We start from the raw sequence: 243,887 nt of genomic DNA, 5'->3' as shown, positions 1-243,887 counted from the left end.
AACTAATCCCAGGCTGGGGTGCAGTGGCTCGATCTCGGCTGGCTGCAAGCTCCGCCTCCCGGGCTCACGCCATTTAAAAAAAAAACAAAAAACAAGAGCTATTCCACTTTCTTGTAGACAGAAACTGATCAGAATGTGTGTATTCTAGAATATTAAGTGAAATTAAGATTTTTTTTTAGATTTTGAAATTTTAGTCCTTCATATCTTTGCAGTTAATGCCCATATTTCTCCATTTTTATTTTAAAGTCCAATTTGAAGAAAATTCCTTTGATTAAAAAAATTTACTTGTACATATAAAACCTTTTTAAATATTATTATATGTAGACTTGATTATTATTTTAACAGAAGTACTAAATGTCACAACTATTATTTCCGTAATAATATGGAATCTCAATAACCTCAATATATTCTTAAACAAGAATACTGACCTCGGAACTTCCCATAGGTACAAAGAACTGCCCCAGTGAAGGAATTACTTCCCTATCCCAAAGAGCTGCAGGACCGCTCTGTCCCTCTCCGTCAACAATGTCCCTCGCAGCTGTTCTCTTTAGGCAACGATCGTGTCCTGGCCACAGAAGCTCTGAGCATCTCCTTGCCACGGCTGTGTCAGGACCCCTGTACACCATATGTGCCTCTACAATCCTGCCCTTCCTAGTGCTTCTGCCCACACACTCAACACACTTCTCCTCTGCCCTTATTCTATTTCATCATTAGTCTCTGTTCGTCTTTTTCATCCCGTATCAGTGCCTGATCCTAGTTTTTTATTCTCTTCTAAAACACCTCCTCCTGGCCTCACGGTGGGCTAGCTTTCAGGACCTGCGAATGAGCGTGGGCGACGCGGCTAGTGGATTGGCATACATCCTGTAGAAGCATGTGTGTGTGTGGTGTGTGTGGCCTCAGGTTAGAGTGCATCATTTTGGTGGTGCCAATGCAATATGCTTTCCTGCACCCTCCTCCATCCTTGACTTCCAAACAGTAGGCACACAGGTGGCCTTCTGCCACCTGAATTCCAGACATAACTTCCCATTTCCAAAGAGATTTCTTGGGAAAGACCCAGCAAGAAGATGGTGACCGATATAAGCTCCAGTGTGGGACATACAGCTTCCATCTATGTGTGATTTACTCTCTGCCTCATTGTAGCCCCTTGTAAATGTGTAGAAAAGACTAAGCAACCACCATTCCAGATTTTTACATTGCAAGTTGGGGAGTTTATCTGGCGGTTGCCCTGAAGCAACAGAAAGGGAGTCAGTGATTTCTGTGAAGTGAGGGAGGTTACTTTTTCAATTCCAGCAAACATTTTTGCAGAGTAAATATTGTAGGCTAATGAACCTCCTTAAATTCCAACATGTCATGGATTTGTATGGTTGCAAATTAGACTTAGCAGTATGTGGTGCTATAGAAAATCCAACAGCGTACTTAGAGTCTACTCTGTGAGTTAATTGCATGAAAAATCTCTGCAATTATTTTATCAGCCCAGATACATGGAAATGAGTATTTCAGTTCAAATGAATGTAGACAGTAGATAAGAGAGAGAAAAAAGAGGGGATTTCAGAAGATGATGGGGAGTCAAAATGACAACAGAAAATGAGGATGTAGTTAGAACCAGGCTGGGCATCTGATCACTAAAGGATTTTGCCAGTAGCACAACATTTTAAAAAAATTCAGTAGTTTGCACTGAGTCTGGATTATCAGTCACTTCCCAGTTCAGTTTATTGAGCACCCACTATGCATTTCTCTTTCTTTCTTTCTTCTTTCTTTCTTTTTCTTTCTCTTTTTTTTCCTTCCCTTCTTTCCTTCCTTCCTTCCTTTCTCTTTCTTTCTTTTTTTCTCTTTTTCGTTCTTTCCTTTCTTTTTTCCCCTTCCTTCCTTCTTTTTCTTTCTCTCTCTTTCTCTCTGTTTCTCTCTTCCTTCCTCTTTCTCTCTCCCTCTCTTTCTCTCTTTCTTTCTTCTTTTTTTGACAGTCTCATTCTGTTGCCCAGGCTGGAGTGCAGTGGCACTATCTCAGCTCACTGCAACCTCAGCCTCCTGGGTTCAAGCAATTCTCCTGCCTCAGCCTCCCTCTCTCTCTTTCTCTGTCTTTCTCTTGCTCTTTTTTCTCTTCTCTTCTCTTCCTTCCTTCCTTTTCTTTCTTTCTTTTTTTGACAGAGTCTCATTCTGTTGCCCAGGCTAGAGTACACTGGCACTATCTCTGCTCACTGCAACCTCAGCCTCCTGGGTTCAAGCAATTCTCCTGCCTCAGCCTCCCGAGTAGCTGGGATTACAGGCATGCACCACCACACCTGGCTAAGTTTTGTATTTTTAGTAGAGATGGGGGTTTCACCATGTTGGCCAGGCTGGTCTTGAACTCCTGACCTCAAGTGATCTGCCCGCCTTGGCCTCCCAAAGTGCTGCAATTACAAGCGTGAACCACAGCGCCCAGTTGGATTTCATGCAATGCATTATACATGAGACAAAGATGCCCTTGGACGTTGTTCCTGTCCTCAGGGAGTGCAGGTCCAGTAGAGAGGAGGGACAGATGACACAGTACAGTGTGACAGAGCAAGAGGCACAAGAGGGTCAACACATCAGAACATCTCGTGAGCCACGTGTTCTGCGTGGGAGTGAAGGGCAGACCTATGCAGAGGAGCTGGGGAGAAGCAGTGGGTGCAGCGCCACGGGATGACGGCTTAGTGGGCAGCCTAGTGGGGCTTTTACTGTCAGCAATTCAGTGCTGCTGGTGCCTGAAGGAGGCAGCAGTGGAAGCAGTGGACGTTACACGGGGCAAATATCAGCAAGAAGACTGTGGTTGGCAGCCCAGGGGCAGGTGAAGGGTGGGTAGGGCCCCAGCCTGGAGATTCTAGTTTGCATGCCTGGGTGAGCACCTGCAGTGTGAGAGGACAAGGCAGGGAAAAAGGAGGAGAAATAGCGCTGGGGGCGGGGGAGGGGAGTGTGATCATCATTCTGTTGTATTTATTAAGATGTGTGATAAAATAACTCTTGGGAGCTGGCAGGTAGCATCTTCCTGACGTAAAGGTTACCTGAAAACATGCCTGAAAATCAGACATGATAAAATCAAACCACAGGCTTCTATATTAATAGAGAAATATCATGCCAAAAAATTAAATTCTTAAAAAATCCTTAATAATATTACTTTCCTTTTAGATATAATGCTTGATGATATACTTCCAAGCCTGTCATTCTTTTTCGTTGTCTCCATCACAACTGAAAGCAGTCCATCAGGTTAAATCTAGTGAATAAAGAATCATCATTTTTAGCAAGGTTAGCAGTCTTCATCTTTATCTGTGTTGTATCAAGCATATGAAATGAAGTTACATGTCTCTTATCAATAGCATCTGCTTTCATCTGTATTTATTTTTTAATTCATTCATTATTCATACATTCATTCATGGTAAGGAGAACATCTCAGTTTTTTTCCCTCTGACCACTGCCTTTGAGGTATTATTTTATAAAAAAGAAATTATATATTAGAGACACAGGCAACATACCCTATATACCTGATTCCATGTCCCCCCTCTCCTCCCCAGGAATAACCACCATCCTTTAATTTTATATTTTTATTTCCTTTGTATTTTTTTATTTTTATTTTTTTAGACAGAGTCTCCGTCGCCAGGTCACCAGGCTGGAGTTCAGTGGCACGATCTCGGCTCACTGCAACCTCTGCCTCCTGGGTTCAAGTGATTCTCCTGCCTCAGGTTCCCGAGTAGCTGGGACTACAGGCGTGCGCCGCCACGCCCAGCTAATTTTTGTATTTTTAGTAGAGACAGGGCTTTACCATGTTGGCCAGGATGGTCTCAATCTCTTGACTTTGTGATCTGCCTGCCTCGGCCTTTCACAGTGCTGGGATTACAGGCGTGAGCCACCGCACCCGGCCCATTGTACATTTGTAACACTTTAACTGCAAGTCCTTGTGTGCCCCCTCAATACTGTTTTTGTCGCTTTAAATTTTATATAAATGCTATCACACTCAGCTGAGCCTCTGTAACCTACTTTTCATCTTCGGTATTAGATTTCTGATATTTCTCTATAGTAATCCATGTAGTTTATTCGTATTAACTGCTCTATAACATTCCATGATATGAATACACTAAATGTCTTTATATATCTAATTTCAGTATTCATTTCATTTTTTACTATTTAAAAATAGCAAAAATAACTGTAATGAGCATTCTGTCTCCTTGTGCATGTAGGCTAGAATTTCTCTAGGGCATATATTTTTTAGGAATAAAATGGCTGGGCTCTAGGATATGAGCATCTTCAAGTTGATTTGGTATTGTCAGATTATCCCTAAAGTAACTGTCCTAGTTGTACTCCCACCAGCAATGTAGGAGAGTCCTTTTAAACTTGGAACGGTCCAATGTTAACATTTTACCAATCTGATGGCGGCAAAAACCGTCAGATTCTTCAACTATTCTTTACTACGTCTTCAAGCAGCTTTTATCCATTCAAAAACATCTTCTTGCATCTGAAAACTCCCATAACAAACAATAAAAGCCTTGCATGTTTTCAAGACCAATACATAGATTTCTCTTATTGCTAAATGTAATGTTCATTTTAGTGTTCAAATGCTGTATAATGCATTATTTTTGAGCTATTATTGAAACAGCGTATCTTTGTGCATGCAAATAGTTACCTTCAAATTACACTTTTGCATATTTCCAAAAGATGGAAAATGTATCCCGCAATTCTTGTCTTTAGCTATATATATATATGTATAAGCCTTTCAGTGAAGCATCATTTCCTGCAGCTAATTTATATTAGGATTTATTGTGCAAAGTTGGAGAACAGGATTTCCAGAAATCTGCTATACATAAAGTTGAATAACTGTAATTAAGAAGAATTTTGAAAATGCAATGACCTCATACAATGACAAGTGGCTGACTAAATAATAACCAAACTTGGGGCAGATACACTCAGAGAAAGAACAAATATATTAGCAGCGTAGTAAGTAAAGAGATTATAGTCCTAAAAGAAGAGGCCGATGTTTTCAGCAACTTTAAGCTGTAGAATATCTTTGGGTCAGACAATAAGGAGAAGTACTTTGGTGAGGCAATATTTGTTACTTACTTTCCCCTAGCTAAAGCTGTATACATGGATAAAAATTTCATCAGCAGTTGTATACTCAGTTTAAAAACAAAAAATCACAAACATTCCATATGCATGCATAAAAGATGCCCAGATAATTACCTATACAAGAAATAAGCTAATTGAAAGCACGAAGAAAAGTTGGGAACCTTAAGATAGTATAAATATCTACTGAGCATTTAATTAATCGCCTTTTCAAAAAGAAAGGCAAATTTAAAGATTAAAGATGATATAATTCTACTCCTTGTTAAATATTTCAGAAAAAGAAAGCCTTAGTAATACTTAATTATAATTATTAATTTGTACAATAAAAAGCAAGATGAATATCATGAAGTAATTAGAGAAGTTATATGGTATTCACCAGCCCTACCACAATTACCACACACACACACGCACACACACACACCATCACTGCCATCACAATGACTACATGCTTACACACAGCTATACATTCCAGCACCACCACCACCGCCATCATTACATGCTTATACACATACAGCCAAGTGGAGTGCCTTAAATATTTTAGAGGGAAAAAGCAAGCAAATGGCTGCACAAATTATGACATTATTAAACTGGTATATCCAGAATAGTGAACTAGTTTATTCAGTTACCACTGTGGATCCACTAATACATTATACAACTTATTTCAAGCCATTTTTCAAAAATTGCAAAATAGATTTAATTTCTTGGTATTTCATCTCTATTTCTTTCTGCTTATCTTGTTCTACATTTTTCTTCCATCTTAAATTACTTTTATTTTCTTTTATAGTCACTTTAATTTTCTATCACATTACATTTTAAGCCAATTGCTACCATCATTAGGAAGAGATTAAGAATTTTCAAGGCCAAAAACATTATCTGCTATAATAATGTGAAATCTGTGTAACAGTGCTCAAGAATACTTTCTTTCAATAAGAAAAAAATTGAACCTACTAGTTCAAATTTAAAATGAAAGATAACAAAATATCTTCCATGGATACTTCATTTATGATAATTAAAATATACATACATTTTACTCATAAACATTTTAATATATGCTTAGGACAGAACAATTTTGTCTAATTTGACTGATTTCCTACTGGTCAATCATTTTGGAGGACTTAGTTATGCTTTAAGGTAATCCTGCATAGCATTCAGGAACATATACATATGCATATGTGTTTATGTACACAAAGATCTTGACATATCTGCAGGCTACAGTCAAAATTAAATGTTCCTCTAAAGCAGTTTCTAAGTGAAAGAAAAATTTATTATTCCTTGTTTCTCTTTTTAGACTTTATAAAATGTAGACAATAAAATTACCAGTTGCCCATATAACTAATATAATCTGATGTTTCTAAAATAGTCTAAACTGCAAGGCTTATACTGTTTCATAAATATTATTTAAAATCTGTTTTTTCCATGAAATTGAAAAGCTAAAAATCCAAACTCCAATAGATAAAAAAAAAGACTAAAAAATAAGAGATGAAGAGATGGAGTTACAAAAATACCCAATTGTATAATTTGAGAGGCTGCCATGAGAACCAATGAAACTAGGGTAATAAATAGAGAAGGCTTTAGAAAAGACGCCAACATCCCAGGAAATGTGAATTGGCTGTGATGCTTATAAACCTGAGGCTTGAGGCCTCTCACTTACTGGGGATCCCTGTGAGTTCCAGGAGTTGCAGAATGTTCCAATTGCTGAAACAGGCCTAAATCTTCAAAGCTCCGGTGACTTCCTGTGATTACTTTTCTCATTCCAATAAACCTTCACATTTGTATTTAATTCTGTAATCCTAATTTTATGTTCTTTTACTTAGAATTCATTCCAACTACAGTTGTCAGAGTTACCAAATAAAATTCAGGACTCACAGTTACATGTGAAAATCAGGTAAACAGTGAATAACCTTTTAGTATAAGTATGTCATGAGCGATATTTGGGACATATATGTATTAACATTTTCTGATTTGTTTGGCTGAAATTCAGATTTAACTGGGCATCAGGAATTTCTCTGGTAACTCTATCCCCAAATTGTATACACTTCAGGCTTCATAAAACCTGAATCTGTCAGATTTTCCTCCTGGGTAAGAAATACTCAAAGAGGAAGCTTATGGGATCATTAGAATCATTCTTTTCGAATCAGAAGAAACTTTAAGGAACCTCTAGTGTCAGCCCCTCAATCCCCTTCTTTGTAGATGGAGGAACTGGTGCGAGATCAGATGGCAGCTGGGCCTAGAACTCAGTGCCCCTGAGGCTCAGGATTGCACCAGGGCCAGAGGCTCCACTCTCAGCCTCAGCCTCGCCCTTGCCTGCTGAGAAAGCTCTTGCTCCTTCTCGGGCTGCTTGGAAGCTCTGTCTGCACGCTCACTGCAGGGCAGCTTCCAGAGGAAAGCTGTGAGTCAGCAGGGTTTGGCTTGGCTCTGTATGGGTCTGCTCTCTCACCCTGACACACCAGGACACCCAGGGCCCTTGGGCTTATCTGACTGTCACTGATCTCATCGCTTTGCCTCTCCACCCATCCCTTCCTGCCCCCAGACTGGAATACCACCTCAAGATCTCTCCAAGCCCCCTTGCAAACCCACCATACCTGAAAGAGGCTGTGGAGGGCTGGTTCCAGGTAGCTGTTCCCATGATCATGAATCTTTAACCATAGAGCCCTTTGAGAATCCAATAAAAGCTATGGATTTCCTGGTTCCAAAGAGGTACAAGGGCACCAAGGCAATTTTGCATCTAATATCGAGGGACTCACAGATCTCCTAATGCCCTGTTTTGGGGCCCACGGGTTAAGCATCTCTGTATCACACCATGCTTATGCACTGACATATACAAGAAGGTTGGGCCCTACCAAAACTGCCTGTGTACATATGCCCTAACATTGAAATATACGTCTTGAGAAACCCAGGACACTCAGCCCATGGTAGAATGCATCTTGGAACACAACTAACTCATTTATGGGGACAAGAGAGCACTACAGACACTTCTGGAGGTGCTAAGTTGCATTTTAAATAAGGAACAATATTTAGGAAACCAGAGAAGTTCTCTAATAAGGGACTCCAGGCATCAAGAACAGGCTGACTGAAGCTGGGTGTGGTGAGGTGCGCCTGTATTCCCAGCTGTTCAGGAAGCTGAGGTGGGAGAATCGCTTGAGCCCAGGAGTTCAAGGCTGCAGTGAGGTATGAGTGTGCCACTGTATTCCAGCCCGGGTTCCAGAGGGAGATCTTGTCTCTTAAACAAACAAATAAACAAAAAATAGGCTTAGTGAGAAATTTCCCTCTCAAAGCACATCATGCCATTAATCCCCACACTGGCTGTGTAGAGTGCGAATAATAATGATAGTAGCTGCTAGCATTGACTAGATGCATTGACTAGTCATCCTAGACGACTGTTCACTATGTCACAGACACCATGCAAAGTACTTTGACGACACCTCTGTGAGGCAGGTATTGTTATCAATCCCTTTATTCAGGTGAGAACGTGAAAGCTGAGAGAGTTTAAATAGCTGGCTCAAAGTCAAGCAGGTTCAAACCCAGGAAGATATGAAGCCATCTTACTCTATGCAGACTTCCATGAGGAGTCCACAGTTGTCCCTTTGAAAGTTGAGTTACGGCCGCTGGGTTGGAGACAGCAGGCTGCAATATCTGCTCTGCTCACTAGTCACTCTTCTTTTTGCCCTCTGGGCAAACATCTGGTGAAGGAAAAATCCAGTGGTTGCTTGAGGGTGTTCATTCCGGGAAAATTTAGGAGGGTGATTAGAGCAAACTGGTCAAAACAGAAAAGTCTGGATCCTTTTTTTTTTTTAAGGAGTGTGGAATTTGCTCAGCTTTTTTCTCCTCGAAATTTTCTTTAAAAACAGTTTCAGGTTGAGAATCCCTTATCCGAAATGCTTGGAACCAAAAGCGTCTGGATTTGACTTTGGGATTTTTTTGGATTTTGGAATATTTGCATATGCATAATGAGATATCTTGGGGATGGGACCCAAGACTAAACAGGAAATTCATTTATGTTTCGTATACACCTTATGCACATAAGCCTGAAGGTAATTTTATTTTTCCCTTAAGGACGCTGGATAACCTTGCGGGGTGCACTTGTGTTTTGACTGCTGCTGGCCACATGAGGTCCAGTGTGGAATTTTCCACTTGTGTCATAACAGCAGCCATGAAGTTTTGGGTTTTGAGCATTTAGGATTTTTGGATTAGAAATGTTCAATCTGTACTACAACAAAAGAGGTAGGCCTACTGTCTCAGCAACAGAAGTGAATGAATAAGCCCTGGTATTTCAGAAACTTAAAAAAAAAAATCACATATATCCCATCTTTTGGCCTGGTGACCTGAGGCAGCTGTTTAGGTGATAGAAAATACTAAACTAATTGTGATTTGGCTTGATCATCTAAACACGAATGTGATCCAGGAATAAGTCATCTCCAGCCCAGCCCCACTGTGTCATCTGCCAGACGTCCCTCACTGTAGATCCTCTCGGCAGAGACAGCTAATGGTCCCTCATCCCTCTTTACCCCTCCCTCATCCCAGCTTCCAGCCTCAGAATCAGGCTCCCCTGCAAGGAGCCCCCTGCACCCCACTCCTGCCTTAAGTGCTAGAAAAGCCGACTTCAACTCGGGTTCCTCACATTTTCAAAGGAGCAGGTTCCAAACCTGCTCTGTGTTTAGGGAATTCTCTGGCTAAAACCCCCTGCTCCTGATCATTCCAGTGTACACTTTGTGAATTTAAACCTATTGTGAATTTAATGTGATCTAATGAGCTTTGCTTAGGAAAAAACTGTTCTTGGGTCACAGAATCACATTCGTTGCTCTCACCAGCCAGCTTTTAATTACATGCTTTTCATTACCAGGGCAACGAGGGGAGAGACTGAGTCCTCTGGGTGACCTCATCACCACAAACAGAAACACAAGGAAAATAGCAGGCACTCTGTCTTAGATGGAGGATTACATTTATCTAGGAAGCAACACATTTATGGGGTGACTTTATCTTGATAACAGTGCGGGATGGTAACTGCTTCTGGATTGGCTTTTGTTTCTTTGTAGACTTTGAACTGCTTGAGAAAAGAGACTGTATAGATATATATATATTTGATTCTGTGCTTTTCCAACACACACACACGCACACACACACACGCACACACACACATTCCACATTACCTCATACATTTTATGCTGAGTTAGAATTTATTTGTTGTTAAACTGACTGGCATAGAAGTGTTAAATGTTTCAGGAAAAAAATGGGCAGATTCGAAGCCTCAAGGGATCAGGAGTAGGGAGAAGCCATATTTCAGTTTCTAGAGAAGCAGGAATCTGCCCTGGGACATGGAGAGGGCAGTTGGCCAATTGGAAGGAACACGTTTTGACATCAGAAGCAGTGGAGACCCCTGGCTCTCTGGGTCCCACCTGCATCCGCATGCCTTTGCCAGTTGCGTGCACACTAGCCCTCCCTCCAAGGGCCAGAGAACCTTCCTTTCACTGCCTGAGGCTTTCTCTGAGTAGTGTGAAGGCTGCTTTGCCTACCTATGAAGCAGGCCAGAACTTCCAGGAAATTAACACCCCTGGGAGCAACTCTCAGCCAACGACTGACCATTGGTGTATGTATTGGATATCCATGCTTCCTAAAAAATAATGTGTGCAGTAACTCTGTAAAACAACAACAGTTTCGTATTTCTCATGATTCTGTAGGTCAGAAATCTGGGCAGGGCTCAGCTGGCTTCAGGTCTTTGTGATCTTGGGTCATGTGCTCAATGGCATTCGGCTGGCCCCTAGAGGATTGGAGGGCCCAAGAAGGCTTCCTTCACATGGCTGGCACTTGGGTGTTCCTCCCTGTGGCCTCTTTCTCTATTTTTTTTTTTTTTTTTTGAGACAGAGTTTTGCTCCTGTTGCCCAGGCAGGAGTGCAATGGTGCGATCTCGGCTCACCACAACCTCCGCCTCCTGCATTCAAGTGATTCTCCTGCCTCAGCCTCCTGAGTAGCTGGGATTACAGGCATGCACCACCATGCCCAGCTAATATTTTGTTTTTTTTTTTTAATAGAGACAGGGTTTCTCCCTGTTGGTTAGGCTGGTCTCAAACTCCCGACCTCAGGTGATCCACTCGCCTCAGCCTCCCAAAGTATTGGGATTACAGGTGTTAGCCACCACGCCCGGCCCCTGTGGCTTCTTTCTCTTTACATGGTGTCTCATTTTTTTAGTACATGAGTCCAGATTATTTACAGGATGACGGCGGCCTCCCCAGACAGCATGGAAATGGAAGCTTCTAGATGTCTCAGAATGGGCCTAGCATCCGTTCTCCTGATATTTTCTGCCTTCTCCTGATAAAAGCATGTCACAGGCTAGTCTGGGTATGAATAGAGGAGAAATAGACTCCACTTCTCGTCGGGAGGAATGGCAGGCCCATGCATACAGGGCCGGGAGGAACTGCGGGCCTCACGTTTGGAAACCATCTTCCCTGGGGTGCCAGTATCTAGCTCCCTCAACCACCGGGCTGGACTAGGTTGCGGAGCGTGCCATGCACTGGCTCCGCAGCAGACGCAAGCGTGGGAACTCGCTGCCCTGCCTTTCCTGCCTGATTTCTTCCCTCCCTCAGCCATGCTTCTTGAGATCACTCCCAAATAAACCTCTTGAACTCAAAGCCTTTCCTCAGGGTCTGCTTCTGGGGGAACACAAACCTAGGCATGAGGGATCAGGAATATTTAAGGCACAAATGTGAAGATCTCATATTTCCAGTCAGTTGAAAGCTGTGAGTGGGAATGGGGGAAGATGAGGGAATCAGAACACCTAGTTCTTTTCCCTGATCTTACGGCCCTCAGGATAAACTCTGTGGCTAGGGGTGAGGCACGTAAAAGAAGGAATGGCATCCACATCTCCTTCTCTCCCCTGAATGGCATCCTGGGAACTGGTACATGGGGTGCGTCCTCTTTAACACCCCCATCTTGGAAACAGCACTGCAAGTCACTCTACCACGAGGCTCTGGAGATTCACTACAAACTCTGCTCTTACTCATCTTTAGGTTAGAAAGCATATCTTGGCCGGGTGAGGTGGCTCACACCTGTAATCCCAGGACTTTGGGAGGCTGAAGTGTGAGGTTCACTTGAAGCCAGGAGTTTGAGACCAGCTGCAGCAACATAGTGAGACCCCCCATCTCTACAAAGAAAGAAAAAGAAAAAAAATTAGCTGGGTGTGGTGGCACAACCTGTGTCCCAGCTACTTAGGAGGCTGAGGAGGGGAGATCACTTGAGCCCAGGAGGCCGAGATTGCAGTGAGCTGTGATCATGCCACTGTACTCCAGCCTGGGTGACAGAGTGAGACCCTGTCTCAAAAAAAAAAAAAAAAAAGAAAAAAAAGTATCTCCCATCCAGTGCATGATGACTAACAACTGCTGCCTGTGATGCTGATGACAGGGTTTTGTTTTATTGTTTTAATCTCTGCAATGTGAAATGTAAATAAAACCCAATTGTACTATCCGTAAATAATTGTCAATATTTCAGCAAGCTTTTATATAAGAAATAAATCTCAATCCTGAGAAAACTAGCTGCAAGTGGATTGGGATGTTAGCTCTCAGGGACTTTGTTTGTCCCCAGCTGTGTCCCCAGGTGCCAGAGCATATAGTAGTAGGCATTTAATAAGTATTTGTTAATTAAATGAATGTCTGTATTTTGGGAAGGGGTGATTAATGACAGGGATAACTGTTGTCGCTTCCTTCTCATACCTCCCCCCTCCCCACAAGTCATTTGACAGGTATTATAGCAGGGAATAAAGATGTGCTATAGAAAAACAGTATTTGAAGTATAGAAAAAACTGATAGAGGCCAGGTGTGGTGGCTCATGCCTGTAATCCCAGCACTTTGGGAGGCCAAGGCAGGCGGATCACGAGGTCAGGAGTTTGAGACCAGCCTGACCAATGTGGTGAAACGCTGTCTCTACTAAAAATACAAAAATTAGCCGGGTGTGGTGGTGGGCGCCTGTAATCCTGCCTACTCAGGAGGCTGAGGCAGGAGAATCACTTGAATCCAGGAGGCAGAAGCTGCAGTGAGCCAAGATTCTGCCATTGCACGCCAGCCTGGGTGACAGAGAGAGACTCCATCTCAAAACAAACAAACAAAAAATCCCCAAAAACTGATACCTATAATATTGACACATAGGAAATAAACTGTTAAAATACTTACTATAACAAAATTTTGAGGTAAAAAAATAAGAAAAGAAGAGGAATATTTTAAAAACTTATATATGCTGATACACATCTAAAAGAAAAGCTAAGAACCACCATTATTAAATAGCCTCATATTTTCTTTGACCTTTACCTTTTGAATTCTACTCTGTAAATGTAATTTATTTGCTTTTTGTAGAGAAAATTCAATTGTCTTATAAAAGTTGAATGGTAGGAAAAATAGAGGAAAGAAAGAAACTGTTTCTTTACAAAATCAGGATAATATATACATATGTTTATACCAGGTAGGTGAAACCCAAAAGTAGGTTATTCTACCTTGGGGCCCCTCTTTCCACCAACTTCTTTCTCCCAACTCCTCCCACTTCTTGAATATTTGCTCTCTTTTTTGCCCAGGCTGCCATTCATTCTACTGTCACTCATTGAATTCCACTGAGCACCTACTTTGTGGCAGGTGCACTCTGCAGCAGGTGCAGAGGTGAGCACGATGAATGGAATCCAACCTGCGTGGAGCTTATTCATTGGAGGGGAAGGCAGAGAATAAATAATCACAACTATAATAATATAAGAAATAAACAGCAACACCCTGTGATGAGTGTTGTGCTTAGGTCTGAGTTGCTAAACTCATTTGTCTATTTTTGACATTTGAACAAGATTATATACATATTAAATTAAAATAGATTTTATATATTAAAAGATTGTATTTCATAAAAAATACTCTTGGCTGTACTTGCCTCCCACTCTAGTTCCCCGTACAGGACTGGCCTCCAGCTCCACCAAAATATCTTAATTGTATCCCATTTCCTTGGTTTAGCAGACTCCATTATCCACGGAAATATGTTCCAAGATCTCCAGGAGATGCCGAAAACCGCAGATAGTATCGAACCCTATATACACTATCTTTTAGATCAGATCACCTAGACCGGGGCCCCCAACCCCCTGGGTCACAGACCGGTACCAGTCTGGTCTGTTAGGAACCAGGCTGCACAGCAGGAGGTGAGTGGCGGGCAAGTGAGCATTACTGCCTGAGCTCCACCTCCTGTCAGATCAGTGGCGGCATTAGATTCTCCTAGGAGCTTGAAGCCTATTGTGTGGAAAAATTGTCTTCCACGAAATCGGACCATGGTGCTAAAAAGGTTGGGAACCACTGACCTAGATGGCTACTAAATGACTTGTGGGTGGGTAGCGTATACAGGGTGGACCCACTAGACCAAGGGGGGATTCACGTCCCAGTGGTCCAGAGTGAGATCTCATCATGCTACTCAGAACAGCAAGCAATTTAAAACTTATGAATTGTTTATTTCTGGAATTTTCCATTTAATATTTTCTGACTGCAGATGCCCATGGGTAACTGAAACTGCAGAAGGCAAAACTATGGATAAGGGAGTTATTCTGATTCTCTAATCAAAGAAACCATGCTGAGTCATTACTGGCTGATAAAGAGCTGTTTTGTTGACCCTCGTTTAGAGATGCAATAATATCATACCCCCCAAAAACGGATATTTAAAGGGATTTCAGGCTCTAGCAAAGGACTGCTGGGGAAGGAATGAAATGGTTGATGCCTTCAAAATAACATTTAAACAGAAAGAGATTCGGCCTACTTGTAAGACTGTTATATGGTAATAACAAAACATTCCTTTAAGTGCTTTAGCTGTGCCTTCAGTAATAGCTTTGTGGTCTGAAAGAGATAGCAGAGGCTTCCCGAAGGTTTCACTTACGTGGTATTTCTGGTGATGAGGGATCTCTCTCCAGTAGTTTCTATACAATGTACCTGCCAAAGCGTTTGAAGGAAAGTATGACTGGCTGACAGAGCTAGGCTGCAGACTTTGGCCATGACCACAGAATGGAGACACATTTCACATTTATTCTTTGGAAATCCCGAGGCAAAAATGTTCATCTTCCTTACTTTGGGCTCTATGAAATATTCTATTTGACTTCCTCTCCAACAAGCTGTCTACCTCACACTTCTAAATTCACCTCTCACATTCATTTCCTCTCAAAAGCTCTTCCTACGCCAAGACAAACTCTCCTGAATTGTGTTAAACCCTGCTTGTTACTCTGACATTGCAATTCTCAGATGTCATGTCGTATTTCCCCAACAGAATGGCCTCAATCTCCCCATGCGATATGCTTGCAAATGCTTTCATGCTTGTTTATTTAATTTCAGTTCCAAGTCCATTTATTACTATTGTTACTACAGTGCTAAGTGCCTAATGCTACTCCTAATAATTGTAAATTAATGTTTTTGCTATCATATAAGATTATTATACAATTCATCCATCATTGTCATTATCATCATCTCTGAATGGAGGTGTAATCGTTAGAACCTTTTCAAATTCCTCCGCCTCATTTGTAATCATATAAAGTTTCTTATCATATTCATTTCTTTTTAAATAGCTTTATTGTTTTTGCAGAATTGCTGAGTGTTCATTATAGAAATTCAAGCAACAGAGAAAAGTAATGAAAAAAGTAGAAATCACTCTAGATTCTACCATTAAAATTTTAACGGCCATTCTTTTGGATATTATTTTATATTCACATGTAGATACATGTATAAAATTTTACACAAATGAGCATTACCATATATACTGTTCTATAAACTTTATTTGTAGTCAATTAAATGTATTGAGCATCTTTCCGTGTGAATACATTTACCATAGTTATTAATCATTTTTAGTGTTTTCATAATACCATCACATACATGTTCTACCACCGTCCCCAACCTTTTTGGCACCAGGGACAGGTTTCATGGAAGACAATTTTTCCACAGACCAGAAGGGGGCAGAGGATGGTTTTGGGATGAGACTGTTCCACTTCAGATCATCAGGCATTAGATTCTCATAAGGAGCGTGCAACCTAGATTCCTCGCATGCATAGTTCACAATAGGGTTGTCACTCTTATGAGAATCTAATGCCACCACTGATCTGACAGGAAGCGGAGCTCAGGCCATAATGCTCGCTTGCCACCCACCTCCTGCTGTGTGAGCCCATTCCTAACTGGTATTGGTCTGTGGCCCCCAGGGTTGGGGACCCCTGCTATACACAACACTTTGCTATAAACATTTGTTGTTTCTCAATTTTTACTGATCTAAACAATGCTATAATAAAGGCTCTTATGCATAAACTTTTTTGAACTTGTGGTATTATCTCCTAGGGCTAAATACCTGGAAGTGAAAATTACTGGGTCAAAGGCTATGCAGTACTACACCTTAATACATATTTTGATACACAATGATTGGTTGTAATCAATCCACACCAACAGTGTGTGAGAGTTTTCTATCTTGTCTTTTCTCATAACATCATCTCTGTGCCCAAAAATTTTAGGGGGAGGGGGCTGCTAATTACCGAGCTGGGTGAACAATAAAGCAGTAGTAATTTTGGACCGTGTTTTTCTCATGAACAGTGGGAAGGATAACACCTTTATAGTCTTGTCCTATTCCACTCCTTTGTTTTCATCATCTGAATGGATAATTTTACTGAAACATCACACATAAGGATTTTATGACAGTCAATTTATATGAGCACCTGAACCCATTATACAGCATAATTCATACTTAATATAAAGTGACAGTTGTTAGCAGATTGCACTGGCATTCCCTTCAAAAAGACAGTTGCTCAACAGGAATCATTCTGAATCGATTAATCAAGCCACAGCTCTGCTATAAGGCTGTGGTATTCTGACATCAGGAAAAAGGAACTAGTGCATTCTGAGCAATTTTTGCCCACATACTTTTACATTGCTGAGCTCATTAAAGCCATTAGGTCTTTGACAGAGATCTTATCCATCTAACATCCTCAGCCTCTTGAAATGGCTATGTGAAAAACTGGCTCATTTCCTCTGGTTTTTGTTTGCTAAAGTGGGTATAGTGAATTAAAAAATATAAATGCTGTTGACTTACAATGGGATTACATCCCAATAAACCCACCATAAGATGAAAATATCATGCCAGGAATGGATTTAATACACCTAACTTACTGAACATTATAGCTTAGCCTAGCCTATGTTAAATGTGCTCAGAACACTTATATTAATGTACAGTTGGGCAAAATAATTTAACAAAAAGCCTCTTATAATAAAATATTGAATACATAATGTAATTTATTGAATACTGTACTGAAAGTGAAAAAAAGAATGGTTGTGTGGGTACTTGAAGTAAGGTTGCTACTTAATGTGTGTTGCTTTCGTACCACTGTAAAGTTGGAGAATTGTATATCAAACCATCTAAGTCAGGGACTGCCTGTACGTACAGATGACCTTGAACAAAACGAGTTGAATTGTGTGGGTCCAGTTATACGTAGATTTTCTTCCACTTCTGCCATCTCTGAGAGAGCAAGATCAACTCTTCCTCTCCCTCCTCCTCCTCAGCCTACTCAATGTGAAGATAATAAGGGTGAAAACCTGTGATGATCCACTTCCACTTAATGAATGGGTTATAGATAGATAGAGAGAGAGAGAGAGAGAGAATCTCTCTCTGTCACCCAGGCTGGAGTGCAGCAGCTCAATCTCAGCTCACTGCAACCTCCACTTCCCAGGTTCAAGTGATTTTCCTGCCTCAGCCTCTTGAGTAGCCGGGATTACAGGTGTCCACCACCATGCCCAGCTAATTTTTTTAGTAGAGAGGCGGTGTCATCATGTTGTGCAGAGTGGTCTTGAACTCCTGACCTCAAGTGATCCACCTGCTTTGGCCTCCCAAAGTTGAGATTACAGGCATGAGCCACCACACCTTACCCCTGAATAGTAAATATGTTTTCTTAATAACATTTTCTTTTCTCTAATTTACTTTAAGAATATAGTATAAAATATATATAACATACGAAATATGTGTTAATTGACTGTGCTATTGGTAAGGCTTCCATTCAACAGTAGGCTATTAGTAGTTAAGTTTTGGGGGAGTCAAAAGATACATGTGAATTTTTGACTTAGTGGGAGATGGGTGCTCCCAATCCTAGTCCCAAGGGTCAACTGTATATTTCTGTGATATGAATGTAACCGGATGAGGGCATGGTAAATCTTTAAAAATGTAAACCTGTTTCTGATGTGATTATGGTCTTGGGAAATTGATATCTTAATTAGCTCTGAAATCTGCCATAATAATCTCAGAAAAATTGGATTTGAAAAGGTATACAGAAGTGAAGAGATATTCTGGAGACGATAGTAGGAATTACAGTAGTGGAGATAGACCAGGATCTCCCATTCAATGGAGTTTTATATTCTTTGGGGTTATTCTCAGGTCTGGTGTCTTCATAATAATGAATTTCGCCTCTAGAATCATGAAAATAGTCTTCTCTATGGGCTTTGACTAGCCATAGTTCCAACACTAATGACTAACTCTCATCTTTAGAGATTCTGAATTCATCATTCTGGCATGTGGCCTAGACAGCAGTATTCGAAGAAGCTGACATAAAGCCGAGGTTAAGAACAATTGATTTAGATAAAGAAAGACATTCAAAATAAATGATTCAGTGCAAAGTGTTTTTGAAATTCCTTCAGTGTTCCTTGCATTTCATTCAATTCCAACCAGTTAAAATTCTCCCATTACTGTAATTTTACATTTAAAAGCAGCTACATTACCCATAAATGAGGGGGATGGATTTTTCACAGTGATAGAAAACTATTACGGAAGTAATTTTCATGTCGCCGCTGTTGACAGGATGAAGCTACTGCAGCAATACTGCAAGCATCGCTGCAAGGTAATGTTAGAATTCTCTAACATTACCGTGCATGTGAATCACTTGGGGAATTTATTAGAACTGAGATTAGCAGGCCAGGCTCCTACAGATTAGGGTTTCTAGGCCGGGAGAAAGCCAGTGAACTGCTTTGTCCCAGGCACCCCAGGCGATGCTGATGCCAAGGAACCTTGGACCACACTTTGCTAACTCTGAACTGTAGGGGTCTAGACTTGCTGCAGAATGGATCATGGTCTCCCATATGGTGGACTTTTAAAGCCTTGGTAAGAGCAATTTAAGAAATGTGAGATCGTTTGAGCCGGGAAGGTTGAGGCCACAGTGAGCCATGATCATGCCACTGCACTCCAGCCTGGGTGATGTAGTGAGACTCTGTCTCAAAAAAAAAAAAAAGAAAGAAAGAAAGAAATGTGAGAAGGACTTCAGCATGCTTTATTTTATTTTCAGCCAGCAGGCTTATGCATAAGTCCTCACCTGTTCTTAGCAGCCTTCAAATAACTGCCTGAATCTCACTGTCAAGAAAGAATTACTTGAGAGAAAAAAAATTGCATACTTCCAGCTCACCGTTTTGAAAGGGTAGGAGATATAAGAATGAAGGAAGTAATGCACACAAGTATGGTATATGTACATTGATAGAAGAGATACAGAGAAAAAGAAAATAAACTTTTTTTTCTATTTGCCAATGGTAGGCAAGAAGGCAAAATTAAATTTAACTCTGGATATCTTTAGGTGGTACACTATTGGCAGAAATACCCATTCAAAATTGGTTTAAGCAAAAATAAATGTATTGACTCAATTACCTGGAATTGTTTATGGGCAAAGGTAGCCTCAGGCACGATCTGCTTCAGGGTTTAAGTATGTCACTTTGTTCTCTCCCAAGGCCCTCTTTCTCTTTTGGGTTAGCTGTAAGCCAGGCTATATGTGGTGCTCCCAGTAGATCCAGGCTTTCTCCAGATGGTTAAAGCAGCTACAAATGTTAAATTCTCACATCATTAAATCTAGCTGAAGAGAGAGAATACTTGCTTTCTATCTTTCCCAGCAGACTTGCCAATATGTATTACTGGCTGTGTAATATGAACCAATCACTATGGCTAGGGGTATCAGGTTTGCTAATTGGCTTAAAGGCCAGGGATATCCCATCACTGGGGCTGGGAGAGGACTCATCTCCATCTGGAAGCATATGGACTGATGGGGATGGCTGTGATTTTCCAGAGGAAAGTCTGTTTAGCAAACAGCGTGCAACATATGTGGTCTACTGAGGACACAAAGCCTTGACTGTCCACTAGAAATAATGTATGATGAAATTTTTTTCTCATAGCAATGAGTGTGCTTTAGAACATATTGAAACACTTCTGAACACTGAAAGAGCAAGAACTACCACAGATTTTTCCTGCACAAAAGAGGTGAGGACTGAAACCAAGGATTATATACTGAGGACTCAGCACTGTGACTTGGTCTTGACCTCCCTGAGCAAATGTGGAATTAATTTAAATTTAGCAAGAGATAGGATTTATAATAACTAAAGGTTGTCTGTACCTCAAACTCCAGAAAATATAAATTGGCATTTCTGTAGATATTTTGAAACATGAAACGTGCACAAAATAATAAGTTGTTATTGTGTGAAAGGAGTTTATCGAATTTTCACATATTCCCTGCTCCCTCAACCTCCCACCTTCCAAACTTTTTTCAGAAGACAATTAAAAACAGTGTATCTTTTTTATAGGTTTTTTTTTAACCTACTTTCAGCTGTCATGTAGGGTCCTCTGTCTCATCTCTGTCTGCATTGCTTCCCTTTGGTTTTGAAATTTCGCTTTTGCTGATGAACAATACAGTTAGGAGTTACTGTGTTCCATTAATCATTCTAAGAGTGATTTACAGACTTACAGCATATATACTTATGTATACCTATTAATACAAAATAACACAAGATAAAAATAAGTAAACATGATTTAGTGAAATAAAAATAAGTTGAAAAAGTCAAGTCAAGCCAAGTCAAAGGAGAGCTCAATCTATAATATGTGGGCCATGAGAATCACCATAGTTTGTAGAAGTCCATGGATGTGTCTCTGAGGTTTCTAGCAGCCAATACAGAGAAAGATGATGTAATGATTATTTATCTGATTCATAAAATAATTAAGGTCAAGACACAACTTTCCCTGGTACTATGTCCCCAGCAAATTTCCTCCTGTGGGTCTCTGGCAAGAAGACCCTGTGTGATGCAGTGAATGGAGTCCTCAGTTAATCAAGAGTGTGTCCAACATCAAATTTCATAGATTTGTTTCCCACAACGCAATGCATGCAGGTTGATGCCACAGTCTTGAAAAAAAAGTCTATTCAAAGAAGTTCTATGGTGTTCAGTTAGAATGGAGATAATTAAAAAGTCAGGAAACAACAGGTGCTGGAGAGGATGTGGACAAATAGGAACACTTTTACACTGTTGGTGGGATGGTAAACTCGTTCAACCATTGTGGAAGACAGTGTGGCGATTCCTCAAGGATCTAGAAGTAGAAATACCATTTGACCCAGCCATCCCATTACTGGGTGTATACCCAAAGGATTTAAATCATGCTGCTATAAAGACACATGCACACATAGGTTTATTGCTGCAGTATTCACAATAGCAAAGACTTGGAACCAACCCAAATGTCCATCAATGATAGACTGGATTAAGAAAACGTGGCACATATACTCCATGGAATACTATGCAGCCTAAAAAAGGATGAGTTCATGTCCTTTGTAGGGACATGGATGAAGCTGGAAACCATCATTCTCAGCAAACTATCACAAGGACAAAAAACCAAACACCACATGTTCTCACTCATAGGTGGGAACTGAACAATGAGAACACTTGGACACAGGAAGGGGAACATCACACACCGGGGCCTGTCGTGGGGTTGGGGGAAGGGAGAGGGATAGCATTAGGAGATATACCTAATGTAAATGATGAGTTAATGGGTGCAGCACACCAACATGGCACATGTATACATATGTAACAAACCTGCACGTTGTGCACATGTACCCTAGAACTTAAAGTATAATAAAAAAAAAAGAATAAACAAGGCTATTCCCACCCCCCCCCCGCCAAAAAAAAGAAGTTCTGTGGTGTTAAATGGGAAGGACAAGGAGAATGGAGACCAGCTTTCTGATGGTCTGGCTTAATTCTGTAGAAGGTTTAGGTTACTTGGAGAAATGGATGAATTGCATATACTTTAGGCAACATTTGGTAAATAGTGCTTCTCTCCCTGAACTTTTGCTAACATTGAGTAGCAGTGATTTTGAAGTTAGCTATATTGTTAAACTCCTCAAAAGAGTCCTGGAATATTTTGCTTATTACATGTAGTTCTATATACTTTAGAAAATAGCCTAGCTGATGATTGGGTTGATATTTTCTATGAACGTTAAAAAATCTGTTGGAAAGCTCGCTATTTCAGCCTACCTCTGTGATCCAAAATATTCCCTGAAAAATATTTTGGTAGTGAAGCTTCTTTCTATTGATATGAGCTTTTTGAAAAACTTGAAGGCAGTTTTAAAAAAATGCAATTCATAGGCTTTCAATTTAGCTTACAAATCTTACTCTATTTTTAAGTCTAGTAAATTTTATCAGTTATTTTTAAGGGGTTTTTAAATTCAGTTTGGTCATATTTACAGATTTTGCTAAAATGTTTAAACCTTCAAACGTTTAAAATTTTGTTTATAAATTTGACACGTTTAATTTAGTTTTATAGGACATGTATTTCAATTTTCTCAACAACAACAAAATCTTTCTGAGCATTTAAGTCTTATATATTGTAAAATTTCCAATACTAAACTAAACTTAGTAAGATTTTAGTTTAAAATCAGAAGTCTACAATGAGAGTTACAAAACACTGCTCAAAGAAATCAGAGAAGACACAAATGGAAAAGCATCCGATGCTCATAGATAGGAAGAATCAATATCATTAAAATGTCCATACTGCTCAAAGCAATGTACAGATTCAGTGCTATTGCTATCAAACTACCAATAACTTTCTTCAAAGAACTAGAATGGGATAAAATATTTGCAAGCTATACATCTGACAAAGGTCTAATACCCAACATCTATAAGAAACTTATACAAATGTATGAGAAAAAAACAAAGAACCCCATTAAAAAGTGGGCAAAGGACATGAAAAGACACTTTTCAATAGAAGACATACATGCAGGCAACAAGCGTATGAAAAAAGCTCAATATCACTCATCATTAGAGAAATGCAAATCAAAATCATAATGAGATACCATCTCACACCAGTCAGAATGGCTATTACTAAAAAGCCAAAAAATAACTGATGCTAGCGAGGTTGTGGAGAAAAGGAACACTAATGCACTGTTATTGGGAGTGTGAATTACTTCAACCATTGTGGAAAGCAGTATGCCGATTCCTCAAAGAGCTAAAAGCAGAATTACCATTTGAACCAGCAATCTCATAACTGGCTATATACCCCAAGGAATATGAATTATTCTACTATAAAGACACTTGCACATGAACATTCATTTCAGCAATGTTCACAATAGCAAAGTCATGGAGTCAACCTAAATGCCCATCAATGACAGATTGGATAAAGAAAATGTGGTACATACATACCATGGAATACGATGCAGCCATAAAAAAAATGAGATCATGTCTTTTGCAGGAACATGGATGGAGCTGGAGGCCATTATCCTTAGCAAACTAATGCAGGCGCAAAAAACCAAATACTGCACGTTCTGACTTGTAAGTGGGAACTAAATGATGAGAACTCATGGACACAAAGAAGGTAACAACAGACACTGGGATCTACTTGAGGGTGGAGGGTGGGAGGAGCGGGAGGAGCATAAAAGATAACTATTAGGAACTGGGCTTAATACCTAAGCCCAGTATGGTGATGAAATAATCTGTACAACAAACCCCCGTGACATGAATTTACCTATGTAACAAACCTTCACATGTACCCCTGAACCTAAAATAGAAGTTAAAAAAAAACAGAAGTCTATCTCAGTTACTTATTTACATGTTTCAAATTGGAGTTATGAGATTGTCATTCTATTAGGTCACATTCTCTTAAACATTACATCAATATGAAATACTAAATATACACAGAATCCTTCTCAATCTGTAAATATTAAACTGTGGTTTTGACTGTGTAAACCTTTCTATACCTTTTTTCCCTCCAGGCTAAGAGAGTCATACACTTTAAAGAAGACGAATACCATCCTAGTTTACTGAAGTTATTCTGGCTAAAAATTCTATCCAGACATTTGCCTCAAAGCTACCCTCACACTCGCTTTTTCCTCTCAATATTTATTTAAAAAATTTTTAACTGCAATATTAAAAGACTTGTACAGTGAACACTCATATACACACCACCAAGACTCTACTATTAACATTTTACTATGCAGGCATCCATCCATCCCTCTGTCCTCCAATCAACTCATTATTTTCATGCATTTTAAAGGAAATTGTAGACATAAATGTACTTCCTTCTAAGTATTTCAGCAGACATAATATTAACTAGAGTTCAATATCAATATACATTTTCTTCTTTTGATATAAAATAATCAAATGCATAAGTTTGAAACGTACAGTCACTGAGTTCTGACCAATGGTCACACCTGTATAACCAAAACTATGATTAAGATATAAAACATTACCATCTCCCCTTAGAGTTTCCTCATGTCTCTTCCAAGTCAATTCCTTCCCCCACCCGCAGAGACTGTTTTACCTTTTTTCCACCATAGATTAATTTTGCTATTTCCAGAGCTTGATATTAGTGGAATCAGCCACTGATATTAGTAAAGCCAGCATGTACTGTTTTGTATAAAACATGTTTCATCCAGCATAATGCTTTTGAGACATATCCATGTTGTTGCATGTATCAATAGTTTGTTTCTTTTTATTGATGAGTATGCATATACCCTTGTATGCATATATTACAACTAATCCATTCACCTATGGATCCATCCTGGACCATTTCCAGGTTTCGGTTAGTATGAAACAAGTTGTGAACATTCTCATATAAGTCATTTTGCTGATTACTGAGTCCCTTTTAAATTTTACTGTTAATATGTCATGGGATGCAAAGCTTAAAAAGACATTGTTCTTCTAAGCACATCTTACATAAATATCTCTGAACTCAGAGAAGCCTGCAACTCCTACCCAGAATGAATAGTTTTACATTTTCTTGGCTTTTATTATACATTCATGTATTTTCCTTTTCACTCTAAAGACTTTTTTTTTTTTTTTTTTTGAGACGGAGTCTCGCTCTGTCGCCCAGGCTGGAGTGCAGTGGTGGGATCTCGGCTCACTGCAAGCTCCGCCTCCCGGGTTCACGCCATTCTCCTGCCTCAGCCTCCCAAGTAGCTGGGACTACAGGCGCCCGCCACTACGCCCGGCTAATTTTTTGTATTTTTAGTAGAGACGGGGTTTCACCGTTTTAGCCGGGATGGTCTCGATCTCCTGACCTCGTGATCTGCCCGCCTCGGCCTCCCAAAGTGCTGGGATTACAGGCGTGAGCCACCGCGCCCGGCCCACTCTAAAGACTTTTGATGATAGACTACTAATATAATTAAAGGGTAATTTGTGCCTGACTTAATGGAATCTTGAATTATTTCATATTCTTAGGATAGAACTCATAGGGATAATAAAAAATGGAATCCAATGGTTTTATCTGAGTTGGAGGTCAGACCCAATAATCTATTAATGAAAATAAATATATTTCTAGGAAACAAAATAGTCTAAAGCCTTTGAAAAAGTGAAACTGCTACTTATTTTCACTTGGGGGTGGAAAATTTTTATGTAAAAGATTGCTGTTAATCTGTAAGTATTTGTTTTTCCCTTGTTTCTCAAAATTAGACCTCCTGAGTTTTAGCTGAGCTGGGCCCACCCAAAATAAAAACATTTCTCAGTATTTTATATACCTAGGTGTTTTCACATTATTAAATTCTGGCCAATAGGATAGAAGCTAACTGTTGTAAGTGTATGTGACTTCACTGCAGAGAGGGGAAACCCCAACAGAACCAGCCAGTTATAGTGAGTGGAGGAGGCAGAACTCAGTGTTCCAGAAGGCTGAGGTGACTAGAATTTGTGAGTCCGAGTATCAAGAAGAAGAACTGCACACATGAGCATCTCCAGAGATCTGCAGAGCATTCTGCTAGAGTCTCTCATTGAGTTCCCGCCAACACCTGGGTGGTGTTCAAACTCCATGAGGCCAAGGAAAGAACCACTAGAAAAGAGTAAGCCAAATGCTTCCCAGAGTTCATTCACATTGAGAAAAAATTGCTTTATCACCAGCCAGAAAGTAGAGACCTCATAAGGCAAGGGTTATTTGTTAACGTTCTCAGAGGAGTCCTGTCTTAGTACAATGACTTAATTAGCCCTAGAGTAAAAGCCACTCCATACCTGATCCAAAATTTGCTTATAAAGAACATAAACATATAGAACAGATGGGCAAAAAGTTTTAACAACATGCCACAGCAAAGTCCAGCACTCTTTACAGAAAGAAAACAAAATTCCAAACTCAAAAATGTAAAAATCTAAAATGTCTAACATCTAACCAAAACTTAAGAGGCATGCAATGAACCAAGAAAGTATGACCCATAACAACACAAAAGCCCCAAAACAAATAAACACAATAAAATCAGACCAAGAAATGACAGAATTGATGGAATTAGCAGACAAGAACTTTTTTAAAAGGCCCAAATGGAACTTCTATATGTGTGTGTGTGTATATATATACGTGTGTGTGTGTGTATATATATATGTATATGTGTGTGTATACATATATATATACATATATATACACACACACATATACATATATATATATGTAAAACTTCATCTTAAAACATTCACTGGAAGGAACTAATTAAACTTGTCCTTCTCCTAAAAATAAAAATCAGTGGACTTGAAAACACAGCAAGAGAAACCATCCAAACTCAATCACAGAGAGAAAAAACATTTGAGAAAATTAATAGACACTTAGTGACTTTTGGAAAGATATAAAGCATTCTAACATATGTATATTTGGCGTCTTGGAGGAGCAGGGCCACAGAGGGGAGGATGTCAAAATATTTAAACAAAAAATTGTCAGAAATGTTACAAATTTGATGAAAACTATAAACCTACAGATATAAAAAAGCCCCCAAAACCTTAAGTAGAATAAACATAAAAATAATGACACTAAGAACATGATATGCAATTACTAAAACACAGTGATAGAGAAAAATCATAAAAGCAGGCAGAGAAAAAAGACATTATGTACAGAACAACCAAGATAAGAACGACTGAATTCTCATCAGAAACCACGTAAGCCGGAATACAGTGCACCGACATTTTTAAAGTACTAAAATCACAAACCTATCAAACCAGAAAAAGCAAGTTAGGGTTTTCAGTTTTGCATGTAAGATAAGAAGCTTGGAAGTTGCCAGTCTGCCCTAACAGCATGTTAAAAGCTGAGCATACTGAAACATTAACAACTCTTCTATGATCTGAAAGAGAGGTAAGGACGTTATTCCCACGATTGGAGAGACAGACAGGCAAGTGCAGGGAGTTACCGTCTTCCAGAGCAGAGACTCACCTGTGGAAACCACTGTGGGGACCGGTGCTGGGGCAGGAAAACCTGAGCTCTAATTTACAAATTGCTGGAGAATCAGGGCGAACAAGCCTGAGAGTTAAAAACTCCGGAGCAACCCAGTCTAGAGCGACTACCAAATATTTGTGAGTTTCACCTCTAGGAGCTTGATCAGATTCTCACAGAAAATATCAGAGAAGAATCTCTTCATGCTTTCAGCAGGAGGTGAGCAAAAGGAACCATTTAAAACTACGCCAGAGCAATCTGTTCTTAACAAGGATTACCCTCGGGAGAAACTAGTTAACTATAGCCTCACCTGCTGGGGTATTGTCAGAGTCTAACTGACTTGGGGGAAGGGACATACCCAACTCTGGTCAACTCTAACCTTCCATGTGAAAGAAGGAAAATACCCAATTCCAGTGCACTCCATCCATTCTCTCCCACCTAAAAGGGGAGAGAAAAAAACAAACAAACAGAAAAACTTGAGAAGTTCACAGTTGAGACACAGGTCGAGTGAAAGACTGAAACTTAATCATAAGACTATAGAACACTTTCCCTGTCCCAACACATTAATAAAGCTTATTTACAGCAGTTCCTTTTACCCAGTACATCATGTCTGACTATCAAGAAAAAATTACAATGCATATTAAAAGGTAGAACCCCCCCACCCCAACAATTTGAAGAGACCAAGGAAGCCTCAGAACCAGACCTGGAAGGGATTTTGGAATCATCAGGCCAGACATTTCAAACAATTGTAATTGATACACTAAGGGCTGTAATGGATAAAGTAGATAACATGCAAGAACAGATGGACAATGTGAGCGGAGAAATGGAAATCCCAAGATAAGACCAAAAATAAATGTTAGAGATCAAAAACACTGTAAGAGGAATGAAGAATCCCTTTGATGGGCTTACTAGTAGACTGGACTGGCTGAGGAGAGGATCTCTGAGTTTGAGGACATATCACTGGAAACCACCAAAAGTGAAAAGCAAAGAGAACAAAGATTGCAAGAAACAAAAACAGAATATCCAGGGACTGTGGGACAACTACAAAAGGTGTAACATATATGTAATGAGAATATCAGAAGGAGAAGAAAGGGAAATAAATGGAAGAAATATTGGATACAAAAATGACTGAGAATTTCCCCAAATTAGTGTCAAACACCAAACCGCAGCTTCAGGAAGAGCATAGAATAAGAAGCAGGATAAATGCCAAAAAAACACACTTAGGCATATCATTTTCAAACTATAGAAAAATCAAAGATGAAGAAAAAAATCCTGAAGGAAGCCAGAGGGGAAAAAATACCTTGCCTATAGAGAAAAGAAAATAAGAATTACAGCTGACTTGTCCTCAGAAACCATCCAAGCAAGAAGAGAGTGGAGTATAATATTCAAAGAGTTTAGAGGAAAAAACCCACCAACCTAGAATTTTGTACCCTGTAAGATTCTCCTTCAAAAGTGAAGGAGAATACTTTCTTAGACAAGCAAAAATTAAAGGAATTTGTTGTCAGTAAACCTGCTTTGCAAGAAATGTCTATTTTCTTTCACCACTACACAATATATTCATGTAACAAATGTGCACATGTACCCTGTAAATTTATGCAAATAAAATCTATTTAGGCAACAATATAAAACTTATAATAAGCAAAATACAAAATAACATTATAAGTAAAAAATATTTTATAGAGAAGTTAAACCATACAGGTGAGAAACTCAGATCTACATAAATAAAGACAGAACCAGCACTTTGGGAGGCTGAGGCGGGCAGACCATGAGGTCAGATCAAGACCATCCTGGCTAACGTGGTGAAACCCCGTCTCAACTAAAAATACAAAAAATTAGCCAGGCGTGGTGGCACGCACCTGTAGTCCCAGCTACTTGGGAGACTGAGGCAGGAGAATCGCTTGAACTGGGGAGGTGGAGGTTGCAGTGAGCTGAGATCACGCCACTGCACTCCAGCCTGGGTGACAGAGCGAGACTCCGTCTCACAAAAAAAAAAAAAAAAAAAGAAAGAACATTAAAGATGGAATAAGTCAAGATAAAATGAAAACTTTGATTTTTCTTATTCTTAATGATCTAACAGATAACAGCTTGTTCAAAATAGTAATAGCAATTTATTCAAATATGTATTTGCTTATGTGTGCTTAAATATAAGTGAAATGAATGACAGCAATGATGCAACGGACAACAGGGAGGAATTAGGATTGTTTGGTTAGTATAAGGAACTCACATTTACCACTGTAAAGTGGTATATATACTGTCATTTGAAAGTAGACTTGGATGAATTGTAAATGTACACTGCAAACTCTAAGGCACTTACTAAAAAAAGTAAAATAAAAGAAGTATAACTGATATGCTAAATAAAAGAGAACATAATCATATAAAATGCACAATTAAAACCACAAAAAGCAGCAAAATAATGGAAGATTAAAAAAAGAAACAACAAGGGCTACAAATAGAAAATAGTAATAAATATGGTAGATATTAATCCAATTATATTAATTAGTTTGAACATCAGTGGTCTAAGCATACCACTTAAAAGACAGAGATTGTCAGAGGGGATCAAAAAACTAGACCCCAAATCATGCTGTCTACAGGAAGCCCATATTAAATATTAAGACACATCTAGATGAAAAGTAAATGGATGGAGAAAGATATAATATGCTAACATTAATCAAAAGAAAGCAGGAGTATCTATGTTAATTTCAGATGGAGACAATATAACATAAAAGAAATTATCAGAGATAAGGAAGGGCATTATATAATGATAAAATTATTATATTCTCCAAGGGTTAATTCTCCAAGAAGACATAACAATTCTTCAAATGTATGTGCCTGACAACAGAGCATCAAACTACCTGGAGCAAAATCTGATAGAAGTGCAAGAAGAAATAGTTGAATCCACTATCATAGTTGGAGACTTCAACAACCTTAGATCAGAAATAGGTAGATCCAACAGATAGGAAATCAGTAAGGATATAGTTTAACTCAGTGACACTATTAATCAACTGGATATCATTGATATCTATAAACTAGTTTATCCAACAAAAGCAGAGTACATATTCTTCTCAGGCTCTCAGGAAACATTCACTAAGATAGATCACATTCTGGGCTGTAAATCACACCTTAAAAATCTAAAAGAATAGAAATCATACGATGTCTGCCTTCAGACCACAATGAAATTAAACTAGGCACCAATAACAGAGAGATAACTACAAAATCTTGAAATACATGAAAATTAAATAACACACTTCTAAGTAACACATGGGTCAAAAGAGAAATCTTAAATTTAAAAATATTTTGAACTAAATAAAAATGAAAACACACTTACCAAAACTTGTGGGATCCAGCAAAAGTAGTGCTTACAGAGAAATTTATAACATTGAATGCATGTATTATAAACAAAACATCTAAATCAATAATCTCAGCTTCCATTTTAAGAAACTAGAACAAAAGAGGAAGTTAAGTTCAAGGTAAGAATAAAAGAAATAATAAAAATTACAGCAGAAATCAATAAAATGGAAACCAGAAAATCAATAAAGAAAACCAATGAAACAAAAAACTGGTTATTTGAAAAGATCAATAAAATTAAGGAGCCGTTTGCCAGACTAATTAAAAAAAAAAGAGGGAACACAAATTACTAATATCAGAAAGGAAAGAGAGAATATCACTACTGATCCCAGAGACACTGTAAGGATAATAAGGAATAATAATAAAGAATGCTATTATAACTTTATGCCCACAAATTTGATAACCTAAATGAAATGGACCAGTTCTTTGAAAGACATAATCTACCAAAACTTAGGCAAGAAGAAACAGTCTGAATAGACTTATATCTATTAAAGAAATTAAGTCAATAATAAGTAATACTAACCTCCAAAACAGAAAGTAACAAATCCGAAGAGGTTCACTGGTGAATTCTATCAAAGATTTAAAAAAAGAAATTATATCAATTTTCTATGATCTCTTTCAGAGGACAAGCAAAGGGAACACTTCCTAACTCATTCTACGAGGCCAGTATTATGTTAATATTAAAACCAAACGAAGATATTACAAAAAAAAATACAGACCAATATCTCTAGTGAACATAGATGCAAATATCCTCAACAAAATGTTAGTAAATTACATTGCAATTTATAAAAATAACTATATACCATTACCAAGTGGGATTTATCCCAGATATACAAGGCTGATTCAACATTCGAAAATTGTAATTTATCACATTAACAGGCTTAAGAAGAAAATTCATGTGGACATCAGTGGATACAGAAAAAAACATTTGTCAAAATCCAATACCCATTCATAATAAAAACTTTCAGCAAACTAGATATAGATGGAAACTTCCTCAATATGATTTTAAAAAATCTACAAATAACCCCACAGCTAACATTGTGAGAAACCAGAAATTTGCCTGCTAAAATTAGAAAAAAGGTGAGGAAGTCCTTGCTAATGCAATGAGATGAGGAAAGGAAATAAATGTACACAGATTGAGAAAGAAGAAATAAAAGATTCACAGATGACATAATAGTCTCTAGAAAATCCAAAAGAATAAACAACTACAACAATAACCACCACCGAAAAATTCCAGGAACTAAAAAGCTATTATAGCAAGGTTGCAGGATACAAGATTAATACACAAAAGTCAATCATGTTTTTATACACCGGCCAGGAACAGTGGAATTTGAAATTAAAAACACAATACCATTTACATTAGCAGCCCCCCAAAATAAAAGGCTTGGGTATAAATATAACAAAATATGTGCAAGATCTATAACAAATACAAAACTGATGAATAAAATCAAAGAGGAACTAATGGAGATTACATGTTCATAGAACAGAAGACTCAATATTGTCAAAATTCTCTTTCTTCCCAACTTGATCTATAGATTCAATGCAATCCCAATCAAAATCCCAGCAAGTTATTTTGTGGATATTAACAAACTTGCTCTAACATTTATACAGACAGGTAAAAGACACAGAATAGCTAACACAATACTAAAGGATAAGAACGAAGTTGGAGGAGTGACACTATCCAACTTTAATACTTACTATAAAGCTGCAATAATCAAGACAGTGTGGTATTGGCAAAAAGCAGACAAATAGATCAATGGAAAAAAGATCAGGAATAGACTCACATAAATATAGTTACCTAATCTTTGACAAAGAAATAGAGGCAATATAACAAAGTAGAGATAGTCTTTTCAACAAATGGTACTGAAAAAACTGGACATCCACAGGCAAAGAAAAAAAAAAAAGACACAGGCCTTATACTCTTCATGAAAATCAACTCAAAATGGACAGTATGCCAACGTATAAAACACAAAACTATAAAACTAGACAAGATGGGAGATGAGTTTGAATATAAAGATGACTTTTTAGGTACAGCAGCAATGGCAGAATCCATGAAAGAAATAATTCATAAGCAAGACTCCATTAAAATTAAAAGCTTTTGGCCGGGCGCGGTGGCTCACGCCTGTATTCCCAGTACTTTGGGAGGCCGAGAAGGGTGGATCACGAGGTCAGGAGATCGAGACTATCCTGGCTAACACGGTGAAACCCCGTCTCTACTAAAAATACAAAAAATTAGCCAGGCGTGATGGCGGGCGCCTGTCGTCCCAGCTACTAGGGAGGCTGAGGCAGGAGAATGGCGTGAACCTGGGAGGCGGAGCTTGCAGCAGTGAGCCGAGATGGCGCCACTGCACTCCAGCCTGGGCGACAGAGGGAGACTCCGTCAAAAAGAAAAAAAAATAAAAAGCTTCTTCTCTGCAAAAGACAATATCAAGAGAATGAGAAGATAAGTCACAGAATGGGAGAAAATATTTGAAAAATACATATCTGATAAAGGACTATTATTCAAAGAATACAAAGAACCATAAAACTCAACAATAAGAACACAAACCCAATTAAAAAAATGGGTCAAAGACCTTAACGGATACCTCACCAAAGAAGACAGACAGAAGGCAAATAAGCATATGAAAAGATGCTTTATATCAGATATTATTAGAGAAATGCAAATTAAAACCAAAAATGGGATAATACTGTATACCTATTAGAATGGCAAAATTCTGAAACACTGACAACAACAAATGCTGGTGAAGATGTGGAGCAATAGGAATTCTCATGTATTGCTGGAAGGAATGCAAAATGGTACAGTCATGTTGGAAGATAGTTTAGTGGTTTCTTACAGAACTAAAGAAACTCTTAACATATGACCCAGCAATCATACTCCTTGGTATTTATCCAAAGAAGATTATAACTTATGTCTACACAAAAACCTGCACACAGGTGTTTATAGCAGCTTTATTCGGAATTGCTAAAACTTGGCAGCAATCAAGATATCCTTTAGTAGGTGGGTGGGTGGATAAACTGATACATCCAGACTAGGGAGCATCATTCAGTACTAAAAAGAATAAGCTACGAAGCCAGAAAAGACATGGAGGAAACTTAAATACATATTACTGACTGAAAGAGGCCAATCTGAAAGGCTACATACTGTGATTTAAACTATATGATATTCTGGAAATGGCAAAGCTATGCAGAAAGTAAAAGTATCAGTGACTGCCAGGTGCTTAGTGGAGGAAATACATAGGTGGGGCACACAGGATTTTAAGGCAGTGAAACTATTCTGGATAATACTGTAATGGTGCATACATGTCACTGTACATTTGCTCAAATCCTTACCATGCAGGACACCAAAAGTGACCCTAAAGTAAGCCATGAGAGCTACCTCCCCCATTCAGTATCCCACTTGTAAATCAGGAGTGCTACTCTAAGATAAGGGTGCCATTGTCTCTACCTCTAGCACGAGAGCTGTGGTGCAGAGGTTTCATTCAGGGGATGGGGAGGCCTAAGAACAGACATGGGGAGGTTCAAACCTAAGGGTGATGTTTAAATTAATGGTGATTTTGGTGGTAATCAATTAAGAGGAGAGCTTCATGATAGCAACAAGCTAAACTGAAGACCAGCTAGAAGTTTAACAGAGAGAACCAGGGAAAGAAACAGCTAAGAAGAGCCCTTCTGGGGTCGGAAAAAAATCTCACTGCCTAGCCTCAAAGACTATTTCTGCAAAGGGGCCTGAATCAGACTGTGGAGAAGTGTATGATGCATGATTTTATGGAATACAATAGAGAAATCAGCTGGATACTGGAGGAGGTTAACTGCCATTGTAATACTAATAGAGGCAGAGGAGCTAGAAGCTTAACAGAGAGATCATGGGAAGGAGACATTCAAATATAATTCTGGTAAAACCACTGTCCTCCCAAGGTAATCATATGCATACTCAAGTCTGTGTCCTCTGAGGAGAAATATCAGAGGCTACACGCTACAAGGTAAATGTATTTTACTGACATTGCCCAATAAAATCACTAAATGAATAAACAAGCAAACAAAGCAACAATACTTCTGGGAGAAGGACAATATCAAGTGTCACCACAGTGTATTATCTAAAATGTCCAGTTTTCAAAAAAAAAATTATAAGACATACAAAGAAATGGGAAAAGTACAACCTGTACAGGGTTAGGGTGGGGGAGAAAAAAATAATGTTTTATGAGAAAGTCCAGATGTCAATGATTTCAAAGCAGGTATTATAGATATGTTAAAAAACTAAAGAAAACAATACTTAAAGAAGTAAAAGAAGATATGATGACAATATCATCATGTGGAGAATAAAAATAAGAGATAGAAATTATTAAAAAGGACAATGGAAATTTGAAGTTGAAATGTGTGATAGCTGAAATGAAAAATAATCTCTTAATAATTAATGACAGCAAGAACAAGAGAAGAAGGAATAGAGTTTTATAGAAGTAACATTTCTACATTTCACTGGAATTAAGCTAGGAGAAATCTAAAGTAAATTCTGATAAATTAAAATGTATATTGCAATCCTAGAGCAACCATTAAGAAAATAACTAAAAACTATAGTGAAAAATCATTAAAGGAATTAGTTAAAATGTTACACTAGAAAATACTCACTTAATGAAATAGAAAGCAGTAAGAGAGGAACAAAATGGGAAAAGATAAGTAATAGAAAAAAGAGAAAGTAAAATGGCAGATGTAAATACAACAAAAGGTAAATATAAATAATGACATTAAATGTGAATGGATTAAACAATCCAATCAAATGAAGAGATTGTCAGATTGAATTGAAAAATAACAAGATTCAACTATATTCAATACACAGGAGACATATATTCAATTCAAAGATAAAAATAGGTTGAAAGTATCACTCAAACAGCAACCATAAGAGAGCTGGAGCGAATGTGCTATCAGATAAAGTAGACTTGAAAACAAAAACAGATGCTCCTTGACTCATGATGGGGTTATAAACTAATAAACCCATTGTAAGTTGAAAATATTGTGGAGTTGGCTTATGACATTTTCAACTTATGATCAGTTTATCCAGACATAACTCCATTGTAAGTTAAGAAATGTACTCAATGTGTATTGCTTTGGCACCATTGTAAAGCTGAAAAATTAAGTTAAACTTCATAACTTGGGGACTATCTGTAATATTACTAGAGATAACAGAGCTTTTTATCTGATAAAAGGGTCAATCTATCACATTATATTATAAAGATATAACAATTATAAACATATATGCACCTAACAGCAGAGCCCCAAAATATATAAAACAAAAACTGACAGAATTGGAAGGGAGAAATAGACAATCTAACAAAATAATTGGAGATTTTAATACCCCACTCAACAAGAGCATAATGTAAATTCCTCAGAAGCACACATGGAACATTTTCCAGGATATATATACCATTGCTTGTGAAAATGTAAAGTGGTGCAGCCATTTTGGAACACAGCCTATAAGTCCCTCAAAAGGTTAAATATAGGGTTATCAAATTACCATATGACTTAAGAATTCTGCTCCTAGGCATAGATGCAAGAGAAATGAAAACACATGTTTATATAAAACTTACACACAAATATCTATAGCTTTATTTATAATAACTAAAAAGTGAAAACAACCCAAATGTTCATGAATTGATAAATGGACAAGTCACATGTGCTATATCTGTATGATGAAATATTATTTGGCAAAAACATTTAAAGTAATCATATATGTTACAACATGAAAGCCTTGAAAATGTTATGCTAAGTAAACTAAGACAGTCACAAAAGATCCTAGGCTATATTATTCTATTTATATAAAATATTCAGAATAGGCAAATCTATAGACATTGAAAGTAGATTAGTCATTGCCCAGGTCTGGGTAAGTTGGGAGAAAATGGAGAGTGACAGCTAATGGGTACAGGGTTTCTTTTGGGGGTGATGAAAATGTTCTAAAATTGACTGTGGTAATGGCTGCTCAATTTTGTTAATGCACTAAAAAACATTAAACTGTACACTTAATATGAGTGAATTAGATGATATGAGAGTTATATCTCAATAAGATTGTGAAGAAATATTTCAAGGACCTCATTCTCCTTGCTCAGTCATTTTACTAGGTATTGGGTAATAAGGTGTAACTAGAAATTTCTTGTTAAATAAAAAGGTAAAACTTTAGATGAAAGGACTTTTGCCTCTGTGTTTTCTTTCCACCTTCAATTTTTATGTGATACCTGAAGCTTCAGTGGTCATCTTTCAGCCCTGAGGCAAGAAAAATGGGTATGAAAGCCAACCCACTAAGGATAGTGGAGAGAAAATGTGGAAAGAACTTCGCACTTGGTGGCATTAATGAGCAACTGAGCCAATGCTGACAATTGTCTTCATCATATATCTTGTTACATGAGCCAATTTTGAGGCTGGTTCTTCTGTTAGTTGAAGGCAAATGCATTCCTAACTTATAAGAGAAGAAAAGGTAAAAGGTTTATTTAAAGAAATAGGCAAAGAGATAACTTCTTGAAAACTTATCGTTGGTTATGCAAGAAGGAAGCGATTTCCTCAATATCTACCTCATACCAGGCATATATGTCTATTTTGCTATATTTAATCTTCCCAACAATATTATGAGGCAGTTATGATTCTTTGCCATTTATAGATGAGAAAACTACGGCTTGATAGGATAAATAACTTGTAGAAAATCATGGCAAGGAGCAGAGAGGGATTTGAGCATTGGCTTGTCTGACTCTAATGTCTATGTTATTTATACTGTCTCATGTTACTCCTTTGTGCAATTGCCATGGCTTTGTTTTGATTATACAAAAATGTCTCATCATGGTCATGTTCACCTCTGAAAACTTATGAGCTTTTCTATGAGGGCTTTTGTTTTTTGCCCTTTTTTAGAAAGCACTCCCCAAATTTTTGCCTCATTTCTAATCAATGCCTTAGCTGGGTCTTCTTATATAAACTGGTAATTTAGTACCCTAGCAACCAGTTCTACCACAGGATTAAATATAAAATTGCTTTAGTTACAGAACTTAAAGTACAAAAATATTGGCTTACACCAGAAATTGTTTTCTCAAGGTTCGACATCTCTTCTAGAAGAAATTATCTCCAATTAAGATTTAAACAGACAATGTTCCTTTTTAAACTTAACAATCTTAACTCTTGAGGCCAGTTTTATTTTACCTTATATGAAGACAATCTTTTTTGTTAGAAGGAAGATAAGTTCATCATAAAAAACTTTGAAACTACAAGAGAGTAGGCTAAGGAAAAATATCCACTCATTTCTACCTCTAACAAATAATATTTTGAGGTATTTCCTTCTAGTGTTCTTGCTATTTATTACATGCCTAGATTTGCATAACTGTGATCTTACAATTTCTTTATATTTATCCAATTTTGTATTACACATTTTAAATGAATTGTATCATCAGCATTTTTAATATATGGGATGTTTTTATAAGTTATGCCTTCCTTCACTCTCCTTCACTTTCTTCTTTTAAGCTATCAAAGCACTTCCAAAATATTTGAGAATAATAGGTAGTCACCAAAAAGTGAATTAAATAGAAGTAATGTTGTGATAAATGGAGACTGTGTACATGCATATTTATAAATACAGTATTTACCTATTGACTACACCACACACATTCTCCTTTCCACAGCTTAGATGTTTTAAGTTGTGTTTTTGTGTTAAATTGCTTTGTATATGTTATAAAGGAAAAATAAAATGTAAAAAATAAACATAAAAATGGAGAATTAGTGGAGAGTGATTTTCTCTGCAATAATTTTTGATGTTCTTCACCACAATTAGACACCAGAAAAGTTACAGAAAAATGGGTGAGATTATTTTACCTATTCCTAGAATGGCATAGAAAGGATAATAGAAAATTAGCCATAAAATATTCCTCCTTGAGGCTATGAATCTTTCTCCATTACCCCAGAGCACTTAGATCATAATTCGGTCATGGTGCATGATGTTATGAATAATGAACATTATGATTTCCTAACTGGTGTGTCATACGTTGTAAAAATCTTTAGAATTTTTTGCAGATGGAGATGTTTATAAGAAAACTGGAAAGAGAATTGAAATGAATTATGTATGCTTGTATGTGTGTGTGCACACGCCCATGGGCATTCTTGCACTAATTGATTTGAATGCTATGTGTGTAGCAATTGGTGACTGAATTCTTTCTTGCCTTTGGCATTAACATGTAGGCCATAACCCACAGATGAATATTAATCACATTCTATAATTATCCTTTCAGTTATAAACATATAAATATAAATATATAAACCAGTGCCTATATCTAGATATAGGTTTGTGTATATTTAAAGAGATAATTATACGTATAATTATATATGTATTATGTAATATGTGTTACATATAATCAGTGCTATTTCAATTATACTGCTCTGACTTTTAAAAGTTAGTCATTGCTACCCTGTCAGAGAATAAAACTAATTAACTTTCAGAAATTTGGGAATAGAAATGAGCTTGGCTTACTCATGAACAGGAAAATATTTGGTCTGGCTTGAGCAAAGGTTACTTGACGAGAATATAAAAAGTCAAGTTGAATAGATTGGGTGAAGTGCTAAATTATAAAATAATGAAAAAAATTAAACTGTGGAGTTTGTTTTTTTTTTTGGCCTCTTCTCCTATCTTTGTAGTTATAATTGCAAAATAATCTCCCAAATATCTGTAAGTTCTGAACAGGTAAGAGGACCTGAGCTCCCATGAAGGTAAAGGAAAGATAATAGAATAACTTGTGTTTGCCCAGAGTGGACCACTTTGCAGAGAACTTCCATCATATTATTAAACTTAAGTTGCCCACGTTCCTTGTCAGAATTCCAAACAAAAAGAGCTAAACAATGGGATACTGGACATCAGAGAAAAGGAAGGAATGTTTTAGTGTCAAACCGCAACCTCAGCTCTTTTCCACCTTCTTCCATGGGCTTATTGCTGTGTCCTGTGAAGGCAACTCACTAGGGTCTGTTTCTGGTCGGTATTCCGTAGTTTAGCTTCAGCTTTCTCTTTCCATCTTCCACCTATCAATCTTTTCTCTCAGAACTCTGTACCTGCTTCCACTTTCCAAGTCGGCTAACTAGTTGATGAAATTCACAAATCTGCATTGAATTTTTTTTTTTTTTTTTTTTTTTTTTTGATACGGAATCTCGCTCTGTTGCCCAGACTGGAGTGCAGTAGCACGATCTCAGCTCACTGCAACCTCTGCCTCTCAGGTTCCAGCAATTCTCCTGCCTCAGCCTCCCGAGTGGCTGGGATTACAGGCACCCACCAACATGCCCGGCTAATTTTTGTATTTTTAGTAGAGACGTGGTTTCGCCATGTTGGCCAGGCTGGTCTCGAACTCCTGACCTCCGGTGATCCGCCTGCCTTGGCCTCCCAAAGGGCTGAGATTATAGGCATTAGCCACTGTGCCCAGCCTGCATTGATTTCTTAAGATGATCTATGATGGCTAGCTTGTCTTCTCTCAGCATCTAAACTTCAAATCACATTTAACCCCTTTGTCTCTCTCATTATTTTTCATCTTTGGTTACTCATCAAGTCTTTTTTTACTTCCCTTCAGATTTTCTCTTTTATCCACAGATTATTTAGAAGTTTGTTGCTTAATTTTTTGGTGTTAGGAGATTGTTTTGGTCTTCCTATTATTCATTTTTGGTTGATTCCCTTGTGGTTAGAGAACACAGCTGTGAATAATTTCATGTTTTTATTGTCTTCTATTTATCCCATTGGCAAGGGAGAAATTTCTACTCTATGGTTCTTGGGATGGCCAAACTTAAGACACTCAGTGCTGTACAGATGAGCTTGACAGCAGTTTATCAGTTACATATACCCGTAGCCTGCAATGGGAGGGCACTGCGCACCATCCAGGGCTATATAGGTGTTGCACTTGGGAAAAGAGTGTACAACTGGGGGTTGTGTGAGGTTGGCTTTGCAGTATTAAGAGGATGGGGAATCCCCTGATTTCCACAGGCGTATGTTATTGGCATGTTTGAGTAATTCCATAGCTGCAAGGGTAACTTGCTACTCAGAGATGTGCAGGAACTGCACCTGTTCCTCTTCATAGGAGGGTTGCTTGGCTAAGGGGACCTTATCCACAATAGCTGAGTGGGGAGGGGAACTTGTGATTAGGCCAGATGAGGCTCTCTCAATTTTACCAGCTATCAAGGCAGCACACAATATCAAGCCTTTATTTTAGGTCTTACACTACATCTCAATTGTTTTCAATTTTGGGGAATTTGTTTAATGGCTCAGGATGTGGTCTATCTTGGTCTATGTCCTGTGGGCACTTATATTCTGCTGCTGCTAGGTGAAGTGTTCTATAGATGCCAATTAGATTTTGTTAGTCGATGGTGATGAGTTCTTCAATATCCATGCTGCTTTCCTATCTAATCATTCTATTAATTTTTGAGATAAGGGTGCTAAGATCTTATAATGGTGGATTTATCTCTTTCTCCATTAAATTCTATCAGTTTTGGCTTTACATATTTTGCAGCTCTGTTATTTGATGTCTACGCATATAAGATTGTTATATCTTCTTGGTTAATTGAAACTTTTATTATTATAAATGTCCCTTTATGTTTCTGGTAATTTTCTTTACAGTCTACTTTATCTGACACTAATATAGCCACTCCTGCTTTCTTCTGATTAGCGTTTGCATGATTTTTTTTATCCTTTTTCTTTTAATATGATTGTATTATTACATTTAAAGTGATATTCTTACAAAAAGCATATAGTTGGGTCATGTTTTAAAATTCATTCTGCCAGTCTCTGTTGTTTAATTGGAAGGTTTAGATCTTTTAAATTTAATGTAATTATTGTTATGTTAGTTGGCCATCTTAGTTTTTGTTTTCTATCTGTTCCAGTTTTCATTTGTTTACTTGTTCCTGTCTTCCTGTGGGTTATTTGAACATTCTTTAGAATTCAATTTTGATTTATTTATAGTGTTCATGAATATATCTCTTTGTAAATATTTTTAGGGTTTACTCAAGGTATAACATTCTATACACATATGTTATCATAGTTTACTGGTATCACCATTTTGCAGTTCAAGTGAAGTATAAGAACCTTACTTTCTTTTATGTCCCTTTACCCTCCCCCATTGTAACACAATTATCTTAAATATTTTCTTTACGTATATTTTTGGCAAATATGACAGCAAACACTGTCATATTTTTTCTTTCAACCTCAAACATGATTTAGAGGATTCAAGAGAAGAAGAAAAATACATTGTATTTGCCTATATTTTTTCTTATGTTCTTTTTACATTCCTGACATTGCATGATTGTTTTATGTTGTTCCCTCTCTATTTAAGGAGCTTCTTTTAGATATTCTTTTTGAATAGGTCTGTTGGTAACAAATTCACTTAGCTTTTCTTCAGCTGAGAATGTCTTGATTTCCTCTTCATTCCTTAAAGATATTTTTACTGGACATAGGATTCTGGGCTGATGATTCTTTACTTTCACCACTTGAAAAATGTGCCAATTCTTTCTGGCCTCCTCAGTTTATGTTGAGAAACCCATTATTATTCAAATTGTTCTCCTCCTGTAAGTAAGGAGTTGTTTCTCTCCCAGTGCTTCCAACATTTTTTCTTTGTCTTTAGTTTTCAGAAGTTTGACTCCATACCTGAGTGTGGATTACTTTGGGTTTATCTTGTTTAGGTTTTGCTCAGCTCCTTGAGCTGTAGGTTTATGTCTTTGATCAAAGTTGAAAGTTTTCAGCCATTATTTCTTTGAGTATTTTTCAGTCTCAACCTCTTTTCTCTTCTCTTTCTAGGACTCTAATGACACAAATGTTAGCTTTCTTGTAATAGTCCCATGTGTCCCTGAAGCTCTGTTCATTTTTCATTTTTTTTAGTCTATTTTGACTCTGTTGATACCATTGAGTAATTTCTATTCTATCTTTCTGAATCTTTTCTCTGTTCCCTCCATTCTTTTGTTAAGTTCATCTACAGCATTAAAAAAATTTCAGTTATTGTATATTCAGTCCTAAAATTTCCATTTGGTTCTACTTTATATTTCGTATTTCTTTGCTAAGACTTTATTTTTAAATTTTTTTTCAGCATGTTCTTAGTTGTGTGTTGAAGGATTTTTTATGATGGCTACTTTAAAATTTTTGTCAAACAATTCTAATATCCCATTCATTTCAGTGTTGGCATCTATTACTTGTATTTTTTAATGCAGTATGAGACCTTCCTGTTTCTTGGTATGAGTGATTTAGATTGAAACTTGACATATTGAGTCTTATGTTATGAAACTGTAAATCTTATTGAACTTTGTATTTTGGTGGTCTTTTTCCGCTACCACTTTGGGAGGAGATGAGAGATAAACCCTTGTTTCTGCAGGTGGGAACAGAAATTCAGGCTCACCACTCTGCCTCTATTGACACCTGGGGAGAAAGGTCCTTATTGCTGTCATGGTGATAGGAGTTCTGGCTTCCCCTAGGCCTCCAGACATAACTCTTTGATATACTGGCTGGGAGGCATAGGAGTGCCTCAATGCCACTCACCATGTGATCCCTACTGACACCATGGTGGAGGGTTGGCTCATTACTACTGGTGGTAGTGAAATTCTCAACTCTTCACAAGGCCTCTCAGACACCACCTCATCAGGAAGGATATGTGCCTGGACTTCCACCCCCTTAACTGGGGTGGAAGTCTAGGCTCCTACATGGTCTACACTGACACCTCAAAGGGGACACTCATTACTGCTCATTGGGAATGGAAGTCTGGGCTCCCTACTCAGCCTGGCAAAGAGATTGGGGAGCCTTTCTACAGTTTGATAAGGATGGAAGTCTAGGTTCTCAATTTAGCCTTTGCTGGTGTAAGTGGGAATGTGGCCACAGGGTCTTTTTACCCCACTGTGGTGCTTGGCTACAATGAAGTGTTTACTCTTCTAAAAATTTTGCATTTTGCTAGACTGTTCCATTTCCATTTCTGATCCTTTGGCTCAACAGAGAGGGATTTTGTTGGGCTTTGCTTGGTCTGTGTTTGTGGACATTACAAGATTATTGGCTTTTTGGTACCTGATTTGGGATATATGGGGAAAATAGAAAACCTAGAGAACTCTCTGTCATGTCATTTTTTAGGTTCTGAGGTTCCTAGCTAGTATGCCTTCTTTCCACCTTTCAGAGACTTCTCATGTTTGTTTCATATATAATGCCCGGGGTTGGGGAGCAATTTAGTTGTTCTTAGTGGAAGGTATAGAAAAAAAATTTTCTACTCCATCTTTCTGTAAGTAGAGATGTCCCCATTAAGTTGTTTTGATTCTACCACCTAATTACAAAATATTATTGATTTTCATAAGTGTTGGGTTATCATATAAGAATTCCCCAATTCTTGAATACATAAGAATTATAAATGCAGCATATTATAAAATATATTTCAATTATTTTATAGTATCATGTCTTATATACACAAAATATTATAAATATATATTATTATGCATTACATATACATAAAGTGCTAATAATACAAAATATACTATTTTGGAAGCCATTGAAAGGTGCTGTTCAGGTCTTTCCCATGATGAGCATAGTGTTTGATGGCCCCAGCTGTCACCCTCTCGATTCACCACTACATACACTCCAAGGCCATGCTTCCCACAGGCTGCCCCCAGCACAGTGGGGATACTAATTGTTTTAGTCTGTTGTCACACTGCTGTAAAGGACTGCTAGAGACTGGGTAATTTATAAAGAAAAGAGTTTTGACTCACAGTTTTGTATGGCTAGGGAAGCCTCAGGAAACTTAAAATCATGGCAGAAGGGGAAGCAGACATGTCTTTTTTTAAAATTATGTTTTATAAATTTATTGTTTTAATTATACTTTAAGTTCTAGCGTACATGTGCACAACGTGCAGGTTTGTTACATAGGTATACATGTGCCGTGTTGGTGTGCTGCACCCATTAACTCATCATTTACATTAGGTATTTCTCCTAATGCTATCCCTCCCCCCTCCCCCCACCCCATGACAGGCCCCAGTGTGTAATGTTCCCCACCCTGTGTCCAAGTGTTCTCATTGTTCAATTCCCACCTATGAAGGAGAACATGTGGTGTTTGGTTTTCTGTCCTTGTGATAATTTGCCCAGAATGATGGTTTCCAGCTTCATCCATGTCCCTGCAAAGGACATGAACTCATCCTTTTTTATGGCTGCATAGTATTCCATGGTGTATATGTGGCGCATTTTCTTAATCCAGTCTATCATTGATAGACATTTGGGTTGGTTCCAAGTCTTTGCTATTGTGAATAGTGCCACAAAAAACATACGTGTGTATGTGTCTTTATAGCAGTATGATTTATAATCCTTTGGGTATATACCCAGTAATGGGATCACTGGGTCAAATGGTATTTCTAGTTCTAGATCCTTGAGGAATCACCACACTGTCTTCCACAATGGTTGAACTAGTCTACACTCCCACCAACAGTGTAAAAGTGTTCCGATTTCTCCACATCCTCTCCAGCACCTGTCGTTTCCTGACTTTTTAATGATTGCCATTCTAACTGGTGTGAGATGGTATCTCATTGTGGTTTTGATTTGCATTTCTCTGATGGCCAGTGATGATGAGCATTTTTTCATGTGTCTGTTGGCTGCATAAATGTCTTCTTTTGAGAAGTGTCTGTTCATATCCTTTGTCCACTTTTTGATGGGGTTGTTTGTTTTTTTCTTGTAAATTTGTTTGAGTTCTTTGTAGATTCTGGATATTAGCCCTTTGTCAGATGGGTAGATTGCAAAAATTTTCTCCCATTTTGTAGGTTGCCTATTCACTCTGATGGTAGTTTCTTTTGCTGTGCAGAAGCTCTTTAGTTTAATTAGATCACATTTGTCTATTTTGGTTTCTGTTGCCATTGCTTTTGGTGTTTTAGTCATGAAGCCCTTGCCCATGCCTATGTCCTTCGTGGTATTGCCTAGGTTTTCTTCTAGGATTTTTATGGTTTTTAGGTCTAACATTTAAGTCTTTAATCCATCTTGAATTAATTTTTGTATAAGGTGTAAGGAAGGGATCCAGTTTCAGCTTTCTACATATGGCTAGCCAGTTTTCCCAGCACCATTTATTAAATAAGGAATCCTTTCCCCATTTCTTGTTTTTGTCAGGTTTGTCAAAGATCAGATGGTTGTAGATGTGTGGTATTATTTCTGAGGGCTCTGTTCTATTCCATTGGTCTATATATCTGTTTTGGTACGAGTACCATGCTGTTTTGGTTACTGTAGCCTTGTCGTATAGTTTGAAGTCAGGTAGCATGATGCCTCCAGCATTGTTCTTTTGGCTTAGGATTGTCTTGGCAATGCAGGCTCTTTTTTGGTTCCATATGAACTTTAAAGTAGTTTTTTCCAATTCTGTGAAGAAAGTCATTGGTAGTTTGATGGGGATGGCATTGAATGTATAAATTACCTTAGGCAGCATGGCCCTTTTCACGATATTGATTCTTCCTATCCCTGAGCATGGAATATTCTTCCATTTGTTTGTATCCTCTTTTATTTCACTGAGCAGTGGTTTGTAGTTCTCCTTGAAGAGGTCCTTCACATCCCTTGTAAGTTGGATTCCTAGGTATTTTATTCTCTTTGAAGCAGTTGTGAATGGAAGTTCACTCATGATTTGGCTCTCTGTCTGTTATTGGTGTATAAGCATGCTTGCCATTTTTGCACATTAATTTTGTATCCTGAGACTTTGCTGAAGTTGCTTATCAGCTTAGGGAGATTTTGGGCTGAGACAATGGGGTTTTCTAAATATGCAATCATGTCATCTGCAGACAGAGACAATTTGACTTCCTCTCTTCCTATTTGAATTCCCTTTATTTCCTTCTCTTGCCTGATTGCCCTGGCCAGAACTTCCAACACTATGTTGAATAGGAGTGGTGAGAGAGGGCATCCCTGTCTTGTGCCGGTTTTCAAAGGGAATACTTCCAGTTTTTGCCCATTCAGTATGATATTGGTTGTGGGTTTGTCATAAATAGCTCTTATTATTTTGAGATACGTCCCATCAATACCTAGTTTATTGAGAGTTTTTAGCATGAAGGGCTGTTGAATTTTGTCAAAGTCCTTTTCTGTATCTATTGAGATAGTCATGTGGTTTTTGTGATTGGTTCTGTTTATGTGACGGATTATGTTTATTGATTTGCATATGTTGAAGCAGCCTTGCATCCCAGGGATGAAGCCAACTTGATCGCAGGTGTGTCTTACATGACGACAGGAGAGAGATCGCGAGCAAAAGCAGGGGAAACTGCCTTATAAAACCATCAGATCTTGTGAAAACTCACTCACTATCACAAGAACAGCATGGGGGAAACCCCCATGATCCAAGGACCTCCCATCAGGTCTCTCCCTTGACATGTGGAGATTATGGGGATTATAACTCAAGATGAGATTTGGGTAGGGACACACAGCCAAACCATGAAATGAATGCAGGCCATCCCTGAGATACTCAGGACTCCTCTGCTTGGTGACTTTGACTTAAAGACTTCAAATGAGCCTGGCAAACTGTTCATGGAATTTTCTTGACACTTTCTTGGAACATTCCAAGACTCTTCCTACTCAGTGGATGTCCATCCCCCTCCTCTCCTTCACAGGTGTCATGTCTGCTCCATGGTCCGAAGGCTCTGCCTGCCTCCTCTGCTGCTCTTCTCCCTTTCTTCTTCATAGATTTGTACCTCATGCAAATCTAATATCACCTTGGCATCTACTTTTCAGAGGATCTGAGCTGGCACAGTTGGCTGGTGACACAACCACCAAGTACTTTACACATCTAGACCTAGTTATAGGAATGGATATATTAAATAGATGGACCTGTAGATATATAATACATCATACTATATAATATGTAGCACTATGTGCACAAACACATGCATTGTGCAGGATGATTTGATCATCACAGAGTATCATTGATATGAAAATTCTGGTGGGGACAGGAACAATGTGGCTCACCAGTAGCCAAGTAACTATCTCCCATGTATCAATCCACAGTAGGGTTCAAATTCACGCCTTTTTAATACTACAAATTCTAATGTCATCAACCTTCACAGCTAGTCATAAATTTTTGAAAGAACAAAACTCTACATAGCCTTGTAGATGGAATGTTCTCCAAATGCAGACACATACTATATTTGCATAGTCCAATGAGGTTGCCACTAGCTAAGTGTGGCTATTGAATCCTTGAAATATGACTAGTGTGACTATGGAAATTTTATGCTATTAATATGTTTAATATTATTTAATTTTAATTATTTAAAATTTAAATTTTAAATTTAAGTAGGCACATGTGGTTAGGAGCTACCATAATGAACAGTGTGGGCTATAGTATGTCACAAATCCTTACCTTAGTTCCTATTCCAATAATTACTACCTGATATGGTTTGGCTCTGTGTCCCCAACCAAATCTCATCTTATAGCTCCCGTAATTCCCACGTGTTGTGGCAGGGACACAATGGGAGATGGTTGAATCATGGGAGTGGGTCTTTCCCATGCTGTTCTCATGATAGTGAATAAGTTTCATGAGATCTGATAGTTTTAAAAATGGGAGTTTCCCTGCACAACCTCTCTCTTTGCCTGCCGCCATCCATGTAAGATGTGACTTGCTCCTCCTTGCCTTCCGTCATGATTGTGAGGCCTCCCCAGCCATGTGGAACTGTGAGTCCAATTAAACCCCTTTCTTTTGTAAAGTGCCCAGTCTTGGGTATGTATTATCAGCAGCATAAAAACAGACTAATACACTACCTGAGACCAGGCCTTCATCCTCACATGCCTGGACTCTTACAATAGCTTTCCAAATCTTCTCCATGTTTCACCTCTCCTAACCCCTAGTTAGCCTCTAAGTTGCCACTATGGTGATTTTTCTAAAATACAATATCAGGTCACTTCCCAGCTAAAAAGACCTCCCAGAGGTGAGACTGTGGCTGACTCAATTGATGCATTCTCTTCCTTTCCCTTATACCTGGCCCCATACCTACTTGGTGGCTTAATAAATGTCTAGTGGGAGAAAAATGAACATATTTCAACTGTAGGATATTCTAGAATAGTTTGTCTTAAGTTACCCTAATTTGAGGAATTAGGCCTCCTAAATTAGGAAGACAATGAGGGCATATTTTTGGGAGGTGACATAAACATGTATAATCTTTATAAGACTTACTGCATTCTAATGGGTAGGCCTTGTTCCCAAGCATCCCCTGGCTATTATCAATGCAATGGGCAGGAGAAAAAGCGCATTTCTGGACCTCTTCCAAAGTGACCCTCTGTGAGACAGCCACCCTGGCTCAATATGACGGAAATAAGTTTCTCAAGAAGGGAAAATCTTATTTGTGAAACATTAGACACCGTTTTCAGTCCAATGAATCACTTCATTATTTCACTAATAAATCCATTGCTTTCCTTAGTAAAGCCTCTCCTTAGCAAGGCGAAACATGAGTAAAAGGAATATGATCAATAGCAAAGCTTATTTAAGTTTGATCCTTGTCATAAAAAACATTTTGAGTATTAGCAGTGTTTTCTGTTTCTAAGGGACAAGTGCATGCACACACACACACACACATACACACACACACCCTTGAGTGTATGTTTGAATACATGAAATCCCCAGATGTGCACAAGAATTTTCCTCTTCTCCTCCCCCCAAAATGTACTTCTGTTTTCATCCCATTAGTGGGTCTTCCCACAGAAAACACTGCCCCCTCCCATTGCAGTCTTCTCAATGGGGGATGCAGTTGGTTTCTCTGCTCAGTGAACTTTCCTTTTTTCAGGGAAGAAGATTTAATTGCAGGGTTTCACATTAAAAAATAATGTTTAGACTGGGAGGGATCAGCCACATTCAAGGAATGTGGTTTGCTCAGAAATGAGTGGCGCAAATCCCCTGCTTTTTGCCGGCAGGGAACTCAGGAAGAAACTCTTTGGCTGTTGTTGAAATAATCCATATTTGATTACATTTCTTTCAAACAAGTGCTTGATTCACTTGGAACCCAGTTGTTAGGCTTGATGCATGGTCAAAAAAATCTACAACTGCATATGTTGGTCATATGCATGTGATTGGAAAATCCCATAATTCATTTGCTGTAAAGGCAGGCTCCTAAATATTTTTTGCATACCGCAATAACATTTAATTATTTTGCAGCTTGCAATTATGACTCTGACTGTTCTAAATCCTTTGCCTTGCTTTATCATTAGTGACAAAGTTGTACTGTTTTAATTCAGCTCAGGCATGAAAGATGATTTTATTATATGCTTGTCCCTTCCTTGACCAGAGGCTAAAAAAGTCACTTGTCTGATTAAGCCAGCTACAAACTGCAGGAAGTAAGATATCACCTGGAGTAGCCTGTTTATTGGGAATACACTAAAATAAAGTGGTAGGAAACAGCTCTCCCTGCAATTATACATCAAGCTCTAATTTTCCATTCTGAAACATCAACATTCAACCACTAAATCTGATTTTCTTGTGCATGTCACTAGCTTTATGCTTTAGCTCAGACAGTGAAATTCCCCAACTCATCCTCCTGCTGTTCAGCTTTTTGTTGTGGCTGCATAGCAAAGCTCATGTTATCTTACTCCTTTGGAAAAGGCACTCTGAAAGTTCCTTTCCCCCTGTTAAAAACCGGACATGCTTATTGGCAGGCTGAAGCATATAATGCAGCCATGTATACATTTATTTCCAGTGTGAATGTCTTTACTCATAGTGAAGAGAGCAAACTGTTGCACTAGCAAACTGTTGCAGATGAATGATTTCCTTGTCAACAGGACAATGATGTAAAAGGCTTGTTAATACGGACATATTTGTACAATCTCTACATACTTGAAAAAAGCCGGATGAAAAAGAGTATATACTGTGTGATTCCATTTGTGTAGAGTTCAAAACAAACAAAAAGAACCCCAGGTGTTGGAAGCCAGCGTAGTGGTTACTCCTGAGGGGCTAGACTAGAAAAGGCATAAGTGGTGTTTCTGGGTGCTGATAGTGTCCTGGTTTTTGGTCTTCATTATGGTTACATGGGTGCGTTCACTTCATGGGGATGTATGGAGGGTACACTTACAATACATGCACTTTCTGTTTGTATCATATGTTTCAATCAGAGGTTGACACTAGAATACACTGAACATGTTCTTCATGCAGGTCATCAAGATAGTAAGGATTTGAGGGTTTGGACCTAAGACGTTCTGCATTTAGAGCGCAGGATGTTACTGCTGTTTTTCTTCTTTTCTATGTCTCATGACTATTAAGCACCAAAATGCCACACTGTAAATGACCAGTTCCAGTTCTTTTTCTGAGAACATAAGCTGATTGCTTGCTTTCCTGGTACATAAACATGAATTGAGTGTGATGAATTTTTCAAAAAGCATTCTATGGCAAAGACAGCTCCAAGAATAAACACCAAGGCCTCTGCCCATGAAGAGAAGCATTTTAAACAATACTCTCAGCCACCCCCAATCCAACTGCCACCAAACAGTTGAGCTGAAGGGTGAAAGCCCAAGTGCGCTGCAAAACCTGTGAGCAGGAAGTCAGACAGCATAGGTAATGATATCTACTCAGAGCCAGATTCACATCCTACTTAACTCCACGGGAATTCTCAACAGTTGGTCTTGACAACTCCGGCAATGCCAAGGTTCATTAACCTATTTGCGGGTGCTCTGCTTTCTAATCCGCCTGTGTTTAGAAAGAAACGTCCTCAAAATTCTCTGATGCAGCCTGCCACCTGGGTTCAGGGTTGAGTTCATGACGCATTTTGGGACTCGAGATGGGAAGTGAAAGCTTTGGGTGATTCTGAAGTCGAGAGTTTTTCAGTTGGTAATCCCATGAAACATTTAACATCAAATTCACGGTCATCAGAGGAGGCATGGTAGGTAGTCTTCAATGGTTGAGCAAACCTTCCTAGCCTACTATTTATGAAACTAGAGTGTGCTAAAACCCCCAAATATCTGAACCTTTTAGGGTAGACAAAAGAGAACCAGAGCATTTCCTCATGTCCTTCGTTTATTTCTTAGGACGCATGTCTGTGTTTTTCTGCTGAACTGTGGAGTGGGATTTCTGAATCAAATGGTTCCGCCCCATCACCCTGGAGAGCTGGACAACTCTTGTTTGATGGTTTCTATTATGGGCTACCTTTGAGAATCACATTATTTCTAAAACACAGGGACTGCAAAATCTTTTGCTGGGTACTGTCCTTTTTGAGACATTATAGGATGTACAAATTGCCCTCAAGTATTTTCCTGTGTAAAAGGACCGTTGAGTTAACCCTTCATAGTGGGGTTTCTGATATACAATAAGTTTGTTATAACAAGATATTTTCCAAGATTCACAGGAATGAGTCCTCTGGACAGGGGCCAAGACTAGCTTGCCTGCCACTGACCCTGTGATAGATACCCAGAGAAACGATGGAGACAGTCTCTTATATATTAACGGTCAGTCTGCTCTGGTTTCTAAATCTTTCTTTCTTTCTTTCTTTCTTTCTTTCTTTCTTTCTTTCTTTCTTTCTTTCTTTCTTTCTTTCTTTCTTTTCTTTCTTTCTTTCTTTTCTTTTCTGTCTCACCTTCCTGCCTTCGTTTCTTCCTTCCCTCCATCCCTCCCCCACCTCCTTCCTTCCTTCCTTTCTTTCTTTTTTTTCTTTTTTTGGTTTTGGATCAAAACTTTAATAAGGATTCCAGAACAAATAACAGGTAAAATCATGGAGCCTCCAACAAAGCAGAATTGGCATAAGTATACAGCATTTCTGATCTCCCTTTAAAAATCAGCCATCAGCCTAAGATGTGACCACCTTCACTTCAATTCACTGTCAGGTATTTTTTTTAGGTCTAATACTAGAAGATAATTGTGCCTCAATTAAAAGACAAAGTCTCTTAAAGCTACAACTTTTCAGAAGTCATTAGGGAGCGAGTACTAACAGCAAAGGTCCTCATAGTACACCTGGCGACGTGGGAACTGCAAAGGAAGGCTTGTTAGCACAGGGTTCCACAAGGTTTTGCTGGATGAAATAATCGTGTGTATATATCCTGTCTTGGCCTTGGGAAAGAACAAGTTATTTCTGACTGAACTATAATCCAGAATTCTGTCAGTACCTCAGAGTACTAGACAAGCAAGCTCCTGGTTATCCAGGGACAACGTATAGTGCCACTGAAATGCCTTCTGTTTGAAATAAGTAATATGATTATTTGAGATGTAGCATTCAGTGTGCTTTATCATACTACCGATTTTGAACAAATCTTTCCTTTCTGCAAATCGCCTCACAAATAACCTCTTTCCCAGGAGTCACTGGGACTAATTGTTTTGAGAACATAAAGTACTAAGCTTGTCCCTGAGAGTGTATTGACAGAAGCTCATAGTATTCAGGGCAAGTAATTGGATTGTGCTTTTGTGGGCTTGGAGGGAGGGCGGTCAACCATACGCTGCTTTCTAGGTGGAAAGAGGGCTCTGTTTCTTAGCAGAGCAAGGGTTGGAACCAGGACTGCTGATTCTTGTTGCAGCCCACCTTGTCACATACTTACTTTTGCAAAACCAACCTATATTAATCTTCTGAAAGCTGGAGTAAATGATCTACAAATCATGAGTGAGTGGCCACAGGATTGCAGGGGTTAGCTGGAGTGGCAGAGATAGAAGTAGTATTTGATGGAGTCTTGGCATTTTTCTGACAATACCCTGCAAAGATTCCTTGTTGAATTAACCAAAATGTTGAAAAGCTAGAAGGCAAATTTTTTGCTGCTATACCTTTCTGCTGGTCTCCTCATGATTCTTTATTTATGTGACACTAACTCTATGTCCTGTACAAACAGCTTTTAATATATGTAGTAGCACTAATTAAAGCAAGGGAGCTGGAGAAAGGTTTACCTCATTAAGAGAAGCAGCTTTTGTTTTGTTCTAAAGGGCAGCCTGAAACACATTTCATCACTGTTGCTTCTTTAAGAGTATGATTTGTCTTTGACGAGTTCCATTATGAAGAGTAAGTTTAAGGTCAGTGCTGAGAAGAAAATAACTGTGCGTGTGTTTGGGATTGCATCCTCCAGAAAGAGAGGAGAGAAATGACGAATGTGATGTTGACATCAGATTAGAGGCCATGCACCTAGGGAAGATAACTGGGATGCCAACTTTAGTATGGAAAAACATGCATGGGTGAATGATTCAGCTATTCCCATCGGAGCTACTGATCTCATGTATGGCATACACGAACTTTTGGGGGTTTGGGCCACTTGTAATATAGACTGGTTATTATCTATCCATTAAACCCACTGGATGTAGCTATAATCTGTTAAGATAAAAGGCAGATTTCATTGTCTTCAGATGAAACAACTTTTGTTTGAAGCTAAACAAAACCTTTCAGCCCCTCTCAGGATAAAAATTAAAGTCTTTATAAAGACAGACAAAATGGACCCCAGATGCTCTCCCTCACTCTGTCCTGGCAATCATTCCCCTTTTGTGGGTTCTTGAACACCCTAGCATGCCCCTTCCTCAGGGCCCACATTGTCCTAGATAGATATTCCCTTGATATGGGACAATCCTCTCCATTCTTTTTTCTTTCTTTCTTTCTTTCTTTTTTTTTTTGTAAAGATGGAATCTGACTATGTGTCCCAGGCTGGTCTCAAACTCCAGGCCTCATGCAATCCACCTGCCTCGGCCCTTCACATTTACCTGGCTCACTTTTTAATTTCCTTTAACTCTTTTCTCACTTTCAACCTCAATGAGGCCCATACTGCCAACCCGTTTAAAATTGTAGCCCCTCCCTCAGCACTCCTGGTTTTCGCTTCCCTACTGAGCATGGACATGGATTCATTGATTTGCCCTGGTCTCCATCTGTAACCTGCGTGACATCTTCCCAGAGCACATTTCATATTCTAAAAATAATAATACTTACTAAGTCATTATGTTTACTTTAAATTGTTGACTTTTCCCCCACTAGAAGGTAAACTGTCAAAGAGCAGGGGTTTTTGTTTCTTTCGTCTGCTGATGAATCTGTAGAACCTAGAACGGTGCCCAACATAGAGGTGTTAGTAGTATATCTGTTGAAGGAACAAACAAATGGTTGACTCTGTTGGAGCCCTGGTGAAGAATTAGGTACACAGAAAACTAAGCAATAAAAATGTAAGGTGATTATTACCACCATTAGAAAAAAAATCCTCAAAAGTTGTCTGAGTAAGAAAATATAATCTTGGCTCAGAAATAAGCAGTATTTATAGAATCAAGATACTGTCATTGCTGAATATTGATTAAACAAACATTTTGTTTTATCTTTATTGGGAAATGAGAAGAGTGGAAGGAAGGTGATGGTAATGTAAGAGAGCCAGGTCCTGATCTACTGTAATAGAAAGTCAAGAGAGAATGGCCTAAAAGTGATAAATCTAGAAATTATGGAGAAAATATGTTATTTAGCAATATGAATTGTCTCTGAGGGTGTGGGAAAGAGTGGGGTTGGAAACATGTTTTTCATTATAAAATATATTACTCTTTGACTGTGTACAGCATACTACCTTGATAATAGTAAAAAAACATGAAAAAAGGAAAAAAGGAAAAACATTCCACAAGCCCCTTATTCAGAAAGTACTACATTTCTCTTCGAATTTTTTTAACTTTTCTTCTTAAATATTTTCAGATAATTAATACTATTTATTCTCTGAAATATAAAATTGGATATCATGAAGTATTACAATTGCTAGATTATTAAAAATTGTTAAAGATTTAAGTATAATTCATATAGTAGATAAATTATAAATTATCTATAAATAGATAATTTATGTATGATGATTTAAATAAGTAATTACATTTTCTTTTCTTATATATTCCACATTTAAAGTGATAACATTGAACTATTTCCAATGTTCATTGGATGCTTAGATTTTTTAAAATAATGTATTTATGAGGAATAAATGCAAATACAAAGTTACAAATAAATACAAAGTTTCAATTTGCTGTTATTTACCCTGGCCTCCAAAAAAACCCCACACATTGAAGAAAAACAAGAAAATGAATTCGGAAAATGTAGACTGCTCTTTTGGCTGAAAGTTACAGCATCATTTAGGTGAGTCAATCTTGGATGTACTGTGTAGCTCATGAATGAACTTTATTTAAAACAAAGCAAATAATAGCAACAATAAAAGAAAAGTCACTAAAACCACACATATGTATAAACATAAATAAATTATATATACAAATATATATAATATATACTTATTTAGATAAATATATATATACCCTTTTTCTAGCATATTGATCAAGCACAGAAGACTAAGACTCAAATTCCACCATCCATGTCTCCACGTAGCATGACATAACCTTGGCAAAGTCGTCCAGAACTTCTGATTACTGATGAGTGCACTTTGGATGTGCTGTCAGAATCAGGAGCATTTAACAAATAGCATCAACTGAATCATTTTAATGATTACTGAGGCCATGGTAGTGACCTTCAAAGGAACATTATGTATTTACCTATTTATAATTATCTCTATATATGTGTGTGGTTTAACGATGGTTTGGTTTCTTTCTAAATATTAGGGTAAAGACGTATGTGTGTATAAATAGATAAATATAGTCTGTAGACATGAAATTGTATAAATTATTAGGATATACACATACATAGATGAATGTATTACTTTTAGTTGTTATCGAGCAATAGGTTGGCCTGTAATATAGCAACTTTTAATTCAATCAGCCCATGAACATAATTAGTAAACATAACAGAGAATGTAAATTATCTAAGATAAATTATCGTGATTTAAACAAGTAATTATGTTTTCTTATAAAATTAACATTTAATTTTTTAAGTTAAAAAGTATGAGGTCTTTCAAATTAAGCCACATGTTTGCTTCTACTATAACATTCATTGCCTAGTGTTATAAATGCCCCTTCTCTCAGTACCTGACTAATAGGTGATATTCAATTTGTGAAAAGGAAGGAAGGGAGGATGGAAGGAAGGAAGGAAGGAAGGAAGGAAGGAAGGAGGGAGGGAGGGAGGGAGGGAGGGACGGGAGGGAGGGAGGAAAGGATACACACTAGGGCACCAGGGAGAGATTCCCAGAATGAACAATTTGGGTATTGATATGGTTTGGCTCTGTGTCCCCACCCAAATCTCATCTTGTAGCTCCCATAGTTCCCACATGTTGTGGGAGGGACCTGGTGGGGGGTGATTGAATTAGGGGGGTGGGTCTTTCCTGCGCTGTTCTCGTGATAGTGAATGAGTCTCATGAGATCTGATGGCTTTAAAAACAGGAGTTTGCCTGCACAAGTTCCCTCTGTTTGCTTGCTGCCATCCATGTGAGATGGGACTTACTCCTCCTTGCCTCCCGCCATGATTGTGAGTCTTCCCCAGCCACTGGAACTGTAAGTCCAATTAAACCTCTTTCTTTTGTAAGTTACCCAGTCTCGGGTATGTCTTTGTCAGCAGTGTGAAAACAGACTAATACAGGTATCTTTTTTAGTAGATGAGAATCATATGGCTAATAGGAAACATTAAACTGTTACTTAATTCTATCATGTTTAGGCAGCAAATTGTCTGGACTGTGTGTTAGTAGAAAATTCAAGTGAAAATCACATCATAGGCTTTTGGAGACTTACAGTATGACCTTACATCCAACAGAGAAGACATAATCAAACTAGAACACTCCAGGGAAGGCCACTGAAACAATCTCTAAAGGACTACAAAGGAGCTTTGAAGGGACAGTCTGAAGCATGCCTTCCATACAATGGATCACACATTGGTGGACTCTGTGGTGTCAGGCAGACCAGTCTGGCACAGAGTGACTGTCACCCATTGACAGGGGATCGTTGAGCCCATGATGGGGTTTCTAGTTATGTTCTTATATGGGTGGTTCCTGCTCACTAATACTGTGTTAAGATTGGACAGCATATACCAAGAGTGGCCCAGTCTGGGACTTCACATACACAAGATACATTCACTCTGAATCAGATGAATGAGAAAGTCCACCAGTCTTTCAGGGCTTAGTGAGTTTCCATAGACCCAGGAAGGCATATCCTGGGGCCCAAAGGCCAGTCAGGCAGTGATGAAGACTCCAGACAAGGTTCCTGGGATACAAAGAGTCAGAAACCTGGCAGATAGTCATGTGAAAACAAAGAGATGCAACAAGAAGACTCCAGTATGAGACGAATTGAAGCCTCCTGGTGTCTCCATGTTTCTTCTCATGGTCTCCACGGTAGGGGAAGATGGATCCATCCTCTGGAGGCAAAGAGGACCCTTGGCCAGTGTCAAGGAGTGAGAGCACCAGGAAGAAGCTGTTCTGAAAGAAAGTTCTTTTTCAGGACTGAATTGACAGGATCATCTCCAAGGTGAAGGCAGGGTGGGGACGGGGGGTGAAAAACAAGAGGGAAATGTAGCTGTTTTGTAAAGCGCGTAAACGTTTTTCAGTCTGTTCTTCCACCCAGAACAGGCAAGATGTAGGCCTTTCCATAATTGTAGACAAGGTGAAACCAAAGCTGCCTCAGGCCTAAAACACCAATCCTTCATGACAGTTCTCTTGCTTTAATCTTGGCTCAGCGCTCAGAGTTCTGAAAAATAGACCATGCAGTTCAACCTCCTGCTAATAGACGGTCGCCATCCATTGCACGCCTTCCACTCTTTTAGATGTGTGATGGTACCCTTTTAGGGTACAGATCAAATCCCTCTGTAGCAAATTCTCAGAGAATGTCCTAGAATTTGGTTGCAAGGAATATGCTGGAAATAAGGGAGAGGGCCATTGGCTGAGGATCAGGAATCTTATAATGACCACATCTACCATAATGTAATTTGACCTGTGTTCACATTGGGGATTAGGAGAAAGTCTTCAGAGACGATTTTTTAATGGCATCATTTATTGAACATGGCTAGATTTAACTTATTCTTTCTACATCTAGTACTGGCGGTTTGGCTTTGGGTCAGATGTCCTTCCCAGTTTCTCAGGCGCTGACTCCATGCTACAAGGTTTGGGTTGCAAATATTGCGAGGGAATGCTTAAACACAAACAGAATGTCTCACTGATTAAATGTCAGAGTGTAGTTTGCTTCCTGAAATTCAGGGAGGGGAGCCAGAGACCCGGGCTCCATGCCCAGCTCTTCTACTGACATTAGGGGTGACCTTGGGGGAAATTATTTAACTGTTTCCTGCCCAGTGAAATGTGACACTTCAGGGCATTGCAAACACATTCCTGAGGTTTGTAGGTTCTTTGCAGATTTTTGAGCAGTGATGGGTTGCATGGAGTTCTTTCTTCTGTTCACTTTTCTACATGAACACCTGAGGCCCTTTATCAAAAAAATGCCAGCTGGGCATAGTGGCTCACGCCCGTAATCCCAGCACTTTGGGAGGCCGAGGCAGGCGGATCACGAGGTCAGGAGATTGAGACCATCCTGGCTAACACGGTGAAACCCCATCTCTACTAAACAAAATACAAAAAATTAGCCGGGCGTAGTCGTGGGCACCTGTAGTCCCAGCTACTCAGGAGGCTGAGGCAGGAGAATGGTGTGAACCCAGGAGGTGGAGCTTGCAGTGAGCCGAGATCGTGCCACTGCACTCCAGGCCTGGGCAACAGAGTGAGACTCCGTCTCAAAAAAAAAAAAAAAAAGCCAATAAGGAGTTCTAAATAGAAGCCACTTCTAGTATTAATGGTATCGACAACGGCATCATCTCCCAGAAGGAAAAGCAATGAGTGAACACATAACAGTGCTCTTTCTTGTATGTATTATTTTCAACCCATTTGCAGGAAAATCTATTTTTTTCTGTAAAATGAGCCAAGCATGTCTATGGCACATAAAAAGTACCATTTCTTCGTTTCCCATAATATCATATAGCAAATTGCATAAGAACACGGACTGGAGTTAGACTCCCTGTGTAACCTTACTCTGACAGGTCCCTTCAACTCCTCTGTGCCTCAGTTTCCTCTCTGGTAAAAATGTGCTCATCTCTTGGGCTTGCTATGAGGACAAATTCGTGCACACATTTAAAGTGCTTCGAACAGTGCCTGGCAGCTAGTAAGCATTCCAGAAACGCTTGCCTTTATTGTTGTTCTTGCTGCCATTAACGTGATGAGCCCTAGGAAAGAGTGTATGTTGCTACATTTAGAAAACAAAGAGAAATTGGTTGTCTAAGGTGGAAGAAGTAAGTCAGTTACCAAAAAAAAATAAAAGTGTTTCTTTAATTAATTCAAAAGGTTGGAAGAGGGAATAGACTTTGGCCAGTCAATGGAACAGGAATCCATAGTTAGATGCCCTCCAAGAATCACATGGACAACAATAAACATTTCACAATATTACCTCATTTTGTACTTAAGGCTGCAAGTGTCTTCTGCTATGCTGATAGCAGGAAACTCAGCTTCAACCAGGAGAAAGGGTTTAATTCATTTCAGAGCTGTAGCCAACCCAGGCGGGTACTTCAGATGCAGCGCACCGTGCCACGGTCACCAGACGTCCATGTGGCTGTGTCCAGCCAATGGCCTAATGTGCACCATGATCCAGTGAGATCAGGAATGCTTGCAGCGACTTTCCTTCTCAATGCAGCCCCTTTTACCTTTATTAGGAGTACTCAGCACCTTCTTAGACACGGCTCAGATTCAGGGCCCAGATCTGCCACAGCTCGACCTCAGATATCCCTTTTGATGACTGACATTGTTCATGGCCCAGGGATATGCTTCTCAACATCTTTGTCTAATGTCCTTGAAACAGTAAATGACTGCATCTGAATGCTATGGAAATTCTGGGGTTGCATCCCTGTTGTCAGCACAGACAAAAGCACTACTCCAGAGTATAGGGAAAATTTAAGTGGTGAGATCTTTTGGGAGACAGAAAAGGTAAGTTAATTAATTTGCCAAATCCTTCTATTATTTTCCATTAATTGATTGATTTTTTTTGATACAGGGTCTCACTCTGTCGCCTAGACTGGAGTGCAGTGGCCTGATCTTGGCTCAGTGTAACCTCCACCTCCCAGGCTCAAGCAGTTCTCCTGCCTCAGCCTCCCAAGTGGCTGGGATTACAGGCGCCCACCAACACGCCCAGCTAATTTTTTTATTTTTAGTAGAGACAGGGTTTCACTATGTTGGCCAGGCTGGTCTTGAACTCCTGACCTCAAATGATCCACCCACCTTGGCCTCCCAAAGTGCTGGGATTACAGGCATGAGCCACGGCACCCGGCCCAATCCTTCTATTCTTGTACAACAAAATACTGTTTCTCAGTGTTGCCCAGCATTCATTTCCTGCTTCTCCTCCTGTTTGTGGTTCTGCAGGTACTTGGGAATTAACAAGGTCTTTTCAGTAGTTGCACATAGTAGCTAAGAGACATTTTGCTATGTTAAACAATCATATTATTTTAAATTTATATATAGATCTAGAGGTTGCTTGAGTGATACCAGTGCTTTATGTTGGCAACTAGATAGATATTGAAAGCTAGAACTGTGAATGGTTTTATTAAAACACTTAATAAGTGTAAAATGTTAATACATTAAGTTTTATTTTAAAAGTTGATACGTATTAATCATAATTTCTATGTAAACAACTTATTATACATTTTGATTTCATGTAACACAATTTCTATTTTTTCTCTTAGTTTTAATAGAAAACTAACTTTTGGAAGAAAGATAACAATAAAAAATAAATATTTAAATTTTTCAATTTTAGTATTTATTTAAATTTGCTCTTAGATAAAATATATTTATATTTTGTATATATTGCATACAATTACATTTTTAATTCTTTGGTTTATTCTTAACCATAGAACAAACTATATGGAAATCTTTATTATAACAACATTATTGGTGTCTTTGCCGAAATGAAGGCAAGAAAAAAAAATATGGAGTATATACACAATACCTTAAGAACTATGTGTGTCTTTACAGTTCAACCAAACATGGCCAACCTGTTCACAGGACACCAAGACATCTATGATAATAATTAAAGTCTATTTTCTTTGATATTTCTTTTGATATTTTAGAAGATAATTTTTAGTCATCTAAAAACCATAGCTTTGCACATCTTCTTTTATTGTGTCTTTATGAATGTGTATTTCTTATGGTAGGAGGCCAGTACAGTTGATTCTTGTTATTTGTGGTAGTTGCATCCTATAAAATCACAGGGAGCACTGAATTATCAAATACTGAACAATGGCCGTGGGGAAATGCATGGTTAGGTTCCTGGTCACAGCATTTTTATCAACTGATGAGTACATAAACTGTTCCCGTTCAAAGACATCTTATTTAACATATATTGTTGATTTCATTAATGTTGAACTCAGGGCTAACAGCACTATCACTCATGTCTGAGCGATGCCCATTGTATGTTCTCCATAATGCTCATCACAGCCTCCCTGCAGTTAGGGGCACTGTATGGCAGCGATCCCCTACCTTTTTGGCACCAGGGACTGGTTTAATGGAAGACAATTTTTTCACAGACCTGGGGGTAGGAAATGGTTTCAGGATGATTCAAGCACATTACATTTATTGTGCACTTTATTTTTATTATAATTACATTGAAATAGATAATGAAATAATTATATAACTCATCATAACGTAGAATCAGTAGGAGCCATGAGCTTGTTTTCCTGCAACTAGACAGTGCCATCTGGGAGTGATGGGAGACAGTGACAGATCATCAGGCATTAGATTCTCATAAGGAGCACACAACCTACATCCCTCGCATGTGCAGTTCACCATAGGGTTTGTTTTCCTATAAGACTCTAATGCCACCACTGATCTGACAGGAGGCAGAGTTCAGGCAGTAATGCGAGTGATGGGGAGTGACTGTAAGTACAGATGAGGCTCCGCTGACTCACTGGCCACTCACTGCCTGCTGTGAGGCCCAGTTCCTAATGGGCGATGGACCAGTACCCTGCTGTCTGGCACTTCAGCGTGACACTTGGGGCCATTCTAAACAGCAAAACTACCAACAAAAAGCACTAAAACTTGAAACACGTGACACTAAATAGACCATAAAAAGGACACACATTTACCAGATAAGAGCTGAAAGGAGGAGGCAGAGCTTCGCCTTGTTCATTTCAGCTGGGAACATGCGCATTGGCAACTCAAAATCTTTGCCTTCCTTTACAGTCTGTGAATGTCCACAACAGTGACTCAAGAGCTGATTTTGGGACTCCAAATGAATTTTAGCTAGTAGGCAAATTAGCAAATACAGAATGTGAGAATAATGCAAATCAACTGTACATATTTTATATAATAGTGTGTTAACTTGATTTATACTTTTAAATACTTAGTCATATGGTATGTGAACTTCTGTTTGTATTCTTAGGCCCTACAAATGTGAGGAATGGGACTGGAACACAACATTTGTTGCTGAAGTTACATATTTTGGTATGTTTGATAAATTTAGGTAAATATCATAAGAGAGATAATTCATTTTAGAATAGAATTTTTTAAAGACTAATTTAAATGCTAACGAAAATCTGCTGCAGCCAATATTCTAACAGAAAAAGTTAAAAAGATCCAAAAGTGTACTGTGCTGTTTTTCTAAGTGTATCATAAATTTTAATATTAAATGAATGTGTCTCCTAATAGTAGTAAAATAAGAAAGAGTGTTGTACTCAAAGCAGGGTGACACACATTAATTTTTGCATTTCAGGCAGCTGTAAGCAGTTTTGTGCCACTGGAAGAGAGAAAAATGATTCTGGTTGTGAGGAACAGACACAAGGGATTAGGCAAAGGATAACTCAAACCAGGCAACTTCTTTTTTTTTTCTCTCTTTGCATTTTTTTATTTTTATTTTTTTAAATTTTTTTATTATACTTTAAGTTCTAGGATACATGCGCACAACGTGCAGGTCTTTTACATATGTATACATGTGCCATGCTGGTGTGCTGCACCCATTAACTCGTCATTTACATTAGGTATATCTCCTAGTGCTATCCCTCCCCCCTCCCCCCACCCCACAACAGGCCCTGGTGTGTGATGTTCCCCTTCCTGTATTTAAGTGTTCTCATTGTTCAATTCCCACCTATGAGTGAGAACATGCGGTGTTTGGTTTTTTTGTCCTTGTGATAGTTTGCTGAATGAATGATGGTTTCCAGCTTCATCCATGTCCCTACAAAGGACATGAACTCATCATTTTTTATGGCTGCATAGTATTCTATGGTGTATATGTGCCACATTTTCTTAATCCAGTCCATCATTGATGGACATTTGGGTTGGTTCCAAGTCTTTGCTATTGTGAATAGTGCCACAATAAACATACATGTGCATGTGTCTTTATAGCAGCATGATTTATAATCCTTTGGGCATATACCCAGTAATGGGATGGCTGGGTCAAATGGTATTTCTAGTTCTAGATCCCTGAGGAATCACCACACTGTCTTCCACAGGGGTTGAACTAGTTTACAGTACCACCAATAGTGTAAAAATGTTCCTATTTAGGAACTGTCTCCAAAGCTGGCCCTGGAGAGCCCCAATTTCTCAGATGGTAGCAATGAAGAAAGGGGGTTGTAAATCAGCTAGCTGTAGTTTAGAGACTAGAGGTTGTCAGAACCATGGTAACCAATGGATTGTTTGTGTGAGGCAGGGTCGGGGAGTAGATCAATAGAGAAACAGATAGTGTGCATAGGTTGATGACTGGACAGATTTTTTTAAGTCACCTCTAGTCCTATTTGTTTATCTTTACTTTTGTTGCCTGTGCTTTTGGTGTCATACCCAAGAAACGTTTCTGTGTATCAAAGGAAACAATCAGTAGAGTGGAAAGGCAACCTATGGAACGGAGAAAATATTTGCAGATTACATAGTGGATAACGGTTTAATATTCAGAATCTATAAAGAACTCTTACAACTCAACAACAAAAAATCCAAATGAGCAAAGGATTTGAATAGACATTTCTCCAAAGAAGATATACAAATAGACAACAAACATATAAAAAGATGTTCAGTATCACCAATCATTAGAGAATGCAAATCAAAACCACAATGAGATATTGCTTCATATCCATCAGGATCACTACCATAATAAAAAACACACACATAGAAAATAACAAGTGTTGGTGAGAATCTGGGGAAATTGGAAATTTTCTGCACTGTTGGTGGGAAAATAAATGGTGCAGCTGCCATTTAAAACGCTATGGAGATTCCTCAGAAAATTAAAAATAGAACTACTATATGATTTGGCATTTCAATTTCTGGACAAATATCCAAAAGAACTGAAAGCAGAATATTGAAGAAATATTTGCACACCCATGTTCAGAGCACCATTATTCACAATAGCCAAAGTTGGGAACAACCCAAATGTCCATTGCCAGATGAAGGGATAAATGAGAGATGTTCTATACCTACAATGGAATATTATTCAGCCTTAAAAGAGAAGGGAATCTTTTCACATGCTACATTATGGATAAATCTTGAAGACATATGGTAAGTGAAATAGGCTAGTTGCAAAAAGACAAATATTGTATACTCCCATTTATATTAAATATTTAAGGTAGTCAAATTCACAGAAACAGAAAATACAATGGTGGTTGACAGGGGCTGGGAGGAGAGAGAAATGGGGAATTGTTCAATAGGTATAAAGTATCAGTTTTGCAAGATAAAAATGTTCTGGAGATCAGTTTCACAGCAATGTGAATACCCTTAACACTACTAAACTGGATGCTTAAACATGGCTTAGATGGGCTTACATAAAATGTCCAGAAACATTAGCTAGTGCTTATTCTACTCTCTCTAATGGGAAAGCAGTGGATTACCAGAGACTAAACTGTATCTGCCTCTATTTTGGAGAGACTCACATTCAACTCTGGCTCACAAAAAGCTGGGAAAAGTTCATGAGTCCTTTTTTTTAAAAAAAAATTAATGTAAAACTATAGCAAAACAAAAAGCAATCTGAACTGTAGTAACACAGCTGAAACCATCTGCAGCAGTGACAGCAATGGCAGGAGAGGAGGTTTAATTTAGTTGATTTTCTGTGGCTGTTGGTTTGTTCACTGGGAGCTGCACGTTTTTCCTAAGGGACCGAGAAGCTGCTAGAAGTCTGGTTCTCCTGGAAACAACTCAATGCAAACCAAGGATCTGGGGTGTTTCATACCATTCTGAGATCTGAATGGGGGCATACCTTTTTGTTTGTTTGTTTTAGGAAGAAAGTCTTGCTCTGTCACCCAGGCTGGAGTGCAGTGGCCCAATCATAGCTCACTGCAGCCTCGAACTCCTGGACTCAAGTGTTCCTGCCGCCTCGAACTCTCAAAGTGCTGACATTACAGGCCTGAGCCACCGTGCCCGGTCGAGACATTTCATTTTGAAGACATGTTGTACCACCCTCTGGCCGAAAGCACTGGTTCTCCTTTTGAAGCTTGCTAGGGATTACAATGGATTTGACTCAATTCAAAGCTTCTTTTATTTTCCTAAGGATTTCATGAAGCCTTCTCACTAAAGGTACCTGGGATTTTCAGAAAGAAATTGAGTTCCTTAAAGCAATTTTTCCAAATGGAGCAGTGTATTATATAAGACATATAAATTCTGACTGTTGGTACTTACATATTCCAGATTTCCCAGAGAGTGGGGTAGTAAGCCAGATCAAACCCTGGAAATGCTGATGAGAGAGTTTGACCTAGCAGTTAAGGGAAGATTCTTTCTCCATGAAAGACTGTGTCACTGCAGAGGATGTCACGTGGACTGGAATTGGTGCCCTGACACCAGGTTCTGTCATTGATGCCACACTGTTCAATCCTTGTGGGTAGTCGATGAAAGGAACGAAATCGGATAGCACTTATGGAACTATTCACATCACTCCAGAACCAGAATGTTCATACATCAGCTTTCAAACAAACTTAAATCAGACCTCCAGTGATGACCTGATCAGGAAAGTTGTGGAAGTTCTCAAGCCAGGAAACTGATGACCACTTCGTTTTTTTAAGATTTTTGATTTTTTTTATGTTTTAGAGACAGAGTCTCGCTCTGTCGCCCAGGCTGGAGTGCAGTGGCGTGATCTTGGCTCACTGCAACATCTGCCTCCGGGGTTCAAGCGATTCTCCTGCCTCAGCCTCCTGAGTAGCTGAGATTACAGGCACGCGCCACCATACCCAGCTTGTTTTTGTATTTTTAGTAGAGACAGAGTTTTGCTATGTTGGCCAGGCTGGTCTTGAACTCCTGACCTCAATTGATCTGCCTGCCTCGGCCTCCCAAAATGTTGGGATTACAGGCGTGAGCCACCGCGTCCAGCCCACTTTGTTAATCAGAGTTCTACACAGTGCTTTTTTGCCCCAGATGATTGAAGGTTTTAAGTGTCTTGATTGTCAGAGTGTTATGTTCAATGATTATAATTTTGTTTTTACCAGTTTTGTTAAGAAGCAGCAACAGTATCGTTGACTAAGAAAAATGAAGAAAAAATCACAAAAGGAGAACACTCATAGAAAGAGGTGGCTGCTTTTTAGATGTTGAAACCAGGGGCCATGCTTTCCATAACTACTACCTTGTAGTTTCAGAAACCCTAGATATAATGAGAGTGTAATCATTTTTGAATTGTATGTGTTATTATATCAAGTAGTTAGATATATTGCATGAATGCTCTCTTCTGCATTTAGGTATTCTTTGCCATTCTTGCTATGAAATTGAAGTGCATATAGAAAAAACCTTTTACTATATGAAATTTTACAAGGCTTGTGAAAGCAACTCAATTTGGTTTAGGCGCAGTGTAATCTTTCTCCAGGTGTCGTCCAAAATTCCCCACAGACAAGACATTTATCCTCAGCCTAACCATCTGGGACTGTCCAATTAAATTGCTGCCAGAATTTTACATCCAGTTTTATCTATTTTCCAGGATGTATTCTTTACTAATGTTATTGAAACCAATTTCTGCTTCACACAAATATTTTTTTGAAACAGCAAGTAAAGTTTTTCTTCCATGAGTGAAGTCCTTTTGAAAAAAAAAATGGTTAAGGTGGTAATTTTTTTTTTTTTTGAGATGGATTCATGCTCTGTCACTCAGGCTGGAGTGCAATGGTATGATCTCAGCTCACTGCAACCTCTGACTTCCAGGTTCAAGCAATTCTCCTGTCTCAGCCTCCCACGTAGCTGGGATTACAGGTGCCCACCACCATACCCAGCTAATTTTTGTATTTTTAGTAGAGACAAAGTATAACCGTATTGGTCAGGCTGGTCCCGAACTCCTGACCTCAGGTAATCTGCCTGTCTCAGCCTCCCAAAGTACTGGGAATCAGGAAAATTTTATTTCTACCTGTAGAGGGGGACAGGGGCAGGATGTCAATACTTGTTCTTCTGACTGTCTCTGCTTAGTACGTGAATGGTTCAGGTGGGCCATGATTAGTTCTTACTCTTTGTCCTTGTTCCTGAAATTAGTTATCTATTGCTGCATGTCAAATTAGTCAGAAAAGTAGTGACTTACAACAACAACATTTATTATTCTATTTCACAGTTATTATAGGTCAGGAAATCCTGGCTGGCCCATGGCTTAGCTGGGTCCTCTGTCTCAGGTCTTTTATAAAACTGCAATGGAGGTGTACACTGGGGCTGTAGTCATCTCAAAGCTTGGCTAGGGGGGGATTTCCTTCGAATGTTGCCCACGTGGTTGTAGGAAGGATTCAGTTCCTTGATGGCTGTTGGCAGAAGGTATGCTTCATTCTGGACATGCGGGCCTCTCCATCAGGGCAGCTCACTTGAGAGCCAGACTCATCAGAGCAAGTGAGAAGGGCCTAAAAGATGTTGGCAAGACTGAAGTCGTCATGCTTTATAACCTCCTCAAAGTGGCATTCTATCACTTTTGCTATATTTCATTCATTAGAGGCAAGTCACTAGGCACAGCCCACATTCAAGGGGAGAAGATTCTATAGGGAATGAAGACCATTGAGGGGCATTCTAAAGACTGCCTACCACACCAACCTTCACACAGATGTGTTTCATTTGGGCTCACATTTCTATTCAGTTTCTAAGGGGGAAAAGAGATTTGTAAGACATAGGTGAAGTAGGAATGGAATCAAAAGTGTATCCATGGAAATTGGCTATAGATCCAAGAAACATTGAGAGAGGGGAGCTGGACGGGTTCAGGAGTTACTGGGATTCTAGCCATTAAAAAGATGCAGGTCTATGGAGAACCCTGAGGACCTAGAGAGGCAATGCATTGGTGGGAGGAACATGCTAGTGGTTTTCAAATATCTGAAGTTATATACGGAAGAGGAATTATATTTACTTTTTTTGATTCCAGAAAATAAAGTCAGGACCAATGGGTAGCAATTACCCAAGAGATAAATTTCTGCCAGTGGAGCCATGAACCAGTGGAATGGGTACCGCCACGGTGGGTGCCCTCACTGCACGGAAATGTTCAGGAGGAGGCTGGGCAGCTGCAGACAGAGACTGAAGTCTGGAACCCTGTTCCTGCTGCTGCTAATCCCCCTGGCCTTCAGTTCCCCTGCCACAGGTAGGACTCATGCAAGTGAAAAGAGCCCAATGAAATGAGGGGCAAAGGAAAGACCTCGTCATGCCCAAGGCACGGTTGCCCTGACAAGTGGTCTTGGAGTGTGAGGCACAAAGTGAAGCCCTCCACTCTCCCCTCTCTCACCCTCCCCTGACGTAGATGGCTGAGATTGCAAGGCAGATGCAGTGCATGCAATTAACCAGCCCTGCAAAGATCAGAATTGAGAGTACTGCCTGAAGGCCAGAGCCTGTGAGTGTATACATTGCAATGAAAGAAATAGAGATCCAGTTGATTCTTAATCATTGCTGCTTAGTATTCTGGTGCGGAGATGTTTATCTAAACAGTCTAATATCGATGAAGGTACTTAGAACACTGAAACAAAATAAAGCAATATTTTGCATATAGAAAAAATCAAAGAAATGATCAAAGAGAAAAATCCAGATCTTTCATAAGAATTGATTTGTTGTTCTTATTAGGTAATACAGTCATATATTTACATAGTTCCAAAGGTATATGTTGAGTAGTGTCACTCCTGCAGATCCTACCTCCAACTCCTGACTCTATAGGTCTCACTCTTTTTTTATTGTCCTAAATATACATAACATAAAATTTATAAATTTAATATTCTAGGGTATAGTTCAGTGGTATTAAGTACATTCACACTGATGTGCAACCATCATTATCATCCATTCCCAAAACTTTTCATCACCGCAAATAGAAAAGCTGTACCCATGAAACAATAACTTCCATTGCCTCCCCCTCAGCCTTTGGTAACCTCTATTCTACTTTCTGTTTCTATGAATTTGACTGTTCTAGGTACCTCATATAAGTGGAATCACACAATATTTGTCCCTTTGTGTCTAACTTATTTCACTTAGCATGTTTTCAAGATTTATCTGTACTGTACCATGTATCAGAATTTCATTCTTTTTCAAGGCTAAATAATATTCCATTGTGTGTATGTATCATATTTTGTTTAACCATTCATTTATTGACTGACATTGGAGTCCTTTCCATCTTTTGTCTATTGTGAAGAAAGCTGCTGTTAACACTAGTGTATAAATAAATATCTGTTCAAGTCCCTGCTTTCAGTTCTTTTGTGTATATAGGTAGAAGTTGAATTGATGGGCCGTATGCTAATTCTATGTTTAATTTTTCTAGGAACATAGACAGATACTTTTATTAGTTTCTTGTTTACTGTATAGCTTCTTGTGCATAGGTAGCCACTTTTATTAGTTTATTTATGTTTTTAGTGATTCTTTATGCAGAGAGAGCAAAAACAAGCATATGTACAGCATATTGGATTGATATACTATCAGCAACACTTTTCTGAAGATATTTCCATATCAGTACGCAGAGAGCATTCTCATTCTTTTTTCTATCTTTCTTTTGGTAGCTACATAGTATTTCACTCAGTGGCTGTGCCATACTTTAATTAACTATTCATTTACTGAATGACATTGTTTTAATTTTTTATTATAACATAAATGTCACCATAAAAAATATTGCACACATATAATTATGTAAATATGAGGTGTATGTTTAGGATAGTTCCTTAGAATTGGATTACTGAGTCAAAGAGTAAATGTATTTTTACGTTTGGTCAATATTGTTAAATTGCTTTCCATGGGGAATGTGAAAATTTACACTATTTTATTGGCAATGAATGAGTTTCTGTCATGTCACATTTTTATCACAGATTTCAGATTTTTGCTACCTGCTAGATAAAATCTCATATCTTAGCATAATTTTAACGTGCGTTTCTCTTATTATAAATGAGGCTAAGCAACTTTTCAAACACTTAGAGTCTATTTGTCTTATTTTTCTGTGAACTTTCTGTTAATATCCTCTGCCCATTTTTTTTTTCTACTGATTACTGGCTGTTTCCTAAGCACCATCTAGGAATTCCTTATACACTTGAGAGATGAGCTGTTTGTCTGTAAAATAAGTTAGAAATATTTTTCCCAGTTTGCCATTTGTCTTGTGACTAGCTCAGGATGTTTTGCTCTGAAAATATATTGATTTTTATATACTTGAAATGATACCTCTTTTTTGTTTTTTTGATGTCTGGATTTTGAGTCTGCTAGAAAGTGCTAAAGGGTATTGTCTATGTTTTCTTTTGGTATTATGCTTTAATGGAATTTTTAAAAACCACATTTCTTTTCTAGAATTTTTTGAAGTTTATCTGGAATACAGTGAGAGGTAGATATCCTCTTTCATATTATTTCATCACTGCTTGGTTGTCCCCAAAACGTTTGTTAAAAACTCCTCTTTCACCCCACTGACTTGAGCTATCATCTTTACTCTCTGTTAATTTTAGGGACTATTTTGGAGGATGCATGGGCTCTCTATTCTTTTCCTCTTGTCTGTCTATATTCATGACACAGTGCCACACTGTTTAAATTATTGAGGTTTTATAGCATATTTTACAATATATCTAGTATAAATAATAACTGCTCTTCTTTATCAGTTTTCTCTAATTGGTATTTTGTTTGCAACATGCTACGTTTATAAAATAACTTAGGAGAAATTGACATCTTCGTGAGATGGAGTCTTCTAATTTATCACATTAAGTCTTTCCATTTGCTAGTTGTCACTTTTGTATCCATCAGAAATGATTTAAAATTTTCCTCATAAGGGTTATATACACTAGTTAAGATTTTTCATGGTAACTTACCTGAACTGCTATTTTTGGTCATTTTTTACACTTTATTAAGGCTATTGATTTCTGACATGTTCTACTAACTTATTGATCTAATTTATGGCTTGCAAGTGTTTTGGAAAATTCTCTGTGATTTTACACTTACATAAGCATGTTATCTACAAATAGTGATCATTTTTCCTCCTCTTGCCGATTTCATACCTCTAATTTATTTATCTTATCAAATTGCATGTTGAATACTTCCAGGGAAATGCAAGAGTAAGAGTTATAAAGGACATCTGTATCAAGCCCTGTAGTTCTCTACTGTGTGATTATCTATTTCAGACAGTATCTGTTGACTTCTACTAGGAAAAATTAAGACTTTTGCTGAAATACACTATCTTCTTTCTCTATCCCTCTATCCCTCCCTGTTTCCCAGTTTTGGTTAGTCATATTATCATTTATTGCTAACATTTATGACATTTAAATTCAACTAGCCACCTGTAACTGCCTTCCATGTTTTGTCCTTAGATATTTACTCTGAAGGAGTATTGGACTATTATAATTATAGAAACATTATTCATAAAGGAATCCATAAAAGAGTAATATGATCCTGTGCCACAAACTTTTGCTGCTCCAAGGAGAATATCCAATTAGTATCTATTTAATTCTTTTTAACTTTGTTTGCAGCTTCCTCACCTCTTCTTGGTCACACTTCATTGCACATTCTCTTATGTCTCATGTTCTTTTGAAAATTGCTTTATTTTGGTAGTAAGAAAGCCCCCGGGGAGTACTTTCATATGGGATATAGGAGTGATGTACTTTTTGAGTTACTGCATATCAGGAGGTGTTTTAATTTGACCGTGTACTTTATGATTGTTTGGCTGGGTATAGAATGCAAGGACCAAATTCGTTTTTCTTCAAAACTTTGAAGCTTTGCCACCCTATCTACTAGTGTCTTCTGTTGCTAACAGAATGTCTGACACCAGTTTGATTTGCATCCCTTGGCATGTGGCCAATATTCTTCCCTCTCTTAGCAAGTTTTTAGGCTTTTCTGTTTATTCTGCGGAATTCCAAGATTTCATTAACTTGAATCCAGGGGTGAGTTTTTCATCCACCTGCTTAATCCTTAGTAGATATTTTCAGTATTAAGACTTCTAACATTTTCAACTCACAAGAACTCTATAAAATATGATTATTATCTCCAATTTACAAATAAGTTTCAGAGAGATAAAAACAAGTGCCCCAGGTCACTGCCTGGTCTTTCCACTGAATTATGTTTGGAGTAAGGAAATATACCTGAAGGCCATGATTAAGACTATACTTGGTGCAAAATAAAAGCACTTTGATTTTACTTTAGAAAGCTGGATAGTTGCTACCTTGAAATTTTGATGTTCATAACACTAATGATTAATAATAAATTGATAAATGTATATCTGCAAGTTCTACCTATTGTAAAAACCTGAAGAAACACTTGAATAGTTACATCCATATGAGGACTCTCCCTGACTACACTTCAAGCAAAACACTTATTTTATGGTTCCCAAAGGTGAGATGGATGTAGAAACAGTGAAAATAGGATCTGTTGGAGTAGGGCAGTAGTAGCATTTGGGGTTCATCCCCTAATCAAACCCTCCCTGTTGATGGAGGAAAAAGGTAGGCTGACACCACACACACACACACACACACACACACACACACACACACACTATATATATATATATATTGTTTTCAATAAATCATAGTTGATTCTTTTAACGAATTAGAAGAATAAACAGAGAGAGGCAACACTATGTGCTCTCAATATGTCACAGATCACGGAGAACTCATGAGTCATTGTGCTTTTAAGCCAGGGAGTTCCCCGAGGTCATGCTGCAAATCAGTGGTAAATACTGAGTATTTCTTTTTAAGATATCAAATTCTTTTCCCATCATATCAGCTGAGAATAGATTTCTTTGCCTCTTTTCTCTATAGGCAGCCAGGAAATTTGCCATGACTAACAAGGATAGCACCAAATTCTCTTTAACATATTGAGCTATTTAAGCCATAAGTAAAATGACCTAGAATCTCTCACTTCCAACTTGGTGGTCAGTTCCCTGACTAGACATGCACAGAAACGGGGGATGTGTATTCTCAGGCCAACAGGGTTATAATTGCAAAGGCCACTGGTGGTTGCTCTGGGTATATTATGGGCGACATTCTCTATTGGATGGAACAAACTGTAGTGTTGTCATGTATAACCAAGATAGACGCTCTATACCAGTGTCTTTCAGCCTTGGCATTATTGAGATTTGGGGCTGGATAATTCTTTGCTGTGGGGCCTGTCCTGTGCATGGTAGGTTTTGAGCACTCCTGGCTTCTGTCCACTCGATGCTAGTTGTGACAACCACAAATATCTCCAGTCATTGCCCAATGTCCCCTGGGAAGCAAAGTCACCTCTGGTTGGGAACTACTGATCAATGCAAATTCAATAAAAATTTTTTTTTTGTAAATAACTCTGGAAAATACACAACGAGTTTTTAAAAACACATTCTACTTTTCACATCAGAGTCTCTGAAGATTATGTGCTAAAATATAAACATTCCAGGCTCTGGAAAGAGGCAAGGAATCTTTATATAAACACAGTGAACCCTTGGGACCATCAGATAGCAATAATGAAATACACACAATAAGATTCTGTGTGTCGCATGAAAAATAGTTCTCTGAGCAGATTATTAATCTCAGCCTTGTGTTACTTATAGTCACACACAACAATTAATCTCTCTGTGAATGCCTTTAAGCTTTGCAATGTTTAAACATCATCTATATCTATATATATATTCTTATTTGAAAATAGAACAACTATGTGTAAAGATGTTTCAGTCCCCAGGATGCTGTGGTTGGCACTTCCCTAAATTCTATTTTTGCTGAGAGGAGCAGCTGCCTTAAAAAAGAGACATTGAACCTTGGAATATGTTAAACCACTTTTTGCTGCACAGTTTTGCTTGGATAAATTTGCTTAATGGGCATAGCTTGTGCCCTGAAGATAATATTGTGCCAAGTGTTTGGAAGGCAAATGAAGGAATTACTCAGAAATTACTAGGGGGCTGAAATGGAACAACTTCCAGAAACTCATTTGAATTTTTTGACTGTTGCCTAATATTGACATTTCTGACTTCTGTTGATTGTATTGACAACGGAATGTTGCCTAAGTTGCCCATAAAAGACATTTTCTAGCACTAACCCAATCTGTTGTTCCAGGGTGGGGGGTGGGAGGGAAGCTAGCAGGGTGTTGAGGTGGGGAGGGGAAACAAAGTGTAAAAGGTTTCTAGTGAAAGAAGGGGAATCTTTAAGTGAAAATGGCTTATTTATAAGTTCAAAGTGTTTTCCATGCTAAGATTTTTGGAGTGTTAGATCCGTAGACATATATACATAAATGTCTATATATATATATCTATATAAACACACACCTATATATACATCCATATATATATATATATATATATAGACACAGAAATATATATAACTATATTTGATCTCTAACAATATCTAGTCCTGAGAAACAACCATCACAGAGCCCTACGGAAGATGAATCCTGTTTGACTTGTGGGATGATGAGGTTGTAAATAAAATCGTTCTGTTTTTTAGTGTTTTAGTAACACCTCTGTAAGGCCATTTGCTAAATCAGCCGGTCCATTAATTAATTAGCCAGCCAGTTGGCCTCAAAGGATCTGGAGGTCTGCAGTAGGATAAGGCTCCAAGCTTCCTGGAGGAACACGTGTCCAAAAGCTTGAATTGGAAAAAAAATCCACCAACCCAAAAATCCTGACTCCAAGTCTCTTTGCTGGCCAGCACTTCTGAATATTTATAAGACTCTGATTTAGAGGAGGAATAAACAAGGAATACATATACTCCCCAAGAGAGTGGAGAAGACATGGACAGCTCCTTTGTAATAGCAGGACAAAGAAGATGTGAATCAAAGTCATGAAGAAAGCCGGCATAGCTTGAAAGAAGGAAGCTCCTGCCAGAAGTTCAAGGCTTTGATAAAACCCTGAGACGCCATTTTTAGGCCTCTGCCTGGTCTAACCTGTTAGAAAGGGAGAGGGTGCATCCTCTCATTTCTCCCAGCTCAGGAAATAGAAAATTCAAAGGAAAACTTGAAATGAAGTAGCAGCAAAGGTTATGTGGCTTCTTTCAAAGTAGATGTAGCAGCTTCAAATCAGGCCAGACATGTTCCTAAAAATAAAGAAATACGTAAATAAATAAATAGCATTTCCTCAAGAGGCTATCACACCAAGGAAAGCAAATAGAGGAAATCATGTGTTGAGCGTTGGTCCTTTGAACTACGGCAGTATGGGAAGTCTTCAGCTGCCTTCTGCGGGCAATGGAATAGGGAGAACAGCTTATTTCCTCAGCAGGGCGGTGCTGAGGGGGTGGGAGGGGGCTTTCCCTTGACCTATTAACCCTGCTCCCTCCTCTCCTCCACTCTCGTTCTGCACTGCTGCAGCAAAATTGATGCAAGAACCTAACTCTCTGCACACCCCAACTAAATGCATCTGTTGTACATACCTCTAATATTCTCAGTGCGAAATGCTAACTATAAATACCTGAAATAATGGATGTCAAAAATGTTTTTTGAACCAAAATGTGCTATACAAAGTGGAGTTATTAATATCAAGAATATGAAGACATGTGAAGACCTGGTAATGAAAAGTTTCAATCTGCCTCTACCGTTAGTGGAGAAACCGAAAGCTGCAGCCCCATATTGTCTGTCGGCTCATGGCTTTGGCGACTGTTCTCATTCAGCCGTCAGTTGGACAGTCAACCATGTAATCAATTATCCATGTCAGTAAACCTTTTAAAAAAATCTTAGGCCAACAGAAGTCTTTCTGGGTTTGCCGTATTTTCCGCTACTTTTCCACCATTTCAACCCACCACATTGGTTCCCTGTACTATTAAGAGTAGATTCTGTCTTAACTAAGAAAAGAAAAATGCTCAAATCCCCCCTTGAAAAGAGTGCGTGAAAGAAAACAACCTGGATATATTTTGGGACAGAGTATTGCCTATGATATATCCATTTTTGCTGTGTTATAAACTACCCCAAAGCATGGTGGCTGAAAATAACAATCGTTTATTAGTTAATGATTCTGATACAGCAGTTGGAACTGGGCTTAGCAGAGCAGTTCTGCTGGTCTTGCCTGGGCTCAGTCATCCACCTGTGGTCAGTGGGCCGTTCTTCTGGGATCTGCTTGGTTTACGATGTCCTTACTCACGTGTTTGGCTGTTGGTACTGGTAGTTAACTGGAGTGAGACAGCTGGCTGAGTCAAGAGTCTCCAGCTCGCCAGTCTAGGTTCATGGCAGTTTCAGGATTCCCAGGGGCAGCATTAGGGAAAGCCCTGAGACACAAGCACTTTTGAAGCCTCTCCTTCACAAATGAGTCACATTTGCTGATGCCCCATTAATCAAAAAAAAGTCACAGGGCCAAGCCCAGATTCAAGGGGTTGAGAAATAAACTCTTGATGGGAGATGCTACCACACCACATTGCAAAGGAGTGTGCATAAAGGTATGGGAGGAATTTGGGGTTATTTTTACAATTGACCATACAAGGCTACTGGCATATTTTTTACATGGAGGGAAAAATGCACATTAGAAGTTCATTCAGGCTGATCTCCCATCTAAAGATTGAACCAACAACATATTGGTAAATGTCTTTCTAATTATTGATGTGACTATTCTAAGTCTCTTGCTTATAATACAAAATGTGATTGTATCCAGCAACTTGCACCTGTTGGTCTCAGTTCTACCTGTGGGATCAATCACACAGACCAACAAGATCTCACTTCTATGTGACAGCCCTTCTGATATGAAGGACGATTTGCTGTGGCCCCTGGACCATCCCTTCTGCAGGCCGTTCATTCCAGATCCTTCCACTCTTTCTCCTCAGACATGGTTACAGGACTCTTAAATACTTCACTTGCTCTTTTCCACCTTTGATCCACCTAGAAAGTCTGGTACCTACCTGAGTCAAAAGCAATATTCCAAGTGTGATCCATCAGCATGCAGAAAACGGGACTACCATTTCCTTCGTTATCTGTTCTTTACTTCCTTTAGGGAAGCCTTAAATCACACCGTTAACTCATAGTGTGGGGAGCCACAAGTTCCCTCAACCTACATACAGATGCTGTTTGAGAAGATGTTACAGAGCCTTATATTTTGTTCTTGTCAAATTTCATCCGACAACATGCATACCATTTCCTCTTATTATTGAATCCTCTCAGGTTCCTTATATTGGCTTGCAAAGTATTTTGATGACAGATGTTATCTATGAATCCACTCCATGTGCCTCCTGGATCTTCATTCAAGTGTTGGATAAACTATTAAATAGGACGAGGTTGAGAACAAAATTCTAGGACTAACCACTAGAAACCTACTTGCATTTCCCACTAACTGACACCAAGACAACATCCTCTTGCTTTTCTGTGCTCACCTCATTTAGAACAGAGTAGTGTAGACCTTGTCAAATAGACCACTGAAGTCTATGTACATGGAGTCTGTCTCATTTTTTTGATTCAATAGACTAATTAACCTATCCCACAAGAAGTGAGATTCCAATATTCCTGGTGAAAACAACTACTTTTTACTAAATATTCACAAAATGTTATTATCATTATTTCTGAGGTTGACATGAATCTAACCAGTCTGTATTGAAAACCATAGTACCTATCTCCTCTGAATTTCTGGTGTTTTTTCTGTGCCCATAGTTTATTCCCCTAAGAACACTGACAGTGGGTTGAGATGACTTTGCAGTCAGTTTTCTCACCATCTCCTGGGATGTTACTCGTCTTGGCCAGCAGACCTACCGATGGCTCATTAAGAAACTATATGCACCTTTTGCTTAGCTCAGACATCAAACCCTCATACAAATCCATTCCTCCTGCAGCAGCCCGTAGCTCTCCATTCAATGTGCCTTTATTAAACATCTACTATGTCATATGCGCTGAGAGACACTGGGGATAAATATGGACAAAAATTAAGTCTGTGTAGGATGTTGGCACTATGTCTGTGGGTGACACTGACATTTTGTCTATGAGGGATGTTGTCACTGTATACCCCACTGTATGGGTGACGTTGATACCACATTTGGGTGTGATGTTGACATCTTGCTGAAAGATGAGAGAACATGTGTTGTGGGCGTGGGTCTCTGAGAGTATTTGGGGAGTGTTAGTGAGTGTGTGTATGGGAAAATTTGTGTGGGGTACAGGCCAACATACACACTATGATGTGTATGCAGGAGGTTATCTAACCATGGCCCTGGGCCTTGTTGATAGAACTATCACAGAGTTTATATTCTAGTCAGGAAGATAAAGAAGTTAATTGAGGTTTGCAACAAAAACAAACATGATGTTATGGAGATATGTTCAGGGTGCTGTAGAAACTCAGAGGGGCACCTTGTTCAGGGTGGATATCCGGGAAGGCAGATGGCGACTGCAGTAAGATGTGGAGGTAGACACATGAGGTTGGCATATTCAGACAGTTCCTGTGGGAGTTTCAAAGAGTTTGTTTTGGCTGGAGGCCCATTTAGGAATGAGCATGCCTAGAAATAAAGCCAGATAATTGCTTTTTATACCATGCTTTGGAGTTTAGAATTCTATACACAGTGGGGATCTGATGACTAGTTTCAAGCAGGAAAGTGACATAATCAAATTTGTGGGTTAAATAGATCTCTCTAGAAGGAATTTGGAGAATGGTGTAAGGGTGTAAATTATGAGGCTTCTGCAGTAAACTAAGAGACACAAAGCAAAGAACTGAATTAAGGCAGCAGAAGTGGAGATGAAAATGAGATATATTTAGCTATGAAATACATTTAGGAATAGAAAGGTTTGGGTAATTGATTAAATGAGATGGAAGTGAAAAACAAGATTCTAGGATAATTCTCCTTAGTTCTGGCTCTATCAGTTAGATAGATGGCTATACATTTACTGAGACAGGAAATTAATTATTGGTTTTTAAGTTACTATTTCCAGAGTTACACATATTTTATTACATTTGGATTCTTCTGAGAATTTTCTATGTAATTACAATTATTTCCCTATGTTTCTTTTTTTCTTACTGTTTAGCATCTATCATGATGGCATAATCAGATGAAAAAATTCTAGGATACCCCCTCAAGCTCCTGAACTCTTTTCCCTTTTAGTATCCATGCAGATGAGACACTTCAGTGTTTTCCTTAGACTTTTTAAGGCCTGTCTGCCACTTGACCATGTGCTACCCTGGTACTGAGAATTTACTTTTTCCTAAAGTTCCCATTGAATTCACTTCCCTGGTACATTTTTCTAAATCTATTCCAGATCTAGATTACCTCCCCAACTTACTGTCTAGGACATGAAATGATTGAGGGTCAGTCTAGAATTTCTTCAGTACTCTGCATTTTTGCTGAATGAGATTTAGGACCGGTGTCTTGATGCAGAGAGTCCATGATCACTCACTTCTATTTCTTGCTTTTGTGCCAATTTTATGGTTTATTTCAAAAGCACATTATCCATTCCCTACATCTGGCCAAGAAGTCTGTAGGATATAATCCTACCATGTATGTATCTGAGGGAGACATTGAATCATACTTGCAGAATTTCAGGCCTAGAAGGGACTAGAGAGTCCACCTAATGCTTGTTCTGCAGGTAAGGAAACCAAAGTCCGGGGAGATTATGTGATTTGTGTAAGATTGTACTCCTGGTGAGTTAGGGACAGAGCCAGGGCTAGAACATATGTCTCCTGGTTTTAGCCAGAATTTGTAATTTTTCCCTTGGTAGGAAGTCAGACACTGGGACTTAAGTAAAGAATTTAGAATATTCCACTTGCAGCCCTGCAGGAGCCCAGTGACGCACAGAGGGGATAACACGGAAGTATGTGATCCTGAGAGGCCGTGAAGATGTCCTTATATAGTAATAGGAGACCCTCGGGTATGGATGGAGTTTCAATTACATCCTTCAGCTGAAAGAGCCCACAGCTCTGGGAATATTTGACCCAGCAGCTTCTTTACTTCCCAGGGGCTACCTTGACCACTGGACAGGTCTCTGAAAATTTACAGCAGCATCAAGGAGCTGTGTTCACTTGCTGTGTCACTAACTATGTACATTTCCTTTTGCACTGCCTTATCTAGTTCAGTAGTAAACCTAAAAGAAAGTGTCATCTAACAAAACTCAAGTTGTTCTTCTTGCTCGTCTCTAAACTCAAACCACCCCTTTGTGGTCTGGTCTATTTCAGGTGAATTCCAGAAAGTCCCTTTTCACAACTGCTCCTTGGAAGCAGTGCACCAATTATGTCTTGTAGTAAGAGAAAATAAAATAATAAAATAAAGAAAAAGAGCTCCAACAGAGAGAGGGGCATGTTTCTCTGAGAGGGGTCACATAGATTCTGTGCCTGGAAAAGCTCTTCATAGAAGCCCCTGAGCCATGAGCAGATGGGGTGACATATAAGTTGATTCATGTACCACAGTCTGGCCTGTTGTATCAGTCCATTTTCATACGGCTATGAAGAAATACCCAAGACTGGGTAATTTATAAAGAAAAAGAGGTTTAATGGACTTACAGTTCCACATGGCTGGGGAGGCCTCACAATCATGGCAGAAGGCAAAGGAGGAGCAGAGGCACGTCCTACATGGCAGCAGGCAAGACAGCATGTACAGGGAATCTCCCCTTTATATGACCATTGAGTCTTGTGAGACTTATTCACTATCATGAGAACAGCATGGGAAAACCTTCCCCCATGATTCAATTATCTCCCACTGGGTCCCTCCCATGACATGTGGGGATTATGGGAGCTATAATTCAAGATAAGATTTGGGTGGGGACACAGTCAAACCATATCACCTGTCATTGTCATTGATTGTATTCTGAGAGCTAACAAATGAGCCATCACCCCTAATTAGAATGCAAGGGTGGCTTCCAGGAACTGTTCCTAAAAAGAAAGAATGCCATCTGAAAGAAGATGCCCACCTACCTGAAGGGATGTTGTAAGTCACTAAGGATGTAGTAGCTGTGAGTTGGCCGTGCCACTGGGGGAGATCTACCATCAGGGCCCTGGAGGGCCAAGATGCAAAGTGCAGATGGAGCCCTGGAATATGGTGCCAGGGACCTTACAGGTGGTCATGTGTTTTAAAACGCTCTCCCTCTGGGACATTGGAGGAATCTTGTAGGATCAGGAAACACTGTGCTTGTAACAGCATTTCTATGTACTATCTGCAGAACAGATAGCAGCCACTGAGTTTCCACACTTTACATTTTTCCTCCCTAGGGCAACTGAAACAGAATAGGAGTGACTCTCCAATACGAGGAATGATCTACGTTTGGGGAGGGAGGAATGTACCTCTACTACTCTCCCTCAACCCAACGAATGTTAACCTAGAATGTTCTTGCTGTATGTGGTTTGGTATTAGAGGCTGTAGTCTGAAATTAAGAGTGAAAGGTTGGAGCCAGGATCCTCAAATCTTATTTTCTGTTCTGTTGGTGGCTCATTGCCTAACCAAAGATTCTTTGACAAGGACAGCCACAGACCTGGGGGACAGATGCCAGAAGTCGTGAGCCACATTGATAAAGGGTTGCAATACAACACAGTTTGTTTTTCAAGTATATATGTAATAATAGGACAATACCATCTACATTGGTCATTTAGTGCTTCAAGCTTGCTTTACTCTCTGCAGAGCTACGGGTCGCTGCAGGTTTTCCGGGAGGCTGCCCCAGATCTGTGCCCACATAGCCTGAACCTGTGAAAGGATTGCATTCCTTGGTTCTTTCTCAACAGAACTGGTCCTGCCAGTCAAATTCTTTGGGGTTGTGAGGACAATGCACCTACAGATCATATAACTGTAAAATGAAAATTGATTTTAAGTGTTTTTGGAAATGTGGGGTAGGAGGATTGTTTTTCATCTCACCATCACCTTGGATTTTAGACCTTCTTGTCCTGGAATCTGTGACATATTTTTGATTCTACAAGAAAAAAATCTGTGTCCCTTAGGAAATGAACTCAAGCTCAAGTGACTAGACCTTTTTGTGTTCACCTAGCACTTACACTTTCCAAAAGAAATAATCAGATAAGATGACCTCATTGCCAAGCACTTCCACTGGCTAGTCAATGCCTGCCTATAGGGGGTAGATCTCTCTCTAGCCCAGTGGCATTGGGTAGGATAGCAGTTCTTTTCCAATTCCAATCTGCTATGTCCAGAGTAAACATGATAACTGATTTTACCTCCCAAACTAAGCAGCCTGTGCAAGTCACAGGGTCTACTGAGGAAGATCAAAGGATTTAGGGCCGTTTCCTTAAAGATGGGATTGTGCCATTGCAGGCACATATGTCTTCATGAACTCCATCATAAGTGCATGCAACGCCCACATCCCATGTGACTACCTCCGTCCACTAAAGCGTAGTCACCATTTCAAATCACCTATGCTGGGCTCCAGAAGGTATTTTCATTACAGTTGATCATCTCCAATTCCCAAATTCAAAATCCAAAATGCTCCCAAATCTGAAACTGTTTGAGCCCCAAAATGATGCCACAAGTGGAAAATTCCACACCTGACCTCATGTGACAGATCAAAGTCAAAATGCAGTCAAAGCTTTGTTTTATGCACAAAATTATTAAACATATTGTATAAAATTACCTTCAGGCTATCTAAAGCATAAGTGAATTTTGCTTGGGTCCTATCCCCAAGATATCTCACTACATATATGGAAATATTCCCAAATCTGAAAAAAAATCAAAATCCAAAATATGTCTGGTTCTAAGCATTTCAGATGAGGAATACTCAACCTGTACTGCAAAGTTTAGTCTCACTACACATTCTGAAAATGTTACCAAAGGACTTACCTGTCAGGGCAGCTCTCTGAAGTTCATAAGAGAAAGTTTCAGATGTCCTTATGATTCCCCAGATGAAAAGGATGACAGAAGTGCAAATTATTGGCATTAGATAGGAAAGAAGATCATTGGAAGCTCAAGTGCAGTTTAGGGGGAAATTAAAATAAGAACAAAGGAAAGGAAATTAAATTCAGGACTGTTCTTTAAAAGGTTGGGTTCTGATTTTGATCTTGAAAAAAAAATGTCTTCGAGGAAAGGCTGTTTCCAACTCTGTCCATCTTCTAACCTTTCATAATGTCTTTCATCTGTTGCATGGTGGGTGGACGGAGGGAGTTGATGGTGACCAAGTCATCCTAGGACTTAACATTTAAAAATAACAGCTAGTTTATATAAAATGATGGGAGCTGTACACATCTGTCACAAATTTCTAGGTCAGTGCAAACAAAGAGTAAAGAAATATAACTTGCACAAGTAAAACAAAAAGGCAGCAACAAATGTAGCATTTTTATTCTAATATTACTCTTTTGCTATTTATCTCTTTGGTAAAGATATAATTTTCATTTTCGATAGAAAAATATAAACTGTGTAGGCATTGGAAGTTGTGATATTGACATCATGGAATTCTTTGAAGATTCAATGTATGGCTCTCCTTTTTTCCTCTTCTTTTCAGCCCTTCTGGGGAATTTGGCCATAATGACAGTTACATTTACTGCAGCAACAATTTAGATTCAAGATAGGTTTGAGGGAATGTTATAGCTTATGCCCTCATTAATAAAAATTGAAACCATTTTCCAAAAAATATTTGTCTATAATAAATGAAAAAAAAAATTTAATGTTAACCTTAGTCTTAACAAATGGAAGAAAATTACAGTTTTCTTTAGTGGTTTAGAGCACAGGATTATGAGGCTGAAGACCAGTTCCCTACCTCAGTTTTCAGTCAAGAAGATAATATCTTCTGCCTTGAGTCTCTCAAAGTTACAAAAAAACTAAACAAAGTAAAGGATGTGATGATTCTCTGGAGAGTTTTAATTGATGAACAGTAGAAAAGAAGGCACAGCCATAATGCTCATGTGTCTGTATGACTAATCAGTAGTGAAGAAAACCATTCTTGGTGGTGGAATGGCTTCAAGTAGTGCCAGCTTCCGACAAAGTGAGAAGTAATGGGATATTATTTGGAATACTTGCAGGTTTCCTACTGAGAGCCACTTTTCTCCATTCTGCCCACCAAACACAAATATAGCAGCATCCCCCACTCACCCTGATTCCCCTCTCCATGTATCCCCTTAAAACTTTCTTATTTCATGGCTCTAAAAAGCAGTTTGAGATGCTGTGATAATGTGATAATGTTTTTCTTTGTCATTCTCTCCCGGGTCTTTTTGCATTTATACATAGAACAATGTCTTAACCCATAGAAATTATTTTAATGGCAGAGATCTTGGACTCCTGATTATTTATTCATTACTGTATACTTTAATCTTTTGATCATGGATTCAACAAATATTTATTGAGCATTGACACTGCCAGAAAATGTACTAAAACTGGAGATGCAGCCGAGAAAGAGAGGAGCATAGTCTGGGCTCTCATGAAACTGACTTGGAAATAGATACTCAAATAGGGCAAAATAATTCATGAGGTGGGGGCTTTGACAGAGCGGCCTGGGATGCAGTGAGAAGCCTCCAGAGAGGGTGAAGATCTTGGGGACAGATGGCTTGGAAGATGCTGGGGGCATTTTTTTTAATTTTTAATTTTTTATTATAGTTTAAATTCTAGGACACATGTGCAGAACCTGCAGGTTTGTTACATGTTACGTGCCATGGTGGTTTGCTGCACCCATCAACCCATCATCTACCTTAGATATTTCTCCTAATGCTATCCCTACCCTAGCTCCCCACTCCCTGACAGGCCCTGGTATGTGATATTCCCCTCCCTGCGTCCATATGTTCTCATTGTTCAACTCCCACTTATGAGTGAGAACATGCAGTGTTTGGTTTTCTGTTCCTGTGTTAGTTTGCTGAGAATGATGGTTTCCAGCTTCATCCATGTCCCTGCAAAGGAAATGAACTCATCCTTCTTTATGGCTGCATAGTATTCCATGGTGTATATGTGCTACATTTTCTTTTTCCAGTCTATCACTGATGGGCATTTGGGTCGGTTCTAAGTCTTTGCCATTGTGAACAGTGCTGCAATAAACATATGTGTACATGTGTCTTTAGAGTAGAATGATTTATAATTCTTTGGGTATATACCCAGCAATGGGATTGCCGGGTCTGATGGTATTTCTGGTTCTAGATCCTTGAAGAATCGTCACACTGTCTTCCACAATGGTTGAACTAATTTACACTCCCTAGAACAGTGTAAAAGCATTCCTATTTCTCCACATCCTCTCCAGCATCTGTTGTTTCCTGACTTTTTAATGATCACCATTCTAACTGGTGTGAGATGGTATCTCATTGTGGTTTTAATTTGCATTTTTCTAATGACCAGTGATGATGACCTTTTTTTTCATATGTTTGTTGGCCACATAAATGTCTTTTGAGGAGTGTCTGTTCATATCCTTCACCCACTTTTTGATGGGGTTGTTTGATTTTTCTTATAAATTTGTTTAAGTTTCTTGTAGATTGTGGATACTAGCCCTTTGTCAGATGGACAGATTGAAAAATTTACTCCCATTCTGTAGGTTGCCTGTTCACTCTGATGATAGTTTCTTTTGCTGTGCAGAAGCTATTTAGTTTAATTAGGTCCCATTTGTCAATTTTGGCTTCTGTTGCCCTTGCTTTTGGTGTTTTAGTCATGAAGTCTTTGCCCATGCCTATGTCCTGAATGGTATTACCTAGGTTTTCTTCCAGGGATTTTATGGTTTATGTCTTACATTTAAGTCTTTAATCCGCCTTGAGTTAATTTTTGTATAAGGTATAAGGAAGGGGTCCACTTTCAGTTTTCTGCATATGGCTAGCCAGTTTTCCCAACACCATTTATTAAATAGGGAATCCTTTCCTCATTGCTTGTTTTGGTCAGGTTTGTCAAAGATCAGATGGTTGTAGATGTGGGCATTATTTCTGAGGCCTCTGTTCTGTTCCATTGTTCTATATATCTGTTTTGGTACCAGTACCAAGCTGTTTTGGTTACTGTAGCCTTGTAGTATAGTTTGAAGTCAGGTAGCGTGATGCCTCCACTTTGTTCTTTTTGCTTAGGATTGTCTTTGCTATACGAGCTCTTTTCTGGTTCCATATGAAATTTAAAGTAGTTTTTTCTAACTCTGTGAAGAAAGTTAATGGTAGCTTGATAGGGATAGCATTGAATCTATAAATTACTTTAGGCAGTATGGCCATTTTCATGATATTGTTTCTTCCTATCCATGAGTACGAAATGTTTTTCCATTTGTTTGTGCCCTCTCTTACTTTGTTGAGCAGTGGTTTGTAGTTCTCTTTGAAGAGGTCCTTCACATCCCTTGTAAGTTTGATTCCTAGGTATTTTATTCTCTTTGTAGCAATTGTGAATGGGAATTCACTCATGATTTGGCTCTCTGTTTGTCTGTTATTGGTGTATAGCAATGCTTATGATTTTTGCACATTGATTTTCTATCCTGAGACTTTGCTGAAGTTGCTTATCAGCTTAAGGAGATTTTGGGCTGAGAAGATGGAGTTTTCTAAATATACAATCACGTCATCTGCAAACAGAAACAATTTGACTTCCTCTCTACCTATTTGAATACCCTTTATTTCCTTCTCTTGCCTGATTGCCCTGGCCAGAATTTCCAATACTATGCAGAATACGAGTGGTGAGAGGGGGCATCCTTGTCTTGTGCCAGTTTTTAAAGGGACTACTTCCAGCTTTTGCCCACTCAGTATGATATTGGCTTTGGGTTTGTCATAAATAGCTCTTATTATTTTGAGATATGTTCCATCAATTCCTAGTTTATTGACAGTTTTTAGCATGAAGGGGTGTTGAATTTTATCAAAGGCCTTTTCTGCATCTATTGAGATAATCATATGGTTTTTGTGATTGGTTCTGTTTATGTGATGGATTACATTTATTGATTTGCATATGTTGAACCAGCCTTGCACCCTAGGGATGAAGCTGACTTGATTGTAGTGGATAAGCTTTTTGATGTGCTGCTGGATTTGGTTTGCCAGTATTTTATTGAGGATTTTCACATCTATGTTCATCAGGGACGTTGGCTTGAAATTTTCTTTTTTTTGTTGTGTCTCTGCCAGGTTTTGGTATCAGCATGTTGCTGGCCTCATAAAATGAGTTAGGGAGGAGTGCCTCTTTTTCTATTGTGTGGAATACTTTCAGAAGGAATGGTACCAGCTCCTCTTTGTACCTCTGGTAGAATTCGGCTGTGAATCTGTCTGGTCCTGGACTTTTTTTGGTTGGTAGGCTATTAATTACTGCCTCAATTTCAGAACTTGTTATTGGTCTATTCAGGGATTCGACTTCTTCCTGGTTTAGTCTTGGGAGCGTGTATGTGTCCAGCAATTTATCCATTTCTTCTAGATTTTGTAGTTTATTTGCATAGAGGTGTTTATAGTATTCTCTGATGGTAGTTTGTATTTCTGTGGGATCAGTGGTGATATCCCCTTTATCATTTTTTATTGTGTCTATTTGATTCTTCTCTCTTTTCTTCTAGTCTGGCTAGCTGTCTATTTATTTTGTTAATTTTTTCAAAAAAACAGCTCCTGGATTCATTAATTTTTGAAGGGTTTTTCATGTCTCTATCTCCTTCACTTCTGCTCTGATCTTAGTTATTTCTTGTCTTCTGAAACTTTTGAATTTGTTTGCCTAGTTCTTTTAATTGTGATGTTAGAGTGTTGATTTTAGATCTTTCCCACTTTCTCCCGTGGGCACTTAGTGCTATAAATTTCCCTCTAAACTCTGCTTTAGCTGTGTCCCAGAGATTCTGGTATGTTGTGTCTTTGTTCTCATTGATTTCAAAGGACTTATTTATTTCTGCCTTAATTTCGTTATTTACCCAGTAGTCATTCAGGAGCAGGTTGTTCAATTTCCATGTAGTTGTGTGGTTTTAGTGAGTTTCTTAATCCTGAGTTCTAATTTGATTGCACTGTGGTCTGAGAGACTGTTTTTATAATTTCCATTCTTTTGCATTTGCTGAGGAGTGTTTTACTTCCAATTATGTGGTCAGTCTTAAAATAAGTGTGATGTGGTGCTGAGAAAAATGTATATTCTGTTGATTTGGGGTGGAGAGTTCTGTAGATGCCTATTAGGTCCGCTTAGTCCAGAGCTGAGTTCAAGTCCTGAATGTCCTTTTTAATTTTCTGTCTCGTTGATCTGCCTAATATTGACAGTGGGGTGTTAAAGTCTCCCACTATTATTGTGTGGGAGTCTAAGTCTCTTTGTAGGTCTCGAAGAACTTGGTTTATGAATCTGGGTGCTCCTGTATTGGATGCCTATATATTTAGGATAGTTACCTCTTCTTGTTGCATTGATTCCTTTTCCATTATGTAATGCTTTTCTTTGTCTTTTTGAACTTTGTTGGTTTAAAGTCTCTTTTATCAGAGACTAGGATTGCAACCCATGCTTTTTTTTTTTTTTTTTTTTGCTTTCCATTTGCTTGGTAAATATTCCTCTATCCCTTTATTTTGAGCCTGTATATGTCTTTGCATGTGAAATGTGTCTCCTGAATACAGCACACCAACAGGTCTTGACTCTTTATCCAATTTGCCAGTCTGTGTCTTTTAATTGGGGCATTTAAGCCATTTATATTTAAGGATAATATTGTTATGTGTGAATTTGATCCTGTCATTATGAGGCTAGCTGGTTATTTTGCCCATTAGTTAATGCAGTTTCTTCATAGTGTTGATGGTCTTTACAATTTGTCATGTTTTGGCAGTGGCTAGTACCGGTTTTTCCTTTCCATATTTAGTGCTTCCTTCAGGAGCTCTTGTAAGGCAGGCCTGGTGGTGACAAAATCTCTCAACATTTGCTTGTCTGTAAAGGACTTTATTTCTCCTTTGCTTATGAAGCTTAGTTTGGCTGGATATGAAATTGTGGATTGACAATTCTTTTCTTTAAGAATGTTGAATATTGGCCCCCAATCTCTTCTGGCTTGTAGGATTTCTACAGAGAAATCTGCTGTTAGTCTGATGGGCTTCCTTTTGTGGGTAACCTGACCTTTCTCTCTGGCTGCCCTTAACATTTTTTCCTTCATTTCAACCCTGGTGAATCTGAAGATTATGTGTCTTGGGGTTGTTCTTCTCAAGGAGTATCTTTGTGGTGTTCTCTGTATTTCCTGAATTTGAATGTTGGCCTGTCTTGCTAGATTGGGGAAGTTCTCCTGGATAATATCCTGAAGAGTGTTTTCCAACTTGGTTGCATTCTCCCCATCACTTTCAGGTACACTAGGCAAACGTAGATTTGGTCTTTTCACATATTTCCATATTTCTTGGAGGCTTTGTTCATTCCTTTTCATTCTTTTTTCTCTAATATTGTCTTCATGCTTTATTTCATTAAGTTGATCTTCAATCTCTTATATCTTTTTTTCTGCTTGATCGATTTGGCTATTGATACTTGTGTATGCTTCACAAAGTTCTCATGCTATGTTTTTCAGCTCCATCAGGTCAGGTATGTTCCTCTCTAAACTGGCTATTCTAGTTAGCAATTTGTATAACCTTTTCTCAAGGTTCTTAGCTTCCTTGCATTGGGTTAGAACATGCTCCTTTAGCTTGGAGGAGTTGGTTATTATCCACCTTCTGAAGCCTACTTCTGTCAATTCATCAAACTCACTCTCCGTCCAGTTTTGTTCCCTTGCTGGCGAGGAGTTGTGATCCTTTGGAGGAGAAGAGGCATTCTGGTTTTTGGAATTTTCAGCCTTTTTGCGCTAGTTTCACCCCATCTTTGTGGATTTATCTACCTTTGGTCTTTGATGCTGGTGACATTCGGATGGGGTCTCTGAGTGGACGTCCTTTTTGTTCATGTTGATACTATTCCTTTCTGTTTGTTAGTTTTCCTTCTAACAGTCAGAGCCCTCTGCTGCAGGTCCGCTTGAGTGTGCTGGAGGTCCACTCCAGACCCTGTTTGCCTGGAAATCACTGGCAGAGGCTGCAGAACAGCAAAGACTGCTGCCTGTTCCTTCCTGTAGAAGCTTCATCCCAGGGGGCACCTGCCAGATGCCAGCCCAAGCTCTCCTGTATGAGGTGTCTGTCAACCCCTGCTGGGAGGTGTCTACCAGTCAGGAGGCACAGGGGTCAGGGACCCACTTGAGGAGGCAGTCTGTCCCTTAGCAGAGCTTGAGCACTGTGCTGGGAGATCTGCTGCTCTATTCAGAGCTGGCAGGCAGAAACATTTAAGTCTGCTGAAGCTGCGCCCACAGCTGCCCCTCCCACCAGGTGCTCTGTCCCAGGGAGATGGGAGTTTTATCTATATGTCCCTGATTGGGGCTGCTGCCTTTCTTTCAGAGATGCCCTGCCCAGAGAGGAGGAATCTAGAGGGGCAGTCTGGCTACAGTGACTTTGGCTTTGCCAAGCTGTGGTGTGCTCCACCCTGTTCGAACATCCCAGCAGCTTTGTTCACACTGTGAGAGGAAAACTGCCTACTCAACCCTCAGTAATGGCGGACACCCCTCCCCCACCAAGCTCGAGCATCCCAGGTCAACTTCAGACTGCTGTGCTGGCAGCAAGAATTTCAAGCCAGTGGATCTTAACTTTCTGGGCTCCATGAGCGTGGGATCTGCTGAGCTAGACCACTTGGCTCCCTGGTTTCAGCCCCCTTTCCAGGGGAGTGAACAGTTCTGTCTTGCTGGTGTTGCAGGGACCACTGAGGTATGAAAAAAATTCATGCAGCTAGCTCAGTGTCCACCCAAACAGCTGCCCAGTTTTGTGCTTGAAACGCAGGACCCTGGTGGTGCAGGCACCCAGGGGAATCTCCTGATCTGTGGGTTATGAAGACCATGGGAAAAGCATAGTATCTGGGCTCAAATGCACCATTCCTCACAGCACAGGCCCTCATGGTTTCCCCTGGCTAGGGGAGGGAGTTCCCCAACCCCTTGCACTTCCTGGGTGAGGTAACACCCCACCCCCCTTTGGCTTGCCCTCCATGGGCTGCACCCACTGTCTAACAAGTCCCAATGAGATGAACCAGGTACCTCAGTTGGAAATGCAGAAATCACCTGCCTTCTGTATTAATCTTGCTGGGAGCTTCAGACCAGAGCTGTTCCTATTTGACCATTTTGCCCAGGTCCCCTCAGCTGTGCAGGTTTTGATGCCACCACTTAGGAGACTGATGTCTTCCAGCTTCCAATATTCCAATATGGCTGGTTCAGTTAAGAAGAAACTGATGGGGGACCAGGCACAGTGCCTTGCGCCTGTAATTCCAGCACTTTGGGAGGCCGAGGTGAGTGGATCACTTGAGGTCAGGAGTTTGAGACCAGCCTGACCAACATGGTGCAACCCCATCTGTACTAAAAATACAAAAAATTAGCCTGGCGTGGTGGAGAGAGCCTGTAGTCCCAGCTACTTGGGAGGCTGAGGCTGGAGAATCACTTGAACCTGGGAGGCAGGGGTTGCAGTGAGCTGAAATTGTGCCACTGCACTCCAGCCTGGGTGACATAGTGAGACTCCATCAAAAAACAAACAAACAAACAAAAAAAAAAACTGATGGGGAAAAGAGAGAAAGTGTTGAATAGAGAGTGGAATAACCTAGACTGAGCCTCAGTCCTGCCTTAACCAGCTATATTTCTCTGGAGAATTCACTCAACTTTTCTGAGCTTCACCTTCCTCCAGAAGAGGAGAATTTGGTGGTCTTTATCAATTTAAAAATGTATATCAACATGCTTTCTAAGGCCTATATTAACCCTTTCAAGCTGAGGGATTATATTCTAAATCTAAGGTCCAAAAATCCAGTTTTGCTTGGTTCTGTCCAAAGGATGTCTCATTGCCTATCTATTTTTCAGTGAAACAATTTCTTTATCACTGACCATGGCTGCTCCTGTAACTTTCTTGAAAATCTGATGCAAGGATCCTGGTCAGATGAATGATAAACATGTGTTCTGTGTTGTCACCCACAGGCAATGAAGAATGGGCTGATAACCAACCTGAGATGCTCAATAGACATCTTATTGTATCAGGATCAGAATCCTTAGATCCATTGCACATGGCAAATTTAATGAACCTCGCCAAGGGGGTAATGTGAAAACATTAAAGGAAATAATAATTCTAAATCAGATAAGTATACTTTGTCATGCAAACTTTCCTTGTTATCAAGCTTTAAAAAACATAACCCCAATAGGGCCAAATTACAATGACAACTTCTCTCAGGCATATAATTATAAAAAATTAAAGGCACTTAAGAGGTCATTTAATCCAAACCCTACACTTCAGAGACGAGGAAATTGAGGCTCAGATGGGATAAACTATCTGGCCAAGAACTCACAGTTGCTTGGAGACAGACTAAGACCAGAATTCTGATTTTCTGATTCCAAGGCTCATGGGCTCTCTGTTTCACCTTGCTATCTACCCTAGATTTTAGCTGTGTTCTTTAAGCTGTACATTTCCAGAATGACCCTTGCCACTCTTGGGGTCTGTTCTGGTTCCTCACCTACAACCAAGATTACCACCACAGCTTCACTGACTTTGTGAGTGCCTCTCTTGCTTGGAGGGCCTCTGTTCCTAGCCTCTGGAAATCCCATCTCCTTTGATCTCTGTTTTCTTCATGGCCTAGCATTGTCCCTGCATCCAACCAAATGCAATCTGGGTTTGACACAAAGGAGGATTGTTGAAGAACCAGTTAGGAGACTTGTTTCCTCACCACACATTATTTTTGTGTTTTCATGCATCTCTCGGGATTTGAATGTCATTGCTGTGGAACAAATGCTACAGCCATCAGGGAAGCCACCAAGGCCAGAGACAGACCTCAGTGCCAATTGGATAACGCCTTTAGTGGAATTGGGGTCTGAGCCAAACCCTTTCATGTTTCCTGCTCTTAAAAGGGCATGCTGAAAGACAGGAGGGAAAGGTGGCCAGTCTAGCAACCCCAGGCTTCAGGACTGGCTTTCTCCTCTTGCCAGTGAGCAGTCAAACTACAAGAAGAAAAAAATTCATGCTGCCCCACCCCTTTTTTTAATGTCCAAAGAACATCAATTTTAATTTAAATGATTTCTGGAAAATGAATTGTCATTTTTTCTGAGAGAAAGGAAACACGGTCATGTTTGCATTCTCTTAAGAAGATGCAACAGCAAATACTTTTGGTACATACATTACAGGAAAAAAGTCAATAAAAAACAAGAAGAGCAAGATAAATGGATGATCATATTGATCTAAATAGAACAAAGACAGTTCCAAACCCATAATCTCTAAAAATCATTACACACACACAAGCATGCACCTATCTTTAGGAGTTTTTACCAATCGATAAGCAAAAACATGTATTAAATACCTATGTGTATATAAAAGGCACTGAGCTAGCAGCTTTTTTCTGATACCTGAATTCCAAAATTCAAGGGGTCTTATTACTAGCTAAAGGTAGTACTACCTAAGCAAGAAAAGAAAGAAGGCAGTATTGTATCCCATGCATACTCTGATACAATGTTCTTCAAGACCAGGTCACCCACCTGTTGGTTATTTTAAGAAGGGGAATTCTGGCGGCAGCTGGGACTCTGCCATAAATAACTTAGACGTCAACGTTCTAACACTGAAACCTTCTTGTCACATCTTTCTAAATGAATTTTGGAGGTATCTCAGGCAACTGGTCTGTCCAGAGCCATAGAAAACGGCAGAATCATGCTTATGTTCATGACCATTTTCTTTTTATCTGCCCTCTCCACCTGCAAGCTGGCTGTGGGCTTCGAAGAACTTTCCTTAGTGCGAAGGGCTGAAGAACAGCAACAGCACACAATCATCATTGTTACTATCTCAGGCTATTGACATCAACTCAGTCAAATAATTAAACCCACTCATATTTCAAAAGCTTCTAGTAACTATCATGGCCATTAATTTTAACCTCAAAATTCCACTCTCGGCATTTGAAGTTCTGCCAGAGTTCCTGATTACTTTGAATATTTGTCTCCTCCAAATCTCGTGTTGAAATTTGATCCCTTGTTGGAGGTGGGGCCTGGTGAGAGGTGTTTGGGTCACGGGGGCGGATCCCTCATGAATGGCTTGGTATCCACTTGTGGTAATGCAGGAGTTTTTGCTCTATTTGCTTACCTGAGAGTTGGTTGTTTGAAAGGGCCTGGTACCTCTCCCCTCTCTCTCTTGCTCCCTTCCTCTTGCTAAGTGATGCCTGCTCTCCTTCATCTTCTGTTGTGAATGGAAGCTCCCTGCAGCCCTCACCAGAAGCAGATGTTGCCACCTTGCTTTTTGTACAGCCTGCAGAACTGTGAGCCAACTAAGCCTCTTTTCTTTATAAATGACCCATTCCTCAGGTGTTCCTTTATAGCAAATGCACTGAGATAACGCCCAACCTCCCTGTGACTATGCTTCTGACCCACTGCAGCTTCACTGGCTCCTTCCTCACTCTGATTCTTCACCTGATTCACTGCTTCCTATTCTAATGGCTTTCCTGTTACCAAGAAGAGCTCAGTATCCACCTGTCTCCCCAAAGGCCTCCCTCTCATGCGAACTGAAAAAATCTTGGCTGGGCGCAGTGGCTCATGCCTGTAATCCCAGTACTTTGGGAGGCTGAGGCAGGCAGATCATGAGGTCAAGAGATTGAGACCATCCTGGCCGACATGGTGAAACCCTGTCTCTACCAAAAATACAAAAATTAGACAGGTGTGGTGGCACACACCTACAGTCCCAGCTACTCGGGAGGCTGAGGCAGGAGAATCGCTTGAACCTGGGAGGCAGAGGTTGCAGTGAGTCAAGATTGTGCCACTGCACTCCAGCCTGGTGACAGAGCAAGACTCCGTCTCAAAAAAAAAAAAAAAAACTTGACCTAAGAAGTGTACTATACATCCATGTGACACATATGTCTATGTGTGCAAGTGTTTTCTACATCATGGTCATTTGTAGGGAGGCTCACCTGCCCAGAGGTAAATAAAATTCAAGTTATTCAAAACCATGACATTAATGAATTCAACCTTAAAACTAGCATTAAAAATAACAACAAACACTCATGTTCAAGTGGGAACTTGAGCCACTGTCTTAATGTTTCTTCCAAAACTCAGCAAAAACAGGTTCTTTAAAGTTGATTTGAATATCTTTTGTTTATTTTGTTTATCGCTTGATTGGGACTAGAACATTTTTGTTGCTGTGCCCTTTTTTTCTCAGTATGTGTCAATGCACAACAATTCAGTTGGCTTTGACTGGCACTGGCATTTTCTCCCAATATGGGCATTTGCAAATAGGAAGAACAAACCGCATACATGTATATGTACATACCTTTACATATAAGCTCAAGCACAACTAAAACCCTACTTTTGTGAATGAGATTTAATCACTATATATCACATCTTAAATAAGAATTGTATAATCTTTAAAACATCCTAGTACTGAGTCTCATACTTAGAAGGTATTCAATAAATGTTTGCTGTAGCAACCACAGAAGATTTAGCTCACAAAAAGTCTAAGTGATTATCAATATAGCAGACCTTAGTGGGAACCCTTACTTATTATTTGATTTCCAAATATGAAATACATTCAACATCACCTTTGTTTTCTTCCATGGATTTCAAGAAGGTCTTAAGGGCTTTGGAGTTTCAGAGCCCCCCTTTTCTTAAATTGCTTTTCTTCTATGCTGTATATTAACCTATGGTTTTAAAAGATACTAAGCATATCCAAATAATCATCTGATTTTATAAGAAGAGAGTTGTGTTCATGGAAGTGTTTTTCCTACTACCAGTGAAAAGGAAGAATTTTCTGATAATTGTCTGGCTATCTGAGGGTCAGTGGAACAGATTAACTGACATCGACATCTCACATGTCCTCAACAGGAATACTTCTGAGCTGGTGTCCTTCACCCTTTCTAGGAACAAACAACTAATTTTCAAAGCTAGCTTTAAGTAATATTGATACGGAAGTGCTGGGAAGAGAAGAGTGTGGTCGCTATAAATGACAGGGAAGTGGGGGAAGAGAAGTGCTGGGTAGAGGAAGGGCGTGGCCCCTGGCTAGGGCTCCACCCCCACAGACCTAGGTGAGGACAGGCACTTCTGCCTTCGCGCCCAAATGTTGCATTTTCCAAGACCACACTGACCTGCCACGCCCCCATCCTGGGCCTATAAACACCCGAGACCCTAGCAAGACAGAGACAGAAGCAGCTGGAGGTCCAAAAGAGCACATCGCGGCGGAGGAACGCACTGGCCCCAGCTCTGGCGTGCCGATAGGCCACTGACCAGCAGAACGACGTGGAGTTTGCCGGGGCAGTCTGAGGAGAGCCAGGGCCGGTGGCGGACTCCAGGGGAAAACCATCTCCCTTCTGGCTCCCCCATCTGCTGAGAACTCCCCGATAAAACCTGTGCACTCACTCCATTCTTCAAGCCCACGTGTGATCCGATTCTTCCAGTCCACTAAGGCTAGAAACCTCAGGATACAGAAATTCCTCTGTCCTTGCGACAAGGTAGAGGGTCTAATTGACCTAACACAAGCTGCCTGTGGACGGCAAACTAAAAGAGCACCCTGCAACATACTCCCACTGGGGCTTCAGGAGCTGTAAACATTCACCCCTAGACACAGGCCGTGGGGTCGGAGCCCCACAGCCTGCCCGTCTGTGTGGTCCCCTAGAGATTTGAGCAGCGGGGCGCTGAAGACGCCAGCCACTCCCCTGTCGTATACCCTGCTAGTCGGACAAGGGAATCTTTCCTGTTTCAGTATTTAACAATGATAGTCATTCTTTGGGCAGAAGTTTTGATGCTGCTTTGCTTCAACTAGTTTAAGTAGATCTATTCCTTGGTTATCTAAAGAACCTGGTACTCCTCTCTCTTGCTCTCTTCCTCTTGCTGTGTGATGCCTACTCTCCTTCGCCTTCTGTGAGTGGAAGCTCCCGGCAGCCCTCACCAGAAGCAGATGCTGGTGCCATGCTCCTTGTACAGCCTGCGGAACTGTGAGCCAAATAAGCCTCTTTTCTTTATAAATAAGCCTCTTCCTTTATAAAGATCAAGATTCATGAAGCAATAAGAGTAATTTATGTTAGTTTAGTTTGAACATTTATGACGCAGCCAACTAAGAATCTCATGAAAATATATATCATGGAACTGAGCACCATGTTCCTGGTCTTGTTCTTCCTAATGTTTCTTCCAGACACAGACACATATGTTGTTGGGTTTCTGCAGGAGTCACTTGCAGAAGAGGAGAGCTCCCAAGGAGGGACTGAGCATCAAAGGTGGGTAAAATGTAACTACCACTGCCAGATCGGCTGCATGCATTTAACAGCTCCTAGTAGCGCTGTGAGAGTCATGTAGGCACTGCAAATCCAAAGAAGGCTCTGGGGACTCTGACCACATCCCTCTGTGACATTCTGCCACATGTAGGCGCTGGGTAGGCAGGCACATCTCCAGTCAAGGACCTCCATGAAGAAGAGGTCCTTGTTCCTTGCATCTTCCAGGACAAGAGATCTCTAGTGGGACCAGAGCAAAAGGATGCTCAATTCCATATAATTAAAAAGTCAATTGAATGAAATATCTGGATCACTAACTCACACTCCTATACCATGGATTCTACTGGATGATACAAGGACAGTGTGTTGTCTGTCTTGTCCAGAACGGTATTCCTAGCAGGCAGTCCAATGCCTGCTGCAGAGTAGGCATTCAGGAAATAGATTTCAACTGAGCAAATTGCATGAGCTGTTGGGGTAGGGGTAAAGAAACTGCGGTATCTTGTTTCCACAACTGCTGACGTTGGTTCACAGCTGTCAGGTGCTTCAGCTCCAAGGTCAGCCCTGAAGGGCAGCTGGTAAAGGCAGTAGCATTCACCCAGCCTTAGGCCTAATCTTTAATTATTCCCTTTAAGCCTGTTGCTGAATGGAGCTCCTGAAAGCACTTCTGCAGACATCAGTGGTGTTAGAATTGCCCAGTGCTTTCTGCTAAGGCTAGCGTTTCTTGGCTAACACTGTACTTGGTGTAACTTGGCTTGGATGCATGGTTGATCCCTAATGTGATAACATGGTTAAATGGTGGCTCACGTTTTCTTTTCACCTTAACAAGACTGAGGACTCTTGGGAGTTTACTATTCTGTAAGTTTGCTAAAGTTCGTTGATTTTTCTTCTCTCTTCCTGACCACATTAATTTGGAATAGAAGATATTTGCTTATTCACAACACTCAAGTCAGACTAAATATTCACTTTTGAGTGTGTATGTGAGTTTACTATCAGTCAAAATTCTTAAAAAATGAAAAAAAGTCAAAATGTGCCCTTACCGTAAGTATGTAGACAAATAATTTATTAGAGAAATACCATGGAAAATCTATCTAGTAGTTAAACCAGAGAATAAAAATCAGAAAATTATTTACTTCATTTGCACATACTAAAGTAGCTGGTTATCTTTGACAAATCAGTTAACCTCTCTGCAACTTGGATTTGTTACAGAGGTGATCAACAGTTTAATCACTCTGAGTTAGTAGACTGAGAATACCTTCTGCCCACCTGAGGGCTTTCCTTTGAAGAGATGCCATTGTTTTATATCCCAACTTATCGGGTTTCTATGTTTGATTGGTGGGAAGACAGTGCGTTGCACAATGCCTGGTCCATAACAGATGCTCAAGGAATATTTGTTGACTCAATTAACGAATGATTGAGGTGCTCAATATGCCTGAGAAATTTTCCTTTATTCTAGACAGGGTTTCGGAGTTTGTTCTATTCAAGCAAACAAGCTTGCTCTGAATTCTGTGGGTAGGAAAAAATGTCAGCCCGACAGCTTTTTCTCCCCCCCTCCTCCGTGAATGAGAAAAACAAAACAAAACAAAACATTTGAAGTAGTATAAAGAGGCAAATATAGACACCAAACACTATTAAATACAATTCAATTGTTCTTAATTGAGCTCAATCAAATTGTTTCTCACTTTGAAAGCTGGAGTATACGTCTTCCTTGCTTGGCAGGCACTTTTAACACTTCAGAAGAAATTACTGGATTGACAGAAAGAAGCTCAGAGAAACGCATATGGAAATTAAATAATTGAACACCATCATATCCAATTGATTTAAAGAAACTAAGTTCCTATTCTTTCTCCTGCTAGGCTAATTTACTATTCCAATTGACTGCAATGTGGCATTCAGCAAATATCAAATAGCTGCATGTGTCAGGGGCTTCCTTGTCCTCCACATTGACCTTGGATTAACCCTTCACCTCTTACTCCACAGCTAATTAAATCCTGTGGCAGTTCGGTGAGACATTCTTCGCTGAAATATTTAGTGAGGGTCTTAAATTCCTTCATACTTGTCGCAACCACTATGTCTACCTCCCACAGTACATCTGCTTTAGTGTCACAATATTTTGTCAAAAAACTGCAGGACTGCCATGGTAACATCATAAACCCGTCTCTCGCCCAATTCTTCAAGCAGTTTATAAGAATCCAGCTGTAAAAATTGGCCATAGGCTGCATGAACTGGTTGTTTTATGTGTGGTAGTTAACCTCTTTTCCCTTTTTTCTTCACCACTCCCACTCCAAAACCACTCATTTAAAAATATTTACAAAGTCATTTAACATTTATTTAGCCGTCAAATAGGAAATTGGAGTTGAGCTCAAGTTGACTTTTCTTACTATTATACTGCTTTCTGAGGTCAAAATTGTCACCTTTTTTTTTTCTCTTTGCCATCTGGGTGAGTTCAGCTGAAATCAGAAGTTCATTTTTATCCCTCTTTCATTTCCTCTTTTGTGGAAGTCTTCACTTCTCTAAGTGCCTTTTAAATTCAGTGGTAGCCCCATATACAGAAAACATACATAGGTATTTGTGGGAAAAGGGACAGAGATGGGAGGGACAAATCATTCTAGCACAGGAATCACCTTCATTTTCCTGGATCACATTTAACTGCACTTGAAATAGGTGAAACTGTTCCTTTTACCTTTTTCTTCAAAGAAAAGTCACATAAGGTATCTGTATCCCCATCATTCTTACTGGTTAGAGGTTTTCCCTTTGCACTGATTTGGGCACATATCTGGAAATCCCATTTGTCCCTATCCTAAGGCTTTAGATAAGGTGGGGCGAGGTTCCCTCACACATACTGGGTGAAGCTAACACAAGGGAACTCTGTCACCTAAGGAGAGGGAGATTTCTAAGTTTTGTGGAGTTTTTTTTTTTGGTTTTTGTTTTACCTTCTTTTACTTTTTATTTTTTTATAGAGATGGGGTCTTGCTGTGTTGCCCGGACTGGTCTTGAATTCCTAGACTCAAGTGATCTTCCTGCCTTGGCCTCCCAAAAAGCTGGGATGACAGGCATGAGCCACGGATCCTGGCCCGTTTTGTTCTTAAGTAAAATTAAACTTGTTAGACAAAAAGAAAGAAACAAAAAATCCAAGAAATCAACCAATATCTCCTGGAACTATTTTGAGTTAGAGCCATGGAAAGAATATAAATACATCAGCGCGGACGAGGCTTCAAGATGCCCGACAAGAGGCGCCCAGCACTGGCCTCCTCCACAAAGAACCAAAACCGCGAGTAGAAAAACGCACGTTGAATAGAGCCTGTCGGAGACCACACTAGAATTCAGCAGGAAAGTGACAAGGGACCCTGGGGGCAGGGAAGGAGAGGGCAGCAAAGCAGCCAGGCAGCCAGGATTGGCTGGGGGAGAAGGTAAGTGAGAGGCCCCAGTGGTCCACACAAGCACAGCGGACTCCTACATTCCTAGGCGCAGAAGAGCCCCTTGGCCTTTGGGGGCTCTGAGACTAGTACAGACAGCCATCTGCAGTAGGCATTGTTCCAAAGATGGGTTCACACTGGGTCCTACACACCCCTGGGACCCAAGCAGTGGCAGTGCAGTGGCATTTGGGGAGCCCATCCCCCGCCAGATTACACCCTGCCTTGGGGCCTAACCACCCCCGCACCCCACATGCCTGGAGTACCACTGACATACCCCATATCCACCCGGGGGTGCTACAGAACTACCACAGGATCCTGCAATCCCACCACTGGGTATTTATCGAAAGGAAAGGAAATCAGTACATCAAAGGGATACCTACACCTTGTTTCTTTCTTTCTTTTGTTAGACGGGTCTCACTGTGTCGCCCAGGCTGGCGTTCAGTGGTGCGATCACAGCTCACTGCAGCCTTGAACTCCTGGGCTCAAGTGATCCTCCCTTGTCAGCCTCCTGAGTAGCTGGGGCCACAGAGGCATGTCACTACAACTGGCTATTTTTTTTGTTTTTTGTAGAGATGGAATCTGTCTACGTTGCCCTGGCTGATCTCAAGCATTATCATTATCTATGTTGCTCTGGTCCTGGCCTCAAGCAATCCTCCTGCCTCAGCCCCCAAAGTGCTGGGATTACAGGTATGAGCCTGGCAGAATTTGGATATTTACTAAAGCGCTATTCACAATAGCCAAGATACAGAATCAACCTAAGTGTCCACAGACAGATGAGTGGATAAAGAAAATGTGGTAAATATACACAATGGAGTACCATTCAGCCACAAAAAAAGAATGAAATCCTGTCATTTGCAGCAACATGGGTAGAACCAGAGGTCATTATGTTAAGTGAAATAAACCCGGCACAGAAAGACAAATATCCAATATTCTCACTCACATGTGGGAGCTCTAGAAGTTGATCTCATGGAGGTAGAAATTAGAATGATAGTTACCAGAGGCTGGCAAGGGTGTGTTTTAGGGGGATGAAGAGAGTTTGGTTAATAGATTAAAAATGTATATATATATATATATATATATATTTAGATAAAAGAATAAGTTTCAGTGTTCCATAGCATAATAGGGTGGCTGTAGTTAACAATAATTTATTGTAGATTTCAAAATAGCTAGAAGAGAAGATTTGAAATTGTTACCAACACAAATAAATGATAATGTTTGAGGTGATGGAAATCTTAAATACTGTGATTTGATCGTTACACATTGTATACGTATATAAAAAAGTCACATGTACCCCCCCAAATAGGTACAAATATCATGCATTATTTAAAAATTATGTAAGTCCAGTTATGTTCATTTATATAACATTTAAGAGGTTAGATGTCCTTGAGCACAATTTAGTTGGAGGGTTTGATACAATAATCACTTAGGCTAATTTACCTCAGGACGAACATGGAATGCATATAATTAAATAGTTCCTGGTGAAAGAAGCTTGAATGGCCAGAATTGCATATCTAAATAAAAAATGGAGTTAGGCTGCCTTGGGACAAACATGGGCAGGGTCTGTTCTGAGGTTGGCCAGCTAGCTAAGGCTTATGTCCAAGACGCACAGGAGGGATTCTGATTGTAATGAACAGGGCTGGTCCAGGCACAATCATGACATTGATGAGGTTGAGGAGCTTGTATCTGGGACCCTCCCATCCTCCATTTTCCCCGCCTCTCCACTCACTAGCACTATACTTGATTCCCGGTGTAGCCACTTAACACACCCATTCTTTATGAATGATTGAATTTTACCCCTTTCATTTTTTTTTGAAAAATTTGTATAAATTTAAGAGGTACAAGTGTAGCTTTGTTCCATGGATATATTGTAGTGAAGTCTGAGTTTTTAGTGTCACCATCACTTGAGTGAGGTATACTATATCCATTAAGCAATTTCTCATCCCTCACTCCCCCTCCATCCTCACACCCTTCCCGGATTTTCATTTCTAATTGGTAATGGTAATGCACCATCTCAGGATCTGTATAATTACATCTAACATCAAGAGAGTTATAATATCTTGAAACTGTTCACCATAGCCTAGCAAATGAAATAACTTAGCTCAGACTACAAAAATTCCCCATTGGCAGTGTGTGGCAGCAGCATCAGAGTCCTTAGTCATACAATGACAGAGCCACAGAATAGTTGCAATGGAGATTGCAGTCAACTTTAAAAAACTGTTTTCACGTACTCTGCAGCTTGGAATTTCCCCTCTTGCCCCACCACCTTCATGTCAAGAACAGCTACACATGTGGGTCAGCTCTGTAAAGGGCCACACAAATTCATCTGCGATTAGTCTGGAAATTCCCTCCTACGAATGTATTGGTACGATGGAATAACAGGTGATTTTATGGGGTAAATATGTTTCAATACAACAATCATTCTGAATAGGAAAAAAAAAACCCTCTGTTTTTCTCAATGTCTGTTATATTCCAGACAGGGGAAAATGCATAGAAAGGTCAAGACAACATTTCTAGTCTCCACATAAAAAACAAGAGTTTTCTACGTAGGCTGAAGCCATCTGGATGGATGTGAACACCTAGAAAGAGAGTGGAATGGAAGAAGTTAAGGTTAAAATCTTGAAAAACTTCAATTTGATTTAATTGTCAGAAAGTGAAAGATAATTTTGAAAAAGGGTCTCCTTTTCCAGAGGAATAAGAGACAAATTGGGAACATGTCAGGGTTGCAGAAATCCAGAGAAAAGAGGTTTCAAGAAAGTAAGTGTGGATAGTACTCTCGAATTACCCTGTAAGGTCAAGTAAAACAAGCAAAGGAAAAAAGTAAGTAGCATGTTGTGAACCGAATTGTTTCCCATAAAATTCATACACTGAAGCCCTAACTCCCGATGTGACTGTATTTGGAGATGGGGCTTTTTTTGTTTTGTTTTTTTTTTTTGAGACGGAGTCTCGCTCTGTTGCCAGGCTGGAGTGTAGTGGCATGATCTCCGCCCACTGCAACTTCCACCTCCCGGGTTCAAGCAATTCCCCTGCCTCAGCCTCCCGAGTAGCTGGGACTACAGGCTTGCGCCACCAAGCCTGGCTAATGTTTATATTTTTAGTAGAGACGGGGTTTCACCATGTTGGCCAGGCTGGTCTCAAACTCCTGACCTCATGACCCACCTGCCTTGGCCTCCCAAGGTGCTGGAAATCAGGACACACACAGACAGAGGGAACACCATGTAAAGACACAAACCAAGAACAGAGGTCTCAGAAGAAACCAACCCTGCTGACACCTTGATCTGGGACTTCCAGCCTGCAGAACTGCGAGACAGTACATTTCTGTTGTTCAACCCCCCCCAATCTCTGGTGCTTTGTTATGGCAGCCCAAGCTAATGCATATAAACAACAAGGAGCCCATAGATGACCTACGATAAAGTTGTTTTGGGGAAGGATGAAGGTAGAAAACTGGATTAGAGCATGCTGAGGACTAACTGAAGGTAAGTAAATAAATGGAGTCAGGCTGTATAGACAATTCTTTCAAGAAATTTGAATGTAAAGAGAGAGTGATAAACCGGGAGAAATGGGGTTTTAAGATTCTAAGGATTAAACTTGAAAAATAGCAAATAATGAATAAGATCATCTATGCAAAAATTACCATAAAAAGGTAAAATATTTCTCAGATTAAAGAGCAGAATTACAATTCAATCATCATGCCAGTAATAAAAATAACAACAAATCAGTAATAGTATCATTTATTGAACAACTAATATAAGCCAACTTGTGAGCTTCATGCTTTATGTATTTTAACTAATTCTCTTTACAGCATAATGCCTGGAGCCTAGTAGGTATTCAATACATATTTACCGAACAAATAATGAATGACCGTACAACATAGATATTATTATTGTTCCCAAGTTATATACAGGGAAATTAAGATTCCTGTAGTTTAAGTAACTTATTCCAGGTTTATATGGCTCCAAAGTGATGATACATCTAAAGTAAAGATGTGTCAAAAGGAAAATGCCCTTAGTGAAAGTTAAAAGAGATTACAAAGGGTAAAGCTAAGAAGACTTTCATATTGCCATCCAGGACAAAGGGTACCGGGTCAGCAACACCATTGACCTTGGAGAGTCAAACCGTCTCCTGGGAAAAGGTACAGAAAGCTTTAATCTAGTGATTAGGATTATTCTAACACTAATTCCCCCCTAGGAGCCAGGGGCCAGATTGTAGATCCTGTAGGCCCCTGTAAGAACTCAGCAAGATGATAAATGACTAGTTTTCTTCCCCTACCCTGTGCTAATTTGGACTCTCTAAGAGGGAGACACGCAGATTTAGAGGGGAAAGAGATTTGGGAGAAAGGCAGGGAGAAAGGCAGAGGAGGCTGAGGGCCATTAGAACTCAGAGGTGAGACAAGATGGAAGGAGGGAAGGGTGGTTGGGAACAAGTGTCTTAGACTGCAGTGTGGTTCTAAGAAAGTACAGTTGACCCTCCATATCCACGGATTATGCATGTGCAGATTCAACCGACCACGGATTGAATATTTGGAAAAAAATACAAATATAAAACAATACAGTGAAACAACTATTTACATAGCATTTACATTGTATTAGGTATTTTAAGTAATCTAGAGATTATTTAAGGTATACAGGATGATGTACAGGATGAGGTTATATGCAAATACTATGCCATTGTAGAGAAGAGATTTGAGTATCCTTGGATTCTCAAAGGGCAGTCCTTGGACCATGATTCCCATCACAGGAAGTCCTTGTCTTTCAGGAAAGAGCCTGCCTTATGTCCCTGCCACACTTAGCCATTGGCCAGGGGCAGCCCAGGGGAAGCGTAGCCTTGGGCTTTGGGATGTGGGCTGCCTACCGTCGCACATCCTTGGCAGAATGTGGTCGTGTATTTCAAAGTGCAATCGTGGAGCTCTGGGTCAATTATGCCACCTACAGCCAAGAACTGCAAGTCCCATTATCACAGCCACCTCATATCCAGTGTTCATTTTTAGCTTCCTACTCAATAAAATTATTTTATATAAATGAGTGAATGGAAATAAAAGTACTAAGGAAATCTTAAAAAAAATGGTCCTTTTCAGTTTCTAGTTAACTAAGTAAATATTTGTAATACTACTCAGTTAAATAAGTCAACCAACAGCAACACACTATCAGGCAACTTAGAATTGGTACGAGATGAATCTTTGAAATAAATGTTTAAAATATTATCAGTGTCTCATAAAATGTCAATTTTATATCTTCTAATAGACAAGACAAGACAAAAAAAAAGGCAAAGAAAACACTCTTCTCCTTCCCTATGATCTCTTTAGTTACTAGCCTTGGATCAGCCCAGACCCCAGCTTGCCATCTCTTCTTTCATGCTCTAGCCTTCTTCCCATACTAGCTCCTGTCAAAGTTGCTCCTTGGATTCCCACTTAGCATTTATCTCAAAAGGTCAAGCACAAAGCCGCTTGCTCTCCATGTATTTGATGCAACAACCATGTGCTGAGAACTTGCTTTCTGCAGGATGGGGATTTGATGAGCCGATGATTGATGATTTTCTAAAGGAAATAAGCAAAGGAGAACAACTGGCCTGCTTTTCTCAAGGCTGTGTGCGAAGAATGTTGCCATATAATGTGCTCATTTGTAAAAGCAGTAAACTGAGTCACAGAATAAAGAATGATTTTATTTTTACACTTCCTTGAGAATCGATACCAAAGACAGAAATGTCACATAAAATTTTCAAATCCTGCACCATACTGGAACAACTACCTTGAGATTGCACTACCTTTACAAGCTGAGCACATCAATGCCTGAGAATCATTCATTGTGTGTCTGAGAGAATAAATAACTGTACTTTTGCAACTGAATATTGATTCTTCAGCATTCTGTCATGTTAGACACACCATTTCAGTTGAATAAAGCAATTTTTTTTTTCAGTATTGCAAGGAGAAAAAATAATAGCTGTAGGACAGAATTTCATGCCTCCTAATATATCGGTTGCATAAATGGGAGTTTCAGTTTTAAATTTACCAGTAACCATGTCTCTCTTACTTTTGTTACTCTCCCCAGTAATATCCATGCATTTAGGATTTAAAGTGGGGGAGAAGGAGAATCACAGATCAAGGGAAAACTGAGTTTTTCTTTTCCAGGCTGAAGGAAACCAGAAATTAATAATTATATAATGGATTTTGTAATTGTCCTTTTTCTCATAAGGACTGACACCTCAGCCGCCTTGTCCATGGGGCAGTAGACCAGTTTACCAACATCTTCTGTTTGTAAGACAAAACAAAAACTCTGTAGAACCTCATTCACCTTACTTAAAGTATTCATTTACTGGGAGCTTTATATTAATATATTCCATGCTAGGAAGTTGAGCAATTCAAGGGGTAACAGAACTTTTTCAGGCTTCAAAAAGACGACTTCCCATTTTGGAGCTTCAAGATCATAGCTGTGGAAAGGTCCCAAAGAAAAGTCACCTGCTCTTCTGTTCAATAGAGAAACAGTGCAGTCCTTAGAGGCAACAGGAGAATGGCCGCTCTATGAAACTACTACACGTGTGTATATATATATATGAATACAAAAATATCTGTTGATTTTATTTCATATAATAAACTACTCTATTTTTATGTGTGGTCTTTGATCAAAAATTCCAGTTCCCATCCTTGTTTAGTTTGGCTGCACTCACTGGAATTCTATGGCAGAATCCTGTACAGATGAAAATTCATATAATCTTTATCCTAGTTTACAGAGACTTCAGAAAGTGAGATTACTGAATATCTGTTTCAGAAAGTTCTTTCCCTATTTTTTTCTTTGCAGGAGTTCTTCCTCAATAATTTTATCTTTTTGTTCATTTGCTTTAAAAACTATGTATACGCGAGGATTTTGATTAAGTAGTTTCTCTACCAACTTTCCAGGCTGCAATAATTGTCGTTGTCTTACACTTTGTTCAAAGATCTTATATGCAAAATGTAAATATCTGAAAGGCTTTCCTTTTACTTATTTATGAAATAAATTCGTTGAGTCTGTGTTGGTCAAGGCCCACACTGGTGCCGTGGAGAATGCTTGCAGTGGACATATACGTGGAGCTGCGCAGGGCATTCCTCTGTGCTTGTTTCAGCTTGGCTCTGGCTCTCTTCCCTTAGGTTTGCTTAATCATCACGCTGTTAGCAAAGTAGACAAAGAAGTAATGGCAGAAGGGCTACCTCTGTCTCTTTCTTTGCTCTTTTTTTTGGGGGATGGGGGCAGGTGGGAAGCAGGGAAACTTTTCCCGGAAGTCCTCCAGAGTTTTCTTGTATTTTATCATTGACCAGGATTTTGTTCTAATACCATTGCAAAAACAATCACAAATAAAAAGATGGGATTACAATGTTTGGTTTAGACTAACAGATTTAGATGGAGTAGATGTTAGGAAATCAACCACAGTAGCTACAATAGGCATGCAAAGAAATCATAAAGTGCAAGATAGAAAGTGATAAACTGTAAAAAAAGACACAACTAAAGTGCTTTGGGTATTAAACCTGGAGAAATTATTTCCAACTAAGGATTAAGAAATAACTGACTTGTGAATTGAAGCCTGGATTTAGGCACAAAAAGATGAAAAAGGGTACTTGAATTTGCCAATCAAGAAATGATAATAAGAAAAAATGAGGCATCTATCAGGATACAAATCACATTAGGCTGAAATAAAATGTATAGGAAGATGTATCAGTTAGCTCTTGCTGTGATAACAAATAACTCCCACATCTCAGAGGCTTGTAACCACATCCATTTATATCTTGCTCTCAGATCTACTTCTTGTCTGCAGCTCTGCCTGACCCTGTTCCAAGTGTCTTTTCACTCCTGGACCCAGGCTGAAGGAACAGCCCCTATCTGCCATATACTTCTCTTGTGGCAGACAGTAGAAACCAAACCTATGGCGAAGTTTCTAGGGGCGCAGTGATCGGAGGTATTCCCTGTGAGATGAAGCCAAATTTGTGATATCTTGCACCTTCTACCACCAAGAAAGAGGCATAACAGCTGGTGAGTTTTTGAGCTCTGGAGGCAGTGGATGTCATAGTTAGGTGTGCTGTTCTCGTCTATGTTCCAAGTTATCTTTGACCCACACAATTTTGCAAAGAGTTAAGAACAAGAGAAAGATCTGCAGCCTGGGCATGGTGACTCATGCCTGTAATCCCAGCACACTGGGATGCTGAGGAAGGCAGATCACTTGGGGTCAGGGGTTTGAGACCAGCCTGGCCAACATGGTGATACCCCATCTCTACTAAAAATACAAAAATTAGCCGGGCATGTTGTCACTCACCTGCAATCCCAGCTACTCGGGAAGCTGAGGGAGAATTGCTTTAACCCAGGGGGTGGAGGTTGCCCTGAAACTAGATCATGCCACTGCACTCCAGCCTAGATGACAGAGCAAGACTCCATAAAAAAAAAAAAAAGAAAGAAAGAAATCTGCAGAGCAGATCCAAGCTAGTACTTAAGCTGCTCTACAACTTGAGAACTTAGGTCTACCAGATCAGATGGTGGATGGCGTGTCTGAGATGGCCTCTGGAGTCTCCAGAAGCCTCAAAAGGAGAAGCACTATGCAGGCCTTTAGACTTTGGAGAGCTATGCCCTCTTCTGCCATTAACTCTTCTCACTGGGAGAAACAGCCTATGTCTCCCCAGACTTAGAGCTCATCTTTGTATGGGCGGTTCCTAGAGAGATGCCCAGAGAGTTATAGGTGTTCAGCTAATGGTGGTTAGATGTATGAGCCTATGGAGTGAGTGGCAGAGAGGCTTCTGCTTGGCTTTGAGAGGCTTTGATCCAGGCTTCTTTATCTGTATGTTCGTGCTGGTTACAGGCAGTCCCATGGCCCACAGTCCACCACTGCAAACAAAGGAAAGACTTTCTAGGAATGATCATCGCACAGGTCATGCCTTTTCAGTCATTAAGCCTCTTCCACAGGTAGCAGGAAGCTGGGAGGGTGTGGCTGTGACCAAGGAAGAACCTGGCAGATCGAATTTAAATCCAAGATGCCGGCCCTTGGATCGGCCTGACCCAAATTCACTGTGGCTCTGTTATTCTGACTAATTTTCCCTGGAGTGTAGGCTAATCTGTGAAAAGAGAAAACATACACTTGCCTATCATGGGAAACAGGTGTTTGCACTGTGAATCGCTCCACACCATCACACCGAGGCACGTTCTCAAAAGGGGGCGGATGTGATGTTTTTTGACATCTGATAATGTTGAGGATATGACCAGACTTGCTCCCTTTCAGCTGAGAAACAATCCCCTCTCCTCTGTGGCAAGTAGGAGGATGACAGCCAACTTTCATCTTCCCTGACAAGATAACTCAGACATTTTCCTCAGGGAAAGGCGATTGATCATTGGGTTCGGCTGGAGAATAATGTGGAGTGAATGAAAGCACTCACAGAACTCCGTTCTTTATAGCTGCCTCCTTTGAAAACATGCGAGAACTCACAGAATAGTCTTCATTAGATGAGGAGCCCACTTGGGATTTTTACTTCTAAAGGCTCTTGAGTACTAAGGGCTGTGACAAGAGGCCATTTCTGCTCCACAATGTAGACCAAAAAAGCTCTCCTCAGCCCCCCAAATACCGCCCCTACCCTAACTACTCTGGTCAACATGGATCTCTCTCCTCTGTGAACTCCTCAAAGCTCTTTTTGCCTGAAACTTACTGCAGAACATTCATTATAGATATCATATGAGATCATGTGCTGTCTTCTTATATTTCATGTCATTTCTGGTAGATTTAAAACTTCTCAAGCACAGGGGACCTATCACATACTTTTTTAGTCATCTCTATGGGGCCCAGCGCAAAGCAGAGTATGTAAATGGTGCTCAATAAGTAATCTGATTGATACAGTCACAAGCACAAGGAGTAAAAAGAATGTGTGAGACATTAATCATATTATGTCAATTTCCTTTTAGGCAACTTCATAAAAAGCCATTACCAATTTACAATTGAGCATAATAATAATAATTATTATTATTATTTGTAACCTAGATAACAAGCAATGCTCCAAGGCCCATGACATGAACACTTTCCTGCCAAGCTGAAGCTGGTCCCTTTGCTTGGGGTTTTTAACAATAGGATGGAAACATCATCACCTTCTTAAACCTAACGAAAGTACATCTACACAAGAACTTCTGTGTACTGTTCTGTTATCATACCTTAAAATGATAACTGAGAGTTTAGAGACCTGCAGGAAGCATTTCAAAGAGTCAAGTGATTGGATGAATTATTTTGGGGCCATTAATTGACATATTAAAATTCCTTACTTAGACTACTGCAAGGCTGGTAAGAGATTAAAAAATTATAAAATCATGAAGATAAAAATAGAGTGACCACAGAATTACCAAAGAAGTACTATAATTCTACCACCTAAAGACACTCAGTGGCCGGGCGCGGTGGCTCACGCCTGTATTCCCAGCACTTTTGGGAGGCCGAGGCGGGTGGGTCACCTGAGGTCGGGAGTTTGAGACCAGCATGACCAACATGGAGAAACCCCGTCTTTACTAAAAATACAAAAAAATTAGCTGTGCATGGTGGCACATGCCTGCAATCCCAGCTACTCGGGAGGCTGAGGCAGGAGAATCGCTTGAACCCGGGAGGCAGAGGTTGCGGTGAGCAGAGGTCATGCCATTGCAGTCCAGCCTGGGCAACAAGAGTGAAACTCCGTCTCAAAAAAAAAAAAAAAAAAAAAGACACTTGGCAAACAATAGGCTTGGAGACCCCCTTATTTAATGGTCAAATGACTAAATATATAAACAGATCTTGAAAGGATTGGAATCAATTAATGGTGCATAGAGCCATAGTATATTATTAAGGAAATCAGGAATACTTGGAGTGCTTGTATGAAGGGCGTATTACCATACTTCTCAGACACATCATACTGAGGGAATAAGGGTATTGGACTTCTTTATTATTATATGTCTTCAATTCTTATCCTCAGTCTGAAATTATTTTCTCTTTTTTTTCTGAATTCTTACAGAATTTTATCTGTGCCAACAATATAATCTGTATATTTTCTTCATTGTATTAGCAATACATGTCATGTATTCTACTAGATTTAGAGGTCTTTGATGACAGAAATAATGATAAGTATGATGATGATAATAATAAGAGCCAATATTTATTATACTCTTACTGTGTGCCATACTTTTTGGAATTTATTGATTCAGTCTCATTTAATCACATTGCATTGATCTTTGCATGTCTTTTAGGTCTACTCACACTTGGAATAAAATTATCTGTGAAATCAACAAATGGTAAGCAAGCTCGATGGTTTGTTTTCCCATCAGGTAACCTGGAAACACGGGCAGATCTGATTGAAATGCAGATTCCTCACTGGTTTTTTCCTCCCTTTATAATTTTTCAGAAGCCTCTTTTACCAGGCAGGGAGGGGCAAATCTTCTGAGGGCATATTTCCCTCCCAGGCCCTAGTGCATTGGTATCTACCTAGTAGGTTCGTAGCAAATGCCTCTTGACTTATATACTCCACAGCACTAATTGTGAAAAGGAGGTAGCATTGTCATTAGCACAAATGATAATAGCTTGGGGACACAGTTGCAGGTTATATACAGTGAGATGCTACCATTGCAGATTTACAATGAAATCAATATACAGTGTCCCATGAAGATAATGAGGTAGAAAATGCATATATAATTCACATGTTCCAAATAAGCTCTGTAATGAGTTTGAGAGGTCCCTGCGTATTTCTAATTTGTCTACATCTGTTGAAGGTGGGTGGGTTCTAAAATGTGGGCTTGAAATCTCTGAACACCATGAAAATAGTAAAAAAGAAACTGTGAGTGTTATTCCAAAGCTCTAAAAGGCTTAAAAATAAATCCTAAACATCCTCAAGAAACTCCCACTCTTAGGGAAATTATTAACTTGTGAGTAATGTGAAGACATTCTCAGCAGATTCCCAGTCACATATCCTGCCATCTACATTGTTTACTCTTTAGAGTGAGCCCTTCTTATATTTCTCATGGACTTCCAAATACATAGAATGGCCCAAATAGAAAGAACTGCTCTTCCTGCTCCTTTTTTTATACCAGCCCTCATCCCTCCCAGCTCCAGCTTGGCATTTTCCTGGGAGTGCAGTCTTCTGAGGGAACTTGCCTTGGGCCAATGGAGGCTGGGAGGAAAGAGACGAAAAGGATAGAGGTAAGAGAACCATGCCAACCAGTCTTTGAGCTCCTCATTACCGTGAGAAATTCTAAAATGACCTGGCTTTGTAGCCATCTACAGAATTTCCTTTAAAGAGAAAGTTGGACCTTGTAGAGTTTCCTCCTTTTCTGATTAGGAGGGGACTCTTAGATCCTGGCTCTGAGAGTTTGCGAAAGTTTCTTTTCAGCGGTGGGTGGTAAGTCAAGATGGCTGAATTCCCGAGCTTTCTGGTTATATGTGAAAGTTCTCAGCCTCTACCCAAGCCTTTTTCTCTGCCAAGTGGTGCGATAAAACTTGTGAGAACAGGTTTTCCTTGTGAGGTAGCTGATGCATCTGCATCCATTTCTGGCAGAAAACCAAAGCAAAAAGGGATTTAGAGAAACATTACAGAACATCATAGGGGCTTCATATGCATTTGCTTCAGAAGTTTCATGATTATTCAAGGGAATGTGTTTTTTGTTTGACCTTTACCCTAGCCATCTCTCATAGCTCTCACACTAACTCTAACCCTGCATAACCATCCAAGACCCAGGGAAGCCACTTTCATTTGGATGAATTATAAGCTTTTTGCCAATTCAACATGATCAGCGTGTGGCCCAGTTGGTCTTTTTCAACAATGAGCTTCCACAATAATAGGGCCTTCGGTCTCAAAGGCCTTTTCCATGAGTTATCACTTTTAATCTTAGGAGAGAATCACTCCATCTGTCTCTAAAATTCATTCATTCCAACATCTCAGTTAAAGCAAATTTTTCTATATTCCATCCTTTGTCTTTAATAAGAAACAGAATCGAAAGAGAAATAGGTATCCTTGGCTTTCCTTCAGAACTGAAGAGGGAACACAGCTAGCTCTTGCACTCTCCAGGGGCCTCTCAACCAGCCTCTGATGGCAGCACCATAATCAGTTTAACCTTTGCTCACCCTTCCACTCCCCAAGACAGCAGCCATGGAGACTGTCAGTCACCGAGAAGCTGGGCTCCCCCACCTTCCTCTTCTCAGTTCTGCTGGGAAAAGCCCATAGGATACCAGCTGCCCAATACATGCTTGGTGGACAATCCAAGCAAGCACTTATTTCCCCTTAGAAAGCTTCAAGATCACCAACCAATGTAGAGTTATAAAGTGCTTTACTGATTATCTCATTGAACTCTTAATACTGTGAGGCAAATGTCTTTGTCATTTTGTAGAGAAAAAAAATCAGAATTTTAGTGAGATTAAGTAACTTGTACAAAGTCAAGTTACTTGGATTGAACCCATGTCTTTTGGCTCATTTACAATTGGAGTACATTTACAATATCCTTGCTATTCAAAGTGTGCTCAATGGATCGTCAGCATTACCTGTGATCCTTGGGCGCTCCTCAGACCTACTGAATCTGCATTTTAATCAGATCCCAAGTGATTTGTGTGCACACTAAAGTGTGAGAAATACTGTTGTACAGTGTAACTATCTCCAGCCAGAGGGAAGTTCAGTTGAGGCCCCAAACGCAGAGTGACCTAATAATGAGATGGATGTGTCCCTGGTGGGAACATCAAGGCAAGCTCTAATTTTGTATTATTCATCTGCAGTTAGTTTCAAGATTTAAATCTCCCCAACTCTTCCAAGTTGAGTGAAACAAAATCTCAATCTCTATGGCAGACGGATATCTGGGTATCTGTCCAATATTTCCTGAGGGGGAACGGGGCATTGTTTTCGTGTTAATCTTTTTGAAGCTCCCTAATAAACACAGGCTCATCACTTCTGTTAATTCGGGAGTCCTGGCTGATGTGTCTTTTAAGAAAGCCCATTTAGCTTGAATACTCTTGGAGATATTCAAAGATAAGACATATTGATTTTTTGCTTGAACAAAAGCTGCTTTTGATTCTCAAGATAATTGGTAGTTGTAGGGGATATGGAAGGGCTGGAGAGGAGACAGCTGTAAAGTCCCCAAGGGGAACAGGAAAGAAAGCTGCCTCCGACTTCATTCTGCTGTTCTTTGCACATCCTCTACTAGTGAGGGCTGCATAGGCCATTCAGTGCCTGTCTTTAAGATGTCATTATTTAGATAAAAATATGTCTGGATTCTTTTCACCTTCTGTCTTTCCCAACTTTCCATAGCAGTTGTCAGGAAACCAAATGGCACAATTTCAAACACTGGGAAAGTCCAGTTATCCAGAATGCACCCACACCCTGCCACTCCATGCCAAGAAGTCCATTAAGATCATGTTTCTGCTCAAGGAATACTCACTGATACTCTGGAAAACTCAGGCGGTTAAGAGCCACAGGTCCTATTGCACATAGGTGACACTTTTGTGAAAAAATTTTGGCCCCCCAAGCTTAAGCTGTTTAACTTGGGCATTGGAACTCTGAAATCCAGACTCTTCATGACAAAATAACTCTGAGGGGGAGCTGTTTCTTCCTCCTATTGGGAGTGCCCTGGACCTAAGTGAAATGTGGCCCAGTGCACAGGTGTGATTCTTCTCTTCTGTTCTGGGTACCACACGTGGGACTCACAAGCATGATTCAGCCCACTTGGATAACTCTGTTAATAGAAGTATGTGATTATTTTTCACATCATCTTTCTTATATAGTAGATGTTTAATTTGATTGGTTGTACATAAGTATGTATTACTTCACCTTTTTCTGTTCTTGAACAAAAATAGTACCTCTAACCACAGTCTTTCTAGAATCTAGTCCAACTTGGCCTCTTTAAGAATCTAAATCTAATGAATCCATTCCACTATTCATAACTCATTCTACCACTTGGATTCTCCATTCTAAATCTCTGGGTCTTCCATTGACACCTTCTAGTCCAAATCTATGCTGATAGAAAGATGGATTCTCTCCAAATGTCTACTATGTGCTTGCTACTCCTGGGCAAGTTGGGACCATCAAGGCTGATCATTCAATCTAAGTAGAAAGCTTGTATTAGAGACTCCATTCAAGGAACCAAATCTCAAGATTGTCACAAATCTGTGCAACATGTAAGCCCTATGCAGAAATCTGGAGACATTTAGCATTTCCCTATATTGGAAGAAATGCTTACCATAAGATACAAAAGTAAGTAATTTTTTTATTTTAAAAAATGAATATAATTTGTATTATGCCAAAAGACAAATCATATGGTTGTCCCTTACTCCAGTAAAATCTCTAGACTGTTACAGAATGCCCAGCTCTGTTTCTGCAAGAGTAATAAGAGTTCTCCTTGGGTTGAATGGTCACGCTTGGTGGTCCCAACTCACCCAAGAGCAGCAAGCACATATTAGGCATTCAGCAATTATTTGTTGAATGGATAATGACATGATTGGAAAAGAAGTGATAGATAGATTAACTGGATTTCCCAAGGCCCCTCTTCTGCCCCCACTCCCACCTGAAACACAAATACCTACCATTTGAGTTGCTTTCACTTACCCAAGAGACTATCAGCTGCTCCAGATTTTGGGGAGTTTTAGACCAAAAGCTTAGTAAATATTTCCTAAATCAAAACCACACAGGCAGAGTTCATTCAGTCTACTAATTGAGAACTATTGCTTTCCATAGTGAGACACGCAGCAGTTTTAAGAAAGAAATAGGCCTTGAGAGGAAAATATTTGTAAAGGGAACAAAAGCAAATGCTGTTGTGTTTGCCAATGACATCTTGGAGAACCGGTGGGTATTAAAAGAGGGAAAACAAAGAGGCCTGATATTATTATATGCCTTTCTTTCAAGTACACACATACATACACCAAACTCAGCCCAGCCCTTTTTAGGGGGAATGTTTCTGGCAGAAATAATTACTCTATACTTAGTGCTGCTGGAGTTGTGGCCCCACGGCGAAACAGGAGGTACAAGGAAATGAGGTGGAGCTGCTGGGGAAAACGAATGGGCAATGAGCAATTTACAAAGGGCTCGGTTTGGTCTACTTGGAGAGAGGAGTGTATATTTTAGAATATCACATGTAATTAACACCGGAAGAGGGGAATGAAATGGTTCACACCAGTGATTCCAGGGAGCTTTTGTATGAAACAGACGAAGGGGAAAAAACCTGATTAGGCACTGGCTTTAAGTACAGTTTCCTTGTATTTCCTTTTTCCTCTTTACCATATAATAACATAGCTTAAAATTAGTTCTGACAGCTAATCAGAATGAGTGGCTCTTTCTTTTCCTGGAGTGGTTAACAAGTACTGTGCATTGTGCCAACACTGCACACTGCTCAATGGATATAAGAAGAGAAGAACGAATTAGTTACTTGGTGGCATGCAGCTCTGCATCTCTCTTCAGTTGAATCAGAGGGATCCTGTGGTACCAGGGTCTGTGATGTGTCCGAGGGCAGTGTGGGAATGTTGTCATCCAGCACTGCTACATGGGCGACTCCTCCTCCCTGCTGGCCCGAATGCTTACCTCCCAGCCGGCTCCAATGCCTCCCACTCACAGTTACTTCGGCTTCTGATGGTGCACTGGAAATCTGTACTGTAAAGATGGAGTGTTGAACTAAATTTAGGCTGTTGAATGATAAAGCAGGAAGTAGCTCAAGACAGAAATACAAAATCAAATCAAACTCACTCTTCAAGAGAAGAAGCTGGGACCCAGGAGGATGTCTCAGAACAGGACAAATATTTGCATGTGATCGGCAGAGGTGAGGCATGGTCATCCAGGTGAGCGGGCAGGGGCTCCCCTCCACAAGGAGTCTCCTTTACTTGGTTGAAGAGAGTTTGTTAGTCTTACGGAGTTGCTTTTCTAGTTTGTAATGCAAAAGGATGATCATTGCTAAACAAGGATGTGATAGAATGGAGTGGAGTTAAAGAGCTCTAAGGCTTCCCAAATGAAAACTGTACAAAGGCACACAATGATTGCCCCACCAACTAAAAATAATAGCAGCAGCAAAAGTGGCCCAAAGGTGGGATCTGGGCCAAGCACAGCCCACAGAATTCCAAAGTCAGCCCTAGAGTTGCATCATGTTTAAAATCCCAAGTATCTCTGAGACTGTGGCTCCCAACATGTCCCCTCTGAGGAAGGGACCCAGGGGAAGGGTTCTGGGCTTAACAGGAAAACATGGCAAGCTGAGGCCTGGAATGTGAGTGGGCAGAGCCTCCTAAGTGGAGAGGAGCCATGTCCAAGCCAACAAGCTGGGCAGCCTGATTATGCCCCAGTAGGCTCTTGGCTGGCCTCCAGGAAGTTCTCCCTTTTACGTCAGCTGTTGAGGGAGGAGTAGGCACTCCCATTCTCAAGGCCAGTTCCAGAGGCAAGTGAGCCCTTGAAATTGGAATGAGACTTCTTTAGTGCAGACAGACGTCCTAGCATTTCAGAACTGTGTTTTATTGCATCCATGCAAGATGGTCAAAGAGGAAAAAGAAACCTTTAAAATTGCTTTAAAAATGCACAGGCTATATTTTGGCTAGATGGATACTTGTCCTGCTTTTTATTTGTTGCAATAAAATACACACAACATAAAACATATTTTAGTCATTTTAGGATATGCAGTTCAGTGGCATCAAGTTAACCCATAATATTCATAAGCATCACTGTCAACTAGTTCCAGGACACTTTCATTAACGTAAAAGAGAACTTGTTATCCATTAGCAGTCACTCTCCATTCCCACGTCCCCCCCAGCCCCTGGCAACCATGAATCTACTTTCTGTCTCTATGGATTTGCCTGTTTTGGATATTTCATTTAAGTGGAATCATACAGTATGTAGCCCTTTGTGTCTGACTTCTTTCACTTAGCATAATGTTTCTAAGATTCACAGAAAATGCAGCATGTATCAGTATTTCATTCCTTTAATGGTTGAATAATATTTCTTTTTAAGTAGATAACTCATTTTGTATATCCATTCATCAGTAAATGGACATTTGAGTTGTTTATGCCTTTTGGAAGTTGTGAATAGTGTTGTTGTAAATATTCATGTAAAGATTTTTGTTTGATTGTCTTTTTTCAGTTATTTTGAGTATATACCTAGGAGTGGAATTGCTGGGTTATATGATAATTCTGTGTTTAACTTATTAATGAACTCCCAAACTGTTTTCCACAGAGGCTGTACCGTTGTACACACTCACCAGTGGTACATGAGGATTCCAATTTCCCCAAATCCTTGCCAACATGGTGTTTTCTGCATTCTTAATTATCATTGCCATCCTAGTGAGTATGAAGTGGTGTCCATTCTGGGTTTGATTTGCATTCCCCTAATGACTCAGGATGCTGAGCATCTTTTCACGTGCTTTTTGGCTATTTGTATATCTTCTTTGGAGAAATGACTTTTCACGTCCTTTGCCCATTCTTAAATTGGATTTGTTGTTGTTGTTGTTGTTGTTGTTGTCAGAGGTTTTTTGTTTGTTTGTTTTGTTTTGTGTGTGTGTGTGTGTGTGTGTGTGTGTGTGTGTGTGTGTGGCTTTTTTTTTTTTTTGACGGAGTCTCGCTCTGTTGCCAGGCTGGAGTGCAGTGGCGCCATCTCAGCTCACTGCAACCTCCGCCTCCTGGGTTCAAGCGCTTCTTCTGCCTCAGCCTCCCAAGGAGATGGGACTACAGGCATGCACCACCACGCCCAGCTAATTTTTGTATTTTTAGTAGAGATGGGGTTTCACCATTTTGGCCAGGATGGTCTTGATGTCTTGATCTCGTGATCCGCCCACCTCGGCCTCCCAAAGTGCTGGGATTACAGGTGTGGGCCACCTCACCCGGCCGAGTTCTTTTTGTATATTCTGGATACTGGAACCTTACCAGACATGAGATTTATAAATATCCTCTCTCATTCTGTAGGTTATGTATTTACTGTCTTGATTGTCCTGTTTTTAAAGAGAACATACTAAACAAAGCACTTAGGTGCCATTGGGAAAAGAATACCAAACAGGATAGTAACAGGCATAAAAGTTTTGAGCTAAGGGAAGTCTCCTCACTGTCATTTGTTTTCTCTCCTGGCTATCAATAGACAGCTCATATCCAAAGCTTCCTTGAACTAACCATAGTGTGTTGGGTCGTTCTTGCACTGCTATAAAGAAATACCTGAGGCTGGGTAATTTATAAAGAAACGATGTTTAATTGGCTTATGGTTCTGCAGGCTACACAAGAATGATGCTGACGTCACCTGGCTTCGGGGAGGCCTCTGGAAGCTTACAATCATGGTGGAAGGAGAAGTGCAAGCAGGCCAAAGGAGAGGCAAGAGAAGGAAACTGCCACACACGTTTAAATGACCAGATCTCACAAGAACTCAGTTACGATTGCGAGGCAGTACCAAGGGGAGGGCGCTAAGCCATTCATGAGAAATCCACCCCCATGATCCAGTCACCTCCCACCAGGCCCCACAGCCAATATTGCGCATCACATTTCAACATGAGATTTAGGCAGGGACACACATCCAAACTATGTCATATAGCAACAATACATTGTGTGAAGACTCTATGTGCCAGCCACGGCTCATAGGTATGGGGATTTAGTAACACATGCCTTATGTGTATTTGTCTCCTGTTCTTGAAGATACCTTGCAATGTAAGGGTTATTATTTCTATTGTATAGATGAGGAAACTGAGAAGCAGATATGTTAATGAGTGGACAAAGACCTCACTGCTCACAAGTGGCAGAGTCAGGACCCAAACTCAGGTCTGTCTGACTTGAAAGCCAGAACTTATCCTACTCACTCACCAGTTTGGTACATTTTGCTCTGGGGTCCTTAGGGCCTCCATGAGTCCATTTGGGGCCTTTCTGGCCATAGAGAGGAGGACCAACAGAGGGTTTGGGTCTCTGGGGCCAGCACACACTTTAATTAGGGCAACCCTGCTTCGATCTCTTTTCTAATCTGTGACTTTTGAATATGATTGTGTTTGGGCAGGAAAAAAAAGAGAGGTTTCTGGTGCTTTAAAACATGTTTGAAATCCACTGCGAAATCATGTTACTTCATGGAAGAAAATCCCAAAGCTCTCGCAGCCTCTTGTAAAATAGAGGTTTCATTAAAGGATGGCTTTTTCTAAGCCTTATAGATAGAAACGTGGTATTGCATTTGTACACACTTGCAGTCACACATGTGCACAAATACACACACACACAACCTCCCTCCACTCCCCAATTCCTGCGCAGTCCAATTCCCTACTCCAGACAGAGGATGCCAGCTCCAGGGGAAGTTGCCTCTGAACGCCCACTCACCAGAAAAAAAAGGTGGCTCTTGCCAGCAATTGCACCCACACTTCCCAGCAGTCCTGGCTGTTGCCATTCATTGGTCAGGTATGATGCTGCCTGCTCACCTTTGACAGCCTTCCCAGCAGCCAACCAGCCCAGAGAGTCTCCAAACCAGAGCCACCATTCTTGCGAAGTGAGTTCCCACCCACCCGAGAGGGAGATCCTTAGCTCCTCATCATCGCCAGTCATGATGATGAGATACTCTGGAAGACATCCATTCTGTGGAAACCCCACAAGGTGAGGCCACGTCTAAATAGCTTACAGGTGAGTGTCCTTCCTCCCTGCCTGACCACTGGCTTGGATGGAGAGGCGGTTGCATGGCCAGGTGAGGGGGCCGCGGGGCTGTGCACTCCCACATCACATTTCTGATTTTCCAGACAGCATGTCTCAGCAGGGTGCTGATCTGGGCCTGGAAATCCCCGTCCAGAGTGTTGATCTCTGTCTTGAGCTCTTTGCATTTCCCTTGTTAGGAGATTAGGGCTGTCCGACAAGTTCGTCGGAGGTTATTGCAGGCGTCTGAGGTGCCAGTGTGGGAGGGTGAACAGTTGCCGAGAGGGTGAGGGGCTTTGAAGTGGGTGGGCAGGAAGGTGGATTTGTGAAGTTTCTCAGAACTGCAACTTGGTTTTCTGAAAATTTATCCTGTGCGCCAATAAATTGTTGCCAGATGTCTGCTCCAATACAGTTCTAGCGTGAGATCACATGAAGACATTTAATGCCATTAACTGCTTTGGTCAGAAATGAGGAAGGGGTGCTGGGGAGGCTTCCTGCCCACTAGGTAAATTGGGATCCAAGAGCAGAAAGCCTTTTTTTTCTTCCATTCCTAGTTTTCTATAGCTTAAACACATATAGGACATTTTATTTCATTTTGCTCTCAAACATTACCCAACTCACCGTGGCGATTTATTAACAAACTCCTAAGGTAGACAGTGATTCCTGGACCCTTAGGCCCTGACAATGACAAAAGGGGCTCACAACCTGCAGAAAGAAACTGCCGAACAGGCAGGTGCCAGCAAGTTGTGTTTTCCAAATCATTGGCAGGTGCTTCTCATCTCTTAACCCCTGCCAGTGGCTTGCCTGTGAACCACTCCTTCTCTAATGTAGCCTAAACTTTCCCAAGTTTCCAACCACTGAAGTCACTGGTAGATTCACCACCCAATATGGGGCTCCTGCTACTGCAGGCCACTGGTAAGATACAGATAGCATTGCAGACTCAGAGGCTGAGGGATCTCCCTCTGAAGACCTAGATAATGCAAATCCAATGAGACGCAGATGAGAGCAAGCCGGGCTTTGTCCTGCCCTGTGCTGCCTTGGTGCACACACCCACGCCTGGCTACGCCCGACTCACCTATCCAGATGAGCAGCGGCAGCCCCAGGCAGAGGTCATTTGCAATCTTCCACAGCTGTGGAACATTGAATGCCATGAAGTTTAGAAAACGCCCCTTTCTCTCTCTCACCTATTTTCCTTTAGAAGCCTAGGGGTCCAATTGTAATTGAGTTTTTTCTTTACAATCAGGGAGTTTTTTCTTTACAATCTTTACCCTGATACAGAATAAAACGAAGGGTTTTAGCACAGCCCAGCCTGCATGGTTTCCCAGCATCTCAGGTATTTACACATGTGGTGGTGCCTAGTCTTTTGGTGGCGTGATCCAGCAGGGAGTCATGGAGGAGGGGAGAGGACACCTCCCCCGCCCCCATATCCCCACACTATTGGCTGCTCCCCCTGCCACTCAGCAAAGCCTGACAACCCTCTGCTACCCTCGCCACAGCTCCTCTTCACTTGCCAGGGATGAAATCAGCCCACAGGCACCTAGTGTGAACCCAAACGTATCTGAGACAGATCTCAATCCGTTCAGAAAGTTTATTTTGCCAAGTTTAAGGATGCACCCTTGACACAGCCTCAGGAGGTCCTGACATGTTCCCAAGGTAGTCAGGGCACCCACGCCTGGTTTTATACATTTTGGGGAGACATGAAACATCAATCAATATGTGTAAGGTGTACATCGGTTTGGTCCGGAAGGGCGGGACAAGTTGAAGCAGGGGAGGGGGCTTCCAGGGCATAGGTAGCTAAAAGACAAATGGTTGCATTCTTTTGAGTCTCTGATTAGCCTTTCACTGAATACACAATTTACCTGTGAGAGGAGAAGAGAGGAATAATCACTATGCCTTAGTTTGGAAACAACAGGGCAAAGGAAGCCATCAGATATGCATTTGTCTCACTTGGGCAGAGGGATGACTTTGAGGTCCGTCTGTCCTTTGTCCACAAGGAATTTTCTTGTTAGCGAATCATGAAGCAGTTATCTCATTGTAGCTATCTTATTTAGGACGAAGTGGGAGGAAGGTCCCAGCTTGACTTCCCTTTGGCTTACTCATTGTGGGCTCCTGAGATTTATTTTCCTTTCACACTGACAAACACTGAAAACCATCCCAAGACACAAGAAAGGGGAAAATGAGTTTTCCTGGGGGTACATGGAAGCCCCAGAAGGAAGGAGACAGCAGGGCGAAGTGGCAGAGCGGTCCATGACAGTAGGTCAAGGCACTGAAAGTAAACCATCTATATCATGATTTTTTGGAATGTCCTAGCTGTTAGGTCTTCCTATTGAACCAAACTGACAAATCTCAGGGATCCTGGGCTAGAAATCCCATGGATTTGATTTAGAATGATCTCCAGAAAACTGTTCCCTGAGGACTAACAAGATTTCAACCGGCAGCAAATAATAGATTTACACTTGAGGGTATGCCCTTCACGGAATCAGGAAGCTAGAACTGCCCCCCGCTCACATCGTGTGAGTCTCCCTAAAGCTTTGCTGCAGCTCTGAACTTTCGTAACACAGGCCGCAGGCATCATTTCACAATGATCACAGAGCACAATTGTATACCATGTGTTAGACATATAAAATATGGTTAGTGCAAACATGCTCACTAAATTAACTATGGCTTGCCAAATTAATTCCTGTAAGCAAAGAGAAAGAAATTCAATTTTCTAACCAATTATGCTTATTGATTTCTCAAGGTTAGGCCTCAAAGAAAAATGCAGAAAGGGTAAAAATTGCCATAGGACTTTATGAAGAAACTGTATTTGAAATATGATTTTATTTCTACTTCAGCAATAACTGTCATTCACTTTATCTATCAGTAGATCTGGGGTCTCACTTTTAGGAGAAGGTGTATTGTGTGTTCACACTGGGATACAGACAGATCTGGGTATGTTTAGGATCTGAGGAATAGGCTTACAGATTTGGGGTCTTAAGAGCTTTTTAGTAAATAAATTATCCAACTCCTCCCCACAACCCAAATTAAGTAACTCATCTGTAGCAAGTAGCAAAATGTACACCTGGAAGTCTGTCTTGTGATCCCTACATTCTTTCGGTGCCACAGTAATATGTTTACCTTGTGATCATAATTCACACTTGACCTAAATCTCATTGTGAACCAGGAACCAAGATGTCCATTTTAAAACATTCTTTTTTGAGGGGGCACAAATGGCACATTTGTTAACAAGACACGAATTTAGAAATAATTCTTTGGAGGTGTAAGATTGAAAAGGTGTAATTTATAAAGTGTCATTTAATTTATTAAAATATGTGCATTCAAAACAAACTTCCACTTTGAGAGAGACAAAAGGAAAACCAATTCTGTTTAGCACCTTTGGTAGAAACCCGGCCTCATGTTTGCACACACCCACTCCCGCACCCACACACCCTCCTTCCATTGCCCTATCCCTACCAATTCTGTGACAAAGGTCAAGCTTTTGAGCATGGTCACCATGTAATAAAGTCTGGACTATTTCACCCAATGCCAAGGTTGCTTTGGCAACCACCATTCTCATGCCTCCAATATTTCCTGGGGTATAAGCACAGCCTGACCCCAGACGGCCTGTGTGGGTGGTGCTGTGGGGGAGGGGTCTTATTACAAATGGTGATTATTGTCCCCTCCGCAGACCTATTAAATCAGAATCTCTTGGGGAGGGATCAGAAATCTCATTTTGTGTTTTTTCTTGTTGTTGTTATTGTTGAGACAGAGTCTTGCTCTTTCACCCAGGCTGGAGTGCTGTGGTGTTATCTCAGCTCACTGCAGTTTCAAGCTCCTGGGCTCAAGTGATCTTACCTCAGCCTTCTGAGTAGCTGGGACTCCAGGTATGTACCACCATGCTCGGCTAATTTTAAAAATTAATTTTTTTTTTTTTTTTTTGCAAAGATGGGATCTCACTATATTGCTCAGGCTGGTCTTAAACTCCCATCCTCAAGTGATCCTCCTGCCTCGGTCTCCAAAGTGCTGGGATTATAGGTGTGAGCCACCGCACCTGGCTAAGAATCCTGTTTTTTTTTTTAACAAGTTCTCTAAGTAATTCTTCTGCACAATAATGTTTGGTAACCACTTCCAGAAGATTGCAAATAAATTGATTTGTAAAGGAACTGGACCCAAGGCCTTGACTTCAGGCTCATATTTATCTCAGCAACTGGGCTGTAGTCTCTACCACCATCCTCCAACAGCCCAATGACAAGAAAAAGAAATGCTCAAAAATGTGATTAAATGGGAAGCAACAGAATAGGTGAAAGAAAAATCCGAGTAACAAATGCTAGACTGCTGAAAGTGGAATGGTTTTTAACTCTCCTCAGTGACTCAAAGACATCCAAGCCATCATTACTTGCAGAGCCGTTCTGGTTTGGGTAACCAGTAGTATTGACATACATATATACTTTAATGTGGATGCTGACCTAAGTCAAATGAACCATGAGAACAGCAAAATGAAGCAAAATAAAAAGTAACAGTGGGATTCTTCTTCAAATAAATATGCCTTATTAATGTATGGATTGTCAGTAATTACCAATAAATATATAAATATAGGGGACACAGCTCGAAATTTTTTACTGATAAGGGTGCATAGTCAAAAGTATTCAGGACTTTGATAGTGGAGATCGATTTGAAAGGTAAAAAAGTTAATTACAATATGGTGCTAATATATGGTCATACATGACCAATCTTAGAAGATATCTGTGTTTTAATAGAAAATGAGGCTTAGTCTGAAGGAATCCATCTTCGGTGGTGAATTTTGGGCTCTCTGGTTGGCAGGTAGATGAGCTATGAGGCAGAGAAGCTTTTACCAGGATAATTATATCCAGTAAGAAACTTCTAGTGGTTCTTAACCACACCCTTGGCTGGGATCAGGAATTCAAGACAGTTATGATTTTTCAGTGGTCACCCAATCACCTTTCCTTCTCCAGTGGGATTCAAAATGCAGTCAAGTCAGTTACTGGTGGGTTCTGCAGGTAGTGTGAGGACAAGTTTATTATAGAATGCATTACTGTAGTAGAATGAATCCATTTCATTATAGAACGCACATTTTCATGTACATTTAAAGGACACTATTACATTTAGGTTACCTTCCTTCCCCAAAAAGTTTCAGAGAAGTTTATTCCTCTTTATATTTTGTGTAACTTTATAAATTACATAAGGAATAGAGCACATGACTTGTATTAATCTAAAAATACATATACACACAGGATAGTGCAACACAGCAGAACATGTCTGCGACATTCACTTTCTTAACCCCCCACAGAAGAACTTTCTGAGTAAATGGAAATAATGTTGTTCTCTAGTGCATGAACATTAAATCCAACAAAGTCGGGTTATTTTTCCACACTGATATGTGTGTTTTTTGGCATTCATATATATATACACACATACATATATATGTATGTATGTATATGTATATATAGTATATATGTATATATAGCATATATATGTATATATAGTATATATGTATATATAGCATATATATGTATATATAGTATATATGTATATATATGTGTGTGTGTATATATATGTGTGTGCGTGTGTGTGTGTGTGTGTGTGTGTGTGTGTGTGTATTGTGCGAGATCCAAGAACGCTGTCTTAGGGCCTGGATTGGGACCCCTTTCCAGTAACAACCTGGTAATCGCCCCCACTGCACTCAGCCTGGGCAGCAGAGTGAAAACCTGTCTGAAAAAAAAAATGTATTTGAATGGACACTTCCACAAAGATGATATATGGATGGCAAATAAATACATGCGAAAAATATTTTTTTCTTTTCTTGAGACAGGGTCTCACTCTGTTTTTCAGGCTGGAGTGTAGCAGTGCAATCTCAGCTCACTGCAGCCTCGACCTCCGCAGCTTCAGCCATCCTCTCACCTCAGCCTTCTGAGTAGCTGGGACTACAGGTGCATACCACCATGCCCAGTTAATTTTTAATTTTTTTTTGAGAGATGGGGTCTCACTATGTTGCCCAAGCTGGTCTTAAATTCTTGGGCTCAAGTGATCCACCTGGCTTAACCTCCTAAAGTGCTAGGATTACAGGCATAAGCCACTGCACCCGGCTGCTAAAATGTTAAACATGATTAGTCATTAGGGAAATGCAAATTAAAACCAAAGTGTAATACCACTACACATCTATTAGAATAGCTTAAAAAAAAAACACAAAAACCAACAAACCCAAGTTCTGGCAAGAATGCAAAGTGACTGGAATGCTCATATAATGTAGTAGCCATACAGAACAATACAGTCTCTTTGGGAAACAATTTGGCAGTCTCAAATAAATTTAAACATTTATCATAAAACCCAGAAATCCCACTCCTAGGTATTTACCCAAGAGAAATGAAAATTTATAGCTGGGGATGCTGGTGTGTACCTGTAGTCCCAACTACTCAGGAGGCTGAGGTGGGAGAATTGCTTGAGTCCAGGAGTTCTGGATCAGCCTGAGCAACATAGTGAGACCAGTCCCTGTCCCCAAAACAATTTTTTAAAAGAGAAAATCTATGTTTATAGCAGCTTTGTTCATAAATGAGAAAAATTGGAAAAAAACCCAGATGTACCTAAATCAGAGCATAACTAATATGTGGTACATCCATCAGTGAAGTGTTATTTAGCAATAAAAAGGAAATGACTATTGATGTATAGAGCATCATGGACATGTATCAATTGTCTTATGCTAAATGAAAGAAGCTAAACTCAAAACCTTCATACTTTATGTTTCCATTTATATATTTTGGGAAAGTTAAAACTATAGGGACAGGGACAGGGGAGGTGGCTCATGCCTGTAATCCCCACACTTTGGGAGGCCAAGGTGGGAAGCTCACTTGAGGCCAGGAGTTGGAGATCATCCTGGGCAAGATGGTAACGGTGAGACCCCAAATCTACAAAAAAGTTTTTTTTTTGTTTGTTTGTTTTTTGGTTTTTTAAATTAGCTGGGCATGTTGGCACAAGCCTGTAGTTCCAGCTACTCAGTTGGCCAAAGCAGGAGAATTGCTTGAGCCCAGGAGTTTGAGGCTGCAGTGAGCTGTGATCGTACAACTGAATTCCAGCCTGGATAAGAGAGTGAGACCCCATCTCTAAAATAAAAAAATTCATAATAAAAAATAAAAACTATGGGGATAGAAAACAGATCAGTAGTTGCCAGGGACAGGGCCTGGGGAAAGTTTGGCTATAACTGGGCCCAGGGAACTGTGGCTGAGGGAACTGTTTTACATCTTATGAGACAGAGTTTTGCTCTTGTTGCCCAGGCTGGAGTGCAGTGGTGCTATCTTGGCTCACTGCAGCATCCGCCTCCCGGGTTCAGGCAATTCTCCTGCCTCAGACTCCCGAGTAGCTGGGATTACAGGTGCCCACCACCACTCCCAGCTAATTTTTTGTATTTTTTTAATAGAGACGGGGTTTTGCCATGTCAGCCAGGCTTGTCTTGAACTCCTGGCCTCGGGTAATCCACCCGCCTCAGCCTCCCAAAGTGTTGGGATTACAGGCGTGAGCCACCTTGCCCGGCACGGCTCGGCTTTTTACTGAGATTTTACATAGACTACTTCACTTGTAAGGGTCAACCCTGTGGTCTCACCAATTCAATAATTTTTAGAAAACATTTATTTGTACTTTGCTTGGGAAGGAAAGCTCAGTTATTTACCTATCTCTTCATTTCCTTTTGAATCTACAGTGTAGCTGCTACATGTCTATTTCATGCTTCCAAAAATGCCAAATGTATTTTGAAAAGGGATCCAGTTTAGGGTGATCAAATGTCTTAGTTTGCCCAGAACAGTTCCGCTTTTAGTGCTAAAACTCTCACATTCCAAGGAACCCCTCTATCCTGGGTAAACCGGGATGGTTGAGGTAGCCACTAGCCCCATGGGGCTGTTTAAGTCTCCAAATTTTAAAATAGAATAAAATTAAAACTTTAGTTTCTCTGTTGCATTAGCCACATTTCAAGGGCTCCATGACTACACGTGAGCACCTCATGGGACAACGGAGAGACAGAAATTTCCATCATTGCAGACGGTTCTGTTGGATAGTGCTGAGCTAGAGGGTATTTCTGGTAATCGCCTAGAACTAACATCCTTTAAAACAGTGCCCTGGTCAAGTGTTAAGCAATCTCATGTGATGTGGCTGGCACCTCAGTGAATGCACAGAGCGTACTGGGTCAGCAAAGCCGCAGTGAAAACTTTTGTCTTTTAGAGTTTGCATATCCTGATGCATCAGGCTTCTGGGACTATGTCCTCATCTTCTTAGAGCCCAGGAATTTATAAACCGTTGTTGGCATTTAGTGGAAATTGGGGACATGGCAGGAGAAATATTTAACATGACAGCAAGAAAAGATAATTTGGCTCTTTTAAACTGGGCATGAGGCATGAGGGTCACACTAATTTTGTTCCCATTTATAGATTTTTTTTCCTTGACATGCAGCATAGCAGAGAGGATCAAATTGAGTCAAACTGAGTTAGAGCTAAAGGAGCTCAGGCACAAGGAAAACCACCTTTGGAATGAACAGCTTTTAAGTCCATTTCATCCCTCACCCAAACAATGGGCTATAAAGTTGGATGGGAACTACAAAGTGGTCACAGTCATAGGGAGATGTTTGGCAACATCTCTCCTCCCCCAGGGCAAAGGCAAATTAGAAACAGAGACGGAGACAAACTGCTTGTCTGTTTAAAGATTCAGTGCTGAAGGATGTAATTGTGAGCATAGGGGTTTATCTGTTTCATAACATGTTATTGAAGACCTGCAGAATTCTGTCCTTGCTCTTCAGTCATTCACAGTCTAGTGGGGACTCTAACGTATTTACTAATTTTAAAAAATATAAGATTTAATGTAGCCAATGACGATTTATGAAGATAGCAATGATAATGATGATGGTGATAGTGATGGTGGTGATGATGATAATAAGTAACATTTATTGGGCGCTTTCCAGGTGTCAAGCTCTATTCTAAGTGCTTTACATGAAGAAGTACAAGACAATACTCTGGGAATAGAGTTGCTAGAGGGATCCTCAAGTGAAAATACAGCATTCTATTTTTCAAGATTTCTCAGAAATGCAGTATATAAACAAAGCAAAATCCTTTTATAAGTCATTTAGAGAAATAGCACAGTAGAGCCATTTCGGCAATAAATTTTATTTTTTTAAATGACCTTTTTATTTTGGAATAATTTTAGATTTATAGAACAGTTGCAAAGATAGTACAGAGAGTCCCCATATGATAATGGATTTTTGAGTCAGACAGCCATGGCCTTAAGTCCCAGTTCTGCTGTTTATCCACTGTGCGTCCTTGGACCAGTTATTTAAACACTCATATCCTCAGATGTGGCTTCCTTGATTATAATATAGCACAATAACCCTTGCTTTAGAGGGTTGTAGGAAACAAAAAGTGAGAGAATGTGTGTAAAGTGCGTGCACATACTTAAGCCATATTGACAGGCCTAATAAACATTAGTACTTATTTTTATTTATATAGATGGTATATTTGTTATTAAAAAATAAAATAATATGTTACAATAATTTAAAATGGGCTGATGTTTACTAATTACACACACACATTCCTTCTCTCTCCACCACCCTGCCTCAAAGAGACAGGTAATGATAATTCACCAACTTGCGACTTTAGGTCAACTGCAGTCGCTCTTTTCAATTCCTAAGAAATTGCAGGGGCCAGTGGGAAATTCTGAGTTGTTACAGTCTTAATGGAAAGCCCCAGGTCAAGAGTGAAGACTTTTCTTCAGTTTAAAAGCTAATGTTGGCCTTAAGACAACTGTGAAATATGTTTGGAAATTGTTCTCACCAAATGTTTTCTGGAAAGAATTCCGGCTGCTAGCAATTGAAAGCCTAGTGATAGATTTAGCACCTCGGCCATGCTGAAGAAACACTGCAGAAGTTGTTCCGGCAAACACATTTTCTAGCAATGGTGTACTTGTTGTGGGCCACATGGGCATTCTGGCCAGGTTGTGGCTGTGAGGACAGACATTCTCCAGGTGCTTCCGATCCTAAAACCTAATGCTTACTGAGCGCTTATGACCTCAGAGCTTCTGTCTTTAGTACTCCACGAGCACTGTCTCCTCCAATCCACACAGCAATGCTGTAAGTTGTGTATTATTATCATCATCCTCATTTCGTAGTTGAGGAAACTGAGACACAGAAAGTTTCATGAACATGCCCATGGCCACACGGTTGGGAACAAGTGAAGCCAGGGTTTGTTTGTTTGTTTGTTTGTTTGTTTGTTTTGTAGAGATGGAGTCGCTCTGTCACCCAGGCTGGAATGCAGTGGCGTGATCTCGGCTCACTGCAACCTCCACCTCCCGGGTTCAAGCAATTCTCCTGCCTCAGCCTCCTGAGTACCTGGGACTATAGGTGCCAGCCGCCACTCCCAGCTAATTTCTTTTGTATTTTAATAGAAACGGGGTTTCGCCGTGTTGCCCAGGCTGGTCTCAAACTCCTGAGCTCAGGCAATCCACCTGCCTCGGCCTCCCAAAGTGCTAGGATTATAGGCATGAGCCACCATGCCCGGCTGAAGCCAGGATTTGAGGTAGGTAACTTAGGACTTAGGACTCACACTCTCGGCCACCATGTGTAAATCTTTTGCCTTGATTAGCTTTGGAATTCACACTTCTTCAGAAGCCAGCATTTCACTGCAGGCCAGCAGCCTCATGAAATTATAACAGAAAACGATTCGAGAGCCCCTCAAGTCAACTGGTAGCTGTCAGACGTTTCCTCAGGCATCCTCTCATTCATGGCATCCTAAGGATGACGCTAGTGGTAGACAACAGACCCTTGAACAGCAAGATCCCAGGCTGCAGGTTAGACTCTCCTACTTGGCCACGTAGCCTGATGGCTTCTGGACTCTGTGTTCTCTTTTTGCTCCTGATCCAGTGCTCATTTTGAAAGTTACAGCCAGATGGATGAAAACAGGGATTGTCACATTTGCCCTATTCAAGGGCCAAGGACTACATAAAAACTGTTTTCTGTTACCAAAGTGGTGGGAAGGGTATTGTCATGCAATGAATCCCTGAAATGAGGTTACTGGATGCAGTGCAGTAATTATTGCTCTCCAGAACAGAAAAAAAAAAAAAGCTACCTCCCCAGCACTTCAAGCAAGTTCATTGAGAAAGCAGCCTCATGGTTTGAGGATAGCCTTGAAGATAAATGGCTACACTCCATCTATGACCTACGTAGACCTTTTCCAAATCATTTTGACATCACTCCCTCTGAATGTTAGAAGGTAAACACAGGAAGAGAAAGGGCAAAACATGGTGGAAAGAAATTTCGACATCGTTCAACCAAAGTATACAAGGGAACAGGTACTGGAGTCTAGGGTCAGGAGACAGTTGCTCTAACCAGCTGATAATCAGCTGTACTTCTGTCCACGGAGCTCATGTCTACAAAACATTATTATACTCAGCAGGCCAGGGTTCAAAGAAATCTTTCTTTGAAAATAAGAGAGAGAAGCTAATTTTATTTTACACTGGTGTGTGATTTATTTTGGGCACCCACAAAACAAACTGGACTCATGCTGAGTGGCCTAAAACACCATGAGCATTCTAGAGGAGATTGGTGGAAAATGCTTAGTGTCCATGAACCTCAACCAACTAGATAATGTGAAGCGATCCCAGATGATTTATTAATCTGCAATAATGCAGACTTGTTTAGCAAGGAGAAAATACCACGGAGGCCGATGGGTGTGACCTTCAACTTCAGCCGTTTTGTAAACAAGTGTTCTATGAAGTTTCGTTTTATTTTCACACAGTTTGAGGATGGCTTTCTATCCGCAGGGCAGTAAACGATTAACCAAAATAGCTCCTTTTAACCAAATGAGTGTGAGGAACTCTGAGCAATCTGGCAGCTTTTTTTTTTTTTCAAGATAAGGAGATTTTAAAAAGCACAGCAACATTTTTCTTGCTTTTATGAAACACTGCCCTGTGCTTCCAGGCAGAAAAGCAAAAACTTTTGAAAGGTCATGTGATGTCATTTCAGCAATGTAGAAAAAAAAAAATCAACTAACAACCAAAAAAGATAATGATCTTTGACAGCGTGTTTTGTGTTTTTGTTTGTTTGTTGTTTTTTAGACAGAGTCTCACTCTGTCGCCCAGGCTGGAGTGCAGTGGTGCAATCTTGGCTCACTGCCACCTCTGCTTCCCAAGTTCAAGCGATTCTTATGCCTCAGCCTCCTGAGTAGCTGGGACTACAGGCACCTGCCACCATGCCCAGCTAATTTTTCTATTTTTAGTAGAGACGGGGTTTCACCGTGTTGGCCAGCCTGGTCTCGAACTCCTGACGTTGTGATCCGCCTGCCTCAGCCTCCCAAAGTGCTGGGATTACAGGCGTCAGCCACCGTGCCCGGCCTGACAGCATGTTTTAAAGCAGAATGTAAGTATGTACACATTCATGTGTAATTCTGAAAGGATTTCACTTTGAAATTGAATGCCTTAATAAAGACGACTTGTCCGTGAAGGGCTAAATTAATCTTTGAGCTGTGTTGTACAGGAAATCAAATCCTGGTCTATCATAGGAGCCATCATTGACATCTTCCATGAGGGCAAGTGTGGGCAGATATAGAAAGAAGCAAATAAAGCCTTTTCCTCTTCCCAGGGAAAGGAGTTGCTTCAGAAAAACACTGGAGAAGGCCATAAAGTGCTTCTATAAGGCTTTAGAAGAGTTTCCATCTGCTTCGCCTCATAGGATCGTGCCGTGTCTCACACTGGGGACACTGAATTTTTCTGGTTTTGAGAGCAATGATCCTCAACTGGAGGTGATTTTCTCCCCCAGGAAACTTTTAGTAATGTCTAGAGACATTTTTGGTTATCACACTGGGAGCCCCCATGGTACTAGATAAACCAAACAGATGAATCTAGCATCACAAAGGCCCAGAAAATTAAACTGTCATCAGAATCATCGTGTACAAAAGTCAGGCCAGGACCCACGTACCAAACCTAAGCAGGGTGGCTGACTACTAAAATAAAATATTTAAATAAGACTTAGAGTCTCCAAATAGTCAAAATACAAAATGTCCAGGTTGAAAACAGAATAAATAATAACCTTGGCAGATTACTCATTGCAGATTTGCTCACACTCATTTGGTTAAAAGGAATTATTCTGGATACAACTGAAAAGTAATAGTTATATCAAGAATCAGGAAAATCACAACTTTAATGAAAACAAGATAATCACTGACACAGAGGTGAATCAGATACTGGAATTATCTGATAAAGACTTTAAGGCAGTTATTATAAAAATGCTTTAATGAACAATTATGAATTCTTGAAACAAAAATAGAAAATATCACCAAAGAAACTGAAGTTATTTAAAAAGTACCAATGGGAATTATAGAACTGAAAAATATAATAACAGAAATAAAAACTCACTGGATGAGCTCAATAATAGAATGGAGATGACAGAGGATAGAATCAAAGAACTTCAAAATAGATGAATAGAATTTACCTAATCTGAAAAACAGAGAGAAAATATCCTGAAAAAAAAATGAACAGATCTTCAAGGAGCTGTAGGACAATAACAAAAGATCAAAAATTCGTATCCTTGGATTCCCAAAAGGAGAGCAGAAGATGAGTGGTATTGAAAGGGTATTTGAAAAAAAAAAAGAAAAAGCTGAAACCTCCCCAAATTTGCTAAAATACATAGACCTACTTCTTTAAGAAGTTGAACAATCAAAATAGGAAAGCCCAAAGGAATCCATGTCTTGACACACTGTAATTAAACTTCTGAAAGCGAAGGATCAAATCTTGAAAGTAGCCAGACCATAACGACACATTTACCACAGGGAAATACAAACTCAAATAATAGCATATTTCTCATCTGAAACCGCAGAGGCCACAATAAGTGACACAACATTTCTTAAGTGCTGAAAGAAGGACTGTCAACAGTGAATTCTATCTCTTACAACACTCTTCTTCAGGAATACAAGGGAAATAAAGACATTCTCTGATGAAGGTAAATTTAAAGGATTTGTTGCAAACCTAAAGGAAGTAGAAAAGAAGTGACTCAAACTGAATGACAGTGATCAAAGAAGGAAACTTGAAACATTGGGAAAGATGAAAGAACAATGTAAAAGTCAGGAATACAGACAATAGACTAGCTCTTCTCAGGAATTTAAAACATCCTTTTTTTTTTTTTTTTTTTTTTTTTTTTTTGAGACGGAGTCTCGCTCTGTCGCCCAGGCTGGAGTGCAGTGGCGCAATCTCGGCTCACTGCAAGCTCCGCCTCCCAGGTTCACCCCATTCTCCTGCCTCAGCCTCCTGAGTAGCTGGGACTACAGGCGCCTGCCACCACGCCCGGCTAATTATTTTGTATTTTTAGTAGAGACGGGGTTTCACCGTGTTAGCCAGGATGTTCTCGATCTCCTGACCTCGTGATCCGCCCATCTCGGCCTCCCAAAGTGCTGGGATTACAGGCGTGAGCCACCGCACCTGGCCAAAAAATCATATTTAATGATTAGAACAAAAAATTACAATAGCATCTGAGATTCAAGACTATGATGTTTAAAAGTGGGCAAAGATAAAGGGATTAAAACAGAAATAAGGATTCCATGCTTAATTTGAAGTGGTAAAATATCAATGCCAGTAGACTGTAATAAGTAACATTTGTATATTGTCACACCCAGAGCAACTGCTAATAAAATTACATAAAAAGGTACGTTCAAAAACGCTATAAGTAAATCAAGATGGAATCCTTAAAAGTGTTCATGTAACACACAGGAAGAAGAAAGGACCAGAGGCACAAGGAGAGGAAACAAAGAGAAAATGAATAATTACACAGAAGACTTGAGCCCTAATAACAACTACTTTAAATGTAAATGGTTTAAATACACCAACTGTAAGGCAAATATTGGCACAGTGGATAAAAAACAAAACAAACACAAACAAACCATGACTCAACTATATGCTATATACAAGTAACTCATTTTCATTTCAATGAAATAGGTAGGTTGACAGTCAAAGGACTAAAAAAATACTGTGTAAGCATTAATTATTTTTTATAAAAGAAGGAATAGCCATATTTATTTCAGATAAAGTAGAATTTATCCAAGCAAAGAAACTTCTAGAAACAAAGAGCGATGTTACATAATAATAAAAGAATCAACCTACTGTAAGGGATAATGGGAAGGACAGCTGAGAAAGGAATGAGGCCAATAGACCCAAGTTCAGGCAAGCTGATTTATTGTCAGTGCTGCCGGGCTACATCCTGACCAAAGCCGAGGAGACAGCCAGGCTTACAGACTACCACAGGGCTTTATAGGGCGAGGAACTGGGTCAGGGTTGGGGAGCTGAGTTGGGTGAGTAGGTGGGCTGAGTCAGGGTTGGGGAACTGAGCTGGGTGTGCAGAAGGGCTGAGTCGGGGTGAGGGAGATGAGTCGGGGGTGCAGGTGTCTTGACCGCATCCTGGAGATGTTTTTTGCCAGATTTGTTACGCAAGGTGAACAGACATGTTAACTGCATCCTGTAACTGCCTGGACAGTTACTGGAGGGGTCAGTGAAGAGGGGTTTGTCTTTAGCCCTGGGGGAGCTGTGCGGAGGTCACAAAGGACTGCATTGTAAGACCCATGGGAAGGGAGGGAAAACAGTCTGGTCGGAGTGACCCTAACATTCCAGCCTTTTAATAGATGATAGGAAAGGGGGTGCCATTTTTTGTCTGGCTGCTTCAGGCTGAGAGGGCAGTGACTAGGAGAAAGGCTGGAATGAGGGGGTGGCTTTAGTTTTGAAATTGTTGATACTCCTGGAGTAACATTATATCCTGTATGGTTCCATGGGCAAAGGCTCAGATACGATTCTGCAAAAACTGGGTGAAGAAGTGTATTAAGCAAGGCCTGAAGATTAGGAGGAAGAGAAAAAGAATTATAACAGGTCCAAGGAGAGGGAGTAGGCAGGGGGCCCAGGTGCTGAGAGACCAAGAGGGCCAAGAGGGCCAGGTAGAGGAGCTGCTTTCCCTGATTTTTTGGGTGCATCTTTGAACTTGTTTTACTGCATTCTAAACTAAGCCTGACTGGTTAAAATAAAAGCAGCATTCTTCATCTAGGAAAAATGCAGAGTCCTCCTTTGTCAGCGGTGAGTAGGTGGAGACCTCTGTGATTTTGTAAGGCGACTGCCGCTAGGGAGTCTAGCTGAGTTTGTAAGGTGGATATAGACGTTGCAAGGTCATCTACACCATTTGAAAGGTCCTTTGATAAGGTTTTATGGTAATAAGAGGAGGTTGCGATTCCTGCTACTCCAGTGCCTGTGGCTGCTGTGATGCCCAGGCCTATGAGTAGTGGGATAAGCTGTATGGCCCGGCGCCTGTGGTGTGGGATTTGAGTATTTAGGGTTTGGAGAGGCAGGTTTTCTCCTGGAGCTATGCCTATTTTAGGGCTGAGGAAGACCAGTGTACAGGTGCCTGTCCAGTTGGTGGGGAGACAGAGGTAGGTGGAGGTGCTGCATAGAAAGAACACACCTTGGCTAGGGAGGCAGAATTGGAAATGTATGGCAAAAAGGGGATGTAAAATGTTTTCTGAGCATCAGGTGTGGAGGGAGGAGGCTAGAGCCACTCCGGTTAGGGGTTGAAGGGGGTGTGTTGAGTTGAGCTGGCTAGCTCCTACTGATGAGTTTTCTAAGTGTAGAAAGAAACATTTTGTGTCAATAAGTAGTCTGTTTGAGGGTGTGTTAGGCAGTGGGATTTCCACGCATTCGGAAGTGGGGACGGGGTCTAGACAAGTGCTCCACCCTGCGATTTCTATGCAGGGCCTATGTCGGTTATTGCAGAATCCTGATGTTTCTCCTGTGACTTGGGCCTGAGGGGGGTTGGAGATTTTGAGAGTTTGTGTGGGGTTTGTTACTGTTACTGTTTGGATGCCTGTCGGGGGAGTGAGTGTCAGGATATAGTTGCATAAGCTAGAGGAGAGGGTGCCTAGGGGGGACTCCTGAGGAAAGTTCACATTTTATGCATAGGAATGCTTGTTGGCTGAGTTTTGAGTCTGAAGTAAGTGCTCTTAAGATAACCTTGCGTTCTGAAGTATGTGTGGTAAGATTGAGTTTGTAACTTTTGAGTGCATTTACTCCTCCGAAACTTTGGTAGCGGGGGTGGAGGGTTATACTGATGAGGACCCAGTCTTTGAGGGGAACTGGGAAGGCATCCTTTGATATGGTTTCTGAGGGGTGTACACAGAACCAGCAGGCCTTGGCCAGAGAGGGGTTAGTCTGATTGAGTATCCTATGTGCCTGTTGAATGGCGCGCTGAAGGTGGGAGCGGTAGTGAGAAGGAGGAGGAGTAAATAGACAGAGAGCAAGTGTAAAGGTAAAGAATTCGGCTTCATCTGGAGTGAATTCCTGTAAATCCCCTTGAAATATAAGATCGGTGATCCAGTCAAGTGCCGTGAGGGTGGGATGTTCTGGGTAGGACCATGAAATTCTGTGATGCAGTGAAGGAAGAGGGTGAAACGGCAGGACGGGCAAAGACAGGACATTTAGGAGGGGCAACTCTTGGTGGTGGTTATTATACCTGCTATAAGGAGGATTGTGAGGCAAAATGTTACAGATATGAAAATTTTTTGTTTGAAACTCCACCCAGGAGGTGAGACGGTATATAGTCATATGGCAAAGAGTAGAGTAAGTAGGGTGATTCCTGCAAGGGCAGCGTAATAGATGATTTCCATTAATAAGCGTTTGGATACTTAATGGTAAGGGGTGATAACTTGTCTGTTATGGTTCACTGGGGAAGAGTGGGGTCTTCTGGGATGGGCATTAGGTGGAGTTGAGTTTTTCCAAGAAGAGTGCTGGAGTATTTATAGGAAACAGCTGGTTGGTTAGTCAGTGGCGGGTCAGCGGCAGGGGCTCTTTTTAACCTGGAAAGATGGTACCAAGAGTTGTGTCCTGAAAGTTTGGCTGTGGTGGGGGTAGTGAGAAGGACTTGGAAAGGGCCTTCCCACTTCAGTTTGAGACTCGTTGAAGTAAGGGTTTTTAGGAACACATATTCTCCAGGAAGGAGTGCCTGGTCGGTGGGGCCTTGGTGGGATTTTGGGAGGGCCTGGTCTGCTTGTTCGTGGAGGGGATGACGGATGAGGGAGAGTGTTGGGAGGTACTCTCCTAATTGAGAGTTAGGAGGGAGTCTGTTTTGTAAGAGGAAAGGGCGTCCGTACATTAACTCAAATGGACTGAGGAAGGAGGGGGCTTTTGGACTGGCTCTGATGTGAGCCAGCGCTATGGGTAAAAAGGAGGTCCAAGGTTTTTTGATCTCAAGTGTGAGTTTGGTTAACTGAGTTGTGAGAATTCCGTTTGCCCTCTCGACTTCTCCAGATGACTGGGGCTGATATGGGATATGGAGGCGCCACTGAACGCCAAGGGATGGGGAGACCTGTTGGGTAATTTGGGAGATGAAGCTAGGCCCATTGTCTGATTGTATGGGGCTCGGGAGACCAAATCTAGGGATAATTTCTGATATGAGAATTTGAGAGACTTCTGCAGCTTTTTCTGAAGGGGTAGGAAATGCTTCTACTCAACCTGAAAAAGTGTCTACGAGGGTAAGAAGATATTTAGATTTTTTGACGGGAGGCATGTGGGTGAAGTTTACTTGCCAGTGCTCCCCTGGGAGTGTTCCTCTGAGCTGGTATGTAAGGATGAGGAGAGGGCAGAGGGCCCCTTGGGAGGAAGTAACAGAGCATATACGACAGTTTGAGGTTATGTCCTTTAGTGAGATGAATAGATGGGGGGAGGAGAAACAAGGGCGAAGGAGTAGGTATGGGGGCATGCACTGATATGGAAGGGTTGGTGAAGAGGTGTTAGAATTTCCTTGCTTTGCTCTTGGGGAAGAACAGGCTTTTGATTTTTGATTATCCAGTCCCCTTGAAGGGAGGCTCCTTGCTGTAGTAGTGAAGACTTTTCAGTGGGAGGGTATCTGGGCGGGACTGCTGGGGTGACAAGGAGGATGGGGGCAGGGAGAGGAGAAAGGGAGTCCTGTTTTGCTGCCTCGTCGGTCTTTCTATTTCCTTTTGAGATTTCATCTGATCCTGCTTGATGTTCTCGACAGTGTATGACTCTTGCTTCAGTTGGGAGGTGTGCGGCCTGAAGGAGTTGGTAAATAAGGGGGGCCGTTAGTAATGGGGGTTCTTTTGGCGGTAAGGAATCCTTTCTCTTGCCAGATGGCTGCATGGGAATGAAGAATGTGATAGGCATACTTAGAGTCTGTGTATATGTTGACCCATTTGTTTTTGGAGAGGGTTAGGGCTCTGGTGAGCGCTATGAGTTGTGCCTTCTGGGAGGAGGTTCCTGGGGGTCGGGTTTTAGCCTCAATTACATGGTTTAAGGTAACTACTGCATACCCAGCAATTTTGGGAGAGACGGGGGCTCCGGAAGATGAGCCAACTATGAATAGTTGGTCATCTGGGTTAGTGAGAGGCTCGGAGGAGATGTTAGGGAAGTGTGGCTGCAGGCGATCCAGAATGTCAGTGCAAGAATGAGTAGGAGGGGAAGAGGATATGGGGAGTAGGGATGCTGGGTTGAGGGGTGCGCTTTTGGTGAGGCTGAATTCAGGATTTTCAATAAAGAGGGCATACAGTGACTGAATTCCGGAAGGAGAGAGGGAGCTTAACACCCGGGAGGAGAAGAGATCCTGTAAGTTGTGAGAGCTGTGGACAGTGGTGCTTTGGCTGAATGTTAGTTTTTTACTTTCCAGAGCTAAAATGGCCACTGCTGCTAATGCTCTAAGACAGGTTGGCCACCCTCTGACAGTGTTGTTTGTTTTGAGAGGTATGCCACAGGGGTAAAGGAAGGAGGATTTCCCTTTTGTTGCCCTAAGACCCCGAGAGCTATTCCTTGGTTTTCGGTGGCATAGAGAACGCAGGGTTGGGAGATGTCGGGTAAGGACAGGGCAGGTGCAGTGACGAGAGTGGTTTGGAGTCCACGGAAACTGGGAAGTATGTTGTGTGTGGGGCTTAGGGGTTCATTGAGAGGGCCTTTGGCTGCTTCACAGAGGGGCTGAGCCAGGAGGGCAAAGTTGGGAATCCATGTCCTAAAGAAACCTGCCAGTCCTAGAAAGAGAGAAGTTCATTTTTTGAGGAAGGCGGGGGCAAGCTGTTTATTAAGGTTGCTTGTGCTGGGGTCATGGCTCGGGCCCCGGGGGAGAGTTGGACTCCTAAGTATGTTACTGTTGGGGTAGATAGTTGGGCAAACAACAAATCTCTATTAGCATTTATAATTTACCTGCTACCATGAATAGTGCTGAGGGCACAGAGATGTATCAGACACCCCTGGAGGAGCTCATAGTGATTGGCTGCATCAGTGAAGGTTCCAATAGGAAAAGGCATTTCCCTCAGCTGAGAGTTTAATGATGGGACTATTAGCACAAGGATGGGCAAAGGTAAGACAGTTCTGTAAGAACTGTGGAAGTACAGATCAGCTGTAAAGGGAATGAGCCATCTGAGACGGGCTCTGTGCACATTACGAGGGTAGGTGGAACAAGTACAAGTCCCGCCGACTTGCCTTGTCTTCAGGTTTAACATCTGAGAGCTATATTGGTTAGCTGTTTGTTTAGCAACAGCAGCTGGAGAACCCCTCTCTTGTGTCAAAATGAAACCACACTTCAGCAGACTTGTTCACCATAATCTCAAGGACTCTGTGCCCTGTGTCCCTATTTCCTGCTCATCGCTGCTCAACCTGCAGACGTCACCTAGGAGTGTCGTCCAACCCCTCCCGCTGCAGCTGGCGCCATGGTGTGTGTGGGGGTGTGTGAATCTGTGTGGGGTTGGGGCATTTCTTCAGAGGCCAGCCCTGGTCAGTTGCTCCCTTAGTTCAGTTGGCGTCCCAGCTTTGGGACATGAGATAGTCACTGTTGCAGGTTCCCTGAACCCCATTTCATACCGAAGGAAATTAACACCCCAGAGAAGCTGATGGCTGATCAGCTCCAGGTCCTGAAGCATATACAGGCTTGGACTCAAGCCCCTTGCCCTGACTCCCTGCGTTTTGTACCTTATCCCTTGGTGACTGGCCAAGAAATGGGTTATATCTTTACCAGGAAAAACTGTTATTTGTGCCGGTGGCCATGACTACTTTACTGTGGGACTCCTTTCATCCTTATCTTCTCCTACGTGGTGTCTGGAGTTTCCCATGACTTACTCAATGCATTCATCGTTAGCTCAATCTTCCATATATTTAGAATGACAGAATAATGTGCAGGATAATTTAGGCTCCATTAGTACTTTGTGCATACCTCTATTATAGTACTTATCACATCATGCTGTAATTTTTTGTTTACATACCTGTCTCTGCCACTTGGCAGTGAGTTCCTCCGGGGCTCAGGCTGTCTTACTCATTTCTGTATTCCACCTCCTCCCCACAACCCAGCAGCTGAACACGTTGAACACAGTAGGTTTTTAATGAATGAGCCGGCTTTAGGGTAAGGCTCGGTAGACTGGTACACCTGGTATTCCACATATTCATTTATTCAGCAAATATTTTCATAACTGCTACTATTTTTTAAATTGCCAAATAAAAATTGTATACATTTGTGGTGCACAACATGATGTTTTGAAATCTGTATGCACTGTGGAATGGCTAACTCAAGCTAATTAATATATGCATTACCTCACCTACTTATCCTCTTTTTGCGGTGAGAATACTTTTTTTTTTTTTTTTTTGACAAGGTCTGACTCTATTGTCCAGGCTGGAGTGCAGTGGTGTGATGCTGGCTCACTGCAACCTCCACCTCCCACACTCAAGCAATCCTCCCACCTCAGCCTCCCAAGTTGCTGGGACTACAGGTGCACATCACAAAAACATAATTTTTGTGTTTTTAGTAGAGACGGGGTCTTGCTATGCTGCCCAGGCTGGTCTCAAGCTCCTGGGTTCAAGTGATCTTCCCACCTCAGCCTCTCAAAGTGCTGAGATTATAGGTGTGAACCACCATGCCTCGCCAAGAATACTTAAAATCTACTCTGTTAGCAATTTTCAAGCATACAATACATTATTACTAATTATAGTCACCATGTTGTACAATAAACCTCTTACACTTATTCTTCCTGTCTAACTGAAATTTTATATCCTTTGACCAACTTTCCCCAACCCCCACTCCCACCTCCGCCCCAGGCCCGTGGTGACCTCCATTCTACTCTCTGCTTTTTTAGACTGCACATATAATGAGGTCAAGGAGTATTTGTCTTTCTGTGCCTGGCCTATTTCACTTAACGTAATACCCTCCAGGTTCACCTGTGTTGTCACAAATAGAAGTTTCTTCTGTCTGAAGACTAAGCGTTATTCCACTGTGTATCCGTACCATACTTTCTTCATTCATTTATCCATCGATGAACACTTAGGGTGAGTCCCTGTCATGGCTATTGTAAATAAGAATGTTGCAATGACTGTGGGAGTGCACGTGTCTCTTTGACATACTGATTCATTTTCCTTTGGATATATACCCAGTCGTGGGATTGCTGGATGATATTATAGTTCTATTTTTAATTTACTGAGGAAATTTCATACCGTTTTCCATAATATCTGTGCTAATTTATTTCCCACCATCAGTATATCAGAGTTTTCTTTTCTCCACATCTTTGCCAACACGTGTTTTCTTTTTTCTTTCTTTCTTTCTTTCTTTTTTTTTTTTTGGATAACATCCATTCTGACAGGTGTAAGGCGATATCTCATTGTGGTTTTAGTTTGCATTTCCCTGAGGTTTAGTGATGTTGAACATTTTTTATATATCTGTTGGCCATTTGTATGTCATCTTTTGATGTCTATTCGGGTCTTTTTCCCATTTTTTAAATTGGGTTATTTGTTTTCTTAGTCAGCAGATGTTTATTAGGTACTTACTGTGTGTCCAGCACTATGCTAAGCTCTGGGAATTCAAACACATCATATGTGAACCCTAGGAGATAATGACGTACAAAAAAGACTAATTCCTAATCATTATGCAACATGCAGGGATGCATAGCAGGTTAAAGAAGACAGGAGGGAGCTGTTTAAGATGGCCAGGTTGTGGTGGCCATCCAGGAAGGGTTCCTGGAAAAGGAAGCTGCTGAGCTGCATTTTAAATGAGGGTTATGACGTAACCAGTCAAAGATATGTTGAGAGGAGGCATCAGGGAGAGGAGACAGTAGGAGTAAAGGTGCCGGTATGTGACATAGCCAGGTGTGGGTGAAAAGCTCTGTCAATGCAGTGTTGTTGGAGTGACATCCAATGTGGGATGCCACACGAGGATGGAGAGAGCCAGTGGGAAGTGGGCAGGTTATTAAAAGCTATGAAACTTGGATGTAATGCTGTGGGTGATGCTGATGTAGTAAAACGACATGAGCTGGTGGGGGATGTGGCATTTCAGAGAGAATCACTCACTGACCTTGTGAAAAACAGCGTTGGGGCATCAAACTAGATTCAGGAAAACCAGCTAGGTTGCTGGTTGCTATGGTGGTGGCAAGAGATGGAGGCCACTTGAACGAGGGCAGTTGTAGAAGGGATGGAAAGAAAGGGACTGATTTGACCCTGATGTAAGAAATGAACTTGGCAGGATTTGGTGGTTAACTGGATTTGAAGAGTAAAAAAGCGGGAGGACACAGGAAGCTCCCAGGTCGATGGTGAGGCCATGGTCACAGGACAGAGACTAGAGAAGAAAAGCCTGGTTTGGCGGAAGTCAGTGAGCTCGTTTTAGACGTATGGAGTTTGAGGCGTGTCTGTCTCCTTCAGGAGATTCCAACAGGTAGTCAAAGATGTGTTTGAAGCTTGGTGGGGATAGGGAGAGGGCCTGGACCAGAGGTATATAATTTGTGGTCACAAACTGGAAGGCAGTGGTAGAAATTATGATCATGGATAAAATCACTAGGGTGAGTATGTGTTGGGAGACGGACGGTAAGCTGGACCAGCTCTCTGGGGAATGCCAACACAGAAGGAGCTGGTGGAGGAAGAGGAGCTCATTAAACAGACTGAGAAGGATAGTAAGAGCATGTTGGGAGAATAAGCCTTGCTCATACGTGGCTTCCTTAGGGCTAGCTTCCCTGACGCCCTACCCACACCAGGTCTGATACTGCCATCCCCTCTAATAAGTCTGCTGTGTTTGTCCTTCACAGAAGTTGCCATAGTTATAAATTAACACTTGTTTTTGTTGTTGCTTAATGTTCATCTTTCCTGCTAAAATATAAGCTCCATGAGGGCAGGGTTTGCATCGCTCTTCTTCCTCGGGGAATCCCCAGGACCTAGCAGATAGCTGTTGCTTAATAAGTATTTGTGAAATTAAAGAATCATGTTGCGGACTCCCAGGGGGGTAGAGAGTTTCAAAGAAAGTCACTCTTAGTAACCAAGTGGCCTGTGTAGTATCCAAATCAAAGTATGAAATATGCTTATTTTTAAATGTTTAAAATTTCCTGTGTAAAATAATAAAAGTTTTGAACAATTCCTTCCCACTTCTCCTGGATATGACGTGAAGCCCTCAGATACTTGGAGAAAGGAAAAGGCAGACAAACAGCACGCTTAGTATGTATTAGTTTATAACGTGCAACTAAGAGGTGACATTCATTGCTCTCCAAAGCTCCACCTGGTCTCATGGTGGGGAACAGATGTTCAGGCTACTTCATGAAAATGGATCTGGTTATTCAACCAGGAACACAAATTATGATGTGAATATGGTTGCAATGTAGATTTTTCATTGGCAACAATTTTGTGAAAAGTTTATAAGAAAATGCAGATGTTGAATTAAGAAATAGTTTTATTTCTTAAAATATTAAAATATTTCTTAAGAAATAAAACTATTTCTTAATTCATAATCCTTAACTCATAATGTAATCCTTATATACATATATTACATGTAATTATTAAATCCTTATATACATATACATGTTATTTATTAAAATATCATTTTATTAATTATTAATATGTATTAAAATGATATTACATGTTATTAAATCCTTATATATTAATGTCATTATTTATTAAAATGCTAACAATTCATTGGATCCCAATGTAAAACACTAAAACTCTTACAAATAAATTTAAATAATTTTATCAATATTTATGAGAGGCCCCATCTGTGGGCAATGAGGCTAACGTAGAGAAAAAAACCATCTAGGTGGTGAAAGGCCAGTGTCCAGGTTTGGACACACACATCTCAGAGATTTGGGTCTTTGTCTTCCCCTCCTTTCCTACCTTTGCGTCAATCCTTACCCATCTGCAGACTTAGACTTGAGATTTTTTTTTGTATAAAGGAATAAAACCTCTAAATCAACAATGGTGTCTAAAATGAAAACACCCTTGGAGACATTCATTCATTCATATGTGCACCAAGTTTCAAAACATATTGATCCTTTTCTGAGATAATTTTCTGATGAGAGGAGAGAAGAATAAAAGGGACTCGGCCGGGCTCGGTGGCTCACGCCTGTAATCCCAGCACTTTGGGAGGCCGAGATGGGCGGATCACGAAGTCAGGAGATCGAGACCATCCTGGCTAACACGGTGAAACCCCGTCTCTACTAAAAATACAAAAAAAATTAGCCGGGCGTGGTGGCAGGCGCCTGTAGTCCCAGCTACTCGGGAGGCTGAGGCAGGAGAATGGCGTGAACCCGGGAGGCGGAGCTTGCAGTGAGCCGAGATCGCGCCACTGCACTCCAGCCTGGGCGACAGAGCGAGACTCCATCTCAAAAAAAAAAAAAGGGGCACTCAGTAGGGAGAGGAGAAATATCAAAGTGGGAGTCTGAGAGTGTGCAGAGCAACATTGTTCCTTTGTAGGCAGGTACACTGGTTGTATTAGGGTTCTCTAGAGGGACAGAACTAATAGGATGTATGTATATAAGAAGGGGAATTTATTAAGAAGTGACACACAATCACAACAACAGGCCGTCTACAAGTTGAGGAGCAAGAAAGCCAGTGGTGGATCAGTCCGAGTCTCAAAACCTCAAAATTAGAGAAGCCAACAGTGCAGCCTTCAGTCTGTGGCCAAAGGCCCGAAAGTCCCTGGCAAACCATTGGTATACATCTAGGAGTCCAAAAGCTGAAGAACTTGCAGTCCGATGTTCGAGGGCAGGAAGCATCCTGAGAGCATGGGAGAAAGATGAAGTCCGGAAGACTCAGCAAGTCTAGTCCTTCCACGTTCCTCTGCCTGCTTTATCCTAGCCACGCTGGCAGCTGATTAGATGGTGCCTACCCAGACTGAGGGTGGGTTTGCTTCTCCCAATCCACTGACTCAAATGTTAATCTCCTTTGGCAACACCCTCACAGACACACCCAGCAGCAATACTTTGCATCCTTCGAACCAATCAAGTTGACACTCAATATTAACCATCACACTGAGTTCAGACGGCAGCTCTGCCTCTTACAAAGTGTTGAACACATCCTTTTAGCAGATCGGGCTTCAATTTCCTCATCTGAAAATGTACTTAATTCGTAATAGTACTTACCTCATAGTGTTATTTAGAGTGCTAATCAGCTAATATGTGTAAAGCAACTGGAACAATGTTTAGCAAACAGTAAGTACTATAAAAGTATTAGCTTCTGTTATTATTTGCAATTTAGCCCAGGCTGTGGAGTTTTGTACAGAGTTTTATGTACCCATTTCCCAGATCACCCCTTCCTTTGAGAATGGTTTGCTATGGTCTATGTTTGTGTTCCCTGCAAATTCCTATGTTGAAATCTTAACTCCCAGGGTGATGGCATTAGGAGAGGGGAGCTTTCCGAGGTGATTAGGTCATGAGGGCAGCATCTCCATGAATGGGATTAGTGACCTTATAAAACAGGCCTCAGGGAGCTTGTTTGCCCCTTCTACCACATGAGGACTCAGCCAGAAGGCACTATTTATGAACCAGGAAACCGACCCACATTAAACACCAGGCACTCTGTCAGCATCTTGATGTTGGACTTCCAGCCTCCAGAACTGAGAAATAAATTTCTGTTGTTTCCAAGCTTCCCAGTTTACAGTATGTTGTTATAGCAGCCCCAACAGATGAAAAAAAAAAAAAAAAAAAAAAACATGGTTACAATGCAGAACTCCATGGCGGGCTCAGGTTTGCTCTCCTCCCATCTCCCAATCCTGATATTGGGAGTCTGTTGACTCTTAGGAGGTGGGTTTGTTTATGGTTTGTCCTCCTTGTCCAGCCTACAGTTCTTTCTGCTAGTACTTTTAAGCCCTGGTTAAGTCATTGAAAAGCACCAATTACAGACTTACATAACTGTGTCAGGAGCATTTCTCTGAGGGATTTGCTCACCCCTCGGAGTCAGTTGCCCAGGGAAACAAGCTGGCGATGTCACAAGGCATCCACTTCTAGTTCTTCCTCAGTTCCCTTCTGTGGAACCTGAGTCAGAGCCTAGTCCGGCATGCTGCCTAGCCCAGCCACGTCTCATCCTATTCATGGCAGAGCGGGGACTCTCACCCTCTCCCAGCAATGTCTAAAGTCAGGTATTTTGGGGTCATGGCCATAGTAAGGATGGTCTCCTGTGCTGCTTCTTCCCTCCCAGGGCACAGAAATGCCTATGCAAATGGAGTGTCTAGGACAGCCCTGGGTTACTCTTGGTTCTCTAGGGTATAGTTACAAAAGTGAAAAAAAAAAGAAAAGAAACCATTGGAGCTGCTCCCTGGAGGATCAAAGGTTGTTGCAGACTTTCTAGAATCTCAGAGACCTCAGGAGCAAAATTACAACACACTTTTCCTTTCTACTGTTCATGCCCTAAGCACACCCATGATCTGGTTTATCAACCTGCTCCTCCTTTTCTCAAGAGATAAGGTTGCAACTTCCTTGTTATATGCAAATGAAAAGAAAAGAGACTACAGCCATGGAAGTATTTCGCTAGATTTTCCTAGTATTTCATGCTTACTTCATTTAACCATGCCCCTGCCCCAGTGCCCTAGTGAAACAGTACAATGTACAGCTCTTGCATTGCTACCTGCCCTTCTCAAAGCCCACATGTTGTATTTTATGCAAATCTACAGATTATCTATCATTATCTAAATGCAGGCATCTGAAAACCAGCAGTAATCCTGCCTCTGAAGTTTATCAGGAAAGGAGCTTAAAAGAGAACCAAATTCAGCCTGTGTTGGAACTCTCAGTCCCAGAGGGGTGTGGTTTGTAGCTCTCCGGCCTGCTGTTGGACTTAGGCTGTGACCCACAGAAGGACGCCAGAAAGTACTCAAGACATTCACGGTGCCCCGGTCAGCACTCGCCATGACGAAGACTTCTACATGCATATACCACTTCCTTGTTCTGAGCTGGTATACTTTCCTCAATTATTACATCTCACAGGAAGGAAAAGACGAGGTGAAACCCAAAATCTTGGCAAATGGTGCAAGGTGGAAATATATGACGCTGCTTAATCTGGTAAGTCCATATGTCCGTACCAGGAACCGATCCATTTCTCTAGAATATCAGTGCTGCCACACATATCATCTTTGGATTTTATTAAATACACAATTTTGTTATTTGTCTTCCTTCTTCACCGTTTTGTGAGTTTTGGGTTTTTTGTTTACTTAACAATTTGCTCTGATAAACCCAATTTGGAAATTATCTATAGTTAACATTTCTATGCTGGCTCATTGTTAAATGCTCTCTTGAAAAAAAAAATCTCATCTTGGAGCTCTTTTCAGATGAGCTCAAAGAGGGGACCATGCTAATGGTTTCACCATGGGATTAACTACAAATGCAGGAGGCATTTTGAACTTTGCTTGGGGAAGTCTGTGAAGAGAAGGCAGAGTGGCGTATGGTGTGTAGGAAGTGTAATTTCCAATGAAGGAATAATGCCATTTTACAGCACACACAGACTAACAGATTTATCTAAGAAAAGCAAACACATTTTGCCATGTTCAGCTCCCACCTCAATTTTTTATAGGTTCAGGCTCCATCTTAAAGGACAAATCACCCAACCGAATGGCAAATACACATTTTCAACTATTTAAAAACCAATCTTATGACTTACTCCTTTCTTGTCTTCCTAACCTGGCTGACTGCATTCTGATGAAGTGTGAATGAATGGGAGAAAAGCAGATTATGAAAAATACTTTGAGGAATAGCTTAAAAAAATACTTTTAAAGTTAAAAGCTAATAATGGGGAATCATTTGGGGATGTGAATTAATATTTGAGGTTTTTGACTAAAATCTTGGGTGCCACATAAACATCTGTTTTCAGAATTGTAATCCTCATTTGACAAGCGGAGAATGTATGTGGTCAGAAACTGTGACACTCTGAAATGCTAAGGACGTGGAAATGGAGAGAGTTAAAATCAAAGAGGCCCAAAGTGGCTGCTTCCTCCTCACTGGTTGGTTAGTGGCCTCTTGATTTGGGCCTGAAAAATTGGAACCCTGAACACAGCTCTAGTGTCTTTGAAAACTTCAAGGTGACTACTTGTTTCAATCATGGAATTTTATGAGAAAAACAAACAGAAACAAAACAAAAAATGTTTTTTGTATAACTAGCAGTGCCACAGTAAACAACAACAACAAAAAACCACACACACACACGCGCATACACACACACCCCTAAGGTTTGTGTCTCTATTGGCTTTCTATGAAAAACAGTCCACTAAAAGGGAAGTGTGTCTGTAGTTAGGACTGACTTTCTAATAAAATCCAATTCCAGTATGAATGTCCTACCTCACACTATGTGTGGCTAAGAATAGATTTATCACCACACTCATTAACTAGCTCCCTTACCTCTTTGTATACACACACACACACACACACAACTGATCCTGACTTTTTAATTCTAGCTCACCTACATTTCCAAGAGCCCTTATTTTCCAAGAGTGAGAAAAGTCTCTTATCTTGTCAATGATACTATCATTTCCTAGTGTTAATCCCAATTTTGCTTCCCTGATTGATCAGCTACCAAATCCTATTAGTTTTTCCTTTTACTAAGTTCATCCTTTCTTCTTCAACCTTACTACTGTCTCTCTCATTCCAGGCTTATATTAAGCCTACCTGGATGACCATATCATCTCTTTACTGTCCATTCATGGTCCAATCCAGCCACTTAGATTCCAAATTAATCTTCTCAAAGCACTGGTTTTGGTTTGTTTTTTAATACCATGACCTGGATCTAAAAGTGTGGCCTGCCGCTCAGGAAACCACAGTGGCTCCCTCCTGCCTCATGGACCCAATGTCAAACTCCCGATTCAAGAGCTCACCTGCCCAACCAGCCTTTCGGGTTCCCTCTCCCTGGGAGGCTGGTCTCTTCTGCAGTAAGGACTGCGTCTCACTAGTATTGGTCCTTGGGCTTCCTGCTGTCACTTCTCTGCCCGGTGTTCTCTCTATCCTTAGAAGAAAGGCCTACTTACCTCTCTCCACCACATTGCTTCTTTCATAGAACATTGGGAATCACATATACTCCTCCCAAATCCTTGCTGACCAACTCCAGTCCAAATTTCCTTTTCCTTTCTCTGATTTTCACAGCATCTCTCAGTCTCTGCTGATTTATATGTAGTATTGTTTTCTAATTCCCTCTCTCCCTGCCATGTGAGTCTTAACATTCCAATCAAACTTTGGCTCCAAAACAGAAGTTTTTTTTAATCTTAGGTCCTTGCCAACCCTAACTGTCTATATTTCTACCTTGAATTCAGCACAGTGGCTGGCACAGGATACCCAGATATTAAAAAGCTGCGACTTGGTACGTTGACGTGACCTCAGCCTTTCTGCATCCTCAAGCAGTCCCTCTCTTCTGGTATCTTCTGGCCCTCGTAAATAAGCTGAGAGGGGCTTGCCTGTGGTGATTTTCTTTCTGAGCTCCATTAGGAGTCATCTTGAAAGTGTGACCTAATGAAATGCTTCCCAACTGGTGAAGATGGGTTGAGTGTATTTCAGAGGATCGATTTAATGTAGATTTCGAATATGTTGCTTAAGGTGAAATATTGGACCTGCAAATGTCTAGCTCTTGAGATTCATGGGCTGATTAATGGTTGTGTCTCCTAATGATTAATTAGTGTTCATTCATGACTAATTAATTGGTGGTTGTGTTTATTAAGTCATAAAGGTCTCACAACTTACGCTCACATTCTTATATTTATTTTACCTCACCTTGGGGAAGTTAGTATCCAGTCCTGATTACCAGAAAATTTACACCCCTCCTCGTAAACAGCTTGAATTTCTAATTGGCTGAGTATCATTTTTGTCCCCTTTGTAAGAGCAAAGCCCCCTTTTGTGCCAGTTGGCACTGTGAGCATTGCCCCAGTTCCCCTTGAAGCTATCCCAGGGGACTGGAAGGGGAGACAGACAGGAGACAGGAGACAGACACGAGTTGCACTGAGCTACTCCCCTGGGGTTGGTGGTAGTGGCTAAGGTGCCATTGAGAATTGGTCAGGGTGACCCATTTCTGACTAAGGAGAGTGAAGGTAGGAGAGGACAGATGGGAGTCTCTGCCTAATAAGAGAGTAAACTGACCTCAGTGAAGGGGCCACTGATTCCCTGCTGGGAGGGAGAGGTGGTATTTCACAATGGTTACAATTGCGATCTCTGGGATGGTACCTCAGTCCCACTGCTTACTGCCCCCGAGACCCTGGGCTAGGCACTTCTTTGTGTCTTTCATTTCCACGTCTGTCAAATAGAAATAAAAATAGTACCTAACCATAGGGTAGCCATGGGGGAGAAATGATCTGACAGGTGGGAAGCGCTCAGAATGGCGTCAGCAGGGTGTTAGGCAGTGGACAGTGGGGAGAGAAGATGGGGAGGTGATGGTGAACTTCTCTGGGTAGAGAAGGTGATGCAGGAGGGTGACTTAGTAGAACATCAGTCTCCTCACTGAGCACCTAGGTTGTTGCGGGGTGGAGGCCAGCAGGAGTCATCCACCCCCTTCCCCTTCATGGCTACTATTTCTCCCTCCCCGAGCTGCATGCCCCATCTTCCCAGCTGGAGAAGGACCACTGTCGAGCCACTGCTCTCCCTGCTGTAGCTGCCCGCAGGCACCAGGCCGTCCTGGTGGTAGAGTCTGCAGGCTCCAGCAGACAGCCATGCAGAATGGGGAACCCCAGAGGCTAGGCGTGAGACCAAGGCAGTGCCATGGGTGTCCTCAAGCAGCTTAGGTTGGCTCAGATCATCCAGTGCCTGAGTCCTCCACAAATGCTATGTCCCTTGCTCTCTGTCCACCCCATTTCCATCCAGGGACTGTCCCTAATCCCAGAGAATATGAGCTAGGGGGTTTAGGGCAAGGCTCAGCAGCCACAGCTTGGCTCGCAGAATTCATTCAGTTTATTAGGGTTTCCTCTTTTTAAAGATAAGCTTCCTTCTGAAACATTGTTAGAGGTGGGGCCACATAACTGGGATCTCCAGGGGAGATTCTGAGTGGGCCCCTCCCTCCCCACGCCCCTGACACCCCCTTCAACAACAGAAGCATGACCTTTCCCTCCCTTTTCATAAGTTGCCCAAGCCCCAGGCAGCTCCGTCGTCATCACCCTCAACTTCTCATGATGACAACAGTGGCAATACCACATAAGTCCTTGGGGTTGCTGGCCTGGGGCTGGGGGAACAGAGGAGCTGGGAGGCCTCTATGGGTCTAAACTTCAAGGCAGCCTGTGAACAGTGAGAAGATGGGGTTGAATTTATAGTATGGCACCCACTTCAACACTTGGGGGACCAACCTTAAGTAATAATCTATGGCACTATTTATTTATTTATTTATTTATTTATTTTTGAGATGGAATCTCTCTCTGTTCCCCCAGGCTGGAGTGCAGTGGCACAATCTTGGCTCACTGCAACCTCTGCCTCCTGGGTTCAGGTAATTCTCCTGCCTCAGCCTCCTCAGTAGCTGGGACTACAGCATGCACCACCATGCCTGGCTAATTTTTTTTGTATTTTTAGTAGAGATGGGGTTGCACCATGTTGGCCAGGTTGGTCTCAAACTCCTGACCTTGTGATCCGCCTGCCTTGGCCTCCCAAAGTGCTGGGATTACAGGCGTGAGCCACCGCACCCAACCCCTATGGCACTCTTCAGCAACGTGGAGTCAGAAATACACTTAACTATTTCTGCCTCACAAAGATGCACTTCAATAGCTGAAAGGGTAAGGACTGAGAGAACTATGTGATAGTCACCACCAGCACCCAAAATAAAGCAGCTATAAATTATTGAGCAAGTAACTATGACAGCATTTTGGTAGGTTCTTTGGACGCAGTATAGAGATGAGTGATTGAAGACCTGGCTTCTGAAACCAGAACACTGGCTGTGCTCACTTGCTGTGTGATTTTGAGTGACTTGCCTAACTTCTCTGTGCTTCAGTTTTCTCATGTGCAGTGGATACTCTGATAAGGCACCCAGATCCTCATACCTCCCCAGCGCTGAGGTACTCAGTCCCCAGCTCTCAGGAGTGTTGGCTGCTGATGGTGCAAAGCTGAGATCCCCTCCCAGAATTGCCCTCAGCAGAAGGGAGCTGCCTCGACCAAGGTTTAGGTCCCTCCCTGGCGTTGCTGCCTGCCATAACTGGCATCCAATATGGGGTGCAAATGCTGCACTCCCGGACAGCTCTGAACGAGCAGCTCAGCTCAGAGCTCCTCAAGGGATCAGCTGATTCCATGCAACTGCCCAGCACTTAGCCTCCCCCACTTCAATCCTTCTCCCTTTTTGCCTCTCATAGATGTCTGAGAGCGTTCTTCAGTGAACATCCTGCAGGCACATCTCAGAATCTCAGATTGTTTCCCACGGAACCTGACCTGCATCGTGTAAAATACCAAACATACAGAAAAGGTTTCTCTCCCTCCTCTTCCTCCTCCCCCTTCTCCTCATCATCTTCTTCCACTTCTTCTTTTCCTAATTCCAGATAAAGACACTAACACAGAGCTTTCCCTGGCCTGTATTATGTTCTGATACCTCACCGACAATTTCTGTACCTAACTGACATTCCGTGAATGTTGGTTGAATGAGTGAATGACCAGAACATGGTTCTAACAGGCATGAGGCCATCCCATCATGAAGGTGTTTTATCCCACAGCCACCCTACTGCTGTACTGAAGCCCGTTGTCCTCAGCTATGCGACATTGGCCAAGCATTCTGGTACTTCTTTCCAACCTGTCCCTTGATGCTCTTGGTCTCATTTTTCTCTTCATTATTCCAAACTGTGGTTCTGCACATTCTTTCTCCTCCTGTGTTCTTTATTGCATCCTTTAATCTCAGTTTCTTAAGTTAAATGTGTATGAATGATGACAGAAATCCTATATTCCATACGAATACAGATATACTTGGCAAAGTACCTGCCCCAAACACAACCACCACTGTTATATAAAGGACTCATCACAGCCCCCAATTGCTGTTTTCTTCTGGTGTAGTCTTCCACCGCAAATTCTTGCATCATTTCAAAGGAGAGAAATAAGAAAGTCCCGCCTGGCTGAGTCAGGCACAGTCCTGAGTTAGGTGTTGGATTACTTGACTCATCCAATAAGACTTGTAATGTCTTGCTCAGGAAACTTGTGGAATCTCCCTCCCTGGAATTACTTTTTAAATAGAAGAAATTCTCATTTCCTAAGGTAGTTTAAAGAGAGAGGGCTCTGGCTTAAAGGCAAGAGATAAGCTTGATGACTTGGAAAGGCTAAGCTTCCACGATTTGAAGATTTTTGTGGGTTTGTGAAAACACATGAATGTAAAAACTAAATATCCTTTAACTGCAGTTTTTTGAATTGCATTAGTTATTTAAAAGTGTCAATTCAGCTTTGTCGCAGGTGTTAGTTTGTCAGCTAGCAACAGAAACAAAAGACAGCTAACGAACTCAGAAGCAGCATTTCAGGAAAAGGCACGGAACACGCAGTGGGAACAGAATTAGGGAAGAACCAGGAGAAAGGATAAATCAGGGAGCAGCAGGTCTGAAATAAACTTAGAATAAGTAGATGCCGTTACGTCTGGGCTTTTCTGGGCGGCCAAAATAGCTGTGAAATGTAAATGATAGTAATTTTGTTGTAAGAGTCTCAAAAGAAGACCAGTTGTGGCGATCATATTTTAATGCTACTGTATAGTTTCCTAGGGCTGCCGTAACAAACTACCATGGACTGGGCTTACACAACAGAAATTGATTTTCTCATAGTTCTGGAGGCTGGAAGTTGAAGATGTGGGCAAGGTCGGTTTCTCCTGAGGCCTCTGTCCTTGGCTTGCAGATGGCCGCCTTCTCCCTGTGCCCTCACGTGGTCTTCCCTCTGTGTGTGTCTGTAGTCCTCATCTCCCTTTCTGATAAGGACACCAGTCATAGTGAATTAGGGTGCACCATCGTGACCTCATTTTAACTTCATCACCACTTTAATACAGTCATATTCTGAGGTCCTGGAGGTTAGGATTTCGACATATGAATTTGGTGGTGGTTGGTGGGGGATATAAATTAGCCCATAACAGCTAACATTGCCTCCCCTGATCGCTCCGTCTGTTATCGTGAGTCAAGCTCATCCTGAGTTTTATAAACATTGCATCGTCTTTGGAGAATAAGCAGACCGTTCGGGTGGGATGGGCTGATCCACACCTGTCCCTGCTGCCCTCCTGGAAGCCTCCCCATGGAGCCTGGGAGAGGCTCTCTCGCTCTCCGTGTGCCCCAGCTGCTCCTGGCAGCCCCTTCACGCCCCAGCTCTTGCAGGTTTCTTTTCCTTGGCGGCTCCCTAGTGCCTCCCTCCTGAGCCCCCACGCGGGGGTTCCACCTGCTTGTGGTGAATTCGGACAAAGACGCCTCAATGTTGAGTAAGCTCGATGGCGACAGGGCTGCCTGGCACACACCGTGGGCACCTAGAGAGGCCCGTGTGCCATAAGCCTGAGAAGTAACCGTGAGCTGGGGTGGAGAGGGAGAGGGGATTGACAAGTTGGAGGTGTAAAGCAAGTTTTTATTGATGGAGAAGGCCCGGAGGATCTGAGTAATGCGTTCTTTCCCCCAATCCGATTTCCACATCCTGTGACTGGGAGAGGCAGGAGAAAGTCAGGAGGAGCTTGACTCACGATGACTCTAGGAAGCTCCAGCCTGAGGAAAGCAGGTCACATGGACTTCACACGCCGGGCGGAGGCGGCCTCTCCCCAGAGAGGGAAGGCCTGGCCCAGGCTCAGGATGGGATTAATTGCCCTGCTGATAGAACAGCGCAGGCCTCTTCCCCTGGGCCCAAGCCTGTGCCTGCTCTTCCTAACTACAGCAGCAGCCTGGCCTGCTGCGGCCTGAGCGGCTGGAAGTGAAACCAGGGTGAGGCGAGGCTACTGGTGGGGGAGGGAGAGAGGAGGGAACTTCTCCCAACTCCCTGTGCAAATGACTACACATCCAAATTCTGCAGCCCTGAGGGTGTGAATGTCAAAATCACCAGCAATAATGAGAAGTATTAGGGTGGCAACCCCTTCCTGCCATTTAAAGCTGTTGCCCCACCCCTCCCTGGGACACCCCTTTCTGGTTCGAAAGCTCCTCCACCCCAGGGCCCATGATTTCCTATCTTCTGGCTCTTCTACCCCCGGCCGTTCTTTAGTACCTTTATGTCCCTTTCCCTTCCTGTCCCTTAGACAAGGACCTTTCCCTGCTGTCTGCTGCCTGCTTTTCTGTTCTCCCCTCTCCTCTCTCCCTTTCCTGCAATCTTGTTCCACAGGAGGGCTCAACAGCCTGCATCTCCCCAGCCCCGCCTCTCTTGAGACTGCAGGGTCTGAATTTCCAAACGGAAGTTCCTCCAGGCAGGTGGTTCTCAGCCTCAGCTGCCCGTGATTAGAATCACCTGGGAGGATTTTAAAAATCCCAACCCCTAGGCCCTAGCCCCAGACTGATTACATTAGAATCTCTGGGGGTGGGAACCAGGCAGCGGTGGTTTGTGAAGTGGTCGTTCATTCTCCCACCTGGAGATAATTGTCTCTCTTCTGACCTCCCACAATGCTTTATCTGAACTACGCTCAGAAACCTGATAATTTTTTTTATTTTTTCGAAGTCTAGCTCAAGAACAGGACTGCTGGGTTTGACATCTACCAGCCAGGAAGCTTTAGGCAGGTTTGTTTCCTCGTTTGTAAAATGGTGGTGGGCGGGGGAGTCTAATGATAGGACTTGGCTCGTAAGGTTGTTATGAGAATGAAACACAGTTCAGTGCCTGGCACATACCAAGTAATGAATAAAAGTCCGCTTTATAGCTTTGAGTAGTAAGATTTTTGAGGGCTAAACTTGGGTCTCATTCAGTGGTTCTAGCTTTAGCCTACATAAAGATTAAATAATCTTTTTCTACATTTAAAATCTATATTTTATATTCTGTAAAGTGTATCTTAATAAGGTTGGCCAAAAATTTCTTTTTTTTTTTTAACTTTTATTTTACATTCAAGGGTACATTTGCAGGTTTGTTATATAAGTATAGATTATTTTGTGACCCGGGTAATCAGCTTAGTACCCAATAGGTAGTTTTTCAATTTCTCCCCTCATCCCACCCAGATAAACAATCTTTAACAAGCTCTGGAGAAGCTTCTTAAAAAACAAACTCTTGGACCCCATTTCCAGAGATTTTGATTCCGTAGTCTGGGATAGGATGGAGGTCCTGCATTTCTAACAAGCTCCTGGGTGATGGGTGTAGCTGGTCTGACCCACCTCTGTATCATTTCCTGCCTACGCCCTCAGCCCAGGAGCAGCATGTGGCTGACTTTGCTAGGTCTTTCCTAGAGTCCAGAGCTCAAAGATTGTTCCCCAACAGCCACCTTGATCAATCCCCAGCCCAGCTCCCCAGGCTCTAGAACCTTCCTGACTTATACCCTAAAAGCAGAGTCCAGACCACCCCTCTTGTACCAGTCCAGGGCTTTCAAGGATTTGGATGGATTCTGTCGCAAGCCTAACTTAACCCCACCCCCCAAACTCCATATCTTCATGACCTACCAGTTCTTAAATGAGAAACCACAGAACTGTACAAAGCAACAAGAATGTACAAAGCTTGCCTTCCATATCGTATTACTTTCTTGAAAAATACCCTCCTTCTCTTTCTCCTGGCTTTGGGGGCCACACAGCACTTAGTAACCCACCAGCGCTCATGGCTTGCTCTATCCCCTTGGATTTAAATTGCTGCCACGGCCAGATTGTCTCGGTGAGGCCTGCAGGTGCCCTATTTAAGGAAGAAAGTGCACCGGCTCTTCTTCGGCTGAGCAAGGCACCCTTTTGTGTGCCTTTCTTGGGAGAGCACAGAGATTCGTGGTGGTCCTCTTGACCTGATTCCAGTTTCTCTAGTGAGATTTCAGCACTAGGCATTTTTCCTAATTTTCCTTCCCAGGAAGACTCCTGACTCTGTCCACCCTGTATCTGCCTCTTTGCCTTTGAGCTGTTTATTTGGTTCTTCCAACCTCTGTGCCGTCAAGGTATCCATCTCCTTACATTCCCCTTTTAGGCTGACTCTTTATTTTGTTTCCATGTTAGCTCAAGTCCATTACACTAAATACTGTACACATTATTGTCCCCTAAACAAATTTGCTCAATCAGTCTTAGCGAGCAGGGTCAGGACCCAATGAGCTGGAAGCCCAGCCCTTGAATTGGCTCTCAACCAAAACAACCCAACAGCCCTCTCCCTCTCAAAGCCACATTACTCTCAGAGGGATGGAGTTTTCCATCAGTGAAGAAGGTATTAATTAAAGTAAATGAAAATGCCCTCATTTGTTGTAATGGATTTAGCTCTTGCAGACCATTTTCTACGGGGTCACCTGCCTGGATGATGTGCTGAAAAGAACCAAAGGGGGAAAAGACATTAAGTTCCTAACTGCCTTCAGAGACCTGCTTTTCACCACTCTGGCTTTTCCTGTATCCACGGTAAGTTTCAAAGATGTGTACATAATCTAACAGAAATGTGCATATGGACAGACGCTTCTCCTGGGCAGCCAAGCTGTTTGGGAGCCCATAATTGGAAACCACACCCACTGCATTTACAACAATGTCCTGTCTGAGGACTGCGCCACATTGCCCAGTGTCTTTAGGAAATATGGCACATTAGTGATCAGCTTTATCACTAGCTTTTGTACCTCTGCAAAGGCTTGGTACAAGGTCCTTATTGCCGTCTAATGGGGAAGTTTGAAAGACCTTTCTTAATCAAAATACAACTGAGACAACCTTGGTTCCATCAGGGTGATGGGAATGGAGAGCCCTGGGGAGGGAGATGACGAATTTTCCCCTTTTATACATCTTGTTTCACTTGCTACGATAAGTATATGTTACTTCTGCAAGTGGAAAACCATCAAATAATTTTTTTTTTGAAAAGAGATATGAGACCTTCAAAGGTGGCACATGGAAAAGACAACCGAGGAGAGAAAGACAGCCTGGTGTGGGGTACACAGTGGGTGCCTCATTCATGTTGCTGAGTGGATGGATGTCAGGAAGAAGTGAGACATATGGCAGGGACAGTAAGCTGGTATGCTGATGCCATCCACATTTCTATGACATTGTTCATGTTTTCCATTCGTTAGCTAGAATGGAAATAAACAGAGATCAGGCATGCTGGCTGCCCAGCAGGGCCTATAATTAGAAATGACTACCTTCTTCTACCTGTCATTGTCCTGCTTCCTATAGTACAGAACTTAATTTAAATGCAAAATGCAACTCTCCAAGCCCTAGTGAGTTCTCTGATAACAAAGCAAGGATACCTATTACTTTGCAGGATACCTCTACCTCTGCCCACGTAAAATCTTCTAATGACCAAGCTTTTTGGTTTTGGGGGGTAGGGGAGGGGTTTGAGATAAAGTCTCACTCTGTTGCCCAGACTGGGGTGCAGTGGTGTGATCTCGATTCACTGCAGCCTCAACCTCCCAGGCTCAAGTGATCCTCCTGTCTCACCTGGCTACTTTTTTGTATTTTTGGTAGAGACATGGTTTTGCCATGTCGCCCAGGCTGATCTCGAACTCCTGAACTCAAGTGATCTGCCTGCCTTGGCCTCCCAAAGTGCTAGGATTACAGGCATGAGCCACCAAGTCTGGCTATAGCCAAGTTTTTAAAATCAACAGTGAAGTCTGTTTATTTTTTGAGGCTTAGAAATGGAGTGTGTGAAATGTCAGAAGATAGGAAGATCAGAAGTTTAATAGTTTTTAACTTCCTTATCTATGCGTTGACTTCGTAGCATAGAGGATAGATGCTTTGACAAGAGAGGCAAGGAGTACAAGAGGAGATCAATTCAAAGTTCTGAGCACCAGGGAGATCCAGCCCTCAGTCAGCTAGCTTGTGCATTTTCCAGGGAGATTGGCACTTATGGTTCTCAGGCTTCCTGCTTCCCCTAGCCATGCCTATTTAGAGGGTGGACAAGGAACGTGTATGACTCAAGCTACTCCATGTGCCTACTCTCAGCATTCCTGGTGAAAGTTTAGAAAAAGAAGTTATTGGTTAAAATAAATGACTAATGGTCTGGGAATCCTGTTTATTCATATCTTCTCTGCCTGCCACGATGACAAATAATTGATCTCTAACTCTCTGGCACATTGAGGAATCCCCAGAAAGAGCAGATATAGCAATGAAATAAAGGGAAGAATGCTTATTGTAGAATTACTGTAATGTATATGTACTACATTCCTATAATGTATATGTAAGATATCTTTAAAATGGTTGTCTGTTTTTATTTAGCTGTGTTTCCTTGATTATCTTAGAAAGCTCTGATTAAAAACAAGCCTAATGATGCTATTTTTTGTGTTTTATTTTCCAGTTTGTATTTTTGGCATTCTGGATCCTCTTTCTCTACAATCGAGATCTCATTTACCCCAAGGTCCTAGATACTGTCATCCCCGTGTGGCTGAATCATGCAATGGTGAGTGAGGGGAAAATTCAGTGAACTCAGAACACCAATAGCCTCTGTACTGAAAACTCCACAGTGCCTTATCTATGTTTCCAAATGTCTCAATTCCCAGCATCCAATCTACCTCATCACTGTTTATTTAAAGGGCATATTGAAGGTATGAAATGAACACAAGCCAGTGCTATAATTACAGTGAGTCTACTGAGAACACAGGAGATGTCCAGGTGAGAGTCTGCCATGTTGCTTAGGAAGTCTTTGAAAAGACACACAGTTCTGAGAGGACAGGCCTGAAAGAGAAGTGACTTCTGCAAATATGTCATAAACTTCCGATGTGTGGATGGAATGAAGTAAGCTTTAAAAAAAAAGCCCACCCCAACATCCAAAGAATATCTCATAGCTGAGCAGCAGCTACTTAAGTAACACACTTTGTCACGATTCTGCATCACAAATGGGATTAACATTTACATATTTCTAGGAATACATTTCCATTTGGTTTTTTATTCAGGCTTGTGTTTTGGAGAGGCCGAATAGTAAACAGAGGCTGTTCTGAGATTTTTAGGTCACTGGAACCTGAATATCAGTAACAGGGACCCAAACAAGCAAGGCTGGCATGAGGTTGCCAGGTCTCGGTTGGAGGAGGATAACTGAATCATCGGCACAATGTGAACAAAGTAATTGTTCAAATACCTAACTCAGCTTCTCAATACTTACAAATGTATCTCCACATCAACCAGGAGATTATAAAAAGGTCTCAGATTCTGTGAAGGTAATGACATTTAAATACCCAGGGGATAGCCGGGTGTGGTGGCACGCTCCTGTAATCCCAGCTACACAGGAGGCTGAGGCAGGAGAATCGCTTGAACCTGGGAGGCGGAGGTTGCAGTGAGCCAAGATCGCACCATTGCACTTCAGCCTGGGCAACAAGAGTGAAACTCTGCCTCAAAAAAAAAAAAAAAAAAAAACAAACCAGGGGAAAGGCACAAGGAAGTGGCATGTCAAGACTCCTCAAAAGTTCACTCACAGACTTTCTTCCACCCTCACTCTTGCCCATCTTTCCATGGTCTTAAAACTCACAAGATGACCAACTCAGAAAAGCAACTCAGTCCACTAACACTGCCCCTGCCACAAGCCCCAGTCTCCAGAAAAAAACTAATTTCAGCTTAAATTTTGTGCTCAGTCAGTTATTGATGATTGACTGACTAATAGACCACAGCTCTGAACTCTTTTGGAGTTCAGGACCAGAACTACCTTACGTAAGTCTGACCTCTCAGGAACCCTCCTCCTCTCAACTTTTTCTTGTCAAACTCTTCACCTTCCCAGTTTCCCATGAATGTTAATCTGAGACACTGATGTAGTGAATATTCCTGCTTTTTTTTTTTTTTTTTTTTTTTAAGAAATGGTACTTTATATTGTCCAAAGCATGTTTTTCAGGTATGGGCTCATTTAATTCACACAGCCTTCTTTAGAGAACTACTATAATCCTGATTTTTACAAATGAAAAAATAAGATAAAATAAAAGCTCAGAGAGGATAAGTGATGTGCCTGAGGCCACTGAACTCATAGGAGGCACAGCTAGGATGGAAATCCGAGGCTAATGCACCCTTCGTTGCCTTTTGCTGCAGTAAGTCCAGAACTTGTGATTCGATCTGGTTTTGTTTCCTAATTCACCAGGCAATCAAAAGGACCTCGCTTTGCTTGATCAATACAGCAAAGTGTGAATTCTTACTTAAAAAAAAAAAAAGAATCCTCATCTGTATGCTACTAAACCAAAATTCTAAGAAAATGAAGAGATTTGAAACTACTGGCTGAGCTAGCTGTTACTAAAATAATAACAAAGCAGAGTCTTATAAGTATCTTTTATGTGGTGCCAAATGCACCTAGCAAACATCTTCTCAAGGTTTGTGTGCTCATCTTGTAGCTTTTTTCACAATGACTACCATCTCCCCCCCACTTCAGGGTTGATGTAAAGTTGGATTTCTTTCAAATAGTTATGATGATGGTGTCCAATATTTGTGACCTTGCTAAATAAACAGCCATATGGATTTGTGATAATTTTGGAAGCAGAGAGCTGGATAACATACATCACATCCGTGAGCTAATTAGCAAGGCAGATACTGTGCAACGGAGATGCTTAAATATTTTTGTGCCTCACAAGCTGAGGGGTGCTGTGGACCTTGCCCCTTGCCCTTTGGTCATTCAAGTAACCTGAATCCCTCAGAGAAAAGGAGCAAGGGTCAAAGGAAGTGGAACAATGGTGACAAGGAGAGAAGAGGAGGAGGAAGCTACCCCAGGTCATATACAGATGTTTCTGTGTTTCTCTTAGTTTGATTGAAGAAACTCTCAACAGATCCATCTTAGGAAAAATGTTGGTATCAGCAAAATTGGCCTCAGGTGTCCCTAACACAGTCATTCCCAAACTTCCTGCCTTCTTTTGGTGTCTGCTCCAAATTAAGTGTCCTAATAAGTATATCTCATCTCTGTCTTCTAGACTGTGTTCCTTGTTCTGGACATTTTCTGTCCTCACTATTAAATGTTCTTGGCCTATTGCCTCAAGGAATGTTCTCTGCCAAGTTCTTAAATACTAGTGTGAACTCATGGTAGAAATGGCTGCTACTGTGTCAGTTTGTTAACATTTCCCACATTTTGCCAGTGCCTGTCCATGACAGTCCAAAGGAAGGAATACAATTCTGGGAAATCACCACTATGGCAGCCAGAGTAATGACGGGCAGTCCGGCTGGGCATTTGGTACTAGGTGCCTCTGCATGGGGCTGGCCCTGTCCCCTGTACAGCTCCTTTTTCCTTTCCACAGTAGAAGAACAATTGCCTTCCATCGCCAGTGCCATGCTGTCCTGAAAGCTTCTTTCATTTCTCAACACTCCCTGTGTTTGCTATTTTAGCCTTAGCTTTGGAATATTTTCCCCATTGCCATTTATGATGCTGCCCCAGTTGTTATGAGTAGTATCTGTCAAAGTAAGAAATACCACTCTCCCCTTGGACACAGTGTGGTTGTAGGACCTTCATGATTAATCAAGTCTTTGGACTGCTCCCAGCTCAACCCTTGCAGCTCATTGGAAACTTGTCATTGCAGCAGGACTGTTCTAAGCACATTGTGTCTCTAACAGACATTTTCCTGCCTTTGTTGTGTATTCAGACTAAATAGAAACATCAGTGAGATATTTGCATCCACCGTGGACAGGGCACCTTAATTAAAGTAGATCAATCTGACTGTTTTAGTGCTAAGCAGTTCTCCAGTCTTCATAAAACAAGGGAAAGAACAGCAAAGTAGCCCTTCAGGTTTTGCCAGGAAAACATTAACTCCTCAGGTCTTATCTAAATGCCTACTAAAGATAGAATCAGAGCAGACAGATTTAAATAGCAGTAAGAGGACTCTCAGTAACTGAGAAAATTATCAGATCCTAACCCGAGGGGAGCTGGGGGACTTATTTCTCTGGAAATCAACCTAAATTGTTCAGGTCGCCCCAAAGGAGAGGTGAAATAGATCAGAGAACTCCTCAGAGCCCCTTCTATCTTTGAAAATAGTACATGATTATTGAGAACGTGTGTGCAAACTTCAACAGCTGTCAAGGACTGCATGAATGTAAGGTATTCTCATGTAAAACTTAAGAATTCCCAGCCAAGATCCACTAGCTTATTCTCAATCCATGATCACAGAGTCTTAGAACTGAAAAAGTTTCATTGATGTTAAGGGGGGTTTCAAAACAATCTGCTATTGAGAGACAGGACCTTCCCTGGCTCTTTAAATTGGAGAAAGTCCCAGATACAGCCACCTAGTTATTTAATATGTTGTCATTTATTCACTTGAAAAAGAGCAGTTAAGTACCACTATGCGTGTGACACTATGATTGATATTTATTGAGGGTTTTGACATCTAGCAATCTTAAATCTGGTTGAGTCTAATGTACACACACGAAGTTGAAATAGTGAGTGAATGCTTACACAAGGCAGTGGCATACTGGTGTTAGGCGGAGGGACATGGTTATTGCTGAAGGAAGAACATGGACAGGAGGGGTTCTGTGCCCTACCTGTCCTGGCCTGACTGTAACTCATGAGCAAGGCATGGCTAGTTGGCCTGGATGGCCTTTGAGCCGTCTCCCAGGGATGTGCTGGGAAGTCAAAATGCCCAGGGAGTAAAACTTAAAATCTTCTAGTTTCTCCCTCAGTCATAGCATGCAAGATGATATCATTAGCATTCTGACCCAATCACAGATTTTTCTCTGCCACCCATAAGCTTGGTGTGAAATTGTTGGGCTGCTAAGTGGGGGTGAGTAAGGTCAGCCACTCTTCATCCCAAGCATTGCAAACTCCTCCCACCCTTCCTGATTCCTCACCCTCAATTCAGCCCCAGCCCTGGGCATAGGTCACCCACAGTCTACATACCTTGGTACAACTCAGTGGTTTTCAACCTTGAGGGAAGAGGCTCCTCTGTGAACCTGAAAATATCTATAGACTGTTTTTCCAGGAAAATACAAATACCCATAAAATTTTGTGTACAATTTTAGGAGGCTCATGAGCCCTCCAAATTCCATTTATGGGCCTCTTACCTAGAACACCTGACATAACTGAACATACACTTGAAAAGAAGGTCCCCAGATGATTTCCATTGCTGAGTTCAAATCAAAAAGACAAAATGAAGAATCACTCATTTGAAAATCACTCATATGTGCTTTGGGCTATTGTGTCCTTATGTGGGTGACAGGAAAAACATCAAATATGGTCCCTAATCTTAAGAAATTTAAAAGAGATATTATATACCTAATCTAATATGCAATATAGCTAAGATGTATAATAATAAGCAAGACATTTGATTTTAACATAAGGAAGTGCTAAAAAGTATTTATCAGATGCCTGCTATGTACAAGGCCCTATTCTAAGAGCTGAAAATGCAGCAATGAACAAGACCATCGAAAAGATCTGTCCTTGTGGACTATACACACATCCCAGTGGGGAAGATAAGCAGTAAACACACAATAAATAGGGCGAGAGAACGGAGTGGTGTGTGGGTGGGTGTGTTTGTGTAAAAAAGGCAGGTTTAATAGCGTACAGGGAAATTATGGTGGCCAAGGGATGCCTCTATGATGAGCTGATATTTTAATAAAAATTTGGATAGGGTGAAGGAAACAGCCACAGGACATTCTGGCAGAAGAAAGGCTCAGGCAGCAGAACAGTGACTTTAAAAAGCCTCCAAGGAAATACTGGCATCTCTAAAAAACAAGAAGACCAGCATGGCTGGTTCAGATTGAGGAGGGAGGAGATAAGAGGGTGTAGCCAGGGTTCAGATTATGCCTCATGTGACTTGCAAGGAGTTTGCATTTTATTCTGAGTATGATAGAAAGTCACCTCTTCAGGGACACCTTCTTTGTCCCTCCCTACCATACATGTATATACTTAATAATCCATATGGCAAAAAGAAAGAGAAAATATTTTTAGCCTAAGCCACAGGGAAGGAGTATGGATACAGAGGCTTGGGAGGTGCAAGGATTGTGAATAAGGAAATCAATTGTTCCATTTAGGCACGTGAGTTTTAGATGCCTATTAGATAATGATGTCAAGACGTGGAACAGGCAGCTGGACATACTGCTTGCTGTAGCTTGGACACATGTAGGGTAGCTTTCTGGGATGGTGACATACATCTGATTATCTTCATTATGCAGATTGTTTTTAAAGTTAAATTTAATAAAATCACCTAGGGGGTAGTTATGGTTAGATAAGATATTCCAGGAGACTAAGTCTTGGAATACTCCAGCCTTCAGTGTTTGGGAGGAAGGGGAGGGAGATTCAACAAAGGAGATCGTGAAGGAGGTGCCAGTGAGCTAGGAGGAAACCCAGTGCAGTGTCGTCTCTTGGAGCTCAGTGTAAAAATGTTTCAAGAAGGAGGAAGTATTTTATGTCCAAAGCTGCTGAGAGGTGAATATGATGACCTTGTAAGAGGACTCGAGTCAGACCTTTCCACTGGACTTGGCAATTTCGTACTCGCTGGTGACCTGTTCAAGGGCAGTTTTGAGAGTGTGTGGGGGGAGGATAGAGCCTTGGTTATGCTCTGTCCTTGTGGACTATACACACATCCCAGTGGGGAAGATAAGCAGTAAACACACAATAAATAAACAAGGTGAGAGAACAGAGTAGTGTGCTTGTTGCTATTACAAATTAATGCAAATTTCGTAACTGAACACAGTACAAATGTGTTATCTTAACGTTTGGAGGTCAGAAGTTCAAAATGGATTGTATGGGAGGAAATCCATGTACCAGCAGAGTGGCATTCGTTCTGGAGTCTGTGGAGGAGACTCTGTTTCCTTACTTCTTCCAGGCAGACCACTTACCTTCCTTGGCTCATAGCCCTTTCCTCCTCCTCCTTCAAAGCACACCACTGCAGCCTCTGCTTCCACCATCTTCACATCACCTTTTGTTCTGCCTCTGCCATTCCCACCTCCCTCTTATAAGGACCCCTGGGATTACAATGGACCCATCCAGATGACTCAAGATAGCCTCTTACTCTTAAAATCCTTAATTTAATTACATCTTCAATGTCTCCTTTGTCATGCAAGGTAACATATCAACATATTCACGGGTTCCAGGGATTAGGACATAGACATCTTTGGGGACCATTATTCAGCCTCCTATGCTATAAGATAACACCACTGAATGCAAACCTAGGTCTCTGCATTGTAACCCTTTTCACCCCAGTTTTGAAAAGGCTGTCTTACACTACATATAGCAAAACTCATGTAATAATGACCTCTATTCTAAGTATTTTCTTTTTTAAAAAAAAAAGTTTTGCAGTTACCTATCAATAGAAAAAGTAAGGCACTACATATATAATTTGATAGAGATTGTATGATACAGATGCAAAGTGTGGTAAAAGTAGAAAAGGTAAAGCTCAGAATGGCTGGTCAGAGAAGGAGGTATCAGATCTCAAAGGATATTGATAAGTAGTGATCAGTAGGATATTGATAAAGGTGACAGCACATTCCCAAATATTGACAGTGTCAAATTCAGGTTTTTCCAAAAGGTTCTTCTACTCCTCCTCTTCCCTTCCACTTCCCCTCTCTGCCCCTGTTCCCTCAAAGAGAATTGCTGGCTAAACGTCAGTCTTCCAAGGGGCCCAACAAAAGACATTGCTTGGCATCTCGCTAGTGAACAGTAGGCCTCCCTTTGCAAATGTCACTTGATATGAGTCACTACGCCAGCCCCATCTCACTCCCTGCCAGGTGAGCAGGATTGCCCTTCCTCCATACTGCCTAAAGGAATATTGGCCTCAATCATATTCTCTGCAACACGGGCCTGGAACATGAGCAGGGCAAGTTGATCAGAAGAAGAGAAGCAAGAGAGTAAAGGCTTTATTTACTCCAAGACATGGGACAGCATGCTTTCTGAACTATCACAGAGCAGACCAATGGATTGTGACCAGATGTTCCTTTTTGCAGCCAGAATCAATGCCCCACCTTGCCCCACTTTCTCAATGTACCAACACCACCCTGAAGTGCTTCATGTAGGGTATTAAAAAGCCACTTTCTTTCTTTATTATTATTTATTTATTTATTTTATTATTATTATACTTTAAGTTTTAGGGTACATGTGCACAACGTGCAGGTTAGTTACATATGTATACATGTGCCATGTTGGTGTGCTGCACCCATTAACTCGTCATTTAGCATTAGGTATACCTCCTAATGCTATCCGTCCCCCCCCCCCACCCCACAACAGTCCCCGGTGTGTGATGTTCCCCTTCCTGTGTCCATGTGTTCTCATTGTTCAATTCCCACCTATGAATGAGAACATGCGGTGTTTGGTTTTTTGTCCTTGCGATAGTTTGCTGAGAATGAAAAAAAAGCCACTTTCTTTAGAGACCATGGAGAAAACCTGGAGGCTGTGTTTCACGTAGCTACACATACGGGGATTCTCGTTTTAAAGAGTGATGCTGCATGACTCTGCTTCCACTGCCAAAGCATTAACCCAACAACCAATATTCATTAAAATCTCATCATGTGCTGGGCACAGAGTGGGCACCATTTGGCCTAGCAGGGGATAAAAGACAATATTCCCATCATGAAAATATAAAAAGTCAAAGAACAAGCCACAAGATGCTGTCAAAGAGTGCAGAATAAGGTCCAATGAATGCCATGAGCATACTTCTAAAGGGAAGGTCACTTCCCACTGCACAGATTAGAACAGATGATGAATGAGTTGGAGATTTGAGCTGCAGTTCAAAGGTTGGATAGAAAAGACAGCAAGTGATGTCCAAGTATGAGGAATATTGAGCCGAAGGAGAGAAATGTCTGAGCCCAAGGCAGGCTCAGGGCACCATGAGTAAGTAGATCAGTGTATTTGTTTCCTAGGCTGCCATAATAAAGCACCACAACTGGTGCTTTATTAACAGAAATGTATTCTCACACAGTTCTGGAGGCTAAGTGTCCGAAACCAAGGTGCTGGCAGAGCCATACTCTCTCAGAAGGCTCCAGATGAGAATCTACTCCATGCCTTCTTCAGCTTCTGGTGTTGCCAGCAGTCCTTGGCTTGTAGACACATCACTGCTGTCTCTGCCCTGTCATCACATGACATTTCCCCTGTTTGTGTGTCTGTCTTTACCTCTTCCTCCTTGCAGATATGTGCCTCTGTGCCTCTTCTCCTTTTTTATAAGGATACCAACCAGATTGGTTTAAGGTCCCCTACTCCAGTATGACCTCATCTTAATTAATTACATTTGCATTTGTTTCCAAATGAGGTAACATTCTGAGATTCCAGGAATGACATGAATTTTGAGGACACTATTTAACCTAGTACAGTTAGTTTGGCAAGAGCAAAGGTATCAAAGAGGGGAAAAGATATCAAAGAGGAGAAACAGACGTGGGGTCAGATATTGAAGGGCATGAATGCTAAGGATTTTGTTTCTATTCTGTAGGCAAAGGAGATTGATAGAAGGTTTTGAACTTGGAATAGTCTCTACCTTCAAGTGCTCATAATTAGAGAGTAAAAGATTGGGGGGATTTAAGAGATGTTGCCATCATATAGGGTGGGTTAGCGTTGGAATCACTTCCATGACTTACTAAAAAAAATCAAAAATCAAAAGCTCTCCCTGAATTTCAGACTCTACATTTCTTTTGTAGGGAAACACTGGAAATATACTGTATATTATTTTTCCTTTATTCTGATTTCCAGGCAAAAGAAGAAGAGAGTAAAAATATATTTCTGATACACACTTAAAATGCCCATTTTGGTTCTGTTAATACAACATTCATTATCTTTGTAAATTGCTTGTAATCTGTGTTGGTTGTGATCTGAGTCAGTGTTAGTTGCTATCAAATAGTGAGCCCTAATTCATCTTCCCTTGTGTTGCTTCCTGGAGACATAAATGTCAACCTAGAATCATAGAGCTGAAATGCCTCAATCTCTACAAACCGCTCACCTTGCAGAAGAGGAAACTGAGGTTTGAGTAGTTTATTCAACTTTCCCAAGACCACAGAACTGATTAGTGATAGAGCTGGGTCTAGAATATGATCCAAAGTCATAAACCTGTGTTTTCTCTAATATTCATGTGCTTAATACATCCCTTACTCAAGGCAAGCCCAGTCCCATAGTCAGAAAAAAAAATAAATTTCTTCCTCCATAATCTTTGTATAAACACATAGCCAGCATCTACTATCTGCATAGTTTTCCTTTACTCTATTCCTTAACTCACTGTTAATTAAACTTTTTTTTGAGATAATTGTAGATTTACATGTAAGTGTAAGAAATCATAGAGGTCTTGTGTACTCTTTGCCCAGTTTCCCCCAATGGTAACATCTCAATGCATTTTTTAAATGACACTTTTCCAAGGTAGGGCGTATGAAATGTCTTTAAAATCACAATCTCAAAAGCAACTGTTTCACATCAAGTCACCAAACTGTGATTCCCCATCCCTTGTACCATTAAATTATTATTATTATTATTATTATTTGAGACACAGTCTCGCTTTGTCACCTAGGCTGGAGTGCAGTGGCATGATCTCCACTCACTGCAGCCTCAGCCTCCCAAGTAGCCGGACTTACAGGCACATGGGCACATGCAACGCCTGGCTAATTTTTTGTGTTTGCTAGAGATGGGGTTTCACCATGTTGAATTCCTGAGCTCAAGCGACCCACCTGCCTCAGCCTAACAAAGTGTTGGGATTACAGATGTGAGCCACTAGGTCCAACCCCCTTGTACCATTACATTCTAAAATCTGCTCTTGCCATATTCTAGACCAGGTCTACATGAGAAAGAGAAAACATGACTGGCAACAATGACCAGCAAATAGTATTGGGAAATAACTTCTCATGTGAGTCTAGGGAGAATAGAGATACATAAACTAAGCCAATGTATGAATGTCTCCATGGCATCCCAAGGGGAAGGCCCTTGTTCAGAGCATTGCCAAACATGTACCAAAGCTCCCGAGCAGAAATAAAGTGGAATCATTCACCACACCCAGATATTTACTTGGATATCATTTCAGGTTTTAGCATTACAGTGTTGTTGATGGGTGGTTCCTTGTTTTGAAACAACTTTCTAGCCACCCTTTTTTAAAAAATTCATTCCACTAACTTCCTAACCTAGAGTAGGTCAGAATCTTTTCCGTCATTTACCTGGGAAACACTGAGACACTGAGTGCCTTAAATGCCACAGTGAAATCAGAAGCTAAACTGGGATGAGGAAGCAGAGTTACCTGAATAATCACAATAAAGCCATTTTGCCTCTCAAGAAATCTTAAGCTAAACAGAGGAAAGTCTAATAGTGAACACGTCCAGAGGACGACCAGTCCACTGGTGGTTTTCCATAGCTAGGACCAGGCACTCACTGTGTTTGCTTTCTTCATCTCTGGAGAGCAGGGACCAGGATGATGAAAGCATGCCTTTTCTTTTTTTCCTCCTTTTAATCCCAATTCAAAGAACTTCCAATGTATGCTCAAGAGTAGCATATTTTTAAAATTCCATTATTCAGTGATTTCCTATTATCAACAGGCTGCTTTTTAAACAGAAGAAAACCAGTAAAAAAAAAAATTCTAATTTCTCAATCAAGGTCAAAGGTTTTTAGTGATCAAAAAAGTATAGATGTCTTCTGAGAAGTTACTAGGAATTTTAGTAATTAAAATTATTCAGTGACCTTGAGGGCTTGCTGGTGAGTCCCTCTCCTGTGTGAATCAACCAGTGCTCACATCCTTGGCAACCATGTGTAACACCCCAACGGGAAGAATGACTTGATGCTGGAGAATAACCAGGCTGGAGAAACTCATAACAGAAGATCCTAAATCTCTCTGAAATACTAAGAGCAAAAACTAAAAATCTAAGTGGAAGGAAAGAGCCAAACTCCCATGATCTCAAGACAGACGTGAAAAATCCCCGAGAGCAGCCTGCTGGGCGGATGAGAGCGCCTTCTCTGCCAGGTTAGTACTGACACTCCTCTTCCTAATTAAATAGCCAGCACAGAAAAGGCCCTGCCATGCTTCTGGTTGCTTAATAACCCCAGAGGCAGACACGCTGTAGGCTGTGGAGTTCCGTCCTTGCCTTGAATAGGGAGCTTCTGACAGGTTCTCAACCAGCCCCCACACCTTGTTCCTGGTCTCATCATCTTCTCTGCCTACTAAGAAGCCACTTATGCCTAATTGGAAATTTGAATTTGTCCAATTCCTCTGTCTTCCTCCCACCTCCAGGTCCTTGGATTACCAGCCAGTGGAATAATTCTGCAGAGCATTTCCTGGTAGTCCTCTTGATAGTGTAATTACACTTGCCCATGTATTACACGTCCGTCACGTGGATCCTTAGCTCTTAGATATTTCTCATCTTGAGTTTCTGAATTTTCAGCTCTGCCCTTTATCTTCCTCTCCCAATCCAAGATCCAAGTCCATTTATATAGAGAAGGTCCTTGTTTTGCCATCTCCCTCCTCAGTCTCTTCAACTCTTTCAACCTATCGTTGGCCTACCTACCTTAGCTTCATCCCCTTTCTGTCACTCTCATGCATTTGCTGGATTTATCATTTCCTCTAAAACTTTACAATGGGGTAAAACTAAAGAGGGGTGCAGAAATGAGGACAAGAAAGAGCTCTGTCTCTAGGAAGCTCATGCATGTTAAGCCATGTGAGAGACAGGGGGACCCGCCAGTATCTACTGAAGTGTGAGTAAAAGGTCTGCTCAAATTTGGGATTCTGTTGATTCTCACTCAGATCACTGATCTTAGGGATTCTACGTTGAGTGCAGAGTGTACTTGCAAACTTTTAACGGGGGCTGACAATTAAAATGGCCCCAGATGCCATTTGAGAGCACCTCGATTAACACAAAAATCTCTGGGTGTGTTGGTGCATCCTCCCTCTATCTGCTCAGAGAACCAGCAATGTAATTATGTTGGCATTGAAACAGAATTCAGCCCTGATGATAACAGGCCTACTGATCAGGAGCAGTAGGATGTGGCCATTGCTTGCAAATGCTGGTTTTGCTATCATCTTAGGACATGTGACTCTAAGAGATGATAATAAGATGAGATTTCCTTTTTTACCCATTTCATGCTTGACAATGAATATTATTTTGTAGCAGTGATTGGCAGAAATAGTAAAATACTTAACCTATCTAACAGTATTTAATAAAGGTCTTTTGTCTCCAATTGGCACAGGGAGTTTAGTTTAAGGCTTATATATGGGAACATTTTAATTAATATGCATACTCTTTCTGACATATTTTAAAATAATACTTCACTAACCTAATGTCAGAGTCAGAAGCTTAAAATATCATCAGGATCACAGAAATTGTAAGTGTGGCAAAAAAAGGCACTTCAGAAATATTTGTTGAATATTTGACAACTGAAAGATTGAGTTGCCTGTCCAATGAGAATGACCCTTAGATTTAGTGGCTTCTTTTTTTTCAGATGGTGACGTTTAGAGCACAATGCATATAACCTAATCATCTTCAGGTACAGGTCATCAGGAAATGGACCATCTGGTAACTCAAATCTATTCACAAATGCCCCTTCACATTTTTAAAATGTCTACTTGGGCTAAAAAGTTGAAAGGGATAAGCTACTAGAAATAAAGGTGTTAGAGCTTGATCCCTAAAAGTCAGATTGGTGTGAGGAGGAGCAAAATTTCTTAGCTCTATGTCCAAGTTGTAAAAATAATTGACAAGTTTGTTTTCTAGTTCATGAAAAGAATTAAGTACCAGAAAACCTCAACTCTGATTCCATTTCTGCCATTGCCTTGCTGTGTGCTTTCAGAAAAATTAATAAACCTCTCTTGATATTGGGTTCCTTTAAACAGGCAAAGTATGTTTACCATCCTTAATTCTCCGCATTGTTATCAGAAACAAATATATTACATGTGCAATATAAAGTGCTATCAGTGATACATTAACGACCCATGCAAATCGTTATTGACTTGGAATCACCATCGCCTCTTCTCCATTCTCCTCTGCGTTGCAGGGGATAAACCCGGAGCCACCCACTGTTGCTAGAATCCCTTTCTCCATATGGTTCCAGGCAACAGTCAGCCAATGAGAGGCATTCTCATGAGGTGTGGAGGAAGAGAATCCATTATTCCCTAGTGGGTAGTTTCAAATAGATGTGTGGGAAGATTGCAGACATGAGGTTAGCAGTGGCTTCTGGAAAAGCACCTAGGAATCACACACTTCATCCTGCGAGTAGCTGAGATCAATGATAGCAGTTCATGAAGACTTTTGACACTTGTAGCAGCTTCCTGGTGAGCTCCCATGAATCACCCCCATCTGGTTGAAATTTCCTTTATTTTTCACTGCCCTTCCCTTTTCAACAGCTTCCTAAGCCTTGAAACCCTTCCTCCTTGGAATCCCTGGATGGGCTTCTGTTTTCCCAAGTGAACCCTGTTGATCCATGACCTTAAAATTCATGGATCAACAGCTTGCTTCTGAATCATGCCAATGATCTTTAATGTGAGGAGAAAGTTATTCATTCAAAGGAAAAAAGTCCTGAGTGATTTCGTTTCTGGCCATATAGCGAAACCGTAACATGAAAAAAAAATATTTCATAAGACACCCAAAACATTGAATAAAAATATTTCTTAAAAATCTTTTTAAAATGCTTGGCTTACCAACAAGAAAGTAATGGAAATTCCCAAAACTAAAATAAAGCAGAATAAAAGGTACCAAGAAGAGTGAGGTAAAGGCAATATTTGAAGGGATAAACATTGATTATTTCCCAGAATGTATGCAAAAGTAATCCTCGGATTCAAGAAGTGCAAAATAAATTCCATACAGGACTAAGGCTGGACTGAAACCACTCTCATCTACCTACTGTGTGACACGACAGAAACCTTAGACAGAAAAGAAGACCCAAAAATTAACCAGATTAATAGGATGGATTTCCTAAAAAGAAACCATGGCTAGATCGATAGCTGATTTCTTCATAGCAATAGCAAAGCCAGGGATGGAATAATAGCTCCAAAGTGTTGAAGGAAAAAACTGTCAACGTATTTACTCACTGAAAGTGTCTTTTACAATAGAGGCAAAATAAAGACATTTTCGGACACACTAGAGCAGATTTCCCCACCCACAAGTCTTCTCTGAAGGAGATGCTAAAGGGAATACTCTAGAAAGAAGAAATAGGATCTCAGAACGGAGGTTTGGATACTAAAAGCAATGGAAAAGAATTTGTCCAACATGTAGTGATTAAAAATACAAAAAATCCCCCAAAATGAGCTAAAATGCTGAGCAAAAATAGAGTGTAAACCGAGAGGGGGTGATTGGAATAGAGGTATTCTAAGGTCCTGTTGGAGTGTTGGGGGGTGAGGGGCTACAGATAGTGACCTATGTCAGCCATGACCAGGTTAAATAAGCACATTATAATTTCTAAAATAACCACTCTCATAATACACATGGAGGGTATGACCTCCATGTCAGTAGAAGAGGAAATACTGACTAGAAAAAAATATTAATGGGAATTTGAATCCATGGTAAGACACTATCCTGACATATAGGAATACATTGGAAGTGGTATGGGGTAGATTAGATTCATGTGGGAGACAACATAGTGAAAAGGCCTTTTGTGCAAGCTTATGTTCCTTCCCTGCTGGAAGCATCTCTACTTTTCTTAAAGGCACAGATTTCTACACTATGCAACTAATCACTAATTCCAGTTAATAATGTAGTCAGAGCCAGGAGCAGTGGTTCACGCCTGTAATCCCAACACTGGGAGGCTGAGCCGGGTGGATTGCTTGAGCCCAGAAGTTCGAGACCAGCCTGGGCAACATGGCGAAGCCCATCTCTACAAAAAATACAAAAATTAGCCAGGTGTGGTGATGCATGCCTGTAGTCTCAGCTACTTGAGAGCTTGAGGCAGGAGAATCGTTTGAGCCTGGGAGGCGGAGGTTGTAAAGAGCCAAGATTGTGCCGTTGCAATCCGGCCTGGGCGATTCAGCAAGGTTCTTATCTCAAAGTAAATAAATAAATAGATTAAATAACATAGATTGGGGAGGATCATGTGCAGGAGGTCAGAGTACATTTCAGAGGAAAATGCAAAGTTTCTAAAATACTCATTTTAAAGGGATAGGCATCAGCAAAGAAAGAGAACTAGTGATTAAAGAATTCATTTTGTTCATCCTTTTATTAGGGACAGGCTGCTATGTAATAATGCTAAATTGTGATTATAGATGAATTTGCTGGAGTGTTGTCCTTTCTGATCCTCTCCTGGAGGAGAGGCCCGTAGGGTTTCTGGCAATTAAGAAAAGGCTCTTGATCATAACGTGATTGCTTGAGGTGTTCAAATTGCCTGCCTTTCAGGCTAGGCAATGTAACAATTAAGGATGAGTTTGTATTTGTTTCCTGGTGCATGCTGTTTATTTAGTTTGCATATTATTAAAGTCTCAGGATTGGGTTTTAATGCACCCAGGATTGCCTGATTTACTTGGCTGTTAGTATCAGCATGGAAGTTATGCACACAAGCCTACAGAACTACCTGGGCCTCCTCAGGAGGGGAGAGGTGAAATCCAAGTCCTATTTGTTAATTGGGATTTTCCGCCATTCAGGGATTTAACCAGAAACCAAACTCTCAGGTCTGTCCCAGGCCTGCACTGGCTGCCTAATGTCCCAGGGTATAAATTCTTCCAACACAGTGGCTGTTTTTTAATTTTTCCCCAATTTCCCAACCTCTTTTATTCTTGTGAATCATATTGGGGCCTTTTGTCCCTTTGGCCTTACTGGAAGCAGAATGGCACCTGCTGCTTGAGCAATTTTCTGAGTCCTGTTCTCTGGCCTCCAGTCTTTGGAACTGACCGCTCTACAAGATGAAAGTAAAGATGTGGAAAGACAACCCTTCTTCCTACCACCCGAAGCAGAGGCAAACCTCAAGTCATAGCTTCATTTTCCTGAGCCCTGCACTGTTTCTTACAAAGATTTACAGAGGTGGGAGAAGGGTTGGCTAATTGGGAGTTCCTTTGGGGCAGATGTTGTCACTCAAGCACACAAGTGTGCTTCTTGGAATGGAACATAACCCGAGTGTTGCCCTCAGACCTGTACTTAGGATCTATTCTTATTCTGATCATTCATCATATTCTAGTCACCAATTATCTCCATGTTACCAAATTCTGGGCACCTGTTTTTGCCCCCATCTTCCTCACCTCTCAGCAGCACTGGGCACCTCTCTCTCCTTGAAACTCTGCTTCCTTAACCCTTTGATGCCACACTCCCTTGTTCTTCTCCTACCTCGGTTTCCGCTTGGATCCCCCACTTGCCCTCTAAAGGGTGATGTTCTTCCAGGCTTCCCATGGGACCTCTGCTTTGCTAATGCCCTTTCCCCAGTAACTGGCATCCATTCATTCCCATGGCTTTTGTTCTTTCCATGTGCTGAGTGTCTAGCTCAGATCTCCCTTGAGTTCCAGATTTGCATAGCTAGCTGCTACCTGACCTTGCTACTGTATATATCAGTAGGTATCTCTGAATCAACATGTACAGAGCTGAATATATTCTATTCTCACTGAATATATTGTATTATATTATAATATCTCACTGAATACATTATATTCTCATCTGTTCTGAGCATCTCCATCTCAGGAAATGGAACCATCATCCTCCCAATTGCCCAAGACAGAAACCAGCATTGACCCTGCCACCTCCCTCCACTCTATCCATTCCATTAGCTACTCTCATCCATTCTACCTCCAGAATAGGTAGCAAATCTGTTCACTTTCTAGTTCCACTGCCAACACCCTCGTGGCCACATTTATTTCTCACCTAAATACAACATCTCCAAACTGGTCCTCCAGCTTTCATTTTCAGGCCTCTACAGACCATGGCAAAATCGATTGCAAAATGTTATTTCCCTTTTTAGTACTCAGCAGTGGCTTCCCGCTTCACTTGGAATAAACCTGAACTCCTTCCTATGGCCAACAAAACCTGGTAAACCTGGGCCCTGCTTAATGCTGCAGACACAGATTGAGCTTCTCTCCCCCTGGCACTCCATGTTCCAGCCATTCCAGGCTTTACTGTGCCCTGCAGCTCTTGAAGTTCATTCTCCTACAGGACCTTCGTGCGTACTGCACCCTTGCCCAAGATGCTCCCCATCTGCTCTCCCATGGCTCAGCTGTAGCTTTTAGAACACATCTTGGACGTGGTCTTCTCAGAATGGCTTTTCCTGACTGCCTTCCATGAAGTACGTGCCTCCACTTGTGTTCTGGTACCTAGATTCCTGTTTGTTTTCCTTCATAGCACATATTGTGATTGGTATCTGTTTCCCTACTTGCTCACAGGAAATCTTGCCCATTGACTGTAAGGTCTGCAAGGCCAGGGACCACATCTGTCCACCTTCTGATCCTTAGCACCTCACACAATGCCTGGTATGTGGTAGGCACTTAATGATTATGGCATGAGAGAATGAATGAAGACTTCATCTCTTACTTCAGTAGTTTCTCTATGACCTTGACTGACCCCAGAGTTCTTCTTCCTTTGGGGTGGAGTGAGGTGTGCTGGGGCCAAGAAGCATTAGAGGCAGAGGGAAAGCCTTTAGCAACCCAAGTGTCAGCGTCTGTAGCTGACACTGTATATTTGGACACTTTGGAGTGTTCTTTTATACAGAAAGTTATAAATGAGGACACTGCTAGGAAGCTTACCAGTGCCTTGAAATATCTATAGGGCTTTTGGTTGTTATATCTGAGACACGTGGTCTAATCATGACTGACTTACGTTCAAAGAGATGCATAGAGTCATAATTACATATATTTTGCTTGAGGCGAATCAATGTCTGTTCTGATTGGTGCGGTAGCTAAAAGCATATACTCTCTGGCAGAAAGTTTTCTAGGCTGATACTTTCCTCTGTACATCCACCGTGGTCAGATGTTAATTAGGTAACTGTGTATTCATGTCTCCAAAGAATTAGTGAATCAAAGAAAAAAGGAGGCAGAGTCTGCAATTAAGCAGAGGAATAAGGACATGATCATGGCAGTAACCAGATGAAAGAGAGGCCATCAGGGGAAGAGGAGAAACAGTTGAAAAAAGAAACAGCCCCTTTCTGTCTCTGTGAAAGCCTGTGATAGGTCAGTTTCCCTCCTCATCACTATTGCTGGGCTGCTGCTGGCCCTGGGAGACATACCTGATGCTATCCAACCAGGGGTTCCTGTTGATGGGCAAAGAAGCTAGGAATGAGGTTCATTTGTTGTGCATATGAAAAGTAAATCCATGCCTGTGGAATTCCACAAATAGAAACAGAACAAGTGTTTTCATGGCTGCTATGGAATTTGGAGTTTTAACAGTCCAATAGCAATCAAGTTTCTTCTTATGTTGAGGGCAGAATAAAAAGAGAAGCCTCATAAAAACAGAGGAGATTTCAGCGTTTCTCTTCCTTTTATTAGAAACTAATTTACCCATGAAAATTCAGCTTGAAAGCTAAAGTGCCCTACACAAACAAACAAAACAAACCCTTGTGCTTTTTGTGTCTTCTGAATTTGGAAACCAAAAAGTGCACAATCATTTCAGAGGGGTATTCTGGAGAGCTCGCCTGGTACAAATTGGTTATGAATAAAAGCATGTGTGTGTCTTCAGCATCTCCCTCTGAACACAACTAGGAACTCCTAAAAGCCACATTGTATTATTCTGTGGTGAGAAGGAATTTTGTGACCTTTGGAGAAATTTTGTTTCAGTTTTTCCTGAGAAGACCATGATAAGGAAGTGAGCCACATTTCTTGGCCATGGGAATTTGTCTCAATGCCCCAGGCTTGCGTTCTCAGGAGTGTGGTGGGTTCTAAGCAAGTGGGCTTCTTGCCAACTGGTCCTGCGTTGCAGGTGCCCAAATTTTACACTTACAAACTTGTTAAGATTCCCAGCCAACCTCGGGGTTGTGGAACTGACGGCAGTGGCCTCTGGGGAGCATCTCTATGCTGACCTTCCCTCAGTGTTCAGGCTCCTGGCTCCACATCCAAGAATCCGCTGAGCAGGAGGTTGAGCCCTAAAGGTCCCAGACACTCAACAAGAAATGGAGGACTTAGCCTGGAAGGAAGGACAGGCTCATTGGAAACACAAGGGGCAAGCGCCTGGCCTGCATGCTTACCAACAGCCTTCTTGTCTGGAAACCTAGTAGATTTGGTGCTCATGCCTGAATACCACTCCACAACATTGGACACATCTCTCCTAAATAGTTCTTTCCCTCTTTTCCTTACCTCTGGACTTTCTGACCACTCTTGTCAATCAGCCTTGCAAAATGCTTTTGTTTTGCCTATTTCTTAAATCAAGGATTCTCAACCAGGATGGATTGTGCCCTGCAGGGGACATTTGGCAATGTCTAGAGACAGCTTTAATTGTCACAACTTTGGGGAGTGGGGAAGGCTTGCTACTAGGTAGAAGCCAAGGATGCTGCTTAACATCCTACAATGTGCAGGCCAGCCTACCCCCCACCACAAAGACTTATGGATTCTAAAACGTCAACAGTGCAGAGGTTTAGAAACCCTGACTCAACTGGTGTGTCTCCACAGCGCTTTCTCCTATATGCTTTATTCTTCCTCCAACTCATATACTCTTTGGGTTATCTCATCTATTACCACTTAACCCAGTGATGTCCATACTCTGATGGCTCCCAAACCTCTGTCTCCAGCTGGATTTCTCCTCTGAGTGTCAAACTCATAAATTTACTATGCTACTGGACATCTTTAGCTTGATAGCCTATAGATGGCCTTCTGCTTTTGTTTTGTTTTGCTCTTGGATTCTTAGCAAGAAAAAAAAAGTTCATGGACGGGCGGGGTGGCTCATGCCTAAATCCCAGCACTTTCGGAGGCCAAGGCAGGCAGATCACTTGAGGTCAGGAGTTCGAGACCAGCCTGGCCAACATGGTGAAACCCCATCTCTACTAAAAATACAAGAATTAGCCAGGTGCAATGGCACACGCCTGTAATCCCAGCTACTTGGGAGGCTGAGGCAGGAGAATCGCTTGAACCCAGGCAGCAGAGGTTGCAGTGAGCCGAGATCATGTCACTGCGCTCCAGCCTGGGTGACAGAGCAAGACTCTGTCTCAAAAAAAACAAAAAAGAAAAAAAATGTTCATAATTGAAAAAGTAACCTCTCACATGTAGTTATATGTTTTTAATAATAGGGAATTAAAATTAACTTTTATTTTGAAATAACAAAACACAATTTAGTGGCACATTCTGAGATCGTTAGATACAGCTTGGGAATGTCACAAAAGCTGTTGAAGGGAAATCCTTGAGTCTTTTAGGATAGGAAGATTTTTGCCATAACTCATTCTTTGATTTAAACAAGGACTTGTGGTCTTTCAGTGTGAACTCCAAAGGCTTGATGTGGTGCTGCCTACTGTCGTCTAACACTTTCAGAGCCTCCTCTACATAATGCTTTAGGACTCACCTAGTCCTAGATTGACACTGTAGGGTTACAATAGATGTAAGTTGAAATTTATTAATATTTTTTGAGTTCAAAGACCATATCTTATATACCTTTCAGTTACCTAGAATGCTGAAGCAGAACTGCTTCTCGAGAGATATTTGATGGGTATTGAATGAAGGCATTTCCTAGGAAAACAACTTCTTGTCTTTTACTTTTAGGCCCTACTCTTAGCCATTCCCTTCTCCACTGGCAAGAGGTACACACACACATACACACACACCCACAGAGAGAGAGAGAGAGAGAGAGAGAGATTGACTAACCCTAAATCAACTGATTATGTGCATTTAGAAAAATCACCAATGAGTAGATGCCATTCTCACAAAACAGCCTGCACATCCCTTTAGAAAACCCTCATAGGTCAGCAAGGGAGAGAAGGCCAGAGGCAGGAAGGAGAAAGTGTGGAAACATCTGTCATGGGATCAGTCATGCGGAAGGTTTGGAACTGTGCCCCTGAGTTTGTGCTTACAGGGTGCTTTCCAGAACCACTATTATCTCCCAGGGAAACCAGCTGCTTACACACTCTGAGCCCTTACTTGACATCGTGATGAGATATTGGAAACGAAGGGATAGTGCCCTGAGACACAGTTTCCCAAAAGTGAGAGTAGATCCCATGCTTCCTAAACTTCCTCTTTCTTTAAAAGAACAATCTCCTTCCTCCAACTTGGAGCAGCTTTCCAGAGAGCTGCCCATCTGTTTCTGTCTTTAAAACAAGTCTCCATGTGCACCATGTGAAGCCAGGCAAAGAAGCATGGAGGAGGGTGAATTACAGATTGATGAAGAGGAGGGGCATGGAGGAGATACCAAGCAAAACCTGGGGGCCCTTCCACCTGGCCCCATCTCAGAATGTAGAGCCACAGACCAGTGAGTCTCAAGATCAACAAAGGACAGTCTCTGCTGGCTCTGTATCTTCTGACTTCCTGTAGGGCTGCCAGCTCCTGCTCAGTGGTGCCTTTTCATTGAGTCTACCATTTAGTGACTATAGAGTGGGCACCCATTGATTGTTTCCAAGAGTCATACTTGTTCACAGGCTTTCCTGTAGCCCCCATGTTAGTCCATTTTGCATTGCTGTAAAGAAATACTTGAGACTGGATAATTTACAAAGAAAAGAGGTTTATTTGGCTGACGGTTCTGCAGGCTGTACAGGAAGCATGCTGCTAACATCTGCCTGGCTTCTGGTGAGGACCTCAGGAACTTTTCCTCATGGCAGAAAGCAAGGGAGATGTCATGTCACATGGAAAGAGAAGAAGAGAGGCAAGAGAGAGGGGAGGAGGTGCCAGGTTCTTTTTAAGAACCAGATCTCATGGGAACTAAGGGTGAGAACTCACTCATTACTCAAACACACCAAGCTGTTCATAGGGGATCCACCCCCATGGCCCAAGCACCTCCCACTGGGCCCCATCTTTAACAATGGAGATCAAATTTCAACATGAGATTTGGAGGGGACAAATATCCAAGTGTATTGACTCCCAACACCAATTTCCAAGCTTTGGCGTGCCATTTACAGCTGTGAGAAATCCTTAAGGTCACCAGCTGGAAGTGGGGTTGATTCTGCAACCCTGCCATCCTGGACGCAGCCTGCTATGTGGGTGCTGGTATCCAGTGAAGCAAGTCTGGGTTGGCTTCCCAGGCTGTGCAGAAGACCTCTCTTCCTCTTCTGCCCCACTTTGTTTCATTGATTCGTTCATTAATGTCACTGATGTTAAGTGGCCAGAATAGATTAAACAATGTGGTAGGCACTAGAGAGAAAATGGTGACCCTAAGCCTTGAGTTGTTTCCATCTCTGGAAGACTTTGGTCAGTATTAGGCGAACGTACGAGTGTTATGTCATGATGGGAATGAGCACAGGAGCCTTCAGTTCTGCCAAGAAAGGGCACCTGCTGGAGTTTCAGGATTCAGCTAAGGGCCACTGAGCCCTGTAAGGTGATGTGAAGGCCAAGGGGGCTGAGGGAGGGAGGGACAGGTGAGTGCTGTATCCACAGTGAGAGAGGAAACCAGGTCTTCAGGTGGGAGAGCAGAGTAATTAGAGGGTGGGCACAGGAAGAAAGATAGATCCCTGGGACCTCTGCAGACCACATTAAAGACTCGATCCTACAGTGGACAAGTGCACAAGAAAAAGAGTCAAAATGTGTGTTAAGGAGAGGCTGGAGAGGAGTCCTGAAAAAATAAATGAGAGCTTTGCCCTCAAAGAGTTTATCATCTCTTTAAGAAAAGGAAGGGGAAAAAAACACATGAAATTGACAGTGTGAAAAACCAAATGGAATACTGTTAAGCACTGAAGCATTGAGTGCAGACCAAAGGGGCTGCAGAACAGACAGAAGAGTGAGCATCCCATGAGAAGGCAGGACGGGCCACAGCCTTGCAAATACAGAAGGGCTGGGGATGGTTTCCTTGGTGAGGCTTCTTATTTGCAATAAAAGGGTTCAACATTAGCATTGACTCTTTTAATTTCTCCAAGTATTTAGATAACTGTGTTATCAACAGTGGTAATGCCTGCACTTGAGGCTTTAAACAAAGAATAAAATCCTGGCTGGTGTCCGATTCACAATTGGAACAAAAACAAACAAAACACCCATGGGGAAAATGGTACTTCTGGAGTTCCTGTACTGCTCAGATCACATAAGGCTACAAAATTATAAAATATTACCTCCTCACTGGCAGCATCTCCTTCACTTGATTGAGCTTCGTTATTTTGCCTTCAGATATTATCAGTTTATGGAAACTAGACCTCTGAACTGTTTGTTATGGGGACACTGTTGAGGTCACTATGAGGCTTAGTCTCGCTAAAATGAAAATGCAGTGGTAGTAATTTCTTTCAGGCCTAATGCCTAGGGGGAAAACTTTAATTTCTCTGAAAAACAAAAACTAGGAAGTGTGTACATTTCATCTCTCTCTTTTTACTTTATCTGTCTGGGAACATATTGCTAAACTTGAATCTCAACAATAGAAGCCCAGTAAGCCTTCTGGTTGGTGTATTTGTGTTTCAGTGTTCTTCTGAGTTCTAATTTTCATTTCTATCTTCTCATGTTAATAAATGGGCTTTTTTAGTAAGGTGTCTCAAAGATGTATGGGGCTAATTGGGAGAGAAAAAATTAAAGAGTTAAAAAAATGAAAAAAGGGAAGAATACTAGAGAAGAAAAATGGGTTGAAACAAAAGGATAATAAGGAGACTGAGTAGAAGGGAGGGAGCCTGCTGAGATGCTCTGAGATGAGGGAAGGTGTATAGATAGTGGACAGAGGCAATAGAGAGCCACAGAAGGTTTTTATGCTGGGGAGTAGCAACATTAAAACTTTTTTTTTAGGTTTGCCCGATTGCAACGTACCAGACTATGCACCTGATTATATGTACCAAAATAGGGAAAAGCTAAGTGATTGTAGGTACCAAAATAGGGAAAAGCTAAGTGATTGTAGGTACCAAAATAGGGAAAAGCTAAGGAAGTGATGCCTGGGAAGATAAAAGAATAAGCAGCTATGGGAAGCATTTTGGTAGAAAAGTGAATGAAGTTTGAGTGTGAGGAGTAAAGGAGTGAGTCAGCACTGACAGCAGGTGTGTAGGGTGTTATTATTGCCAGAGAGAGCTCAATAGGAAGAAGGGATTTGGATACTTTAGAGGGGTGGAGAGAGAGGGGAAGGGGGCAGGAAGAGGTGGATATATTCCTGATTCCTGATTGTAGGGTCCTAAGATCCCATATCTTTTTTTTTTAAAAAAAATCTTATCCTTAACTGGATAGAATCCAAATTGTCGCTTCTTCACCAGGCTGGATTCCTTCAAAGCCAACTAGTTTTGTAATAGAATGATGCTTTGAGATATTGGTCAAAAGACATATTAACCCAAAGGACAGCAGTGTAGTAAGTAAAAGATCCCTGAAAAATTCTCTTCAGAAGATTCATAAAGTTGTCATTTAACCACCTGTTCAAGTCACATAAGAGTTCATAAACAACACTATGCTTTTCTTCCTTGGCCCAGTGGGGCATTCATTTCTCTTTCCAGATCAGTAAAGACTATTCATGTTTCCCCCAATGTCTTATTATGACAAATTTCAAACATAAAGCAAGGTTGAAAGAATTTTACAGTGAACAGCTGGGTCACCTACCACGTAGATTCCACTGTTAATAGTTTACTGTTTTTGCTTTCTCACAAATCTCTCCACCTGTGCATCCATTTATTCATCTTGTTTTTGGTGCATTTCAGAGTAAATTGCAAACATGACTACTCCTTGCCATATAACTTGCGTTTGCAGGCTGGGGAACCTGTGATAGCCCACCTAGGTTGACAGTGGAGATCAAAGAGAAGTCAGTGGCTCTTTCTGTGGGTGGTTTCGCTCCCCAATCCCTTCCTCCCCACGAATTTTAATGTTGACTCTTTAATGACAGTAGTGTCTAGCCTGTGCACTTGAGTTCCTAGAAAGTAGAAAAGGGAATTTTTACAAACCCAATTCTCTTTAAAAACTTCAGTCTTTGAGACTGAAAAGACTCCTACAGGTAGCATAGTTGGAAGTTGTTGTTTTTTAAGTCCCATAGAGACATAAGCTCTATAGCCTACGTGCACATTTCCAGATTTCCAGATATCAGATTTACTTAAAGCAAAACTGTATCTTTAATGATGTAAGAAACATAGAGAATACAGATGGTCTCTGCTTTCAGATACAAAATATTCCTAAAAATGTCACCGACCATCACCATTGTCTCTACCTGTAGGGAGTTAGAGGCAGAAATTGTAGCACAGGAAGTTAGTGAGGAAGGAGGTAAAAGTTTTTAGCTGGCAAATGGATGGTATTATCAAAACCAGAGATTGCCTTACTGGAATTTACAAAACAACTATTACTGCATGCCTTTATCGCATGCAATTTTCAAGCTTAAGAAATGTGACCCAGCAGCGTAATAATAAGCCTGGATATGATGGCATTCGATTAAGGTTTGTTTTGCCTCCATTTCTATGTCTATTGTATTTACATTTATGTTTTAATTGATATTTTGGTCATGTGTTTTCCCCAAAGAGATTTTGTGAAGGCTTCCATTTTCTAAAATTAAAAAAATGATATATTTGATATATTGTAAACAAAAGAAATCCTCCTTAATGTACTCAGAAATGAGATCTTGTTAGTGCACTAAAACTTCACTTAAAAATATTTATCCGTAAGTACCATAAGCAAACCAAAGGTATTATTGCAGAGACTTGGAGGAAAGGACCTCAGTTTGGGAAGAGCCAATATCAGGAACTAATTCGCAGATCGGAATGTGGCCTGAATAGAGGAGAGGGAGAGAGTATTAAGGCAAATATGCAGCAGGTGATATAGAAACAACATCTGAAGGAGAAAGCCTCTTGATGACCCATCTGAGAGGGTCAAAGTCAGTGTATTTATCTTGGTCAACTCAAACTCAACACAAGAGATAGTCCAGAAGGGAAATGAAATAGAGGAAAGAAGCAGAGATTATATATTTTTTATGTTATCATCTGATTTTGCAATATGTAGGCTCTCTGAATTTTTTTTCACTGGAGAAAATTAAGTGCTCTTGTCCCCGCAGGAAACTTAGGATAAGAGTGTGATCAGCCTAGCCTTAAAGATTCAGTTTCTGGAGCTTCCATGACAGTGATAAAGACCTGTCGGATCCATGTGTTACCTCAATGATTAAGGCTTGCTTCTTTCTCAAGGGTCAGGCAAACTTCATCCTACTGTAAGTTTAGCCTCATATGCAGGGAAATTGTTTAATGGAGCCACTTATCTACCTGTAGGGGGTGAGTACAAACAAGTGCTCAAATCATTATCACTATTTTCCATGTTGTCACTCATGCAACCCTGTACAAATTTTCCATGGGCTGGTAAATCTTAGTACTTATCATCTGCAAGGCTATTTTGTAAGCAGAGAATCTACTGTGATTATTACACTAATACTTAAATCAATACTTCATGCTTGTAGTTCTCACTCCAAGATATTTAGGTGAAAGTTGGCATTTTATGGAGGATGGTGGGGGGAAGGTATAATTGAGTAGAAAAGGATGGGAGAAGAACATCTCTTTATAACCGTTGCATTTGGAAAGAGACATTTAAAGGAAAATCTACCAAAATGGTGACTTTAAGGACAAGGAAAGATAGCTCCACTAGATCCCCTCTGTTTACGCATGCTATTGTTTCAGCCCATGATGTTTTGTTTACTTTGGAAGGAAATATTTTACCCCCTCTGAGATAATTAATTTTTGTCAGCTTCACTGTTTGTAAGGGAAACTGAGAAACTGTTAATTGAAATACAGAGTGAGTCAGTGTTTCCAGTAATTTTTGGCAGCATTCTAATTTGTGTCAATCGCAGCCTAATTATTAGATTTTTTGGAAGCAAAAACATATTTTATTTTTCTCTTACTGAATTTGTTCTTCCTTTTTTTTTTTGAAATATGTGCTGTCTGACAAAGGTCATATGATTTATGTCAAAGTGAGGTGAAATACCCATACGCTTGAAACACCAGAAGGCTTATTGCATCATGTTTAGCTCTTCACTGCCGCTCAATATTTAGAAGGCTCTTTTCCTACTTCCTACCCCAGCCCCGACCGGAAAATGTGATTCTTGCAAAGACCTTTTAGCTAGGATGAAGTCGAGGTATATGGCCCATCACTAATGACATCACTGAAGTAAATTTCCCAGAAGCCATCAGGGAGAATTCATTTGGAAATCCAATTGAATGTCACTTGCAAAGGGCAGGCTCCTGAAAGAGGTGACCAGTCATGCATTCCTGAGTTGTTTGTTATAAAAGCATTAAGCACTGCGAACTCATTTACTCCTAACGCGAACACACTACATTATTCCACAGGAATTCTGTTCCAAATGATCGTTAATGTAGAGGACGGGAGCTGCTGATTGTGGGCAGGGTTAATAAAATTCATCAGATCAATGGCCAGTATAATGGGCTTGTTAATGGTTTTTAATAGAGGTTGGATCTTCCTGGCTTCAGCAGAGTGAAGGCTGGGAGAGAGGGGCAGGTGGCTGTGCCAGGAGACAGCTCCATCTCCTGCCTGCTGAGGTGGCCTCTGGATGAAGAGAGCATCCCTGTTGGTCACTGAGCATCAGCAGGGCTCCAAGGTGGCCTTGACTGGGAACGCAGGCACCAGCTGTGGGCTGGGGAGGGAGCCCCAGGGACAACCATACTCCAGCAGCTGGCATGCCACAGCCTCTTGCAGACCACAGGCCAGGGTTCATCTAAGCACCTGAAGCCATGGATATCCCAGGCCCTTGCTTGCACCCCACCCTGGGCCCACCGATGAGATGAAAGACAACAGTCACACTGATAATAGTGACAACCCCAGCAAATGCTCACTGAAGCTCTCCAGGGCCAAAGACTAAGCATATTACACGCACTCACGTCAATCCCCATAGCAGCATCACTAGAGGTATGTACTATTTATTGTCCCCATTTTATAACTGGGGAAGCTGAAGTTCAGAGAGATTTGGTCACTAGCCCAGGGTTAGATTAGAAACTGTGTGCCTTTAGATGCCATGCTCTTTTATTAGACGGAGAGACACAGAAGCTGCAGCCTAAAATCAGACTGAAGAAATATGCAAGGTGCGACGGGGGCCTGGGAGTCTTTCCATTTGTTTCTCCAACCAGTCAGTATGTTCAGGACCAACCTTGAGCAAATTATGTAAAAGCTGTAGCTTGTCTGCAATGCTGTTCCTCTAGGCATCGTTAGTAAAATTCAGGGTGCCCAGGGCCCTTGAGATGCCCAGGTGCTCTGGGCCACCCCACTGTGGCCTTAACTGGGGCACCCTGAGAGGTCCTCTTCACCCAGTGCTGCCCTGTACTTACAGCTTGGTCCTTCTCACCCTGCTCCTGCCTCACCAAAACTTGACCCATTTCTGGTCATCTGTGGGTCATTATGATATCCGACTGCCGTAGCCAGATCAGCTCGGATGGGAGGAAGCTACTGCTTCCTGGGGATGCCTCCTGAGCACAAGTCTTTTGTGAATGACAGCAAAGACTGCCCAGAGCCAGCACCCAGAGTTCCAGCTGCACTGCTGGGCATGGGAACGCAATGACATTCCCGAGCTCCAGAGACTGCCCTAACTGAGGGGCCAACACCGCTGCCCTGGGGCTCAGGAACAAGATGGGGCGGGAGCTTGCAGGTGGAGACTGTGGGTGAAAGAGGCAGCCACGAGCTGAGGAAATTGGCAAGCAGGAGTGAAGGAGGAATGATAGCTGGAACTACAAAAAACGCAAAATACTAGCACTACTAGATGTTTCCAGTAAGCTCAGAGGGTGGCAGAAGGACTTCATAAATGTTATCAATAAATGAAAACACATGGCACACATACTCCAGTGACCTTTCCCAGGTCAGCTTCTATAACCCAAGATGGGAGCAGGCTGCAGCAGTCTTTGCATCTGAAAACGCCATCATTCCTAAAGTTATTTCCTTGATTATGTCATTTTAAAAACTCTACTGTTAAGGGTTTGGAGGATGTAAGAAAACAGATGGTTATAAGGAGGGGGTGATGCAGGGAAGGAGGGGGAGGACATAGGGGTTTCAGAGGGAGGCTCACGCATACCCCACACACTTACCACCCTCAGCAGGACTGAGCTCAGTTACACCATGCTAAATGCAACAAGAAACGCAGAACTGGGTGGAACGTGTTCTCCGGCCCCCCAGAGCGTACGAATATACACCATAAGTGCTAGACTACATGGCACAGGATATAAATGCAGTCGAGTTGACTGAGAGAAATTAGCAAGAGGAAAATTCAGAGACAGCATCATGGAAGATTGCACTGGCTGCAAAGAACATAGAGGATTTGAATCCCAGGGAGAGAAGGCACAGTCCACACAGGGAGAGGAAGCAGGGACAGGAGGCTGGAAGTGCGAGCGAGCATGCTGAGCACAACGGAGGGTGAAGGAGACAGCCTCGGTCTAACAGGGGGGTTGTGTGTGTGTATGTGTGCACAAATGTATGAATGTGTGTGAGAGTGCAAGAGTATGGATGTGTGCATGTGCATGTGTGTGCACAAATGTGTGTGAGAATATGCCGAAGTGTATATGTGTTAGTGTGCGTGTTTGTGCACAAATGTGTGAATATCTGTGAGAGTATGCATGAACATGTGTGTGTGAGTGCATGGATGTGCATGACTATATATGCTTGAGTGCGAGTGTGCATGTTTGTGCATGAATGTGTGAATGTTTATGAGAGTATGCATGAGTGTGTGTGCGTGTGTGTGTGTGTGTGTTTTAGGAGAGGGCCAGGCACGGTGACTTACGCCAAGCCGCCAAGCCAGCACTTTGGGAGGCCAAGGCGGGCAGATCACTTGAGGTCAGGAATTAGCCGGGCTTGGTAGCACATGCCTGTAATCCCAGCTACTCAGGAGGCTGAGGCAGGAGAATTGCTTGAACCCGGGAGGCAGAGGCTGCAGTGAGCCAAGATCGTGGCACTGCACTCCAGCCTGGGTGAGTGACAGAGCAAGACTGCATCTCCACCCCCCACCCCCGCCAAAAAAAAGTAGGGAGAGGGGAGCAGTGGGCAATAAGCAGGACCAGAGAGAGGGTGAGACACATTGCAAAGTCCTTGGTAGCCAGACAGAGGAGTTTGGACTAATGTGGTAGGTAAGAGGGAGCCACGGTAGGTCCTTGGGCATCTAGGGAGCATGACCTGGAAAGCTTCATCTAGCAGTGTGTAAGAGGTAGACTGGAAGGGGAACAGAGAATTATGGGCACTGTAGGCACCCTGGACACCCTGCCATTCTGATTTGCCATTTTCTCTCCTGCAGCACACTTTCATATTCCCCATCACATTGGCTGAAGTCGTCCTCAGGCCTCACTCCTATCCATCAAAGAAGACAGGACTCACCTTGCTGGCTGCTGCCAGCATTGCTTACATCAGCCGGTAAGAATTACATGGAGAAAGTCAACTTAGGCTTGTCGTTCAAGACCCTGAGGGAAGTTCCAGAAATGTGTACTGTTCTGTCAGAATCCCTTTATCTTGGTTTAATAAGGATTTAATCATGTTTACATTTCCAGGTAAGAAGCATTCTTATTGTTTGATTTTAATGCTCATGGAAACCTCCCAAGCACAGAAACATGCAGGTGTGCACACACATACACAGCAAGTCACAACTTCCCCTCTCTCTCTCGTGAAGAATTAATCATTGCAAAGCCACTCATCTTGCTTTCCCAAGAAAATGTTGCTCCTTGGTTCTATCTTCAATGAACATGCTTGAATGGCTGAGGGATCTGAGGCATCTAACTACATTCTACCTGAAAAGTCATTTAGTGGGCAGAGCATGCTAGGTTTGTCCACTCCTGTTGCCTGTTTCATTATGGGCTTATTTGCATCAGCAGCTGGCATCAGAGCTCCTAGAAGGCATTTGGGCAATTGCATGGGAGATGATTTCTGTAGCTGGCCTAGATTTCGTCATTCAACCACCTGGCAATACTCATTTTCAGAAACGCTGCCCAATAGTCTATAATCAAGGGAACGTGCTTGGCCTTTCACCCAGTGAGTGGGAAACTTTTCTTCCATTCTATAACCTTCTCATCTAGCACCATGCTTTTGTTCCTTCTGAAAGAAAGAGGCTTGCTGAACACAAGACCTGCAGATTGGAAGCTAATCAGTGTTCCTTCTCTAGACTCACACAAGCTATTCATGTGTGACAATCTGGACAACCCTCCGATCCCTATATGCGGGGAAGTTTAGTTCAGTTCAGTGCTCTGTCAGGGATGGAAGCGCAGAGAGAGAGAGAGAGAGTGCATTCCAAAGAACATGGGCTCTAGCAGTGCCTGTTTTATGGACTCGACCAGCCTCTGTCTTAGAGCAAATAAACTTGGTGCCCAGACCTCATCTGCTGTTTTCTCCCTAGCCCTTCCTTCCCTTTTGTGGTGTCTACCCCTCCCACCTTTCTGTGCCCCTCTTTCCCTGAGTACCCAAATCTTTCTTCTCCCATCTTAAAGAAAGCACTTGCTCAATAAATCTACCCCCAGACTCCAGTGCTCTATATTGTTCTTCAGCCTCTGAAGCCTTTACATTTTAACAAAGGGAATTTCAGAGAACGAGGCTTAAGCTTGGGTCCTACTGATAGTTGATGTCTGGAGCACTCTGTTGAAAAGGATTCTGAGGCATTACCAAGAAAAAGTTGTGTGATTATTTGGCAATGACTTTCAATAGCATGACAATGGACAGTGGTAAGATATATGCTATGTGTTTGCCATATCTGGCTTAATACAAAGGAATATATCCCTAAAGACAGAGTATCTGGGACCTGGATTGGGGTAAGAGTATAGACACATAAAGATTTTGTTGTTGTTGTTCTTGCATGTGTTGAAGAGAAGCAAAGTGGAATCTAGCTGATTATACACATGAATTTGTATGCTGTATTTTTTTTGGTGGTCTTTAACTTACTCTTTTATTGCCAAGTGTAAATCTGGTAGTTCATATATATGTTATTACCTTTTACTTACTAATGTCTTCTACCTAAGGACTTGTAAGTTGATTTTCAGTTCACATATCTGACCCTTGTTTTTCTTTTCCTTTTTGGGGATGAAGAAGATGAAAAGCACCTAAGGCCACTGCTGTTATTGGGGAAAATTGTAGTGGCTATAAAAATGAGTAGTAGAGGCCAGGAGGTTGGTTTGTCAGTACCTGGGCGGGTGTCCCCATGATGCAGGTAATTAGGATGTTGGAGAAAGAAATGCCACAGGATGGGAGCCAGGTACAAGTGCATCGTTATCCATTCAGTGGTTCACCAGCGCCAGGCACTGTGCTAAAATATGGAGGATACAGTGAAGTTCAGGAAACCTGCTACCTTTAGAGGCTGTCCGGGAAAGAGGAGCATAACAGACAGTGGGAGACAGGGTGATAGGACTGTAATAGGCATAAGCCCAGGATGCTATGGGCACACAGAGAGATGTGCAGGACTGGCTTCTTAAAGGGAAGCACTGTCTAAGCTGAGGCCCAAGGAATGAATAAGAATAGGTCAAAAGAGACATGGAAAAGACCTTCAGGCAGAAAAAACAGCATCTGCAAAGGGCTGGAGGAGCTGAGGGTATGGCTGAATTGGAGGACAGGGTAAAGCCAGGTCGTAAATCCACATTAGTGCGTTTGGACTTTTAAACCAAGTGCTTTTCTGTAGAAAAGTGTTATAATCAGAGGAATGAAATGATGTGGTTTATGTAAGAAAGCTGATTAGAAAGATGATTCTGGCTGAAGTGTGGACATTAGACTGAAGAGGAACAAGACAGGTAGACCAGTTGGTGGCATTGCTGGTAACTCAGGGGAGTTGATGTTAGCCAACTGATGATAACATCAGTCAATCCACAAATAAAATCAGAGAGTGTGAACAATGGGAGGTGACTTAGAGATGACTTAGCATTGGAAAACTAAATCTCCAGTAGGGTAGATGACATGCCCATGGTCATATGGCAGAGGTGGGGTAGAGATGCAAAGCTGGTACTTGAGCCAACTAAAACTGAGGTCTCCTCTCTCCAAATCCAGTTGTCTTTCCACTGTGTTTACATGGCCAGGTATTTGTTCAATTCCCAGTGTGTGCAAAACCATTCAGCTAAATGCTGGATGGATGGGCATGCACAAAGCTTGACCTAGCTCTGCACTTTGAAATCTTTCACGTGTTGTTCCCAGCTCTATGTGCTTGGATTAGACATTAAAGTACTGGTAATGAAGGGAGTGGAGGGAAGGGATGGAGACCTGTCACCAGCAGGAACGTGACTGGGTGAGCCCCAGTGCCCAGTGGGGAGCTGAGGTGGTTTGGGATTTCGTCCTTCATGAAAAATGCTAAGTTGGTATTTGGTCCACTAAGCCCCATTTTTGCTAGAACAAATCAAATATAGACACTTAAAGGAGGGTGTTTGATGTGATCCTGTTGATGGAAGCATCTCTATTTCTGCTCACGCCCTGGTTAGAGGAGCTCAGACTCTTTGGTGCCTGCCAACCCCACCCTTACGCAGTTTCCAGGGCCCCTGGCTCCTCACAGCCACAGATGGCCATGAAGTTCTACAAACTGCAGACACCCATGGAGACGTTTTAGGGAAGTGGCTATGGGCCCACTGTCAGATGTGCCAGTTTGGACAGTCAAATGGGGAAATGGCATAACACGAATGAGGTAAAGAGCATGGGCTCGGGCCAGAGGGAGCGTGAGAAACGAACATGAGTCAGGAAAACGGCACTGAAGCTGAGCTGGAGAAGCATTTCACCGCCGAAACCATGTTCAAATGACCTAAAAATAGTTCCTGAGACCGTGGGGACCGCCTTACATGTGGTGGTTGCTTTTAGTTATTTTTCAGATTGCAAAATTGAAGAGCTCTCCCCTAAGTGGGAAAATAAAGCTTTGCAAAATAGTAATGACTGCAAAGCTTTCATTTCCTTTGGAAAGCATTAGTCACCTTTAAATATGGTAGCTCACTTATTTCTCCCTTCTCTCCTACCCCAAAACACCTCACCTAGTTCTCCCTGAGGCAGTGGTGAGGAGCAAAAAAATAGAAATGTTCCTTCTGCTGGTTTTTATTCTTTCTTTTATTGAATAAATATTTTCCCTAACACATGGTTGGTCCTGCCCAGAAAAGCAATGTTATATCAGGCCAAGCTTCAGCCTGCAGGGGGTTTATCCTTAATAAGTGGAGATGACCCATGCATACAAATTATAAGTGCAGAAGATGGAAAGTGGTAAAACCTCATAAAAAAAACACAAGGAGCCACAGAAAAGGAAGAGTTTGCATCCAGCTGAGCGGTGTGGGAAGGGCACTGTGGAAGGCATGCATTGGATCTGAGCCCTGAAGGACCGGCAGGATTGGAGCTAGAAAAAATGAGAGAAGGTAAACAAAAGGAGCACAGTCCCAAGGCCAGGAGAGTGCAGAAAGCGTGAGAGCAAGGGTCAGTAATTCTCTTTGCTGGACCTGTTTGTGAAAGAGACTAATGAGAAATATCCCTGGAACTACCCACTCATGAAGGCTTGCAGATGGCAGACTAGAGGATGTTGGACATAGTATAGAAAATGGGAGCATTTGTTGTTGCTGTTGTTTGTTTGTTTGTTTGGAGTGGAAGCAAGGGTGAGCAGTATTTGTAACTTGGCCAGCAAATTATGCTTTAAAATGTCATTCTTGACAATAGTGCTTCAAATAAGTTGGAGTGACAAGAGATGGGAAACAAAATAAAATATAAACCAATATAAAAATAAAAACTAGCCAGCACATTATGTACTTTGATCACAATGTCTTAGTTTTTATGTATGGTTATTTCACAGTTCCAGTGATATCCCCAAGCACCCTTCTGCCTTGGAGGTCTTGGTCCAGTTTTCCAAGGAGTTCCAATAATCTGCTGAGTGCTCACACATGCCCCTGTCGTGCACTGCACAACCCATGCTGCACACTGTTCTGAGCATTGTTCTTACACACAGATAGCAAAACTGTAATCCCCACTGGGTCCAACATCCCCACCTGGCACAGTGTTAAGGGTTAGCACACCATGCCCACTGCTGATGCCAACAGTGTCATTTACCCATCAGCCCCCTGTGTTGGTAGAATTAACAATGTTACTCGCCACAGCAACCACCCCAGCTGGCCTGGAGTGCATCATCACACTGCTCTTGGTAGACCAGAAACCTACTGATGCTGCAGGTGTCCCTGCTAGTGTGTAAAGTATTGCATGCCCCGTACAAACACTGCACAGATATGCAGCTGTCACCCAGCCTTGGGGCAGATGTTTGTAAAGTCCCTTCCCCAAAGTAGTTGCTATGAGGCAAGAGAGAGAATTACTTTCTTTTATACTGTGCTCTCCAGGGTAAGATCCCTCAGCAAAGCTTCCTGGGTTCCCAGAAGTAACAGTTCTTTAAATTCATGCCTCATTTACAAATACATGTACACATCTTACCCTGAGAATACATTAAAAACTGCCAAGGGGTGGACTAAGCTGAGTTCCAGGACCAGCCACCTTGCCATTTCCAGAATCAGCAATTCTCTTCTTCTCTTTCTGGTTTTTATTCATTTTTCTATTGAATAAATATTTTCCCTAACACATGGTTGGTCCTGCTCAGAACCAACCATGTTGTGAACTCCCTACCAGAGCCACTGTTACCGTTTCCAAAATATGACCTTCAACTGAGATCATCCAGGTCAACCATAGCTTTATAACCTCAACTCAGCAGGGATTGGAATCTCAGCACCATTTTCCACAGAAGAAATCCTTACCCTACCTGTAAATTCATATATGAAAATTAATTAAAAAGATGCCACACAACACATCCTTGTTGTCAACATGCGGGGTCCAGCCCAGCCAGGATCCAAACTGAAGAGGGATGGAGGTGGAGGACTAGGAGAGGAGAGGGTATCTCATCTCCTGCTCTTCTCATCTTTCCTGTTCAAACCTTAGTTCTTATTCAACCAAAATGCCTGTAACAGAAATCAGAAATAATAACGGCATGAAGAGAGTAAAACTGTAGAATCAGAAATGAGAGACATGCCTGAGACACATTGTTGAAACAACAGAATAGGTTTTATGGATTGATTGACATGTACCACACAAATGAAAAGGAAAAATTAGGATAATTCTAAAAATTTTAAGTTAGTAGACAAGAAAAATGGTGATTCCATTGATAGATGAAAATGAATTGTGAAAGTAATCGTCTTGGGTATAAGTAAAACAGTCAGTTTAATATCCCATATCTAGGTCTCATTTCAAAAATACTCTGGTTTAATTGGTTCAGGATATGCCCTCAGCATTGGAATTTTTAAGGCCCTCAAGTCAATTCTAATTTTGAGACAAGATTGAGAATCACCTGCCTGGAGGAATTTCCATTCAGAAATTCAGACCCTGCAGTCTCAAGAAAGATGGGGCTGAGGAGATGCAGCTAGTTGAACCCTCGTGGAGTGACAAGATTGCTGGAAAGAGAGAGAGGAGAGAGGGAAGATAAGTAAGAAGCAAACACCAGGGAAAGGCCCTCCTCTCAGGGACAGGAGGGGGAAGGAGCAGCAAAGGTAGCAAGGAATTACCAGGTAGTAGAAGGGCAGGAAGTTAGAAAACCATGGGCCCTGAAGGCAGAGAGGCTTCAAACTGGAAGGGGGTGTCTCAGGGAGGGGTTGGGCAACAGCTCTAAATGCCGTGATGAGGTTGCCACCCCAATGACTCTCATCACTGCCGACACCTCAACATCTAGGTAAACTATTTGACTAACACTCTAGCCTTGCAGTTTCTCCTGACTCTTTCTGTTTGATTTATTCTCCTGGGCTGGAAAGACGTGACCTGAGGGTTAACACCGAAAGAAAGAATTATATGCCCAAAGCCCACAAAACTCCGTTATCTGTTTATCTGCCACCCACAGACGTCGGTATTTCTCTACTGATAAGACGCAGAAGTTATGAATTTCTTGACAGCCATTATAATGCTCTAAGATTTAGGATAAGGAGACCCTAAAAGATTAATTTTTGGCTGCCATTTGGTGCCCACCCAGTCCAACTCACAGAGGTTCACGTAGCAGATGGCTCAAGAAAGATGTGAAATTGCTCTTTGAACTGAGGGGCAACGTCATTGGCCTCTTCAAAGTATTAGTAAAGTGAGATTAACCAAAACTTGAAAGGCCACTGGGTACATTTCCAAATTTCCAGAGCCTGTGGTGGTCTTGGTGAGTCAGGCGACTGAGAGCCGTCCATAGCAGTGTCCTACAGAGCCACCCAACACAGCCATTCATTTCAAAATTCAAAGAACCTGCTGCATTTTGGGCACTTGGCAAATAAATGTGCCTGACAGAGACAGTCCCTGCCCCTGCAGAGCTTTCAAGCTAGTGAGAAAAACAATCAAATAAGTAACAAAGGTAAGTTCCAGGGTGGAGGAAGCACCTGGCGTAAGCATTTACCCGAATCAGGGTTGGGGGAGAGAGCTTCAGGAAATCTTTTCTAGAGAAATAGACTTTTAAGCTGAGATTTGAAGCGTGAGTAAGATTCAGCCAGACACAGGGCAAAGAGAAGTAGGTTCCAGGAAACAAAAAGGTCAGAGGTGTACCCAGTGAAGACAACAGCAGGTGTGAAAGCCAAGAAACTGCAGCGCTCAGTTCACTCAAGAAACAAAGGGGTTCAATATGGATGGACTGCAGATCTCCAGATGGAAGCGGGGCATGGCCAGGCCAGGTAAGCAGCTGGGATCCTGGGATTCACTGCAGGCAGGGGAGGGCTGTGGACAGAGCTCGCTTTTAGGAAGATTACCGGATTACTGATGGCTTGCAATAGGGGAAGTGGGTTGAAAGGAGCAAGAAAGCCTAGTTGGTAGACAATGACAGAAACCCAAATGGAATGAAGGAGGCTGAAGGAAGATTGTGAAATGTGTGCGCTGAAGAAACATTTAGAAGGAAGTTTAGTATAGATATGATTTCATGGGATCAAACTTGGGGGCAAGATTGAATGGAGGGCTGACATTGGCTGAAATAGAAGACATGTTGAATGCAAAGTTCCCTCCCTCCCTCCCTCCCTCCCTCCCTACCTACCTCCCTCCCTCCCTGCCTCCCTTCCTTCCTTCTTTCCGTCCTTCCTTCCTTCCTTCCTTCTTCTTTCCCCTCTCTCTTCCCACCTTCCCCTCATATTCAGGCAAGCCATAAAGAAGTGATGTCAACTAACAGTGTGACTCTGTCCTCATTCACGCCTCTCTGCTGAGTACCCTTGGTAAATTACTATCATCTTGCCTCATACTCTGTATCTCTGTTAATTTTCCTACTGTCAGGTACCACACCTATAACTTTCCTTACACTTTATCTGTGAAAGTACACAATTCATTAGCTTACCTCGGGAACTTTCTTTTACAAGCCTTATGCTGAAGGAAACAAACATGAAGTAAACAGAAATTTTCCAAGCCTCTGGGGGGATGTCCTTATTTATAGACTATCTTACATAAATGTGCATGGGAATTCAGAAGCCCTAATTTCAACTATATAAAGTAAACAAAGTGAACTAAGTGATGCAACTTTTTGGAGTACATTCAGAGCTCCTCACTGACTCCAAACTCCTAGCCCTATCTACTTGAAACTGTTTATTTTCTATGCCATATACCTTCTTTGTCCTGCCATGAGAAGTAGCCATGCAGGTAAGAATCACTGTGGGCATCCTGTAATGCATCCATGGAACGCATATCTTAAAGAACTCTAGGCTGGCCATGGTGGCTCATGCTTGTAATCCCAGCACTTTGGGAGGCTGAGGTGGGCGGATCACAAGGTCAGGAGTTTGAGACCATCCTGACCAACATGGTGAAACCCTGTCTTTACAAAAAATACAAAAATTAGCTGGGCATGGTGGCGCACGCCTGTAAACCCAGCTACTCGGGAGGGTGAGGCAGGAGAATCGCTGAACCCAGGAAGCGGAGCTTGCAGTGAGCCGAGATTGCACCACTGCACTCCAGCCTGAGCAACAGAGTGAGACTCCATCTAAAAAAAGAAAAAGAATTCTAATATTAGTAACAATGATGATAATTATTGTTTGTTCTAGTCACCTCATTCTCAATCTGGGAGGAACATCCAGACAAGTTTGGGAAAGCAGAGTGATACCAGCAGGGCCCAGGCGAGGAACTAAATGCCAACCCTACATTTATATGACCCTAAAATTGACACCTCCTTAGATACATTTAAATTGTGGTAAAAGGTACACAATATTTACAACTTTAACGATTTTAAGTGATTTACCATTTTGATCATTTTTAAGCTCTGTAGCATTTTGTACATTTACCTTGTTGTGCATCCATCACCACCATCCATCTCCAGAACTTTTACATCTTCCCAAACTGAAAGTCTACCCGTTAAACAATAACTCCCTGGCTCAGTCCATTTTGTGTTGCTATAAAAGGATATCAGAGATTGAAAAGAGGTTTATTTAGTTCATATTCTGCAGGCTGAGAAGTTCAAGGGCATGGCCCTGGCTGCCGACAAGGGCCTTACTGCTGCCTCACAATGTGGTGGAGAAGATCAAAGGGGAAATGGACACGTGTGAAAAGGGCAAAACCTGAGGGGCACCCTAGATTTATAACAACCCATTCTCATAGAAAAAATCCATTTCTAGAGCTTACTATCACAAGAACAGCATCAAACCATTCTTAGGAGATCCAACCCCATGACCCGAACACCTCCCACTAGGCTCCCCCTCCCAACACCAACACACGCAGGACCAAATTTCAACATGAGTTTTGGTACGAACAAACAAACCATATTGAAACCATAGATAGCATTCCCCGCTGCCTCCTCCCGCAACCACATGGCAAGCACCATTCTACTTTCTCCCTCTATGAATCTGACATTCTAGGTTTCTCATATAAATGGAATTATACAGTATTTGTCCTTTTACGACTGGTTTATTTCACTTACCATGTCTTCAAAGTTGATCTGTGTGGTAGCATGTGTCAGAATGTTCTTCCTTCTTAATGCCTATGTATAAGCCACATTTTATTTATCCATTCATCTATCAGTGGGCACTTGGGGAGATTCCACCTTCAGGCTATTGTGAATAATGCTGCTATAAACATGGGTGTACAAATATCTCTTCAGATCCCTGTTTTCAATTCCTTTTTTTTTTTTTTTTGAGATAGAGTCTCATTCTCTCGCCCAGGCTGGAGTGCAGTGGCGCGATCTCCAATCACTGCAAGCTCTGCCTCCCAGGTTCATGCCATTCTCCTGCCCTCAGCCTCCCAAGTAGCTGGGACTACAGGCACCTGCCACCACGCCTGGCTAATTTTTTGTATATTTAGTAGAGATGGGGTTTCACCATGTTAGCCATGTTTTCAGTTCTTTTGGGTGTGTACCCAGAAGTGGAATTGCTGGATCAGATGGTAATTCTATTTTAATTTTGGGGAGAACCACCATATAGTTTTCCAAGGCAGATGTACCATCTTCCATTCCTACCAACAATGAACAAGGGTTCCAATTTCTCTATGTCCTTACTAACACTTGTTATCTTGTCTTTTTAAAAAAAATATAGTATCCATCCTAATGAGTGTAAGACAATATCTCACTGTCATTTTGATTTGCATTTCTTCTAGTTATTAGTGATGTTGAACATCCTTTCATGCATTTGTTGGCCTTTTATGTATCTTCTCTGTAAAAGGTCTATTCAAGTCCTTTGTCCATTTTTAATTGAGTTATTTGGGTTTTTTGTTATTGTTGAGTTACAGGAATATTTTACATATTTTGGATATTAACCCCTTATTAGAGATATGATTAGAAATATTGTTTCCCATTCCATGGATTGCCTTTTCACACTGTTTATTGTGTCCTTTGTTGCAGAGATGATCCCTTAAGTTTTACACCCTAGGGCCTCTCTTGCTTCACCCTACTCCCGGTCCTGAATATAGCCCTTGACTCTTCCACAAACCATTTAACAAACTTCAAGTATTTGAAATGACAGAGATCACCCTTGGGTTTCTGAAAGTTTAAGCACAGAATTTCATTCTTCCATCTGAATTCCTTTGACAACGTGGGATATTCAAATTTAAATATTGTTTTTGAAGCATAACCTGGCCTATCCTAATTGCTACAAGAGATCAGCAGCTTCAAAGAAGGCTTTCTGAGAGCACTCCCATTGTGCCATCCCTCAGTGGAGATGGAAGCTTTTGAACTCTTGTCAAATATTACAATGTGCCAAGCACTGTTCTGTGTCTTTTACATGTGTTAACTCCCGTAATCTTTACAACAGCCTTAGAAGGTGTATGCTGTTTGGATCTTCACTTTACACATTGAGGAGATGGGGACAGAAAGGTTGATGAAATTGCTGGAGGTAACATAGCTACTAGGTGGCAGAGCTGGGGTTTGAATCACAGAAGCCCAGTTCCAGATTCTGTGCTCCTAACCAATGATGAACTGTAGCTGATGCATCAGCTTCCCCACATTTAATTTTTTAAAGTTATTTCAGACTTTGGCACCTTCCAGTGCAGTTGGTTTCCAGCAAACTGCATTTTTAGGCTTCACTTAGACATCATGGCTCTTCTCCTAGCATTTCTTTTCCTTCTCTCGGCTTCCAGAAATGACTTACAGCCTATCCTCACATAAGCAAGATCTGAGCCTCCCTGCAAATCCATGCATTACTGCCTAACACTCTATTTATGGCTATATGCATGAGTGAAAATCAGGGCCGACAGTTAAATCCTAGGCATATTGTGTTAGGGCAATAACGCTCTATCTCTGCTCCCTCATCCCCGCAGACTTGGAGAGCTAAGGGAAAGCTGCACCTGATTCTTAGATCCAAAAAAGCAAACCCCACTTCTCTGGCTTAGAGCCAGCAAAATCAATGCCATAATAGCAGGTTCAATGTCTCAGCAGGCCATACCTCTCAGGGAAAGGGATCATTCATGTTCCCACATACTCTCTTTAGTTCTTTAGCTAACGATGGTTCTATGTTTGTTTGTTTGTTTGTTTGTTTGTTTTTGAGACAAAGTTTCACTCTTGTTGCCCAGGCTAGAGTGCAGTGGCGTGATCTTGGATCACTGCAACCTCTGCCTCCCAGGTTCAAGCGATTCTTCTTCCTCCGCCTCCCTAGTAGCTGGGATTACAGGCCTGAGCCACCATGCCCAGTTAATTTTTTGTATTTTTAGTGGAGATGGGGTTTCATCATGTTGGCCAGGCTGCTCTCGAACTCCTGACCTCAGGTGATCCACCCCCCTCAGCCTCCCAAAGTGCTGGGATTACAGGCATGAGCCACAGTGCCTGGCCCTATGTTCTCTTATATTTTTTCACCAATGTTGAATTTAAGTGGATTAGGTAAAACAGCCCAGCCCAGCCCATCAAACAGCATGTCTTATTGAATCAAGTTGATTTACCCAGAAAAGCCTCACTTCTTTAGGTTTGTGGGAATACTACAGCTGTTGACAAACGTCCCTGATGGGTTCTCTTCCCCTGCCTGGGTACCAGTACCTCATTAATCCTGATGAGAAAATGGCTTGTTTTTCTCCTCCTGCTATAACCACCACGACTTCTTATTTCCTGCAGCATCCTATGGCTCTACTTTGAGACGGGTACCTGGGTGTATCCTGTGTTTGCCAAACTCAGCCTCTTGGGTCTAGCAGCTTTCTTCTCTCTCAGCTACGTCTTCATCGCCAGCATCTACCTACTTGGAGAGAAGCTCAACCACTGGAAATGGGGTCAGTGTATTTCTTTCTTAGCTACAGATGCGCTTCTTCCGTGTCTGCCTCTCCCCTTCACCTGGAAACAGAAAGAAAAACTAGCCGCAAACAGAAGCAATGATGCTTACTGTCTTTGTCCAAAGTACTCAGACAGGTCCTGCCAAGAGGTCCTGCCAAGGCAAGAGGACAGCGTTGGGGGTGGGGCACTCTTTTAAAGGACCCCATCAAAGGATCTCCCCTCCTCCCCCAAACAATGTGTCATTTAACTTTAGAGCTAAAAATAATCTTCTTTAGAAAGCCCAGGACCTAGAGAACAAGGTATTACCATCCCTAGCATGAATAAATAAAATCAGGGGTCTCCCCCTAACCCAAGTGAGGGCTCCAGGGACACAAGCTTTGAAAATATCAAGGTTTCATTTTGAGGGAAGTGAGTCCAGATAGCCCTCTCAGCTCCTCCCACCTCCTCCCAACTCAGCAGTACCTCATTAGGCTGCTCCTCAGCCTTCCATAAGACATTTACCAGATGAAATCACATCCTAGACTTGAGATTGAAATCCTCATTCAGACAGAGTCTTCAGCAATGAGAATATGTCAGTAAGTTAAGCTTTCTCGTTATAGGTGGGTACAATCCTGTTGCTTCTTCCTAAGAAAAAAAAATCATCTTAACTTAGTTAATTTTAAAATGGAAGATTTCATTCTCCTTCCTGCTTCCTCTCTCCCCACCCCACCCCAGAATATTTTTTTATTGTTGGAAAAGTAACTACCAGAAAGTCAGGCTGTAAAACACCCATGACTTGCTTCCCTACCCCAGGAGAAGCGCAGGAACTCTACCCTGATTCTGTATATAAGGATGGCAAAGAGTCACACCCAGTCCCCCACATCACTCGCCCACATGCCATTCTGTTCTATCAAAATAGAGATGGCAGAAGTGCCATCTTCCGCCCAATCTATGAACTGGTGTGAAAACATAAGCCCGTGTATGCAAAAAAAACCTGACAGTTTCAGAAGGTTCAGTACCAGAGTGTGCGTTTCTGAGAGGAAGCTGAGACCCTGGAGAAATAAGCACGCAACTTGGATGTATCACATGTTTTCTACTCTTGGAGAATTTGACTGGTTTAAGAAACTCTCAAGGGCAAAATTCTCTTTGAAAGCAAACACTTAAAAAAATGGAATACTAAAAATTACTTCCCAATCAGGATTCCAAATCACAGAAAATTATCGCAAAAAAAAAAATGTGTTGACATTTCAGATGTGTTGACATATAATTCTAACTAGTTTTGGCTCCTTGAAGTTCTGGGTAAAGATTTCTGATGCCTCCCCAAATCTCTCTCTCTCTATATATATTTAAAGAAGCTTTAAGATATAGGAAGTACAGAGAAAAACTTGATTACTTAGAGCTTAGAGAACAATAACTTTTAAAATCAATTGTATTGAGTTCAATAATGTATTGAGTTAATTTTTAAATTGTTACTCTATGGTGAATTTTAAACATCCATTGAATTAAAAAACAAAATTATCATCATATTTATTATTATTGAAATTACTATTCTCAATACAACGTTCTTAACAAGCCTCATTGTTTAAGTACTGCATCCAATTTTTAACTATAATTAGGTCTCAATAAACAGATAAGCTGGCATCATATGGACCCTCAACTACCTCATGTACATGCAAGTTTTCAAGTAGAAAGAGACGATTGTAAATGACTGTACTTACCTCTCGAGGTCTTTCTAGATTTTTAACTTTTTAAAGAAGAGAAAGGGTAAAAGGTCCTATTTAACATCAGAATAAGATCAGAAATGTATTAAATCTTGAACAGATCTTTATTAATTATAAATAATTTAATACGAATTAAAGAAAAATTAGATTTGTTAAAGTTGCAATGCAGTGAACACTTTTACATTGCTGAAAGCTAAATAACCTATGTGAACACATTTCCCCATGTCCTATTCTACTGAAAACACTTTCTAAGGCTTCCCCCAATTGACTGAAGAAAGTCCACACCCTTGGAATGACACACAAGGGCCTCTGTGACCCAGTCCCTGCTTTGGCTTTTGCTCTTCTATATGTGTGCCCCAGTGGCACCAAACTGCTGGTTTTCCCTCCACGTTGATGTTGTTTCTTACGTCCACGGGATTCTGTGTCTCCTCCAGTCTTTGCCTGGTTCATACTCATGCATTTCAACACTCGCCTCTTCCAGGAAGCCTTCCCTGGTCAGCCCAGGTTGGACTTCATGCCCTTCCCAGTGCTTCCCCCTTTACCTCCCAGTCACCAGACTTACCATTTTATCATGACTGCGGTTTTACTACTGCTTTAGGGATTTGTTTTTCCACTAGACCTCGGGTGTCTTACGAATTAGGGGTATGTCTTGTTCATCTCAAGATCCACTATTTCCATTAGCTTTCTCGTTGCCTCAATCAGTGCAGACAATAGAATATCCAAGGGCCTTTTTTCCTAGGTGTAAAGTACAACTTTTTGCAAAGGTGTTCTGGAGACAGCAGATAAGGAGTGACTCTAATGGCTGTAGAGTATTGGGCAGGGAGTTTAAGGAGTATAGGAGGGTGATGACAAGGCGTACCAGTTAGAGAGTTGTTGAAGACATGCATGTTAGGGCAGAAAGTATTAAACAGGGGAAAGAGCACTGGAATAGGAATCAAGAAAGCCACGGTAGATCGAGACCATCCTGGCTAACACAGTGAAACCCCGTCTCTACTAAAAATACAAAAAATTAGCCGGGTGTGGTGGCGGGCGCCTGTAGTCCCAGCTACGCGGGAGGCTGAGGCAGGAGAATGGCATGAAACCAGGAGGCGGAGCTTGCAGTGAGCCGAGATCGCGCCACTGCACTCCAGCCTGGGTGACTGAGCAAGACTCCATCTCAAAAAAAAAGAAAAGGGTATATCCCTCACCTGGCCGCAAACCAACCATGTATTCTGTGGCAATGCACTTCAATTCCTCAGTGATCAGACAGCCTCTAAGTAGAGTGACCACCAAGCCCAGGTGGCCTGAGATGATCCCTGTCTATTCCTGCTGTGCCAGTATTCATAAGGTTTAATATTGTCTAGGCTTGGGCACTCAGTTGACTGGTTCCCCTACTAGTGAGCCTTTCTCCAGATCTTCAGTTCTGGAAACTTATAGATAGCCACGTATTCTGTCCAAAGCCAGAGCTAAGCCTATGTTTTCCCTCCTTCCACAGCCTGAGCCCCCTTTGATGACAGGAGAAATTCAAATGAATGCTTTAGGGAGGCAGTCGGGGGCTGTGGTTAGAAGAAAAGTTCTGGTGCCAAACTGCCTCAGTCTCTATCTTGGCCCTGCCACTTGTACCTGTGACACTGAGTGAGACACTGAAGGTCTCTGTGCCCCAGCTTTCTCTTGTCCTAGTGGAGATAATGCTAGTGGCCTCCTCCTGGGCTCACGGAGAACCTCAGATGACTTGCTGAGGATCTAGCGCCTACAGCAGGACCTGGCATACAGTTAGTCACTGCTGCTGGTCATCTTATTCTCCCTCATTCTCCCCTTTGAGTTGATGTATAAATTACCAGTTTCCCAGCTGCAAGTGATTAAAGGTAACAGCTACCCGATAGCAGACGGACAGAGATGATGCACGTCCTCAGGTACTTACAGCAAATAGGAGGTCAGGCTATTGGAGGCTAGAATCTGTTGGAATCTCTGCTTCTGAAATCCTGAGACACAACTGGAATCTCTGCTTCCAGTGGCCCAATTTGAAGTCACCAGCCAAGCACCAAGCGGTCAAGAACATCAGGCGAAGTATCAGTCAAGACCCATTCAATGTGACAGTAGCTCTCTAGCAGTAGTTCTCCACCTTGGCTTTTTACATCACAGAAACACTAGGGAAGTTTAAAAAATAATAATTCCCAGGCCTGCCTTAGACCAATTAGATCCATATCTCTAGAGATGGTGACTCGACATGGGTATTTTTTAAAGCTTCCCAGTTATTTTAACTTGCAATCGGGATCCGGAACCGCTGTTACAGAGCAACGCTTCTCAAACCTGTATAGGCCTCTGATGCTCATCAAAATGAGGATCTTGGGGAACCCGGAGATCTTGTTAAAGTGTGGATTCTGATTTAGTGGATCTGGGGTGCAGTTTGAGATTCTGCCCTTCTAACGCATACTCCAGACATACTGATGCTGCTGGTCTGAGGACAAGGCTCTATTACATCTCAGGACCCTGGACTCCTCCCAATGTGGATAATTCTGTCTACGGCATCCTTGTGCAGTGTGGTGCTCTCCTGAGTGGGCTGCTGGACTGAGAAGGGTGTTGGTGGTGATGGTCACAATAGCTGAACATCTACTCACTTTCTCCCTCCTCCTGTGCCACATCAGTGGGTGAATATGGACAAGAGAGCAAGAAGGACAGCAATAAGAAACCATACTGGGAATCACATGTTAAATTGGAAAGTGTATGATGAGGTCCTCCCAGGGCACTCAGTTGCAGGGAACTGGCTTTGAGCGTCAAGGAGGCAAGTGTTGTCATGGCCCACAGGAAGGTCCTTCAAGAATGCACTGAGGCTCAAAAAGCTCACAAGAGGTTCCTCAGGGCCACCTGGCCTGACCTGTCACCATCTCACTCCCTGCCCTGGGCTAGCCTTTCTGTGTCATGAGGCAGAGGGTTGGGCAAGCACAGAGTCAGTTACTGGGACCAGTCATCCCCCAAGAAAGATTCAATTTCTACTTTTTGGGAGGAGTTAGATGGAATGTTAACTTCAAACCATGATAGAAGCAGATGGGGGAAGCTGTCTCTGGCAAGACATTGAGAGCTTGGCTCACCATGACCATGACTGAACACCCAGGCATGCCCAGGGCAGGTTCTCTTCCACATTGACTGGGGGCAAGAGGCAATCAGGACATCCTATCAAAGGCTCCCTTCTCTGCCCCTTATGTGCTTAATTTTCTTTTTTTTCTTTGATGATTGATAGCACACAAGGATGCTGACACCAGCACACAAGCTCCTCAGGAAGAGAAAATCATCCCACAAGAGATATGGGGCACAGAAAGGGGCTAAACACCTCCAGGCCCAAATGGCAGGGCCTCTGCTATGTGGGGGTGGTTGGAGAGACAGTCAGCTTATCCAGGGCCTGTGACCCCTCTCCCTATGCCCCTTGATGGACACATGCCAGGAGTCAGGCTGTCCTTTGTCAGGGCCCCTAAGACCATAGGTCCTTCTCATCCTAAGGACAGACTGTAAGCTGAAAATTCCAGCCTGGCCAAGTGGCGCTGGGAGTGTGTCCTGGACAGAATGACATGGAAACTTTCTTTTAATATTATTTGCCATAAACCAGGTTTTTTAAAAGGCAGATTTTCTTGATGAAAGCTGCCTAGAGGCCATCTAATCCACCTCCTTGTTTTATTCATGAAGGAATTAGATGAGGTTTGTCTTATTAACTCTGCTTATTCCATAGCAAAAGAATTTTATCATGCGATGACTCCACAGGTACTTCTAAAGCATGGTCCCACTGGGGCAGCATTTAGTCAATGGCAAAAATTTATCTCCATTTTGCCTTTCTTGTCCTAACTTCATCTCCCTAAACTCAAAAAGAGCCCGCTGTGGATTACCCTCCCTGCCTCTTCCTCAGCCTCTTTCCCACAGGAGTTTCTCCAGCCAGCCCTCAGTTCCCTGTCCTCCCTGGACTTCTGCAGTGTGAACACAGGACTATCAGTGCTCAGATCTCATTTCTCTAACACCTGCTATCCCCCCAACCATCAATTTTCTTGCCCTTTTCTGAGTCAGCCCACTGAAACTAGGCAAATGTTCTTCAAATTTTCAATGCCTGGCATTCATTTTTGTGGTTGTAGATACATAGGTGTAAATCTTTGAGAATACTATGTTTTTATTTATCCTGATTTCTAACTATTGGAATAATAAGGCATATAATTATATATGGTATCTATGGTGATGTTGATTGAAACAATAATTTCTTGGCCATGCCTGCAGTTTCTGTTCAGATCTTGCAAAGATGGAGGCTAGAATCTGTTGGAATCTGCTTCCAGTGGCCCGATTGGAAGTCACCAGCCAAGCACCAACTGGTCAAGAATATCAGGTGAAATATCAGGGCTATAAAAATATTTCTAGCCCTTGCTACTATCTGACAGCAGTTAAAGGAATAAAACAAGTCGGGGTGAATCTAACTTCCTATCTGCCAACTAGGATACTTTCTACTGGGAAAAATGCTTCTCAATCAAGAAAATATTTATAATAAACATAATTTTCCAATTACAACTTAAAATCCATTTTGTGAATTTGGTTTGGGTAAGATATATGATCTATTATTAAGTCAACAGTTTCCTTATTTCCAGCTATGCGTTATAGAAACATGGTCAGAAGGCTGGGTGCGGTGGCTCACACCTGTAATCCCAGCACTTTGGGAGGCCGAGGCGGGTGGATCACTTGAGCTCAGGAGTTCAAGAGAAGCCTGGCCTACATGGTGAAACCCCATCTCTACTAAAAATACAAAAAAAAAAAAAAAAAGCTACGTGTGGTGGCGCACACCTGTAGTCCCAGCTACTCGGGAGGCTGAGAGGTGGGAGAAACACTTGAATCTGGGAGGCAGAGGTTGCAGTGAGCCAAGATCACACCACTGCCTTCCAGCCTGGGTGACAGAGGAAGACCCTGTCTCAAAAAAAAAAAAAGAAAAAGAAAAAGAAAAAAAGCATGGTCAGAGATAAATTTTGAAGACTTAAAGAAGCCTACAAACTGCTTAGCTCTGTGAGAATTCAAGACTAAGACCCGCTTGCCATTCCCAGCTGCTAGAAGCAAAAAGAAACATGATTTTTGCAACGTTCACGCCACATGAGTCCCTACAGAATAAAATGACTTTGGGAGCACCACAGAGACCCATTTGGGAACAGTGCCTTCTCTAGCATGTGGATGGGTATGTGGGCATTTCTGAGTGTTCCTCCTAGCTACTTGGTTTTGGACAGAGGACTCTAATCCAATGGAGGGAACCACCTGCTGTCCTCCCCCAGCAGAGCTTCATACCACCATGTCTGCTCCTGGGTGGCTTTTCTCCAAACCTTCGTGTTCTGTTGCATTTCTTAAATGGAGAAGGGAGTCTTCAGTCCTCAACACCTGGGGTGGAAGGACTGAGGTTATTATTACAGTTAGGCTTGAGGGCTTGGGGATTGGTAAACAACATGGATAAAAGAAAGTTTTAGGAATCCTCAGAGTGACTGCGGGGTAGAAATTTGAGAAGTTTATATTGACCAAGTTTATATTGTCCCTCTTGTATGTGAGCTGGTTATTTAATTGAAAAAGAATTCATTAAAGGCCCAGAGTATACTCTACAGAAAAAGGAGGTACTGTGCTTGTACTTATAGACCTAATGTAGAGAAGCCCTAACTAGGGAGGAGAGAATTCACATCAAAAATGGAAAATAAGGCCAAGGGTGGTGGCTCTTGCCTGTAATCCTAGCACTTTGGGAGGCTGAGATGGGAGGATCCCTTGTGGTGAGGCCAGGAGTTCAAGATCATCCTGAGCAACATAGTGAGACCCTGTATCTAATAAAAAAGCAAAAAAAAAAAAAAAAAAAAAAAAAAAAAAAAAGCTGGGCATGGTGGTGTGCACCTCTAGTGCCAACTAGTCAGGAGACTGAGGTTGGAGGACTTCAGCCCAGGAGCTCAAGGCCGCAGTGAGCTGAGATTGTGCCACCGTATTCCAGCCTGGGCAAAGACCTTGTCTCAAAAAAAAAAAAAAAAAAAAAAGGGAAAAACAGAAGAGAAAGAAGTAGACACACCAATGAAAACAACGTGAAATCCATAAAGCTTGATAAACAATAAGCCTCGGCTGAAGTGACTGGGGTAGTCTAGATTGATGAGGAGCAGACGAAGAAGACAGAGTTTTGATCTTGAAAATTTTGCATGAGATGAATACAAGGATAGCCATGAGGACTGCATGATCAAGAGGTGGCCATCCTAGGAAATCAGTGTAATTAAGGGGCCACAAACAGGACTTCAAGTCACCAGTCATGATAGCCTCTAAGAAGTGGAGTTCCAGCAGAATGGAATGAGTATAAGATATCTAGTGTTTACTGTTAAGGATAGAATTGATGAAGGTGGCAGGGTTTGAAGGGTGAATCATGGAATTAGGAGCATGGATTTGCTGCAGGAATACCAAGCCAGAACTACCAGGGCTGTAAGTTCTGGAATGGAGGAGAAGTTTTTAAAGTAGCATTGACAGTATTTGGCAACAAGCACAAAGGATAATGAGCTAATGAAATTTCACAAATTGCAGAGCTTACACAAAGATTTATGATCATTAAATATGGAGTACCAACTTGTTGGCTGAATAGAAGTCATTCTACAAATCTAATGCTATAATTTCAGTAGAATAATGCCCCTCTAATGAGCTTACTCAAACCTAATCCATATGCCAGTACTTTTCCACCAGGCTGATGAATTCATTTGCTAAGAGGTCACAGAATGACCCCAATTAGTTGAACATCCACCCTTCTATTTCCTCTCTAATTTGATGTGGTCTCTTCATCTCCATCTGCAAAGTCTCAAAGTTTGCTGATGGATTGTGTGTAGCCTGCAGACACTCACTCAGAGTCACAGCAATATGCTTCCTCTTAGCTATGCAGAGTACCTGAAGGCAAACAGCATCGTGGGTGCCTGGCTAACTGTGAACCCAGCACTGAGGGAGGACGGCAGAGTTGTTCTCTGCCCCTGTCATCGTGGCAGCTGTTTTTTCATAACTCCTTAAACTGCATCTTGTCACCTTGGGAAAAGTGTGTTCAACTTTCCACTGCCCCAAGTCAGAGTGAATCTCTACCCACAACAAAAATACCCATTAGGGAAAGCCTGAAGCCTGAGGTCTGTCTCTGTTCTTGTTTGTACAGGTGACATGAGGCAGCCACGGAAGAAGAGGAAGTAATTGCACACCATTTTCCAAGAACCAAGAAAGAAGAAAACACAAGAGATTTTTCTCATCTTTTTTTTTTTTTTCTGGTGGAGGGAGGTGGTGGAGGAACATAGCAAAGTAGGAGGGACAGAGAGTGATACTTAAATTTAATAAGAGGTTCGTGAAGGTAGCTTAACTTGAGAACTCTTGGTTTTTTGAAAGGTTGACTGCACATGCCAAAAACAACTCCTGCTATCTCAGAATTAATTATCTTTGACCTTCGTGGAGGATGGTCTCTGGTTAAAATCTGGCCAAAGAAACTCACATAAACTTGGTGTTAGAGAACATCTAGAGAGAGAGAGAGGAACTTAGAGTCATTTAAACTCTTCAGTTTACAGAGAAGGATGCTGAGGACCTAGATGAGAAGTTACCTGCAAAAGGCAAAAGGGTTACTTAGTGTCAGAACCAAGGCAATGACTTCTCTCTCCCAGATCTCCTAGCTACTGGTCCTGGGCCATTTTTTTTTTTTTAAATAATCCCAACTTTCTTTAAAAGACAAGCATTTCAGTAAGCTAGTTATTTTCATGGGTTGCTCATCCATTTTTTTCAGTGATCTAAAAATGTAGGGAGATGGCTACTACTGAAGTTGTCTGTCTACTTGGGATAATAGCAAATTAATTGAAGACAATGGGAAAGTAAGTTATAAAAAATACTGGGAAATCTGTTTCTCTTCTGAGCAAGCATTCAGGGCAGGTATAAACATCAAACATAGTGACATTGTCAAAACCTCTTCCATTTGAACATTGATTAATTCATCAAATAAATGGTATAGTAATAAATTTTGCTTGCAGAAGAATCTGGATGGGAAGTGATAGAATTATAAGGGCTGTTGAGATTGCTTTGCTACAAAGCACTTTTCTGAATTAGTGTGTGGTTTAACAAAGCTGATTTCCAGATGCTTAACAAGGATTCATGATCCCTGCTGTGATTTTCCTAGTGTTATTTTCCTGGCCTTTATTTGTGGGCACATTTTTTAAAGAACACAAATGGCAAATGGCTATTGGTGGGTAGACATATTTGAGTCTACTAGTATGTCACTAGGCTCATATGGGTTGGGGTGTGGACACTGAAGGAAATTGGACTTGGACTTCCCAACCTAACATTATGTAGGAGAAATCTGGTAAAAATGAGCAAGAGTGGTCTTGAAGGGTTACAGAAGAGGACAGAATATCTCAGGTGGGAAGGCAGCCTAAGGGAAGACCAGGGCAGGCACCAAGAAACCTGCTTAATTCCCACTTCTTTTTCTACTGTTCTGTTAATATGGGCCTCAAGTCTTTTCCAGTTGGAGCTGGGAATACCACCTCTTTCCCCACATCTACTGCTGCCTCTTCACTGCTCCAAGCACCTGGTCTCAGCAGGAGCTCAGAAACAGTTGCCACAGTGGAAATTCCCCAAACGTGAAGCCCTCGGGGGATCACCCAAATGTTCCACACCCCAGAGGTGACTCGGGCTGCGTAACTCTCAGTCACAGTAAGCTCTTGGTGGGGATGAGCCTGCAAATTTCTATTTGTGGCTTTACTGGCCCTAGGACCAAATTAAACCTTGATTGCAGCATGCCTGGCCATTGTGCAATATCTCTTCCAACACTAGAAATGTCTCGGAACAATTTCCCATTGAGCACATGCCTAAGCACACAAGGGCATGCTCGGTGCTGCAGTAGCTTAAGAAAAGATACACAACAAAACAATAACACACTGATTAAACATTTGCTAAAAGGTATATGGTATTTGCAGATTGCATAGCACTATGTTAGGCCCTTAATAGAAAATGACAACTATAGCAACCACATGATGATACCAGCAATATTTGTGTAGTGTCAAGTAATTCATCACCACTCCCACTTATTCTAGCCCACGGAAACTTCGTAAGTAGGAGATGAGTTACGTTCTCATTTTACAAATGAGCAAACTGAGTTTCTGAGGGTGGTGTGCTGGGAAAGGTTTAACAACCAGCTCTCTGGGGAAAAGATGTCAGGCTCTGATTGATAATGTGTGCTCATTTCCATGGTGTAAACACTCTCCCCATGGCCTTTTTCAAGCTGGCAGCACGTTGCTGAATGTACAGTTGGGAAGAGATGTGGACAACCACTTAGTCCTCGAGAGCCTGTTGTGCAAACTGGCTCCAGCACACCTCTGCGTTCAGAGCAGGGAAATGACAAGTCCAAGGTCACATGGATAGTTGACTCCTGAGCCCACTTTCCTTCCTCTTTCTTACAGAGCAAAGCAGTACCGGGTCATCCAAAAACTTTATTTAAAAAACAAAACAGAAATGTGTCCACATCTTGCAGAGCTGGACAAAAGAAGGTGGTCAAGAGATCCCAAATTGGTGGAAACTGTCCCCGTTACAGGAGGAGGAAGGACGCTGCCACCACTACCCCAGGGACTGGCCTATACTCATGCTTCTGTTCCAGTGTTGCTGTCTCACATTTGAAACCAATTTTGAATTTGGGTAGAAGATTCGTCTTGTTGCCTAAACAATGCCTTAACCCCATTCTCTCCCCAGAAGGGTCCTACATTTCTTAAGCTATTTTCAGCTCCTCCACACCTACTCACTTGCAATACTTGTCATAACAGGAAGCCAGTTTCATATACTGTAATCCCCAAACACATTGCACCCACACGTGGGGAGCGTGAGGGGCTGAGCGAGGAGCGAGGAGGCCAGGCCTTCCAAAAACTGGAGGGGCTGAGCACTGAGCCGCTCCCAAGGTGGGGCGTCTCCACTCCCAAGCCCAGGATTCAGAAGCCAGAATCCACATCCAGACATTCTTGTTTTCCTTTCTCATGCAGTTGCTGGTGACTTTTTTTTTTTTAATAAAGCATTTGAGTAGGCAGCAAAGCCAGTCAGAACTGTTTATTTATAGCTGTGGATATTCAATGCTGTATAAATTAGAAATCGTTGCTGAATGAGGCCCGCGCCCACTCATACACGCAGGGCCGCTATCTGTGAGTCCTTTCACAGGGTTTGACTGTACACGGTCTAAAATGGGAGAAAATGACATGCTCCGAGTCAAATGACGGAGTCACAGCTAAACGGCAAAGCAGAAAACCAGCAATTATTTTTCCCCAGCACAATATGGGGAGTACGACAGGTGCAATTATCCAATATTATTTAACAGTACCGGTTTGTGATGTAGGGAGAAAATAAAGGTTTCCGTGTCTTGGAGAGGAAAAAAAGAGAAAGAACATGCCTTGCAGCTCCTGTTTCTATGGATTAAGCTGGGTTATGTACATGGAAACTGGCCAGGATTCCAGAAGGGGAAGGGAGAACCGCCTGGCTCCCTGGCCCTTCCTCCCAGGAGGCTCTTGAGGAGCAGCACCACAGGGGGCTTCTGAGCAAAGGTGCCCCCAGCCTTGGGATACTGTGGCCTGAACACCCTCTTCCCCAGGCAATGGCTCCAGGTAAGACTGCGGGGAAGACTGGGTTTGCTGAGCCCCTGTCCGCTTAGAAACAAACTTCCCTCCTGCTTTTGACTCTCTTTCCCTCCATTGAACTACAATGAGGTCAAAGAGCGTGTGATGAGAAGGTGATCCACAAGGAATAACTTTCAGCCCCTTAACCAGGTCCCCTTTCCCACTTCCAGCACGTTATTATTCCTCCTCCCAAGCCTTTGCTTAAACTGGTCACACTCCCTAGAAAGACCCCTCTTCTTGTAGCTACTGTGGAATAAATAAGTCAACCTTCATGGCTTCCGACCTCACTGGAGTGCCACTTCCCAACTCTCTGAAAAAGCTTTTCCTTGCCCCTCCGGGGCATTTGGCCGGCTGCCTTCTCTCAGTTCTGCTAGTTAACAGCTAATCAGCTTCACACACTATGCCATTGCTCTCTCCTTCACGTATCCTCCTGGCTTCTGTTTCTGGAATGGTATGGAATGCCATGCCGACTAAAGAAAACAGTCAAGCTTTTAAAGAATTAAAGTTAGTTGTATTCAGAAGTCTTACTGAGGACTACAGACCAAGGCCTACAGCCTGGCAACAGCCTGTCAGATCCTATGAGACTGCTCCAGCCCAGGATTTCAGCCCACTGCTTACAGACAGGAAGTGGAGGTTCAGTACCTGCACAATCACATCAAATTTGCTCAGAATTTCCGTCGCAGCAGAATCCCATCAAGGCTTGGGTGTAAGAGCGCATCCGGTTGTAGATTACAGAGGCATAAACACTAACCCTGTTAAAGGTTTTGTCTTCAAAGCATCTTTCCAAACATCTTCACAGTCCAGGGCTTTTGTGAAATTCTGCTGGCAAGCAGAAGTGAGCAAAAGGTGCTTCTCATATTTGCTCCTTTGTCTCACAGCTGGAAAGAAGAGAGGCTTCAGAACCAGACCAGATCTGAGTTCAAATTCTGACTCCCATGGCTGGCTATCTGTATGGAACCTAGAGAAAATCAGTTACTTTTTAGAAAAATGTATTATTCACTTTTTATTTGTTTAAAAATATATAACAACTTCAGCATGTGAATAAGAGGACACAGTCTATCCAGAAGGAGCTTAAGTATGCTATGTAGGCCGCCAGAGGAACGCAAAAGAAGTAAGCATCCCCTGTTCCTTAAAGACCTTAGGCATGCCAGATTTTATTCCAACTTGCTACTGTCCTAAGAGAGGCACTAGTCAGCCCCTTGGAGAGAGACTCACCTTGGATAAAAATAGTTTACTCCTCTGAGCCTTGGTTCCTTGTCTGCAAAGTTAGATAATGATACCACCACAATTAAATAATAAGATTATTTAAAGTGGTGGATGCAAGTGCCTGGCTCCCAAGATCTCCGTCTGATATAGTTTGGGTGTTGTTTCCTCGAAATCTCGTGTTGAATCATGATACCCAGTGTTGGAGGTGGGGCCTGGTGGGAGGTGTTTGGATCATGGGAGTGGATTTCTCATGAATGATTTAATGCCATCTTCTTGGGGCTGGCCTCGCCATAGTGAGTTCTGGCGAGATCTGGTTGTCTAAAAGTGTGTGGCCCCTCCTCCTCCCATCTCTCTTGCTCCTGTTCTCACTATATAACGTGCCTGCTCCCCCTTCACCTTCTGCCGTGATTGTAAGCTTCCTGAGGCCTCCCCAGAAGCCCAGGAGATGCCAGCACCATTCTTCCTGTAAAGCCTGCAGAACTGTGAGCCAATCAAACCTCTTTTCTTTATAAATTACCCAGCTTCAGGTATTTCTTTATAGCAATGCAAGAATGGCCTAATTCACCATCCCACCTGCTTGATTGCAAACTCCCGGGATGAGGGGCCGTGTCTACCTCTTTATATCTCCAACAAAGCCTAACTCTGCACCATTAGAAAGTACTCAAAAATACAGGCGGACTTGAGGATTCCTTATAGCTTCTTAACCTTACAGGCATCATCACCAGTTATCTTCCACCCTAGGCTTCCCTGGAAGCTGATAGTCTCAACATTAGAGTTATTGTTTCATTTCAGATACTCTCTCCATCTTACATACCACAATTCTATTTACAGTGACGAGCAAATTGCAGTTTCATGTGGACTGGTAGTGAATGAACATTGATAGAATAGGACGCATAGCAGATACATTTGATGAAAAGGAGAAGGAGATGAGGAGTGGCCTGGAGGATAAATGGCTTGCGTGCAGGGAAGCTCTAGAGTGGATGACTAGATGGCCCTAATGACTCAAAGGAGAGCCTATGAGCTACTAGGGTCCCAGTCCGGAAGACTGATCCTTAAACAGGAGGTGGGGGGATGTTGAAGACAAACCTTGTTTACATCATAATTCATTTCACCTTAGGTGACTTCTCACCCCTTCCTGACGGATGGCAAGTGTTTATCATTAAGGCCCAGTCTAGTCTGACTAGCACATCATCGTTACCATGATGTCGTCAGCCTCTTGCATGGTGTAGTTATTTCGGGGCCATGAAAAGGGCCTCTGTTCTCACTGCCACCCTAAATATCTTGCTAATGTACAAAAAAATTCTTTCACCAATAAAGCCGCCCATTTCATATGGAGAGCCAGATTTAACATGTAAATACTTCTGAAAGAAGTGACCTATGAAACTCATGCATGTTCAATTCTCAGTGAAGGATATCTGATGATTTGAAAGCAAGTTTTAATGTGAGGGAGGGCGTGCTTGGCAGAGCGAAAATGAGGATATTGTTAGTAAAGGAACAGGTGCGGAAGGGTCAGCTGCAGACTCCAAGGACAAAACTTGCCTAGTTCATAATTTTTCACCGTGTGAGCTGCCAATAGATGCAGGTTATGATTGTTCTGCACCCCTCCCTGAGAGAGCTACTTGGTGGGTAGAGCACCCCAAAATGAAGTTGGCCCATGATTTTGGCAGCTGGTAGGTCAACTAAATTCTGCGTGCCCTTGGAGGGGTGGACAGAGGGGACAGAGCTGTGATGTGCCACTCTGTTTCCAGCCTTGATTATCTGGCTGGCACTACAGGAATTTAAACTTGCTTTATGTCTTTTATTTATTTATTTTTTGAGCCGGAGTCTCATTCTATCACCCAAGCTGGAGTGCAGTGGTGCAATCTCGGCTCACTGCAACCTCTGCCTCCCAGGTTCAAGCAATTCTCATGCTTCAGCCTCCCAAGAGGATGGAATTACAGGCATGTGCCATCATGCCCAGATAGTTTTTGTATTTTTAGTAGAGACGGGTTTTCACCATGTTGGCCAGGCTGGTCTTGAACTGCTGGCCTCAAGCAATCTGCTTGCCTCAGCCTCCCAAAGTGCTGAGATTACATGCGTGAGCCACCACGTCTGACCTGCTTTGTGTCTTGAGAGAGTAGTGTTGCGTTGCCACCATGCTTTTTTCCCACAATTTAAACGTGTGTTTGTTGGTAGCATAAATTAATCTTTCTTAGACTCTTAGGTTCTACATCCTCCAAATTTCAACATCATGGTTTTTGTTGTTGTTCAAATTACTATGATTGCTCATGAGTTTGTGTGTATGAGTGTGTGTGTGTGTGTGTGTGTGTGTGTTGTATTTCTGAAGTTCCGTGTAGATATTCAATGCCACTTTTTCATTTTCTCGAATTTATGTTGGAGAGTTGGTGCTACTCTCATCAGGGTCCTACGATGATTCTGGAAACAAAGACTGGATAACATGAATGGCTCCATGTAGAAGCTTTGGGTATTGATATTTCTCAAATTTCCCTCAAAATGCATGAGTATGACAGCTTTTCCTACCTATGAGTTGTTGCCATGCTTAAGAAGAAAGAAGACAGAGCAAAGAAAAAATTAGGATTCCTGGGCTCCTGAAGAACCTCAAGCAGTATTGAGATTCTCCAAGATCTCTTTTTATCCAGACATCTGTCTTACCAACCAGTCACAGAGATACTGAAGTGCTGAAGAGAGGTGGACACTTATTAAGGGCATATTTTGTGTTTCTTTGAGGACAGGAGTATGTCCTACTCACCACTGTATCTCCCTCATTGAGCACAGTGCGTACCATATGGTTGACTTTAAATGCATATGTGATGCTCAGATGGATTTAAGTAACACGCTCAGTGTCTGACAGTGGCATTGGAATTCAAATCAAGATCTATCTGACCCAAATGCCTCAAATAGTTTCCACTCCACCAACAGTGCTCAATCTTTCTTAAGTGATACCCTCAGAAATACATTTTACATCATAATCCAGTAGAAACACACACACTCATAACACACACACTTGTGTGAAAAGTTTCATAAACTCATACTTGCTTTTAATATGGGTGACATACCCCTTTATTTTCTAGGATATTGTTTCCTATTCCATTAAAATATGTCGTGACCATGAAATTGATGTCTTAATCCAATAATAGTGTTATTAAAAAATAATGAATTTCTTAATCCAATAAGAAATTAATGGATAGGGTTCAACTTAGTTCAGTAAGTTGGACAACACTGCACTCCACCACACTGTAGGGTTCGTTCATTCATTATACAGTGCCTACTAAATGTATGTCCCTGGCCATATGCATGCCATGGCCTGAGTGTAAGGACATGGTGGTCATCCACCTGGCATTTGCAGGCCTGTATGGAGGATTGCATGCTTTCATCTTGCCGCTCCTTTGGGACGCCAAGCCTGGCTTTCCCAGCTTCCTCTGTTAGCAGCTGCTCTGCTAGACTCAGCTCCTCTGAGATGCTAACAGGAAGAAGAAAAAGATCCCTTCCACCGTAAGAGCTTACAAAACCTTCCGCTGAGGCTTAAGTCTGGCCTGAGCAAATATATTTGGTTACACTTTAGGGATTTGTTTTCACTCAACACTAAATTTTATTAAGATTCTAATAATGAAGTTAGATGACATAGAGTTAGGAAAACATGTACTGTATGACTTTTACAATACCTTGCCAGGAATCTGGTACGTGATTCTGAAGACTCCCATCTAGACATGTTTTATTCCTTATTAAAATTTTTCTAGCTACATTCTAAAATGCACTTATGTTGTCATTTTATATATATACATTAACTGAACTTTGCCAATTTTTTTTTTTTTTTTTTGAGATGGAGTTTCACTCTTCTTGCCCAGGCTGGAGTGCAATGGCACAATCTCGGCTTACTGCAACCTCCGCCTCCTGGGTTCAAGTGATTCTCCTGCCTCAGCCTCCCGAGTCGCTGGGATTACAGGCGTGTGCCACCATGCCCAGCTAATTTTGTATTTTTAGTACAGATGGGGTTTCACCATGTTGGTCAGGCTGGTTTCGAGCTCCTGACCTCAGATGAATCCACCCACCCTGGCCTCCCAAAGTGCTGGGGTTACAGGCGTGAGGCACTGCACCCGGCAACTTTGCCAATTTTTAAAATCATGTGGTTAAATAAAATTCTCTTTCTTGCAAAATAGATTGCAGTATCACTGCCAGTATTTCTCCTTTTCCAGACTCATCCTGCCATCATGACCTTTTATTGCCGTCACATATCACCAAACTAAGAGGAAGAGGCCAAAAGAACTGCTGGACACCAATTCAGAGTTTTCCCACTCAGCAATGTGGATTTCCATGTAATCCTCAAATCAAGGGGAAGGAAAGAACCATTCCAAAATGCCCTGCCAATTCACAGAGGAACATATCTAAGTCCACTTGGGAACCATTTTAGACCCCAAGCATGGAAGACACGGATTATTTGCATGACTATATACACAATGACAAAGGGAAACTTACCCATTCATTCTAGGGCTTAACGAAAATGCCGCGGCTGCATGAATCGTGGTTCTGTGGTCGCTTATTGGGAATGGGATTGAAAGTATAACTTTAAGGGGGATCCCCAAGATGACAGCCAAGAAGATGCTAAGCTATTTGTGCATGAGGTGCTTGTGAGATAGAGATCAAAGGATAACCAGCTGCTCTTCCCTGGTTGGTGAGTGGAGGTGCCCGAGAGGGCACTCTTTGGTGTTGACTTATTGCATCTCACCTTGTCCCTTCCTAAACTCAACTCTTGCCATTTCACTGTATCCCTCACACAGTCACACTTGAAAGGCCCTCCAAGCACCAGTGGCCTTTGTTCCTAGCACAGAAATCATCGCCCTAGACTGCTTACCTAGCATCTAAATAATCCCAATTCACATTTAGCTAAAATTTCACTATTACTAAATTTAGTTATATTTGCAATATAAATTTATTTTAGTTACAATAACGTAGAAGTAGTATAGTTACTATTATTATCTGTTTTAGTTTCCTGGAGCTACTATAGCCAAGTATCACAAACCAGGTGGCTTAAAAATGATAGAAATGTGGCCGGGCATGGTGGCTCCTGCCTGTAATCCCAGCACTTTGGGAGGCTAAGGTGGGTGGCTCACGAGGTCAGGAGTTCGAGACCAGCCTGGACAACACAGTGAAACCCCTTGTACCGTCTCTACTAAAACTACAAAAATTAGCTGGGCATGGTGGCGGGCGCCTGTAATCCCAGCTACTCGGGAGGCTGAGGCAGGAGAATCGCTTGAACCTGGGCAGTAGGGATTGAAAATTGCAGTGAGCCAAGATCGTGCCACTAGACTCCAGCCTGGGTGACAGAACTAGACTGTGTCAATAAATAAATAAATAAATAAATAAATAAATAAAATAGAAATGTATCCTCTCACAGTTCTGCTAGCCAGCAGTCTGAAATCAAGGTGTCAGGATTACTATGCTTCCTCTGAAGCCTCTGAGGAAGAATCTTTCATCCTGGTGGCTCCCACTAATCCTTGGTTTGTGGCCACATCACTCCAATATCTGCCTGTTTCCACATGGCATTCTTCCCTGTGTGTCTCTGCACCTCTTACCTTACAGAGAATCTGGAATCTGTATTCAAATCTCCCTGTCCTTTCTCTTATAAGGATGCTAGTCACAGATTTAGAGTCTACTGTAAGTCTAGTATCATTTATTTCAGGATCCTAAACTAATCACATCTGTAAAGACCATATTTCCAAATACGGTCACATTCGGAGGTTTTAGGTGGACGTGCGTATTGGGGGTGAAAGGGGTGAGACCATATTCAACCCAATACATTATTCCTATTTGACAAATGAGGGGATTGAGATGTTAAATTCCAGCTTTTAACACTTCTCACGTGTCTTTCCTGGTTCAAGGAGTCACCCGTAATTTATACCATCTGTTGAGTGCCCACTACAGGACAGGCATTTGCAATTCATTATCTCTAGGCCTCACCATGCTCAGAGAGACAGGCATCATTCTCTCAATATTAAGGAAAAAGAAACTGAAGCTCAGTAAGGTTGACAGATTTTTCCAACAAAGAATTACCCAGTGACAGCACAGAGCTCATTCTGGCTGGCTCTGACACCTACCCCCTTTCCATTAAACCACACAACTTCTACCAAATCCTGCTTCTGTTCCCTTCACAATGTCTGGAACATCAGCCCTTCCTTCTGTCTCCTCAAGGTCAAAACATTAAATATTTTCATTTCAAATCTTCTGAGGCACTGTGGGAAGGATGCAGGCTCAGGGGCATGGGTGTTATGGTGGAAACACCCTCTTTCCTGAGCCCGAGCCTTAACAGGCATGCAAGTGGGTAAATGGACAGAAGGGGACCTCAAAGGGAAAGGGGAAATACAAATTGCTGCTAAGAGTATATGGCAGAGCCATTCAGCCTCGCCTGCAGATTCGGAGTCGCCTGGGGACCTTCTAAAAGTACTTTTGCCCAGATGTCTCCTCCAGAGCTTCTGAATTGGTCTGGGCTGCAGATTGGGCATTGGGAATCTTAAAAGCACTTCCAGGTCATTCCCATGTGCAGCCAAGGTTGAAGGCTGCCTGGATCCCTGACGTATGGGAATTCTTGTCCATTTTCCTTGCCTATGGCAGCAGCTGAGGTCTTCAGGTTGTTTTGAACATCATCTGAGAGAGCCACTGCCTTTGTTCCAAGCTTCCTTGCAAAGCCACTGCCCAGCCATGCAAGTGCTCAGCACATTTTATGGCATGACCAACTGCCTGGTCCCTTTGGGTGCAATAGCAGAGGTGACTTTGGGGTGGAGTGTGGAGCCAGGCTCTGGGAACGGCTCAGATGCCCCTGCAAAGCTTTCTGGTGGAGCTGTCTCCTGTCTCCCTGGGACCTCAGTGCACTTCCTTAGCAAGAGCCCAGACTACTGGAGCCAGGGAGGCACCTTGTGGGAATTGTGCCAACAAATGACCTTTGGACTTGAACTGTGGCCTGGCTCTCTCCTGGGTCTCCAGCCTGCTGGCCTGCCCTGATAATTTGGGACTTGCCAGCCTCCATCATCACGGGAACCAAGCCCTTAAAATAAATCTCTTTCTAGGTACATACACATCCCATTGATCCAGCTTCTCTGGAGATCCCTGACTGCTACACTCTTCCTTGGCTCCCCTGGCCTCACCTCCTTTCTCTGGATCCTCCCACCCTCCACTCTCTGCGTCGTTTGCCTGCAGTGTCTGTGACTCATAGGCCTATAATAATCCTTCCGCTTCTGCTTGCCAAACTCTCCTCTTTTCATTCAAGAGTCTCCCCAAATCCCACATCATCCCATCAAGGAAACAACAGTCTCTCCTCCCTAGGATGAAGCCATTCATGGAGCAGATTTCAGAAAGAAAACTCTGTCTGTATGAGTGTTTCTTTGAAAATTCATGTTGGAGACTATTCCACGCATGACAGTGAGGGGACTTGGTGTTCCACAGGCTCTGTCTCAGAGGCCAGGCTACAGGGCTCCCCGTCTGCTCTGCACAGGTCTGCATTTGGCACATGGTCTCATATGGCTAGTGGTGCCTACCAGATGGTGGTCTGGGGCGTGGCCTCCTGAACAAGCTACTGAAGGCCACTGTCCTGCATGGCTACAGATTTCACAACCAACCCTATGCCACCAGCCTGTTCATATGACATTGCTTAAGGCAAGGAGCAGTCAGGGAAAATCCCTGAGCATGCGTTCTCTCAGCTGTGGGCCACCATGTCTTCCTCCTGTGAAGGATGAAGGGTTGAGGAGGCACTATCCTTCCCTTCCTACCACACATGTAGAGGGGCCCCTGTCGTGTTACTGCAACCACCATTAAGCCACATTCTCAGTGGACATTGCACAGCCATCGGACATGCTGCCTCAAAGCTCCACCTACAAGCTATGGCCCCAGAGACCCCTGAATGCCATAGACAGCTGGTGGTATCCCAGGGACAAAGAAAGCCCAAAGTATATGTTCACATCGCGGGGATACTAAAGCGTCAGAGTGAAAGAACATAAGCTTTACAGATACTCTAAATTCGGTTAGTCCCATTTCCACAGCATTTGCCATCTTGGGTGACTCATTCAACCTTTCAGAGCTAGGTTTCCTCATATATAGAGGAGGAACGCAATACCTGCTTTGTGTTAGTGCTACTGAGAAGAAGGATGATGATGTTGATAATAATAATAGGCTGAGGACATTCTGCCCAGTGTTAGCATCCAATAAATACCCGTTTCTTTCTCTGTTCTCTTAACTAAAAGCCTCTACTAATCCAGTGGAGGCTACTTATGGGTCATAATTTGAACACCTGGGAGAGGTAGTGTGAAATCATAGTATAGAGGAGCTGATGGCAGCACTACGATGCAGACGGCATTCACGGAAGGGGAGTTGATGACAGGACTAGGATGCAGAAGGCGTTCATGCAAGGGGAGCTGATGGCAGCACTAGGATGCAGATGGCGTTCATGGAAGGGGACCTGATGGCAGGACTAGGATGCAGAAGGCGTTCATGGAAGGGAAGCTCCCTTACTGTCCGCATGGCTTCACAGCATCAACAAGAGGGTCCCAAATCACATGTTCCAGCACCCATTCCCCAACTTGAAGTCCCAACACAATAAAAATAAAGGAAGGCAATGAAATATTGTAAATGCCATGGAGTCTAGAAATCCTAGATTTTAGAACCCTCTAAGTCTATGCAAAGCATTAACATTTCAACACATAACCCAATTTCAGGAGGCTTACACAAAGGAAAAGCAGTCCATTGCAGCGCCCTCCTTCTTCCCACTGGTGTATAGGAATGCCTCCTAAGCAGTCGTGGCCTTACAGAGCCCTAGAGACAAATTCATTTTGCTTTTTTGTTTTATTATTGTTATTATTATTATTATTATTATTATTATTATTATTATTATTTGAGATGGACTATTGCTCTGTCACCCTGGCTGGAGTGCAGTGGCGTGATCTCGGCTCACTGCAATCTCTACCTCCTGGGTTCAAGCAATTCTCATGCCTCAGCCTCCCGAGTAGCTGGGATTAAAGGCACTCGCCACCACACCTGGCTAATTTTTGTATTTTTAATAGAAACGGGATTTCGCCATGTTGGCCAGGCTGGTTTCAAACTCCTGACCTCAGGTGATCCACCCTCCTCGGCCTCCCAAATTGTTGGAATTATAGGCGTAAGCCTCAGCGCCTGGCCTCATTTTGCAATTAACAAAATACAAGGAGGCCCTCCTTGATATTTGGAGATAGAGTATTTCAAGCACATTTGATGAATTTCTATCTTCTTATGTTGTGATAAGAAGGCTTGGCAGGATGTTTTTACAATTGTAGTATACATTTCATGGGGAGGAAAGGAAATACCTATATATGTGTGTATTTTATATATACAAAATATAAAATGAAAAAATGCAGTTGAACATATATATATATATATATATATATATATATATATTCTCTTCTGGTTTTCAACTGCATGTTTACATTATCTCATGTTTGGGTCTAGGCCTGTTATTAAATGGGAAGATGAGAGCCCTCTGGTGGCTAAATGGACTCTTCTTTTTTTTAAGAGATAGTAAAACTAATTATCTTGTGTTTTGAAAATTCTATACCTTGTTCCAGTTAGCAATTTGCTGCATAAACTTCATCTTTTCTCCACTTTTCTCCACTGTTCTTCATCTTTTCTCCTCACCCTTGAGTAAAGACATAATGAGATATTACATTTTCAACCTCTTTGATGCTCACACTTTGCATTTAGGCAAATAGTTAATCCACCTTCTGAAAAGATAAAACAGTGTTTTAGAAATTTGATTTTCAGACACTCATCTAACAAATATTTATGGGGCATCTATAACAAGTAAGACACCATTCTAAGTACTGTAAGAGCTATAAGAAAATTTATAATATAACATCTAGTTGCAAGAAGCTTATAGTAGAGTATAAAAAAGAACAGCCTTGACTTTTTAAAAATGTATTTTTTTCTATAAACTTTAATCATTTTATCAAATACATAAGTTTTCTTATCAGAGGTATTCTCCTAGGTTCCCTATCTTCCATCTACTCGGGTGCCTGTAGCAAGAAGTGGATCATCAAGTTGAACTCTTCCTTCTCCCACTGTCCAATCCAATGATTCATCATGTCCTGCCAGCTCTACTTCTCTTTATTTCTATTGATGCCAACTTAGATCAGGGCACCTAAATTTCAGGTCATTACTATATCCTTTTATTTATTTTATTTTATTTTATTTTTATTTTTATTTTTTATTTTTTATTGAGACAGGGTCTCTCTCTATCACCCAGACTGGAATGCAGTGGCACAATCACAGCTCACTGCAGCCTCGACCTCCTGGGCTCAAACAATCCTCTCGCCTCAGCCTCCTCAGTAGCTGGGACTACAGGGATGTGCCACCATAAGAGGCTAATTTTTAAATTTTTTGTAGAGACAGGGTACTCCCTACGTTGCCCAGGCTTATGGTATGCTTTTTAGAAATGTATTTTTAAGTTATTTTTGAGTGGTTGATACATGTACATAGTATAGAATTCAACATATACAATAACAAATGCATAACAGGTAAGTCTCCCTCACACTCCTACACCGTACACACCTGGTTCCCTTCTACAAAACAGCTACAAGTATCAACCCTTTGGATATACTTGTAGAGATATTCGGTTCACATGCAAGCATGTATGTATTTTTCTCACAAATGATGACACGCAGTTCAGTGCCTTGCTTTTACATCTTTCAGTACCTGTTGGAGAAAATCCTAAATCAGTGTAAAGAGGGCTGCTTCATTCTTTTTCAAGAGATGCATAGAATTCTATTATATGTATGTATATTACCATAATTTATTTAATCAATTCTCTATTGATAGAAATTCAGATGGTTTCCAATCTTTTACTATTACAAGTCAATGCTGCAATAAATATCTTCTTGCAGACATCATTTTTGCACGTGTGCCAGAATATACTTAGAATAAATTCCTAGAAGTGAAATTATTGGATCAAAGGATATGTATATTTTTACTTTTGATAGTTATTGCCAAATTATTCTTCATAGAGGTTTTACCAAAGTCTACGCTCGCTGACAAAATATGAGGCTCTGTTTCCCCAAATTCTCAACTATACCGTGAGTTAGAACTTTGTGTTTTATCTTTACCAATCTTATGGGTAGAAATGGTGCCCCAATACAGTTTTAAGTTACATTATTCTTAATTTGAGCGAGGTCAAGCATCTTTTGATGTTTATGATGTATTTTAACATAAAGATACACCTTTGTCCTTATCTTTACTATACATGGATTTAGTTATACGTGTCTCCTTATATCTCTTGTTCATTTTTCTGCTTGGGGTTTGTTTTTTGCTTGTCTTATTGAACTGTAGGAGTTTGTGGCAGGCAGCTTCCAAGATGGCCCCAGATGACTCCATCTCCTGATATCCACACCCTGACACACTCCCCCTCCCACATCGTACCACAGTTGCTCTGTGTGACCAATAAAATATGGCAGAAGAGATGGTATGCCATTCCCAAGATTAGCGCATAAAAGATAATCAGCTTCTGTCTTGGTGGCTCTCTCAATCTCACTTGCTCTGGGGGACACCAGTAGCCAGGTCTTGAGCAGCCCTGGATAAAGAAGACCACGTGGTGAGAAGCAGAGGCTCTTTTGAGAGTTTCATGAATGACCTTAGCCAGGGTCCTTCAGCCTCGGGTAAGCCTTAGAAAGACCCAGCCCTGACTGATGTCTCCACTGCAACATCCTGAGAGACCCTGAGCTGGAATCACTCAGTTAATATGCTCCCAGATTCCTGACCCACAGGAATTTTGAGATTATAAGTATTTGTTGCCCTAGGATATTAAGTTTTAAGGCAATATTTAAGACTTGATAAAATAGTGTAAGTTGATAATATAGAGTTGATAATGATATAGTTTGATAATAATATAGAGTTTTTGATATATTAAGAAAGCTAAGTCAAGTGCAATGATGAGTGCCTGTAGTCCTATCTACTTGGGAGGCTGAGGCAGGAGGATCACTTGAGCCCAGGAGGTCAAGTGCAGCCTGGGCAACAGAGTGAGACTTCATCTCTAAGAATGAATGAATTAAATAAATAAAATGGTAAACTTTTTAAAAAGAAAGAAAATCGGTCTCTTTCTCCTGAGCTTGAGTTTCTTGATTAGAATTTTAAATGCTTTTTCTTGCTTGTTGAATGTCTATTAGTCCTCTTTGTGATTTATTTTCTTTCTTTTTTTTCTTTATTTTCTTTTTTGCCATGCAGATTTTTTTAAAAAAATTTACATACTGAAACTTATCAACTTGGGGGATTACTTTTATACTTAGAAATGATGAAAGACCATACAAATTCCAAATTTTATTTTCTTCCATTTCTAATAATAAAGAGCTAGGCCACTTTGGTCAACTCTCCTGCTAAAATCAACTAAAAATAATGAATACAATAATTTTCTAGTATCCTTTAAAGCATCAAGAAACTGACAAGACAATAATGAATTACCAGACCAAGATCTAAGAGATTCCAGGAACCCAGAAGAGAAACTGTATTAGTCCGTTTTCACATGGTTGATAAAGACATACCCGAGACTGGGAAGAAAAAAAGGTTTAATAGACTCTGAGTCCCACGTGGCTGGGGATGCCTCAAAATCACGGTATAAGGTGAAAGATATGCCTCACATGGCAGCAGACAAGAGAAGAGAGCTTATGCAGGGAAACTCCCCCTTATATAATCATCAGATCTCGTGAGACTTATTCACTATCACGCAAACAGCACAGGAAAGACCTGCCCCCATGATTCAATTACCTCCCACAACAGGTGGGAATTCAAGATGAGATTTGGGTGGGGACACAGCCAAACCATATCATATGAGATTTCAGGGGGGACACAGCCAAACAAAGCCTTTTGTCCTAAGAACATACAGAGAACTGTGCTCCAGTTTTGAAGACCTCACAAAATAAGGGGGACAGAAGTCAAAAGCCTAGAGCCCACCCAAATTGGAATGTTAATATCAGACTCCCCACTTACATTAACCTAGAATCCCAAAGGTAAAACCTTCAGGAAGTAAAAATTACCCATTCCTCCTGTTTAAAAAAAGTCCTAAGATAGCAGTGTCTTAGTGCTAAATAAAGGAGAAAAACAAAAACAACACATAACCTGTCCGTGAGTAGCCTGTCTAGAGATTAGCTTCTGAGAATTGTTAGCCTAAATTTGAAACCCAAGGGTGGACCAGAAAACTTCAAGCCATAACTTTAATATAAATTGGTCACAGAGAGGCAGTGCTCCTAAATGTCTCATAGAAACAAAGGCAAAACTATTTGGAGAAGGATACCTTCACCCAAGTCACAGGAATTACCAGAAATCATGTCTTCTAGACAATGAGCAGTGCCTAGTTCATGGTAACCAAGCCACACGAAAGTAAGTTATGATGAGAAAGAAACAGCAGCAATAATAGATGACATAAACAGACCCTGAAAGACTTCAGGTATAGGAACAATTAGATGCAAGCTACAAAATAGCTATGTTTAAAGAAGTAAAGATAGAAAATATTTGCAGCAAACAGGAAATTGTAAAAAAAAAAAAAAAAAAGTGACCTAGCAGGTATGAAAAATAACCAAGTAAAATTTCTAGAAATACAAATACAAATACAGGCCAGGAGCAGTGGCTCATGCCTGTAATCCCAACACTTCAGGAGGCCAAGGTGGGTGAATCGCCTGAAGTCAGGACTTTTGAGACCAGCCTGACCAACATGGCGAAACCCCATCTCTACTAAAAATACAAAAATTAGGCAAGCATGGTGGTGCATGCTTATAATCCTAGCTACTTGGGAGGGTAAAGCAGGAGATTTGCTTGAACCCTGGAGGCAGAGATGAGCCAAAATTGTGCTGTTGTACTCCAGCCTGGGCAACAAGCATGAAACTCTGTCTCAATAAATAAATAAATGAATAAAATAAATACAAATATAGAAATAAAAAACCTAATAGATGAGTTTGAGAGAAGAAAGGCCAAAACTAGAGAGAACTAAAATATTAAAAGAAATTATTTTAAGTGTAGCACAGAGAGACAAAAGATGGAAAACATGAGGGAATAGCTAAGAGAAATGAAAGACTGAAGGAGGTCTACCATGCAGAATCCAAAAGAGTTATATTTTTAAAAACTGATTACTAGAAATAATTAGTGAATTTATCACTGTCTGTCTGAAGATGCAAGGTTCATATACAAAAATCAATTGTGTTGCTTCATATTAATAGCAAAGATTTGGAAAATAAAATGTCCAAAAATACAATTTACAATAGTGTAAAAACAAAAAATACTTAGAAATTTTTAAATTAAGATAGGATTTACATACAGTGAAATACATAGATCTCATGTGCTCAGTCTGATGAGTTTTGACAAATGCATACACCTGTGTATCCTATGCCATGTCCCTTTCTCCTTGTCAAGATATAAAACACTTTCATCACTCCAGAAAGCTCCCATGCCACCTCCTGGTAAATCCCTGTTTCACCTCCAAGTCCAGGCAACTTCTGTTCTGATTCCTTTCAGCATAGATTAATGTCATTATAGAATTTCATATAAGTTGTATAGGATGCACATAGTCTGGCTTCTTTACGTTGGTATAGGCATGATGTTTTAAAGACTCATTCATATCTTTGCATCCATGTTTCATCATTTGTATTGCTTTAGTATGTATGGATACATCACAATCTGTTAATCCATTTTCTTCTTTTTAGACATTTGGGTCAATTTCAGTTTGATTCATTATTAATAAAGGTTTTATGAATATTCCTATACAAGGCCTTTACTGGATATATGTTTTCTCTTCTCTTGAGGAAATACCTAGAAGTGAAGCACCTGCACTGAAATGCACTCACCAGTGTGTTGGTATTATCCATATAAATGGCTGCTCCATTGGAGTGAAAGCTCTTTGAAAACAGGGACCGGGTTTGGTTTATTGGCTTATCTTCAATGTCTTGCACAATAAAGGACACAGAGGAGGCATTAACTATGCATTTCTTGAATCAATATATTGAGGAGAAAATATAATATTCTTTAAGAAAAAGATGTAAGTAAACAATACATCTTCCATCCAGTTTGTCCTTGGTTACACTAGGATACTGTTTCAAGGATATGAGCACCTTATTAAAAAGTCCTTTTGATGGTTTTGTAAAATAAGTCCCATGGAAAATTTCCAAGAAAATCTGAAACTCTCAAAATAATAATATTAAAATGGCTAATATTTATTGAACCCCAACACCACCAAACAATTTAAGACAATCATTGCATTCATTCTTTGTACTCTTGAGTAGTCAATACAAGGAAAACAAGGCTTAAATAAGTTAAATAACTTGCTTAATGTCACACAGCTGAAAGTTGGTATACTTTCAATGGATATAAAGAAAGAATTTTGACTTACTGTTTTAATATGTGCTACTTTTGAAGGCAATTTTCAGTCCAAGTTTTTCCACACAAAGAATGAAAATAATAATAGCAACACCAACATACTATAAGGATCAAATGCAATTATTTATTTAAATTCCTTCTGTAAACAGAAAAGCACAATGCCAGGTAAGTTCTCATGATGATTGTTAATATCATCATCATTATCATTCGACCACTTATGAACGGTGTGGCCTTATGTAGGTAACTGTTAACTGGTAAAATGATGATGGTAATACTGTCTCGTTGTGAAGGTGAGCCCAGCACAGTAGTTGACACTGAATAAATGCTCAATACAGAGCTGCCACTGCTATTGACCTTGGTCTGTTACATGGTTCTTGTTCATATTTCCCTCCGGGACAAGTTGTTACTCCCTGGTAGGTAGGAGAGCTCCTAACTAGGCTTCATCATCCCCCCTCTCTCGGTCACACCAAAACTTTGGCCAAAGCAACCAATTAGAATGCCCATTAAAGATGTCTTGATCACATTGGGTTCCAGCAGTAAGTCAAAGAAATTCCAAATATCAGTGTCCCTTGTTCTCTCATATAACTTTAAGCCTTTTAGTTTAAATGTTGCAGCTCTGATTTTCCAGTAATGTGAATAAAGTGAACAATGTGTATAAATCGGTGATCAATTTTTCTAAACATCCAGTGACTCACTCATAGCCATATTCATTTGTATATGAACCAGGAGATACAATTTAAGCTTTGTTTAGCTCTGCTTTATTATCTTTTGAGCCTTGAAATTCTGAAATTATACTATCCTTCACTGGAGGCACCATGTCTACAGGGAATTTAACAGTTACAAGGTCTCACTCAATCACAGCCCATGTTCATAAATGCAGACTGAAGGGACACAGGCACAGATTTTCTGGCCTCGTATCAGCCAAAAGGAGCTGACTGCCAGGTGGATTCTGCTGCATCAAGTGGTACACCATCCTTATTTCCAGCCAAGCCTGTGCCTCTGAAATAAAAGTCTCAAATGCCTTTTCACACTGATATAAAGAACTGCTTGAGACTGGGTAATTTATAAAGAAAAGTGGTTTAATTGACTCACAGTTCCACAGGCTTAACAGGAAGCATGGGTAGGAGGCTTCAGGAAATGTATGATCATGGTGGAAGGCAAAGGGGAAGAAAGCACATCTTACATTGCAGCAGGAGAGACATAGAGAAGGGGGAAGTGCCAGACACTTATCAAACAACTAGATCTCATGAGACCTCTATCAAGGGAACAACAGGAGGGAAGTCAGCCCCCATGACTCAATCACCTCCCACAAGGCCACTTCCCCAACACATGTGGATTACATTCAACATGAGATTTGGGTGGGGACAAAGAGCCAAACCATATCAGACCACATAGATGACATAGGACTCCAAGACTACCAAGTCCCCTGGCCACACTCTGCCCTCTGTGTTGAAGGATATACCATTAGAGTTAAATCAACTTAGGGAACATCAGAGCAACAGTTTCCTCCATGGCATAGGCAGGCCAGGGATAGCTCCCAGGGGAGTCCTCTCCAGTGTGGCTCTGATACCCATGAGGTCAGTTGGCCTTGCTCTGCCTCTCCTTGCAGCAGCAGCTTTTACTACCAATGCACTCTGCACCTCCCACCACCACGTGACAGCTGACTTTCTGGTGCATTCATCGTTTCTGTTCCAAGTGCTACAAGTAAACTGCTAGCCGAAGTTGCTGTATTTATTAACTTTTGCAGCTTTCTCTACTGAGGTTGTGTTGACAGCATTTTTCTGTATTTGGGAACTTAAATGAAGTCCTCATATCGTTGTCCTGGGGAAGCTATTCAGCAAAGCACCACATGCCATTCTAATACCTCTTTTTCCTACTTCTTTCCCTGTGCTTCAGAAAATGCATGTTCTCTGACTGAACCTCAGCCTTCTGCTTCACTGGAGCTCTCCTCCCAGGGATCAGAGGCAAAAAACTTATTTCCCCTTGCTGGAGACTAGATGCAAATGTAGTGACTGGAGAAAGTCATCGTTATAGTCTTTTGCCTTGCAGAGCCACAGTGGCCATACGTAAATTTACCCAATGGTCCTGGGTTTAGACAATCAAAACAAATAGCTCTGCCAGCAGGTACTCTCAAAGTTTTTAGAGCCTCAAAACCTCAACATGCAAATCTCAGAGCATAGCTGCAATGATTGAGTGTAGTTACTTGCCAAAGCTTCGCCCCTTCTTTCCCCCACTACCTGCAAGGCTCCTGAGATGGCTCTGATGAACACAGTGGTTTTTGTTTTGTCTGGCTTTTAACTGTGCTTTGCAATTAAGTTTCAAAGATGAAACTTTTCATTGTGCTTATTCACTGTTCTGCACCTTTCATAATAGGAATTTGTAAGAGGTCTGGAAAGATACATAGAGACCTCTGTTCTGGTTCCTGGTGAGTGAAGATGTGAATCTGAACCCATCAGAATACATACTCCTGAGACTCCAGTTCATTCTGAAGAATGGTCAAGGAGACCTCTTCCCTGGAGACACTCATAGTAGCAGACATTTGTTTTCTCAATGGTTTAAGACAGAAACAGATGTTGCTTTGTTTGACCTTTAAGTTCAGCTGAAAGCAATATGTTAAACCTAAACAAGCCCTTCAGGAAACAGTCTCTACTTTGAGTCCTTAAATGTTCTCACTTTTCTGATCTGTCAATAAGCCTTTCATTTTTACATAGATTCACGTTATGTTCATGTATTTATTGGAATAAAGGTACACTTATTTATGGGAATATCAGCATGCAGGATGACACCAAGAATTATAACAGCTCAGAGAGGGTCTAAGGTCATACATATGAGCCTAAAGGAAAACGAGAGCAGAGAAACAACTAAAATAGTGCATTACATTTATAGTATAGTATTTGTCACAGTTTACAAGGCACTCTTACATATATGGTCCATAATAATCCAAGTTCTTGGAGTCAAACAAGAGAAGCCAAGTCTGATTAATTGCAGCAGAAATAAATGTATTGGGAAAATGATGAATAGTCCACAGAACTTATGTGAGCCCTAGAGCACAGAGAACACTCAGGAACTAAGGGAACCTGGCCCTGTGCGGCACAAAGTCATGCCATGGTCACATCTGGCCTGAAAGCTATCCCAACCTCCAGCACCACTAGCATCTGCCACTGCTGCCACTGTGACTGGTCTCTGGGTCTGGATGTTCCTCCTTCCAGATTCATAGTTCTAGGTGGGCACATCTTATTGGAGAAATCTGTCCTCTAGGTGCTGCAAGGTGAGAAGAAAGAATATATACTTTCTTTACCCCTCACTTCTTGGAGTACAGTACTGGATAATTATATTAGTTTTCTATTTGTTTATTTTTAGGCCATTGTGCATATTTTAAGTTGTATTTATTTATTTATTTATTTATTTATCTGAGATGGGGTCTTGCTATGTCTCCCTGGCTGGCCTCCAACTCCTGGGCTCAACTGATACACCTGCTTCAGCTTCCTAAGTAGCTGAGACTAGAGGCACACACCACTGCACCCAGTGTATTAGTTTTATATTGCTGCATAATAAATTACCACAAACTTAGCAGCTTACAACACAAATTTATTATCTCACAATTCCCATGAGACAGAATTCCAGCACAGCCTCAGCAGGGCTATATTCTCATCTGGAGGCTTGACTGGGGAAGAGTCTGTTTCCAAGCTCTATAAAGTGGTAGTAGAGTTTATTCATGCTCAGCTTCATGTCTGAGGTTCCCACTTTCTTGCCAGCTCTCAGCTGGAGACTACTCTCAGCTCCACACTCAGACCCGTCCCTCATTCACAGGTGCACCCCTCGGTAGGTAATTCACAAGAAGGCTGTTTCCTTCCTCAGAGATACAGGAGTATCTCTCTGGTTTCATGTCTTTTGTCAAATAAAGTCCAGTTCCTTTCTAAGTGTTCCCTTCATTAGGTCAGGCCCACCTGGGATTTTCTCCCTCTTGCTTAACTCTTAGTCAGCTGATTGATTACCTGCCAAATCACAGGAGTGATATTCCATCATATTCACTTAAGGTCTCACCCAAATTCAAAGGGAAAAGATTACATAGGGCATATACCAGGGGTTGGGAATCTCAGGGCCCATCTTTGAATTTTGCCCACCACACTTACCAAAAAATAACAAGCACCTCCCACTTTATCTCATCAGAGTAGCAGATCCAGTATAAATTTTCCAGTTTTACAGAGGAAAAAATAAGCCTCTGAGAAGTTGGGTGATTTGGTTGTAGCCATACAGTTAAGTAACTGAGTGGGAACTTGAAATTAAGATTTTTGACAGTGCTCTTTTCAAAGGTAAATATATAAACATTTGTTAAAGTAAATGACCTGACAATTCATGGTATAGGTTCTGACGGAAAACAAGAAAGGAAGAGTAAAGATAGGAAATGATGACTAATGAGCCTATGCCGGCTACTGAAGGCTGTTTTTGAGTTCTGGAACTCAATATCAACAAAGCACAGGAGCTGTGTGATGTCAGAGAGAACTACCTGAATCTACAACACAATTGCTGTTTATATTTATTTGTTTTTTTAACTTCTAAGTTCAGGGGTACATGTACAGGTTTGTTACGTAGATAAACACACATTATGGGGGTTTGTTGTACACATTTTCATTACCCAGGTATTAAGCCTAGTACCCATTAGTTATTTTTCCTGATCTTTTCCCTTCTCTCAGCCTCCACCCTCCAATAGGCCTCAGTGTCTGCTGTTCCCCTCTTTGTGTCCATGTGTTATCATTTAGCTCCCACTTATAAGTGAAAACATGTGGTATTTGATCTTCTGTTCCTGAGTTAGTTTGCTGAGGATAATGGCTTCCAGCTCCTTCCATGTCCCTGCAAAGGACATGAGCTTGTTCTTTTTTTACGGCTGCATAGTATTCCATGGTGTATATGTACCTCATTTTCTTCCCAGTCTATCAGTGATGAGCATTTAGGCTGATTCCATGTCTTTGCTGTTGTGAATAGTGCTGCAGTGAACATACTTGTGCATGTGTCCTTAGAATAGAATGATTTCTATTTCTTTGGGTATCTACCCAGTAATGGGATTGCTGGGTCCAATGGTATTTCTGTTTTTCAGGTCTTTGAGGAATCACCACACTGTCTTCCACAATGGTTGAAGCAATTTATACTCTCGCCAGCAGTGTATAAGCGTTCTCTTTTCTCCGCAACCTCGCCAGCATCTATTATTTTTTGACTTTTTAATAATGACCATTCTGATTGGTGTGAGATGGTATCTCATTGTGGTTTTTGATTTGCTTTTGTCTAATGATCAGGGATGTTGAGCTTTTTTTCATATGATTGTTGGCTGTCTGTATGTCTTGTTTTGAAGAGACTGCTCTTTTTAAAAGAAGCAACCCAGAGAAAGTTTTAAAGGTGAATATACAAAGTAGCAAAGGTCTCCAAAAGAGACCAAGCAGGAACTTAGCGATCAGCGCCCAGGTCCTGCAGTTTTCTCTTGTTACCTCTACCCCTGTCTGTGTATCCTTTGCTTCCTGTTCTTCTCTTCGTAGTTCAGAGACCATTCTGTCTCCCGAGGAACCTTTCCTTAGACAGGGTTATCAAAGAGAACTTAAGCATATGTCAAGCTAACCTCATTACTTCCTTTATCATTATCCTGAAAAGTTCTCATAGAAGCTTTTGAAAGGCAGAATATAGAAAGATAAAAGGAGGGACGTTATCAAGGATATAGTTTGATATTCAACAAATAACAAATTTTTTATCTAAGAATGTATGCGTTAAAGCTTAATAGATCTTTGAACCCATGTCTGTACATAAAAAAGTAGAAAGAGCAGTTTTTTAAAAAATGTCATATTCAAATATAGCTGAATGTATTTACATATTACACTATGCATACATATTGTATTTACCCTCTTCTATTCATGTGTACATCACATGTAAGAAGCAGCAATAAAGTTACTGGCAAACCTTTGTTTTCCAATCCTGGCCCAGCTTTCCTCCAGCTGTGTTACTTCAGAGACATAATTCAGCCTATCGTGCCTCAGCTTTCTCATGTTTAAAAATAAGAAGTTAGAAAATGTGATTTCTAAAGCCCTTCCAGCTTTAAAATTCAGTCATTCTTTGATATGCGAGATAATGGACAATTGTGAATATTAAGGCAACACAATCCTCCTCTCTCATCCTCAAGTGGGAGGGGGTTAGTTCATATTAATCACAGGCAACCATGGACTTGGTTGCATTTTGAGTCGCATTCAACTAAGAACATTGGCCCTTTCGACTGTTTTGGGATATTTGCCTGCTGTAGAACTACTTACCACAGCCATGTATCTAGCTACCTACAGACGTACGCACATACACACACACACACACACACACACACACACACACACACACAGAGAGAGAGAGAGAGAAAGAGAAGAAACAAAGACAGCAGAGTAACCAGGTTAACAAGAGTAGCCGAGTTAGCAGAGGATTGTAGGAGGAGAGAATAGAAGAAATACGACACCCTCACAGCTTTCACAAATTGGCACGATCCATATGCATTGCTGCTAATTACAATAATCATCTCCTTCTACAGCGAGAGCACTACTTGACCCTGTACCCACGTTTTATTTATTTATTTTCTAAAGCATTTCTCTTCTCCTTTATCTTCTCCCTTAGGCTATTAATTAACTGCAGTGAAGGATAACAGAGGCCCCCATCACAGGGTCCATTTGGCCTGTCCCTGATCCCTACTATCTTGAAACACTCCTCACACTTTGAAAACCAACAGCGCATTCCAGCATGACCCAGAAGATAGCCAGGTCTCTTCCTTTCTCTCAACCCCTCGCTTTCAATTTTTGTTGCAGAAGAATTATGAGCACGTTTGAAGCTAACCATATTATTTCCTTTATCATCATCCTGAAAAGTTCCCAAAGAAGCATTGGAAAGGCAAAATTCTATTCTAAGCTACACCCTCCTCTGTGGGCTTAGCTAGATGCAAATAGATTTAAGTGAGGCAGAACTATGACTGCCAAGCAAGGAGATGGATTCCATACACGATGTGGGAAAATTAATCTCACCTTATATAATCAGTGCCTAAAGCAAGGGACTCACACTTCCTTCCCTCTCCCCAAATCCCTGGGAGATTGTGAAAATGGATCAAGGAGCCGCGATGAAGTGTTTATATATTTTTAAATGTATGTTCCTCTCTCTTTCTTTTTCTTTCTTTCATCTCTTTCTCTCTTTAACACAGACCTCTGTTGATAAATAATGGACTGTGGCAAAAGAAAATTGACTAAGACTCTAGCCAACTTCAAATAAATTGGCTACTGGCACAGCTGAAAACATAACTTAGCTTAAATGAGGTTTCTTTCCCATTCTACAGAATCCCCCAGCAGCAAACACCATAAACCTAGAAGGTGCATCCTGACTTGTATTCTATAAATCCGTGAGCTAATAAATAATGCTCACAGTGTAAATGAGTGACTCCACAGAGACTACGTTAAAAAGAAACATTTCATAGGGAAACCAATAATATTTTCTTTTCAAGGGAAAATATATGTCCTCTCCTATATCCTTAATTACAGCCCAGACTCTAACCATGTCTTACAAGTGTACTAAATGAAAAAGTGGCTAAAACTTCATCCTAGTGCACTTTATTAGTGAGCCAGTTATTAAGCTATTCTCTCGGTATCAAACTCAAACTCATGCTTCTATACTTGGCTTTGTGATTCTGGGGCTGACTTTGCAAATCCCATTTCTGCTTTACCAGCTCCCTCCAAGTGTGTCTTTCCTTTTCTTTCCTTTTTTCTTTTTTTTTTGAGACAGAGTCTCACTGCACCCAGGCTGGAGTGCAGTGGTGCAATCTTGGCTCACTGCAACCTCTGCCTCCCAGGTCCAAGCGAATCTCCTGTACTCCCACCTCAGCCTCCTGAGTCGCTGGGATTACAGGCACCCACCAACAACCCTGGCTAATTTTTGTATTTTTAGTAGAGATGGTATTTTTGGTAGAGATGGAGTTTCACCATGTTGGCCAGGCTGGTCTCAAACTCCTGACCTCAAGTGATCCGCCCACCTCAGCCTCCCAAAGTGCTGGGATTACAGGCATGAGCCACTGTGCCTGGCCCCAGGTGTGCCTCCTCTAATAGTGGTGGGTGGAGGAAGACCAGATGGCTGGAGAAGAAGAAGGCACTCACTCTTCTTGTTTGCGTACCGTTGCTGTCATCATCGCCCAGCCTCACTCCTTTACTTTGGCAGGGATGGTTAGGGAAGTAGCAGAAGATTCCAGTTGTAGTTTTCCAATATTCATACCCCCTCAGAAACACTAGCAGGTGGCTATCCTTTCCTTGGGGGTCTAGAACCCAAATCAGTAGGACCAAACATCAACAATGGAATTGTGGGTTTGCTTTGGCTGGGTCCCTCATCTTGAATGCAGTGCTGAACTTCCTGCTAATGGCAAATGGAATTCCAGTAACCAGTGGCATGCAGTGACATCACAGTTTATAAAACTATTACCTGTGGTTGCTTTTCAAGTGCTTACTAAAGCAAGAGCCTTGGAAGAACCAAATGTCCTCTGCATTTGACTACTGCAGCAGCTACGATGACTACACGGGTGATAGTATGGAATGGCTCCCTCTGAATGCCCTAAAGCACTTGCATAAGGAAAAAAGAAAGAAAGAAAAAAAAAAGCCTGCTTCTTTAAGTTCTGAGCTTGAGTCATAGATAATTAAGAAGCTTCCAGGCCAGTCCTGAAAGAATATCATTTCTTTCTCTTGTTTGCTGAAAATAAGACACAAAAGTTAATTGCACAGATTTCAGAGTTGAAAGTTGAATTTGAATTTATAGACTCTCAAGTTTCTCAAGTGAAGGTTGGGTATCAACTAGAAAAGATAATGACCCTTAGACTCGAAAGAATGACATCAGGATGGATTCATAGCAAGCTCAGAATTCTGAACCCCTGAGTCATCTGACCTCCTTTGCCAGCAGAAGATGCCTATCCTCACATACCTGGAGAGACCAGCCTTCTGCTTCTTGAATAAACTTTAATAATGGGGCAGTTGCCTTGCCATGAAATACGTCTTCTCATCAACCCATTCTGACCATTCCTTTTCTCACTATACCCATAATAAGGGCCCGATCTCAGCATGTTCCCTAAGGGCAAGTACAAAGTCTGACCCAGGAGGAAATAACTTACATGCTAAAACAGTTGTAAGATTATGCTAATTTTAGTGGTAGAATCCTGAAAAAAATATGTGTGGGAGTTTATTCCAAGGGTATTAGACCAAGGAGAATGAAATATAACAAGTGGACTGGATTTTATTGAACTTATTGATGTGAGTGCACTTACCAGAAACCCCGGATTTAATATTTTATCTCGTGAAGCTAGATGTGGCTCTAGCAGTTTGCCTGGTTGATAGATTGACTCAACCATGGCTTATGTTTAATGAGATTGACATGCCTGAACTTCCTTGGCAAAATGTGAAGGAATCTGGAGTCTTAGGAATACAACAATGTTGAAGCACATTTATAATGTGTTCCCTGAACACCCTGCCTCTACTCTCCACATCCCAAGGTGGCCCAAAGATGCTTCCTTCACAATTGAGAAATTCACTGGTGAAGAGAGCATCAGCATTCTTGCATGTTAGCTATATGGTGGCTGTCATCTGTAGGCCTCAAATGACGGTGAGGATTCCACATTGATATTTTGGTGGGAATATGAGATCCCAGAGTGACATAGGTCATTTGGTAGTTT

General features: G+C 41.3%; 1 protein-coding gene, 5 long non-coding RNA genes, 1 other non-coding gene and 1 pseudogene across 15 annotated transcripts, besides 25 other annotated features; 4 read left to right on the top strand and 4 right to left on the bottom strand.

The window, feature by feature from the left end:
- Positions 27,620-27,914: a silencer, noted in NCBI's record as "tiled region #316; HepG2 Repressive non-DNase unmatched - State 13:Ctcf". NCBI's record gives its function as "represses a minimal TATA promoter and a strong SV40 promoter by Sharpr-MPRA in HepG2 cells {active_cell/tissue: HepG2}" and the evidence as "EXISTENCE:reporter gene assay evidence [ECO:0000049][PMID:27701403]".
- Positions 51,466-51,685: an enhancer, noted in NCBI's record as "active region_23998". NCBI's record gives its function as "activates an Ori minimal core promoter by ATAC-STARR-seq in GM12878 lymphoblastoid cells {active_cell/tissue: GM12878}" and the evidence as "EXISTENCE:reporter gene assay evidence [ECO:0000049][PMID:35858748]".
- Positions 60,050-70,178, top strand: LOC102724379 (uncharacterized). 2 transcript variants are annotated; one of them, XR_007059913.1, is made up of 3 exons: positions 60,050-60,544; positions 62,991-63,052; positions 68,886-70,178. It is a non-coding gene; the product is annotated as an uncharacterized LOC102724379 (long non-coding RNA). The 2 variants fall into 2 exon arrangements; XR_001743974.2 differs by lacking the exon at positions 68,886-70,178 and adding an exon at positions 65,805-65,836 and having other exon boundaries at positions 62,991-63,071.
- On the top strand, positions 65,951-67,224 carry AMD1P4 (adenosylmethionine decarboxylase 1 pseudogene 4; annotated as a pseudogene).
- Positions 73,682-73,751: an enhancer, noted in NCBI's record as "active region_23997". NCBI's record gives its function as "activates an Ori minimal core promoter by ATAC-STARR-seq in GM12878 lymphoblastoid cells {active_cell/tissue: GM12878}" and the evidence as "EXISTENCE:reporter gene assay evidence [ECO:0000049][PMID:35858748]".
- Positions 73,832-73,911: an enhancer, noted in NCBI's record as "active region_23996". NCBI's record gives its function as "activates an Ori minimal core promoter by ATAC-STARR-seq in GM12878 lymphoblastoid cells {active_cell/tissue: GM12878}" and the evidence as "EXISTENCE:reporter gene assay evidence [ECO:0000049][PMID:35858748]".
- Positions 75,875-75,934: an enhancer, noted in NCBI's record as "active region_23995". NCBI's record gives its function as "activates an Ori minimal core promoter by ATAC-STARR-seq in GM12878 lymphoblastoid cells {active_cell/tissue: GM12878}" and the evidence as "EXISTENCE:reporter gene assay evidence [ECO:0000049][PMID:35858748]".
- Positions 90,321-90,503: a silencer, noted in NCBI's record as "fragment chr6:11838380-11838562 (GRCh37/hg19 assembly coordinates)". NCBI's record gives its function as "represses an EF-1alpha promoter that drives an FKBP-Casp9 reporter gene in an ReSE screen in phorbol 12-myristate 13-acetate-treated (for megakaryocytic differentiation) K562 erythroleukemia cells {active_cell/tissue: K562(+PMA)}" and the evidence as "EXISTENCE:reporter gene assay evidence [ECO:0000049][PMID:32094911]".
- Positions 94,029-94,328: an enhancer, noted in NCBI's record as "active region_23994". NCBI's record gives its function as "activates an Ori minimal core promoter by ATAC-STARR-seq in GM12878 lymphoblastoid cells {active_cell/tissue: GM12878}" and the evidence as "EXISTENCE:reporter gene assay evidence [ECO:0000049][PMID:35858748]".
- Positions 94,551-94,741: a silencer, noted in NCBI's record as "fragment chr6:11834142-11834332 (GRCh37/hg19 assembly coordinates)". NCBI's record gives its function as "represses an EF-1alpha promoter that drives an FKBP-Casp9 reporter gene in an ReSE screen in K562 erythroleukemia cells {active_cell/tissue: K562}" and the evidence as "EXISTENCE:reporter gene assay evidence [ECO:0000049][PMID:32094911]".
- Positions 94,551-94,818: a biological region, named in NCBI's record as "ReSE screen-validated silencer GRCh37_chr6:11834142-11834332".
- Positions 94,589-94,818: a silencer, noted in NCBI's record as "silent region_16918". NCBI's record gives its function as "represses an Ori minimal core promoter by ATAC-STARR-seq in GM12878 lymphoblastoid cells {active_cell/tissue: GM12878}" and the evidence as "EXISTENCE:reporter gene assay evidence [ECO:0000049][PMID:35858748]".
- Positions 117,384-122,010, top strand: LOC107986567 (uncharacterized). The gene is made up of 3 exons (XR_001743970.2): positions 117,384-117,973; positions 119,368-119,474; positions 120,391-122,010. It is a non-coding gene; the product is annotated as an uncharacterized LOC107986567 (long non-coding RNA).
- On the bottom strand, positions 117,587-118,566 carry LOC124901257 (uncharacterized). Its single transcript, XR_007059451.1, has 2 exons — positions 117,901-118,566; positions 117,587-117,807 (listed from the first exon to the last, which is right to left on the bottom strand). It is a non-coding gene; the product is annotated as an uncharacterized LOC124901257 (long non-coding RNA).
- Positions 133,514-134,082: an enhancer, noted in NCBI's record as "H3K27ac-H3K4me1 hESC enhancer chr6:11794801-11795369 (GRCh37/hg19 assembly coordinates)". NCBI's record gives its function as "activates a minimal SCP1, AML or CMV promoter by ChIP-STARR-seq in primed H9 embryonic stem cells {active_cell/tissue: H9 hESC(primed)}" and the evidence as "EXISTENCE:reporter gene assay evidence [ECO:0000049][PMID:30033119]".
- Positions 134,083-134,651: an enhancer, noted in NCBI's record as "H3K27ac-H3K4me1 hESC enhancer chr6:11794232-11794800 (GRCh37/hg19 assembly coordinates)". NCBI's record gives its function as "activates a minimal SCP1, AML or CMV promoter by ChIP-STARR-seq in primed H9 embryonic stem cells {active_cell/tissue: H9 hESC(primed)}" and the evidence as "EXISTENCE:reporter gene assay evidence [ECO:0000049][PMID:30033119]".
- On the top strand, positions 149,847-215,127 carry ADTRP (androgen dependent TFPI regulating protein). Of its 8 annotated transcripts, none has more exons than XM_011514956.2 (7): positions 149,847-150,043; positions 160,267-160,401; positions 162,275-162,376; positions 192,967-193,082; positions 205,150-205,301; positions 211,236-211,341; positions 214,138-215,127. In XM_011514956.2, exons 1-7 carry the CDS (start codon positions 149,891-149,893, stop codon positions 214,139-214,141), a joined length of 768 nt encoding a protein of 255 aa, XP_011513258.1. In that variant the 5' UTR covers positions 149,847-149,890; the 3' UTR covers positions 214,142-215,127. The 8 variants fall into 8 exon arrangements, with proteins under 8 accessions (XP_011513258.1, NP_001137420.1, NP_116133.1 ...); NM_001143948.2 differs by lacking the exon at positions 211,236-211,341 and adding an exon at positions 158,566-158,619; XM_047419420.1 differs by lacking the exon at positions 149,847-150,043 and adding an exon at positions 150,909-151,056.
- Positions 157,117-157,640: an enhancer, noted in NCBI's record as "H3K27ac-H3K4me1 hESC enhancer chr6:11771243-11771766 (GRCh37/hg19 assembly coordinates)". NCBI's record gives its function as "activates a minimal SCP1, AML or CMV promoter by ChIP-STARR-seq in primed H9 embryonic stem cells {active_cell/tissue: H9 hESC(primed)}" and the evidence as "EXISTENCE:reporter gene assay evidence [ECO:0000049][PMID:30033119]".
- Positions 157,117-158,162: a biological region, named in NCBI's record as "H3K27ac-H3K4me1 hESC enhancers GRCh37_chr6:11770721-11771242 and GRCh37_chr6:11771243-11771766".
- Positions 157,460-157,754: an enhancer, noted in NCBI's record as "tiled region #14499; HepG2 Activating non-DNase unmatched - State 20:ReprD, and K562 Activating non-DNase unmatched - State 8:EnhW". NCBI's record gives its function as "activates a minimal TATA promoter and a strong SV40 promoter by Sharpr-MPRA in HepG2 and K562 cells {active_cell/tissue: HepG2 | K562}" and the evidence as "EXISTENCE:reporter gene assay evidence [ECO:0000049][PMID:27701403]".
- Positions 157,641-158,162: an enhancer, noted in NCBI's record as "H3K27ac-H3K4me1 hESC enhancer chr6:11770721-11771242 (GRCh37/hg19 assembly coordinates)". NCBI's record gives its function as "activates a minimal SCP1, AML or CMV promoter by ChIP-STARR-seq in naive H9 embryonic stem cells {active_cell/tissue: H9 hESC(naive)}" and the evidence as "EXISTENCE:reporter gene assay evidence [ECO:0000049][PMID:30033119]".
- Positions 158,163-158,686: an enhancer, noted in NCBI's record as "H3K27ac-H3K4me1 hESC enhancer chr6:11770197-11770720 (GRCh37/hg19 assembly coordinates)". NCBI's record gives its function as "activates a minimal SCP1, AML or CMV promoter by ChIP-STARR-seq in primed H9 embryonic stem cells {active_cell/tissue: H9 hESC(primed)}" and the evidence as "EXISTENCE:reporter gene assay evidence [ECO:0000049][PMID:30033119]".
- Positions 165,092-165,334: a silencer, noted in NCBI's record as "fragment chr6:11763549-11763791 (GRCh37/hg19 assembly coordinates)". NCBI's record gives its function as "represses an EF-1alpha promoter that drives an FKBP-Casp9 reporter gene in an ReSE screen in HepG2 liver carcinoma cells {active_cell/tissue: HepG2}" and the evidence as "EXISTENCE:reporter gene assay evidence [ECO:0000049][PMID:32094911]".
- Positions 195,893-195,982: an enhancer, noted in NCBI's record as "active region_23993". NCBI's record gives its function as "activates an Ori minimal core promoter by ATAC-STARR-seq in GM12878 lymphoblastoid cells {active_cell/tissue: GM12878}" and the evidence as "EXISTENCE:reporter gene assay evidence [ECO:0000049][PMID:35858748]".
- Positions 196,263-196,562: an enhancer, noted in NCBI's record as "active region_23992". NCBI's record gives its function as "activates an Ori minimal core promoter by ATAC-STARR-seq in GM12878 lymphoblastoid cells {active_cell/tissue: GM12878}" and the evidence as "EXISTENCE:reporter gene assay evidence [ECO:0000049][PMID:35858748]".
- On the bottom strand, positions 197,403-201,485 carry LOC124901258 (uncharacterized). The gene is made up of 2 exons (XR_007059452.1): positions 201,236-201,485; positions 197,403-198,592 (listed from the first exon to the last, which is right to left on the bottom strand). It is a non-coding gene; the product is annotated as an uncharacterized LOC124901258 (long non-coding RNA).
- Positions 198,947-199,116: an enhancer, noted in NCBI's record as "experimental_88259 CRE fragment used in MPRA reporter constructs". NCBI's record gives its function as "activates a minimal promoter by MPRAs in K562 erythroleukemia cells, with activity observed for the non-introgressed 6:11729852 or rs2294427 variant allele {active_cell/tissue: K562}" and the evidence as "EXISTENCE:reporter gene assay evidence [ECO:0000049][PMID:34662402]".
- Position 199,031: a transcriptional cis regulatory region, noted in NCBI's record as "Neanderthal adaptively introgressed variant 6:11729852 (GRCh37/hg19 assembly coordinates) or rs2294427 in the experimental_88259 CRE". NCBI's record gives its function as "modulates activity of the experimental_88259 enhancer by MPRAs in K562 erythroleukemia cells {active_cell/tissue: K562}" and the evidence as "EXISTENCE:reporter gene assay evidence [ECO:0000049][PMID:34662402]".
- Positions 205,237-206,436: an enhancer, noted in NCBI's record as "BRD4-independent group 4 enhancer chr6:11722447-11723646 (GRCh37/hg19 assembly coordinates)". NCBI's record gives its function as "activates an origin of replication core promoter dependent on BRD2, P300/CBP, MED14 and CDK7 cofactors, and independent of BRD4, by STARR-seq in HCT116 cells {active_cell/tissue: HCT116}" and the evidence as "EXISTENCE:reporter gene assay evidence [ECO:0000049][PMID:35650434]".
- Positions 214,125-214,274: an enhancer, noted in NCBI's record as "active region_23991". NCBI's record gives its function as "activates an Ori minimal core promoter by ATAC-STARR-seq in GM12878 lymphoblastoid cells {active_cell/tissue: GM12878}" and the evidence as "EXISTENCE:reporter gene assay evidence [ECO:0000049][PMID:35858748]".
- Positions 216,961-217,010: an enhancer, noted in NCBI's record as "active region_23990". NCBI's record gives its function as "activates an Ori minimal core promoter by ATAC-STARR-seq in GM12878 lymphoblastoid cells {active_cell/tissue: GM12878}" and the evidence as "EXISTENCE:reporter gene assay evidence [ECO:0000049][PMID:35858748]".
- On the bottom strand, positions 218,251-238,393 carry LOC340184 (uncharacterized). Its single transcript, XR_001743973.2, has 3 exons — positions 238,312-238,393; positions 228,387-228,467; positions 218,251-218,567 (listed from the first exon to the last, which is right to left on the bottom strand). It is a non-coding gene; the product is annotated as an uncharacterized LOC340184 (long non-coding RNA).
- LOC124900221 (small nucleolar RNA SNORA67) lies at positions 218,690-218,831 on the bottom strand. Its single transcript, XR_007059947.1, has one exon. It is a non-coding gene; the product is annotated as a small nucleolar RNA SNORA67 (small nucleolar RNA).
- Positions 238,394-243,887: the final 5,494 nt, after the last annotated feature.

The sequence above is a fragment of the Homo sapiens genome, chromosome 6, assembly GCF_000001405.40.
Source record: "Homo sapiens chromosome 6, GRCh38.p14 Primary Assembly".
Lineage (NCBI taxonomy): Eukaryota > Metazoa > Chordata > Mammalia > Primates > Hominidae > Homo > Homo sapiens.
The sequence above is the reverse complement of the archived record's forward strand: the minus strand, read 5'-3'. Positions and strand labels throughout refer to the sequence as shown.

What these genes read in the sequence shown, in the direction of transcription:
- ADTRP (XM_011514956.2), top strand. Translation starts at nt 149,891, where the DNA reads ATGACGAAGACTTCTACATGCATATACCACTTCCTTGTTCTGAGCTGG. An exon ending in ATATGACGCTGCTTAATCTG is followed by an intron (nt 150,044 to 160,266) that starts GTAAGTCCATAT and finishes TAATGGATTTAG; the next exon opens with CTCTTGCAGACCATTTTCTA. An exon ending in GCTCAACCACTGGAAATGGG is followed by an intron (nt 205,302 to 211,235) that starts GTCAGTGTATTT and finishes CCATGCCTGCAG; the next exon opens with TTTCTGTTCAGATCTTGCAA.